This window comes from Molossus molossus, unplaced genomic scaffold (assembly GCF_014108415.1).
Source record: "Molossus molossus isolate mMolMol1 unplaced genomic scaffold, mMolMol1.p scaffold_m16_p_2, whole genome shotgun sequence".
In the NCBI taxonomy this organism is placed as follows: Eukaryota; Metazoa; Chordata; class Mammalia; order Chiroptera; family Molossidae; genus Molossus; species Molossus molossus.
Window position 1 is genome coordinate 12,251,630 of NW_023425355.1, and position 288,358 is coordinate 12,539,987.

At 36.2% G+C, this 288,358-nt stretch overlaps 1 protein-coding gene and 1 non-coding gene across 3 annotated transcripts; both read right to left on the reverse strand.

The window, feature by feature from the left end:
• Window positions 1–51,350: 51,350 nt before the first annotated feature.
• Window positions 51,351–210,292, reverse strand: HDX (highly divergent homeobox). 2 transcript variants are annotated; one of them, XM_036271429.1, is made up of 10 exons: window positions 210,182–210,292; window positions 183,009–183,155; window positions 176,058–177,167; window positions 153,508–153,561; window positions 97,873–98,019; window positions 72,842–73,049; window positions 64,658–64,737; window positions 61,087–61,170; window positions 55,994–56,116; window positions 51,351–51,520 (listed from the first exon to the last, which is right to left on the reverse strand). In XM_036271429.1, the coding sequence occupies exons 2-10, from the start codon at window positions 183,153–183,155 to the stop codon at window positions 51,395–51,397; spliced, it is 2,079 nt and encodes a 692-aa protein (XP_036127322.1). In that variant the 5' UTR covers window positions 210,182–210,292; the 3' UTR covers window positions 51,351–51,394. The 2 variants fall into 2 exon arrangements, with proteins under 2 accessions (XP_036127322.1, XP_036127321.1); XM_036271428.1 differs by lacking the exon at window positions 210,182–210,292 and adding an exon at window positions 178,763–178,850 and having other exon boundaries at window positions 51,395–51,520; window positions 176,058–177,169.
• LOC118636858 lies at window positions 63,745–63,874 on the reverse strand. Its single transcript, XR_004960823.1, has one exon. It is a non-coding gene; the product is annotated as a small nucleolar RNA SNORA11 (small nucleolar RNA).
• Window positions 210,293–288,358: the final 78,066 nt, after the last annotated feature.

Sequence of the window (288,358 nt, forward strand, 5' to 3'; positions counted from 1 at the left end):
CTTCATGTAGAACACATATCTGAAGTTCTAAAGTTCACACTCTTACCATGATGGCACACTGCCTCTATATATAATCTCTAATTCACATGACAAGAAACAATATAACATAGTGGTTAAGGGAATGTGTTCTGGAGCCAGACTGTCTTGGTTTAAATTATGACCCCTCCACTTCACATGGAGAGCCATATCTCAGTTTCCTCATTTAAAAAAAAAAATATATAGATTATAACAGTATTTACCTCATACATTTACACATAAAATATCTGGCATATAGTAACTTAGTATAGATGGTAACTCTTATTATTACTATCCTCACCTCTACCTGCTCACCACATCCTCCACTCCATTTACTTCTTATTTTATAATTGCTAAAGTAGACTACCAAGAGTGGGGTCTCAATAATATTTACTTTTCCTTCTGTCATGCAGTATGGCCTAGTGTCAATATTTGTACAGTCCCAGGTTTCAGCAAAGTCACTGACAACATACATTACTATACAAATATGTATCTGGGAGGGAAAACACTTAAGCCATTACCACTTCAGTTAGAATAATCGGAATAGCCCCCACTTCTTATTAATCTAAGACTTCATTGTCAGGATTTTGTGAGTTTGACTGGGGTTGAGGAATCCTACAAGCTTTGAAAACTAAGGGGAACCCAGGTAAAAATGCATAGGAAGATGTGTTGGGTACTTCCTTGGCAGGTAGCAGTTGGTAAAACAAAAGGAGGAAATTAGAAGAGTAGAAGGGTAAAGAGCAAATGTAGCCCTAGGCAAAACTTTAGTTTTATAGAGTGCCATTTGTACCACTTTCCCTAGCCAATTCATGCTGCTTTTAATACCACCTACCCTCTGGACATTAGCAAACCAATACCCCTTGTAAGGTCTTGGTGGCTTAATGTGGTATTCATCCAAGGAGTATAACCATACTTTTAAAAAGAAGCTATATTCTTTAAGGAATTTTTATTATAACAAAATGGACCTTGGTACTATCTCAAAATGAATAATTAAACTGGAATTCTCTGAAAAATCTAGGTAGGGGTAGCAGTAAAAGTAAGGGGGACTTCTAATCTCCAATTTGTCTAATAGTGAGGAAAAATGGAAGCTGAGTATAAGAAGTGCCACCATCAGGGAATAGAGTACAAGGAAAACCACATGTGGGAGAGAGAGAACATCCCTATGGGCCTCAAGCCACTTAGTTGGGCAGGAACTCTTACCTGAAATTAAATTCCCTCTGGGATTTCCATTTTCTGTAAGACACCCCTTTCTTCCTTTGCATTTAGTTTCTGATACCTAGGTGGGTTATTAGATTTTTTATTTTTTATTTTTAGAGGAATAAGTGATTTCCATTAAAAATAATAGAGCTTCCTAGAATCTTTCATATATCTGCTTTTTGATAGGCCTCACCAAGACAGTCAGTATGGGTTGCATACATACGTAGGAGAGCCCTGAATAGTAGGTTTCCTCACCTGATAGTTTTGTTAGAGATCAGCCAAATATTTAACTCAAAGTATTAAAACATTAGATTCTCCCTTCCAATTCCTCTAAAGAGAGCAATAGTCATTTTGAGAAGTTTTCATGCTTCAAGATCCAAGGTGGCTCACATTCAACCATTACATTTGTTTTCAAGTGGCTTGCCCTAAAATAGAGCTCTGAACAGAAGAATATGAATTGATGGTGTTTGCATCCCCCCCCCCCCCATTATGATGTGTAAGTCACTGGCTTCAAATTGCTATTTCCCCAGGCATCCCAAGTCTATCTGACCCTTTCTCATTGCTTTGGTCATTACAGCAAGGTGTGACTTCCCCAGAGAGTTAGAAATTACAGTTCTTCGTATAACCAACAGATTTCTCAGATAGACTTGTATCACCAAGTCTTCTCCTGTCCTGGTTCAGGCCAGAGCAACAATAAACTAGGCCAGTGGAATGAATACACCAGCAAATGGACTTTGAGACAATGAAAAAGTATCAATATCTGTTAACATGCCACCATTCTTCCAAAAGAAGTTTGATTTTACATCTGACCCAAGAACCAAAACCAGAAAAGTACCCTTTCCCTCCACAAAACTATCTGTGGTCTAGTCTATGATCTGAAAGGAAACTAACATTGGAAGTTCAAAATAAAATTAAAGAACTTAAATCCCTTTAGGTTTGTCCTAATTTCAGGAACTATACTCATACGAAGAGAGGGAGGATACTATATAGGGTGATTTCAGGGTACGGTGAGAAAGCACCATTTCTCTTAATACATCTTCCTCTATTAAACTGCTAATGCCTCAATATCTGCCATTTATTCATTAAAGACACACTTATAGTGTCTACCATGTACCAAGCACATTCTCAAGATGAGGAAAGACATACAATGTAAAAAGCACTTGTAAGCTGACCTGTGGGTAATGGTGGAGGGAAGTGAAAAGGGATAATCACCAAGAGAATAAAAAAGTTAAGAAAGGAAAGATAGATAAATTTTTCTGATTTCTTAATTGTCATTCCAATGACACTCCAATTAGTTCAATTGGTGATCATAGCTTTTAGACAATTATCTTGCATAAAGTTATAAATTTAGATGTTTGTTCTTTATTTTTAAGTTTTTGGAATAATTGTTGAAGGGTCAATTTATTAATTTAACTAATCTAAGATAAAATTTAATTCAGAAATTAAATATCCACCCATGTTTTTAGCATGTAACTGACTCAGGGTTCTTGTTTTGAGCAGGTAAGTATTTTAGCATAGTTTATATCAAGGTTTTTCTCCAAGTGTCATTTGTTTCTAAATCCTGAGAAAACATTACTCTAGTCTATATGTTTTTTGTGAACCAACTTTGAATATGTTCAGGGACCAGTGTTTACCTTACACATTGTTGGCATTGACGCTTTGCCACAAGCACCAACATTAGTTTACCAGCATTTTTTATGTGATTCTTGAGAGCAGTAGGCAATGATACCGATGATACTCCCGGGCCATATCAGTAAATAAGACCTACTCTGCAGTAAAAATCTCACAGCCTGAGATGGCTGATATTCAAAGATTAGAAATTTGCCTTCTCAATCTTTACTTTCTACTTAAATAGACAATCAATTGATTTCTTCTCCTTAAACATAAACAATTAATTCCTTAGTAGACCTGCTATCATAACAATAAAAAGTATATTAAAAACATAATCACAAAAAATGTTTTTCTAGATTGTGAATTATTACCTTGGTTTATGAGTAATGTACTATTGATGTTTAACATAACATCAAAATCTCAATGGTAATCAATTTTATATGATAAATTTTCAGTGATGTAAAAGTTGTCAATTTTTGTACACTATCCAAGAAAAATATTCTTGAGGCCAGATCAATTTATTAGATTAAGTTTTACCTGCTTGAGAGTTCTCAGTCAGCAGTTCTTCAAAATAATTTTCTGTTGAAATCATTTGTTTTGGAAAATGGTTATACTATGTAAGGGGAGAAATCTGTTTAATTACTGAATAATTATGAATGGAAAATACTTACATAAGAAACTAAGCATATAGTTTTGATTTCTACAGAATGAATGATATTGCTTAGTGAAACTGAAAAATTAAGTGACACAATACTATTAACTATTTTATAAACCTTATTTAAATTCCACCAGTTTTCAAAGGAATACATGTTTTTCCTCTCCAGGATCCCACATTCCATTTAGTTGCCATGTCTTCTGTGTCTACTCTGGTCTGTGATAGTTCCTAAATTTTTTCTTGTCTTTCCTGACCTGGTCATGATTAAATTAAGATTCTGTATTTTTTTATGAAAACCTCAGAAGTGATATATCTTTATCATTTCATCATGTATATGTCTTAGCACTGGTCATGTTAACTTTGTTTGATTAAAGTGGTGTCTGACAGATTTCTACACGGTACAGTAACAATTTCCCCCTTTGTAATTAATACATATCTTGTGGGAGAAATACTTTAAAATTATGCAAATATCTGATTTATCACCACATTTTGCCTATTGATTTTAATATCCATTTATGATTCTTGCTTGCAACAATTGTTACTGTGGTATTTGCCTAATGGCAACTTTATATTTTCTCCATTTCTTCTGCATGCATTTGCTAAGTTTTTTTGGAAGGAAGAGTTGCTTCTTCTTTCTCATTTATTTATTTATCCAATCATTTATTTAGAGAAGTATGGATAGATGAATATTTATGATATTCTATGGGTTATAATCCAATACTATCATTACTTATGGTGTTGCTAAAATTTTTCTGGTTTTGGCAATTCGAATCTCCTTCAAGCTGGCTTCTCTGTCCCTTTGAAATGTCTTCTTCCTTTTTTTGAGAACATCATTACTTTCTGATAGAGTAAGATGTTCCAGGCTCATATTTTATATTCTCTGCCCCAGGCCAGTAATTAGTTATTTCTGCATGGAGTCTTGGTTCCTTTTATGGGATAACAGTAATTCGTAACCATGATCTGAAAACTTGGTCTACTCATTATTACTGGGGTTTACTGCTTCTAGGCTCTCTTTGTGGACTGAGGTAGAAAGTATATGTATGTGTGCTATCTCACATACATGAACACACATCTATTATTATTTCTATGTCCATTCATCTGTATATGCAATAAACAAACAAATTCATACTGGTGTCTCTTACTTTCATCTCCAACACAACTGGGATTCATTCTAGCCCTCCCATTTTTACTATTTGTGACTTCTTTCTCTGACAGTGTGAAGCCTGGCTCTCATGATCCATAATCCCATATACACATAAAGTTGTTTCAGCTTATTTCTGGACTTTCTATTTTATTGTATCGATTATTTTAAAAAGTCTAATTAATCACATAAGAAAAAAAGAATGGTTTACTTTCGACTAGAATTAGTATAGGGAAATAAGATTGGGAGTAAAGACTCCATCTTGACTGCTTGAATCAGAAAGACAAACATCCCATGTGTACTCTGTTCTCTCCTTTACATGCAGTGGGACAATTAAGTCTCTTTCTGGGTTCTCAGGAAGACAGTATGTGGGGTTTCCTTGATCTCCCTCTCATCTACATGGTAATCAGCCTACCAGCAAGATTGAGGCTAAATAATTATAATAATAACAATAATAACTAACAAACTAACACATGATAGATTTCCTGAGCAAGGCACTATGCTGATTGCTCTATATGCATTAGCTCATTTAATCTTCACAGCAGTTCACAGTAATACAAAATTATGTTTTCTTTCCAATTTGCTTACAAAGAAAGTGAGACTCAGAGAGTTAACGTGCTCAGGGTCGCACAGCAGGCGTGAACACATAGGTTTTTTCGGTTCTAGTGTCAGCATTCAAACACTATTTTATATTGCTTCACTACAGTAAAGCATACTGGCCAGAAAAAGAAGTTCAGCAACAATGGAAACGATGTTCCCTATGGCAAACACACTTCCCATAGACCAATTCTAAGATTGCCAATAGCCTTAGCTAGTATTTTTTTATACTATTGTTTGAGGACCACTTGTATCAAAATAACCTAAGATATTTGTAAAAAATGAAAATTCCTGGGCCCCACTCCATAACTCCCACACCAGTATCTCAAGAGTGGTTGCTGTAAATCAGTAGTTTATACACGTTTTTCAAGTGATTTTTTTTTTTTAATTTTGAGAACCACTGGTATAAAGTAAGTGCTTGAATATATCTGGATATAATCTGGTTATACACACACACCAAGTTTCCTAGTGTGAAACACTGAACCCTTTAATTTCTTAAAAATATACAAATATCTGGTATCAGAGGTTGATCATCCCATATCTGCAAACCAGGCAGAATCAGATTATATAAAATATACCTGTTGCCTCTCAAAAAGTAATTGAAAGTGTAGTCACTTCTTTTTCCCAAAGTTCTTGCAATGCTGAAGTAAAGTAAATAAAATGCTCTTGCTTCCTGTTATTTTATAAGGGCTGTGAGTAGCTGCAAAATGCTAACAATCAGTTAAAACTAATAGAGAAGTTTATACCATAACTTTTAGCATTTTTTCCTAAAAGCTATAGAGGATTTGCACTGACAGGTGTTTCAAAGGAGCACAAAACCTCATGTATATAAAGACAGACAGAGATGATTTAGGCAGGGGTTAAAGTTCAAAATTTTTGAGATGCACAGTTATCTTAACTTTTTAGTTCCAGTTGTGAGTAGAATATTAGATTAGTTTTTAATATAGAGATGATTGATTTTTATGTATTTATTGTATAATACCCACCATTCTGAACTCTTACTAGCTGCATATTTTTTCAATTTAATCTCTTGGGTTTTCCAGATTGACAATAACATCATTTGCAATCATTGTGTTTATTTCTTTTTGAATAGCTTAGTAGTTTTTAAAACAGTTATTTAACTAGGAGTGTCTCAAACATTTTGCCATTAAGCATATTGTTAGTAGTTAGGTTGAGATGTATTTCCTGTTAAAAAACACTTGATGTTTTTTATTAAGAGTTTTTGTTTCTTTTTCAATCAGGAATGAATGCTGAACTTTGCCTTTTTGACTTTTAATCTATTGAGATATTAATATTTTTCATCTTTACCTCTTTGTAGAATTATTTTGATAATGCCTAATACCAATCCATCTTTTCAATACAGAAATATTTCCTACCTGTTCATGGCAAAAAAAAAAAAATGTGAGATGTAATCCTTTCTTATTAAATATTCATGTAGCTAATACTATAAACTCACAAATCACAGTTATATTTGTTAGTGCACTTTTAAATATAATAGATCCATATCATTGACATATCTACCTTTTTCTCCTCCACCCCTCTTTTACCATGGGAAATCCACCAAATCATATATTTGGGGCAGCAGTTACCAGTGTAGTCAACTTTTACAAAAACCATTGAGTGGTCCTATAATCCCAACAGTATAGCCTCTTCTCAGCATTTATCTGCTTACAACTATGGCAATCAAACCTATAGACTTGCATCAGGCTGGATTAGTTATTAGAGCCTCATATAATGTTTTTCTTGTAGTCCATGTTACGAATCTACAAGAGGCAGATAAATTTTCTGTGAAGTTAATAACATTGAAGCTTCAGGTCCTTCACTTGCATAGGTTTCTTCCAAGGCTCTGAGAGGCATACTAGATATGTGTTCACATGCTCACATGCTTGTTTGCAAAAGTAAACTGTCTATATTATTTTTCTTAAATAGGGTATGCCATATTATATACATTTTAGGCTCTACAAAACCTAGATCCAGTTCTGGATGTCCCATATCACAAGCATTTTCTAGTTCCTAATAGTTAGGACCCTGTGGACTAGGTTCCTAATAGATACATTTTTTATTATATCTTGCTTAGAGTGAATAACCTTACCTTAAATGTGACTGTCCAGCTTGTAGTTCTGAGATCAGCCAGAGTATGCAGGAAAGAAGCTATCTTCTTCCTTCTTTTAATGAATGATTTCTTCACTCTATTACTTCGAAGGCAGTTGTGGGTTGTTTTCTGCCCTTTGGAGTCACAGGAAGAGAACTGGCTCATGCAAATACCTCTCTATTTCACCATACTCCCTATTTCTACGTTCCCTCCCTACAAACAGTAAGGGTCGTGACCCTGGCCCATGCTCTGTTTTCTTTTCTGTCCTAGTTATCAGTATTTAATCAGGATCTACACTGTGATGAATGCACTTAGTAGCCTTCAAGGCTGAATTTCGCACAGTAACACACACTGGTGTTCCAATCTCATTCTGAAGCAATGCCAGCATTATTTACCTTCTAGTTCTGTGTGCAGTGCCTTTAGACAATTTTTACAAGCAAAGAACTTGATTCAGTTCTCAATGTCTATAATGACAAACAGAATAGACCCTGAACATAAGCCTCAAAGCAGAATTACTTGTAATAAACAGAAGTTTGGTCTTTCATTCTGTAAAGGCTTCAGAGCTACCTGCTTCAGTAAGAAGAAACACTTCTTTTTTGTTGTTGTTGTTAATCCTAACCTGAGGATATTTTCTATTGAGTTTTAGAGTGGAAGGGAGGGATGGCGAGAGAGATAGAGAGAAACATCGATGTGAGAGAGGCACATCGATTGGTTGCCTCCCACATGACCCCAACCAGGGCCAGGGATTGAAACTGCAACCCAGGTACATGCCCTTGACTAGAAATCGAACCCATGACCCTTCAGTCCACATGCTGATGCTTTAACCACTGAGCAAAACTGGCTAGGGCAAAAAAACACTTCTTGAATATTCAATGGACACATGCTATGATACTAAGTGATCCCATGATTTGATGCTGTTTAGGGAAAATGGGACTCCTGTTCTTTGGGTAGTTCTAATTCAGACTTGGAACTTCACCTGGCTATTCCTAGATCAGAAAACAGAACAACATAAAATCAGAATTAAAATTTCCTATTTAAAAGTTGACTCAAACAGCTTTGGCCGGTTTTGCTCAGTGGTTATAGTATCGACCTGCAGTCCAGAGAGACCCGGGTTCAGTTCCCGCTAAGGGCGCGTACATCGGTTGCAGTTAGTCCCCGGCCCTGGTTGGTCGTGCGGGTGGCAGCCACACAATGTGTCCCTTTCATGTCGATGTTTCTCTCTCTCCCTCCCACTCTATCTGAATAAAAAAATGGAAAAGTGTCCTTGGATGAAGATAAAAAAAAAAGTTGACTCAAACAAAATAAAGAATGAGGATGTTGAATCACAAACACTTGTGTATATATAAAATAACAATTTATCGGCACATACTGACATACACAAATTATTGGACAAGTGAAAAAATGGGAAAGAAGAGAAAGTCATAAATAATAGTAAAATTTCAGCTAGTAAATGTAGAAAAATATGATAGAACAGAAAACCACTATTTGGCAAACACCACAGTTTAGCAAACACACTCTCAAAGAATCCTCCCTCCCTACACACACACAAGATATTTATTTATTTTTCTTTATTGATTTTAGAGCAAGAGGAGGGGAGAGGAAGAGAGAGTAACATCGATGAGAGAACATTGATCGGCCACCTCCTGCATGCCCCCCACTGGGGATTTGGCCCACAACCTGGGCATGTGCAGTGAATGGGAATTGAACTGGTGACCTCTTGGTGCATGGGTCAATGCTCAACCACTTAGCCACACCAGCGCGCACAAGATAATTATTAATTAGTAGTGGGACAAATCTATATCATATTGTTACTGGATAGGAACCTGCCAGGAGTGGTTCTGCCTAGGGTCATCCGGTAGTGTGTGAGTTCTTGACTTCGTGTAGGAAAGATTTCACAATACAAGTCCAGGAGATTTTGAGATACATTTATTAATGCTGGGGATAGTGAAACAAGAAAAGTCTTAGGATAGAAGCTGCAACTGGAGAGAGCCAAGGCATGGCTGCTGTTGGCTCACTGGGAAGTAAATGTCACAGTGACAGAAATGAGCCACGGGGCTGCTTTTGCTCAGTGAAGAGTCACAGAAAAGGGCACCTTCGAGACAGGTTCAGACAGTTAGCCCAGAACAAGCTGTTGCTGCCCATTGCTTCCCTGGTTGTAATTCTCACAGGGATCTTTAGAGCTTAAGGGAAAGAAAAAGCACTCAAAAAGGAGATTTGATGGGAGTACCCCAAGGATGGTGAGCATTGTCTTCTTTTTCTTGAGAGTTTTAGAAGCTGGGAGTTTAGGAGTGGTCTTAGGGGAGAATCAATAGAATATTCATCAGCTTTATGCTGTTATGCCCAAATGAGATTTATTTCTTTAATTTTATTCATCCTTGGTGGTGGTTGGCACAAATGGCACTAATTGGACTTCTGTTATCTATCTCCATGAATAGGGTGGTTTAAGTTATTTACCCCTGATTGGGGAGTAAAGTGTAAATCATTTACTCTAAAGTGTTCTTGGTTAGGGAAGATAGGATTTTGTGATTTACTAGATTGCTGTAAACTGCTTGGCAATTTAACTGTCTCAGTTTCTCTATTTCAGTTGTTCTTGCTTACTAGCCTGTCTCAATATCATTCCTGATATGATGCACTGAGAGGCAACACACCTTCATTCTTTGGTATTTCTAACAAAATGTATAATCTGAGCACAAATCTAAATTAAGAGACATTCTAAAAAATAGCTGTCAATACTGTTTAAAAGTAAAGAAGAATTAGGAAATACGCTTCCAGGTTAAAGGAGACTAAGGGAACATGACAACTGTAAATGTAATGTGTGATTTTGAATTAGATGCTAGATCACAAGAAACATATTACTGGGGCCATGCTGAAATTTTAATAAGGTTAGATTAGATATTACTATTGGATCATTGTTAATTTCATGATTTTGATAGTTGTATTATGGTTATGTATGATTAATCGTATTTAGGACTTATTTGTATAAGCTTTGCAACTTTTTTCTAAGTTGAAAATGTGGTAAAATGCAACATTAAAAAGTTAAAAAAAACCTTGGCTGGGTGGTTCAGTTGGTTGGAGAGTCATCCCATACACGGAAACTTTGTGGGTATGATTCCCAGTCAGGGCACATACCGAGGTTGCAGGTTTGATCCCTGGTCAGAGCATGTATAGGAGGCAACCGATCAATGTTTCTCTCTCCATTGATGTTTCTCTCTCTCCCTCTCTCTTCTCTCTCTATCAATGAAAACATATCTTTGAGTGAAGATTAAAATAAATTAAATTAAAATTTTAAATTGGCTCATATTTTTAACACAACAGATACTTATATTTCTTTATTAACTTGCTATGACATTTTAGAGAGATGTGATACTTCTTTATATCGGCTTAAAGACATTCAATATATCGTATATTGAACACATCCCATATGTTAGATACAGGAAAGCATGGAAGACACTAAAATGAGCAAGTCTAGTGTTATAGGAAAAACAATAAGGACATACTCAACCAAGATGAAGAGCTATGGATTAGTGCTATAAGAGAGAGGCAGATAGCATGTTGTAGGCACTCACAGAAGGAAAGCATATTTTCTGTTTTAAAGTATCAGAAAAGCCCTGGTCAGTGTGACTCAATTGTTTGGGAATTTTTCCATGTGTCAAAATGTTGCCAGTTTGATTTCCAATCAGGGTACATGCCCAGGTTGCAGGCTCAGTTCCCAGTAAGGGGAATGCAGGAGGCAGCCGAACAATATTCCGCTCTCACATCAATGTTTCTCGTTTTTTCTCCTTCTTTGTTCCTCTCTCTCTAAAAATCAATTTAAAAATTTAAAATACTAAATATGAGAGAAAATGCAATTGTAAAATTAATCTTTGGGTTAGGCTTCAATTGACGGTAGATTTTTGACAAGTATAATTTGGGGATTTGGTGGTAAAAGATACACAAGGCTAAGAGAATAGCATGAATCAATTTCAGAGGAGGATATAAAATTCAAAGACTACTCTCACCCTAATCCTCAACACAACATGTTTGCACATTTTGCTTTGGGCCACATTATTAGAATATAATTTGATTATTATAATTTCTGGTTGCTCATGAAAATTGCAAGCTGATACCCATAAAACATTAGATTTGAGAGGTACCACAGTGATGTTCTTATCCAGCCACCTCATTTTGGAGCTGAGGAAAAAAGTCCTTCTTAGGTCTCAGTAAATGGCAACAGTAGGACTAGGACCAAGAGCTCCTATGTCCTAATTTCGTACTCTATCTACTCTAACAATGCAAAACTTTCAAATAAGAAATTTGATGTCAGCTAGACACATTGCAATGCAGATACAGGACTCTTCACGCTGGCTTCTCCAGATTCCTATTATCCTCAAAGTCAAGCCGTACTGCAATTCTGTCTTTTTTTTACTGTGTCCTTCCTATATCCTTATTATAGAAGGGGCACAGAATTTCCTTTTTGAGTGAATTATTATAAAGCTTTATATTGAAGATGGGCAGAGAGGCACAGTTTCAAGTCACTATCTTACAGCCAGCAAGTAGCCTATCAACTAACTTTGATAGGGCTAATGTTATATTCTTGTGTAAGTTCACTGATGTGTTCATTTTCTCTAGCTGCAGTTGATTTTTTTTTTAAATTAGATATTTATTTGAGAAAGAGAGATATTGATTTGTAGTTCCACTTATTTATGCATTTATTGGTTGCTTCTTTTATGTGCCCTGGCCAGGGATTGAACCCATAACCTTGCTGTATCAGGACAATACTCTAACCAACTGAGCTACCCTGCCTGGGCTACCTGTAATCGATGAATGATTCATTAGTCTGAAACAAAACAACCAACAGAAAGCGAAATTATACCATCATTTGTATCTCTTCAGGTAAAGCCTTCATAACCATCCCATACACCCTTCCCTCAGAATCATATGCTTTCCTTTTTGAAGAGATGACTTATGAATTCTAAAAATGCACTTTCTGAAATAATAATGTCCCTGTAAGGACTGAAGCCAGAACAAGGCTCCAGAGAGGGAAAGCAGGGGAATTAGGTCAGTCCCTTGGAATTAATACTTTCTACTTCTTACCCAAGCAACCGACTGTATCTGCTGTGAAGGCCCATTCTGACAATTTTCTCCTTGCTGTAAAAATCCCCTTATTATCCTCAAAATATCATTCTCTTATTTGCATGGATATAGGCAAGATTTATGCACATAGCATGGATATTTGTGAGAGGGAGGCAATGGAGACTTTGACATTTTCTCACCTCACTGCTTACTAGGTCTTCAAGGTCAACTGGAGGTTTAGAGACATTTTTGGAATTCTAAGCAGCTTTCAGGTAAATCTTAAGATTCAGATTTGAGTGGGAATAGCCCCTGACATGCTCAAAAGCAAGGTTAAATCTATTTAAATTTAAACCCAAGTAACCAGGCTGACCATGAATAACAATTAGAAAATCCTAAAGAAAAGATAAGGATGGAAGCAGACTTTGTTGCTGTTCCGAGGAAGAAACACTGAGGTTTCCAGCATTAATGGGTTAATAAAGGAAGAAAAAAGGCAGTTAGCCCTGTAACTCTCCTGTTTAGGAACAGCTGCTCTTATGATCAGGATCACAGCCAGAGAATGAAGTCCTGACTTTTAGGCAGATGTGTATGTATACCTAAAATTAGTATGTCCAAGTAGGTAAATTGGGGACTGATATGGTGAAGGAGGTGAAGATTAAAGTCTTATGTTACCTTTCTTGTTTTGGGCAGAACTCCAGATTTTCCATGCCCCTGACTTCAGTTCTTCCTCATTGGTATAAATACCTAAGAAAAATACTCATTTTTAAAAAATGTTTTCTATTAATTTTAGAGAAAGACAAAGGAAGAGGGAGAGGGAAAAGGAGAGAGAGAGAGAAACATTGATGTGAGAAAGATCCACCAACTGACTCCTGTATGCACTCCCTCCCCCCACTGGGGATAGAGCCCACAACCTGGGCATGTGCCGTGACTGGGAATTGAACTAGCAACCTTTCAGTGCATGGGATGATGCTCAACATTGAGTCACACTGGCCGGGACAAGAAAAATACTCTTGTTTTAAATTTTCTCTTCCTACTTACCACTACTGTCTGTTCTTTCTTTTTCTACCATCAAATTTGCCTTACCTCTGTTGTGTTTATAAACCCCTACATTTATTTCTGATTTAGTGGAAAGTCAGGAAAACCTTGTCATCTGTTTGATTTTCAAAACCCTGCTCAAGGAAGAACTAGTTGAGATCGTTGAAAATGATAATTGTGTATGTTCCTCATTTCAAACAACATGTATATGCCAACAAGGGTAACACTTTGGTGATGGGATGCCTTTTATTGCTCTTCACATTACTGCATGAAGCTAGCCATGTATTTCTTCCTATGGGTATGGCTGGCCTAGTATAGTAAAAAGCTATCTGGACAGTGCTAACAACAAAGCCACTACAATCACTTTCCTATTCTGTATTCTGTGGGTATATTCCTAATGAGTTAATAAGGTATAGTATAAACATATCAAACTCAGTTTGAAGAGGCTAATCTGAGTTTTTCTTGAATTCTTCCCAATGTTACCCATACATACATCTCCCCCAGGACAGCTCAAATAACTTCCAATATAGCATTTATTATTAGTTTGTTAAATTCTCCTCAGTATGGATGTTGGAAATTAACTGCTTTTATGGATGGGCACCATCTGAGAATTATATAATGAGAACATTCATGAAGTATATGACTTTTAATCTTTATCACATGAAGCTGTTTTGTAAATGGTTCTAGCTATTCTGAGGCAGAGAAAGTCTTCATAATTCAAATACTATTATAAGAATAGAATTTTCTGCTTTATATATTGGCCACAAAACAGTTTTCAAGATGGTAAATCAGAAATTGGAAGCCACTTCAAATAAATTAAACAGCACCACAGTCAATATGTTATTCATTGTGTTCCACTGTTCCTGTAATAGGTTCAAAAGCACCAAGTTGAATGTCTCAGCCCAGGGAAAGCAAATTATCTCCAGGGGCAGCATGACATTCTCTGAAAGGAAATTATGTTTAACTCTTTACTGAAAAAAAAAAACAAAAAACATATAACCCAGAGAAGCATTTTTAGGAAATAGGTGAGGTCTTGAGTGCAATAAAATAAAACAGATGACGAAGTTTTCCTGATTCCTGAAGATCAGAAATAAATACAGCAGTGTGTATATAAAGTGTGCAGCTGGTGAGAAAGCTGACATAGTACTTTCACCTAAGTCTCTCAATATACAAGTTTCAGGCAAATGTATGTCTTACACAGTCCCCTAAGATCATAGTCCCAGGTAAAAAGTCCTTTTTGAGTAGGAAATTCCAAAGGCAGATGAGCTATTTTGACTCAATAATTATTGGGCACTACTGCACGCACATAGAGAGCTGCCCCACCAAGAGAGAATGCAGACTAGTGAGGCATGCTGCAAAAACACTCTAGGATTGGCCTACCCTGAGAAGTGCAGAGTTAGTAAAGTGCTGCAATGTGTACACATGTCATGCCCTGTATGGAGAAAGTGTAGAATTATCAGGGTACTGTGGTACACCCACTGAAGGCAGGCCCATCTAATGTCTCAGGGAACATATAAATTAACAAGGTCTGCTACACACACATAAGATAGCGTCAACCAAATCAGAAGGGCAAAGAAACACACACGGCAGGATGACCCACCCCAACATTTTTTCTGACATTGGACAGCCAGAACAACAGGGATCTAGTGCATAAGCATGTACGCACACCTGCCTAAACTGTAACCCACTCCTTCTGGTTAGGTGCTATACCAGGCACCGCACAAGCTGGCCCTACAACCAGTCTGTCAAAACCATCTGGCAGACAATATACACAGGGTCTACTTTTTCAAAATTTGGAGTGAGAGTTATTTAATCTAACTTGTAGAACAAACAAAAAGGGGAGGCAGAAGTATGTTTCCCAAATGAAGACACAAAGAAAACTCCCAGAGAAAAATTCCAATGAAATAGAGATAAGTGGGCATATACAATAGTGTAGTGAGGGCGGCAGGGGTGTGAGCAAGGAGAAGGGTGTTAATGTGGGAAAAAGAGGGACATCTGTAATATTTTCAAAAATTAAGTAAATTTAAAATAAAAGTAAATCATTTTCCTGATAACACAGTTCAAAGAAATAGTCATAAGAATGTTCAACAAACTGGGCAATAAAATAGACAAACTCAGAAAGAATCTCAACAAAGTTAGAAGATAGAGTAACCAATCATAGAGAAAGAATACAATAACTGAAATAAAAATACATTAGAAATAATTCATATTAAATGAGTTAACACAGAATAGATTAGCAACCTGGAAGACAAAATTATCTAAATCACCCAATCAAAACAACAAAAAAGAAAATAATAATTTAACAATATTATGGTAAGTGAAATAAGCCAGTCAGTAAAAAACCAAACATCACATGATCTCAGTTACATATGGATTCTAATGAACCAAAATAAAGTAACAAACAAAATAGGTCCAGAGGCATGAAGACATGGAATAGATGGACAGATCTCAGAGGGGAGGGAGGGTGAGTGCGTGAGAGAGTGAGCTAGTGTATGAGAGAGTGTGAGTGGACATGAAGGTGGACGAACAAACTGTGCAGTGCAGAGACACGGAGCAGAAAGTTTCTGTACTGTGAACGGGGAACAGCCAGTTACCAGGGTAAGCGGCCCTTCAGGATACTTCTCCCTGCGCCATGGGGAGGTCCCACCATTTTGGAAGATCCCGGGTCTTCCGTGGGAGTGGCTAGGGCCCAGTAACATGAGCCCACCAGCGCACCTGGCACCATCGGACCAGTGGACCCCTGTGTTAACACAGACCAGTGCAAGTAGCAGAGCTGTCAAGGTGCCTGCTGTGGAAATTACAAATGGCTGGGAACGCAGCACCTTCCCCCATAGTAGCAGCCTGATCAGAGTCTGGATATACCCCCACCAACAGAAGCTGGGGAGCAAACAGCCATCCCCAGTCAACAGAAGCACAGATCAACAGCTGAGACCCATCCCCAAAAACTACAGCAAAGGCTGAGCAGGAGCTGATCCCCACTGGTCAGCAGTGCTCCTCATCCACCAGCTGCAAGACCAAGGGCTCCAACGGGGCCTGTACAAACCAGCTGCTCACAAGATCGGCAGGGAGCCAGGGCTCCAGTGGGGCCTGTGCAACACAGCTGCCCATGGGAACAGCAGGGAGCTGGGTCTCCAGAGGGTTCTGTGCAACCCAGCTGCCCACAGTGTGGGCAGAGAGTGTGGCTCCAGCAGGGCCTGAGCAGTATAGCTACAGGTGGCACCAGCAACCAGAAGGGAACACAGCTTCAGAGGGGCCCACATGATCCAGCAGCAGCACCTACCAAGAGACACAAAGACCAGTCTCCAGCAGTCAGTCCTCCAGGATCCACAGCAGGCAAGAGACAACACGCAACAGAACAGTCTGGGAGGCACAACAGCCTTATTTGATATACAGTGAGCTGCCTACACATCCAAGTGGGTCTAGAGCTACTAGACAGCTAAAATGAGGAGACAAAGAAACAACACCCATTGGAAAGAAAAAGAAGAATCACCAGAAAAGGAACTATAGAAATGGAAGAAAGCAACTTGTCAGATAAAGAATTCAAAGCAATGACTTTAGGGGTGCTCAAACAATTTGGTGAGAACTACAAGCAACTTAATGAGAATGATGAAGAGCTCACTGGGAACTATTTCAGCTTAAAAAAAGAAGTAGAAGCTACGCATAAAGAGGTAGAAGCTATGCATAAAAATCAAGAGGAAATAAAGAATGGCATAGCTGTTATGAAAAACTCCTTAGAAGGGTTCAATAGTAGATTAGAAAAAGCTGAAGACCGAATCAGAAGACAAGGTAGAGAAAAACACCCAAATAGAGCAGTGAATGAAATAAAAGTTTAAAAAGTTTAAAAAGGGAGCTGTGGGACAATACAAAACATAACAACATTCGCATTATAGAGGTACTGGGAGGAGAAGAATCAGAGATAGGAATAGAAAACCTGTTTGAAGAAATGATAACAGAAAACTTCCCTAAACTGGTGAATGAAAAAGTTACACAAGTCCAGGACACACAGAGAGTCCCAAGTAAGATGAGCCCCAGAAGACTCACAGCTAGACACATCACAATAAAAATGGCAAACATTAAATACAAAGAAATAATCTTAAAGGAAGCAAGAGAGATACAGAAAGTTACCTACAAGGGAGCTCCCATTAAACTGTCAGCTGATTTCTCAATAGAAACACTGCAGGCCAGAAGGGAGTCGCATTAAGTATACAAAGTAATGCAAGAATGCAAGGCAAAGGTCTGAATCCAAGACTACTCTATCAATAGCAAGGCTATTATTCAAAATTGAAGGAGAATTAAAGAGCTTCGTGGATTAAAAAAAAAAAAAAAAAACTGAAAGAATGTACCACCACCAAACAAGCATTGCAAAAATGCTGAAGGTACTGTTGTAAGAAGAAGAAACAGAGAGAGAGAGAGAGAGAGAGAGAGAGAGAGAGAGAGAGAGAGAGAGAGAGAGAGAGAGACGCAGGCATAAAATTAAAATGGCAAATAATAACTATCTCTCAATAATAACCTTAAATGTAAATGGCTTAAATGCTCCCATCAAAAGACAGGATAGCTGATTGGATAAGAAAACATGACCCATATATATGCTGTCTGCAAGAGACCCACCTCACAACAAGACTCACACAGGATGAAAGTGAAGGGATGGGAAAAACTTTTCCAAGCAAAAGGAAATGAAAAAAAAAAAACAAAACAAAAAAAAACTGGTGTAGCAATACTCATATCTGACAAGATAGACTTCAAAACAAGGGCCATAATAAAAGACAGAGAAGGTCACTACATAATATTAAAAGGACCAATCCAACAAGAAGATATAACCCTGGGAAACATATATGCACCAAATATGGGAACACCAAAATATATTTAAAAACTTCTCGAGGACTTCAAGGGAGAGATCAATAGCAACATGATCATAGTGGGTGACTTTAACATGCCACTGACACCACTGGATAGATCTTCTAGACAAAAAATTAACAAGGACATAGAGTCTTTACAAGAGGAACTAGATCAGTTAGACTTCATTGATATTTACAGAACATTTTACCCCAAAGTTCCAGAATATACATGTTTTTCCCAAGTGAAACTGTTATTATTTGCAGATGACATGGTATTGTATACAGAAAATACTAAAGACTCCATTAAAAATCTACAAGATTTAATAAATGAATTTGGCAAAGTAGCAGGATACAACATTGGCATGTGGGTATTTATGGCATTTTAATACACCAATAATGAACACTCAGAAAGAAAAACTGAAAAAACAATCTAATTTGCCAACCCTGGCTGGTTTGGCTCAGCGGTTAGAGCATCAGCCTATGGTACTGGGAGACCCAGGTTCGGTTCCCGCTAAGGGCATGTACCTCGGTTGTAGTTTGTCCCCAGCCCTGGTGGGGTTGTGCGGGTGGCAGCCACTCAATGTGTCCCTTTCACGTCGATGTTTCTCTCTCTCTCTCTTCCTCTCTCTCCCTCCCACTCTATCTGAACAAAAAAATGGAAAAATGTCCTCAGGTGAGGATAAAAAGAAATAATAATTTACCATTGCAACATAAAAATTAAGATATCAAATAATAAACTTAACCAAGGAGGTAAAGATCTGTTCTCAGAAACTACATTACATTGAAAAAAACAAATGGAGAAAGATATAAACAAGTGGACACATATACCATGTTCATGGATTGGAATAATTAACATCATTAAAATTACCATACTACCGAAAGCAATCTATAGATTCAATGCAATCCCTATTAAAATTCCAATGGCATATTTCACAGATCTGGAGCAAAAACTCCAAAGTTTATTTGAAACAAACAAACAAAAAATAAATATCCAGAGTAACCTTTAAAAAGAACAAATTTGGAGTGATCACTGTACCATATATCAGGTTATACTACAAAGCCATTGTAATCAAAACAGCCTGGTATTGGCACAAGAATAGGCACATAGATCAGTGGAAGAGAACAGAGACCCCAGAAACTGACCCAAGACATTATGATCAATTAATATTTGACAAAGGAGACAAGAGCATATAATGAGTAAACATAGTCTCTTCAATAAATTGTGTTGGGAAAACTGGACAGGTACATGCAAAAAAATGAAACTAGACCACCAAATTACACCATACACAAGAATAAACTCAAAATAGATAAACTACTTAAATGTATGTTGTGAAACCATAAAAATCCTAGAAGAAAATGTAGGCAGCAAAATCTCAGATATCATGTATAGCAAAAATTTCACCAATACATCACCTAGGGCAAGAGAAACAAAGGAACAAATTAATAGATGGGACTACATTAAACTTAAAAGCTTCTGCACAGCAAAAGAAACCACCATCAAAATGAAAAGGGAACCCACTGTATGGGAAAAGTTATTTGCCAATCATACATCATCTCATCAGAGAAATGAAATTAAAATGACTATGTGGTATTACTGAATACCTGCCAGAATGGCTATAGTCAACAAATCATCAAACAACAAGTGCTGGCGAGGGTGTGGAGGAAAGTGTACTCTAACACACTGCTGATGGGAATGCAGACTGGTGCAGCCACTATGAAAAACAATATAGTGGTTCCTCCTAAAATTAAAAATGGAACTGCCATTTGACCCAGTGATCCCACTTTTAGTAATATATTCTAAGAAGCTTGAAACATCAATCAGAAAGAATATACAAAACCCTATGTCATAGCAACACTATGTACAATTGGTAAGATCTGGAAAGAGCCCAAGTGTCCATCAGTAGATGAGCGGATTAAAAAGCTGTGGTACATGTACACAATGGAATACTGTTCAGCTCTAAGAAAGATAATATAATATATTGGAATTCATGGGTCTTCATAACATTTGTCAGTATTATTAATTTAAGTAACTTATGAAAAGATCAAGAAATTTGCAAACCGATTTTTGATACCAATTTCCAAATTCTAGCAGATCTTTTTGTTCACTCAGAGTTTATTCTGTAGTGCATCTCACTAATTCTTGCTAAAGGCTTTATATCACTAAAATTTTAGCATTTTCCTATTCAAAGTGATGAAGAGCAAGAACCTACAACCAAGATTACTCTATCCTGCAGAGCTATAATTTAGAATTGATGGACATATAAAGAATTTCCCAGACAAGAAAAAGCTAAAGGAGTCCATTGCCACCAAACCAGTATTAAATGAAGTGTTGAAGGGTCTTCTTGAAGAAAAAGAAGATAAAAAATATGAACAATAAAATGGCAATAAATACATATCTATCAACGATTGAATCTACAAACAGAATAAATAAGCAGAACAGAAACAAACTCATAGACACAGAGAATTTTCTGTTAGTTACCAGATGGGAGAGGGGTTGGGGGATTAGGGGAAAAGGTGAAGGGATTAAGAAGTACTAATTGATTGTTAGACTGACAAACCTCAAAGGGAAGGGGGTGGGGGAGGTAGGAATAGATAAACCAAAGAATTTATATGCATATATACAAAACCAACGGATACAGACAATAGTGTGAGTAAGACAGGAGGTGGGGCGAGAGTGGGGAAGAGGGGTTAATGGGGGAAAAAGAGGGACATCTGTAATACATTCAACAATAAATATAAGTTTAAAAAATTAAAAGTACATAAAATACATAAAAACATTGGCATTTCAGTCCTGGCCAGTTTGGCTCAGCTGTTGAGCATCAGCCTGTGGACCAGAGAGTCCCAGGTTCGGTTCCCAGTAGGGGCATGTACCACACACACACAAAAAAAAATGGCATTTCCACTCAGGCAAGGATGCTGACCAGTTAAAGTGAAGCTCCTTAAATGTGTAGATCTTGGGGCAGAGGTGAAGGTGGAGGGTAGCCTGTTGAAAGCTTGATTCACAAAGCTACTTAGATGAATGTCTGTCTATGTGTTATCACAATGGTATAAGTAGGAGGCTGAAAAAAATGCCCTGAATTTAAATATTACAATAGAGATCTGCTTTCTTTTCTGATTCCTGTAGTATCTTATTGCACAGCACATTTTTCATAGAAAGTTAGTACTAATGGTCTAGTTTTGCTTCCTGGTTCTTCCTTACCTGAAACTCCCATTTAGCCAAAATTGACTTCTTAATGTTGTACACACTTTCATTCTTGGCTTATGCCATACCTTCTGTTGGAAAGCACTATATCCCATCACTTTCCATCACTGTCAATTATAACTTGATTAGTTTTTTTTTGATGTCTATCTTAATCTCCATCTTTTCGTAAAGCCTCTCTTAATTCCTCTTAAATGAATATGATAGTTTCCTTTCTTTGGGTCTCCATAATATTCTTCCATGTTATTTCTCTTACTCTCCTTAGTATTATAATTCTTGGTGTCTTTGTCTTTATCCCTCTAACAAACCAAAAGCACCCTGAGGACAGAGATTATATCCTATTTATTTATTTATTCCCTGGAGCATCAGGCTTCCCATATACTGAAAAAAAAAAATGCTTTAGGAATTGCTTGTTGAACTGAATTCAAGAAAAAGACAGGCCAATTGTGGCAAACGTATATCTCATTTGAGCTAACCCTGTTTGGGGTCATGACTTAACTGAAATCACAAAGGCAACAATGGCTTTATACAAATCAGCATTTTTCCCTCCACCTCCCCAAAAAGTCTTACGTTGCTTTATATCATATGTAATGGAGAGAGAAACACATGCCTGAATAATTTTACCTAGATAGTCTGTCTGGCATGCTATCTAACTAAGGTTTCTTAATAAGTTCCTAGAAAATAAATATTATGGCAAAGATTCAGGTGTAGCCGATGTGTCATCCTACATAGTGGTGATTACACTTTTGCCTAATAAGGAATGATATTGACTTCAAGTGTTACGCTGGCTGACTGGGTTGAGCAGGTTATTGATAATAAACTCCCTGAGAGGATTACTTTCATCTCTGAGAATCCCTGAACAACAAGCAGTGCTTTGCAAGATTCTTCACATCATTGCACCCATAGAAATACTCTGTACAGCATACTGGAGTAAATAGATGAGGCTACGAGTGGTCAGAGGTAACCATGACTCAGGATATCCAGTTTTCATGGGCTCTGCCTGGCTACATCAAGGGATAGGATAAAAAATCGATATCTCGGCACACCTGAAACTTATTCCCAGTTATGTATTACTTGGTACACCAGTTGAGAAGCTCTCTCATGCAATGTAGAATGGTGGCATGTGACAATATTCAGCTTGAATTGGTAAACCAAGTAGTCTACCTGTTGCAGATGCTGGTTCTAGGAAATGGTGTATAATGAAGGAGGGAGGATGAAGGTGCAACTAGGGAAAGGATATGGTGATAAGTAAAATTTCTAGTGAGTTTCTAAATCCCAAGGAGTTCTACAAGCTTCCATGGATACCTCTTTCAAATGCATATAGGGCTGAAACCAGTTAAACTGAGACTCACATTTCCTGTCCAGACTATTGTAAACATTCCAGGTAGACAGTAAAATAAGTTGTGAAATAAGTAAGCTAAGAAAGCCAGAGGAGATGCAAAAGTAAGGGAAGAAGCAAAATGAATCCCAGAGTTATCAGGGGTTATCTGTACCCAATGAAAATCCAAACCAAGTTCTTTAGTTTACCACAATAACACTAACTTTATAAGCCATACAATCATCATGGGGGGGGGGCGCAGAAATAAAAATGGAGTACAGATTTCTTGTCATAAAGAGAATAGTCAGCATTGAGAAAGCTAAGGCTGTGACCATTGGTTGTGTTTTTCACCTTTTCTTAGCAGTAGATGATTCAAATATCAGTACTAGAAGGCTAGGCGTGAGAAATTGCCTCTGCCTTAGACCCCTGAGTCCTTCTACTCCACCCATACTCTAACCTTATTTTAAAAGAAAATGCAATTTTCTAAGAGTTTCTCAGAAAGTCAAATCATCTTTGCACTAAAGGTCAGACTGAAAGTCATCCTGGAAATGTGCTTGACCTTTGCCCCACCTAGCTCAAGAGCGAGTAGAAATTTTACATGTCCATGAAGTAAAATCCCAGAGAAAGTTTTAAGAAACATGACCTTGAATGTTTATGAGTTCTTGAGAAGCAATGTGAGTACATCTGTATTGCTGTGCTGCCCCCTTGTAGTGAATGCAGATAAGAAAACTGATTAAGGAGAACAGCAGTACCATCTCTTTTATTTCACAAATATCAAGCCTCATCCAATGCTTGAGATGAATAAGATACAAGACTCTAGACTTCCAAAAATAGAACAGTGATCAATCACTCACCATCATCTCACTGGCCTTTTTAAAGGTTGCAGGTACATAGGGCTATTGTTGGCTGCTTTGCCTGAGCTGATTGATCAATTGAGTCATACAGCCAACTAGTTTGACACATTCTTTTCATCTAGCTGACAGAATTGATTGGTTATTTTGATATCAAGTAGGCTCAGCCTCAGTATATTCAGATAATCTTTCTAGTGGGCACCATATGGAAAAATTACTTCATTTAGTCAGAGGAAAAAAAACTTTCAAAATTTTGTCATATTTGTTTTATTAATAAAATATTACAGATACAGCCCGGCCAGTGTGGCTCAGTGGTTGAGCATCGCCGACCCATGCATCAAGAGATCACTGGTTCAATTTCCTGTCAGGACACATGCCCAGGTTCTGGGCTTGATCCCCAGTGAGGGGCATGCAGGAGGCAGCTAATCGATGTTTTCTCTCATCAATGTTTCTATCTCTCTCTCACTCTCCCTTCTACTCTCTCTCTCTCAAATCAATAAAAATATATATTTTTGTAAATATTACAGAGAGAGTCGATGCTGTCTACATAGTTCTTTTTTAAAAATCCTCAACCAGGATATTTTCCCACTGAGTTTTAGATAAAGTGGAAGGAAGGGAGGAGGGAGGGAAAGAGTGAGAGAGAGAGAGAAACATCAGTGTGAGAGACACACATCGATTGGTTGCCTCCTGCACAACCACAACTGGGGCCAGGAATCAAACCTACAACCCAGGTACATGCTCTTAATGGGTAATTGAACCCACAACACCTTTGGTTTGAGGGCTGACACTCAACTGCTGAGCCAAACTGGCCACGGCATACATAGTCTTTTTGGGGGGTAGATAGGAGAAGGAAAAGGAGGGATAAATAGCGATGGAAGGAGGCTTGACATGGGGTGATAAACACACAATAAAATGTACAGATGATGCATTGTAGAATTGTATACCTGAAACCTGTATAATTTATTAACCAATGTCACCCCAATAAATTCAATAAAAAAGAGAAAAATATTTTAGAGAATTAATAAATGCTGTTTATATGAGGGAATTAGGAACTTCCAATTTTATTCCAAGTACAGCTTTCCATTTTTAACATGACCTTGGATAAGCCATATAACCTGTGACATGCCTTAGTATTTTTCATTTACAAAATATAAAATCATATCAGCACCTTAATATGATGTCAAATTGTATTTTATGGTTGCATTTTTCAATATCTGCTATGTTTCTATGTCAGTTCAAGCATCAAATCCTCAATATGGTCACTTGCAACTCAGCAAAAATCCCGAGACCATACTATTGAAGCAACTAGTAATTAGTATATTAAAGGGATTCTATCATAGCTGGCACAAACAGGCTGAGAGGTAGCCTATTTATAGGATCAAACTCCTGACTCAAATTCATGTACATCACCTCCTTATTTTCTTTATGAAACTACAGGGAAGAATCATTAATAATTTTCTATTGCTTAAAAACTGGAAAGAGAGAACTTTGGGGTAGTATTGTTTGGATCTCTGAAGAAATAAAAGGTAGATTTCTCACTGCTTAAAATCTAGTAAAAATACCTCTTATCTTTCACATTTTGCACGTGAAAAATGAGGTTAATAACATGTATAAGAGTATTTCATCTTACCAAGTATGTACATTATTTATCTATTATTAAGTACTGTGGAAATCTCTTTGACAATAATATTCCAGTCCATACTAACCAAAGCAATACACAGACTCAATGCAATACCTAGAAAAATCCCAAAGGCATTTTTTGCTGAAATAGGAAAAAAAATTCTAAAATACACATGCAATCTCAAGGAAACCAAATTGCCAAAACAATCTTAAAAAAAAAAAAAAGAACAACAACAAAATTGGAGGCTTCATGCTTACTGGTTTCAAAACATATTACAAAGTTACAGTAATCAAATTCTTGTGGTACTGGCATAAAGACAGTGGAACAGAAGAGAGAGTCCAGAAATAAACGCTTATTTATAATGTCAACAGACCTTTGAGAAGGGCACCAAGAACACACAATGGTAAAGTAAAATCTTGTGAACAAATAGTGATGGGTAAAATGGACATCCACAAGCAAAAGAATGAAGCTGGACTTTTATATTAAATCATATACAAAACTAACTTAAAATAGACTAGAGAACTAAATATAAAACGTAAAACTATAAAGTTTCTAGAAGAAAACAAGAAAAATTCTTCTGGATGTTAGCCTCAGCATTTACTTCTTGGATATTATACCAAAAGCATAGACAACAAATTTTAAAAAGACATCAAATTTATGGTGGTGAAAGGAGATTTAACTTTGTGGTAAACACACAAATGCACTATACAGATGCTGTATCATAGAATTGTACACTTGAAGCCTATATAATGTTATTAACCAGTGTCATCCCCAAAAGCATACTTTTTAAAAGGTAAAAAAAAAAAAAAAAAAAGACCAATGGGACTACATGAAACTTAAAAACTATACAGCAAAGGAAACAAGAAACAGACTGAAAAGGCAACCTATGGAATGGGTGAAAATAATTGAAAATCATTATATATGATAAAGGATTAATACCCAGAATATATAAAGAATTACAACTCGTCCAGCCAGGGTGGCTCAGTGGTTGAGCATCGACCCATGCACCAAGAGGTCGTTGGTTTGCTTCCTGGCCAGGATACATGCCCAGGTTGTGGGCTCGATCCCTAGTGGAAGGCATGCAGGAGGGGGCCAATCCATGTTCTCTCTCATTGATGTTTCTATCTCTCTCACCCTTTCACTTCTTCTCTCTCTAAAATCAATAAAGGAAAAAATATATATAAAATAAATAAATAACATCAATTTTTTTAAAAAAAGAATTACAACTCAACAACAAAAACCAAAATCATTCAATTAAAAAATGGTTAAAGGAACTGAAAAGACATTTCTTCAAATAACATATGCATGCAACAAACAAACATATGAAAAGAAGTTCAAAATGACCAATTATTAGAAAATGTAAATCAAACTCACAATGAGTTATCAGTTCATACCCATTAGTATAATCATTATTTTCAAAAAATAAGTTTTAATAAGGTTTTGAAGAAATGTGAAATGTGAATCCTTGTGTATTGCTGATACAAATATAAAGTGGTGCAGCTACTATGGAAAACAGCATGGAGTGTCCTCAAATAACTAAAAATAGAATTACCATATGATCCAGCAATCCCATTTCTGGGTACACATATAAAAAAATTGGAAACAGAATATCAAAAAAAATATTTGCAAACTTATGTTCATTGCAGCATTATTTACATCAGTCAATATGTGGAAGCAGCCCAAATGGCCATTGACAGATGAATGGATAAAAAATGTGGTATAGCCCTGGCCAGTTTGGCTCAGTGGTTGAGCGTCGGCCTGTGGACCAGAGAGTCCTGGGTTTGGTTCCCGCTAGGGGCACGTACCAGAAAAAAAAAAAAAAAAAGTGGTCTATACATAAAATAGAATATTATTTAGCCTTTAAAAAGAAAGAAATCTTGTCCCATGCAATAACATGGGGATATTATGCAGAGTGAAATAATCTAGTCACAAAAACATGAATACTGAATGATACTATTTAAATGAGATATCTAGATTAGCCCAAATCATCAAAACAGAAAGTAGAATGGTTTCTAGGGGTTGGGTAGAGGGAGGAATAGAGAGTTGTTCTTCTACGGGTATGGAGTTTGAAGTTTGCAATATGAAAATTTCTAGGCATCTGTTACACAACAATGTGAATATAGTTAGTGTTTTACTGAACTGTACACTTAAAAATGATTAAGATGATAAATTTTATATTATGTGTCTTTTTACCACAATGTGAATAATGTTCTAGAAAAATTATCAGCTTAAAATATTTTTATTAAGAGTTATTTGCAAAATCATTTTATACGTCATGCTATGTGCTCCCAAAGTCATTTTAATTAATACTTTTAAAGGTTTACATCCTTGAATACATTTCTAAGGTAGTGTATTTCAATCTTTAAAATATTGCTTAACTAAACATTTGGCTTAGTCACATAACTGTGTAAAACCACTTTATTTCTCTAAACTACTGCAGTCTAAGAAATGTAGCTCATTCAAAATTCTTCATTCTGTATTCTCATATTTATAGCTATGTAGTCTCACTCTAAATGTTTTTGTAGTCATCTCCTGTCTTTCAAAACACAGGGGCATTATATTACTCAGGAGGTTCTCAGGAGTGTCACAGGGTCTGTGTTATAGCAATTCATCCCTTAGGCCATTCTATCTTTTTCTTTAAGGTGATAGGATACAGAAGATTGCATTCCAATCCTAGGATGCTATCATTGCATGCTCTCTCAGTTCCTGGCATATGATTCAACCACATAGGGGACAACAGCCTTGTTAAGCAGAAGTAATGCTTACCTGAAAATAAGGTATTAACTTACTATAAAGTATTAGGATTGTACAGTCAAATAAGAGTTGCTTCCTTCAAAGTAATAACTTCTTTTTTTGTTGTTAATACTCACTGAGGATATTTTTTCATTTATTTTTTTTAGAGAGAGTGGAAGGAAGGGTATAAGGGAAAGAGAGAGAGAGAGAGATTGATGTGATAGAGACACATTGATTTCTTGCCTCCTACAAGACCCCAAACAGGGCCAGGGATTGAACCTGCAACCCAGGTACGTGCCCTTGACCTTGAACGACCCTTTGGTCCAAGGGCCGACACTCTAACCACTGAACAAAACTGGCCAGGGCAAAATAATAACATTTTTTAAATTTATTTTTTATTGTTTACAGTATTACAGATGTCCCCAATTTTCTACCTCTTTTAACCCCTTCCACCCAGCCCCTGCCCCGCCCCAGGCCTTCACCACATTATGGTCTGTGTCCATGGGCTATGCATATATGCATATACGTTCTTTGGTAAATCTCTTCCCACCCCCCCTTTCCTCTAAGATCTGTCAGTCTGTTCCATGCATCCATGTCTCTGGACCTATTTTGTTCATCAGTTGATTTTGATCATTAAATTTCACATATAAATGAGATCATATGGTATTTGTCCTTCTCTGACTGACTTATTTCACTTAGCATAATTCTCTCCAGGTCCATCCATGCTGTCACAAAAGGTCAGAGTTTCTTTTCACAGCCACGTAATATTCCATTGTATCCACTCATCTACTGATGGGCACTTGGGCTGTTTCCAGATCTTAGCTATTGTAAATAGTGCTGCTCTGGACATAGGGGTGCGTATACTCTTTCTGATTGGTGTTTTGTGATTCTTAGGATATATTCCCAGAAGTGAGATCGCTGGGTCAAAAGGCAGTTCTATTTTTAATTTTTTGAGAAAACTCCATACTGCTTTCCACAATGGCTGCACCAGTCTGAATTCCCACCAGCAATGTACTGGAGTCCCCTTTTCTTCACATCCTCTTGTTGAATTATTGATGATAGCCATTCCCATAGGTGTGAGGTGATACCTCATAGTCGTTTTAATTTGCATCTCTCTGATGATTAGTGACGTTGAGCATTTTTACATATGTCTCTTGGCCATTTGTATGTCCTCTTTGGAGAACTGTCCATTCTCAACTTTAATTGGATTCTCTGTTCTGTTCCATTAATCTATATGCCTGTTCTTGTGCCAGTACAAGGCTGTTTTGATTACAATAGCTTTGTAGTAGACTTTGATATCAGATATTGTGATACCTCTAACTTTTTCTTTTTTTTTCTTTGAGTGGAAAGGAGGGAGGGAGAGAGAGAGAAACACATTAATTGGTTGCTGCCCACAGGACCCTGAGTGGGGTCAAGGATTGAATCTGAAACCCGGGTATGTGCCCTTGACTGGGATTCAAACCTGGGACCCTACAGTCTGAGGGCTGACACTCTAACCACTGAGCAATACCAGCCAGGGCTCAAACTTTGTTCTTTTTTCTCAAGATTGCTGAGGCGATTTGGGGTATTTCTTGGTTCCATATACATTTTTGGAATATTGGTTCATGATCTGTGAAATATGCCAATGTTGTTTTAATAGGAATTGCATTGAATGTACAGCTTGCTTTGGGTAGTTTGGACAGTTTAATGATGTTTATTCTTCCAGTCCTTAAACATGGAATATGCTTCCACTTATTCATATTTTCCCTTATTTCTTTATTCAATATCCTATAGTTTTCCAAGTATAGGTCTTTTAGCATTTTGTTAAATTTTATTCCTAGGTATCTTATTTTTTGTTGTTGTTGCAATGGTAAATGGGATTGGTTTTTTAGTTTCTTTTTCTGAAAGTTAATTATTGGTGTATAAAAATGCCATCAATTTCTGGATGTTAACTTTGTATCCAGCTAATTTGCCAAATTCATTGATTAAATCTAGTAGTTTTTTTGGTAGTCTTTAGGGTTTGCTATGTACAATATCGTGTGATCTGAGAACAATAATAGTTTTACTTCTTCCTTTCCTATTTGGATGCACTTTATTTTTTTATTGTTGTTTGATTGCTGTGGCTAAGACTTCCAGTATTATGTTGAATAAGAGTGGTGAAAGCAGAGATCCCTGTCTTGTTCTTATTCTTAAGGGAAACACTTTTATTTTTTGCCCATTGAATATAATATTGGCTGTAGGTTTGTCATACAGGGTCTTTATTATGTTTAGTTATCATCCCTCTATTCCCACTTTGCCGAGAATTTTTATCAAAATGGGTGCTTGATTTTGTCAAATGCTATTTCTGTGTATATTGATATGATCATGTGATTTTTATCCTTCATTTTGTTTATGTGATGGGTCACATTTATTGATTGGCAAATATTGTACCTACCTTGCACCCCTGCAATAAATCCCACCTGTTCTTGGTGTATGATCTTTATAATGTCTTGCTGGATTCAATTTCCTTATATTTTATTGAGGATGTGAGCATCTATGTTTATCAGAGATATTGGCCTGTAATTTTCTTTTTTTGTACTGTCTTTATCTGGTTTTTGGAATTAGGATATGGCTGGCCTCTTAAAAAGAGCTTGAGAGTCTTCTCTAATCTTGAATTTTTTGATTAGTTTGAGTAGGATAGGTCGTAGTTCTTCATTGAAAGTTTGGTACAACTCGCCCTGGCCGGTTTGGCTCAGCGGTTAGAACGTCTGCCTGCGGTCCAGAGAGACCCGGGTTCGGTTCCCGCTAAGGGCACGTGCCTTGGTTGCAGTTTGTCCCCGGCCCTGGTTGGTCGTGCGGGTGGCAACCACTCGATGTGTCCCTTCACATCGATGTTTCTCTCTCTCTCTCTTCCTCTCTCTCCCTCCCGCTCTGTCTGAACAAAAAATGCAAAAATGTCCTCTGGTGAGGATAAAAAAAAAAAGTTTGGTACAACTCGCCTGTGAAACCATTCAGTCCAGCACTATTATTTGCTGGTATTTTTTATTATTATTACTGCTTCAAATTCATTAGCTGTTATCAACCTATTCATGTTTTCTGACTCTTCCTGGTTGAGTTTTGAAGATTGTATATTTCCAGGATTTTTTCCATTTCACTCAAGTTGCCCAGTTTGTTGGCATATAGTTGTTCATAATATTCTTTTTACAGTTCTTTGTATTTCTGTGTTCCCAGTTGTTACTTCACCTCTTTCATTTTTATTTATTTTGGCTCTCTGTCTTTTTTTCTTGATAAGTCTGGTTAAGATTCATCAATATTGTTTACCTATTCAATGAACCAGCTCTTGGTTTCATAATTTTTTCTATTGTGTTTTTTTATTCTCCATGTCATTTATTTCCACTCTGATCTTTATTATTTTCTTCCTTCTTCCTCTGAGATTTTCTTGTTCTCTTTCTAATTATTTTAGTTGTAGGGTTAGATCATTTGAGCTTTTTCTTCTTTCTTGAGGTAGGCCTGTAATGCTATAAACTCCTTCTCGAGACTGCTTTTGCTGTGTCCTATAGATTTTTTGTTGTATGTTTATTTTCAATTTTTTTCCAGAAAGTTTTTTATTTCTCCCTTGACCTTATCAGTAACCCATGCATTGTTTAATAACTTGTCATTTAGTCTCCATGTATTTGAATGTTTTTAAGTTTTTTATTGTGGTTGATTTCAAGTCTCATGCCATTATAATGGAAGAAGATGGTTGATATCATTTTAAACTTCTTGAATTTGTAAAGACTGATTTTTTGTCCTCACATGTGCTCTGTGTTTGTAAACTTGAGAAGAATGTATATTCTGCAGCTATGGGATGAAATGTTCTGTAAATATCAATTAAATCCTCTGGTCTAGTGTTCATTTAAGGTCACTGTTTCCTTTCTGATTTTTTGGGGGAGTGGGTTCTGGCAGATCTATCCATGATGTCAGTGGGGTGTTAAAATCTCTGGCTATGGCCCTGGCTGGTTTGGGTTAGCTGCTGGAGTGTCGGCCCATGGGCCAGAGAGTCCCGGGTTCAGTTCCCACTAAGGGCACATACCTCGGTTGCAGTTTATCCCTGGCTCTGGTTGGGGTTGGGCGAGTGGCAGCCAGTCGATGTGTCTCTCTTACATTGATGTTTCTCTCTCTCTCTTCCTCCCTCACTCCCTCCCACTAAAAAAGACTGTAGCTTTCCCAGCTGATATTTGTATGAACAAAAAACATCAAAATTGGGACAAAAAGGACCCGGTCTATGTTTCTCATATGCAAAAAAATGTCCTTGGGTGAGGATAAAAAAATAAATAAATCTCTGACTATGACTGTATTGCTGTCTATCTCTCTATTAAATTCTTCCAGGAAATTTTAAACATATTTCATTGCTCCTATATTGGGTCCATATATCTTTGCCAGGGATGTAGCCTCTTGTTGGACCAATCCCTTTAGAATTTTGTAGTGACCGTCACTGTATCTTGTTATAGCCTTTGTTTTGAAGTATATTTTGTCTGATGTAAGTGTTACTACCCTTCACTTTTTTGTTTCCGTTTGCATGAAACATTTTTTTTTTACATCTCCTCAATTTTATCCTGTGTGAGTCTTTTGTTCTGAGGTGGGTTTCTTGTAGACAGCATATATATGGATTATGCTTTCTTACCCATTCAGCTACCCTATGTCTTTTGATTGGGGCATTTAAGCCTTTTACATTTAAGGTTATTATTGATAGGTACATATTTATTGCCATTTTTATTCTTTATACTTATATTCTTCTCTTTAATATTTTCTCCTCCTCCTTCTTTGTTCCAATAGTCCCTTTAGCATTTCTTCCAGTGCTGGTTTTGTGGTAATAGACTCTTCTATCCATTTTCTTTTGGTCTGGGAAGCTCTTTATTTCACCTTTAATTTGGAATGATAGCCTTGCTGGATTGAATAGTTTTGGTTTCAGATCCTTGCTTTTCATCACTTTGAATACTTAATGCCATTCCCTTCTTGCCTGCAATGTTTCTGTTGAGCAATCAGATGACAGCCTTATGAGAACTCCTTTGTAGGTAACTCTCTCTCTCTCTCTCTCTCTCTCTCTCTCTCTCTCTCTCTCTCTCGTTGCCTTTAAGATTCTCTCTCTGTCTTTAACATTTGCTATTTTAATTATGATGTGTCTAGTTGTGGGTCTATTTGGGTTCATCTTGACTGGTACTTTCTGTGACTCCTGGGTTTGTGTTACATTTTCCTTCACAATGTTAGGAAGTTTTCTGTTGTTATTTATTCAAACAGGTTCTCTATACCTTGCTCACTTTCTTCTCTGTCCGGTACCCCTATTTTGTGGATGTTGTTACTTTTCATATTGTCCCAAAGTTCTCTTAAACCATCCTTATGATTTTCATGTGTTTTTTTTCTTTTGCTGTTATAATTGTGTGTTTTATTTAACTCGTCTTCCTAATTTCTGATTCTATCCTCTGCTTCATCCAACCTACTTTTAATTTCTTCCAGTGAATTCTTGATGTCAGATATAGTATTCTTCATTTCTGACTGATTCTTATCCGTGCATTTTATGCCTTTTTAATGCTGATATACTTACCACCAAGTTTCTTGTAGTTCCCATTAGCCCTCTGTAGTTCTCACTAAGTTTCTTGAACATCCTTATAATCATTTGTCTGAATTCTATGTCTGATAAATTTATTATATTTAGTTCTTTTTGGAGATCCTCCTTTTCTTTCATTTAGGGGTTGCTGCCTTGTCTCCTCATTTTACTTGTCTCTTTGTGTATTTTTCTATGTATTAGATAGAACTGCTATGATTCTCCATCTTTGTGGGTTGGCCTTTTGTAGCAAGTGTCCTGTGGGACCCAGTGGTGTGGTGTCCCTTTTGGGGGTTATACAGGCTGTTGTGGTAATTGGGCCTTCCTCATTGTTGTCCCATTTGTAGTGGGATCTCCTTTCAGGTTGACTGACTGTGAGGGTCAACCAGCATATCATATGAACTGTTATACAGGTGTTCATAAAGTGCAGCAGTGCTTAAATCCAGCAAGTTGAGGCATACAAGGTAGAAAGGGAAATGAAAAATGGTCCCAAAATATTTCTTTTTGCCCATCTGTATTTGTATTTTAAATATTCAGAAACCAGCAGAGACTCTATTGTCCATTTTGCCTTGAACTAACTCTCTCACTCACTCTCCATCTTACTCTTTCTCCAGCAGAGTGATAAGTTTGAGAAGCTACACATTTTGTTCTAATGGTTCTGCCTTGGTTGTAAACAATTCAAGAGATTTTCTTTTGGAGCTACCTCCAGAGTCAGTTTATGAGCCACATGAGGAAAACAGTCTCACTGATTAATAGTCATATACTTTATAATGTGTGAAATAAAATAGTGGGGCCATTTCTCTCAGTGGTAACTCATCTGAGATCATCTCCACACTGCAATTATAACTTAGAGAACATTCAGATCTGGCTTAAATGCCCAACTACTTCCTGAGAATTTGCCTGATTTTCCTCATGCAGAAGTAAACCTTCCCTCCTCTAAATTGCCAGAGCACCACCTTGATACCTTTCTTAGGGTCCTGAGGTTGAATAATATTTAATTCTACACTTTTCTCCATTTTAATTGTAATCTCCTTAGAAACGTGTCTTAGTTTTATATCTTTCTCACTGAGTAGGCTATCAATAAATATTTCTTCAATAAATGAATTACCAAGAGGGAATCACTTTTTTAACATGGAATAAAGAAGCTTCCTGAGCCTTATCTACCTCATTTATGAAATGAGAGCACTAACAATCATATCTAATCCACTAAGATGTTGTGAGGACCAAATCAGAAAAGCTGAATAGTGCTTTGAAATTACTAAATGAAATAAAAATGTAAAATATAACTATAAATTATTTAGTTAAAATGAAAACTATTCAAAGCCCTCCAACACATATTTATTGGCACCATAGTAAAATATAGATTAATCTATCACCTTTTCGCCCTCAGGTCTCCAACCTTCTTCATAGCATGTTATCATTCCCTAAATTACATATTGATTATTTTTGTCTCTTTCACTGGAATAAATCTTTAAAGGTAGAAATGTTGTCTGTCTTGTTCAGTGCTAAAACCCCAGTAAATATTTGTTGATTGAATTAAAGGTTATACCTAGTAGAAAATATAGTTTAGAAAATATTCAACATAAATTTACTGAACTGCTACTCTAAGAAAGACACCAGAGGATGCAACGGTGAATAGAAAACATAGACATCTGACACCGAAGGCAGAATATGAAAAGAAGTAGATAGAGGTAGAATGTAGGCAAGTGGAGATGAGGTGAAAAGATTATAAGCAAATCTAACAGCATAAACAAAAGCATAGAAAGTAGAACGGTGTAGGTACACTTGGGAAACCCAGATAGTCCAATATAACTGGAACAAAGCATCCAGAGGAAGTAAAAATTGTTGAGTTCATACTGTGGAGGGCTTTGAATACCAAGATAATTCAGGTAAACATTTCCATTTGAAGAAAGTAGTTTGGTACATATTGCTGGGAGGCAGGGGTCAGACTTGATGACTTAGAAGTTCACCCTGTACCCATTATTTCCTGACCTTTTAATGCTGCTGCCAGTATTGTTATTTTAGTTTAAAATCCAATGATAACAAAAAGTAGGGCCCTAGAGGTCAGTTTTATTCAAAGATATTTCTGACCCTGTAGAAAAGTTTCTGGATGTTTAGAAAATCTGTGTTTTTGCCAGCAATGGAAAATCTGAAGTATAACAAGGAACAGCAAAAATAAGACATGTCCTTTTATTATGTAGCTTTAATGCCTGGGACTAGAGATTGCTGTTAATTTATTTTGTTTTAATTTTCATAACTCAGTAAAAATCAAATAGTATTAAACTATGGCCAAGAAAATATAAATGAGATTTTGGTCAACTACTTTCCAAAAGACTAACCATCAGAAGAAAGATATAAGAAGGTCACTAAAGTCAGTCTTTTCCTGATTGCCCAATTTTAAGCTCAGTAGTGATATTTTCTTACATAAATAAATATAAACTGAATTTTTTTTTCTTTTTTCTCAGATTTATTTTTTTAATTAAATATGTTGGGGTGACATTGGGTGAAATAAAAAGAATGGCCCTTTTGTGTCAGACCTTAATAATGAGAATTTATTTCACTTCTTTCTAGTTCTACTCATATTCTCTGTCTCTCTCTGTCTCTCTCTGTCTGTCTCTCTGTCTCTGTCTCTGTCTCTGTCTCTCTCTCTTTCTCTCTCTCACATACACACACACACACACACACAGACACATCTATAAAAATTTGGAAATGTAGGCTGTTGTTTTATTTTATTCCCACTGAAAATTGAAAAAAAAAATTGCTAACCAAATCAGTTGCTTTAAATAGTCTCCTCCTTGTACATTCATTCCTATATATAACTAAGTGCTTAATGTTTGTCAATTTTATCCATCCATCAATTCTTCCATCTATCTGTTCATCTATTTATTCATTAAATAAGCATTTACAAAATATGTACTCATTTTCAGATACTATGTCAGGTACTACATGTACTGTGCTTTCTCTTAACAAGATGACATGTATATTTTCAGTATATACACATGCAAATTTTATTTTATTTTACTTTATTTTATATTTATCTTTATTGTTGAAAGTATTACAGATGTCCCTCCTTAAATTTTGAAATAAGTCTAGTAAACGTATTTATCTATGGAGCCATTTTAAAACTTTAAAACTTTTAATAATAAATTTATTTATTTATAATTTATTTTCAATTCCCAGTAACTGCCCCGGCCAGTTTGGCTCAGCAGTTAGAGTGTCGGCCTGCGGTCCGGAGAGACTTGGGTTCGGTTCCCGCTAAGGGCACGTACTTCGGTTGCAGTTTGTCCCTGGCCCTGGTTGGTCGTGCGGGTGGCAGCCACTCGATGTGTCCCTTCACGTCGATGTTTCTCTCTCTCTCTCCCTTCCTCTCTCTCCCTCCCACTCTATCTGTATCAAAAATGGAAAAATATCCTCGGGTGAGGATAAATTCCCAGTAACTGAATGGATTACCTTAAGACAAATGTTCTTTTTAAAGTTAGTTGGGCTGAGGAGCTGTAATTACTCATTGAGTTGAATCTTTCATTCTGACTTTTTTTTAAAGGAAGTCCAAGAATCTTGGAAGGCATCATGCCATCTGATCATTAAAAGGGTACTTTGCCTATCATTCTTCAATAAGAAAATCCATTATATTTGTTCTTAAATATGTAACAAAATATTTGGTTGGTTTTTAATTGACATAGTGATGATTAATAAAAAGAACGCTAAACTTGGAGTAAGAATTTTGGGTTTAATTTTACTTTTATCATTTATTAGTTCCAGAGACAAATCATTTCTTTCTTTATGAGATTTAATTTTCACATCTGAAAACAGGAAAATAAGGTTGCTTATCTACCTTGTGGGGTTGTTATTAGAATAAAAAGAAATAATGAATATGAACAACCTTGGTAAACTGCTAATTCTTTAGGTATAAAAGGGAATTTCTTTTTTTTATTTAGACTCCATAATCCAGAAGCATCAATCTGTATTGGTTAAAGTTAACCTGCTGAAAATGTTAAAAAAAACTTGTAGAATCCTAAGGAGAAGAGAATATTTCAAGTGAAAGCAAAAAAAGAAAGAAAGAAACAAAAAGCAACCTCCCAAAACCTCCTAGGGTCTTGGAAAGAGGAGGTAAAAAAGAGAGAGAGAGAGAAAACATACCATCAATGATGCAATTTTTAAAATGTTTTAAAAATTTATTTTTAGATAGAGAAGTAGGAGGAGGGAGAGAGAGATGGAAATATCAATGAGAGAAAAACATCCATCGGCTGCCTCTTGCACACCCTCTACTGGGGACAGAGCCTGCAACTGGGGTATGTGCTCTGACTGGGACTCAAACCTCCTGGTGCGTGGGACTAAGCTCAATCCACTGAGCCATGCCAGCCAGGCCATCAATGACATTTTCATATGTAGTTATCTCATCTACTAGTAACAGGTGTCCAACTCATTTATTGTCCTAGATCTGACCCATCAGTAGTGTATCAATCCAGTTTGGGGATTGTTGTTGTTGTGTGTGTGTCTATGTGCATTGCTGTAGATATAATTTTAATGTGACCTTTGAGGCCTGCATCTTCCATAGAGACTAACATCTACTGTCATCCAGACGTGGCTTCTGAAAACCCTAAGCAGGTTTTAATTCATGAGCAACCAATTCAGTCAGAGACCACTCCCATGGTAGTAGGGTAAGAGATAATCACTTCTTATTTTATGATGAAGAAACTAAAATGTGTAAGGGTATGAAAACCTTCAATGTAAGAAAAAAAAACAAACAGAAAACCTTAAAGTTAAGCCTTATATATCAGCAAAACAAAAACCAATAGAAATCAATGAAAAATGTAACAACAGAACTAGGTCTAGTCATTTTTTGAAACTTTAATATATTTCTCTGAGTGTGATCAAGGATCGCTTACATCACAGTCACTTGGATAAATCACAGGGTTCAAAAAGAAAGCGAAAGCAAAAGCAAAGGCAAAAACCCAAGTCTCAGGTTTTCAAAATCTCTGGCTAGGAGGTCCAAGAATTTATGTTTTAAATAACCTCATCACCAACGATTCTTATGCATTTTTAAGTTTGAAAACCATTGCTTCAAAGCTGTAGTTCTAGAATCAATAAAGGAAGGTACTATTCTATAGTCTAGTGTGATGGAAAACACACTGACCTGGGTAGAAGAATATCTGAGGTCTAGAACTAGCTTCACTCTTTGTCATTCGTGTGATCTTGGGTGTGATGCCATCCTTCTGAATACCATTTTCCTTCTCTATACAATGAGAGATTTGATCCAGAAAAACTCTAAGGTCTTCCTCAGGCCTAATATTTTATAAGTCTACATAAAAAAGATCGAATTAATTGAACTTGTTCTAAAAAGCCATAGGGCCTAGCATACAACACAAGACTTGGACTTCATATGAATTCAAGAAATATTAGTTATGTGAATGCAGACAGAACCTGTAAACATTTTTAATCAGGGATTAAATAGATTGTCAGGTGATAGATATGCAATGGAAAGCTAGGAAAATATTTGGGAGATATATATGATTTCATATATTTTTTCACTCATCATCTCTTGGTGACCTTCAAGGGTGAATACTTAGCTGGGTCCAACCAACTTAAACTTACCCTGTTTTTAAAGATATGCTTTTATTGGGGGAGAGATAAACCACAGAACTTATATGCATGTATGCATGAAGAGTGGACATGGACAACAAACTGGGGACAGGGCAGAGAGGGAGAGGGAGGGGGAATCATTGGGGGGAAAAGGAGAAACATTTGTAACAAAAATTAATTAATAAAGATATGCTTTTATTGACTTTTTAGAGAGAGAGGAAGGAAGAGAGAGAGAAACATTGATCAGTTGCCTTCTGCACGCCTCCCATCAGGGATCCAGCCAGCAACCCAGGCATGTGGCCTGACCAGGAATTCAAACTGGGACCTCTCAGTTCATGAGACAATGCTCAACACACTGAGGCACACTGGCCAGGGCTAAACTTATCCTTTCACACAAAGCTTCTTTGGACAACAACCTCTTATTTAGGGCCCCTCCAAGCAACTTTCCACCAAGCTCTTAGCAACAACACCATAACATTTAATCCTCAATTGTATGCTGTTTTGTATGTTACATTTAATCTACTTAAGCCTAATTTTTCAAAGTACACCAAGCTCCTGGAAGCCAGGGAAAATACTCCTTCCCATACATCTCCCAGAGTCTAAACAGCATTGCATGTATAGGCAATCAATGGCAGCCAAGGTAAACGCAGTATCACCTCCTCCCACAAGCACATCAAAATAACAACTAAATTACAGAACCACCATCATTCAGATCCACCTGAAATCAAGCTGAACGAAAATACTACAACTACAAGATTAAAGAAGCAGTCACAAGGAGACTGGTAGGAGGGGCAGAGGGGCAGAGGCGCAGACGGGCTGGTCCCACACCCACCTGTGGTTGATAAAATTCAGGAGATACTTCAGCTTCGAAGGTCCTTCCTGAGGAGTGAGGGGTCCCTGTCCCACACCAGGCCATAAGTTCAGGGATCCAGTGCTAGGAAGAGAATTCCCATCACTTCTTGTTGTAAAACCAGTGGGAACTGAAGCTGAGGGAGGCGGAGGCTGCTGGAGCTCCAGGCAATACCTTTTAAAGGGCCCCTGCAAGGACTTACTGGGACTTGCTCCCTCCAGGCTCCAGCATGGGAGAGGCAGCTTGAAAGGCACCAGAGAGGTATGGGAAAGAATTGAGTTGTTTCTCCTCAGGGCAAGAGCTGGAGAGGCAGCTTTATCCCAGACAGACAAGCTGGTGGAGGCCGTTGTTCCTTTGGTGAGCCCTTCCCCCACAGGGCAGGCAGACAGGCGCCATGTCTGGGACTCCAGCAACCTGGCTCACACTGTTTGCCCTGCACCGGTGATTCCCTGAGGCCCTGCCCCACCCAACTTTCAGGCTCACTTAAGCTGTTTCCAGTGGCTTTACCATAGGAATGGCATGCCCTGGCTCCTATTTCAGGTTTTCCTAAATTCTCTCAAACAAGCAGCAGCATCTGGCCTCAGCTAGCCCCATACCTCTCACTAAGTGGCCTAAGCTCAGCACTCAGCACTAGAAGCAGCCATCTGCAGATAGCTTTGTAGCTTATGCCTGGTAGCCCCAGGTAGAACACAGGCAGTGGCTGACCTTGCCCCAGAGCCAGCACACCCAGTGGCCAGCTTCAGACCATGTCGTAACACCATCACACAACCACCTCCACAAGTGACACACTCCAGGTGTGGACTCAGTGGGTACCAGAGCCCTGGTAAAGTGTCTTGCTCTGTGTGATGGGCTCCTGCACACCTGATCCTCCAAGGTAGTCAGAGGTCGGTGGTCAGTGGGCACAGCCAGTCCTTGCAGCTGATCAGCCTGAGTAAATCCCTCCCACTGACATGCCAACAGCAATCAAGACTTAATTACAACAGAAGGGTGTACAGTCCACACTAGGGGTGCACCTGGAAGGCCCAGCTGGGATGATCAGGGAGGCTGTGACACTGGACCCTACATGACACCTACTACAATAGGCCACCCTATGAAGCCTAGGAGATATAGTAACTCCACCTAATACACAGAAACAAACATGGGTGGTGAGGGGGAGCCAAAATGAGGAGAGAAAGAAACATGTCCCAAATGAAAGAACAGAACAAAACTCCAGGAAAAGAACTAAATGAAATGGAGATAAGCAATCTAACAAATGCAGAGTTCAAAACACTAGTTATAAGGATTCTCAGGGAACTTACTGAAAACCTCAAGAGCATAAAAAAGGGCCAGACAGAAATGAAGGATGCACTAACTGAAATAAAGAATAATTTACAGGAATCAATAGTAGAGTAGGTGAAACTGAAAAGCAAACCATCGATTTGGAATATAGTGAAGCAAAGAACACCCTATCAGAACAGCAAAAAAAGAAAAAAAAAAAAAAGAATCCAAATAAATGAGGATAGTGTAAGGAGCCTCTGGGACAACTTCAAGTGTACCAATATTCACATCACGGGGGTGCCAGAAGGAGAAGAGAGAGAGAGAGAAAGAAATTGAAAACTTATTTGAAAAAATAATGACAGAAAACTTCCCTAATTTGGTGAAGAAAACAGACATACAAGTCCAGGAGGCACAGAGTTCCAAACAATATGAAACCAAAGAGGCCCACACCAAGACACATCTTCATCAAAATGAAAACGTTTAAAGACAAAGAGAGAATCTTTTTTTTTTTTTTTTTTTTAATCCTCACCCGAGGACATTTTCCATTTTTTGTTCAGATAGAGTGGGAGGGAGAGAGAGGAACAGAGAGAGAGAGAAACATCGATGTGAAGGGACACATCACATCGAGTGGCTGCCACCCGCACGACCAACCAGGGCCGGGGACAAACTGCAACCGAAGTACGTGCCCTTAGCGGGAACTGAACCTGGGTCTCTCTGTACCGCAGGCCGACGCGCCAACCGCTGAGCCAAACCGGCCAGGGCCAAAGAGAGAATCTTAAAAGCAGCAAGAGAAAAGCAGTTAGCTACCTACAACAAAATTCTCCTAAAACTATCAGCTGTATTCTCAAAAGAAACTTTGCAGGCCAGAAGGGAGTGGAAAGGAATATTCAGAGATGAAAAGCAACGACCTACAACCAAGATTACTCTATCCTGCAAAGCTATCATTTAGAACCGGTGATCATATAAAGAGTTTCCCAGACAAGAAAAAGCTACAGAAGTTCATCACCGCCAAACCATTATTATATGAAATGTTGAAGGGTCTTCTTGAAGAAGAATAGCAAAAATGTGAACAATAAAATGGCGATAAATACATGGCTATCAACAATTGAATCTACACACCAAATGAGCAAAAAGAAAAGAAACAGACTCATAGACACAGAGAACTTTTTGTTGGTTGCCAGATGGGAGGGGTGTTGGGGGGATGGGTGAAAAAGGTGAAGGGATTAAGAAGTACAAATTGGTTGTTAGACTGAGGAACCTCAGAGGGAAGGTGGGTGTGCAGAAAGAGATAAACCAAAGAACTTATATGCATAATCAATGGACACAAACAATAGTGTGGGTAAGGCAGGAGAGAGGTGGGAGTGGGGAGGAGGGAGTCAATGAGGGAAAAGGGGGGACATTTGTAATATTTTCAATAATAAAGATAAATTTAAAAAAATAAGTACTTTATAAATGGATGGTAAAGTTTTCCATTTCTTTAAAGCATTATAAGTTGTAAAGTGCTTTTCAAACTAGTTGATTTGATTGTCACAAACACTGTGAGAGGCAATCAGAGCAGATATTGTTTATTTCCTAGACAGAGAAATTGAGCTTAAAGAATTCGCAGCTTGAGCAAAATCACATAGCCAGTTCTCTTTCTTCTCTACAACACTACATTGCATCTTATTCGAGAAAGGAGAGATTGAGGAATAGGTTTTAGGATCCAGGAACTTTTCATTTCAAGAATTTCAGCCCTTCAGGCCCTGGTCTTATAGCTTAGTTTGTTAGAGCTTCATCCTGATAAACTAAGGTTGTGGGTTTGCTACCCTATCAGGGCACATAAAAAAAGAAAAAAAGAAAAAAAAAAGAATTTCAGTCTTTCGCCTGGTGTGTGTTGCTCTGTGGTTGACAGTTAACCCATGCAACAAGAAGTCATGGTTCAATTTCTAGTCAGGGTACCTACCCAGGTTGTGGGCCAAATCCCCAGTGGGGAGCATGCAGGAGGCAGCCAATTGATGTTCTCTCTCATCGGTGTTCTCTCTCTAAAACAATAAAAATAAAAATAATTTTAACCCTTCAAATGAAATTTTTGTACTGGAAAAAGCCAATAGAAATATTGTGAGTTTCTAATTAGCATGAGGAGAAACATTAATTATTGAATAAGTAGCTTTATTACATTTTTTACCTTGATGGTGTTTTGGTTCTTAGGATTTCCAAATTCCTGTACCTAAGCTCCTTTTTTTTTTCTTCCTGGTTTTCAGCTAGCATTTATATCCAAATGGTTCGATGTTTTCTATCTGAGCAAACCAGAGGTCTTCTGATTTTAATGTCTTAAACTTTAGTTTTTCGTGTTGCTCTTATTCCAGTTAACATGTTTGCTAATGTTTTGAAAATGGAAAATGAATACAAAAATATATGAGGCCATATAGACAAATAAATCCATTTAAATCATTATCCAGCACCTATATTTGCAGATTAAGAAAAATAACCTTGCTCAGTTGGTGTGGCTCATTGGTTGAGCATCGACCCATGTACACCAAGAGATCACCAGTTCAATTCCCAGTCAGGGCACATGCCCAGGTTGTGGGCCCGATCCCCAGTGGGGGGCATGCAGGAGGCAGCCAGTTGATGTTCTCTCTCATTGATGTTTCTATTTCTCTCCCCCTCTCCTTTCCTCTCTCTCTAAAAAATCAATAAAGAAAAAAAAAAAAAAAATAACCGTGCATGTAGTAAGTAGCCTTAGCTAGGCTAAACCATCTTTTCCTCTGACCCAGTAGGCATGAAATAAGTACTTTGAAATGGTGTATGATTAGAAAGATTAACCCTTAGAAAGTAAGACATGTGCCCATGATACTGGAAGGAAAAACACATATAAATATAAAACATGCAGTTAGAAAATCCACGATGCAGTTTCAAATGATAAATAACATGTACTTGAACAAAATAGGTTAGTTTATGCATTCCAGAACCAATCATAACTGGCTACAATTTACTATTTTTTTCTTTTGCCCAAAAAAGTTTTCTTGTGCCAGCTTACAGTCTATCCCCTGCCACCATTTCAATCTCTGGTAACCACTGATCTGATTTCTATTCCTACAGTATTGCCTTTCCCAAAATGTCATATAAATAGAATGATACAGTATGTAGCCTTTTGGATCTGTTTCTTTCTTTTTTTTTTCACTTAGCATAATGTCTTTGAGGTTCATCCAAATTGTTGCATGTATCAGTAATTTGTTCCTTGATTCACTTGAATGAAAACTAAAGGCAAGCCAAAACAAAGCAAGTAATACAAAATTTCTGCAGATAATTTCAAAGGTCTGTGTTATAAATTCACCTTCATGCACACACGAATTAAACTGGAGACCAGCATTTGATATATATATAAAGTCAAATAAATGTTTAAAGAAATATCATTTTCCACAAAAAATTTGGTTCATAAAAATATTATAAAACAGTATACAAACAGATAACATCAATAAAAATGGATGGAATATGTTATACAACAATATTTTTTCAGTGCAAGATAATGAGTCTGATTCACCCAGGTCTCATGGCAGCTCTTTGACAAAGAAAAATGACTATTAACTCTCTAAGCCAGTAAGATCACCAAGGACATTACTGATCAAATTGTGCTGCCCTTTGAATGCGACAACCCTGCTAGTCAGATATAAAACGTAGGTAAAATTCTTTTGAGTTGTTTTTTGAAGATGTTTGCATTGAGACATTTCTGCACAGAATAAAATTGGTAGGTGGGAATTGTCTTTGAATCCCTTCAATCTCTTTTTCTGTAAGTAATAATAATAGCACTGGCTAATATTTACTGAGCATTTACTGTGTGCTAGGCACTGCGCTAAGAATTTTATGACAGATTAGTATATTCCTTACAACAACTCTATGAGATAAGTACTGTCATTATCACAGTTTTCAAAGAAATTTAAATACAGAATTCAAATAACTTCTCCAAAATCATACAGCCTGTGTTAAAACTGAGATTTGATACCAATACTTAACTCCTACAATATTCTACCCTAACCCTTGCATTATACTGCTATACATACATTTAACCTTCTAGATTTTAGAGTCTAGACCTCCCCTTCTCCTACCCACCAGTCCCTTTAGTGTCTGCCATTGTTATGCCTCCCTCAAGATTTTAGAAGTTCTATATGTACCCCTCTCCAGTTTTAATGGCCCACCTTTCTATCTTTCACTCAGTGCCCTGCTTTTCACCCAATGTTGCAAAGAATGCAGCTGATTAAGCAAAAGCCATTGTGGTATGAATACTTTATAGACCCCCTTATCTCTGTGAGGGATGATTGCATTTTATACTAAATCGTCCCCAATAAATTATTACTAATAGACTTCTAACAGATGCATGGTGAGCAGGTAGGAATGAACAGGAGATCATTCCTAGAATCCATTATTGTATTCCATTTAAGCAACCATAAGTTTGACTCTCTACCCACATCTTCCTCCCTGGTCCTCTGTGACTCATGACAGACTGCAAGACAAGAAATAACAGGTATTTAGTGGTTCTGTTCAGAATTTTCCCCCCTTGTTTAAACTAACTGATCTGAATGGAGATCCAACCTGTGACCTGAGTTTAGAATTGTGCTCTAATTTGAGCTCACAAGCATTGTTGGTACCAGTTCCAACTTTATTGAAACAGTGCATTGAATGGTCTCCTAACAGCTTGAGAAAAATATTTATGAGCCTCCCTGAAGATCTAATTTTTAACTATAGAGTGACCTAGAATTGGGAAAGATTTGAGTTTAATGGTGCTTAGATCACAAAGGAGTTACTTGATTAAAACAGTCTTGGTATATATTTTATTACATCATAAAATATTATTTCACAGAAAAATACAGAAGTGACAAAATTTCCAAAACTTCCAAACTGTCTGAAACAGAACATTATAATGAAAATAGGCTTATTCTTTAGAGAAAAATAGAAACTGTGTTCTGACATATATAAAAAAATACTACTGCAAGTGCATATTAGTGTACCTAATATGAGACCTTTCATACCTAAAAATGATTTTTATTTTTAAATTTTATAATTTACTGGTATAGGTAATAAAAACATTACTTGGGTAAAAGTTTAAGGAGAGCTATCTTGTAACTTGCAGCCAAAATATAGGAACTTTTTTTTTGTGAAAGTAAATACGTAGCATTATTTGTTTTAAATCTAGGGTAAGAAATATATTTTTTTATGTAAACCAGTTACTTGTTAATCCTCTAGAAAACATGTATTTTCATCATTAGAAAGATTTTTTTCTTGTAAATTTTTTTAAAAACATCCTCCTTTAGGTCCAAATATAATCGAGAATAAAATACCTTGGTGACAAATGCTCACATGAGAAAATGCACTGGACACATAACTGCGTATTCAGCATAATCCCCGTTTTGCTATATATATGTAATATGCACATAAAATGACTAGAATGCAATCTACTGAAATATTAATGATTATTATGGAGGGGTGGGATTATATTATCTACATTTTCTAAAATGTCTACAGTGAATATCTATTACTTTTATAATATGATATAAATAAGAAATGTAATACTTTCAACAATAAAGATAAAAAATAGTCTCAAAGGATATGAAAACTTCGTTGAACCTTATGGGCATACTCATCCACTGACTTGTTTTTTAAATAGATTTATAATGATCTCCACTCATATTTAAAAACAAAGGATTTCAGCATTTTGTCAATGTTTTTATAGATCTGAGAAATACTTGGGTCATTTGAAGTGTGAGTTTGTATGTGTCTCTTCTTGCAACATTCTTGAAAATTTATCAACTGGGAAGGAAAAGTGTCGATGTGCTATTTGAAACTTGCCCCTTACCTTCCCCCATTACTTAGGTAATATGAAGACTTTTAATTGGTATAAAACGTTGAGACAAAAAGGCATGGGTATATTTTACCCAAATTAAAAGCTTGTTCAGCTGGTGTCAAAGACAGCCAAAAGGTAGACGTCACACCACCGCTTTAAAGAATCTGTTGTAAAAATATCATTCTTTGTTTACACTCCGGCGATTTACTGGCTGATTTAACCATTTAAATATAGTATCATGAACAAATCTGGTATCTATTACAGAATATTTAATCTATTCCATTGGTGTTGAAGTAATTCTTTGTTAAGTAAAGTCAAGAAAGGATGATATTACACGTCACCTTGGAAATCAACCAAATTTCTACTTGAGTAGTCCATGTTCTCCCTTTTCGGACCCCTGATACTTTACTATTCTCAGTATTTTTTGTCTTTTTACAAGAACCTTATATTTGTGAAGGAAAATAATTAAAAGGGGTACAGTGCTTATAACACAAAATTTTGGAAAATAAACATTGAAATAAAGAAACAGATGTCTATTAGTTGGAAATCATTTATTGCCTCTATAAAAGTTAAAAAAAATCCTACAAAAGTTCACATTACAGCCTGATACGGTTTTAAGGTGATAGATAGTATGTTTCAGAGGTAGTACCAGTAAAATGGGATGCTTGATTTCTAAAATTAATTACTTAACAAGTTAATGCAAAATAAAATTTTAATGTGGAACAATAAATACTCCATATACACTTTAATGGAACAATCATAATTATAATTCCATGAAAATATCACTTTATTCTCTTTTACCCCTTAGCAAATCTGCTATTAATGAAGGTTTGTTTTGGGGCAATGGTATATTGACTGTGGGCTCACAAGTTAATAGACTCCTCCATTATATTATCACCAGCGCATAGCTTGGTGAAGAGCATGATACAGTGCTGTCTGCCAAGGATAACACCACCTTCAAAGATAAACCTATTTACTCATTGTTTAGACACTATGATTCTTATAACTCCTTTAAAAGGCTAATGTATCAGAAATTGGCATTTTAGGATCTGAATGAAAATCTAATATATATTTTTAAATACATGATATTCCTGGTATACCATGACTGTAACGTGGAATAAGAACAGCAATTCAAGTTTTTAGAATGTCTCTTAAAAATGATCATAAACTATCAAGCTAAGATGAGGAAATGATTCCTTGGAAATGGACTAAATGCTCCTTCCTGTCAAAAAAGGCAACAAAGTCAATCTCAGCGTCTAGAATTCTTTTAAATACAAATCTTATGCTTTATCCTACAAACTTACAGATTGTTGACTATGAGAGTACCTTAAAATAAATGTTGCTGTCTTTGGAAAAATGACTTCTTGGACATCTTTTGAAGTCTTGGTAGTGTACAGAACACAGGATGTGATTTGGCTGCAGATTATTCTTCCCCAACAATAACAAACATTTTTATCACATGTTTGCAATGGTAGGACAAAAGTCCTGCTGTTATAACTGATTTTACAACAAAACATTCCCAGGCTCCATAAAAAGATCAATTTTCTTTTAAGTTGTCCTTGTGTGTATTAATTTTTCCATTCACCAGGGTACTGCAGTTCTACTTTCTTTGTGAATAATTTTAGCTTGGCTTAAATGAGAAAGGTATCTTCATTTTTGTTTGTTTGTTTGTTTTGTATTTTAACACATGTTTTGGAGGGTAAATGCTCTTAGATTCCTATTTCCTGCTTACAAAGTGGTTGGCTCTCTTAAGCTGAAAGCAAACATCAACAGAAGAAAAAGGTTGTTCATGTTGACATCTGTTTTGGGGAGAGATGGTTCAGATAGTGTGGTCTGTTTCAATATTGTGTCAAAGTCCTAGAGAAAGAAACACTAGTGTTTTTTTTCTCCCCTCAGACATGAAGATGTTCACAAAAGAAGTCATGAACAGATGTTTTTCCTCCACTAAAATGTCTCAAAACCAGTTCCAATCTATATGCATGAAAACATATTTTCTTCATAATAGATTTTTAAATACTCGACACCTTGGCATATTTTTCATTCTGCCAATTATGATTTTCCTTTCTAGATTCAGCTGTTTCCTTTGGTTCTGTGCTCTAGAACAACCATATTTCATTTTAGAAATGTTTTAGTTCCAGTTTCTATTTTAGTGGAACTTTAAAAAGGGACAAGGAAATCACATATGCTTTCTCTCAAAATTGAGGACTAAGATCCTTCTAGGAATCACATCTAGCAGAATCATTAAATCTATTCAACTTTCAAATGTAATAAATTGTATTAATATCCCTGAAAAAGTGATAAGAAATCATTTGCTTTGAAGTTTATAGCCTGTTGAATTGAAATTCAATGTCCTTGAAGCAGGAGATCAATGAATATTATTTGAGTCAGTGACTAAATGCTGAAATGTGACAAATAAAATCCACAGAGTTGAAAGATGTAGGAAACAATCATCTTTCCTTACTTTGTAACAAGAACCAAATAAGAAAGGACTTAAATTGAAGCAGAAAAAATTAGAGTTTAAAGATAACTCAATTATTAGAAAGAAGATCTTAAGAGAGACTTAAAGGTCTGGAATTTGTTCATGCTACATTAAGAAATTATTTCCATATTTGCTGCATATAGTAGGGACTATTTATCTCATGGAGGAGTTGGTGAGACAGATAAATTTAATCCTAATATCTGAGGTTCAGTTGTTACTCAGCACTCTTTGTTGCTGAATGAAATTTGACTTGTCAGCAAGGAGTACTAAACATTGTTTGCTATAACCATATGGCTGTCAGCTAAAATGGAGCATACCTAACCACTAATATATTTCTAACAAAAGAACAGTAAGATGGCAGCTATATTAAATTAAACAAATACCCGACAAAATGATGGATTATCAATGAACCTTACTTATTTGTGTGTGTGTGTGTGTGTGTGTGTGTGTGTGTGTGTGTGGTGAGGAGACATTTCAAGGTCAAAGACATTCATGACTGCCTTTCTGTATTCGAAAATTGGTAACTGTGAATTCCAAGATCAAAATTTGTTTTTTTTAAAAATTACAAAAATATCTGACATAGAATTTTGATGGCCAAAAGAGCCATCTAAGCTACTTCATTAACTTTTTAATTTATAGATAGTAATTTGACCATGCAACATGATTCCACACTGACAACCCACAAATATATGATACTGTGTGCTCAGGGTGAAACTGGCATTTTATGGGTCCTGGTGATGCCATCTGGTACCCGGAATGAAGGGTCTGCAAAGAATTGTCTGCAGTGTGTTGCCATCTGGTACCTGCTAATAGAACAAATGGGTAGCATGCTCATAGAACAGTATCCAGGAAATCCAGAAGACTGGATTTACAACCAAAACAGTAGAATTCTTTTTGGATATTATCCTTGGCTGATGGCTCTGTACACAGCTTCATGTGGAAATGAGGTAAATTTTGTGACAAAGCTGAATGAGTAGATTAAAAAAAATCTTAATGGCTTACCTTGATTTTCAGTTTCATAAAATGTTTAAGAAATAAAAAAATACTATGAAGACAGTGATAAACTTGTAATATTTGTGCAACATTTCATCTAACTCAGTTACACAATTTTACTAGTAGAATGTGAATCTTATCAATATTTATCATTTGCAGCAATGAATAATTTCCATTAAGACTAATGAATAATTTTCATTAAGACTAATCTTTTACAACATTTTGTTTCTGTACACTTAATTTATTTGACTTCATGTTGGTGAATGACTTTTCCATAGTGCTTCCCCCCTCCCCCCAAATATTTGGGTTAGATAATGGAATACCAACAATTTACATTTATATACTAGTAATCACTTAAATTTTCAATCATTATCTTAAGTCAAATTCTCACAGGGCTTGAAAAATAAATCCCAAGACTCTTCCAGTTTAAATCATTTTCAAAGTTTCATTTCAATTTTTATTCCACTTTCCTGAGTAAAAGTGTATGTTAAGAAAAGGAGAGAGAAAGAAAAAAGATGCAATGGCTACAAAAACAATAATCAAGCTTTAGTGAATTGATAAGCAATGTTGAAAAAGTTTTTTGTGTGTCTCTGGCCAAAACTACTATTAAAACTAAGATGTTTCTATAAATCCAAACAAAAAAAGTAAAAAATTAAGCATTATGCATTTCAGAGCTAAACTGTTCAAAATTAAATACAATTATTTTCCCATATTTCTATCAGTTTTGGAAAAACTCTCAAAAAATGCTTTTAAATTTCACATACATTTTTTTGTACTGTAGCCATTATATCTTGTCCATCCTTCCCAGAATATATTGGTGTCAACAATATGTTTTTCCTACTGAAGAATTTCAGGGCAATAGAGTGCACTTATCTTGGAATGCACATCTGTTAGTCAGCATAAAGGCTGTATCATACACCACCCCCCTAAAATCACAAACTGTCTGAGGCATTTTTCTCTGATAAAGAAGACACACTGAATGAGGTATCATCAGGCTCCGGCGAGGCATGATTGAAATCCATCTCTTCTAATTCAGGAGGTAAATCTGACAGCAGTGCCTGAGTCAGAAAAATCAATTTTTTTGAATTAGTAGGTGGACAGATTATTTTCCAATTTTATGTTAATAGTTGCAGTCCTCTCATGTTGATTTATTCTCATGGATTTAAATAAAGGAGCATTTCTCTTTCAGGGCCTTATATGATATCTTACCTCAAAGAAAAATTTTTAATACACTAGATCTTGAGAGTGTGGATTATGTAGAGTGGAACCTCGGACAAAAGGGAAATCAGGAGAGAGATGAACAACTCTACAGTACCAAGTGCTTTGAAGTGTTTGAGATAAGTAATTTCCATGCTAGTTTTGAGTGTTCACTGATCACTGTTAAAGGGCTTTAAAATTATATTGCTTATTATAATATTCCTGCCTAGTTATGCTGTCTTTTAGAGAAAAACACATTTCACAAAAGACAATTTTGTACTTCAGTGGGAGAAAGTACTTAGCTGTTGAGAAAGAAGTTCAGCTGTTTTACTTTAGACTAAACTTTAACAATTTGAGAAGACTAAGTAATTTTTATTTCTTTTCTTAGGCTATGCCCATATATCTACAGATGGCCAAACACCCACCAGGGCACAGCTCAACCAGTAAATCTAGCTGTGCAATGATGTACTAGAGGGCTGGTCATTGCTCTACTGGAGTAATTAGAGTAAGTCAAGAGCCATGAACTAAGCTTTGGTGTGGTGTAATTATTTCATCGCAAGTCGCAGAATATGCATCCACACTAGATAAATTAATGATTTAATCAAGTTTTACGTGGCTGACAGTGCTGATGCCCACTTGACCACAACAAATTGTGAAGTAGATGACTGATTTGCTGCTCCCCATACTAAAAATAACGTAGCATATCTGGGAAATTTTTAGACAGCATTTCTTGTAATGTGGGCTTTGGATGTAGTGGTAAAGGAGAACCAAGGGAACAGAAACAAATGCAAGACTGCCACTACCTAATTAAGGAATAGAAAAACGGTCCCGTTGGAGAACATATGAAATCCACTGTTGAAATAAGACAGTATTCTCCTACTCTTTTTATTAAAAGAAGTGAGATCTACAAATCCTATCCTTTTTATCTTACAGCATAGAGACAAGATTAGAAACTTTCTCCTTTTAGTTAGGCTGCATAAGGAAAGACTAACTCCTGTCTGAAAAAAATGCTATTCATTTTATATTATTAAATAGTTCTTGGTCCTGACTGGGTAGCTCAGATGGTTAGAGTGACATCCTGATACAGCAAGTTTGGGGGTTTTATCCGCACTCAGAGCACAGACAAAAATCAAACAATGAATGCATAAATAAGTGAAACAACAAATTAATCAATCTCTCTCTCTCTCACTCTCTCTCTCTTCCACTCTAAAATCAATAAAAACAAGTTCTTGAATTTCCTGCTGAAATTGAGAGCATTTACAAAGCAGTCACCTAAAAACGCTACATGCTTTTTAAGGAGTTAGGTTGCAGTAATATGACACGATGACATTTTCTTCTATAACAGTTTTTTGTTGTTGTTGATTTCTTTTTTTTATCACTAACCCAATCCAGGTGAAACAAAACCTTTGCTGACATTGGCTGATAATAGTTTATGGGAAATATATCACTGAATTTAGTTCACTTTGTAACTATGAAGAAGCTACGTTAGAGAGGGCAAAGTGTTCCAATTCACATTCACTGAACATGTGCTTAGAGTATTGAAAAGTCAAGTGGATGAGCAGACTTAATGACATTCTAAACTCTAGTGGGGAAACCTTAAAATCAAAGAAGCACTATTATTTAGTTCTTTGTCATTGCATTTCACATAGTTGACTGACAAAATGAATGTAGTATGAAACACAAAAACTTTAATATCGAGGCAATATACAGCACTACTAATGCATAAAAACCACTTCCAAAAATTGTATCTTACCAGATTGCAACACTAAACAAATCGTTGGAGTATGCCAATTCCTAGAACTTCCTTTTCCTTTGATACTAACACAATTAACTTTTTTTACTACATGTTCTTCATCAATCTGTCTCCAGAGTTGGACCTGGGGCCATTCTTCCCAAAATATTAAAACAGTTCCCAAATATATCATCAGTCTCTATAATATTTAATCTAGATCCTAGGGTGTTAATGTCAAGTTCCATGAGGTTAAGCATTCTGATCTTCCTTGCAAAGTAGAGAAATTTAAGTTTAAGAAAAGCAACTGACCTGGCTAGGTTTACACAGTGAATTATCGGGGAAAGAAGGACCATAAATAATGACAGTAGAGGGCTGGCAACATTATTTTTATTGTAAAATGGCCACTTATTAAAAAAAACTTTTGAGTAATATTTCACTCAGATCATATCATATATATTTTAAAGCCTCGATTACTTCATTAGAACAAAATATTTCGTGTACCATTCATCTCACTCAACTTGCCCAAATCAAGATTAATGAAAAACACTTAGGATTTTTTTTTAAAAAAAAGAGAAACCAATGAAACAAATTCCTGCTAGAAATAAACCTCCAAGAATTTCATAGTGTTAAATCAGTAATTTAAGACATCATCTGAATAACTTTTATGGGGTACTATTATTGTCTTCTGTATTTTGAGACCATATTTTGAGATCCATTATATCTGATATCAACTATGAAAATTAGTAGTTTCTATTTGGGTGCTTATTATATAAGCTATGACTTTTAGTACAATTTCTGTATAACAGTCTCTGTTTCTCAGCCAATATTTTGTCCATATCTTAGTTCATTAGTCGTTATCAAAAGAAAAGTATAAGAGAAAGAGAAAAGTAAAATGTAAAGTAGTTACTTTCCTTATTTGTTAGTAGTTTTAGGGAAAGAAGCAAACTAGGGAAACTTTTAGAATGAGCAAAGAAGATGCAATCTCTATGATATTCTTAGATATCAAGAGATATAGACAACTGCTATTTGGCTGGCTATATAACTCGGAATTCAAAACCATATTATGACTTTTCGGACCAGGACCATACTCCAACTTATTCTTATGGTTGGACTAATTTTTTTACAGTTATTTAAAATTTGCAGTACCTATGGGACCATGTTCATGACTAGCACCTTATTCTGTAAAATCTTTAGTTTAGGTTCCTAAAAACCAAACACATTTTCAGCATGCTATAGAACATGCATAACCCACATAATAAAACCATAGATTTAAATATAACTGGCAAAGGTAACTGAAGTTTATTGTTTGGGGATGTCTGTGTGTGTGTGGCACGGGGGGAGCAAACTTCATGAAAATGGACACACAATGTACATGCTGGTTTGAACTTCATGAGTAAATTCTTTTAGTTTAAATATTGTAGTTCAGTACTTCAGTGAAATATACAAAGACATTTTTCTTTTTAAATTTTTTTTCCTTTATTGATTTTAGAGAGAGCGAGTAAGTGAGAGGAAGAGAGAGATAGAAACATTGATGAGAGAGAACATCTATTGGCTGCCTCCTGCATGCCCCCCACTGGGGATCAGGCCCACATCCTGGGCATGTGCCCTGACTGGGAATCAAACCAGTAATCTCCTGGTGCATGGGTCGACACTCAACCACTGAGCCACAATGGCTAGACAATTTTCCTTTTTTAAAAAAGGGAGAATTGTGAGATGCTAAGACTCTAGTCATTTCCCCTACAGATGTCTGGGATGGTACATGTCAGTATATAAGGGATACATTTTTGTACTCTTGAGATTCCTTGTTGAATAAAAACCTCTGAGACTGCTTCTTAATTAATGGTTAACTTTGTGAGATAGTACTCATACTGAACTTTTCTGACAAGGAATCAACATGGCAATATACAACTCAGAGACAAATTTGGTATCATTTGGTATTAAATAGAATATTACAATTCTATAATTTCTTTTAGCAAGCTTAATAAATATTTCACATAAAATGAGACTCAAAATGTCATTTAAGAGGAATTTGTAAACAAAAATCCACAACAAACAAGAGACATTGATCTCATCTTTGGGGTAGAGGACTCAAAAACTTTAGTTGAATTAGAATAAGTAAATGATGCACTGTGGTCACAAAGAATTTCACAAAGTAATTTCATATTTTTTGTGGTGAGCGACATATCATGAAATAGAAGGTATTCAAACATTTGTGAGCTCTAGTATAGGCTAGAAGGCAACTGAAATCCAGAAGAGTGGTAAATGTCTCATGTCTTTCATTCACAAAATGTCCCCAGATATGTACCTCTCCAGTTAAGGTAGCCTTCTTTACAAACATTTTGAGAATTTCTTTAAAATCATTATTATTCGTAAAATCCTTATTTAAGGCTAACTTGGAATTAAGGTATGTTGATCAGTTATTTTGATTTTCTACTAAAGCAGCACACAAAAAAATTGAATATGTAATCTCAAGAAATCTGTGCTGAAAAGGCCATAATAACAAATCCTTCCTTGATGGAAAGCAGGAATGTAGTATTAAAAAATATGAAAAACCCAAGTGTTACATGCCATTTACAGCTTACTGTTCTTTTTTGGCACCTACCTGCTGTTGTTCCTTATCCTCAGCTTTCATAGCTAGTATCAAGCTTCTAACAAACATCTGAAGTTTGAAGTATTTTTGCTTTTGAATCTCTAGCTCATTTTCAATGAATCTGACTTCTTCGTTCTGAAGGAGAAAACATCAAATGATATAATTACCCTATGCAGACATAGGACTATACATAGCTGATGCACAATAAAATTCTAAAAAAGCAATCAAATTAGAGAGACAATAAAAAAGACAAAATGTTAGCATAAAGGGATATAAAGCACAGAAGGAAATTGTCCTTTTTTTCAAGGGCCGCTTTTTAAGCAAATCACCAAAATCAAACAATCTGTTGCAAGGTTAAAAATTCAATGAAATTAATTCCAGTAAGAAAAAAAAAAAAAAATCAGGAAACAGTTACCTTCTTGGAAAGACTCCTCCTATATTAAACATAATTAGCATTTGGATTGGGATTAAGAAAAGACAGAGTCCAATTAACCCCAAGTAAAAAGCAATTATGGATGTAGTTATACTGAATGTACCATTCACAAAGCCAAATACTGAGAACTAAAAAGGTTAGTATTTTTTTTAACAAGGAGAGACTGAAATTATTACTATAATTGTCTTAAGTAGTTTGCTGAGCCCCCTGCTTTTATGTAGGCTGTTAGTCAGAAAATATCTCCAAATATATCACGGTATACTACTAATTTGAGACCCATTATCTCGTCACTATTTTTGCTAATTGTGTAGGAAAAAAGCAGTAGACTTGGATTTGGGAAGATTTTAGTGCCAAGACTACTGAGAATTGTGTAAACTTGGACAGGCTAATTAACTTCTCTGTGACTTTGTTTACTCATCAGTAAAATGGATATAATATTAATAATCTTTGGTTATTCTAGCTTTGAAGGTTATAAGTGTCAAACAAGAAAATGGCTATAGCCTTGGCCAGTTTTGCTCAGCGGTTAGAGCGTCAGCCTGTGGTCCGGAGAGACCCGGGTTCGGTTCCCGCTAAGGGCACATACCTCGGTTGCAGTTTGTCCCCCGCCCTGGTTGGGTTGTGCGGGTGGCAACCACTCGATGTGTCCCTTTCACGTCAATGTTTCTCTCTCTCTCTCCCTCCCACTCTATATGAAGATAAATGCAAAAAGTGTCCTCAGGTGAAGATAAAAAAAAAAAAATGGCCATAAAAGTACTTTGAATAGATTTACTATTAAAGCTATAGTAATCAAGAAATTAATAATGTGTTGTATTGACAAAATGATGAACGTTCAGGTCAGGGGAACAGAACAGAGTGTGCAGACATTCATATGCTGGAACTCTTACAACACAATTATAAGACCAGAAACAGAGAGCAGGCAAAGTATTTGAACACACATTTTATCAAAGAAGGTAAGCGAATGACCAATAAACAAATTAAAATGCTTATTATCATCTGTCATTAAAGAAATGCAAATTAAAACTACAATGAGATTGTACTACTAACATAGTACAGTGGCTAAAGTTAAAGAGACTGACAAAAGCATGTGCTGATAGGAATGTGGACCATTTAGAAGTCTCATACATTGCTGGTGCAAGTGTAAAAGGTACAACCACTTTGAAAAATGTTTTGGCAGTTTCTTATAAAATTTAATCTACTCTTTCCTACCATCTGACTCAATCCTACTCTTAAGTATTTACCCAAGAGAAATGAAATCTCATGTCCACAAAAGGACATACATAAATATTCATAGCAGTTTTATTCACAATAACCAAATACTAGAAACAACACAAGTGGTCATCAGTAGATGAATAAACAAACTGTAGTCATGGTTACACAACTGTGTCCATATGTCAAAACTCATCTAACTGTATAAGATTAATTTTACTGTACAAAAATTATATATTTAAAAATTTATTAAAAATAAAAAATAAATTATTAGCCAGCCCCTTTGCTAAAAACACTTGAAAATAATCTATGAGTATTCTTGGCAACTGGAGAATTGGTTTCAAAGTGCACAGCAAGACCTTTAACAGCATTTTTTCAAAAAGTTTTATAAAAGACATTAAAATAAATTAATTCTACGGGTATTTTTGTTGTTTGAGATGAAGGGATGCAGTTACATTAATCACATTCAATATATGAACATATTTATTACAGCAACAATTTTATCAGCTCAGTTTAGAACTTATTTTACCTAGTAAAGCTGCTTCCTTTCCAGACCACTTAATATCAAGTGAATCATTTGCAAATGATGATTCAAGTTCAATCCTTATCCAAAGGCACTCTACAGCAATCTAATTTACAAGCAAGCATTAAAATAAATTCCAACATGCTCCTGCCATAATACATTTGACTAATGCTAAATATCTGTTGTTGTTTTTTAGGACTCATTGTCAGAACTACAGTATTAGTAAAGTACTGACCAGGAAGTCTTTTTGAATACAGGAGGTATCTATCATCATTATGTTAGTGTCTCCCTTGAATACACAGTCCTTTTCAGCTGCACTCACAGTCCATTAAAAAAAATTAAAAACATTAATTCACATTTGCAAAAGTCATGAAGCATGTATTGATATGCAGATCTCTAATTCCTCATGTGAATATTCCTCCTCAGTATTTATGCAAAGTTTGAAAAAACATAAACGGCTTTAAGATAATTTAATATTGCGGACGTTTCCTACTCAGAGCTGCTTTTTGCAAGTCTATTATACACTTCCAAGATTAGAGGCAGTAGTTTATGTGTACTTTAGAGATTTTCCAAAGTAAATGGAATGTTTGTAAGAGGAACTGGTAAGGTAACATCAGCCAGTGACTTTCAGAAAACAAGATCTAGCTCATTTTTCTTGTTAAAATCTTCCCTACATTCCACTTTGTCAATTCTTCTCCAAGATAATTGTAGGGAACATTCCAGGTTTTGTTTTATGATACAGTACTCATGCCTCAGGGACTGAGATCACCAACTTGTCTCATAAGCATTGTAGGTAAGTTAGAACTCATAATAATATGGATTTTAGGACTATATCTCAATCAGAAACTCCAGTAAGCCGAAACTGAGCACTGGTAGTTGCACAGTAACAATATCAAATGCACATCAGAACTATTCTTTCATTTTGCTACAATGAATCCCAAGAATAATGGGAGACTGTTTAATTTAGTGTAGGAAAAAGTTATCATGATCCAGCTTCTTGTCTTAATGGATTTCATAAAAATGAGTATTTGCATAATAATAAAAAATATTTCCAAGTATACTTTAGTGTATTCACTCACTCAGGAATTAGTTACTAGACCCCTATGTGCTAAGCCCTAGACCAGATAACACATAGCTAAATAAGTCTCTGCCTTCAAGAAGCTTACGATAAATATACTTAAGAAACTTGCAAAGTGATTTTGATCCCAAAACGAGAAGTACTAACGTGTATGCAAATAAAGTACAAATGTTCTCTGAAGAAAGATTAAATTTCGAAACTGATAAGGATGTTTTAAATCAACATCCTGAAATCATCAATGAGAACTGTCATATGAGATTTCGCTTACCCTTACTTTAAGGTAACAAAATTCACAGATGAAGTGAATTCAAATATTTGAATATTGATTATAAAAATATATATTTCTATATAGGTGCTGATGTTTGCGAATTAAAGATAAACCAAAAAAAAAAGAAGTTTATATTGGCTGGTGATACATTATAAAAGACATCCTTAATAAGGTAGTGAAGGACCCCTTGTTCCCACAGCATTTACCACATGGATCGTTAAATGCCCTTTAGAGTTCAATGAAAATATTAATTAAGATTTCTGGACTGGACACTCTGCCCTCCCATGGCCTTTAGCTCCAAAACTTCTTAAGTGTGCTGGAATACCAGAGGGGAAAAGTCCTAGAAAGAATCCTCGGAGTTGTGGGCACAACCCTGTCTGAACTGCTTAAGAGTGCTAAGCGGAGCACACTTAACAGCTGTGCAATCCAGTCCTCTTGTCTGTAGTTTCCATAGACTGTGCCAAGCAGTGCCTTGCAGAGACATTTTAATCCTGAACTGGGCATTTAGCAATATGTGATCATGTAGGAGAGATTAGAATGCTTTCTAGTACTCCATAACCAACAACTTTTTAATTTTGTTAGTTGAAAATAGATTTTAAATACAGAATTGTATTGTGCTCTTTGACCACTTAGAAAATCTATTTCAAAAGATAATTTCCTTCTGTGTTTACACTGTTTAATATTTTTAAATCTGACATGTTATGAACATTCGGAAAGCAGAATCTGTTGAATGACATAACTTTGAATTATAGTAAAAGTGAAACATTTTTTGAGAAAAGGACAGCTGTTGTGTTTTTCTAATTAGAGGTTATGTTATTTTCTGTTAATATCTAAGTACTAGTCTCTGCTTTGAACTCTTATGATATTTCAAGAAAAGAATTTTGTGTATGGAAAGAATGATTGTGTGACCCAAACTGCAGAAGACCCCAAAGTTAACTTGTAAGATAAGATACTAATTAACAACGGGAAAGCAATTATACATATATACATAAAATACATTAACATATGGGCTGATAGCTTATGTCAAAATTTAATAAAAACAAAATTGTGTATGGCATGTTGTCAAAATAAGCCTTTCATTTTAGCAACAAGTGACATTAAGAAAAGGTCATTTCTATTCATATTAATTTGGTATATGCATTGGGGATCACTTTTAATCTTCTCCTAAAACAGATATACTATTATATTTTTTAAAAAATTGGTCTGCAGAAGTTATAATTGAAGATAAAGTTTGCAAAGGAAAAATCTGGAAAAACATCCCCTTTACCACCATTTAAAAATGAACATTGGGTTTAAAAAAGCATTGCCATAAATTTCACATTAACCACCAATATGCACTGCATCACCTTGTATACCATCAATACCTACTCCTACTGAGCAAACCCTGTGTTTATAACTATAACACCAAACCAGCCAATGTTAATTAAAATGACCAGCACCCTGACTAATATCTAAGTTGTCAGAGAGAGTCAATGCAAAGTCTCAGGATGTTTAACTTATCAAATGGGAGTGAAATAAACCAGTACACGAGTACTGTAAAAGTCTGCCTCATTTAATAACTTCTCTTAATGAAGTCACAATTTGAAATTACTTTTACCTTATAATCCAAGAAAGAATTTGCTTGTTCCACTTCAGAATTACTTATCATGTCACTTTCTTCATCGTCAATAATTTCTATTTTCTGTAATATAGGTAGAGAAGTTTCCATAAATATAGATTTTATCATCATCACTACATTCAACAACAATGTGTAGAGCATTTACATTAAATGTTCAGCTTTAGTTATGGGATTATCTAGCCTTGGATATCCTGAATAAACTCTGATAACTGACTGGTTCCTCAGTGTTACACCCAGTGTGTGTCTAAGCCACCTCCTTCTACCTTTAATTGATTACTATTTAGTAAACAGAAAATTACTGAAGGGGGGGAAATGGGGAACATCTACAATAGCGTCAACAATAAATAAATAAAATGAAAGTTTAAAAAAATTACTCCCCAGTCAGTGTGGCTCAGTTGGTTGAGCATCCTCCTGTGTACCAAGAGGTCCCAGTTCGGGCATTGTGCCGGGGTTATGGGTTTGATCCCCAGCAGGAGGTGTGAGGAGGCAGCCGATGGATGTTTTTATCATTGATGTTTTTATCTCTTGCTGTCTCTAAAATCAATAACATACATTTTTAAAAAATAAATAAAATTACTGTTATACTATTTAAAATGGGGGGGGGGCTTCACAATATTCCTGAAAAAATAGGCATTCAAATTCTGCTTAGTGTTCTCTAGGGACAGGGAATTTGTTTCCTATAAGGGTAGCGTGTATAATGGTAACCATACCTAATTGGTTTTAAGGTTTTCTTTTTTTTAAGTCCCACATATCTCTTTGCAATTTCTAATGTAAAATGTCAACATAAGACATGCATTCAACAGTCAAATATATTTAATTTTTTTTCTTTATTGATATATTAGAGAGACAGAGGAAGGGCGAGGGAGAGACAGATGGAAACATCAATGACAGAAACATCGATTGGCCACCTCCTGCATGACCCCCTTGGGGATTGGTCCCAAAACCTAGGCATGTGCCCTGACCAGGAATTGAACTGGTGACCTCTTGGTGCATGGGTCGACGCTCAACCACTGAGCCACACGAGCTGGGCCAAATATATATTTTTAATTCACTTATTTACTGCACTCCATCAGCTAGACAATTGAAAACAGACATGTATGACGTAATGATCAAAATAGCATGGCTATTTGTTTCCTTCGCTGGATAGTAAGAAGGAAGAGTGAGAGAGATGCTAAGCTGCCCTTAGCTTTAGAGTTAAGGTACAGCATAGTTTGTACAGTATCTTGTACACAGAAGGTCAACATATCTGTCAAAATAATTAAATATCTGTTAAAAGAATAAACAAAACAACTTAGCACTGATGAGAAGAATGACCAACATGCTCAAACCAAAGGGGCAAAGCAAGTTCTGTAATCATGGAAACTTTTTATCACAAAACCAAAAGATAAAATCAGCTCTATTTTTTACTTTTGTACACAAAAAGTACAACTAAGGAAAAACAATTTTAAACATTTAAAGCCAGATAACCCAAAAGAAATTTCAAAAAAGAGAAAGCTAATTTACTCACTAAGCAGTCCTGTAAGAATGAGCACATTAATAGCAAAATGTCATAGGCAGAATTTGAAATTAAGCTTCCTACCCAGCAATATATATGCTGATTAAAAGTCACAAACAATCTTGAAATGATCATATTTGATATATTCTCTATGAGAATACAATACCATAACAGGGTTTTTGACCTGCAGGCTTCTGAGTCAGGAGGACAGCTGCCTAGAGATGAATCTAATGTTTTGTTTTCAATTATAATCACTATAAAATTAGGGCTTAATCATGTCAACTCTCACCAGACCTCAGATTTGATACTTTTTTGATGTTATTTTTTAGATTCTCAATATATTTTGATTGTTTCTGGGATAAAATAGCTAAGTAATCTAGGAAGGAAGGCACCAAAGGCCACTGTATAGATTTGTGCATATAAATGGGTCTTACATGTCTTTGTGATGTGTTATCCGTGAATAATTGGGGGCATTCAAAAGTTATAGGCAGAGAAGCTCAACCTTTGAAAGTTTGGACTTTTGTCTCTGAAAATCAATTGTTCTTGAAAAATTAACTGCCTAAGTGACTGTGAGTCATCCTATGCCGTGACTTCTTTCATTATCTTCAAATGTCTGCTGCAGGGGAGATCCAGTGTAGAGAAATTCAGGCTAAAATGAGCATGTCTTTAGGGGAAAAGAGGTTCCAATTTGTAAGCAATATAATTAGTTTAATGTAACTCAAATCTAGAGCAGAGGATATTACTTGGTGTTATTTAAGAATACTAGCACAATTATAATAGTGGAAAACACTCATTACCAGCTATATAATGAAAACATGACTTTGCCTCAAAATAAAAGCTTGTTTTCCTATGTGCCCATTGAATGTAATGTTTGAAGGGTCAAACTTCAACTTAAATCAGGACTAAAATCAATAAAATGCAATCCTAAACAATATTGTGCATGTACAAAACACTTATATAGTGTTGATGTTTAATAAAAAAGAACAAAACTATTTTATGTGTTTAACTTTTATTAAGGAGATGGGGCAGGATTATAGTGTCTGATAAACAATATTTGTAATGAAAGCTAGGGCAAATCTTGAGTTACAGCTATTTTGTAACAGAAAAATCCATTGGAGGGGCCTTTTTTTTTTTCTTTCTTCACACGGAGGGTGTTTGTTCATAGGAAGGCCACAAGTTTTGTGTCCGTTGTCACAATGACCCCAAATTCCTGTCTGGTGTGTAGTGTACTGAAGAGCCATTTCTTAAGGCCCCTTGCTCTGAGAATGCCCCATAGGGCCCATTTTTTAAAAAGTTGCAATTAAGCACAAAACATTGATTCAAAAGCAAAAACAAAGCACAATGACATCTGCTTTTATATATGACTTGAATACTATTTCAATATATGTATTATTTGATAGTCAGAATATAAACAGATGCTGCCAAAACAGCTGCTTACAGGACATCTCCACATACCAATAATGTTTATATTTTTACAAAACTCAGTTTAATCCACACATAGCCTGTCTCCACCTGCTATTCTATTACTTAATACTGTCTTTATTCCAATGTTTCAATTTTTAAGATAAGTAACAGAGTTCAATTAAATGGAAAAAAAAAAGAAAGGGTTCCAAACACAGTATATAAGATAGGTATGGTCTGAACAGAGAGCTTGGAGTAAGGAATCCTTAGATACAAGTCCTAGAACAAAAGTTTCCTTCATAATTTCAGGCTAAGCTCTGTTCTAATTTTGCCATCTGTGAAATGAGAAGAAATCTGCTCTTTGTTAAATGTGTTGAAGAAAATAACTTGTTATGTATAAAATGTCCTATGTGTAGTAAGCATTAGATTTTTATATTTGCTAATCTCTTAAACCGAAAAACCTGAGATTAAATTGACAGTGCTTTAAATTTCATTTATTAAACTGTCAAAGATATATAATTCAATGGTGACAGTTCTGTTTTAGTTTTGAAGTGAATCAAGACTTTATTCTGACAACACTGATATTGTCACCAACTGGAAGCATATCCTTGAAATCCATCATGTAATGAGGAAAGAATGTCAAAATGTACATACCACATTATCTTCGGATACTGCATGGTGGTCCTCCTCCTTATCAGCAGTTGTCTCATTAGGAACAACTTCATTGGACTCTTCTATAGAAAAGATGGCCATGATTTAATTTTACATTCCTCAAAACTTTTTTGAGTATACTTTATTCAAAATAAATGAAATAATTTATTTTAAAAAGACACAAATGGCAAATTCACTTCACATATACATTGTTGAGCAAGTCTACTTCTAAAATGTGTTCTAAGGAACTAAATGCTGATAGATTAAAACACAAGGATGCTTACCACTGTGTTGTTTATAACTGAACGGAATGGAAGCAACCTATATGCTTAACAATGGAGGATAAGAGAAGTCATTTAGGACCTACCCTACAATAAATGCTATAAAGCTACTAAAAATGAAATAGAAGAATAGTTGATAATAAATAAAATATTCATTATATATTAAAAAATGAATAAATAAAAGTGACAAAACCTACTATGCAAGTACACTAAAAACTGTGTACATATTCAAGGAAAAAAAAAACCACTATTTATATCAAAACATTACCATTATTTATTTTTCTTCATTTTATCTAATTTTACTTATTTTGAGAATTCTTATTTTCTTCCAGTTGCTCATTCATAATCAAATGTTAATTTTTTTTAAAAATCTTCACCTGAGGATATTTTTCCATTTATTTTCAGATAGAGTGGGAGGGAGAGAGAGAGACACACACACATATTGATGTGAGAGAGACACATCAACTGGTTGCCTCCTACACGACCTTAACCAGGGCCAGGGACTGAACCACAATCGAAGTACATGCCCTTGACTGGTATCAAACCTGTGACTCTTTGGTCTACAGGCTGATGCTCTAACCACTGACCAAAACCGGCCAGGGTATAGTTAAATATTTTTAAAATGAACACGTATTACTCCTTGTAATAAGAGACAAGAGATAATTTTCAAGTACATGATATGATATAAAGCTATAAATACAGTATGTTTCCAATTTCATAAAAAGGCATATATTTGGAATGCATGCACACACACACACACACACGTGTATATATGCAAAGAGAAAACACTGGCAAAACCATTCCCCCACCACCATTTTAAGAATGGTTATCACTGAGGGGTAGGATTATCCCAAAATTCTCATTTTAGTTTCCAATGTTTTCTATAATGAACATATATTCATTTTCTGATCAAAATTCAGTATTCTTAAAATGAGAAATAAAAAAAATTAATTCAGATAAACCAGTATACTAAAAAGCTCTCTATTCTGAGGTAGGAGAAGTGAACTACTTCCTCTGCTTAGGAAAACAGGGCAGCAATGTTTCTCTCTGTTCTTTCTGCACAGTCATATCATGAAGATAATTTGCATAAATACTAGTAGAAGTTTTCAGCCCCTTGGTGACAGACATGCAAAGCAGAACTAAAATATTTATGAGCCCTCCAAAGATTTTTCCGAATCCATTCCCTTTCATAGAAAGACACACAGGTGTGCTCTGTATGAACATGGGGATAATTAGAAGGAAACCATGGTTGATCCAGGAACTCATATATGAATACATAGAGAATTAGAGTTTAAGTATCCAGGGAAATTTTACCACAGTTGTAATGCAAAGGTAAATTTATTTTTCTGTAAAAGAATGGTTCCTAGACAGAGGAAGCTATCATCTATTTTTTTTTTTTTATTTAGAGATTTCAAATAATAGGCATTTCAATTCATTATAATCAGCAACTAAATGAAATGAAGGGAGGAAAAACTGTCATTGAATTTCCTTTCACAGCTGGTATTAGTACTGGTACCCTCAGAATAAGTGTTATAATGTTCATCAACAAGATCATTACTGAAATCATTCTTTAATGACTTGCCTTATATTTCTATTCTCACTTGCTCATAACTTTGTACACAGTTCTGCTTTCCCACAAACACGTTCATTCATGGTTAATTATTTTATAAGATGTAAACAAAAACTGTTTTGAGGATTCCTAAAATAGAAAGGTGTGAAGTGATACAGCTGATTAAGGAATGTCTTCTTTTACTTACAGAGTTTCTATATTAGGGAAAGTTCGAAAGTTAAACACTGTCAATGTGTCTGATTATTTCCCAAGAAAATTAGCCTTGCTAATTGGAAACTAAACAAGTAAGTGAAATTTCTTTTTCTTGTATTGGTTTGAGAGAGAAAGGAAAGGAGAGGGAGAGAGAGATAGAAACATTGATGAGAGAGAACATCGACTGGCTGCCTCTTGCATACCCCCCACTGGGGATTTGGCCCACAACCTGGGCATGTGTCCTGACTGGGAATCAAACTGGTGACCACTTGGTGCATGGGTCGACGCTCAACCACTGAGATACACAGGCCGGACAAGTGGAATTATTAATCAGTGAAAATTCTAGAGGTCACTCTACATGGTGGCCATAGTAACTGTATGTAGACACTCATCTTTCAGGTGCACACCCACAAAATAGATACAGCTGGAAAAGGCTTTCTATGAAATTTTACAATCTAGATATTAATTGTTTCCATACTTTAAACAATTTGCTTCTCAGAGTAGTAGAAATCTTTAAAATTGCTCAACCAGCCCTGGCTGGTTTGGCTCAGTGGTTAGATCATCGGCCTGCGGTCCAGAGAGACCCGGGTTCAGTTCCCGCTAAGGGCACGTACCTCGGTTGCAGTTTGTCCCCGGCCCTGGTTGGGTCGTGCGGGTGGCAGCCACTCGATGTGTCCCTTCACATCGATGTTTCTCTCTCTCTCTCTCTCTCTCTCTCTCCCTCCCACTCAATCTGAACAAAAAATGGAAAAATGTCCTCGGATGAGGATTAAAAAACAACAACAACAACAACAAAAAATTGCTCAACCATAAATATATTTTGGTGGACACAGAACTTGAAATTAAGGGAGAGAGTCATCTGTTACTTCTGTAGAGTTTGCAGTTAGGCGAGGACTAAAGCCAGGTAGCTGTTTTGTTTTGTTTTTTTGTTGTTTTTTAATCAAGGTGGAAGTTACAGGTAAGTCAGAAGTGCTGTATTAGGGAAGTACCTATTCTCTCAGAAGCAAAATTTTGGAAATAAAAGAGCAAAAAAAATCTAAAAAAGAATGGAATTGAAACTGCTGAAAGATCAATAGTACTTTTTTGTGACTGGCTAAACCTGCCATTTATTGTGTTTTAAAATTGATCCTAGTTTTGCTTGTAGAATTTTTTTCCTAGAAAAAATGTTTTTAATCCTCCCCTGAGAATATGTTTACTGATTCTTTCTGGAGAGGGAGGAGGGAGAGATAGATAGATAGATAGATAGATAGATAGATAGATAGATAGATAGATGATAGATAGATAGATAGATAGATAGATAGATAGATAGATAGATAGATAGTGTGTGTCAATGATGTGAGAGAGAAACACCCACTGGGTATGTGCCCTGACTGGGAATCAAAACCACAACACTTTTAGTGTATGGGATGACACTCCAACCAACTGAACCACCCAGCCGGGGCTTATAATATAATTTTTAATTGATTTTAACATGTAAAATGTAAGACCTGATTTAAAGACTTTTTTCTTCTTCAACATTTAAAGTACTATCAAGAGCCATTCTATAAAGAACCCTGAATTTCAAGTTGTTAGTTTTTTTGAAATAGTATGGTCAGCTACTCATGATTCTGTCTCTCTATCTCTACAATGTCATGTACTTAATGAAAATCTCAAAGTAAACAAACATTTAACTACATTTTCATAACTGGAAGAGAATATGGTGAGAATATTTTAAAGGTGTGGTATTAGTCTAGGCCAGATGATACAATTCACTTAATCATCACAAAAGATTACATAGTTAAATCACTCAAATTACTATTCTCCAGGAGCAAAATGAGGAAGCAAATAGGACAGAATTAGTATAAAACAGTACAAAAAAGGCTATTTTCAGTACTTAAAAATTCTTTTATGATTTTCTGGTGCAATTTCTGATGAAAATGAAAAGATTATCATGCAGCTGTAAAAAAAAAAAAAAAAAAAAAAGCCACTGAAAGAAATTCTAGGCAATCTCATTTCCCATCAAGTGTTTTTTGATTCATGCATTAAATTCTCTCTTTTTTCACATTAGATCTTGATTACTATGCCAGCTGTCTAGAGAACACACTATTAAATGACAAAGGATGCCAGTGTAGAAGCAGTGGTCCATTAGCAACCTTATAATTTGCTCACTTTTTTCCCCACTATCTAATTATTTTTAAAATTCCTTCTTAGGTGGGGAAGTAAGAGTTGGGAAATAAAACTCCTTAAGAGTTTATGTCATTTCCTTTTATCAGATTTAGTTCCTCACAACTCTCCCATCCACCCACAGAAGCACACAGTCATTCTCTAAAGATCTGTTTATGAATCACTGAAAATACTCAAGTATTCCCACGCATATACAATTTAGTAAAGACTACTATTAGACAGAAAATGGTTTAATGGCCCCACTAGATTAAAAACAAGGGGCTCATGAATGATGCAATAGCTTCTTCTTTTTTTCTGCTTTACAGTTTTTCTGCATACTAAATGTTCTGTTATGATCTTCATCAATATCAATAACAAATGTTAGTAAGAAAGAAAATACATGGCCCTCTCAATACTAACAGCTTTTATATCCCTTTCATTACTCAACCTAATGCAACCTGGTTGCCTTCCTTGCCCATGAAATTGCTTTTTCAAAGAGCTCCTTAAATACTCAATTCAGTAGCTTCTCATCCTTTTTTAAAAATGTTATTTTTCCCACTTTACTGAGGTATAATTGGTATACAAAAACTTCACATAATTAATGTATACAATTTGGTGAGTTTAGACATGTATATACTCCTATTGTTATCACCACAATCCAGGTAATAAATATATCCATCAGCTACAAAAAAAAAAATTCCTATGTTCATTTTTTGGTGTTAAGAACACAACTCGATTTACCCTCTTAATGCATTTTTAAGTAGATGAGCCTTTATTGCTAGCTATAGGCACTATGTTGCTCAGCAGATCTTTGGAACTTACTCTTCTTGTATAACTGTAACTTTATACCCCTTTAACAACAACTTCCTATAGCCTTCTCCCCCGATTCCCTGGTAAGATTCCACTGTCCACATATACACCTTTGACCATTTTAGATACCTCATATGAGAGGAATTTCTATTAAATCTATCTGAAATCATTGAGAGGATGATCCCTCTTCCTTCTGAAATCTCTCTCTTTCCTTGGTTTTACAAATAATATAGTATTCTGATTCTCCTGTATATGTTCTTTCAATGGCACCCATTTCTCCTCCAGCCCCCAAATATGGATATTTCTCAACACACAGTCCTTGTCTATCTTCCTCTCTTGTTTTCCATTTACTCACCTGACTAAATTTTCTACATCTAAGGCTAGATATTATTTTGGCCTCGCTGTGGGTGACTTCCAAATATCTTCTCCTGTTTGAACTCCTCTTCTAAGTTCCATACCCACATTATTAGAGGGTATCTGGAAAACTCCACATGGATGCCCTGCCATCATTAAAACTCAACATGTGCAAAACTGAATTCTGAATTCATCTTCACACATTATGCTATCCATTTAATGCAGAGACAATAAAAGTTTTAAATGAATTATGGGGAGGAGGTTTGTGGAAAGCAGTTCTGAAGTTAATCTAAAAGAATCAGTGTGCTACAAGAGTTTAGAATATGTAAAATATTTACATATTTTATAAAGCCACAGTTATAAACAATCAGATCAATGTAACAGAAGAAATCTAGAATTTGACCCACATGGTATGTATGTATGCATATATGAATGTGTATGTGTATTTTTATATATTTGGTATAAATATATATATTTGTTACAGTATATACATTTTATATATAAATAAATATATTTGTTAAAGAGCTATATTTAAACTCAATGGGAAAATGCTGACTTATTTACTAATTAGTTTATAGGCATTTATTAACCAGTTGGAAAAATAAAATGAGGTATTTTCCTCACACATCTTGGAGCAAGATAAATTCTATTGTAATAAATATCAATTGCACAAATGAAACCATAAGGATACAAGAAGTAAATATGGCGGTATGTCTACATAATTGTAGTACAAGGAAATAATTTGCAATTATGACACCAAAGTCAGAAACCATAAAGAAAAGTATTGGTATATTTGACAATATAAAAATTAAAGCAAATTTAAAAGGCAAAAAAAAAAAAAAAGTAAATAAATAAACTGGAAGATAGAGTCTTAATATTTTGATCAATAAAATAAAACAAAATGGCCCAGTACAAGATTCTCTCTCTCTAGCACAGATACAAAAGACAAAATATTGTACAATTCCATTTTTATAAAATTCTCAGCAAAGACAAATTTATATAGTCAGAAAACAGATCAATGGTTGTCTGAATTTGGAGATAGAATTAGGGAATTGACTGCAAATGAGTTCAAGAAAATTTTTTCAATTCATGAAAATAATCTAAAATTGGATTTCAATGATGGGGATGGTTGCACAACTCTATAAAATTTACTAAAAATCACTGAATTCTACATTTACATAGGATGGATTTTATAATGTGTAAATTAAACTTCAATTTAAAAAAGGTGTCAGAAGAGAACTGTTTCTACACTGATAGTCAAATGAAAAATACTGCTCATGGGCAAATGGTATAGTTACGTTATTATTTGAATTATTTAGGGAAATACTGAAATATACTATACAGGTAATCCAGCCTAATTGTTATACTTTTCAGGTGAGGAAACTAAACCTAATAAATTAAATACTTTGCCTGAAGTCACATTATCAGCTAGTGGAAGATCTAGTACATGCATCCAGGTTGCATAAATACTAACCTGATGATTGTCACATTATACCATAATGTCTTTCATTACAATGAATTTCTAATGCTCTAACCCAAATTGACTAAAATTTCAATCAAACAAAAACAATCATGTAATTTTGATATATGGATTATTGTAATAACCATCATTAGTGAAAGATCATTATTTCAGTAAATGAATGTTTTTTGTTATGATGAATTGATGTGTGAGTCCCTTTAGTTGCAGTCATTAAAAATCAAGATCAAGAAAAAGACATCAAGTGCTGGTGCTGATCTGGAGAAAAGGAAACCCTTGTACATTGTTGGTGGGAATGTAAATTTGTGCAACCATTATGAAAAACAGGATGGAGGTTCCTCACAACATTAAAAATAGAACTAAGATATGATCCAGCAATCCCTCATCTGGGTATATAACCAAAGGATTTAAATCAGTACCTCAAAAAGGTATTTGCACTTCCATACTCATTGTAGCATTATCTACAATAGCCAAGATATAAAAATAACTTAAGTGTCTGTTGACAGATGAATGGATAAATAAATTTTGATGGAATATTATTCAGCCTTAAAAAACAGATCCTGCCATTTGTGACAACATGGATAAACTGGAGGACATTATGCTAATTGAAATAAATCAGACATAGAAAGAAAAGTACTATATGATCTCACTTATATGTGGAATTTTAAAAAGTCAAATACATAGAAGCAGAGAGCAGAATGGTAGTTCCCAGGGTGAGGAGGTAGGGGAAATAGGTAGATAGTTGTTAAAGGGTATAAAGTTACAATTACATAGGATGAATAAGTCTAGAGATTTAAAGTACAACATAATGATTATAGCTAAGCAACACTATACTGAATACTGGAAATCTGCTAATAGAGTAAATTTCAGGTGTCCTTACCACACAACAAAAAAGGTGAGGGGAGGATATGTTAATTAGCTTGATTGTAGTAATCATTTTACTATGTAAAACATCATGTTTTATTCTTTAAACATATAATTATCATTGAAAAATATAATACAAATAAAACCATTTCTTTAAAAATGTTTGACCAGTCTGGCCAGTGTGGCTCAGTGGTTGAGCGTTGACCCATGCAGCAAGAGGTCGCTGGTTCGATTCCCAGTCAGGACACATGCCCAGGTTGTGGGCCCGATCCCTAGTGGGGGGCATGCAGGAGGTGGCCAATCAATGTTCTCTCTTATTGATGTTTCTATCTCTCTCTCTCCATCTCCCTTCCTCTCTCTCTAAAATCAATAAAGGAAAAAGCAAATGTTTGACCAAATGATTTGAGGACTTTATATATGAAGTCCAGTAAGCTGAAGAGCAAGTAAAAATGCAAATTAACAAAAGCTATTATTAGGAGGTGCAGCATATAAAATACCTTGAGAGCTTCCTTCAGATAAACAGACGGATACTTCATCATTTCTGTCATTATCCTCTTCTACTTCAGGACCAACTTCCTCTCCTGTTGTGAGTGCAGACAAAGAACCAGACTCTGGCTGTTCAGAAAAATCAGCAGGGCCTCCCCTTGGAGGTGGAACTTCAATCCCCATTAAACGATATTTCCTTCTTCGATTCCCAATCCAAGTCTTTATAAGAGAAATACAAGAGGAAGCTTTATAAACACAGAAACTTTAGCAGTTCTGGCCATTAAAATAATGAATGGATGCTGCATAAAAGATGATTAAAAAGAATAAATAGTTACCTAGAATAATGAAATCTTATTATTACTCAATAAATTAAAAATAAAATAATTGTTTTCATTTGTATATATCTTATTAGCAGAAAGATGATATTTATTTAAATATTCAGACTTTTAAGAAACATGAAGTTCATCATAGAATGCTATTTCATTTTGTTTTTGTTTTGTTTTTTTCTGTAGAAAATAATTCACCAAATCTTTCAAAAAGAACATGAATTATTTATTTTGCTAAAGGCACCAGACATACAGCTATAATTATAATTTATCTCCCATTTTGAATCTTGCTCTTTGTAGGTAAAAATGTGCCTTCCATTAACTTTGTGGGTTCCATGATGGTTACCTGGGTAATTTCAAATATTCTAAATTTTTATTTGATTGGATTTAGAATCATTTTTAAAACTTTTTATATTAAAGTAAGTTTAAAGTCACAGGAAGTTGCAAAGATAGTTCTCCTTCATTTAGTTCCTCCAATTAACATTTTACATAATTTTATCACAATAAAAAAAAACAGGAAACATATTATAAAATATGTGTATACACTTCCATGTTCCTTTATCACACCGTCCTTCTTCCCCTCCTTCCCACCATTTCCAACACCTGCAAACATTAATCTGTGTAATTTTGATAATGTTATATAAAGAGTCATATAGCATATGACTTTTTGAAATTGTCTTTTTTCACTCATCATAATTTCCTGAAGATTTATTAAAGTTGCATGTACCAAAAGTTCATTCCTTTTTTATTGCTAAGTATTCCATAATACTTATGTATTATTTTAAATTTTTAATTGATTTTAGAGAGAGAGGAAAGAAGAGGGAGAGAGAGTTAGAAACATTGATGAGAGAGAACATCGACTGCCGCCTCCTGCACACCCTCCACTGGGGATTTGGCCCACAACCTGCATATGTGCCCTGATTGGGAATCGAATCGGCGACCTCTTGGTGCATGGGTCGATGTTCAACCACTGAGCCACACTGGCCAGGCTTATGTACCACTTTTTTCCTGTTTTTATTTTTCAATGATTGTTTAGCTACTCACTCTGTGAAGGATACAAGATGTTCACAATTTTTATTTATTACATATTAAGCTTCTATGAATAGTCATGTACAGGATTTTACGCAGATATAGGTTTTCATTTCTTTAGGATAAGTGTCCAAGAATGCAATTGCAGGGTCATATAGTAGTTATACGTTAGCTTTATAACTAAACTAAACTGCAAATTTGTTTCCAGAGCAGTTTTACCATTTCACATTCTTACCAACAACGTACGACAAATCCAGTTTATTGGCATTTTTGCTAGCATTTGGATAGTCAGTTCTTTTTAATTTTTTTTTATTATTTTAGCTTACTGATAATAGCAATTTGTTTTTTCTCTCATTTATTTTTATTTGCAAGTCTTGTTAGATGTTAAGTTCACTAGCATTTTCAATGAACCCACTTACTTTTTCATTGAATTATTATTTTCTCTCTTTTCTTATTACTTTTGACCCCATCCACCCACCCACCCCCCAATCCCTACCTTGAATCCATTAATTAAAAAAAAAATAGACTTTATTTTTTACCAGTTTTAGTTTTATAAAAAAAAGATGGGCGAAAAACAGAGTGGCCATATGCCTTCATCTGCAAGCCAATTTTCTGTTTTTAACATCTTTCTAAAATTTATGTGTTGTACTTGTTACAGTTGATGAGTTAATACTGATAGAGTACTAAATAAAGTCCAGAGTTTGTATTAGGGTTCACTCTTTATGTTGTCCATTGTATAGGTTTTGGCAAATATACAATGACGTGTATCTCCCATTACAGTATAAAACAGAACAGTAGTTTCACTGCCTGAAAAATCCCCTGTACTCCATTGTTCATCCTTCTCTCCCTCCCTCCCAAGTCCCAGGAAACCACCAATCATTTTGCTATCTCTCTAGATTTTTGCCTTTTCCAGAAAGTCATGTATTTGAAATTATACAGTATATAATTTTCAGGTAGACTTCTTTCACTTAGCAATATGCATTTAAGGTTCCTCCATATAGTTTCATGACTTGATAACTCATTTCTTTTTACTCCTGAATACTATTCCATTGTCTAGATGTACCACAGTTTGTTTATCTATTCATCAGTTGAAGGGTATCTTGGTTGCTTCTATTTTTTTCCAACTATGAAAAAACTTGCTATAATCATGTGTGTTCAGGATTTTGTGTGGAAAAAAGTTTTCAGCTAATTTCAGTAAATACCAAGCAGTGCAATGACTGGATCATATGTTACAAGTATTTTTTTTCGCCCTGGCTGGTTTGGCTCAGCAGTTAGACCATCCGCCTGCGGTCCAGAGAGGCCCAGGATCAGTTCCCACTAAAGGCACGTACCTTGGTTGCAGTTTGTCCCCGGCCCTGGTTGGTCGTGCGGGTGGCAGCCACTCAATGTGTCCCTTTCACGTCGATGTTTCTCTCTCTCTCTTCCTCTCTCTCCCTCCCACTCTACCTGAAAAAAAATGGAAAAATGTCCTCGGGTGAGGATAAAAAAAAGTATTTTTGATTTTCTAAGAAACTTCCAAAATGTCCTCCAAAGTGTCTGTACCATTTTGTATTTCCACCAGCACTGAATAGAGTTCCTGTTGCCCCATACCCTCACCAGCATCTGGTGTTGTCAGTGTTTTGGATTTTGATCATTATAATAGGTGTATAGTGTTATTTCAATGTTGTTTTAATTTACAGTTCCCTGATGACATATGAACTTGAGCATCTTTTCATATATTTGTCATCTGTATATACTCTCTGATGAGGTGTCTTTTAAGATCTTTGTTCATTTTGAATTAAATGGCTTTTTAAAATTGTTGGGTTTCAAAGAGTTCTTTGTACATTTTAGATAAATCCTTTATCTGATATGTGTGTTGCAAATATTTTTCTCACAGTTTGTGGTTTGTGTTTTCATTATCTTAAGAAGGTCTTCTGTAGATCAACATTTTAAAATTTCACCCTGGATGGTGTGGCTCAATTGATTGGAGCATTATCGAAGGATGCATCGAAGGATGATGGGTTTGATTCCCAGTCAGGGCACATATCCAGGTTTCAGGTTTGATCCTTGGTTGGGGCACGTACAGAAGGCAACCAATCAACAAAGTTTCTCTCTCACATCCATGTTTCTATCTCCCTCTCCCTTCTTCTCTCTCAAGAAATCATATTTTAAAATATATTTAAATAAAAACATATTTTTAAAAGATAATGATTTTGTCTTCTTTATATACTCATAGCCAGGATTTCTGGATAAATATATGGTAGTTCTATATTTAGTTTTTGAGGAACCTCCATATAGTTTTCTATAGTAGCTGTACCAATTTCTATTCCTATTAAGTTTAATTAAATATTCTTTTCAATGTTTGTTATCTATTATTTTATTGATAAAAGTCATCCTAACAGGTGTGATATAATATCTCAATATGGTGTTGATTTGCATTTTATTCATGATCAGTAATACTGAGAACCTTTTCATATACTTGTCAGACATTTACATGTCTTCATTGGAGAAAATTCTGATCAGTTCCTCTGTGCATTTTAAATCAGATTATGAATGAACGAATTAGTTTGTTTTTTTTTTAAGTAAAGGATTTTCTTATATTGTTTGAATATTAACCCTTTATTAGATGAATAGTTTGCAAATATTTTCTCCCATTCTGTAGGTTGCCTTTTAATTGTGTTGATTATTTTCTTTGCTGTGCAGAGGTTCTTAGTTATACTTAACCTCACTTGTTTATATTTGTTTTTGTTGCCTGTACTTTTGTTGTCATATCCAAGAAATCATTGCCAAGGCTAATGTCCAGAATCTTTGGCTCTATCTTTTCTTCTAGGGGTTATGTGGTTTCATGTCTTATGCTTAAGTATTTAATTAATTCTGAGTTGATTTTTACATATAGTATGAGATAAGGGTCCAATTTTGCCCTTTTCCATATGGATATTCTGTTATTCCAACAAATTTATTGAAGAGAGTATCCTTTTCCCATTGTATATTCTTGGCACCCTTGTCAAAGATCAGATGACAGTGTATGCATGGGATTATTTCTGGGCTTTCTATTCTGTTCCATGATCAAGCATATTTTTTAGTTCTATATCACTGATGATTTTCCATGTAATAACTCTATTACTTATTCAGAAAGGAGTGATTAAATCTTCAAATATAATTTGGGATTTTACTAACTTTTCAGTTTTATCAGTTGTTGCTTCACATATTTTGCAGCTCTGTTATTTGTATACACATTTAAGATTGCAATGTCTCCTTGGAGGATCGACCCTTTTATCATATATAATGACTTTTTATTTGTCTTTCTAATTTTCTTTGATTTGAAGTCTACTTTGTGGTAGAATATAATACTAATATGCAACCATATTTCAAACTTCTTTTTGTTTAAATAAATGTAAATTATTATATTTATATCTGTGTATGCTATACATAGAGAGTACACCTTTCTGTTAGACATTCATTCATCTAATACTAATATATCCACTGCTGCTTTCTTTTTGATTCATGTTTGAATGTATATTCTATCCTTTTAATTTTAATCTACATATATGATTATATTTTAATTTTTTATAGATAGTATAGACTGGGGCCATTTTTTAAACCCCAGTTTGTTAATCTGTTATTAAATTACTAACTTTAGACCATTTAAATTTAATATAATTAGAATGGCACCTCCCCCTCAGGGGAGATCCACAAGGCCCATCCACCTAATTCTGCCAGAGATTTTTCAATGGCTGAGCTTAACAGACAGGCAGCAGGAAGAGAGAGGTGGAGGCAGATTCCAGGGTGCCTTGGGATATTTGCTGAAACACCCCCAGGATTGGTTCTGGTAAAAGCCAGGACTGAAGCACAGTTTGGCCCTTCCTATGTGCAACCAAGCCCAAGAGAGTCAACCATAAACTGTGGATCACTTGTAGCTTCAAACAGGTTGCCAAGAGCCAGGCACAGACAGCGTCTGACATTGACCTGCACCAGAGTCCCTCCCAAGAGGCCCAGAACCAACACACTACGTAAACAGCTTCAGACAACATTAGAGCGGGATCCAAAAACTTTATAAACAGCATATCAAAGGGAGGTTGCAGCAGGCACTAAAATCTGCTAAGGTGAATTCCACTTTTTTCCTTATTATTTTTTGTATTTTATTTTCTATTTATTTTTTCTTTCTTTACCCTTTTGCTTATTTCCTTTATTCATTTTCTTTTCTCTTATTCTTTTTTCCTTTTTATCTTCTCTTATTCTTCTTTTATATTTATTTTATTCTTTTTCATCATTTTCCTACTATTATTGCTTTTCTAATTATCTTTTTACTTTTCCCTTTCTTTTTTCTTATCTTATACTTTTATCTTCTTTTATCAGCACCTGAACAGCAATTTGCATGTTGTGTTTGGGGATGACACTTACAAGCAGCCAGCCTAAGGGTCGATCCCACACATGAATAGATCAACAGCAATCAAGACCATATTACAACAGGGGGGTCCACATAACCCTCACAAGGGACATTCAGAGAGTATGCAGCTCAGGAGATCAAAAAGACTGCACTACTGGGTTCCACAGGACACCTACTACATAAGGCTACCCCACAAAGATTGAGAGTCATAGCAGATCTATCTAATATATAGAAAGAGACAGCCAAAATCAGAAGATAAAGATACAGGCCCCCAATGGAAAAAAAGAAACAAACAAAAACACAGAAGTAACATCCAGAAAAAGAGCTAAATGATATGGAGGTAAACGATACATCAGATATAGAGTTCAAAGTAATGTTTATAAGGATGCTCAAGGAATTACAAGAGACTTAGTAGGAACTCCAACAGCATGAAAAATGTAAAAGAAAACATGAATACAAACCAATCAGAAATGAAGAATAGCATATATGACATCAATAATACACTGAAAGGAATAAAAAGTAGGTTGGATGAAGAAGAGGATTGAATCAGCAATTTAGAAGACACGGTAAATAAAAAACACCCAATCAGAACAGGGGGGAAAAAAGGAAAAAAAAAGAATGAGGATAGTTTAAGGGAACATAAGTGTAAGAATATCCTCATTATAGGGATACCAAAGGAGAAAGATAGGAAGGGATTGAGAACCTATTTGAAGAAATAATGACCTAAAGCAGCACTATTTACAAAAGCTAAGATCTGGAAACAGCCCAAATGTCCATCAGTAGATAAATGGATAAAAAAGCTGTGGTACATATACATAACGGAGTATTATGCACCTGTAAGAAAGAAAGATCTCTTATCCATGGAGGGACCAGGAAAGTATCCTAAGCGAAACAAGCCAAACAAAGAAAGACAAGTATCCTATGATCTCACTTATTTGTGGAATATAATGAACATAACAGTCTGAGGGATGGGGTAGTCCCAGAGACGTGAAGTGGGGTACAGACTGACAATTCCTAGAAGAGGGGGTCAGGGGGAGAGATAAACCACAGAACTTATATGCATGCATGCATGAGCAATGGACATGGACAACAAAGCTAGGGATAGGGCGGAGAGGGGGGAATCAGTGGAGAAAAAAGGAGAAATATCTGTAACAAAAATAAATTAACTAAAAAATGAAATAATAATAATAAAATAAATAAATAATAAAATTTTTAAAAGCCCTGGCCAGTTTGGCTAAGCGGTTGGAGCATCGGCCTGCAGATCAGAGAGTTCTGGGTTCGTTTCCCACTAGGGGCATGTACCAAAACAAAAAACAAAAAAACTTCCCTAACTTGGTGAAGAAAAAAGACATACAAGTCCAGGAAGGGCAGAGTCCCCAAGAGGCTCACACCAAGACACATCATAATGAAATTTGCAAAGGTTAAATACAAAGACACAATCTTAAAGCAGCAAGACAAAAGCAGTTAATTACCTACAAGGCAGCTCCCATAAAGCTGTCAGCTGATTAGCAACAGAAGCATTTCTAGTCTTAGGATTGGCATGAAATATCCACAGTGATAGAAAAGCAAGGACCCACAGAATAGAGGGATCATATCTAGACATAATAAAGGCCATATATGAAAGACCTACAGCCAAGATCATACTCAATGGGCAAAAACTAAAAGCATTTCCCTTAAGAACAGGAACAAGGCAAGGATGCCCACTTTCGCCACTCTTATTTAACATAGTACTGGAAGTCTTAGCCACAGCAATCAGACAGAAAGGAAAAATAAAAGGAATCCAAATCGGAAAGGAGGAAGTGAAACTGTCTTTATTTGCAGATGACATGATACTATACATAGAAAACCCCAAAGACTCCATCAAAAATTTACTAGACTTAATAAATGAATTTGGCAAAGTAGCAGAATACAAAATTAACGTCAAGAAATCGATGGCATTCTTATATACCAATGATGAACTCACAGAAAGAGAAACTAAGAAAACAATCCCATTTACCATTGTGGCAAAAAAATTAAGATACCTAGGAATAAACTTAACCAAAGAAATAAAGGACCTATTTGCAGAAAACTACAGGTCATTGAAAAAAGAAATAGAGGAAGATATAAAAAAGTGGAAGCACATACCCTGTTCATGGATTGGGAGAATTAACATCATTAAAATGTCCATACTACCCAAAGCAATCTATAGATTCAATGCAATCCTCATCAAAATACCAATGGCATACTTCACAGATTTAGAACAAGTACTTCAAAAGCTCATATGGAACCAAAAAAGACTTAGAATAGCCACAGCAATCTTGAAAAGGAAGAACAAAGTCGGAGGGATCACATTACCAGATTTCAGGTTATACTATAAAGCCACTGTAAAAGGGCCTGGTACTGGCACAAGAACAGGCAGATAGATCAATGGAACAGAACAGAGAAACCAGAAATGGGCCCAAGGAAATATGCTCAATTAATATTTGACAAAGGTGGCAAGAACATACAGTAGAGTAAGGACAGCCTCCTTAATAAATGGTGCTGGGAAAATTGGACACCTACATGCAGAAAAATGAAACTAGACCATCAACTTACACCCTACACAAGAATAAACTCAAAATGGATAAAAGACTTAAATGTGACTCGTGCATCCATAAAAATCCTAGAAGAAACTGTAGGCAACAAAGTTTCAGACATCATACGCAGCAGAATTTTCACTGATACATCACCTAAGGTAATAGAAACAAAGGAGAAAATTAACACATGGGACTACATCAAACTCAAAAGCTTCTGCACAGCGAAGGATATAATCATCAAAACAGAAAGGCTACCCACTGTATGGGAGAGCATAATTGCCAATGGTATATCAGATAAGGGGTTAATTTCCAATATACATAGAGTGCTCATACAACTCCACAAAAGGAAGACAAAGAACCCAATTAAAAAATGGGCAGAGGAACTAAATAGACACCTCTCCAAACAGGACATACAAATGGCTAAAAGACATATGAAGAAATGCTCATCATCACTAATCATCAGAGAGATGCAAATTAAAACAACAATGAGGTATCACCTCACACCTGTCAGAATGGCCGCCATCAACAAATCATCAAACAACAAGTGTTGGCGAGGGTGTGGAGAAAAGGGGACTCTAGTACACTGCTGGTGGGTATGCAGACTGGTGGAGCGGCTATGGAAAACAATATGGTGTTACCTCAAAAAATTAAAAATTGAACTGCCACTTGACCCAGTGACCCCACTTCTAGGAATATACCCTAAGAAGCCTGAAACACCAATCAGAAAGAATATATGTACCCTCATGTTTGTAGCAGTACTATTTACAATAGCTAAGATCTGGAAACAGCCCAAGTGTCCATCAGTAGACGAATGGATAAAAAAGCAGTGGTACATATACACAATGGAGTACTACGCAGGTGTAAGAAAGAAAGAACTCTTATCCTTTGAGACTACATGGAGGGACCTGGAAAGTATCATCCTACGTGAAACAAGCCAAACAGAGAAAGACAAGTATCCTATGATCTCACTTATTTGTGGAATATAATGAACATAACAGTCTGAGGAATGGGGTAGTCCCAGAGACGTGGAAGTGGGGTACAGACTGACAATCCCCAGAAGAGGAGGTGGTGGGGGAGAGATAAACCACAGAACTTATATGCATGTGTGCATGAACAGTGGACATGGACAACAAACTGGGGAAAGGGCAGGGAGGGAGGGGGAGGGGGAATCAGTGGGGGAAAAAGAAGAAACATCTGTAACAAAAATTAATTAATAAAAAATAAATTAATTAATAAAAAAAGTAAGGACCCACAACCAAGACTACATTATCCAGTAACTCTAGCATTTAAAATTGAAGGGGACATAAAGAGATTCCCAGGGAAGAAAAAGTTAAATGAGTTTGTTATCACCAATCCAGTATTCCAAGAAATGTTAAGGGTCTGCTTTAAATCAAGACTCATAAATATGTTGTCTACAAAAGACCCACCTCAGAATGAAAGATACACAGAGATGAAAAATAAAGGGATGAAAAAATAGATTTGATGCAAATGGAAATGAAAAAAAGGTGGGGTAGCAATACTTATATCTGACAAAATAGACTTTAAAGCAAAGAGACAAGAAGAACACTATATAATGATAAAAGGAGCAATCCAACAAGAGGTTATAACCCTGGTAAACATTTATGCACACAACATAGGTGAACCAAAATAAATAAAGCAAATCATGATAAACATAAAGGGAGAGACTGACAATTAAATAGAGTCATAGTCAGGGATTTAACACCCCATTGGCAACAATGGATAGATCTTTGGGACATACAATCAACAAGGACTCAGTGGCCTTAAATGACAAAAAAGATCAGATGGTTTTAATTGATATCTTAATAGCATCTCACCCCAAAGCAGTAGTATATACATTCTTTTTAAGTGCACATGGAATATTTTCTAGGATAGACCACATGTTAAGACATAAAATGTCAATAAATTTAATAAAATTTAAGTCATATCAAACATCTTCTCGGTCCATAATTGTATGAAACTAGAAATCAACAACAAGAAAAAATTGAAAAACTGACAAAGTCATGGAGGCTAAATAACATGTTACTAAACAATGAATGAGTTAAAAATGAGATCAAAGAAGACATCAAGTTTCCTTGAAACAAATGAAAACAAGAACACAACTACGTCAAATCTATGTGACACAACAAAAGCAGACCTAAGTAGGAAATTCATGGAATTACAAGCCTATCACAGGAAACAAGAATAAACTAAGTAATCTAACTTTACACTTATGGAAACTGGAAAAAAAACAACAATCAAAACCCAAATTGTGCTGAAGGAAGAAAATTATAAAGATCAGAGCAGAAGAGGAGGCAGCTCGAGAGGCACCAGAGATATACAGGGAAGAACTGAGCTGTTTGGCACTGGAGCGAGGGCTGGAGAGGGGGCTTTCTCTGGGACAAACGTGCTGTCAGAGGCCTTTGTTCCTTTGGTGAGCCCTTCCCTGGGGCGGCAGACAGTCGCCATATCTGGGACTCCAGCAACCTGGCTCACACTGGTAGCCCCACCCTGCTGACTCCCTGAGGCCCCGCCCCACCCAACTTTCAAGCCCACCCAAGCTGTTGCCACTTGCTTAACCATAGGATTGGCCTGTCTTGGATCCTGCTTCAGGCTTATCCTAAATTCTTTCAAATGAGCAGCATCTGGTCTCAGCTAGCCCCATACCTCTCGATAAGTAATACACTGAAACAAACACAGGGAGGCAGCCAAAATGAGGAGACAAAGAAACAGGTCCCAAATGAAAGAACAGAACAAAACCCCAATAAAAGAACTAAGCGAAATGGAGATAAGCAACCTAACAGATGCTGAGTTCAAAATACTGCTTATAAGGATGCTCAATGAACTTAGTGAGAACCTCAGTGAACTTAGGGAGGGCCTCAAGAGCATAAAAAAGGACCAGTTAGAAATCATGGATGCACAGTTAGAATTGAAGGAGGCATTAACTGAAATAAAGAATAACTTACACAGCTTCAATAATAGAGTATGTAAATCCAAGGAGCAAACCATCGATTTGGAATATAAGGAAGCAAAAAATGCCCAATCAGAACAGCAAAAAGAAAAAAGAATCCAAAAAAATGAGGATAGTGTAAGGAGCCTGTGGGACAACTTCAAGCGTGCCATCATTTGCATCTTGGGGGTGCCAGAAGGAGAAGAGTGAGAACAAGAATTCGAAAACCTGATTGAAACAATAATGGCAGAAAAATTTCCTAACTTGGTGAAGGAAACAGACATACAAGTCCAGGAAGCACAGAGAGTCCCAAACAAGATGAACCCCAAGAGACCCACACCAAGACACATCATCATCAAAATGCAAAAGGTTCAAGACAAAGAGAGAATCTTAAAAGCAGCAAGAGAAAGGCAGCTAGTTACCTACCAGGGAGTTCCCATTAGGCTGTCAGCTGATTTCTCAAAAGAAACTTTGCAGGCCAGAAGGGAGTGGCAAGAAATATTCAGAGTGATGAAAACCAAGAACCTACAACCAAGATTACTCTATCCTGCAAAGCTGTCATTTAGAATCGATGGCCATATAAAGACTTTCCCAGAGAAGAAAAAGTTGAAGGAGTTCATCACCACCAAACCGTTATTATATGAAATGATGAAGGGTCTTTTTGAAGAAAAAGATAAAATGTATGAACAAACAAAATGGCAATGAATACATATCTATCAACAATGGAATCTACAAACAAAATGAACAGGTAGAACAGAAACATTCTCATAGATACAGAGAACATTTTGTTGGTTGCCAGATGGGAGGGGGGTTGGGGGAATGTGTGAAAAAGGTGAAGGGCTTAAGAAGCACAAATTCATTGCTAGACTGACAAACCTCAAAGGGAAAGGGGTTGGGGGGGTGGGAAGAAATAAACCAAAGAACTTGTATGCATAACCAATGGACACAGACAATAGTGTGGGAAAAGGCGGGAGGGGGGCGGGAGTGGGGAGGAGGGGGTCAATGGGGGAAAAATGTGCACATCTGTAATATATTTTACATCCAACAATAAAGATTTTAAAAAAATGCTTATTAAAAAAAGAAAGAAAATTATAGGCTGATATCCCTGATGAACATAGATGCTAAAATCTTTAATTATTTTAGCAAACCCAATCCAGCAATACATTGAATAGAACATACACCATGATCAAGTGTGATTTATTTCTGGGATGTAAAGCTGGTACAACATCTGCAAATCAATAAATATGATATACCACATAAACAAGATGAAAGATAAAAATCACATGATTTTTCTGCATATCAATACATGCAAAAAAGGGATTTGATAAAATCCAGCACTCATTTATGATACAATTTCTCAGTAAAGTAAGAAGAGAGGGAACACACCTCAATGTAATAAAGGCTTCATATTACAAACCTACAGCCAGAATCATACTCAATGGGCAAAAACTAAAAATGTTTCCCTTAATTTAGGAAGAAGACAGGGATGTTTGCTTTCACCACTCTTATTCAACATAGTGCTGAAATTCCTAGCCGCAGCAATCAGACAATAAATAAAAGACATCCAAATCAGAAAGAAGCGAGTAAAACTGTCATTTGTAGATGACATGATATTGTACATATAAAACCCTAAAGACTCCCCCAAATAACTTTTAGATCTAAGAAATTAATTTGGCAAAGTAGAAGGATACAAAATTAATATCAAGAAATTGGTAGCATTTCTATATACCAATGAGGAACTATCAGAAAGAGAAATGAACAATACAATCTCATTTACTATAGCAATAAAAAAAAATAAGGGACCTAGGAATAAGTTTAATAAAGGAGGTAAATTTAATAAATTTAACCAAGGAGGTACAAGTCTTATACTAAAAACACTATAGGACATTGAAGAAAGAAACAGATGAAGACACAAATAAGTGGAAGCATAGGCCATGTTCATGGACTGGAGGAATTAACTCCATTAAAATATCCATAGTACCCTCCTGGCTGATGTGGCTCAGTGGTTGAGTGTTGATATCAAACAATACTACAAGGTCACTATAAAGAAACAGCCTGGTACTGGCATAAGAACAGACATATAAATCAATGCAACAGAACAGAGAGCCTAGACATAAACCCATGCATATATGTTCAGTTAATATTTGACAAAAGAGGCAAGAACATATAATGGAATAAAGACAGTCTCCTCAAGAAGTTGTGCTGGGAAAATTGGGCAGGTACATGCAAAAAAATGAAACTAGATCACCAACTTACATGATACACAAAAATAAACTCAAATTAGGTAAATGACTTAAATGTAAGTCACAAAAACATAAAAATTCTAGAAGAAAATTTAGGCAGTAAAATCTCAGACATCTCTTATAGAAATATTTTTGCTGATATGCCCATTTCCTGGTTCTCTGGCAAGAGAGAATTGACTTTCCTTCTATCTTTTTCTTTGTTTGTTTGCACCTATTTATGTCCCTGGGTTGCTAGCTTCTCTAATATCCAATCTGGGGTATACAGGGCAAAAAGAAAACTGAAAAAATTACACTACTATATCATTTCTTAGGTCCTGTATTCCCTAATAGATGTGACTTATTTCCAACCTTGACATTCTTCTTAAGTTCATTTTATAGATAATGTAAAGGGATTTTAGTTTTACTTAGTGGAAAGTAACAGGAAAATTAGGTCTACTCCAGCTTTTTGGAAGCAGCAGTCCAGTTTTATTCTGAAGTTTCTCATGTAATTTTCAAAAAACTCATTTGATATAACTTCAATTTGTAAGTGTTATAACTTTGCCATGCCAATCTACAAAGTGCAAGAAGAGTTCTTTTTTTTTTTTTATCCTCACCCAAGGACATTTTTGCATCTATCTTCAGATAGAGCGGGTGGGAGAGAGGGGGGAAGAGAGAGAGAAACATCGATGCAAGAGAGATACATCAGGTGGTTGCCACCCACACGACCCCAAGCAGGACAGGGGACAAACTGCAACCGAGCTATGTGCCCTTAGTGGGAATCGAACCCAAGACTCTCTGGTCCGTGGGCCAACACTCTAACCACTGAGTCAAATTGTCCAGGGCTCTTTTTATTTTTTGCATGAACAATTATTAAAACCTGTGTATTCTCTTTAGTGTAGAACGCCATCCAATAATATTTCACAATTTCTGCTCTAAATTTGATTGTGGCATAACCTTTATTTATATATCAAGTAGAATGTCTTCTATACAACAAGATCCCATAAATATAAAGCAATCTTATGTATACTGTAATGTAAGTTTTAAAAAAAACATAAATGAAGTTTACTTTACACTTGGTAAGATTTTTCAAAAATATTGCAGAGCAAAACAGAAAAATTATTCAGTTAGTCCAGACTAATTCTTCTTTGTATCTATTGGGGGGCATTTTCCCTTCAAAAGAAGGACATGTAGTACCTTGGATGTATTTAGCTAAATGTGAAACCTGAAACACGTGGTTTGTTTTGAGAAAACTGCCAAGTGAAAATTACCCAGTAAAAGAAAAAAAAAATGTGTGTGTGTGTGTGTGTGTATATATATATATATTTGATTTCCAATCCTTACTAATTTCTCCCATAGGGCAAATACTAGTTTAAAAAGTATAGTTTCATTTTCAATTTCCCATTACATGGTCTTATTGAGAATGCTGGGAATCAGAAAAATTAAAAACTGCAATTTCTTATTACAGCTTCATTAAATTATAATGTACATTATTTCTTATCGTTGACTACTGATGCTTATCAAATTCCAAAGGCAGAAGCTTCTCTTTTATACTAATCCTAGTTACTGATCCTTGTGAAAATGAAGGTGCAGGCAGAGGAGAAAGATACTAGTTTCCTTAGGGTGTTTCTTATTTCCTTTTTGTCATAAAAGTCTGGGATGAGAAAAGAGAATAAAAAAGCAGAAACCAGGTTCTATTTACCTTCAACATTTTTATATCCTTCTTGAGAGAAATGTATGACTATAAAATGTAAAATGATTAAGGTAAAGTAATATGTAATGTGAACATTGTGATTATGTGAAATTTTATTGCCTAGCAGGACTAAAATACCTATACTCAGAAAATTATAGAAAAAAATATATTGAGGAAGATACAAATAAGTGGAAGCACATACCACATTTATAAATTGGAAGAATTAATAACATTAAACTCTCCATACTACCCACCATGGCCAGGAGGCTCAGTTGGTTGGAGCGTTGTCCCATACATCAAAAGGTTGTGGGTTCAATTCCCGATCAGTACACATATGGGAGGCAACTGACCAATGTTTCTCTCTTACATCTCTCTCTCTCTCTCTCTCTCTGTCTCCCTCTCTCCATTCTTCTCTCTCTAAAATCAATAAACATATCCTCGGGTGAGGATTAAAAAAGAAAAATCTCCATACTACCCTAAACTATCTATAGATTCAACACAATTCCTATCAAGATACCAATGCCATATTTCATAGAACTAGAAAAAATATTCCAAAAATGTATATGGAACCACAAAAGAACATGAAGATCCTCAGCAACCTTAAGAAAGAAGAACAAACTTAGAGGTATCACAATACCTGATATCAAATTATACTACAAGGTCATTGTAAATAAAACAGCATAGTACTTGCATAAGAACAGACATGTAGATCAATGGAGTAGAACAGAGATCCCAGAAAACAACCCATGCCTTTATGGTCAATTAATATTTGATGAAGGAGGCAAGACCATACAAAGGAGTAAAGACAGTTTATTCAATAAATGGTGTAGGGAAAATTGGACAAGTACATGCAAAAGAACAGTGAAACTAGACCACCAATACATACCGTACACAAGAATAAACTCAAAATGGATAAAAGACTTAAATATAAGTCACAGAACCATAAAAATTCTAGAAAAACACCTACTCAGTTAAATTGCAGACATCTCTCCTAGCAGTATTTTTTCTTTTTCTTTTTCCTTTGTTGATTTTAGGGAGAGGAATGGAGAGGAAGAGAGAGATAGAAACATCTATGAGAGAGAACATCGATGGGCCACCTCCTCCATGCCCCTCACTAGGGATTTGGCCCACAGCCGGACATGTGCCCTGACCAGGAATCGAATCTCTGACCTTTTGGTGCATGGGTCGAAGCTCAACCACTGAGTCACACCAGCCTGGATCTCCTAACAATATTCTTGTCCATGTGACTCCTTAAACAAGGGAAATGAATAAAATAAAAAATAAACAAACAGGACTACGTTAAACTAAAATGGCCTTGCACAGCAAAAGAAACCATCAACAAAATGAAAAAGGAATCCACTGAATGGGAGAAGATATTTGCCAATAATCCAATAATAGGGGGTTAATTTCCAAAATATAAAAAGAACTTTGAAAAACAATATGGCGTTACCTCAAAAAATTAAAAATTGAACTTCCATTTGACCCAGTGATCCCACTTCTAGGAATATACCCTAAGAAGCCTGAAACACCAATCAGGAAGAATATAGGTACCCCCATGTTCATAGCAGCACTATTTACAACAGCTAGGATCTGGAAACAGCCCAAGTGTCCTTCAGTAGATGAATGAATAAAAAAGCAGTGGTACATATACACAATGGAGTACTATGAAGCTGTAAGAAAGAAAGATCTCTTATCCTTTGAGACGACATGGAGGGACTTGGAAAGTATTATCCTAAGTGAAACAAGCCACGCAGAAAAAGACAAATACCACATGATCTCACTTATATACAGAATATAATGAACATAACAGTCAGAGGAATATGGTAGACCCGGAAACATGGAAGTAGGGTACAGACTGACAACCCTCAGAAGAGGGGGAGGAGGGGGTGGGAAGAGATAAACCACAGAACTTATATACATGTATGCATGACCAATGGACATGGACAACAAACCCAGCGATGGGGCGGGGGGGATGGGGAGGAGGGTGCCAATGGGGTAAAAAGGAGAAACATGTGTAACAAAAATAAAATTTAAAAAATAAATTAAAAAAAAAACTCTCAAGAACAGCTGAAATATACTACCTTCGTGAAACTTTAAAAAAAAAAAAAGAACTTAAACATCGTAAAACCAAAAAGAGAAACAACCCAAGTAAAAAATGGGCAAAGGACCTGAATAAACACTTCTCCAAAGAGGACACTCAGATGGCCAATAGCTATATGAAAAGATGGTCAATATCACTAATCATCAGAGAGATGAAAATTAAAAGCACAATGAGGTGCCACCTCATGCCTGTCAGAATGGCTACCATCAATAAATCAACAAACAATAAGTGCTGGTGAGGATGTGGAGAAAAGGGAACCCTCATGCACTGTTGATGGGAATGCAGACTGGTGCAGCCACTGTGGAAAGCAATATGGAGTTTCCTCAAAAAATTAAAAATGGAACTGCCTTATAACTCAGTGTTTGCACTTCTGGGAATATATCTGAAGAAACTTGAGAAACTAATTTGATTGAATATATGCACCCCTGTGTTCACTGCAGCATTATTTACAATAGCCAAGATGTGGAAACAGCCCAACTGCCCATCAGTAGATGAGTGGATAAAAAAAAAAGCTGTGGTACATTTACACAATGGAAATCTTACCTTTTGGGAAAGCCTGGATGGACCTGAAAATTGTTATACTAAGTGAAATAAACCCATCAGAGAAAGACAAATATCATGTTATCTTACTTACGTGTGAAATCTAATTAACAAAATAATTTAACAAATAAAATAGAAACAGAAGCATACATACATAGAACAGACTGACACCATTCAAAGTGGAGGCAGTTTGGGGACTGGGTGAACTTTGGTAAATGGATTAATATATATGTCACATAGACATAGACTAGAGCATGGTGATAGCCAGAGGGAAAGGGTGTGTGTGAAAGGAGATGGAAGTAGGCAAAAGGGGGATAAATAGGGATGGAAAGAAGCTTTACTTTGGGCAATGAGCACATGAGGCAATATGCAGATGATGTTTTATTTGTGCACTTGAAACCTGTATGGTTTGATTAACCAATATTACCTCAATAAATTCATTAAGAAATACAATAAATGTAATGAGAAAACAATAAAATAGTTTTTTTGTTTGTTTGTTTGTTTTTGATAATCCTCAGAACTGTGAGGCACTGGTAAATGATTCAATATATAAACACAATGGATGAAGTGGGGGTGGGAAGAGATAAACCAAAGAAGTTCTGTGCATATATGCATAACCAATGGACACAGACAGCAGTGCGATGAAGGCAGGGGATGGGGTGTCAATAGGGGAAAAGGGGAGGAACATCTGTAATACTTTCAACAATAAAGATAAATTTAAAAAAAACACAAAGCTAATTTTTAAAAATATTTTCAAAGAATCATAGAAGATGGAAGTAATGTTAACACCAACTAATCTAACCTTCCATTAAATATAAAAGTCTTATCAATATTTTAGATGGATGGCTATTATCTTTACATGAAAACTTCAGCAATATGGAACATACTACTTTGTGAAGTTCCCCAGTTGAGCTTTTGGATAAAAATTTCCCCCTAAAATGATCTTTCTTAAACTGAATCAATGTCTATTGTCTTATTAATTCTAGGCATTGGTTCTAGTTCTTCACTCTGGTTCCACCTCATCCCCAAAACCCTCTTTTAGATTCCACCTATTAATTATACACAGAGTCTTATTTTTCTCTGCTTCAAATTAAATATCCCCATTCTTCAAATTTGCTGTTATCAACCATTTTATATGAAAATTATTGTATCACTTAGTGCCTCAGATTCCTTATCTGAGAAAACTGCAAAATGAGGGAACTGGTTTCCAAATCACTAGTTTACTGAATAAATCCATCTCCCTCCAGAATAGTCATAAATCTATAGAATAATAATGTATCTTTTCTTTTTTTAAATATTTTTTTAGTTCTTTTTTATTATTAAGTTATTTTTATTACAGATGTTTCTCATTTTTCCCCCATTGACACCCTCCTCCCTGTCCTCCCCATCCCCATCCCCAGCTTTGTTGTCCATGTCCATTGATTATGCATACATGCATATAAGTTCTGTGGTTTATCTCTTCCCTCCATCCCACCCCCTCTTTTGAGGATTTTCAGTCTGTACCCTACTTCTATGACCCTGGGCTTATTTTGTTCATCAGTTTGTTTAGTGCATTATATTCCAGAAATAAGTGAGATCATGTGATATTTGTCTTTTTCTGCTTGGCTTGTTTAACTTAGGATAATACTCTCCAGGTCCCTCCATGTCGTCTCAAAGGATAAGAGATCTTTCTTTCTTACAGCTGCATAGTACTCCATTGTGTATAGGTACCACAGCTTTGTTATCCATTTATCTACTGATGGACATTTGGGCTGTTTCTAGATCTTAGCTATTATAAATAGTGCTGCTATGAACATAGGGGTACATATATTCTTTCTGATTGGTGTTTCAGGCTTCTTAGGGTATATTTCTAGAAGTGGGATCACTGGGTCAAATGGAAGTTCAATTTTTAATTTTTTGAGGTAACACCATAGTGTTTTCCATAGTGGCTGCACCAGTCTGCATTCCCACCAGCAATGTACTAGAGTCCCCTTTTCTCCACACCCTCGCCAACACTTGTTGTTTGATGATTTGTTGATGGCGGCCATTCTGACAGGTGTGAAGTGATACCTCATTGTTGTTTTTATTTGCATCTCTCTGATGATTAGTGACATTGAGCATTTTTTCATATGTCTCTTGGCCATTTGTATGTCCTGTTTGGAGAGGTGTCTCTTTAGTTCAACCAGAACATTTATGTATTGACAGCACAAGTATAATGGCTAGCAAAATCAGTACTTTCAGGCTCTGTAAGCTTCTAAGTATATTTCTATTAAGACAGTATAAAAAAATATTCCAAAGTATTGCTATTTTAAAGGAATATTATGATATATTTGTATTCTATATACGCTACACATAGAGGACACATCTTTCTGTTAAAAATTAATGAATTCCCCAAATATTACTGAATATCAACTATGTACCAAACACTGTTCTAGTGCTGGTAATACAGTAGTGAAAAAGCAGATATGATATATGTCCACATGGAACTTAAACTTACAGTCTAGTAGAGGTGTAGCCAATAAGCAAATAGACAAGAAATTGTTACAAAATTTAACCAAGTATTATGAAGGGAAAGAACCAGATAAAATATTTAGCAATAATAACATAGTATAATGAAGTATTTTCCAAATGTATCTGATCATAAGGATTATTAGAAATAAAGTATACAGAATCCCACATCCTTCCCTCCAAATTGTGACTTAGTAGGTGTGGGTTGGGGTTATCTGTATTTTAAGAATTGTACAAGTTAATTTTTTTGATAAGGCATACACTGCTGAAGCAGAAACGGAAATAATGTTAGACGTAATAAAGAGATCTGGCCTCTAGTCACTGACTGGCAAGCCATTCCCATATCCATCCTCATTTTCCTTACATAAAATAAAAGCATGCAATTCAATTTCAAGGTTTCCACCAGCTTTCTATCAATGTCTATGGTAGGTAATAGTTTACTATTATTTGTTCTGCACACACATTGGGGGTGGAAGGTTATATGTAATTCAAAAAGAAAAGTAAAAACAGTATAAGTGAAAACATTCTTCTATTTAAAGACATTTCAAATCTAACCATGCTCCTTGAAAATGTACATAGTCTAAAAGGTAAAAACATCCATCTGTTTTCTATGAAATTTATTTAAGTGTTTCAAAATGTATTTTAAACATTGAAACATATGTTGTTTATACAAAAATTTGACCATATAAGACTACATTTTCCCATATGTCCACTATAATCAAACACAGATGGAAAGTATAGGCATTAAACTAAATTGTAGAGAGATATAGGAAGGAACCGTTTTTGAGAACTTATGATGCTTTACACCACACATATTACCTCAAAACCCTCTGATATATTATATCCATTTACTGTTAACTGCAGCACATTAAAAAAAAATTACCATGCTAAATTGTAAGTTTTTAGGAGAGCTGCCTATTTTTCCATGGTGCCTAGAAGAGTTCTGGTGTACAATAGTTTACCTTTGATGAATGAATGTCAATAAACAATGGGTGCTAACCTGGGAATAGCATTCCAAGTTAAATAAGTATGTGCCCATAATAACACTCAATTAGGTTAAAAGAAAAATATGTCAAGTCTGCTTCTTACTCTTTTTAAAGTATAAAATAGAACAAGAAAACATGCACCTGAGATTTCCAAATTATACCACAAATAATGGTTAACTAGACATCCTGAGCAAAGTTCATTTTGGTGATCAATACCTAGGTCTATTAGACTTAAAAACATCTACATAATCTCTCCGGAAATCTCAAGAACATATTTATGTGGCAAACATATTCTTCTTTGGAAACAATCTGCCAAATATTACAAAAGAGGTCCTCTTACAACACATCACCATTTCAAATGTTCTCTCTGCTGTGGGCCAGCTGGCCTTTTGGGAACAAGAGGATAGTAAGCAGTTCCCTGTTCTTTCCTCTACTAAAAGTTTTAACTAGCCTGAAGCAAGATGACAATGGTAACACTTTTTTTTTTTTTCTGTATGTTAGTACTTTCTACAGGGAATCAGGGCTCTGGACATAGCAATGGGATTTGGCCATTTCTTACAGCAATTATGCTTAAAACCTGAGGGTATTGAAGAGAATGCTAGCTAGGAACCCTGTGCATATCTGATCTTTCATTTGGGAAGGGTCTGTTCCTAGGAATACTCTGTGTCTGTCTCTTCTCTCCTGTACTATGGGGTTTCACAAAGCCCCTGTGGCAGTCAATGGAGCCTGAACACTTCCATCATAGCACATGGTATTTATTAGGATCACTGGCAGATTGAATGCAAACAAAAGTGAAAAAAAAAATCAGTAGAAAAGTTGGAAGATAAAATTGGGGACATCTTACTGAAAGTAAAGCAATTAGACAAAAACGATTTAAAATAAAAATCTCAGGGTAACTTGTGCTCCAGGTGCAGAGTAACCAATCAAGACCGGAGCAGATCACAGGATTTCTGGAGAAGATTCTTCAAGATGATAAAATTGTCCCATTACCAAATGTGTATAAAGGTATTGAGAGGCGATATATCCAACTGCAGAAGGGTTAGAGGATAAATTAGTAGTAAGTATGTAGAAAATCAAGCAAGCAAACAAAAAACAAAAACTAAGTAAATAATGAACTCCAAGGAAATAATGTTATTCAGAAAAAGACAAATATATTACATAATTCAAATATGAAAAGCATTTACATAAAACGTTGAATATAAAAACTAACCAAAATTATAAAATAACTATACTGGGAGAATAGGAAGTGTACATGTAGGTGAAAGAATTAATGAAGAGATCTTGAAATAAATTTTTAAAAAGGCTCACATTTCATAGTAGAAAATCAATCAATAATGCCTAGCACTAAAACATCAAAAAGTGGTGATAAAAAAACAGATATGAGAGAGACTGCTAGTGTTTCTCCAATATCTACCTTCTCTCTCTTCCAGAATAATAGACATTATATTGGTTTACCACAATATAACTACATTTGCAGCTTCCCTTGCAGTTAGGTATGATCATGTCATTAGCCAATGCTATGTAAGTGACGGTGTCTTGTGACAGTCTCTGGGAATCACCTTTAAAAGATAGCTGGTATACACCCATCACTCCTTTCTCCCCATTTCTGTCATGCTGCCTGTACCATAAATGCAATAATTTTGGTCCTTGAGGACAAGAAACACATTATAGAGATGGCAAAATGGAAGGTGTAAGGTACAAAAGTGTTGAGGACTTCACAAGGCAGAACTGCTATACCAGCTCTAAATTGAATATCCCTGAATTTGTACATCAAATTGAAATATCTTGTGTAAGCCACTGTTAATTTTAGTCTTTTTGTTACTCACAACCAAACCTACTTCTCATTAATACAGCACAGATGGAGGTAAATACCAAAGAAATCATCTAAATGAGTGGGAAGTGATTGACTGACTATTGGAAAATGGTAGGCGGGAAAGAGTGAGAAATGCTTGTAGAACTTGATGCTCTTAGTTATGTGAGTGTATAACTTTGATTAAAAAAATAAAAAAAGACAATTACAACAAAATCACATACTCTGCATTTTCCTATTTTTGGCTTTTGTTTAGGCTGCTGATACCCTAATCCTACTCCAATTTCTCTTCAGTCATTTGTATTCTTGTGTCTTCCTTCTAGCTAGACTCCGAGTGCCTTAAAAACAGGATGTCTAGCCCTGGCCAGTTTGGCTCAGTGGTTGGAGCGTCAACCTGCGGTTCGGAGAGACCCGGGTTCGGCTCCCACTGAGGGCATGTGCCTCGGTTGCAGTTTGTCCCTGGCCCTGTGTCCCTTTCATGTCGATGTTTTTCTCTCACCCTCCCACCTTCCCTTCCCTCCCTCCCTCTCCCTCACACTCTATCTGAACAAAAAATGGGAAAATGACCTCGGCTAAGAATAAAAAACAAAAAACAAAAAAACAGGATGTCTAATGCTTTCCTAATTCTTTGTTAGCATATGTAACATGTAGCATGCTCAGTAAATACAAGATTTATATTTATTTCTCATCTGGATCCTAACAAAGTAAAAAGCAAGTTGCTGAACAGGAGAATATTTTAAGAATAGTATTTATTTTGATAAATCTGTGCTCTTTGGGCTCTCCCTATACTTCATCTTTCTTCGTGTATGTATGAAAAATACTTTATTTCTTCCTCTAAAAGAGTTCTGTCTTTTGTCACTTGTTCTTTAACATTACTTCCCTCTTTATGTTCTGCGATGATCCTTTATTAATGTGAGCTAAAGCCTACTCATATTTGCTCATGAGAGCCAACTGTTGGTATCTCTTCTGAATTCCGCATTGAATGAGCCATGGAATCAATCATGGTGGCAGTCTTCATAACATGGAAATCGACAAATGTTTCCTTAAAGGTCTGATTGTTAAATATTTACCAGTACACTATGGCTGCTATCTAAATCTTATATTGATATCTTTCAAATGGAATGAAAACTGCTGTTCCCAAGACTAATCAATATAATTGCAACCTATCATTCATTACATAATATGTGACATATATGTCAAATCGCCTGACATTTTAAAAATAATGTTACTAAGGTATATTTAAAATAGCATACAATTGACTCACTTAATGTGTACAATAAAACTGTTTTTAATAAAATCACAGAGTTGTGCAACAATCACCTCTATCTAATACCAAAACATTTGTATCATGAAAAAAGAAAAACCTATATCCTTTAGCAGTCATTACCCATTGCTCCAGACACCCAGCTGCTGGCAACCACTAATCTGTCTCTGTAGATGTGCCAGTTTTGGACATTTCATACAAATAGAATCATATAATATGTGGTCTTTTGTGGCTCGCTTCTTTCACTTAGCATAATGTTTTCAAGATTCACCTATTTTGTAGCATGTTTCAGTATTTAATTCTTTTACACTGCTCTATAATAGCCCATGGTATGCATATGTCATATTTTGCATACCCATTCACTTGATGGACATTTGAGTTTTTTCCCCTTTTTAGTATTATGTTTTTGTTGTTGTTGTCAATACTCACTTGAGGATATATATATATATCATAATATATATATATATATATATATATATATATATATATATTTTTTTTTTTTTCTATTGATCCTAAAGAGAGTGGAAGTGCAGAAGGAAGGGGGAGAGAGAGAAACATCAATGTGAGAGATGTTTATATATATGATTTGAAAACATTTCCTCCTATTGTGTGGGTTATCTTTTTCACTTTATTGATAGTATTATTTACATCACCTTATATACTTTTTTCATTTAAGACACTCATCAACCACACCATGAAAATTATTGAAAATGTCTTACCCGAACTATTTCACAGTCAACATTTAATTCAGTTGCAACTGCTTCAATTTTCTCTCTACAGATAGAGCCAAGACTGGTCATGCCATTGTCCCAGTACTTCTTAAGAGTGGCTAAGTCTCTGTCACTGAACTGAGTGCGATCTTGTAGCTGTAGAACAAATTTTAAAAATTAGAATAATATAAATAAAGAGTATTATAGAGAGGATTATCATCGTGAGATGTGCTAGATAACTTTTCAATACATAACAATTAGCTAAATTAATTTTACAATTCTTACTCTGTGTTCTTCCATTTTAAAATGGGAATTTTCATAATATTTATTTTTATAACGTGAAAATGTACTAGAATAAAATGAATAAAATTTTGACTGATAACAATTAAGCAATGTTTGTTTTAAATTATTATAATCACACAAATAATTCATGTCATGGTAAAAAATACAGAATAATTTTAAAAAGAAAAGAATTTCAGTTACTCACAATCCTGGAAATAACTTTTATTAACATTCTAATATATATTTTTTCTGATACACACATTTACATTCACATTACATATATTTAAAAAATAACAGGGTCAGGCACTGGCTGGGTGGTTCACTTGGTTGGAGGGCTGTCCTGTGCAACAAAGGGTTCAGGGTTCAATTGCTGGTCAAGATACATACCTAGGTTGTAGGTTTGATCCCCAGTTGGGGCACTTATGGGAGGCAACCGATAGATGTTTCTTTCTCACCTTGATGTTTTTCTCTGTCTCTCTCTCTCTCTAAAATCAATAAAACCATATCCTAATGTGAAAATTGAAAAAAACAAATAAAAAAAATAACAGGGTCAGGATTACATCACTGTGCTGCCTTTTGATAACTTAATCTAGATTTCCATATACATAGGTCTCCTACTAATTTTATAATTAATTGAAAAAGTAAAAAAAAGTAAGATAATATAGCCCTTAGAAAGCAATAATATTAATGGCTTCAAGAAGTTTCATAATAAGCCTATCCAATAAATTATGGGCTTTATGTATTGTTTTAATTCAATGAATCCTGGAGGCATACCTAGGAAGTAAATTAGAAGCAACAGAATAATGACCTTTATTTTGCTGATAAGGAGTCAGGAAAAGAAGGGTCAAAGGACACGTTCAACAGAACACAGAGAGTCCATGGCAGAGCTAGAAATAGGAATATGTCCGATTTGTTTCTAGTAGCTTTATCCTTATGATGTCTCCAATTATCTCAAAAAGTGGTGAAAAAATAAAAAAATGAACTTGAATTAAAAATATATCCTTCAGCCTGGCTGGCGTGGCTCAGTGGATTGCGCACTGTCCCATGGACTGAGAGGTCCCAGCTCGATTCCCAGTCAGGGTACATGCCCAGGTTTCTGGCTCGATCACCAGTAGGGGGTGTGCTGGAGGCAGCCAATGGATGTTTTTCTCTCACATTGATGTCTCTTATCTCTCTCTCCCTTCCTCTCTCTCTAGAAAGTCAATGAAAAAGAATATATATATTTTTAATTTTAATTAATTAATTTATTTTGTTACAGATGTTTCTCCTTTTTCCCCCACTGATTCCCCCTCCCCCTCTCTCACCGCCCTCTCCCCAGCTTTGTTGTCCATGTCCGTTGTTCCTGCATACATGCATATAAGTTCTGTGGTTTATCTTCCCCCCTCACCCCCTCTTCTGGGGATAGTCAGTCTGTACCCCACTTCCACATCTCTGGGGCTACCCTATTCCTCAGACTGTTATGTTCATTATATTCCACAAATAAGTGAGAGCATATGATACTTGTCTTTCTCTGTTTGTCTTGTTCCGCTTAGGATAATACTTTCCAGGTCCCTCCATGTCGTCTCAAAGGATAAGAGATCTTTCTTTCTTACCGCTGCATAGTACTCCATTGTGTATATGTACCACAGCTTTTTTATCCATATATATCCTTCAAAGCCCTATGTGTATATGTATGTGTTTGTCATGAGAGTGAGAGTGAGAACAAAAGAGCAAGAGAAAGCCTGTGAGAGTGAGTTGACAGCAAATGTTGCAAATCGTGGCACGAGATACACGATTCTATTGTTGCCTTTGCCTAAGAAGATATGGTCTGGTCCCACATGGAGGCTTAGACTTCAAATCCTTCATAGACATACACTGTTTTCAACGGTTCCTTTCTAACAGAAATTTAAAATGAAACACTCTTCTAAATTAGATTTGGATAACAAGGGAAAATAATGGATACAATATATAAAACAATTTAAATAAAAGTTATAAGTAAAACTGATATAATACTAAACAACAGGAGCAAATTTGTTTTATGGCTACATCATTTTGAAAATGAATTTTAGCTATCAAGGGGAAAAAAACAACATATGAATTCTTAGTTTTCTACCATGTGAGTGTAGTTAGTTTGTATAATTAATGTATCTCTTCATAAGAAATACAGTACATTTTTTGCGTGTGTTAATCAATTTTTATTGCTAAATGTGTTCTCCTACCTTTTAAAAACTCCAAGTAACATTTACTTCAAGTACTAGCACAAATTACATGTTTCCAATAAATAAATCAAAACAAGCCATCCAAGTTTTTTTTTGTGTTTTTTTTTTAATCAGGTAGAATAACCCTCAAGTTATTTACAACATAAAAATCTCATTAGGCGCCCATCCTATATTGATTGTTCAATACTTGTAGATCTAAAATTCTCAATATAAAACTAGAGCAAAATAAATGGTAGTAAGGTTCTAAGTAGATTCAAATAGTTCATCATAACAGCCAGCATAAATAATCCTATATTTTTCCTTGCCTTTGCACCAAATTCTTTAGTGCAAGTTAGCCTAAATTGCTGTCAGAAAGGAAGAAATAATGAACAGAAAACTGAAAGACACTCAGCCAATTAATTTGTAATTTATTTAGAGGACATCCAAAGCTGATTAATCTCTTAAACTGAAGTAAATAAAACCTGATTTGATTTGTTAGAAGTATGCAGGGATCTCAGAATTAGCAATGCTGAAGGCAACCTATTATGCCAATGCCTATGAAGTAGAAGCTTATGGGGGGAAGAGTGGTTATTTTTAAAGTTTTTAAAAGCATACTTTAATAAAGTAATGAAAATCAATTAACATTAAAAGCAAATACCCATTTTGATTAAGGGAAAAAAAAAATGGTGGACACTTAAAGGAAAAGTTGATTTCTTCCCTGAGGAAACCTGAGGATAAAATCAGTTTTGTCTTCCTGTTGGACTTCAAAGCCACTTTCACTTTATCAGACATGCTGCAGCCAAACCCCTACTTAGCTCAAGTGAGGAAGACATATTAGGCAAATATAATGTTGATTTTGTGAAGAGTAACATTCCAGTAACACTGGAAATCAAGGTGAAACCTGAGGCTTGGCCCAAGTGACCAGATAATTCTGTTGATTTCACTTGGATTATATTGCAATACAATAGAAACCTTTTGGCCTCTTCACCACCCTCAAGGATATTTCCAGGAATTGAGCTTTTTGCTTCTCTTTAAAAATAAAACAAGGTGAATCTGGCTGGTGTGGCTCAATGGATTGGGTATCATCCCACGGACTGAGAGGTCCTGGTTTGTTTCCAGGTCAGGGCACATGCCCGGGTTTTGGGCTCGATCCCCAGTAGGGGGCGTGCAGGAGGCAGCCGATCAATGTTTCTCTCTCACATGGATGTTTCTATCTCTCCCTTCCTCTCTATCTCTAAAAAAATCAATAAAAATATATTTTAAAAGAAATAATAAAATAAAATAAAACGAGGTGACAAAACTGATACTGGAGAACAGAGTTTCCTGTTTAATTATGTATCTTAGTTAAATGTAGAATAGAACTATAAATTTGTACTCAGAAACAATCCCTTCAAAATGAGAACTATTAAAATTTATTTTAAAAATCTATTTTTCAATTACATTTGACATACAATATTACATTAGTTTCAGGTGGACAACATAGTGATTAGCCATTTATATACTTTAATAAGTGATCACCCCCAATAAGTCTAGTACCCATTGACACCATACATAGTTATAACAATATTAATGGCATTCCCTATACTGTACTTTACATCCCTGGGACTATTTTGTAACTATCAATTTGTAATTTGTATTTCTTAAACACTTCACCTACTTTATCCAGGCCTCCAAACACCCTCCCTTCTGACAACATCAGTCTGTCCACTTTATCTATGAGCTTGTTTCTATTTTGTTTGTTCATTTTGTTCTTTCATTTTTTTTAATTTTATTTTTATTGTTGAAAGTTTTACAGATGTGCTCTGTTTTCCCTCATTGATCCCCTCCTCCCCACTTCCACCCTTCCATGCCTTCACCACACAGTTGTCTGTGTCCATTGGTTATGAATATATGCATATAAATTATTTGGTTATTTTTTTTTCTTTCAGATTCCACATGTAAGTGAAATCATACATTGTTTGTCTTTCTCTGACTAACTCCTTTCACTTAGCATAATACCTTCTAGGTCCATACATGCTGTTATAAATGGTAAGATTTAATTCTATTTAATGGCCAAGTAATATTCCATTGTATATTTCTGCCCACACTTTCTTATCCATTCGTCTACTGATGGGCAGTTGCTTCCTCCCATATCTTGGTTATTGTAAATAACACTGCAATAAATATAAGGGTGTATATATTTTTTTGAATTGGTGTTTTGGGTTTCTTTGGATAAATATGCAGAAGTGGAATCACTAAGTCAAAAGGTAGTACCATTTTTAATTTTTTCAGGTAACAGCATATTGTTTTCCATAGACTAAACCAATCTGTATTCCCACCAACAGTTCAAAAGGATTCCCTTTTCTTCACATCTAGACCAACACTTATTACTTGTTGACTGATTGAAGATAGCCATTCTGACTGGTATGAGGTGATCTTTCATTGTGGTTTTAATTTGTATTTCTCTGGTAATTAGTGACGTTGAGATCTTTTAATATGTCTATTGGCCTTCTGTATGTCCTCTTTGGAGAAGTGTCTCTGCAGGTCCTCTGTCCGTTTTTCAATTAGATGGTTTGGATATTTTTTTGGTGTTGAGTTCTCCAAAAAATTTGGATATTAACTCCTAGGAATGTATCATGGGCAAATATCTTCTTCCATCATTAGGTTGTCTTCATTTTCTTGATGGTTTCCTTGGTTTGCAAAAACTTTTCAGTTTGCTGTAGCCTCAATTTGTTTATTTTTTCTTTTATTTCCCTTGACCAAGGGGCTATATCAGAACAAATATTGCTAAGAGAAATACTAGAGAGTTTATTGCTATGTTTTCTTCTAGGAGTTTTATAGTTTTGAGTCTTACATTAACGTCTTTAATCCATTTTGAGTTTGTTCTTATATATGGTGTAATAAAGTGGTCGTTTCATTTTCGCATGTATGTGTTCAATTTGCCCAATATCATTTATTGAATAGACTGCCTATACACCATTTTATGTTCTTGCCTCCTTTCTCACATATTAATCAAGCATCTAAGTGTAGGTTTATTTCTGGGCTCTCTACTCTGTTCCATTGATCGTTTTTATGTTAGTCCCTTGTTGTTTTGATTATTATAGCCTTGTTAATATAGTTTGATATTAGGTAGCCTAATACCTCCAATTTTGTTTTTCTTTCTCAAGATTTCTGTGGCTCTACATGGTATTTTGTGTGTCCATAAAATATTTTTCAATTATTTGTTCTAGTTCTGTGAAAATCACCAAGGGTATTTTGATAAGAATTGAGTTAAATCTATAGATTGCTTTGGGTAGCATGGATGTTTCAAGGATTTTACTTTTTCCTATCAATGAGCAAGGCATATGCTTCCACTAATTTGTATCATCTTCACTTTCTTTCTTCAGAGTCCTATAATTTTCTGAGTACAGGTCTTTTACCTTTTTGGTGAAATTTATTCCTAGATTTTTTTTTTTTTGATGCAATTATAAATGGAATTTTTTTAGTTTCCCTTTTTGATAGTTCATTATTGGCATATAAAATACAATCAATTTTGAATATTTATTCTGTGTCCTACTAGTTCACTGAATTTATTTATCAATTATAGTATATTTTGGCGAAGTCTTTACAGTTCTGTATAGACAGTGTCATGTCATCTGCAAATAATGACAGTTTTACTTCTTCTTTTCCAACTTGGATGCCTTTTATTTTTCCAGTCTGATTGCTGTGGCTAGGATTTCCAATACTATGTTGACTAAGAATGGTAAGAGTAAACATCCCTATCTTTTTCCTGATCTTAAGGAAATACATTTAGCTTTTCCCCATCGAGTATGATGTTAGCTGTGAGTTTGTCATATATGGCCTTTACTATGTTGAAGTATGTTCTGCTGTTCCCGATTCACTGAGAGTTTTTATCATAAATGTGTGCAGGATTGTATCAATGTTTTTCTGCATCTACTTGATATGGTCATATGATTTTTACCATTCATCTTGTTATTATGGTATATCATATTAACTAATTTGAGGATATTGTACCAAACTTGCATCCCAGGAATAAATCTCACTTCATCGTAGTGTGTGATCCTTTTAATCTATTGCTGATTTTGGATTGCCAATATTTTGCTGAGGATTTGTTCCTCAGGGATAAGGCCTATGATTTTCTTTCTTTTTTTTTTTTTTTTTTTTATAATTTTTTTTTTTTTTTATCCTCACCTGAGGACATTTTTCCATTTTTTGTACAGATAGAGTGGGAGGGAGAGAGAGAGGAAGAGATAGAGAGAGAGAAACATCGATGTGAAAGGGACACATCGAGTGGCTGCCACCGCACGACCAACCAGGGCCGGGGACAAACTGCAACTGAAGTACGTGCCCTTAGCGGGAACCGAACCCGGGTCTCTCTGGACCGCAGGCCGACGCTCTAACCGCTGAGCCAAACCGGCCAGGGCTGATTTTCTTTCTTAGTAGTGATTATATCTGGTTTGGGAATTAAGATATTGCTGGCCTTGTAAAATGAGCTTGGGATTCTTCCCTCTTGAATATTTTTAAATTGAGAAGAGCAGGGGTTAGCACTTCTTTGAATGTTTTATAAAATTCACCTGTGAAGCCATCCTGTCCAGGACTTATTTTTGTTGGGAATAGTTTTTGCTACTGTTTTGATTTCATTATTCATAATTGGTCTGTTCAGATATTCCCTTTCTTCTTGAGTCAGTCTCAGAGGACTGCATGTTTCTAGGAATTTATCTGTTTCTTCCAGAGAGTCCAACTTGTTCACATGTAATTTTTGATATATTTTTTATAATCCTTTATATTTCTGTGGTGTCAATTATTAGTTCTCCTGCTCCATTTCTGATTTTATTTGAAAGGTTTGTCAATGTTGTTTATTTTTTTTCAAATAACCAGCTCTTGTTTTTTTTTTTCTTTTTTTTTTTTTATCTTTTGTTTTGTTTTTAGACACCATTTCATTTTTTTCCACTCTAATCTTTAATATTTTCTTCCTTCTACTCACTTTGGGCTTTGTTTGTTGTTCTTTTTCAAGTTCCTTTAAATTACTTATTTGAGATAGTCTATTTAAGATGTTTCTTTTCTTCTTTCTTTTTTTAACAGGCCTGTATTGCTATAAAGTTCCCTACTAGTATTGCCTTTGCTGTGTCCCATAGGTTTTGGGTTGTTTGTGTTTTATTTTGTTTCAAGATATCTTTTGATTTCTTCCTTGATCACATTGTTAATCCATTCATTATTTAGTAACATGTTATTTAATCTCCATGTGTTTGTGTGTTTTTCACTTTTTGTATTGTAATTGATTTCTGGTTTTGTTGTTATTGTTATTAATCCTCAACTGAGGATATTTTTCTATTGATTTTTTTTTTTTTTTTTTTTTTTTTTTAGATAGACTGAAAGGGAAGGAGGGAAGGAGGGAGAAAGAGAGAAACATCAATGTAAGAGAGGCCCATTGATTGGTTGCTTCCTGCAAGTGCCCCAACTGAGACCAGGAATCAAACTTGCAACCCAGGTATGTGCTTTTGACCAGGAATTGAACCCAAGACCTTTTGGTGTGCAGGCTGATGTTTTAACCACTGACCCACACCAGCCAAGGTGATTTCTAATTTCAGGCTATTGTGGTCAGAGAAGATATTTGATATAATTTCAATCTTCTTGTATTTAATGAGGTTAGTTTTGTGAACTAACTTACAATCTAGCCTGGAAAATGTTGCATGTGCACTTGAGTCAAATGTATATTCTGCTGATTTGAGGTGAAATCTTCTGAAAATATCAAATAAATCCATCTGGTCTAGTGTATCATTTAAGACCTCTGGTTTCTTGTTGACATTTTTTTGTCTGGAAGATCTATCCACTGATGTATTACTGTAGATTTTTCCTTTTATGTCCATCAATGTTTGCTTTTTATATTTAGGTACTTCTATGTTAGGTCCATAATGTTTACAAGGGTATACCCTATTGTTGGATTGATAATTTATCATTAGATAATAACTTTTTGTCTTTTATTATAGCCTTTGCTTTAAGTATATATTTTTTCTAATATGAGCATTGCTACTTTGTTTTATTTTCATTTCTATTTGCATAAAATATTATTTTCATCTCTTTACTTTTAATTTATGTGTTTTTTTAATCTGAAGTGTGTCTCTTTTAGGCAGAATAAAAATAGGTATTGTTTTCTCATCCATTCAGTTACCCTGTGTCTTTTGACTGGAGCATTTCATTCATGTTACATTTAAAGTAATTAGTAATAAGTATGTATTTACTGGCATTTTATTATACATATCTATGTTCCTGTTTAGTTTTATTTTTCTTCTTCTTAAAGAAGACCCTTTAACATTTCTTGTAATACTGGTTTGATGGTGGTGAACTTTAGATGATGCTGCTGCTGCTGCTGCTGCTGATGATGATGATGATGATTTAGTTTGGGGGAAGCTATTTGTTTCTGTTTCAATTTTAAGTGAAAGACTTTCTGGGTAGTCTTGGTTGTAGGTCCTTGCTTTTCATCACTTTGAATATTTTATTTCAGGCCAATACTTTCTGGCCTGAAATTTCCTGTTGAAAAATCAGCTGATAGTCTCATGGGAGCTCTCTTGTAGGTACTAACCATCTTTCTGTTACTTTTAAAATTCTGTCTTTGTCTTTAACATTGTCATTTTAATTATGTGTCTTGGTGTGGGCCTCTTTGGGTTCATCTTGTTTGCCACTCTCTTCATTTCCTAGACTTGTGGTTGTTTTTCTTCACTAGGTTACATAAGTTTTCAGTCATTTTTTTCTTCCAGTATGTCCTCAATCCCTTGCTCTCTCTGTCTCCCTATTGTAACATTATGATGTTTTCCCAAAGCCCTCCTTAAACTAGTCTCATTCTTTTTTAAATTATCTTTTCTTTTAAATGCTTTTCTTGGGTGTTTCCTGCTACTTTTTCTTCTAAATCATTGATTTGATCCACTGTTTCACATAATTTGCTATCGATTCCTATTAGTGTATTCTTCATTTCAGATATTGCATTGTTTTTTATAGTCTCTTTTTTAATGCTATTTTTTGTTTAAAGTCTCACTGAGTTGATCCATTTTTCTCCTAAGTTCCTTGAGCATTGTTATAAACATTGCTTTCAATTCTGTATTTGGTAGATTGCTTGCCTCCATTTCATTTAGATTTTTTTTTCTGGGGATTTCTCTTATCCATTCTTTTGGGGCAGGTTTGTCTCCCCATTTTGGTTGCCTGTCTATATTTGTTTCTGTGTATTAGGTAGTTCTGCTATGTCTCCTAGCTTGGTATGGTATGGTGGCCTTATGTAGTAGCTGTCCTTTGGGTCTCAGTAGTGTAGTCTCCCTGATTTCCAGAGCTAGGTGCTCCAGAAATGGCCTGTGTAGGTTCTGTAAGCCCTCCTGTTGTAGTTAAGTTTGGATTAACTGTTGGTCTATCTGTGGTCTGGGTTGACACTCTGGCTGGTTGACTGAGAATTAATGTCTGAGATGCTATGTAGGGGTTGACCACATGAAGTGGAATTTGCTCCAGCAGGTTCTGGTTCCTACTGAGATATCTGTTTGGGTATGCTGCTTCTAGAGCTATTTGAGTTGTGCTCTGATGTGATTTAAAGCCCCCCACCATGTGTGTTGGTTCTGGGTCCTTCTCAGAAGGACTACAGTGCAGATCAATGTCAGACCCTGCCTGTGACCAGCCCTGAGATACCTGTTTAAAGTTACAAAGTGATATATGGTTGGTGGCTGCCTCTGTTGGGCTTGAGCGCTTGTGGGAGGGGCGAAGCTGCATATCAATGTTGGCTTCCACAGGTACCAAGCTTGAGGCAAGTCAGCAAAATGCCTGAGGCATCCTGAGATCTGCCTCCTCTTGCTGCAGCTTGATAGACTGTCACTGAAAGAGCCTCTGGCTGTACACAATTTATGTGAGGCAGGTTCTCAGAGTCACCTGGTAAGGGCAAGTGATTTTTGCCAGCTTGGTACAGATTCAACCTAGGCACTAGTGCTAAGTCTGAGGGCACTCAGCAAAAGTTTCAGGGTATACCAAGGCCAGCCACCATCCACCTGAGACATGCAGACCTTTGCTATTGGGCAGTGTCTCGGGGAGTCATCAGAGTGAGGCCAGTACAGTTTATTAGGCTACAACAGATTAATATTTGGCCATGTGGAATAAGGCCTCTACACAGCAATGGTGACACCAATCTGGGCGTCCATGGAAAATTGTCCCATGCCCTAGAGTAACACAATTTAGTTTCTCCCTGTGCAACTTTGATATAACCCTGAGTCTGTTCAGACCTCCTAGAAACTTCAACAAAAGACTGCACCTTGGGCCAAGGCTGGCCACAGCTAGCTGATTCATCAGGGCTCCAGTGTTGCAGAGTGGGCCCACAAGGAGTCAGGAGGGCAGGACTAGTGTATCCCTACAGGCTCATGCCTTATGTAGGGGAGCCCTTGACCCAGAGAGATGGTGTCTGTTGGCAGTGTGGGGGAGGGACTCAGCATAGGGACATTGGCAGCTGTCCCTCCAGCTTTTTCCTAGAAGCCACACAACCTAGTCTCTGCATGTATGATTACAGTCTGCTCTGAACTGACAAGCCTCCACCAGAGCTCAGGGTAAGTGGCCACAAGCGAGATTTTCTATGCTGACCCTTTAAGCAGGTGTCTGGGTTTCTAGCACACTCCCTTCTCTTCTCGGTGAATTGAATCTCTGCTGATTTTCACAGCTAGATGTTATGTGGGCTTCTCTTCCAGGCACTGGTGCTCTGGGCTGGGGAGCCTGGAATGGAACTGAGACACTTTGCTCCTCAGATGGCACCTCTGAAGCTGATATATCCCTATGGATTCTCAAAAGCTGCATGTGGGTGCTGGGCTAGCCTTTTTTGCATCTCTGCCCCTCCTACAGGTCTTGAGGTGGCTTCTTCTGTATATTCTTGGTTATATCTTCTATTCAGATAGTCTTCAGTTGGTTATTTGAGTTGATTGTTCTATTAGTGTATTTCTGATTTGGTCCTGAGAGGAGTTGAGTGTAACTTCAACTGTCACCATCTTGGATCTCTTACTTCAGTATTTTTAACTGCAACATTATGCTCCATCATATAGATACTCTCTGATTTAGATGATCCATTATCTAATAATGGATATTTAGATGGTTTCAGGTTATTGCTATTAAAACAGTGCAGAAGTAGATATTTTTATACATCTATCTTGCTTTATATTTGCAATGACATATAATGAAAAATTCTTAATCATGCAACTTTATCATCTCCACTTCTTCCCATTGATGGAGAGATTCCTACCCTAGAGCTATGAGGACTGTGGAACAAATGTCTCCCAACACCAGACAGTTGCAATCAATTTAGTTTCTCAGTCTCTTATGCTTACAGCCAAAAAGAAGAAAACACTGGGTGGCACACAGGGCCACACAGGGATTCCACTTAAAAACAGAATGCCCTGGCCAGTTTTGCTCAGTGGTTAGAGCGTCAGTCTGCGGTCCGGAGAGACCCGGGTTCGGTGCCCGCTAAGGGCACATACCTCGGTTGCAGTTAGTCCCCGGCCCTGGTTGGTCGTGCGGGTGGCAGCCACTCGATGTGTCCCTTCACGTCGATGTTTCTCACTCTCTCTCCCTTCCTCTCTCTCCCTCCCACTCTATCTGTACAAAAAATGGAAAAATATCCTCGGGTGAAGATAAAAAAAAAAAAAAAAAAAAACACAGAATGAATAAGCAGAGGCTGTGGTGTAACTCTTCAGGTTGGTAAAACGCTTATTTCCTACAGGAGGATGTGATTGGCTTGTTTGAATCATTCTGCAGTCTAGCAGAAAACTGAAGGCAAAATAGGCACCGTGCCTGGTCCTTGTGATAAGGACAGTGTTTGAATATAGTACTTTATCTGCAGGATCATGATGGAAAGGAGAACTTGTGGTCAGGCCATCATTTGACACCCTCTCAGCTTCCCCCATATGTAAAGACATATTAAGAGGCCATAATTTTAGATCTTATATCACAAAATGGAGTTGGGGGGAGTAAAGAATATGTGCATTTAATTTTTCAAATACTATATCCAAATTGCCCTTGGGCAAAGGCTAAAATATATGCTAGTCCCTATCTTCCTATAACTTTATCAATGCTAGATAAACTTTATAGTTTTGGCTACTTTAGTAAAAATGCCCCTTATCTGTGGTATCACTTTCCACATATTCAGTTATCCATGGTCAACCATGGTCTGAAAATATTAAATGGAAAATTGCGGAAATAAGCAATTCATATGTTTTAAATTGTGCACTGTTTTGAGTAGTGTGATTTAATCTTACACTGTTCTGCTCCATCCTGGATGTGAATCACCCCTTTTTCTAGCTGTATATTTATTCATGCTGTATACGCTACCCAACCATTAGTCACTTACTAGCTGTCTTTGTTTTCAGATTGATTATTTCAGTGCTTTGTGTTAAACATTATTTTAGTTAATAATGACCCCAAAACACAAGAGAAGTGAGCTGGCAATTCAGATATGCCAAAGAGAATCCATAAAGTGCTTCTATTAAGTTAAAAGTTGAAAGTTTGGTACTGTCCCTGGTTTTAGGCATCCACTGGGGATCTTTGAACTTATCCACCATGGATAGGAAGGATACTGTATCTACCTTATGGTTTTGACTTGCATTTCTTTAAGTAAGACAAAGTATTTTTATATGCTTATTGGCCTTATATATAACATATCTCAGAGATATTGGGTTCATTGAGTTCAGTTCCAGACTACCACAATTAAGCAAGTATTGCTATAAAGAAAGTCACATAAAACTTTTGGTTTTCCAGTGCATGTAAAATTATGTTTATAGGTTATTATACAGTAACCTATAAAGAATGCAATAGCATTATGTCTAAAAATGTATATACCATAATAAAAATGTTTTACTGCAAAAATATGCTCACCATCATCTGAGCCTTCACTGAGTTGTAATCATTTTGCAAATGAAGGATCTTGCCTTGATATTGATGGCTTTTGACCGATCAGGGTAGTAGTTGATGAAGGTTGGGGTGGCTGTCACAATTTCTTAAAATAAGAAAACAATTAACTTTGCCACATTGATCGACTCTTCTTTCACAAATGATTTCTCTGTATAATGTGATGCTGTTTGTTAACATTTACCCATAATAGAACATCTTTCAAAAGTGGAGTCAATCTTCTCAAATCCTGCCATTGCTCTACCAATTAAATTTATGTAATATTCTAAATACTTTGTTGTCATTCACAATATTCAAAGCATCTTCACCAAGAATAGATTCCATGTCAAGGAACCACTTTCTTTGCTCATCCACAGGAAGCAACTTCTCATCCATTATAGTTTTATCATGAGATTGCAGCAATGCAGTCACATTTTCAGGCTCCACTTTTAATTATAGTTCTCTAGCTATTTTCACCATATCTGTGGTTACTTCCTCCACTGATATCTTAATTTCCTTAAAGTCATCAATGAGGGCTGGACTCAACTTTTTCCAAACTCTTGTCAATTTTGATATTGTGACCTCTTACCATGAATCACAAATTTTCTTATTAGCATCTAGAATGGTGAATCATTACCAGAAGGTTTTTAATTTACTCCACCCAGATCCATCATGGCAATCACTATCTATGGCTGCTATAGCCTTACGAAATATATATTCTTAAATGATAAGACTTGAAAGTCAAAATTACTCCTTGATCGATGGGCTCCGGAATGGATATTGTTTTAGCAGGCATGAAAACAATATTAATATCATTATACATTCAACCAGAGCTCTTGAGTGAGCAGTGGCAATGTCAATGAGAAGTGACATTTTGAAAGAAATTTCTTTTCTGAGCAGCAGTTCTCAAAATCAGGATTAAAATATTTATTAAATGATGTTATAAACAGATATTGTCATCCAGGTTTTTTTTGTTGTTGTTTTGTTTCATTTATAGAGCACAGACAGAATTGATTCAGCATAATTCTTAAAGGCCCTAAGATTTTCAGAAAGCATTCACTTGAAAGTCACCTGCTGCCATTAGCCTCTAACAAGAGAATCAGCCTGTCTATTGAAGCACTGAAGCTAGGCATGAACATCTCCTTCTAATCTATGACAGTATTAGATGACATCTGCTTGCAATATAATGCTGTTTCCTCTACAATGAAAATCTGTTGGTTAGTGTCCTTGCCTTCATTAATTGCCTTAGCTAGACCTTCTAAATAACTTGCTGCAGGTTCCAAATCAGCACTTGCTGTTTCACCTTGCACTTTTATGTTATACAGATAGGTCTTTTCCTTAATCTAATGAATCGACCTCTGCTACCTTCACATATTTCTTCTGCACCTTCCTCAACTCTCTCAGCATTCATAGAATTAAAGAGAGTTAGGACACTGTATAAGTTTCAGGCATATAGCATAATGATTTGACTTCTTGTAAAATGATAAAATGATTACCACAGTAAGTTTAGTTAATATATATAAACCTGATACAAAAGAAAGAAATAAGAAATATATTTTCTTGTGATGGGAACTCTTACTATCTATTCTCTTAGCAACTTTTAAATATAATATACAGCAGTGTTCATTATAGTCATTATATGTATATTACATCCCTAGTACTTACTTACCTTCTTTCTGGAAGTTTATACCTTTTGATCATCTCCTCCCACTCCCCCATTTCTATTGATATATATAGAAAAAGTACAAAAGACTTTCTATTTAACCCTTATTTTTATGTATCAGTGTCTCTCAATTTGTTAATTTAGATTAGAATTAGTTGATGCTTTAGTCAAAGTTATTTTTTTTCTGTATGCCAATAACAAACACTATATTCTAAGGTGATTAATAAAATGAGTTAGTTACTGTGATTTTTCTCTCCAATTCATATTGGAACAAATAATTCCAGGCTTTTTAATTTTTGGTGACATTGCTCAGCATGGTGGCATGAGAGGACCTCTAGATCTCTCTCCCTGAAGTTACGTGTTGGACATGTATAATTCAACAAAGCATTACCTACTCAACACACAAACATCTCTCAATGTCAGAGGGATCTGTACATTGAGATATCTGAAGGTGGACATATTGGAGTAATCAGGGGAGATGAAACACTGGGAAGAACAATGGTGGGCAACACAGATGCAATCTGGTGCATGCCACGGCCATAGCATCTATGACAGCATTGAAGGGTCAAGGTAGACAACACTCGATGGGTAGATATGACAATCAAGTTTGGGCGGCTGGTACACATTGAGGCTGAGCCCAGGGGGTGGGAAAGTGGTGCACAGGATGCCAACATTCCAAAAACCACCATTGCCAGACAAACAGAGCTTCAGATGTCGGAATCTCTATCCATCCTACTCTGGCCCACCCAGCAATAAAATCCTTACTAAGTAGATTTCAAAAGGACAGAAACACTTTCCATCCTAACTGGTCTATACTTACTGCAGATGAACCCACTGGAAAACACTGAGCTGCAGATGTTCAAATGCACCTCCTCCTACCTACCCATAATTGTGCAGCCTGATATAGATAGCTAGGACACTTCAGATAGAATGGCATAGCTGGCAGCTTCTGGCTGCACAAAGGCAACACCAGGTTCACACTGGCCAACAGATCCATAATTGCCACATCTCACCAGGAGGGTGATGCCCTGAGACAAAGACAACTGTGCCATAAAGAAGATGCCTACTTCCACCAGGAATGCAGGGAGTTTTCCACTGCTTAGGCACACCACCCCACAGCAATCACTGAAACCCCAGCAGTGAAGCTAAAAGAAAACAAAAACTTGCACATCAGCACCACCTACAGGAAACAAAAGAAAGACTTCTACTAAATCAACTTGCTGAACAGTAAAGACTTAAAAAAAAGTTTCATTCCCACAAATGCCCAGACTGAGAAATAATCCATCAAGCACAATGAATAACAGAGTTAGAAAGGGAGTTCAGGGGAAAAAATAAATAAATCTCCTGAAAGACTGAGATTTAGATGACAGAAAATTCAAGATTGTAGTTCTGAAAAAACTCAATGGGATACAAGAGGATTCAGAAAAGCCTTCCAACAAGTTCATAGATAAGTCAATTTAAAAAAAAAAAAGTGCTTGTCAAACAGATTAAAACTATTAAAAGAGAACCAAACAGAAATTCTGTATCTAAAGCACTCAATAAATGAGATAAAGAATGAATTAGTGAGATCAGAAAATACAGCAATCAGATGAAACAAAGAATTAGTGATATTAAAGTTAAAAATCTAGAAATGACCAGAGAGAATTAAGAGTAAAAAAAAATTAAAGAACTCTAGGAGATCTGACTCCACTAGATAAACAATTTAAGAATAGTGAATATAGCCCGGCTGATATGGCTCAGTGGATTGAGCATCGTCCCATGGGCTGAGAGGTCCCGGTTTGATTCCTGGTCAGAGCACATGCCTGGGTTGTGGACTCAATTCCCAGTGGGGAGCATGCAGGAGGCAGCTGATTGATACTTCTCACTCATGTCGATGTTTCTATCTCTCTCTCCCTTCCTCTCTCTCTAAAATCAATAAAATAGTGGATATAACAAAAGGAGAGCCCTGGCTGGTTTGGCTCAGCGGTTAGAGCGTCAGCCTATGGTCCAGAGAGACCTGGGTTTGATTCCCGCTAATGGCGTGTTCCTCAGTTGCAGTTTGTCCCCGGCCCTGATTGGGTCATGCGGGTGGCAACCACTTGATGTGTCCTTTTCACATCGCTGTTTCTCTCTCTCTCTCCCACTCTATCTGAACAAAAAATAAAAAAATGTCCTTGGGCGAGGATAAAAATTTTAAAAAAGGAGAACAAAAGAAAGAAAGAGCTTATTTAAACAAATAACTGATAAGAATTTTCCAAACCTATGAAATGAACTGGACTCTTGACTCCAAAAAACTAATAGAACACCTAATTGCCTCAATCGAAGAAGACTTCTCCAAGGCACATTGTATTAAACCTGTCAAAAATTAACAACAAACAAAGAATTTTTAAGGTAGCAGGGAAAATGAGACAGTAAGCTATAAAGGAAACCCCACTGGATTATTATTGGATTTTTTAGCACAAATTATACAAGCTAGGCAAGAGTGGAATCAAAGTTTTTGTATTTTTTGTTTTTAAAAGAAGAAAATAGCTACTGCAATTTGGAAACAGATTCAGAACATAAAAAGGGATAATTTGCAACAACAACAAATAAAGGGTAGAGGTGAAAGGACTGAACTTGCAGAAGCAAATGCAAAAAAGATAAAATCAGAGAAGAGAAAACTCTTTTATATATGAAACTGTTTTTTCTTTTTCATAAACCTAATGGTAACCACAAAACAGAAATTCAGAAATGAGACACATAATATAAAAAAGAGGAAACGGCCCAGCCTCTGTGGCTCAGTGGTTGAGCATCAACCCATGCATCAAGAGACCACGGGTTCAATTCCTGGTCAGTGCACATGCCTGGGTTTTGGGCTCAATCCCCAGTATGGGTCATGCAGGAGGCAGTCAATTGATATTTCTCTCTCATTGATGTTTCTATTTCTCTTGGAAAAGAAATGGTGGAGACAGAGACCTACCAGTAAACAAGATAAAATGGCTATAGGGAGTCTTCATGTATCAATAATCACTCTCAAAGTAATTGGACTGAACTAATGAATTAAAAAACAAAACTGAACTATATGTTACCTTCAGGAGAGAGATCTCAGTGACAAAGATAAACAAAGACTCAAAGTGAAGGGATGGAAGAAGATACTCCAAGTAAATGGCATTCAGAGAAAAATGGGTGTAGCCATACCTATATCAGACGAAATGCATTTCAAGGTAAAGAGGTAACAAGAAAAAATTATAGAGGGGACAATATATCAAATAGACATAACAATTAATAAATATCCACCAAACTTGAGAATAACAAAATATATAAAGTAATTACTAACAAAACTAAAAGGAGAAATTGAAAAATAAAATGATGGTAGGGGACTTTGATTTCCCATTGACAGTAATTGAGAGATCATCAAAGGAGAAAATAAATAAGAAAATATAAGCCTTTAGAACAACAAAATATGGCACTCGAAGGTAGCAGGCAGGACCGGAGGGAGGGGAAGTGTGTGAGAGAGTGTGAGTGGACGTGAAGGTAGACGACCAAACCCAAGCAGTGCAGAGCCACGGAGCAGAAGGTTCCTGTGCCCTGGACGGAAGCAGCTGGTTACCTTGGTAAGCAGCCAGTCAGGGGGCTTCTCCCTGCGCAGCAGGGAGGTCCCACCATTTTGGAAGATCCCCGGTCTTCCATGGGAGGGGGCAGTGGGAGTAGCTAGGGCCCAGCAACCTGAGCCCAGCAGCGCACCTGGCACTATCAGACCAGTGGACACTCTGTGTCAACACAGACCAGTGCACAGTAGTGGAGCACCTAAGGTGCTGGTCGCGGAAGCCTCAGACAGCCAGGAGCCCAGAACAATTCCCCATAGTAGCAGCCTGATCAGAGTCTAGATATACTCCCAGCAACAGAGGCTGGGGAGCAGACATCCATCCCCAGGCAACAGAACCACAGACCAGCAGCTGAGACCTATCCCCAAAAACTACAGCAAAAGCGGAGCAGGAGTTGAGCCCCATGGTGCAGCAGGACTCCCCAGCCACCAGTGATGGGACCTGGGGCTCCACAGAGGCCTGTGCAGTACAGTAGTTCACAAGAGAAGTGGGATGCCTGAACCCTAGAGAGACAGGGGCGAACCAGTTGCCCAACCTCAGAAACTACAGGGTGTGGGGGCACGAGAGAGGCTTGTGCTACCCAGCAGGGAATGTACAATCTGATTACCCTCGGGACTTGTAGGGTGCTGAAACACCAGAGAGAACTGTGCATCCCAGCAGCACATAACATAGGCATAGAGCCGGTTCCCAAAGGGACTGTGCTATCCGGTTAGCCGTGAGACCTGCAGGGTGCTGGGGCACTAGAAAGGCCTGTGCAACCCAGCTGCACACAAGATAGGCATAGAGAATGTGAAAATGGAGGCGGAGTGAATAGAAGCTACACAGACTATCTCCTAGGACCAAATGAAAATTACAATTATTATAAAGCAAATCCTTGGAAAAAAGCAACAGAACAGGAGCAGGACAGGACCATATAACCAGGGACACTGGTAGGATCTGCAGAGGCACTAGAGGGTGGCAGGCTAGGAGCCCACTGACAGCAGCAGTCTTAGCTGTGAGCAGCTCCCTTGGGGAATAAAGACCAAGCCTGCTCCACAGCACAGAGAGCTGGGTCACAGCACTAAAATAGCCACAGCCACTCACCTGGAAGCTATGGCAGAGGGAGGGCAGACTGGGCTGGAACTCTGTGGGGACACCCGGGATGTGGAGGGCACTCAGAGTTTTTGCTGAGTTGTGGCAACAAAGGACAGTGGCCAGTGTGCTCCTTACCAGAGCAGTGGGGAAAAGCAGCAGCCCCCACCCCCACGGAGATTCAGCTTTTCCCAGGTGAGGCAAAGAAATAAAAATTGAGGCTCATTAACAACCAGAATTTATCCCACCCTCTGGAAATCTTCTTATGCAGAACACCAGGGCTACATTCCAAGGCACTGAGTAACTGAGACAATTAGCCTCCAGAAAAAAGCTAGAGGATAACTGAACCTTTTCTGGGCTTGCAAATCTACCCAGGAAAGTAAGACGTGACAGTGGTGTTTAACGTGGGCCCACCCAGGCTAATCCAAACCCAGTAGAGGGAGTCACAAACAGCAGAACACCAACACCCACAGGGAAAATTTGGCAGGCTCCAAATCCCACTGAGATAGCCAAAATGGTAAAACAAAGAAACAAATCCCAAATGAAAGAACAAGAGAACTCTATCAAAGATGAGATCAATGAAATGCAGCTAAGCAAATTATCAGAGGTAGAGTTCAGAGCCATGATCTTGAGGAAGCTCAACAGCATGAGTAAGGACATCAGCACCATGAGTAAAGATATAGAAACACTGAAAACTGACCAAGTGGAAATGAAGAGTAACATAGCAGAAATTAAGAATACATTGGAAGGACTAACCAGCAGAGTAAAGGAAGCTGAGGACTGGATCAGTGAATGACAAGACAGGGTAGAAAAAAGTCAACCAATCAGAAAACCAAAAGGTAAAAACAATTAAAAAACAGGAAGACAGCTTAAGAGAACTGTAGGACTAGAAATGTAATAACATTCACATCATAGGAGTCCTTGAAAAGAAAGAAAATGGGCAAGGGTTAGAGAATATATTTGAAGAAATAGTGACAGAAAATTTTCCTAACTTGGTGAAGGAAGAAGGCATTCAAGTTCAAGAAGCACAGAGAGTCCCAAGTAAGAAGAACCTAAACAGGCCCACACCAAGACACATAGTAATTAAGATGCCAAAATTTAAAGACAAAGAAAGAATCCTAAAGGCAGCAAGAAATAAAAAACAGGTTACCTACTAGGGAAATCCCATAAGGCTCTCAGAAGAAACACTACAGGCCAGAGGGAGTGGCATGAAGTACTCAAGGTCATGAAAGACAAGGATCTGAATCCAACACTTCTCTATCCAGCAAGGCTATCATTAAAAATAGAAGGTCAAATAAAGAGCTTCCCAGACAAAAAACAAAAGTGCTAAGAGAATATATTACCACCTAACCAGCACTGCAAGATATGCTAAAGGGACTGCTGTAATTAGCAGAAGACATAGGAAGAAAAATAGAACCACACTAAACAAAAATGGCAATAAAGAAGTACATATCAATTATCACCTTATATGTGAATGATTTGAATGCTCCAATAAAAAGACACAGAGTAGCTGACTGGATGAGAAAGCATGACTCAAATATATGTTGTTTACAAGAGATCCACCTCACAACAAAAGACTCACATAGGTTGAAAGTGAAGGGATGGAAAAAAAGTCTTTCAAGCAAACAGAAAGCAAAAAAACGGTGGGGTAGTAATACTCATATCTGATAAAGTAGATTTCAAAATGAAGGCCATAACAGGAGTCAAAGAAGGCCACTATATAATATTGAAAGGACCCATCCAACAGGAAGATATAACCTTGGAAAACATATATGCACCCAATATAGGAGCAACAACATATATTAAAAATCTTCTGGAGGACTTCAAAGGAGAAATCAACAGCAATACAATCATAGCATGGGACTTCAATATCCCGCTGACATCACTGGATAGGCCTTCTAGACGAAAAATTAACATGGAAACACAGACTCTAAATGAAGCACTAGACCAAATGGATTTAATAAATATCTACCCAGAATTACACCCCAAAACTGCAGAATTCACATTCTTCTTAAGTGCACATGGGAAATTCTCAAAGATAGACCACATGTTAGAGCACAAACTAAGTGTATACAAGTTCAAGAAGATTGAAATCATATCAAGCATCTTCTCAGATCACAATGGCATGCAAGTAGAAATCAACTGCATCAAGAATATTTAAAAATGTTCTTGCAAAAGACATTTGAAAACATGGAGACAAAATAGCATGTTATTGAACAATGAATGGGTTACCATGGAGATCTAAGAAGAATTTAAAAACTTCCTGGAAACCAATGAAAATGAACACACAACAACACAAAATCTATGGGATGCAGCGAAAGCAGTTCTGAGAGGGAAGTTCATAGCACTACAGGCCTACCTCAAAAAACAAGAAAAATTTCTAATTGACTGTCTAACCTCACAACTTAAAGAATTAGAAAGCAAACAAAAAGAAAACCCCAGAGCAAGTAGAAGGAAGGAAATAGTAAAGATCAGAGCAGAAATAAATGACATAGAGACCAAAAAAACAATTCAAAGGATCAATGAAACAAAGAGCTGGTTTTTCGAAAAGATAAACAACATTGATGGACCCTTAGCTAGACTCACCAAGCAACAAAGTGAGAGACCCCAAATACACAAAATCAGAAATGAAAGAGGAGAAGTAACAACCAACACCACGGAAATACAAAAGATCGTTAACAACTACTATGAACAACTATATTGCAACAAATTCGACAATCTAAGCAAAATGGACAAATTTCTAGAAACACACAGTCTCCCAAAACTATTCCCGGAAGAGATAGAAAACTTGAACAGACCAATAACAACTAAGGAAATTGAAGAGGTAATCAAGACTCTCCCAGCAAACAAAAGCCCAGGTCCAGATGGCTTCATGGGGGAGTTTTACCAAACATTCAAAAAAGAACTAACACCCATTCTCCTCAAACTATTTCAAAAAATTCAAGAAGAAGGAAGACTTCCAAACATGTTCTATGAGGCCAGCATAATTCTAATTCCAAAACCAGAAAAAGATACTACGAAGAAAGAAAACTACAGGCCAATATCCCTGATGAACATAGACGCCAAAATCCTGAACAAAATATTAGCAAATCGGATCCAGAAATACATCAAAAAAATTATTCACCATGACCAAGTGGGATTCATTCCAGGGATGCAAGGCTGGTACAATATTCGCAAATCAATAAACGTGATACACCACATAAACAAAATGAAGAATAAAAACCACATGATCATATCAATAGATGCTGAAAAAGCATTCGACAAAATCCAGCATCCATTTCTGATAAAAACGCTCAGCAATGTAGGAATAGAGGGATCATATCTCGACATAATAAAGGCCATATATGAAAGACGTACAGCCAACATCATACTCAATGGACAGAAACTAAAAACATTGCCATTAAGAACAGGAACAAGACAGGGACGTCCACTTTCGCCACTCTTATTTAACATTGTACTGGAAGTCTTAGCCACAGCAATCAGACATGAAGAAAAAATAAAAGGGATCCAAATTGGAAAGGAGGAAGTGAAACTGTCATTATTTGCAGATGACATGATATTATACATAGAAAACCCTAAATCTCCATCAAAAATCTACTAGAATTAATAAATGAATTTGGCAAAGTAGCAGGATACAAAATTAACATCAAGAAATCGATGGCATTCTTGTATACCAATGATGAACTCACAGAAAGAGAAACTGAAAAAACAATCCCATTTACCATCGCGCCAAAAAAATTACAATACCTAGGAATAACCTTAACCAAACAAGTAAAGGACCTATTTGCAGAAAACTACAGGTCATTGAAAAAAGAAATAGAGGAAGATATAAAAAAGTGGAAGCACATACCCTGTTCATGTATTGGAAGAATTAACATCATTAAAATGTCCATACTACCCAAAGCAATCTATAGATTCAATGCAATCCTCATCAAAATACCAACGACATATTTCATAGAACTAGAACAAATTCTTCAAAAGTTCATATGGAACCAAAAAAGACCCCGAATAGCCACAGCAATCTTGAAAAAAAGAACAAAGTAGATGGGATCACAATACCAGATATCAGGTTATACTACAAAGCGACTGTAACCAAAACAGCCTGGTACTGGCACAAGAACAGGCATATGGACCAGTGGAACATAACTGAAAACCCAGAAATGGACCCAAGGCAATACGCTCAATTAATATTTGACAAAGGTGGCAAGAGCATACAGTGGAGTAAAGACAGCCTCTTTAATAAATGGTGCTGGAAAAATTGGACAGCTACATGCAAAAAAATGAAACTAGACCATCAACTTACACCATACACAAAAATAAACTCAAAATGGATAAAAGACTTAAATGTGACCCGTGAATCCATAAAAATCCTAGAAGAAAATGTAGGCAACAAAGTTTCGGACATCATACGGAGCAGAATTTTCACTGATACATCACCTAAGGCAACAGAAACAAAGGAAAAAATGAACACATGGGACTACATCAAACTAAAAAGCTTCTGCACAGCAAAAGAAACAATCATCAAAATGGAAAGGCAACACACTGTATGGGAGAACATCATTGCCAATGATGTATCAGATAAGGGGTTAATTTTCAATATATAGAGAGTGCTCATACAACTCAACAAAAGGAAGACAAATAACCCAATTAAAAAATGGGCAAAGGAGCTGAATAGACACCTCTCCAAATAGGACATACAAATGGCCAAGAGACATATGAAGAAATGCTCAACATCACTAATCATCAGAGAGATGCAAATAAAAACAACAATGAGGTATCACCTCACACCTGTCAGAATGGCCGCCATCAACAAATCATCAAACAACAAGTGTTGGCGAGGGTGTGGAGAAAAGGGGACTCTAGTACACTGCTGGTGGGTATGCAGACTGGTGCAGCCGCTATGGAAAACAATATGATGTTACCTCAAAAAATTAAAAATTGTACTTCCATTTGACCCAGTGATCCCACTGCTAGGAATATACCCTAAGAAGCCTGAAACACCAATCAGGAAGAATATATGTACCCCCATGTTCATAGCAGCACTATTTACAATAGCTAAGATCTGGAAACAGCCCAAGTGTCCATCAGTAGATGAATGGGTAAAAAAGCTGTGGTACATATACACAATGGAGTACTATACAGCGGTAAGAAAGAAAGATCTCTTATCCTTTGAGACGACATGGAGGGACCTGGAAAGTATTATCCTAAGTGAAAGAAGCCAAGCAGAAAAAGACAAATACCACATGATCTCACTTACATACAAAATATAATGAACATAACTGTCTGAGGAATACAGTAGACCCAGAAACGTGGAAGTAGGGCACAGACTGACATCCCTCAGAAGAGGGGGTGGGGGGGGTGGGAAGAGATAAACCACAGAACTTATATGCATGTATGCATAACCAATGTACATGGACAACTAAGCCGGGGACGGGGCGGAAGTGGGGTGGGGTTGGGGGTGCCAATGGGGTAAAAAAGGTAAAATATCTGTAACAAAAAAATAAAAAAGAAATTATACTGGAAAAAAAAAAGAGAGAAAAGACTCAAAAAGAAAGAAAATGAGAAATGAAAGAAGAGAAGTTACAATGGACATCACTGAAAAACCAAGGACTATACAAGAATATTATGAAAGACTATGCTCTACCTAATTTGATAACCTGGAAGAAATAGACAAATTCTTAGAAATATATAATCTTTTTAGATTGAATCATGAAGATTTAGAAAATCCGAAGAGATAAATCAACAGTAAGTAAAATTAAATAATCATCAAAAACCTCACAAATAGAGATCACCAAAACCGGGAGACTTCACAAGTGAGTTCTACCAAACATTCAAACAAGATTTAATATCTATTCTTCTCAAATTGTTCCAAAAGAAATCATGGAAGTGAAATACCTCAAAACTCATGTTAAAAATTGAACTTCCATTTGACCCAGTGATCCCACTGCTAGGAATATACCATAAGAAGCCTGAAACACCAATCATGTTTTGAGGTAACATTACCATGATACCAAAACCTGGCAAGGAAGATCCAAAGAAATAAAATTACAGACCAATATTTCTGATAAAAACAGATGCAAAAATCCTAAACAAAATACTAGCAAGTCCAATACAATAACACATTTAGAAGATAATACATGATGCCCTGGCTGGTTTGGATCAGCGGTTAGAGCATCAGCCTGTGGACCAAAGAGTCGTGGGTTCAATTCCAGTCAAGGGCACGTTCCTCATTTGCAGTTCGGTCCCTGGCCCTGGTTGGGGTTGTGCAGGAGGAAGCCAATCGATGTGTCTCTCTCACATCAATGTTTCTCTCTCTCTCTCCCTCCCATTCTATCTGAAGATAAATGGAAAAATATCCTTAGGTGAGGATTTAAAAAAAGATAACACGTCATGATCAAGTGGGGTTTGTTGCAGGGGCACAAGGGTGGTTCAACATATACAAATAAATCAATGTGATACATCACATTAACAAAATAAAGGACAGAAATCCAAAATGATGGCCAAATAAGTAGAAGGCACACTCATCATATCTCAGGACCAAACTGGGATTACCACTAAAATATAAAACAATCAACCTTAATAACCAATTGAAAATTAGCAAAACAAAAGTCTTATAAACCAAAGATTTACAGAAGAAGGCCCAGACTGGTGGAAAGGGCAGAGATGCAAAAGAGACTTGTCCATCTCTCATGGGTGGCAACTAATATCCCAGAGAGATAGCTTGGCTGCAAAGGATTCCCCTGAGGAGCATACAGTCTCAAACTCACATGGGGCTGCATAGTCTAGAGCACCAGACATGGTAACAGGCACCCACATAACATCTGGTCATGAAAATCTGCAGGAATTCTGTCTGCCAGAAAGAGAATGGAGTCTACTAGAGATACAGGTACTCTCTTAAAGGGCCAATACACAAAATCTCATTTGCAGCCACTCAACCTGGACTCTGGAGGAGTTGGGCAAAATGGACTATAGTTATGTGAGAGACTGGGATTTGTAGCTATGGGTAGAGAGATATGGGAACAGACACCAGGATCTCTGTGCTGAGTTCCTCTTCCACACCACAGACACTATCTTTCCTGGGTGAATAACTCCCCCTTGTTGTGGCGTCAGCCTGGAGGAATGCAATAGCCCCACAGTCTTGACTCCCTTTCAACCCACTTTTTGGAGTTTGTGCCCTGCTGAGGAGTCAGCTGCTTGGGTTTGGGTGTAGAGTTCTGGGCAGACTCAGGGGGTGCCAGTGACTGAGTTGTGTAGCTTTGGGCCAGGGTCCCACTTCCTGCCACTAACCCATGAAACTGAATGATGCATTCCCCTCACAGATCCACTAATCCCACCCTCTGGGTTCCCAGCGGTACTAACATTCTGACTCCTGGTGGCCCTACCATGACAAGCACAGGTTCCCCAGGAGGTCTGTGTAGAACCTGAGACAAACTGAGTTGTCTGGTTCTGGGATGGAGGTCACACACCTCACATTCCCTCAAGTCTGATTGGCACCTTCCCCTCATAAGAGATCCATCAGCCCCATCCTTCCAAATCCCAGTGGCCTTACTCTGTTGATCTCAGGCTCCCAGCAGAATCTGGGACAGACTGAATTGTGTGGCTCTAGGCTGGGGACCATTTTTCCCTCAAACGCCCAACTGGTCAGAGACCTAACTTCCACAGCCAAATTTTTGTCCATTTGGCCCTGATAAACCCTGCTGGTCTCACCTTGACAACTCTCTGAGACTTCCCACCACAGAGGTCAGCAGGCACCCACCAGGAAGCAGCTAGACTTGGAATATGATAAGAGTTTTGCTAAATGTCCTTAAATCCATCACTGGCACCAAGTTTGAACCTATATCAATCTCGTGAACACCACTTGCCCCTACCTAGTAAATCGCTGAGATCTTTCTTCATGCAACTCAAGTACCACCAGAGGCTCTTTCAGTGAGTGTGCCTGAAAAGTAGCTGACAGGTAGAGGAAGATCTTGGAGAGCCTTAAACCATTTTCTGATCTGCCACTGGGCTTGGTACTGGTGAAAGCAAGCTTTGGTGCACAGATCAAACCTTCTTAAGCACACTAAGACCCAGCAGAGACAGCCACAAACTGTAGATTGCTTTAGATAGCTCCAAACAGGTTATCCAGGGCCAATAACAGGCATGACATTGACTGGCATCAGAGTTGCTTCCAAGAGGCTACAGAACATACACACATGGTGGCCAGCATTAGAAAACATCAGAGCAGGGTCAAATTAGCTTCACAAGCAGCACAAAGGGAGATCTTGACAGGCACCAGACCATGCTGAGGTGAATTATGCTTTGTGTGGTCAACACCAGCATAGAAACTTATAAACTGTGGTTGGATTGTATCCTCACAGTCACCAGCCTGAGGGTCAATTCAATGCATAAACAGGCCAGTAGCAATCAATACTCAGTTACAAAAAGAGGGTTCATATAGCCCATACAAGGGACATTCTTAGAGAACCCACCTCAGGTGATCAAGAAGGTTACCCCACTGAGTCCCACAGGACACTTACTACATAAGGCTATCCTACCAAGTCTTGGATATATGGCAGATATACCTAATACATAGAAACAATCACAAAAAGACAGTCAAAATGGGGAGACAAAGAAATATGACCTAAATGAGAAAACAGGAGAAATCGCCTGAAAATAGGTAAATGAAATTGAGGTAAGCAATTTACCAGGTATAGAGTGCAAAAAAGCGGTTATAAGAATGCTCAAGGAATTTCGTAATAACTTTCAAGGACTTGGCTAAAACAGTAACAGCATGAAGAGGACATAAAAACCATGAAAAAGAACCCATCAGAAATGAAGACTACAATATATGAAATGAAGAATAATCTGGAAAAAATAAACAGTAGGTTGGATGAAGCAGAGGATCAAATCAGCGATTTGGAGGACAAGGTAGCAGAAAAAAAATCAGAGAGGCACAAAAAATAATTTAAAAAATTAGGATCATTTAAGGAACTTTTGGGACAATATGAAGCAAAACAACATCCGCATCATAGGGGGACTAGGAGGAGAAGAGAGTGAGCAAGGGATAGAGAACTTGTTTGAAGAAATAATGACTGAAAACTTCTCTATCTCGGTGAAGGAAAAGGTCACACAGGTTCAGGAAGTGCAGAGAATCCCAATCAAGATAAACCCAAAGAGGCCCAAAACAAGACACATCATAATTCAAATGTCAAAGATTAAAGACAAAGAGAGAATCTTAAAAGTAGGAGAAAAAAGCAGTTAATTGCCTACAAGGGAGCTCCCATAAGACTGTCAGCAGATTTATCAACAGAAACATTTCAGGCTAGAAGGAACTGGCATGAAATATCCAAAGTGATAAAAAGCAAGGGCCTACAACCAATACTACTTTGTGAAGCAAGGCTATTGTTTAAAAAGTAGAGAATTTCCCAGATAAGACAAAGAAAAAGGAGTTCTTTAACACCAAAACAGACTAGAGACATATAAAGAGAATCTGGGTTTTGTGGCTCTGGGGAGGGAGATAAAGGAACAGTTGCCAGGATCTCTGTTCTGAGTACCTCTCCCCCATCCCAGACACCATCTCACATGGCTTCATAACTCACCTCCTTGTAGAAGCAGGCTGTGGAAAAGCAATACCTCACCCTCTGGACTCCCCGTCACTCCACCCTGTGGAGCTCATGTCCTGCTGAGTAGTACAGCCAGAGGCTTTTTCAGTGACTGAGCATAACAGGCAGCCAGCATGCAGAGGCAGGTGGAGGTGGATTTCAGGGTGCCTTGGTACTTTTGTTGTACTGCCCTTAAGCCTAGTGCTGGTAAAAGTGGGTCTTGTACACATCTTGGTAATGGCGGCCAAAAACTGTGAATTGCTTGTAGCTCCAAACAGGTTGCCCAGGGCCAGTCACAAGTAGTATCTGGCACTGGCCTGCACTAGAGTTCTTCCCACAAGGCCCAGAACCAGCATACCCAGTGGCCAGCTTCAGACAACAACAAAGCAAGTTCCAATAAGCTACATAAGCAGTATATCCAAAGAGAGATCTTGGCAGGCATCAAAGCCTGCTAAGGCAAATACTGCTTCGTGGGTTCAGCACATGCACAGCAGCTCACATGCCATGGTCTGGATTGAGCCTCACTGTCAGCCAACCTGATGGTCAATTTAAAGAGGAATGGACGATAGCAATCAAGACTCTTACCACAGGAGAGCCCACATAACCCACACAAGGGACATTCCCGGAGGACTCAGCTCAGGTGATCAAGGAGACTGCACCATAGGACCTTACAGGACACCTACTACATATCAGAACCACATGAAGACTGGGAGTCAAAGCAGACTTATCTAATACATTGAAACAAACACAGAGAGGGAGCCAAAATGGGGTGGCAAAGTAACAGGCCTCAGATGAAAGAACAGGAGAAATCTCCAGAAAAAAGTGCTAAATGAAATAGATGCAAGCAATTTATTCAGATATAAAGTTCAAAGTAATAGCCATAAGTATGCTCAACAACAAGAAAAAGAATGTAGAAACCATGAAAATGAACCAGTAAAAAATGAAGAAAAATATCAGAAGTGAAGAATACACTGGAAGGAATTAACAGTACGTTGGATGAAGCAGAGGATCAAATCAGAGATTTAGAAGACAATGTACAAGAAAAACATCCAATCAGAATAGCGAAAAGAATTTTTAAAAATGAGGATAATTTAAAGGACCTTTGATTCACCCCAAGCAGCATACTATACATTCTTTTCAAGTGCACATGGAACATTTTCTAGGGTAGACCACATGTTACAACACAAAACAAGTCTCAATAAATTTAAGAAGACTGAAATCATATAAAGCATCTTCTCTGACCATAATGGTATAAAACTGGGAATCAATCACAAGGAAAAAAACTGAAAAACACACAAAGACATGAAGGCTATATAATGTGTTACTAAACAATGAATGGGTTTACAATGAGAACAAGGAAGAAATCTAAAGATGTCTTGAACACACAGGTACCCAAAATTCGTGGGACACAGTAGCTTTGTTTATAAACAGGTAAAAGCTTGAGATTCTATTTCAAGTTCTTTTCTCAACAAGGTGGTTTAAAGATTTAAAAATAATTGTGTGAATATCACTTTAATAAATTATTTTTTAAAAAACCCAGAAATCAAAAGATACATTGTAACAAATTAAAATGAGAAAGAGAACCCAAAACTTATGAGACAGAACAAAAGAAGTCCTAAGAAAGGAATTTGTGGCATTAGAGGCCTACCTTAAGAAACAAAATAAAGCTCAAGTAATCAATCTAACTTTACACTTAAAGGAACTAGATAAAGGACAACAAACAAAGCCCAAAGTTAGTAGAAGAAAGGAAATAATAAAGATCAAAGTTAAAATAAATCAGAGTCTAAAAAAAAACACAAAAGATCAATGAAACCAAGAACTGGTTCTCTGAAAAGATAAACAAGATCGGCAAACCTTTAACCATAGTCATCAGTCATCGAGACAGAGAGAGAGAGAGAGAGAGAGAGAGAGAGAGAAGAGAGAGAGAGAGAGAGAGAAGACCCAGATAAATAAAATCAGAAATGAAAGAGAATTAACAACTTACAACACAGAAATACAAAGGATTGTAAAAAACTATTACAAACAACTATATGCCAACAAATTGGACAATGGAAAAAAGTGGTTAAATTCCTAGAAACATACAGTCTTCCAATATTAAATCAAGAAGAATTAGAAAATCAGAATAGACAGATTACAATTAATTAAATTGAAGCAGTAATAAAAAAAAATAAAAATAAAAAACTCTCAATAAACTAAAGCTCTGGACCAGATGGCTTCACAGGTGAATTTTATCAAACATTCAAAGAAGAACTAACGCCTATCTTTCTCAAACTACTTTTAAAAATTCAAGAGAAGACACCCAAGCTCATTTTATGATTCCAGCATTATCCTAAATGTAAAACCAGATAAAGACACTACAAAGAAAGAACACTATAGGCCGCTATTTGTGATAAACCTACATGCTAAAACCCGCAAGAAAATATTAGTAAACTGGATCCAGCAAACATTAAAAGACCACACACAATGATCAAGTGGGATTTATTCTAGGGATGCAAGTTTCATACAATATGCGCAAATCAATAAACGTGATACACCACATAAACAAAATGAAGGATAAAGTTGTATGTTCACATCAATAGATGCAGAAAAAGCATTTGATGAAATCCATACCCCATTTATGATAATAACTCTCAGAAATGTAGCAATAGAGAGAACAAACCTCAACATAATAAAGGCCATATATGACAAACCCAGAGCCAACATCATTTTAAAAGGGCAAAAACTGTTTCGCTTATGATCAGGAAAAAGACAAGGGTGTCTGCTTTCACTATTCTTACTTAACATAATACTGGAAGTCTTAGCCACAGCAATCAGAGAAGAAGAAGAACTAAAAGGCATTCAAATTGGAAAGGAAGATGTAAAACTGCCATTATTTGCAGATGACATATTTTATTTAGAAAAACCAAAAGATTCCACCAATAAACTACTACAACTGATGAAAAAATTCAGTAAAGGAGCAGGATATAAAATAAATATCCAGAAGTCAGTTGCAATTTTCTATACCAATAATAAACTGTCAGAAAGGGAAACTAAGAAAGCAATCCCATTTATAATTGCATCAAAAAATAAAACACCCCACATTGCAATATATTTAACCAAGGGTGTAAAAAAACTATACTTAGATAATTTTAAGATACAGAAGAAAGAAACTGAAGAAGATACGAAAAAGGAGAAGCATATACCGTGTTTATATATAGGAAGAATTCGCATCATTAAAATGTCGATAATACCCAAAGCAACCTATAGAGTCAATGCAATTCCTGTCAAGACACCAATGGCATATTTCACAGAACTACAACAAATATTCCAAAAATTTATATAGAGCCACAAAAGACCCCGAACAGCCACAGAATCTTGCAAAAAAAAAAAAAGGAACATGGAGGAATCATGCTACTTGTATCCAACAAATTGTGTTGGGAAAAATAGGACAGATACTTGCAAAAAAATGAAACTATACCACCTTCTTACACCATACACAAGAATAAACTCAAAATAGATTAAAGAATTAAATGCAAGGTCTGAAACCATAAAACTCCTAGAAGAGAACATAGGCAGTAACCTCTCTGTTGTTCTTAGTTATATTTTATCCTGATATTTCTCCTCAGACAATGGAAAGAAACAAAAAAATAAACAAATAGGACTACATCAAACTAAAATGTTTTTGAATAGCAAAGGAATCCATCAGCAAAACAAAAAGACAACCTGCTGCATGAAAATATACACCAGTGATACATCTGATAAGGGGTTAATAGCCAAAATTTATATAAAACTCACATAATTCAATACTAACAAAACAAACAATTTAATTAGAAAACAGGCAGAAGTCCTGAATAGACATTTCCCCAAAGAAGACATAAGATGGTACACAGACATATGAAAAAGATGCTGAATATCACTAATCATCAGATAAATGCAATTTAAAACCTCACATCTCTCAAAATGGCTATCATCAATAAATCAACAAACAATGTGTTGAAGACAATGTGGGGAGAAAAGCACGCCCTTGCACTGTTGGTGATGATGGAAACTAAAACAGCCATTATGGGAAACAGTGTGGAGATTGCTTACAATTTTTTAAATAAAAATATCTTTTGACTCAGCAATTTTACTTCTGGGAATATATGTGAGGAAATAGAAAACCCTAATTCAAAAAGATACATGCACCACTGTGTACAATAGCCAAAACATTGCAGCATTGTCTACAATAGCCAAAATATGGAAGCAACCCAAGTGCCTATCAATAGACAGTTTGATAAAGATTTGGTACATACATATAATGAAATATTACTTGGCCAAGAAAAGAATGAAATCTTACAATTGACAACTGCATGGATGGACCCAGAGGGCAATATACTAAGTGAAATGTCTGATGGATAAAGGCAGGTACTGTATTATTTCATTTATATGTGGAATCTAAAGAACAAAATAAACCACAAACAAAACAAAAACAGGCTTATAGATACAGAGGACAAATTGAGGTGTGCTGAGTGAAAACTGTGAAAGGATTAAGAAATTACAAAATAGTCACAGGGATGTAAAGTACAGCATAGGGAATATAGTTAATAATATTGTTATAATTATGTATGGTACTGGGTGAGTACTAGAATTATCAGGGGGATCACTTCATAAATTATACAATTGTCTAAACACTATGCTGTACACCTGAAAAAAAAAATACTACCAAATATCATCTCTAATGGGACAATAACAAAAACACTTAAGAAAATATATGTAGCCCTGGCTGGTTTGGCTCAGCTGTTGGAGCGTCGGCCTGTGGACCAGAGTCTTGGGTTTGGTTCCTGCTAGGGGCACGTACCAAAAAAAAGAAAATATATATAAAAATAAAATGACATATTTTAAGGCAAGTAAAATAGGTCTAAGTTTAGGCAATGGAATGGTATTAACTATCTTAATGCTGTAATTTAAAGGTATGCATATTTTAAATATAGTTATCAAAGTCTTTATGACTTTTTTTTTTCTTTTACTTGGGGTTGATTTTAGGATAGGAATGGAGATAGCAAGATACTTTGTTACTATATAGATATTTTATAAAATTAAATTATCTCACATGCTGCAAGTCAAATGTCTATTTTTTTATGATTGCATTGGTTCTATACTCATTGCAAAAGCTTTCTCATTCTCAGGTAAAAACACTGACCTAAAAGTGATACCTTCTGATAAACCTATTGGAATTTAATTATATTTTAAAAGAACAATTCTAATTTTAAATCTATGTTATACCTTAGTTCAGTAAGATAAAATAACTTTTAAAAAGAGACTTTAAGAACAAAAAGAATGTGTAGAATGCAACGAGATTAAAGAAAAGAAGGATTTAAAAAGCAAAAATGTACTGGGGTTAAAACTTATAATATAGAATCCTTGGCAATGCATGAGTTTTAGTGGTAGCAAATGAAAATGTATAAGCCAAAGTGCTGTGTACTTAAGTACTGCGTGTCCAGTAAACACCCAGTAATGTTAATTGACTGGCTGACAAAAGATCCCATCTAGTAGAAGGTTTACTGTCGATTTCTCTCATTTAACGTTATGCAAAAAGTTTTCATTAGGTATACCTTAAAATTACATATTAAATATAGGTATGCATAACTTGATGTTTAAATATAATGCCAAATGTACCTAATATTGAAACATATAACAACACTATGCTGCTGGATTAAGATCATAAGAGATAGAACTTCCGGTCAAGATGGCGGGTAGGTAAACGAGGTATCCGTCCTCCCACAACCACATCAAAGTTAAACCTAAACTACAGAACAACGATCATTCAAAACAGCCTGAAATCAAGCTGAATTGCAGTCCTACAACCATGAAATTAAAGCAGCAGCCACATTGAGGCTGGTAGGAAGGGCGGAGGCTCAATGGGCTGGTCCCACACCCACGTGTGGCGGATAAAAATCAGGAGGACACCTCAGCTGGGAAGATCCTCCCTGAGGCCTGAGGGGTCCCCGGCCCACACCAGTCCCCCAGCTCAGGGTTCCAGTGCCAGGAAGAGAATCCCCATAACTTCTGGCTGGAAAAAACAGCAGGAACTGAGGCTCAGGGAGGCTGAGGCGGCTGGAATCCCAGGCAGCTCTTCTTAAAGGGCCCACACACGGACTTATCAGACTCTCTCCCTCTAAGCTTGGAGGGGAGGCAGCTCGAGGGGCACCAGAGACATACAGGGAAGAACTGAGCTGTTTGACATTGGAGCAAGGGCTGGAGAGGGGGCTTTCTCCGGGACAAACGTGCTGTCAGAGGCCTTTGTTCCTTTGGTGAGCCCTTCCCTGGGGCGGCAGACAGTCGCCATGTCAGGGACTCCAGCAACCTGACTCACACTGGTTGCCCCGCCCTGGTGACTCCCTGAGACCCCACCCCACCCAACTTTCAGGCCCACCCAAGCTGTTGCCACTTGCTTAACCATAGGATTGGCCTGTCTTGGATCCTGCTTCAGGTTTTCCTAAATTCTTTCAAACAAGCAGCATCTGGTCTCAGCTAGCCCCACACCTCTCATTAAGCAATACATAGAAACAAACACAGGGAGGCAGCCAAAATGAGGAGACAAAGAAACAGGTCCCAAATGAGAGAACAGAACAAAACTCCAGGAAAAGAACTAAGGGAAATGGAGATAAGCAACCTAACAGATGCTGAGTTCAAAACACTATTTATAAGGATGCACAATGGACTCAGTGAGAACCTCAGTGAACTTAGTGAGGGCCTCAAGAGCATAAAATAGGACCAGTCAGAAATGAAGGATGCACAGTCAGAAATGAAGGAGGCACTAACTGAAATAAAGAATAATTTACACAGATTCAATAGTAGAGTAGGTAAAGCCAAGAAGCAAACCATTGATTTGGAATATAAGGAAGCAAAAAACACCCAATCAGAACAGCAAAAAGAAAAAGAATTTAACAAAATGAGGATAGTGTAAGGAGCCTCTGGGACAACCTCAAGCGTGCCAACATTCGCATCTTGGGGGTGCCAGAAGGAGAAGAGCGAGAACAAGAAATCGAAAACCTGTTTGAAACAATAATGGCAGAAAACTTTCCTAACTTGGTGAAGGAAACAGACATACAAGTCCAGGCAGTACAGAGAGTCCCAAACAAGATGAACCCCAAGAGGCCCACACCAAGACACATCATCATCAAAATGCAAAAGATTCAAGACAAAGAGAGAATCTTAAAAGCAGCAAGAGAAAGGCAGCTAGTTACCTACAAGGGAGTTCCCATAAGGCTGTCAGCTGATTTCTCAAAAGAAACATTGCAGGCCAGAAGGGAGTGGCAAGAAATATTCAGAGTGATGAGAACCAAGAACCTACAACCAAGATTACCCTATTCTGCAAAGCTGTCATTTAGAATCATTGGCCATATAAAAAGTTTCCCATACAAGCAAAAGCTAAAGGAGTTCACCACCACCAAACCATTAGTATATGAAATGTTGAAGGGTCTTCTTGAAGAAAAAGATAAAAAATATGAACAAACAAAATGGCAATGAACACATATCTGTTGACAATTGAATCTACAAACAAAATGAACGAGCAGAACAGAAACATTCTCATAGATACAGAGAACATTTTGTTGGTTGACAGATGGGAGGAGGGTTGGGGGAATTCGTGTAAAAGGTGAAGGGATTATGAAGTACAAATTGTTTGTTAGATTGATAAATCTCAAAGGGAAGGGTGATGGGGGGTGGGAAGAGATAAACCAAAAAACTTACGTGTATGTATGCATAATCGATGGACACAGACAACAGTGTGGGGAAAGGCAGGAGGGGGACAGGAATGGAGAGGAGGGTTTCAATGGGGGAAAAATGAGGATCATCTGTAGTACATTCAACAAAGATAAGTTAAAAAGCAAACAAACAACCAAATTAGCCCCACATGTGGAATTACTAGTAATTTAAAAAAACTATTATTAATGCAATAATGGCTATAAAAATCTGTTAGATATACTTCTTGCACAGTTTCCCAACCAAAGTCTGGGTAAAAGCATAAGTACAATATATTTTTCAACTTGTTTTTATTCCTAGAAAGGCTGTGAGAGATGTACACATACTCTGCTCCCAGCCAGCACCAACAGAATAAACTGGACACCTTTCACCTGCTGCAGTTGTAGCTGAAAACACAGTTTTTTTTCTCATTTCCCATTAACAGAAGCTCTGAAAATTTGCCAGAGTATTAAACTCTGACTTTTAAATAATCTTTTACTCTGAGTGATGGGCATATAAGGGTTTTTATACTGGTCTCTCTACTCTATATTTATTGCTTTATATAATTTTTAAAACTCTATTTTTAGCATACAAGGTTATGGAAGGAGTAAGGGTTATTCCAACTTAGTGACATAAAATTCTGTCAGGTCAAAAATTTAAAAATTCTTTTTTTTTGCCCTGGCCGGTTTGGCTCAGCGGTTAGAGCGTCGGCCTGCGGTACAGAGAGACCCGGGTTCGGTTCCCGCTAAGGGCATGTACCTCGGTTGCAGTTTGTCCCCGGCCCTGGTTGGTCATGCGGGTGGCAACCACTCGATGTGTACCTTTCACATCGATGTTTCTCTCTCTCTCTCTCTTCCTCTCTCTCCCTATCACTCTATCTGAACAAAAAAATGGAAAATGTCCTCGGGTGAGGATAAAAAAAATTCTTTTTTTTCCCATTTATTTTCAGATAGAGTGGGAGGGAGAGAGAGAGAGAGAGAAGCATCGATGTGCGAGAGACACATTGACTGGTTGTCTCCCACACAACCCCAAACGGGGCCAGGGACCGAACTGCGGCCAAGGTACATGCCCTTGACCAGAATCCAGCCCACAACCCTTTGGTTTACAGGCCGATACTCTGGCTGCTGAGCCAAGCTGACCAGGGCCAAAAATTCTCTTTTATAAAAATAATGTACAGCCCTGGCCGGTTTGGCTCAGCGGTTAGAGCGTCGGCCTGCGGTCCGGAGAGACCCGGGTTCGGTTCCCGCTAAGGGCGCGTAACTCGGTTGCAGTTTGTCCCCGGCCCTGGTTGGTCGTGCGGGTGGCAGCCACTCGATGTGTCCCTTTCACATCGATGTTTCTCTCTCTCTCTGTTCCTCTCTCTCCCTCCCACTCTACCTGAACAAAAAATGGAAAAATGTCCTCGAGTGAGGATGATGAAAAAAAAAATTATGTACATAAGACATTATGTACACCTACCATATCTATGAAATGATAAGAGACTGATAGCAGTGGTTTTGTATTAGCTGACTGGATGACAGAGGTGGAGAGAGGTGGATTCACTTTCACTGTATATTCTGTTGTACTATTTGAATTTTGTATTGACTGTTAAGTATAAACTTTAATAACTTAAAAAAAGATTGTAAGAGATATGTAAGAAAAAATTGTGCAAGTTGTCCTCAGTGTTGAACAATCTGATTTTTTACTATGTGTATACATTTTGTCTCTAATTCTAGGACCCCTTCTCTTTTCTGTCATTGCGGCTGCTGTTTTATTAGATCTGAACATTCCAAGACATCTACAGTTTCATTCTATTATATCAATAAGAGGCTCCTTTCAAAGTACATTTTGGTGTGGGCTTTCTATTTTGATTTATTTTTAACTTCTTCCTAATTTTATGAATTATTAAAAAATGGAGACATACTGCCAGTGTATAGGAACTAGGAATTTAGCAGTAGAAGTGGAGGAAACGTGCATCTCACTGGGTGCCATATTGCAGGAACTTGCAGCAGTTTGCCCTTCAGCTCCCGAATTTTTCTGTAGGGTGTTGGGCTCAAATATTTCATTTAGTCAACACAGGTTTCTCAGAGAGTACACAGTGGCTGTCAGTACCAAATATGAAACTGGCCATGAGATAGGGATTGAGAAATCCCTAGAAGAGTTTCTAATGGAGCTGTGTATAATTACATGATGATAAAGGCAAGGCAGGAAATCAGACCTTTTTCACACACCAGCTATCATCCAAGTGACATCTGTATTCCATGGGTCTCATATCTTAAATAAAATAGTAAAAATAAAAGAAATCGACACCATGTCTCTTGAACATATGCAAATGTACAGTTTCTAAAAGAAGAAAAATGTAGGCAGAATGAGGTTTCCTTAACAAAGAAGCTGGGGCCAATTTCCAGAATAATCAGCTACTGCTGCTCTTTCTAAAATAACAGATTATTCCCTCAGTTAGATGTGATTCTTTTAAATAAGTCTCCTTCCCAATAGCATTTTGTACTTTCCGTTTGAGATAGAGGTGGGTGTGTGGAATGTAGGTGCCACAGAGACACTAATATTCATAGGGTCACTCTGTGTGCAGGATATATTTTATATTGTTTTTGTTCTTTTAATCCATTTAGCAATCCTATGAGATAGGTGGTATTTTTCCCATTTTCATATAAGTAAATTAAACTTCAGAGACTATGTCACTTGTCCACAACTAGGAAGAGATGGAGGGAAGATGAAAATTCAGGACTTCCTCAATTCCATTTTGCACTAAAGAAGAAAAGTGCAGCTTGCTACTTGTTACCAGTTTTGAGCCCTCAGTATGTGCCCATTATAGTCAGAATCTCTTCTGCCTCAAGTTTTTAATTTTTATTGCTAAAGAATAGAAATTTTGTATATGTGTTGAAGTGAACAATCTCATCGTGTGATATTTTGTTGTGCTGAGTCTTGTGTTTTTTTTGTTTTTTGTTTTTTTTGTTTTTTTATCAAGTTTCCTCTTGTACATAAAGACTTACCAGAAATTCCACTATTTCTTTATTGAGATCAGGCTGCTGCTTCCAAAGTTTAGAGGGAAAAAATTACTTGATTCTTTCCAAAGAGGATGAGTCAATTTCTCCAGGGACTTCCTTAACAAGTCTAGTCATCTGCATTCAGTGTTTTTCAGCATAGGCTATAACATGAGTTTTTGCTTCACTTTTGCTTGTCAGTAGAAAGAAGTTTTCTATTCCTGCCATACATATATAGTGCATTACATTCCTGTAGCAGAAGATTGTGATTGACACTGCATGTTTGACAAGTAAAATGTTAGCTGGGCTATGTCAGTTCAAACTCTAGAGTTGACAGATCTTTTTAAGAGTGAAACCAAAAATGACAGGAATTTTTCATATATAGTGACTATAAAAAAAACACTGGGTTAGGGATTTGGATGATAGTAATCCTGAGACTTAAGATTCAAGATACCTCATGCCGAGACACCTATAGTATTCAATTAAGAGGAGTTCTTCTCAAGAATAAAATATAAGTGGACATGGATTATAAACAGAATATGTTAGGTAGAGTTCTCCAGAGAAATAGAACCAATAGGATGTATAGATGTATGGATGTATAGGTGTGTGTGTGTGTGTGTGTGTGTGTGTGTGTGTGTGTGTATGGAGAAAGAGAGAGAATATGTATATATATAATATATAGAGAGAAAGAAACAGACAGATTTATTACAAAGCATTGTCTCACACAATGATGGAAGCTGAGAACTCTCTACATCTGCACTCAGCAAGCTGGAGATCCAACAGTGCCAAACTGTAGTTCCCATCCAAGCCTAAATGTCTGAGAACCAGGATAGGCAATAACACAAGATCCAGTTTGAAAACCATCAGGCTCCAGACTCAAGAAGAATAAATATTTCAGTTGCACTCCAAAGGCTCAGAAAAGAACAATGTTCTAATTCAATCAATCAGGCAGAAGAAGTATCCTCTTACTCAGCCCTTTTTTTCTATTCACATTTTCAGTTGATTAGATGAGGACCACTCACGTTAGGGAGGACAATCTACTTAACTGAGTCTAGTGATTCAAATATTAATTTTATCCAGAAACACCCTCATAAATACACCCCAAAAAACATTCGACCAAATGTCTGGGCAGTCAATTGCTCAGTCAAATTGACACATAAAATTAATCATCACAGGAATATATCAGAAATTCAAGACTAGAAATGATCACAATGCAAAGGATAAATCTCTTATCTGATACAGAATTAATATTAGGAATATATAAAGAACTATTGCAGATCAACAACAACAAAATAATATGATTAAAAATTGGACAATAGGCTAGAGTCAACATTTGCCAAAAATATATATTAGAATTGTATAAAAAGCACATGAAAAGATGACCAGCATCACTAATCATCAGAAAAATGCAAAGCAAAACCACAGTGAGGTATCTCCTCATACCTATTATGATGGCCATTATTACAAAAACAAAACAGAAAATAACAAGTGTTGGTGAGCATGTGGAAAAATTAGAACACTTGTTCACTGTTAGTAGGAATGTAAAATGCTGCAGCAACAACAGAAAACAGTATGACAGTTCCTTAAAAAATTCAAAATAAAATTACTGTATGAAATATGCTAAAACATGGATAAATCTTAGGGACACATAGTTAAGTGAAATAAATTAATTAGAAAAAGGAAATCCTGTATTAATTTACTTATATGAGTTATCTAGAGTAATCAAAGTCATAGAAACAAAAAAATAGAACGGTGGTTTCAGTCTCTGGAGAGAGGAGGAAATGGGGTGGTAAGAAAATGAGTAAGAGCCTCGGTCAGTGTGGCTAAGTGGGTTGAACAGTTGTGGGTTTGATTCCAGGCCAGGTCACATGCCCGGGTTGCAGGTTTGATCCCAGGTAGGGGGTGTGTGGAAGGCAGCCGATCAATGTTTCCTTGTATCGATGTTTTTCCTCTCTCTCTCCTTCTCCCTTCCTCTCTCTCTGAAAACTAATACAAATATTTTTTTATAAAAGAAAATGTGTAAGAAATTAATTCTGGAGATTGGTTGCACAACAATATGAATATATTTAATACTATTGAACTATACACTTTTATTTTTTTTAATTTTTTTATCCTCATCCGAGGACATTTTTACATTTTTTGTTCAGACAGAGAGGGAGGGAGGGAGGGAGAGGAAGAGAGAGAGAGAGACATCGACCTGAAAGGGACACATGGAGTGGCTGCCACCCCCACAACTCAACCAGGGCTGGGGACAATCTGCAACCAAGGTACATGCCCTTAGCGGGAACCGAACCTGGGTCTTGCTGGACCACAAGCCAATGCTCTAACCACTGAGTGAAACCAGCCAGGGTGAACTGTACACTTTCAAAGTAGTTAAAATTGTATATTTTATATTATGTGTATTTTAAAACAGTATAAAAAAATGTCAAATTAAATTTTCACTCAGAAGTCACAATGATTTTTTGAGGATCCCATCTTACTTCTTATAGATAAGAAGACACTGTCACTGAGGGTACAAAATGTATAATACACAAATTAAATGGAATGCTATATATCTAGAGCATAGGATTTTCTAAAAGTTCTGTACATAATTTAAAAGGCTAATGCATTGCTAATCATAGAAAGTATAGCTAATGTGATTAAAATTTGCTTGTGTACAAAAAAAAGATATCTCACTAACATATGTTCAGCACAGTTTTGGTCACTAGTAGTATACAAATTTTTAAAAAGTAAAGAATTAAGAAAAGCATGATCCTTTAAATAAACATTTCACAGGAAAAGAAATACAGGCCTGCCTCATTTCATTGTGCTTCACTTTACCGTGCTTCACAGATAGTATGTTTTACAAATAAAAGGCTTATAGTGACCCTCCATTGCAACAGCATTTTTTACTATTCTTCTCTGTGAGACATTTTGGTAAATTCTCACAATATTTCAAACTTTTGAATCACTGTTATATTTCCTATGGTGATCTGTGATCAATGCTCTTTGATGTTACTACTTAATTGTTTGGGGGCACCATGAATCATATAAGACAAAAAACTTAGTCGATAAATGTTGTGTGGGTTCTGACTACTCCACTGACCATGTGTTTCCCTGTCCCTTTACCTCTCCTCAGGCCTCCATATTCCCAGACACAATAACACTGAAATGTTGCCAATTAATAACGCTATAATGGCCTCTAAGTGTTCAAGTGAAAAGAAGAGTTGCACATCTCTCACTTCACATCAAAAGCTAGAAATGGTTAAATTTAGTGAAAAAGGCATGTCAAAAGCCAAGATAGGCTGAAAGCGAGGTTTTTGTGCCAAACAGTTCACCAAGTTGTAAATGCAAAGGAAGAGTTCTTGAAGAAAAGTAAAAGTGCTACTCCAGTGAGAACACAAAGGATAAGAAAGCAAAACAATGTTATTGCTGATATGGAGAAACTAAGTGGTCTCAATAGAAGAACAAATCTGCCACGACCTTCCCCTAAGCCAAGGCCTCGTTCAGAGCAAGGCCCTGACTCTCTTACATTCTATGAGGGCTGAGACAGGCAAGGAAGCAGAAACATTTTGAAGCTAACAGAGGTTGGCTCATAAGTTTTAAGTAAAAAAAGCTGTCTCCATAACAGAAAAGTACAAGGTGAAGTAGTAAGTGCTGATGTAGAAGCTGCAGCAAGTCATTTAAAAGATCTGGCTAAGATATTAGATGAAGGTGGCTACACTAAACAACAAAATTTCAATGTACAGTAGATGAATCAGCCATATATTGGAAGACGGTGCCATTCAGGACGATCATAGCCAGAGATGAGAAATCAATGCCTAACTTCAAAGTTTCAATAGGCTGACTCTCTTGTTAGAGGTTAATGTAGTTGGTGACTTCAAGTAAAAGCCAATGCTTATTTACCACTCTGAAAATCTTAGGGCCCTTAAGAATTATGCTACATTGACTCTTCCTATGCTCTATAAATAAAATAAAAAAACTTGGATGACAGTACATCTGTTTACAACGTGATTTACTGAATAGTTTAAGCCCATTGTTTAGAAGGACTGCTCAGAAAAGATTCCTTTCAAAATACCTGCCCATCCAAGAGCTCTGATGAAGATATACAATAATATTGGTGTTGTTTTCATGCCTGCTAACATAACATCCATTCTGGAGCCCATGGATCCAGGAGTAATTTCAACTTTCAAGGTTTATTATTTAAATAATATATTTCATAGTGTTGTAGCTGCCATAGATGGTTATTCCTCTGATGGATCCAGGTAAAGGAAGTTAAAAACTTTCTGGAAATAATTCACCATTATAGAAGCCATTAAGAGCATTCATGATAGCCCTGCCAGTGTGGCTCAATGGATTGAGCATTGGTCCATGGACTGAGAGGACCCGGTTCGATTCCGGATCAGGGCACATGCTCGAATTTCGAGCTTGATCCACAGTAGGGGGCATGCAGGAGGCAGCCAACCTATGTATCTCTTTCACATGGATGTTTCTAGCTCTCTCTCTCTCCCTTCCTCTCTCTCTAAAAAAAAATCAATAAAAAGCATATTGCAAAAAAAAAAAAGAACATTCATAATTCATGGGGAAGAGGTCACAGTATCGACATTAACAAGAGTTTGGAAAAAGTTGGTTTCAGACCTCATGGCACATAAGATGGAATTTAAACTTCAGTGAAGGAAGTAACTGCAGATATAGTGAAAACAGCAAGAGATCTAGAATTAGAAGTGGAGCCTGAAGATGTGACTGAATTGATGCAATCTTATTATGAAACTGTAACGGATGAGGAGTTCCTTCTCATGGATGAGCAAAGAAAGTGGTTTCTTGAGATGGAATCTACTCTTGGTGAACATACTATGAAGACTGATAAAATGATAAAGGATATTACATAAACTTAATTGAAAAAGCAGTTGCAGACTTTGTGAGGATTGACACTAATTTTGAAAGAAGTTTTACTCTTTGTAAAATGCTATCAAGCAGCATCACATGCTACAGATAAATCAGTTGTAGAAGGTAGAGTCAAATGATGTGTCAAACTTCACTGTTGTCTTATTTTCATAAATAGAAACAGCTACTTCAACCTTCAGCAATTACCACCCTCATCAGTCAACAGCCATCAACATGGAGGCAAACCCCTCCACCTTCTTAAAGGCTCAGATGATGATTTGCATTTTTAAAATTAAATTATGTACATTTTTAAAAACTATATTAACATCTCTGTTGACTCATACAAATTCCTTTCTTTTTAAATTTTCATTGATTTTTAGAAAGAGAGGGAGAGAGAGAGATAGAAACATCCATGAGAGAGAACATTGATTGGCTGCCTCCTGGATGTCCCTCACTGGGGATTTGGCCCACAACCCAGGCATGATCAACCACTGAACCACACAGACCAGGCTACATTATGTACATTTTTAGACATAATGTTATTGTACTCTTAATAGGCTACAGTACAGAATAGACATAATTTTATATGCACTAGAAAACAAAAAATTTTATGTGACTTGTTCTATTACAATAGTCACCTTATTGTGGTAGTCTAGAATAGTACCCACAATATCTACAAGGCATGCTTGTATAGAATATTACTAAGAAAATTTTAGAAGGCTTAAATTAATAGATATGTACCTTTTTCAGGGTCAAAATAGTCAATCAATGTTGGTCTCTCCCTCCCTCTCTTCCTTCCTCCCTGCCTCCCTCCCTGCCTCCCTCCCACTCTATTAAAAAAAAAAAAATCAGTGGAGCCTGGCCAGTATGGCTCACTGTCTGAACATCAAACCATGCACCAAGAGGTCGCTAATTTGATTCCCAGTCAGGGCACATGCCCAGGTTGTGGGCCCAATCCCCCCAGTGTGGTGTATGCAGAAGGCGGCCAGACGATGCTCTCTCTCATAGATGTTTCTATCTCTCTCTTCCTCTCCCTTCCTCTCTCTCTAAAATCAATAAAGAAAAAGTATTTTTTTTAAATCCAAGGAAAAATATCTTTGGGTGAGGATTAAAAATAAATTTAGCCCTGGTCGGTTTGGCTCAGCGGTTAAAGCATCGGCCTGTGGTCCTCCCGCTAAGGGCATGTACCTCGGTTGCAGTTTGTCCCCAGCTCTGGTCAGTCATGCGGGTGGCAGCCACTTGATGTGTTCCTTTCACATCGATGCTTCTCTCTCTCTCTTTGTTCCTCTCCCTCCCTCCCACTCTATCTGAACAAAAAATGGAAAAATGTCCTCAGGTGAGGATAAAAAATAAAATAAAATAAAAATAAATAAAAATAAATTTAAAATATAAAAGAAGATGAAAAAATAAGTAACAGTTAGGAAGGAAATATTTGCAAATCACTTATGCAATAAAGAACTTATATGAAGAATATGCAAAAAAAAATCTACAACTCAATAATAAGATAAAAAACCTGATCAAAAAATGGGCAACATATAAAAAGATGTTTCAATGAAACATATATGGATGTTTAATACGTACATGAAGAGATTCTCAAAATCATTATTCACACATGTTAAAACCAAAATGAAATATTATGTCACACTCCCTACAGTGACTATAATATATGAGATTGACATTATCAATTATTTGCAAAGATAAGAAAATAAAAGAACAAGTATACATTGATGGTGGAAATGTAAATTGGTGCAACCACTTTGGAAAAAAGTTTGGCAGTTTCAAAAATTATTAAAAATAGAAATGCCATATAACTAAGCAATTCCACACATAGGTACCTGCCAGAGAGAAACAAAAATATGTCCACACATAGTATTGCATGCATAGTAAAGTCACAGCAGCATTAATAATAGCCAAAAAATTGAAACAACCTAAATGCCCATCAACTTGAGAATGAATAGATGAAATGCAGTACATATATCCCTGGTTGGTGTGGCTCAGTTGTTTGAGTGTTGTCCCATGCACCAAAAAGTTGCTGGCTTGATTCCAAGTCAGAGCACATTCCATTGTTTTGGGCTCGATCCCTGGTAGGTAGGCAGGAGGCAGGCAATTGATTTTTTGCTCTTATATCCATCTCTCTTCTATCTATCTATATATCCATCCATCTCCCCCTTCCTCTCTCTATAAAAAATAAATAAATAAAATACAATACATATATACAATGATATACAATCTAGTAATAAAAAGGAATTAACTACTGACACATGTGGCAACTTAGATGAACCTCAACACAAGCAATGTGACAGAGGCCAGACAGAAATAGACCACATAATGTATTCTACATATACAAGTTGTCCAGAAAATGTGAATACAAATTTATAGAGATAAAAAGTAGATTAGTGGTTGTCTGGGATTTTGGATGGGATAACCAGAAGTAGACATGAGAAATATAATGAGATTAAAATGTTCTTAAACTGATATATGTTTGTATCACTAAGTGAAGTTACTAAAATTCATTGAATTCTATACTTAAAATCAGTACATTTTATTATATGCAAACATATACTGCAGTAATTTTTATTTAAAAAATACTATAAAGAGAACTGAAAGACATGTCATAGGGAGAAAATAATTTCAAATGGTACATCTGATAGAGGACCTGTGTCCAAAATACATAAAGAATTATCAAAACTCAAATAAATAGGCAAAATATTTGAAAAACACTTCACCAAAAAAGACATGGAAATAGTCAATAAGCATATGAAAATGTAGTCCAACACAGTTAGTTATAAGATAAATATAAATTTAAATTAAAATGGGATCCCCACATACCCATTACAATAGCTAAAATTTAAAAAATACTGATGATATCAAGTGTTAGTGAGGATAAGAAGGAACTGAAACTATTATATAATATCATCAAGAATGTTAAATGGTACAACTATTCAGGAAAAATGTTTGACAGTTTCATTAAAAATTAAGCATACATCCACTCTATGATCCATCTATTCTATTGGTAATTATTTACCTAAGATGCATATTAGCACATATCCTTACAAACACTTGTACATGAATGTTTTAGCAGCTTGATTTGTAATATCCAAAATCTGGAAACAAAATAAAGGTGCACTAACAGGTAAAAGGATCAACAAAATGTTTTTATTCATATAGGAACATACTATACAACAACAAAAAATGAACTATTGATGCACACATTAACATGGTTGAATCTCAAAATAATGAGGCTGAGTAAACAAAAGCAGATTAAAAAGAGAGTACATACTGTATGCTTCCAGCTATATAAAACCATTAAAAATGCAAACTTCTGACAGAAAGCAAATCAGTGGTTGCATAATGTAGCAGGAGAGCAAAAGGTAGAGAAATTGATTGAAAGGGGTATTCAGAAACTTTTGGGAAGATAGGCATATTCACCCAAAAATAGGCTCTTGAGGGTATACACATGTCAAAACATCAATTTGTACAAGACATCTGTAATACTGTCAACAATAAAAATAAAAAGGAAAAGGAAAAAGAACACATGCAATTTATTTTATGTTAATTATACCTCAATAAAGCTTTTAAAAAAATCTAACACTTAATTCATTTATTAGAAAACCCAGGTACTTCCCTAACCTGGTGAAGAAAACAGACAATGTCCAGGAAGCACAAAGTCCCAAAAAAGATAAACTTAAAGAGGTTTATCATAATAAAATGTTATAGAAAAAGCTAAAGAGAATCTTAAAAGCAGCAAGAGAAAAACAATATATATACAACAGAAATGCCCATAAAACTATCAGCTGATTTTTCAACAGAAATTTTGCAGACCAAAAGTGAATGACATGATCTATTCAACATGATGAATGGGGAAAACCCTACAACCAAGAATACTGTACTCAGCAAGGTTATCCTTCAGAACTGAAGGAGAAATCAAAATTTTTGAGACAATCAAAAGCTAAAGGAGTTCATCACCACTAAACTGACTTTTTAAGAAATGTTAAAGGGAATTTTTTAAATGAAAAAAAAAAAAATGCCGAAACTACCATAAGAAAATATCTGAAAGAAACAAAAATCTCACTAGTAAAGTTAATAGACCAACCACTTAAAAAGATAGTATGAAAACGATAAAAATGGTAATGAGTACATACTTATAAATAATTACTTTAAATGTAAATGAACTAAGTGCTCCATTTAAAAGACATATTGTGGCTGAATAGATTTAAAAAAAAAAAAAACAAGATCCTTACATATTCTGCCTACATGAGACTAACTTCATATTGAAAAACACACAAAGACTGAAAGTAAAGAAATGGGAAAAGATATGTCATGAAAATGGAAACAAAATAAAACAAAAAAGCTAAGATAGCAATACTTATACAAGACAAAATAGACTTTAAACAAAGGCTATAACAAGAGACAAAGAAGGACCCAGTAATTCTACTTCTGGGCAGTTATATGAAGAAAACAAAACACTAATTCAAAATTATATATAAGGCCTGGCCAGTGTGGCTCAGTGGTTGAGCGTCAACCCATGCACCATGAGGTCGTGCGTTCGATTCCTAGTCAGGGCACATGCCTGGGTTGTGGGCCCGATCCCCAGTGGGGGGAATGCAGGAGGTAGTCAATCAATGTTCTCTCTCATCGATGTTTCTATTTCTCTCTTCCTCACCCTTCCTCTCTGTAAAAATCAATAAAGAAAAAAATATATATAAATGCGGCCTTATATTCACTGTAGCTGTAGCATTATTTAAAATAGCTAGGATAGCCCTGGCCGGTTTGGCTCAGCGGTTATAGTGTCGGCCTGCAGTCCAGAGAGACCTGGGTTCGGTTCCCGCTAAGGGCATGTACCTCGGCTACAGTTTGTCCCCTGCCCTGGTTGGTCTTGCGGGTGGCAGCCACTCGATGTGTCCCTTTCACGTCGATGTTTCTCTCTCTCTCTCTCCCTCCCTTCCACTCTATCTGAACAAAAAATGGAAAAAAAATGTCCTCAGGTGAGGATAAGAATAAATAAAATAGCTAGGATATGGAAGCAACCTAGGTGTCCATAGATAAATGAATGGATAAAGAAGATGTGGATACACACACACACACACACACACACACACACACACACATATGTATGTATGTATATACTGGAATATTACTCAGCCAAGAAAAAGAATGATGTCTTGCCATTTGTAACAACATGGCTAGACCTGTAGGGTATTATGCTAAGTGACATAAGTCAGAGAAAGACACATACCATATTATTTCACTTATATGTAGAATCGAAAAAACTAAGCAAATGAACAAATAAAACAAACAGATAGTTAGATACAGAAAACAAATGATAGTTGCCAGAGGGCTGAGTGGTGGAAGGATGGGTAAAATTTTAAAGGGGATTAAGAGACACAAACTTATAGTTATAATATAAATAAGTCACAAGGATGTAAAATACACAAAAGGAAATACAGTCAATAATATCACAACTTTGTATAGTGACAGATGGTTATTAGACTTCTTGTGGTGATAACTTCATAAGGTATATAAATATCAAATCACTGTTGTACACCAGAAATCATTATAATATTGTATATCTTCTATACTTTAGTTGAAAAGAGCTTTACATTCCAGAATGAAGAAAAAGAAAACCTGGGATATTTCTATTTTCATTGATTTTTAGAGAGAAAAAGAAGGAAGAAGGAGAGAGAGACAGAAAGAAACATCAATGTTAGAGAAAAACATTGATCAGCTGCCTCATGCACACCCTCTATCAGAGATCCAGCCTGCAACCCAGGCATGTGCCCGGATAGAGAATTGAATGAGTGCCCTGATGGGGAATTGAACTGGCAACCTTTCGGTTAATAGGACGACACCCAACCAATTGAAGCACACTGGCCAGTTCAAAACTTGGGTATTTAAATCTACTTTTCAACTGTAAATCTTATGAAATTTAGATGTAGACCAAGTTTGTGTGAGGAAAACTTAGCATTTAAATTGACATGTGCTATAAACATTGATTTTAAAGATTGTAATGGTAAAAAGAAACATGTAAAATATCTCTATAATTTTTTACACAAATGATAGAATTTGGATATATCAAGTTAATGCATATTATTAAAATTAATGTTACCTGCAACTTTTCTTTTCTAGTGTTGCTACTAGAAAACACAAACCTACATGTGTGACTCATATCATATGTTTATTGCACTACCTTGGTCCACAATGTGCCAGGCATTGTGCTTGATCTAAGGGATGCAGTGGTGAGAAAAAAAGCAGACATTTTCCCTGCTTTCATGGAACTAATACTTTTGATTTAATAGATAGATATTAGTGAAATAATAATATCATCATATATAAAATGCTACTGTGATAAATGACCATATTGATCACTTACTAACTTCTTCAGGAAACACACTCTATTCACACAATGAAATATAACTGCAGTCTCTGGAAATTCTTCCACACACTTTCAAAGAGCATCTTCCAAGTTGTCAATGCCCCTCAGCCAAAACCCACTAAGAATATACCAGTATGTACTTTTTAGTGTACAGATAATACCTCAGTATTTCATATTTTTATGCTCTTTTAAAGGTATTTTTAAATTTTCAATTTCTGATTATTTGTTGATAGTATATAGACACACAATTGACTTTTGTATATTGATCTCATATCCTGTAATCTTGCTAAATTCACTTATTCTAATTACTTTTTTCATGAATTATATTGTATTTTCTACATAAATGATATCATCTGGAAATAAAGATATTTTCACTTTCAATTGGTTGACATAATTTTCTTTGCCTTCAGCATTGTCTAGAACCTCCAGTACAATGTTAGTGAGAGGGGACATCCATAACTTGTACCTGACCTTGGGGGCAAGCATTCAGTCTTTCACCATTAATGATGTTAAGTACAGGTTTTGTACATACACTTTAAAAAGTTGAGGAATTTCCCTTCTACTCCCAGTTTTCTAAGTGTTTATCAGGAATGGGTATTAAATGTAGTCAAGTGTTTCTTCTGCATGTATTGACAATCGCATAATTTTTCTTCTAGTTTGATAAGATCATGATTAAGTTGATTTTTTTTTTTTTTTGTGGTACGTGCCCCTAGCAGGAACCGAACCGGGGACTCTCTGGTCCACAGGCTGACGCTCAACCGCTGAGCCAAACTGGCCAGGGCAAGTTGATTTTTTTAAAAATGTTAAACCAGGCTTGTATTCCTAAAATAAACTCCACTGGATCTGATTTGCTCAACTTTTGTTGAGGATTTTGCATCAAGGTTCTATTGTTTTGAGATATGATGGTCTATTGTTTTCTTTTCTGGTAACATCTTTACTGGGTTTGGGTATCAGCATAATGCTGGCTTTATGGAATCAGTGGGAAGTATTTTTCTCCTTAATTTTCTGGAATAGTTTGTAAAAAAAATTGTGGCTTAGCCCTGGCCAGTTTGGCTCAGCAGTTAGACCATTGGCCTGCGGTCCGGAGAGACCCGGGTTCGGTTCCCGCTAAGGGCATGTACCTCAGTTGCAGTTTGTCCCCAGCCCTGGTTGGTCGTGTGGGTGGCAGCCACTCGATGTGTCCCTTTCACATCAATGTCTCTCTCTCTCTCTCTCTTCCTCTCTCTCCCTCCCACTCTATCTGTACAAAAATGGAAAAATGTCCTTGGGTGAGGATAAAAAACAAACAAACAAACAACAAATTGTGGCTTAAATGTTTGGTCAAATTCACCCATAGAGCTTTTCTTTGTGATACGTTTTTCTTTTTTTGGTACGTGCCCCTAGCGGGAACCAAACCCGGGACTCTCTTGTCCACAGGCCGACGCTCCAACCATTACTGAACTGAACCGGCCAGGGCTGTGATATGTTTTTAAACTACGATTGATTTAATACATATAAGACTATTGCAATAATCTATTTCTTGCTTTATAAGCATTTTTAAGTTTTGTGTCACTGACAGTTTTTGGTCTAGATTTTTAAATTTTATTCTAATAAACTTGTGTATAATGTTACCTTATTATGTTTTTAATGTCTGTACAAACTACAGTAATGCTACATTTCTCATTTTTCATATTGATAATTTGTAAATTTTTCACTCTTTGTTCTGATCAGTTTGGTTTATGAATGTGATTGATTTTCCTTAGAAATCATCTCACGAATTCAATTTTTCTCTAATGTATTTCTGTTTTCTATTTCATTGATAACCACTCTGTGTTATTTTGCTTTGATTACAATAGGTTGCAATGGAAGCTGAAGTCTCTGATTTAAACTTTTTTGTAGAATATGCTTTTCCTGATATGGTCATTTAGTGCTTTATATTTCTCCATAATTACTGCTTTCATAGCATCCCAAAACCTTTGATATGTTCTGTTTTCATTTTAATTTTGTTAAAAATACTTTCTAATTTCTTTTTTTTATCTATTCATTAATTACTTATAAATGTGCTATTTATTTTCCAACTAATTCGATGTTTTTTGAGATCTTTCTGTTAACTTACTTCCTCTGTGGTCAGATAACATATTTTGTATAACTTTAAATTTTGAAATTTATTAAAACTTTTTATGTGGCCCAGAATTAAGTCTACTTTGGAAAATGTAATGGGTACACTTCAAAACAATTTGTGATTGCTATTTTGGAGCAGAGTTATATAATTGTTACTTATGATATGTCTAGGTATAGATTTATTTGCATTTATCTTGCTTACAGTTCACTCATGTTTTTGAATCTGTGGGTTTATGCTATTTTTTACCAAACTTGAGAAGTGTCCTACCATTACTTCTTTGAACATTCTTTCAATCTCATTCTCTGTCTCTTCTTTTTGTGGAGCTCCAATGATGCAAATATTGAATGGTTTTTTGTTGTCCCACATAATTCTGAGGTTCTGTTTATTACTTTTCAGTATTTTCTCTATGTTGTCATAGTTGTGTTAATTCTATCAGTGTGTCCTCAAGTTCATTGATTCTATTTTTTTTTAATCACCACTCTAATATTGAGCCATACAGAAGTTATTTTTAAACGTTGTTAATTTATTTTCAGTTACGTAAATCTAATTTGGTTCTTTTATAATGCTGATTGCTCTTTTGAAATTTTCATTTGTTTAAAAATAATTTGCAATTGCTTGTTGAAGCATTTTTATGATGAATGCTCTAAAATCCTTGTCAGATAGTTCCATTACCCAATTCACCTCAGTGTTCATTACAGTTGGTTTTCTTTCATTATTCAAGCTGTGATTTTCCTGGTTCCTGCTGTTATAGATAACTTTCAATTATATCCTCAACATTTTGACCATTATGATAGGAGATTTTTGGTCTTATATAAATCATTTTTTTTGCTTTTTAATCAGGCATTCCCTAGTTAAGTTTGGTGCACAGGTCCTGGCCTACTTTTATGTGTTGTAATTTCAATGATATTTTATTTTCAGAACATTTGTGGTGTTATTTTAACTTGTTTGAAATATCTTGTGCCATTTGGGCTTCCACTGATCTCTACTGCTATAGTTTGAAGGGAAAAACGACTTCTCTGGCTTAAAGGATTATTATGGAGAGATACCGCCTATTGGTGCCACCCAACAGACCAGTGTCTCTAGGTGGAAAAACAGATTCTCCATTAGATTCTGTATCCTTCAGGAATGAATAGCATACTTCCTGGGCTGGGCACTTATGGTGACCTGATCACTCTTGCTGGTACTAAGCAAGACACCTGGTCCTCTAAGTGGGAGAAAGAATTCTCTGACCTATAGGGACAAAGAGGCTTCCCATACCAGGTTGGGCGTTTTGTTTTTGTGTGTCTGTGTGTTTTTGTTTGTTTTATTTTTGGTATTGCTGCCTAGTATCTCCATGTAAGGGAGAAGTTCAGACCCAGTATGGAAAAAAAGCACTTCCCCTGGTTACTTATTGTCACTGAGGTTTCCAGTTGATCTCCTTGGGCCAATGTAACCAAGCTCATTTCATGTATGTGGCACGTTCATCCCATCAATGGGAGGAATGAGTCTACCTATTTTCTTTTCTTTTTAGATTGGGGGTTACGAAATGCATAGTTTGTGTCACCTTCTGATGTTATGTGGGGACAAAATAACCTATAGTTCCTCCAAGTCTTGGAGTCCCTAACCAGTTGCTTTCTTTCCATCTTTCAGAGTTCTCTTGTATTACTTTCATGGTATATAGTTCTATTTTGTGGGGAAGAAAAATAAAAGGAGTCTCAATAATCCTGTCTAGTACTACAGTCCTAGCTTCCATTTTATTATCCCAAAACATATTGAACATAAAATAACTTGAGTTATCTTTATAAAAGTCTACTCATGTCCCCTTTATAATTAAAATCCTTTAATAATTTCCCATTTATAGACCAGTTATATCAAAATACCCAGAGGCACATGTTAAAATGCAGATTTGAGTCCTACACAGACCAACTGAACAGGATTTGTTGAGAAAACACACTCTTATTGAAGTTCTGTTATATTACTATTATAAGCATCACAACAGTTATAGCACAAAAATAAAATAAGATTATTAAAATATTAGTTACTCATTACTGGCAAATACAAACATGCACTAATACTAGTGTAAATTCTTTGATGTTGACTGAGATGTTTACATTAATCATGGTTCAATTATATGACCAAATTACCTGGGTTAATTAGATGTAGAAAAAGTATAATGTTTTATTAATTACCTCTGAATGCTTTTTAAAACTGCAAATATCTGCCCAAAGATTATCGAAGGCGCTGATTACTGTATTTTATTTAAGGTTACCTTTGTAACATATATAAGTAATATGATCACAAAATATATTCTTTGAGATAATGCAGTCTTTTTGAGGTTTGGTTTTTGCCAGCTTTACAAACATCATCACAGTTTTCTCAATGACATTCTTACTAACAACACAGGGGAAAACTCATTTGCTGCTTTAAATGGAAGATTACTTACTGCTCTTTTTCTAGAACACCCTGTAATCCAAGGCACAGTAAGGTTTCCTGAAATCTGTGGAAACAACAAAAGGAATCTCAGTAAGGTATGTATTAATACTATTTGGAAAACTCATCAGTACTACAAAATTCCTATGACTTCAAGCCAGGTTTTCACTCAGAGCATATTCTCCACCTCAACAGTCCTGTTTCCTTACTGAACACAACAGATTGAAAGGGCTTTCCTTGGTGGTGAAATTTTAGAAGTGGTGCAAAGTTCCCCTGGAAATTCAAGAAAAGTTCTAGGACATTGCTGGGGACTGAAAGTGTAGTTTGGAAATCTATAGACAGTATAATTATTATTACCTGTGGGATGGGTTACAATAATTAAATTATTAGCTATAATCACCATGTTATATATTTGTTCTCAAGATTTATTCATCTTACATAAGCGTAAGTTTATTTTTAAGCAGAAATTACTAAGGCAAATAGCCAGCAGCAACTTACTACATCAGCATCGCCACACAAGGAGATGAATGCTACTCCAGTTGGATTTGGGGAAGTGTTTATAAAGACCAAGGTGGTACCATGAGCTGTGGCTCAGGTTATCCTATATTTTGTCATACTTTTTTCTGGAACACACAAGGATTTGGAGTACTCCAAATTATCACTGGTTCTCTCCTTCCCTCCCAAACATGTACCTCCTGAGAGACTAATAAGGCACATCAGTCTTGTTATATAGTGGTGGTGGTGCGAACGTGGTATTCAATCAAGCATTTATTATATTTGATAAATTATATTCAGTCATGGCCCATGAATTACTATTATGCCAACTACTAAGAAGTGATGATCAATGTAAATAGTAAAGAAATATAATCAATTATTCAAACTTCAGGCAAATTATTGCCATTCCTGGCCACTAGACATGCCATTTTACTTTGAGTTCAGAATATACCAATATGCGAAGGATAGGCTAAACTGATATAAACTCCAAATAATACATTTTAGCAGCAATTTAAAAATATATTTACTCGAGTTAAAATCTCACTACAATAAAATGTTAATTAACTAGAATGCCTCAGGGTCATGAAGTTTGAATAATTTATTTTTTAAATGCTGAAACAAAATGTCTATGAAAAAATATTAAAAATATATAGTTTCTTTTCTTCCCACCAATAATTGGTATATGATATAATGGTTTTTTTTAAATTAAACTGATTACTACCCACAATGAAAGAGGTAAATCCGCTAAAATAATCACATAATATACTCTTGAAAAAGTAGAGATATCCAATTATTTTTCACTATCTCTTCACATATTCTCATCTATTCGGATAATCTTAAAACTGGTGATATAAAGTTGTTAGAGAAAATATGTTGAACTAAATGACCTGCAAAAAACCCAGTAACTACTAAAAACTCACATATAAAATAATAAGAATGATACACTAATAAACATGGTTAATTGACTTTCTTTAAACATGGACATTATACATTTTAAAAATACAAAATGTGGTTTCCTGCTTAAGCCAATTGTATGTAACAAATAAACTGGAAAACTTATATAAGAACATTAATATATTAACACTGTAAATTCCATGAGACTTGGGAAGAGATAAAGTTTCAATTTTTTGCTTTATAATTCTAAGGCACCAGTCATCCGATATTCAAATGCTATATTCAATTACCTCTATTGTTTACTGCAAATCTATTCTTCAGTTCTTTATAATACTGGCAAAACTCAGAACAGCCAAGCATAATGGTTGAATTTGTAATCTTTTTTGAATCATAGTACTGTATAAATATGTTTTGTTTGGTGCAATAGAGATAACAAAGTTTCTCCCTCACCAGAAACAATAAAATACAGTGTTTCAAATGAGCAAGGTAATATACTTCTTATTTAAATAATATTTAAATTCCAAACACATTTTTCAACACCCTGGTTTGGAAACCTGCAAAATTAATCTACAAGGAGCCAAGACTCATTTAACAAATACGTTATAGCTTACACATCCAAATGAGTACTGTATGTTTCAAAGTTGAAAACTTAGGAAGTTATAAAGTCATTACAATGATATTGTCCTTGTTAAAAGCATTTTGTGAACTTCTGGAGTTGTTTATTCATGACTCACCCAGAGATTCTGTCTCATTACTTCACATTTCTTTTTCAATAATTGAAAATATAACAGCTCAGATTGCACATCCATATTATTCACTAAAGGTGACTAAGAATAAATTCCATTTTGCAAAATTAAATTTTCCCTCAAATAATGAAGAATTTGTCACCACTGAAAGCTTTTAAAATAATCCTATAGGCCCTTAAAACAATTATAAAGGACTTCAAAAACTTTTTGACAAATTGAACATTATTGAAATAAGTATAGATAACTTTCCAAGGTAACTTATTTGAATTCTGTTCAAATATTTATCAGGCATCTCTACTATATTAGGTGCTGTTTTAGGTGCTACAGGAAATAAGAAAGACTGGTAAAACATAATTTCCTGGAGGGCAAGACCTATGATCTGAGAGGGAAAGATAACAGGTACATGAATGACTTTAATACAAAGAAAGCTATGATAAGTGTCTTAAGGAAGGTACAGTAAATGAAGTGCTATAGGAGATCAAGATATGGCAAAATTGCATCAACTTGAGGATTGATATCTCAGCCAAACCTTAAAAGATGAGCAACATTTTCATAGACAGAAATAAAAAAGAGCGCACTGGGGAAAAAGAGTGGCATAAGCACAGTGGAGTACAAGGATAGGGTATCTTTGGGAATTGTCAGTTCAACTAGAACTAGAAGGGGAGTTGGGGCCACTTTGTGGAGGCTGTGAATATCAAGGTACATTTATATCTAATTTTGTAGAAAATGGGGAGCCATTGAAGTTATTAAACAAATGGATTGTATGGTCAGAATTGTATTTTTATATATTTAGATGATTAATCTGACTAAATGTGTACAGTGAGTTAAATAAGTATAGAAACTTTATTTTATTTTATTTTTAAGTAATTTTTTTTATTGACTTTAGAGAGAGAGGAAGGGAGAGGGAGAGAGATAGAGACATCAGTGAGAGGGAACATCGATTGGGGATCAGGCCCAGAATCTGGGCATGTGCCCTGACCAGGAATTGAACTGGCAACCTCTTGCTGCATGGGTCAATGTTCAACCACTGAGTCACACCAGCCAGGCATAAGTATAGAAATATTAATAATAGTTTAGTCAAAAGGTAGGTGATACAGGCTTGGAATCAATTTAGGGGAGTGAGAAATTAAGAAAAGAAATACAAAATATATTTCTAAGTAAATATCTTGTATATGAGATAGAAGAGAACTAGATAGTCAGGAGATTACCGGAGTCTTTTTATGGCCATCATAAAACTGAATGTTAATGCAAAGAAGTGCCAAGTGTTGGAAATCTGCTACTCTTCGCTAAGAGTAGATACACTTATCTGTATGTAAACTGGAGTCACATTATGTAGATAGTTAAGGCTTGTGAATCCAACTATTACATGCTTATCTTTCTCATGAAAAATTGTAATAGATTATCACAGACACCATATATCAAAATATTAATTATACATTTTATATACACATTACTGTATATGGTTATATATCCATAGGAAGGCATCTATATAGTTACTTTGATGTATAATTAAGAAATTTTAAAGGCATTTTACTATCTTTTAGACCTTAAATATAATTCTGCTGTAATATTTCTAAGAGCTTATTAAGGGCAAGGTATCATGTTTAAAACAATTTAGTCACCTCACAACAAAAGACTCACTTACGTTGAAAGTAAAGGGATAGAAAAAAGTCTTTCAAGCAAACAGAAAGCAAAAAAAAGGTGGGGTAGCAATACTCATATCTGATAAAATAGATTTCAAAATGAAGGCCATAACAAGAGACAAAGAAGGCCACTACATAATATTGAAATGATCTATCCAACAGGAAGATATAACCTTGGTAAACATATATGCACCCAAAAGGAGCACCAACATATATTAAAAATCTTCTGGAGGACTTGAAATGAGAAATCAACAGCAATACAATCATAGCAGGGGACTTCAATAACCCACTGACATCACTGGATGGATCTTCTAGACAAAAAATTAACAAGGAAACACAGACTCTAAATAAAACGCTAGACCAAATGGATTTAATAGATATTTACCCAGAATTGCACCACAAAACTGCAGAATTCACATTCTTCTCAAGTGCACATGGGACATTCTCCAAGATAGACCACATGTTAGGGAACAAACTAAGTCTCTACAAGTTCAAGAAGACTGAAATCATATCAAGCATTTTCTCAGATCACAATGGCATGAAACTAGAAATCAATTGCAACAAGAACATGCAAAGGCATTTGAAAACATGGAGGCTAAATAGCATGTTATTGAATAATGAATGGGTTACCATGGAGATCTAAGAAGAATTTAAAAACTTCCTGGAAACCAATGAAAATGAAAACACAACAACACAAAATCTATGGGATGCAGTGAAAGCAGTTCTGAGAAGGAGGTTCATAGCACTACAAGCCTACCTCAAGAAGCCAGAAAAATTTCTAATAGACTCTCTAACCTCACAATTTAAAGAACTAGAAAGCAAACAGAAAGAAAACCACAGAGCAAGTACAAGGAAGGAAATAGTAAAGATCAGAGCAGAAATAAATGACATGGAGACCAAAAAAAAAAAAAACAAAAACAATTCAAAGGATCAATGAAACAAAGAGCTGGTTTTTCGAAAAGATAAACAAGATTGATGGACCCTTAGCTAGACTCACCAAGCAACAAAGAGAGAGAACCCAAATACACAAAATCAGAAATGAAAGAGGAGAAGTAATAATTGACACCACAGAAATGCAAAGTATTGTAAACAAATATTATGAACAATTGTACGGCAACAAATTGAACAATCTAAGTGAAATGGACAAATTTCTAGAAACACATAGTCTCCCAAAACTGAACTGGGAAGAGATAGAAAACTTGAACAGACCAATAATAACAGAGAAAATTGAAGATGTAATCAAGACTCTCCCAGAAAACAAAAGCCCAAGCCCTTGTGGCTTCATGGGGGAGTTTTACCAAGCATTCAAAGAAGAACTAACACCCATTCTCCTCAATCTATTCCTGAAAATTTAAGAAGAAGGAAGACTTCCAAACTCATTTTATGAGGCCCGCATAATTCTAATTTCAAAGCCAGAAAAAATGACACTACAAAGGATGGAAACTACAGGCCAATATCCCTGATGATCATAAATGCCAAAATCCTGAACAAAATACTACCAAATCAGATCCAGCAATACATCAAAAAGTTATTCACCATGAATGAGTGGATTTATCCCAGAGATGCAAAGCTGGTACAATATTTGCAAATCAATAAATGTGATACACCACATAAACAAAATGGAAGATAAAAACCATATGATCATATCAATAGATGTTGGAAAAGCATTCAACGAAATCCAGCACTTATTTCTGATAAAAACACTCAGCTATTTGGGAATAGAGGGATCATATTTCGACATAATAAAGACCATATATGAAAGACCTACAGCCAACATCATACTGAATGGACAAATACTAAAAGCATTTCCCTTTAAGAAAAGGAACAAGACAAGGATGCCCATTGTTGCCACTCTCATTTGATATAGTACTGGAAGTCTTAGCCACAGCAATCACACAGGAAGAAAAAATAAAAGGGATCCAAATTGGAAAGGAGGAAGTGAAACTGTCATTATTTGCAGATGACATGATACTATATGTAGAAAACCCCAAAGACTCCATCAAAAGTTTACTAGACATAATAAATGAATTTGGCAAAGTAGCAGGATACAAAATTAACGTCAAGAAATCGATGGCATTCTTATACACCAATGATGAACTCTCAGAAAGAGAAACTAAAAAAACAATCCCATTTAACATTGTGATAAAAAACAAACAAACAAACCAAAAAAAAAAAAACAAAACAAAAAAAAAACTAAGATACCTAGGAATAAATTTAACCAAAGAAGTAAAGGACTGATTTGCAGAAAACAACAGGACATTGAAAAAAGAAATAGAGGAAGATATAGAAAAGTGGAAGCACATACCTTGTTTGTGGATTAGAAGAATTAGCATCATTAAAATGTCCATACTACCCAAAGCAGTCTATAGATTCAATGCAATCCCCATCAAAATACCAATGACATACTTCACAGAACTAGAACAAATACTTCAAAAGTACACATGGAACCAAAAACACCCCAAATAGCCACAACAATCTTGAAAAAGAAGGACAAACTAGGCAGGATCACAATACTGGATATCGGGTTATACTACAAAGCTACTGTAATCAAAACAGCCTGGTATTGGCACAAGAACAGGCACACAGATCAATGGAAGAGAACAGAGAACCCAGAAATGGACCCAAAACATTATGGCAATTAATATTCGACAAAGGTGGCAAGAGTATACAATGGAGTAAAGACAGCCTCTTTAATTAATGGTGTTGGGAAAACTGGACAGCTACATGCAAAAAAATGAAACTAGACCATCAACTTACACCATACACAAGAATAAAGTCTAAATGGATAGAAGACTTAAATGTAACTCGTGAATCCATAAAAATCCTAGAAGAAAATGTAGGCAACAAAATCTCGGACATGATATGTAGCAGAATTTTCACTGATACAACATCTAAGGCAAAAGAAACAAAGGAAAAAATGAAACATGGGACTACATCAAACTCAAAAGCTTCTGCACAGCTAAAGAAATAACCATTAAAATGGAAAAGCAACCCACTATATGGGAGAGTATATTTGCCAACGATACATCAGATAAGGGGTCAATTTTCAAAATACATAGAGTGCTCATACAACTCAACAAAAGGAAGACAAAGAACCCAATTAAACACTGGGCCGAGGAGCTAAATAGATACCTCTCCAAACAGGACATACAAATGGCCAAGAGACATACGAAGAAATGCTCGACATCACTAATCATCAGAAAGGTGCAAATTAAAACAATGAGGTATCACCTCACACCTGTCAGAATGGCCGCCATCAACAAAGCATCAAAGGACAAGTGTTAGTGAGGGTGTGGAGAAAAGGGGACTCTAGAACACTGCTGGTGGGAATACATACTGGTGTAGCCACTATGGAAAACACTATGATGTTAACTCTGAAAATTAAAAATTGAATTGCCATTTGACCCAGTGATCCCACTTCTAGCAGTGTACCCTAAGCCTCAAACATGAATCAGAAAGAATATATGTACCCCCATGTTCATAGAATCACTATTTACAATAGCTAAGATCTGGAAACAGTCCAAGTATCCATCAGTAGACAAATGGATCAAAAGCTGTCGTCCATATACACAACAGAGTACTATGCAGCTGTAAGAAAGAAAGATCTCTTATCCTTTGAGATGACATGGAGAGATCTGGAAAGTATTATCCGAAGTGAAACAAGCCAAGCAGAGAAAGACAAATATCATATGATCTCAGTTATTTGTGGAATATAATGAACATAACAGTGTGAAGAACAGAGTAGTCCCAGAGACGTGGAAGTAGGGTATAGACTGACAGTCCCCAGAAGAGGAGGTGGGGGGGAATAAACCACAGAACTTACATGCATGTACGCATAACCAATGGACATGGACAACGAAGCTGGTGACGGGGCGGGGAGTGTCAATGGGGAAAAAGGAGAAACATATGTAACAAAAATTAATTAATTAATTAATTAATTCTCTTAGTAAAAAAAATAAATAAAACAATTTAGTCTATATTTATAGAGTAACAGGGACTGTACACAAAAATTCATTTATTTGATTTCAAAAATCTTCCTGTTATATATAAAGACAATTCTACACATATGTTGGAGATTCTATTTAAAATATTTAAGAGCAGTTTATGGGTTTAGTGAAGTTCTTATGTGAAATATATTTTATTAGAGTCAAGAATATAAAATATATTATTAATTAGCATGTCATTAAATCAAATTTGATTAACTGAAACAATCAGACAATAACTAAGACTTTCAGCAAAGTTCAGCAGTAAGAGATTCATAATCAATGTTTTAGCTTTCCATCAGTTGTTTTGGTATCAGTAGACCATTAAAACCTATCAATCATTCTGTTTTAATAAGCAGTGTTTCCTAGATGTTTTTCAATTATGAGGTATAGCTAGAGAGGACACTGCTGGGCATGTGGTAGGCAATCAATAAATATAGACTGATTGATTGACTTAATTCACTTGGGCCTTCATTATTCACTAGCTTCACTTGCTGAAATTTATCAAAAAGCCAAGAGTGGAAATATACAAGAGACCACTACCTGGAGTAGGCAGTAGGAGGAGGGCAATAAGGTGCTTCAGGATGAAAACAGTGTGTTCAGGAGCAAAGGAAAAAAGATGTAGTGGCTTATTTAGAAATATTCCTCCCCCTTTTCTCAACCAAGTTTGGAAAAGCTTTCAGAAGTTAAATAAGCCTTACAAATTGAAATTTCAATACTCCAACTTTTGGCCAAGTATCTAACAATTTTTCTAAGCACATGAATTTTTCTTCTGTTAAGTAATATGAAACTAGTGTTTGGAAACTTCAACTAGCCAGAAAAGTTCTTGTAGTTGGCAACCAAAATGCTAACTGAGATTTTTTTCCCTAGATGATTTTAGTAGTTAAAATTTTACAAACCACAAGAGATTAAGACCAGGAAACCTGTAATTCCAAGGTGTTTCAAGTAAATTATTAAAAGTACTAGTCATAACATAACAAACCTGATTTCACCATACTGCTTCTAAAAATGCTTGCTGTTAAAAAAGTGCAAAGACATAAGTAAAATAATATAAATTAATATGTGAAATGATTATGTTCTGATCCAACGGCCCTGGGGAGTAAGTATAACAATTATAAATCTTGATCTCCTGAAATTATATTTTCTAACATTGTAAAAATTATCTTAATTCTACTCATGTAAAGAGGAAAGATTTTTGCAGACTTATACAAATTATTTATTAAATTTGGAAAATAAATTGCCAAATGTTAGCTTTAAATTCTAAATATACTTATACAACTGAAATGAAATGTGTTATTACATGTGTATCTGTATTCAGAGATCAGCTCCCTAAACAGCAAAAGATTTATTGCTCTCATCAAGCTAAAATCCTTGCTGGGCTGGATTTGTGTTCTTAACATAAATCATGATTCCATGTCTTTGCTTTGCACATGGCTCCTTTTTGCACAAAAGATAGGCATTTAAAAGCAATCACATAGAAAATAAGGCAGTAATAGAGGAAATGAGGGACAAAAACATAAAGCATACCAAAAATAACAACCATAATGGCAATAGTAAGTCCTTCACTATCAGCAATTATTTTAAATGTAATTGGATTTAATCTCTAAATTAAAGACAGATTAAAATAATGAATCAAAACACATAATTCAACTACAGTGTATCTATAACAGACCCACTTTAGATCCAAAGACCTTTACCTTATCTCATATATAAAATTAGCTCAAATGGAACAAAAGCTTAAACATAAAGGTTAAAACGATAAAATTATTAGAAAAAGACATAAGAGCCCAGCTGGTGTGGCTCCATGATTGAGCATCAACCCATGCAACAAGAGGTCACTAGTTCAATTACTGGTCAGGGTACATGCCCAGGTGCGGGTCGAGTCCCTCGTGGGAGGTGTGTAGTAGGCGGCCAGTTGATGTTCTCTCTCATCTATGTCTCTATCTCTCTCCCTCTCCCTCTCCCTTCCGCTCTCTCTCAAATAAATAAAGAAAAGTTATTTTTAAAAGAAAAAGATATAGAAAAATAGCTTCATGACATTGGATTTGGCAATGATTTCTAAAATATGACACCATGGAATACTAGTTGGCTAGAGAAAAGAAAATCTTAGCCTTTCCAACAGTATGGATGGACCTAGAGAGCATTATGCTAAGTGAAATAAGATAGTCAGAGAAAGACAAGTACCATATGATTTCACTCATATGCGAATCTAATGAACAAAATGAACTAACAAGCAAAATAGAGAAAGACTCATAGATAGAGAGCGGGCTAACAGCTGTCTCGGGGTGGGGGGGGTTGGGTAGGAGTGGAGGGATTGAGCCTCAAAGAATAAAAAAAAAAAAATTCAAGGCATGAATTACAATGTGGTGATTGCAAGGGGTGGAGCATAGAAGGAGGTGGAGGAAGGTAAAGGGGGCTTAAATGCTGATGGATGGAGACTTGACTTGGGGTGTTGAACACACAATGCAGAGTACAGATGATGTGTTGTAGAATTGTGCACATAAAACCTGTAAATTTTGTTAACCAGTGGCATGCCAATAAATTTAGTGAAAAGGAAAATATGATAAAACACCAAAAGCATAGACAACAAAGGGAAAATAGATAAAATACATCAAAATTAAAAACTTTTGCTCTGGCCAGTTTGGCTCAGTGGTTAGAACGTCGGTCCATGGACCAAAGAGTCGCAGGTTCAATTCTGGTCAAGGACATGTACCTCGGTTGTGGTTCAGTCCCTGGCCCTGGTCAGGGTCATGCGGGAGGCAACCAATCGATGTGTCTCTCTCACATTGATGTTTCTCTCTTTCACTACCTCCCTTCCTCCTTCCCTCCCTCACTATATGAAGATAAATGGAAAAATATCCTGAAATGAAGATTTAAAAAAAACAACAAAACTTTTGTACATCAAAAGATAATACCAGCAGAATAAAAATGCAACCCATGGAATGGCAGAAAATATTTGTACATTGTATATCTGATAAGGGGCTAATATCCAGAATATATAAAGAATCCTTACAATGCAACAACACCAAACAGGTAATTAAATTTTAAAATGGCAAAGGAAGATCAAACTAATGGAATAAGTGGGCAGGAAGGGAATATAGAGAATGGAAGAAACTCAACAGAAAAATTAATAAAACATTTTTTTTAAAGAACAACAAAATTTAGAAAATTTTTGGTAGATATTTGACAGTATATTGAATGGTGGCTGCCAAAAACATGTCTATGTCTCAACCACTGAAACCTGTGCATGTGTCTTTATTTGAAAAGGAGGCCTTTGCAGATGTAATTAAAGATCTTGCGATGTGGTTATACCAGATTATTTACGTGGGACTTAAATACAATTAGTATCTTTATAAAAGAGACAAAAGGAGAGATAGGAGAAAGTCATGTGAAGATAGAGGCACAGATGGAGTTATGCAGCTGCAAGTTAAGTATTCTTCCTGACAGCCATCAGAAAGAGTCCAGCTCTGATGACACTTGATGTCAGACTTCTGGACTTGGGAACTGTGAGAGAATAAATTTCTACTGTTGTAAGCTACCTAGTTTGTGGGTATTCGTTATAGCAACCCTATGACACTAACACATTGACCAAAGAAAAAATAAACAGAAACACATATTACTCAAATTAAGAACAAAAGAAGGCACTCACTAGCAAACTTACAGATATTAAAAGCATGAGAGGGAGAGTGATATCACTCTCCAAGATGGCAACATAGGTTTTTTCCAGACCTTGCCCAACCCCTCCAAGAACAACTAACATCTATTCAAGAACAAGAAAATACTGGGTGAATCCTTGAACACAAAGGTGAGGCTAAAGTACCCCTTGTACCTCAGAGACCAAAACAGACTACTTAGAAGGGTAATAAATGTAGCTACACATTGAACACATTCCTCCTTCTCCAGGACAGAACAGTACCACAAAGAGAAATCTCAACTGAGCCTGTTTCCTCCAATAAAAAAAGAGAAATTGGAGGGGTTGAACTAGCCTCCCCCAGTACTATGGGATGCAGTGTGTGAGCCCCTACTCTGATATCTCATCATGGGGACTGCAGAGGAATCTGTGGGTCCAGCCACTGGGACTCTGATTGTGATGGAGAAAGGGGTAAAGGCTTGCAACAACCAGCACATGGATCTTGGCAGACCATGTTCATACATGCAATACCTCAATAATAATCTCAGCCAGCAGCTTTGCTTATCTATAGAACCAACTTGAGGGTGCACTCTGACCAGGGAATGCAACAAGACACATATCTGTTTGATTCAGATCCTCACAAGAATTTTCTGACCCTAGAGCTTGGTTTTCCCATGCCAGGCTAGGTGCTCAATCACAGCCACACAACATGGAAAGTGATTTCTAGTCACATCTGACCAGAAAGGCTGGTGACAACTCCTGGAAGCTGAGTGACTTAGTGGGGCTCAAGACTATCATTGGTGAGCAGAGCAGATCATCCCCAGAACAAAGCCAGTACTGGTATGGAGGCTTCCAGGGCCATGCAAAAGCAGGGGGATTAATTCATAGATAAGTCTGAGGATAGCTCCCAGCCCCTTCTGACCAAAGAACCTGTTTGAGAAATTGACAGTAGCCTAGAGCAGCCCCTCCACCTCCCACCCAAGCAAGGAAACTGAGACATAGTCCCACTCACTGTATAGTGTCTTTCAGCCCCATTGGACCAGAAGGGTTGGCAAAAAAACAACTGAAAGCTGTGTGGCTCAGCAGCACTTAAGCTGTGAGAAGATCAAACAAAGCCAACAGCTTGCAGAGCAAAGTCAGTACAGCCAGGGAACTGGGGTGTGGGTTGGCTTGAGTTAAGTCAACAAAGAGCTTTACTGGTTTTAAATCTGACTCTCCTGCTGTGCCCAGACATGGTATCTAATTAGTAGCCCTGCTCATCACTGAAGACAGCCTTCCATCTTTCTGACCAGGGAAGCTAACTAGAGTACCTAAGAAGCTGCACAACCCAATCTACAGCACTATAAACAGTGGCACTTGAACAAACAGCACAGTCTATGGCTTCCTATGGCTTCAGAGCAAACCTGGTTGCCTTAACTGACCAAGGAATTCAGTGCACATTCTTGCCTGATTGAGGTCCCCAAACAATAATGTATACAGGCCCTGTCAGGGAAGGGAAGCTATTTCCTACCTTCATCTGCCGCTGAATATAGAACCCAGCCCCAATCATCTAGTAAGTCTGATTAGAGAATCCAGGCAACCACAGAGTCCATATTAGGGCCTCACTTGGGTAGGAAACCAAGCCAGCAGTTCTATCCAAATGTTACTCCCATCCCCATACTCAGAGCTGGAAGAGTAGACTTGCCCCCAAATAAATCACAACAGCAGGTCGCACTTGCACAAAGACACCACCAGAAGACACAACCAAAACTCAAACTGAGCTAACTGGTGAAGAACTGCCTGCCAAAGTGAACCTGTAACATCTGGAAGAGGAGCCCATTTCTCATATGTACATGTATCAACATAAGGAATCAAGGATAATGAGCAACCAGCTAAATATGACATCATAGAAAAAAACAAATAAAGCTCCAATAATTTGTCCTAAAAAATGAATATCGATGAACTGTCACATACACAAAAAAATCAGAATAATTCTCTAAAGGAAGTTCTGTGAATTACAAGAAAACATAGAGAGACACTTAAACAAAATTAGGAAAACAATGTATGACCAAAGAGAAGTTTTATAAAGAAATAGCAACTATCAAAAAAAAACAACCAAAAAAAAAAAAAAAACCCAGAAATCATAGAGTTTAAATATATAATAAATTTAAGAATTCAATCAAGTTTCAAAAGTAGACTTGACCATGCAGAAAAGAGAATCAGTGACCCAGGGAATAGGGTATTTGAAATATCTTAAGTTAGAGGAGGAAAAAAAAAAAGGAATGGTTGGGCCGTTGTGACTCAGTGGATTGCGTGTCGTCCCATGGACTGAGAGGTCCCGGTTCGATTCCCAGTTAGCACATGTGCTTGAGTTGCAGGCTAGATCCCCAGTAGGGGACATGCAGGAGGCAGCAGATTGATGTTTTTCTCTCACATCAATGTTTCTATCTCTCTCTCCTTTCATCCTCTCTAAAAAATCAATTAAAACATTAAAAAATGGGAAAAAATGAAGAAAGCCTACAGGAATTATGAGATACAAGAAAAGAAACAATATTCACTTTATGGGAATTCCAGAAGAGAAAGAGAAAGAGAGAGATGTATATTTAAAGAAATGTGGCTGAAAACTTCCCTAACCTGGGAAGAGAAATGGGCATCCAGTTCCAAGACACGCAAAGGACCTAAAATAGGATGAACCTGAATAGGGCTACATTAGACACATTATAATTAACTTGACAAAATTCAAAGACAAAGAAAGACTTTTAAGAGCAACAAGGGAAAAGAGAGAACTTAAATACAAAGGCATCATCATAAGACTATTGGTGGATTTCTCCATATAAACTTTACAGGTAAGGAGAGAATGGGATGACATATTCAAAATATTGAAAGAAAATAACTGTCAACGAAGAGTTCTATACACGGAGGAACTGTCCTTCAGAAATAACGAGGAATAAAGACTTTTTGGATCAAACAGAACCTGAGGAAGTTCATTACCAGCAGACATGTCTTACAAAAAATGCTAAAAGATATTTTTTGAGTGGAAGTAAAAGAAAGCTAATTAATATCATAAAACACAGAAAGGTAGTGTAAATTTCACTATTAATGGTAAATATATAGTTAAATTTAGATTCTGCAATATGTTAATAGTGGTACATATCTCATAACTCTAGTTTAAAAGTTAAAAATGAACGTAGCAAAAATAATAATACAATAATTTGTTGTTACACAATATTAACAACATGTAAATTGTAAAAGCAATAACCTAAAATGATGGGGAGAAGAAACAAAAGTATAAACTGTAAGAATTATGTTGAAGTTATGTTATTACTTTAAAATATGTTTTAGATATTTTATGTAAGCTTCATGGTAACCACAAAGGAAAATCTTATAGTAATTACAAAAAAATGTTCATATATATATATATATATATATATATATATATGTGTGTGTGTGTGTGTGTATATAGTAAAAATGAAGGAAATCCTGCCATAATGACGACATGGATCAACCTTGGGTGCATTATGTTAATTCCAATGTCAGACAGAGAAAAACAAAACAAATACTGCATGATCTCACTTATACGTGAAATGTACACAAACACTCATAGAAAAAGAGACTTGTGGGTACCAGCATTTGGAAGGGATTGGATGAAGGTGTTTAAAAGGTATAAACTTTGAATTATAAGACAAATAAGTACTAGGGATGTAATGTACAATATGATAACTACAGTTAAAACTGCTATATGGTATATTTGAAAGTTGTTAAGGGAGTAGTCACCAAGAGTTCTCATCACAAGGAGAAAAATACTGTTTTGTTTTTTGGTATTTTGGGGTTTTTGTTTTGTTTTTCATGTATATGAGATTATAGATGTTAACAAAAGCTATTGTGGCAATTTCCCAATATAATTAACTGAAATCAATATGACTGTACAACTTAAGTTATACAGTGTTATATGTCAACTTAATAAAACTGACAAATATATAAAAATAATTACTGAAAAAAGAAAAAAGATATAATACTCCATATTGCTAAATTAAAATGTACATAAATTTCTCATTAGATACAGAAATAGCATTTGACAAAAATAAACACCCATTCATGATAAAGTTACTAAACAAACCACAAATAAAAGAGAATCTCCTCATCCTTACAAAGAGCATCTACATCCTGGCCAGTTTTGCTCCATGGTTAGAGCGTCAGCCTGCGGTCCAGAGAGACCCGGGTTCGGTTTCCACTAAGGGCGCGTACCTTGGTTGCAGTTTGTCCCCGGCCCTGGATGGGTCATGTGGGTGGCAACCACTCGATGTGTCCCTTTCACGTCGATGTTTCTCTCTCTCTCTCTCTTCCTCTCTCTCCCTCCCACTCTGTCTGAATAAAAAATGGAAAGATGTCCTTGGGTGAGGATAAAAAAAACAAAAGAACAAAGAGCATCTTCGAAATTCAATAGGTGACATCATATTTAATGGTGAGTGACTGAATATTTTCCACCTAAGATCAAAAGAAACATATCTGGTTGTATCACTTCTATTCAACACGGTACTGGAGTTACTAGCAATTAGTCAAGAAAAAATAAATAAAATGCAGTAAAATTTTACACAAGTAAAACCATCTGTGCTTGTAAATGGAATCCACTCTTGTCTACTATAAGTAATATAATAGTTTTCAGAATACAAGTTTGATATACAAAAATCAATGAACAATCCAATAATTAAATTAAGATAGAAATTTTACTTAAAGTAGCATCAGAAAGAGTTATAAACTTTGAAATAAATTTAACAAAATAAATGCAGGAATTATCAACTGAAAACTAGAACACATTATTAAAGAATTAAAGAGGATATAAAGCCCTGGCCGGTTTGATTCAGCAATTAGAGCATCAGCCCGAGGACCAATGAGTCCTGGGTTTGATTCTGGTCGAGGGCACATACCTCACTTGTGATTCACCCCCGGCCCTGATTGGGGTCCTGCGGGACGCAACCACTCTATGTGTCCCTATCATATCGGTGTTTCTTTTTCTCGCTCTCTCTTCCTCTCTCCCTCCCACTCTATCTGAACAAAAATAGAAAAATGTCCTCGGGTGAGGATTAAAAAAATAAAGAGGACGTAAAAAGTGGAAAGGCATACATGAATCAGAAGACACAATGTTATTAATATGGCGATATTCTCAAATTGATCTATAATGGAACACAATCTCTACCAATAGTCCAGATGGCTTTTTTGCAGAAATTGACATGGTGATCCTAAAATTTATATGCAAATGCAAGGTACCCAGAATAGACAATATGAATTTGAAAAAGAATTCAGATTCACTTCTCAATTTCAAAACTTTTAACAAAGTTACAGTACTCAGAACAGTGTTGTATTAGCATAAAAATAGACATATATATAAATGGACAGATATTATATATGTGTGTGTGTATATATACATTCCATATATATATATATATATATATATATATATATATATATATATATATGGAATAGAATTGAGAGTCCGGAAATAGACTCTTACATATGATCAACTGATTTTGAGAAGGATGGTAAGCCCACTCAATGGGGAATGTGTAGTATTTTATACAGAGTGCTGTAACAATTGGATATACATATGCAAAAGAATCAAGGTGAACTCCTACCTCACATCATATACAAAAACTATTTCAAAACAGATGAAAGGCCTACATGTAAAATATACAATTATAAAATTCTTAGAAGAAAACATAAAAGTCAATCTTCACTAGTTTGTCTTAGATATTATTTTCTTAGATACAACACCAAAAGCACAAGTAAGTGAAAAATAGAAAAAATAGGTAAATTGAACTTCATCAAGATTTTTTTTAAATTGTGTATAAACCTTACCCTCAAGAAAGTAAAAAGACAGCATATGGAGTAGGAGACAATATTTGCAGATCATATATATAATAAGTAATAGTATAGAGAATGTATAAAGAACTGAACACTTAAAACTCTAAAAGAAAAACAAAATTTAAATGTACAAATTATCTGAATGAACATTTCTCCAAATAAAATATTTGCATGGCTAATTAGTACATGAATAGAGGGTTAACATTGTTAGCTATCAGGGAAATGAAAATTAAAACCTCTGTGAGATATTTCACACCCATGAGAGCAGCTATAATCAAAATGACTGACATAAGTGTTATGATGTGGAGAAACTGGATCCCTTAGAGACTGAGGTGGAAGTGTAAAGTGGTACAGGCACTTTAGAAAAAGTTTTGACAGTTTCTCAAAATGTTGTGCACAGATTTACAATATGAACTAGAAATCTATTCCTAGATATATACTCCAAAGGTTCAAAAACATATGTCCATACAAAAATTTGTATGTGAATGTTCATAGCATTATTCACAATACATAAATGTAGGAAAAAAACTCCAATGTCCAGCAACTAATGAATGACTATATACATAAAAAGGAATGTCGTATAACAATAAATGAAGTGCTGATACTTCCTACAACCTGGACAAATCTTAGAAACATTATGCTAACTAAAATAAGCCTGTTACAAAAGGCCATATATTACACAATTCCATTTATAATAATATCTAGAATAGGTAAATCCACAGAAATAGAAAAAGGATTAGAAGTTGTCTAGTGCTGGGATGGGGGATTTGGTGTGCTAATATGTTCATAGTTCATTTATGAAGTGATTCAGTGTTCTAAAATTAGATTGGGGTGCTGCTTGAACATCTCTGTTAATATATTTAAAAATAATTATACACTTTTTTGTTTATTGATTTGAGAGAGAAAGAGAAAGAGAGAAGGAGAGGTGAGGGAGGGAGAAAGAGAGAGAGAGAGAATCGATGATTTGTTGTTCCACTTATTCATTGGTTGATTCTTGTATGTGCCCTGACGGGATGGAACCTACAACTTTGGTATATCGGGACACTCTGACAAACTGAGCTACCCGGTCAGGGCCAATTATGCACTTCTAATATGTGAATTCTATACTATTTTAATTATATCTCAATAAAGATATATAAAAAGTATCCCTGCTAACTAAAGCCATTAAATGCAGATTACTTTTACTTTTATGAAGTTGGATATTTGCCTGAGCATTGTTTTAACAGTCATTGAATGTTACTGATCTTCACTTTCCTGAGGGCAAAATATCATTTGTATTGATTTAAATGCCATGATATTCAAAGTTCCTACAACTATTAAACTTACATGTTTATTTTTTTTAAATGCACCAAAGCCCACAAATACTGACAAATGTTGGAGGGCACCACCAAAACACTTTCACTAAAGGGAAACACACATTGAACTTATAAAATATCTTTTAAAGGAAGCTCAAAATGCTCTATTTTTATTAACTTCTAAATCCTTATGAAGTTGATGAAAGTTGGGAATGCAGTTAATATTAAGCCACAATGATAATTGCAACAAAAAATCTTCTACCACTCATCTTCCAAAATGTCCCTATATCTTCACATAGATGCCTATCAATTATTAATCGTTAGTCAAGAAAACCCTCATGATAGTGGACTGACAGTGATGATATGAAAAGTGAATGGCAATTTGTAGACCAATATGGTTACAATATGCCCTCTAAGGAGTGAGGTTAGCCTTGAGAGTTTGTGAGATATCACTAGGCTATGGTATCCTGGTACAACCACCTCTTAACAGTTTCCTTATTACCACTTAACCCTTATTATGATATTCCCAAGTGGCTGCAAAACAGAGCTGATTTAAACTTTTTAGCATCCTTTAGGATTTCCTCACTTTGTACTCATTCACCTAGCTAGTTTGGAGCTAGACTATCCTCCAGGAATAGCTTGAAGATACCAGGCATAACAGAAAGAGGTAGATATCTGTTACATAGTTCCAGGGTCAGAAACTAAACAGAATTGTTTGTTTGCTTATAGTCTCATAGCTAGAAAGCTGCCAAGATAGGCATAGGTTCCATTTTTCTAAGTCCTGATGTTACAGTAATACAACTCAGTAATGAGCTTCATTAAAATCTTAGAGGATAGCCCTGGCTGGTTTGGCTCAGCAGTTGGAGTGTGTTGGCCGGTGGACTAATGAGTCACGGGTTCGATTCCAGTCAAGTGCACATGCTTTGATTGCAGTTCATCCCCAGCCCTGGTCCGGTTATGCGGGAGCCAATCAGTCCTTGTGGCTCTATCACACTGATGTTTCTCTCTGTCTCTCTCTCTCCCCCACCCTCCCACTCTATGTGATGATAAATGGAAAAATATTCTCAAGTGAGGAATATTTATATAGAGATAGAGATAGAGATAGAGATAGAGAGAGAGAGAGAGAGAGAGAGATGGAGATAGAGAGAGAGATCTTAGAGGATAACTAACATGGATTGAATGCTTGTGTCCCAGCCAAACTTACATGTTGAAACCTAATTCCCAATGTGATGGAATTTTGAAGTTGGGCTTTTAGGAGGTGCTTAGGTCAAAAGAATGGAGCCCTCACAAATGGGATTAGTGCTGTTACAAAAGAGACTCCCTTACTCCTGCCATATAAGAACACAGTGAGAAGATGGCCTTCTATGCATTAGGAAGCAGGATCTCATCTGGCAGCACCTTGATGTTGAGCTTCCTAGCTTCCAAAAGTGTGAGAAATAATTGTTTGTTGTTTAAGCTACCCGGTCTATGGTATTTTTACTACAGCAACCCAAATAGACTAAGATGCTTATCCTTTACTACACTTCCCCAAGCTGCTTGGTTTCCCCAAATATCAACTAATTAAAATAAAGGAGGGGCAAATGATGCCCCCAGAGGTTCTCTGCAAACAGTCTCTATCATACTGTTTCAAGTCAAGTAGGAGCAAGTATAGTATAATATAAAGAGAAATACATGGACTTCTGTGGATTATGGTGAAGTTGATAGCTGATCTCATCTTCTCTCAGCCAGCACTACAGCTAGCTATCTTTACCTCAACTTCATTTGGATACTGTGGGCTCTGCAATATTTTACTTGAAATGGAATGTAAAGAAGACCTAAACTAGAAGAGTTTCATTAACTTTCTGTGAGGTTGTAAGTATAAGAAAATTTACATACCAAGGAGCATACAAGGAGCATTACACAGATTGTGCCATTTCATGGCATGATATTCCTGAAAAGGTGTCATTAACCATATTATACAAAAGAGGAAACTGTTACACAGATTGGTCACTTGCTTGAGATCACACAAGTAGAAAGTGGCAGAGCCTAGATTTGAACCCAGGATATCAGGCTCCAAGCTCATGCTCTAAATTGTTATGTCAGATTGTCTTTCTTTAAAAGGATTAGTATTCAAAAAAATAAGCTGCTAAGTTTTATTCCATTTGAAAAGTTATTTTATATAAAACAAATTAAATCTCTTAAAAAGTCTGTCAGGAAAAATTAGGGAGTATATAAAAAGGTATAACTATAGGTTAAATTGTCCTTAGGGGAGCAGTCAGGTATGAAAAATTAAAATTTGTACTCTCAGACCACCACATACTCTAATAAATTTACCTTGTTAGGTTATAGGGTAGAGCAGAAAAAACAAAAACAAAAAACATGATATATTTCTAAGTTCTGGTTCTATCATATACTGGCTGTTGTGATCCTGGACAAGTTATTGAAATATGGATTAAATGTCTGTATGTCTAGACTGCCATGGAGATTATGTGAGATCAGGTATATAAAGTAACTGATGGTGCCTGGTATGTGTAACGCTTTCAACAAATGCTAAATGTATTGTTATTACTGTTATTGAAAACAACACTGAAGAGGTTAAAAAGTAAAAAGAAGTAGAAAATGAAAGGGGGTGTTAAGGAGGATCTTTAAAATGGTATGATTCAATGTTAGTTTAAGCATGCTTTAAGAAAGAACAAATACAGAAAAATCAGTAGACTCTCAATAAGAAATGACTACTGCTGAACAAAATTAACCCAGAGACATAGAGGTGGGGTACAGACTGACAAGCCTCAGAGGAGGGGGTGGTTGTGGGGGAAGAGATAAACCACAAAACTTACATACATGTATGCATGACCAATGAACATAGACAACAAAGCTGGGGATGGGATGGGGGGGGAGGGAAGGAGGATGTCAATGGGGGATAAATGAGAAACATCTGTAACAAAAACAAATTAATAAATAAAAAATTAAAATAAAAAATATACAGATAAAATATATTTCATCTTCTACAGTCTCATGGCAAAAAAAAAAGAAATGACTACTAATGATGATGTCTTCTTCTGTTAGGACTAGATACCAGAGGGATACCTCTCATACTCTGTTATTGCTTTTCATTTTGAAGTAGGGAGTTATAATATGAAGAGAGTTAAGGTAAATTTATTCCTTATATTAATTGAGAATAGCCTGGCAGCATCTTAATCCAGATAAAATTTAAATACTGCGTTTGAACAAATTAGAATCTAGCTAGCTGCAGCAAGAAAAAATGGCAAACTTCCACGCTCTGCTTTTCAAATTCTCTGAAGCAGACTTTTTAGAGAAGATCTATGACCTTAAAAGATGTTGTAATGTAGGCTTATACCTCACTCTTGAGGATATTTGAAGCATATGTAGATAATTAAATATGTGAAAAGTAAAGAAATGACATTTATTTTTTTCACAGGTACAAAATTGCTTTAATTTTTACTCTGAATATGTCTCTTATATACATTTTTTAAAAGACTATTTGATTAATGTTCCAGTTAATGTTGGAATAAAGCATTTCCTTTTAGAAAAAGGAGTTGGCTGAGTTACAGAAGGCTCGGACTTCTCAGCCATCATCACCTAGAGAAATGACTGACTTCCCTGGCAATGTACCAAGGGAAAGCACCACTCATCTAGTGTCATCTCCACACAGTGCAAGTAAAACTCATTACAGGAATAATCTATGTTCAAGGGGATGGATCTAGCCAATTTAGTCCTATTTTATTGATGGCAAATGCATTGCTTCCCATAAGGCTACTATTTCCTGATCAAATCATTTTAAATGTCAGGAGATAGCTTCCATGTTATAAAAATGATTATATTCCATGAAGAAAAACTCACCATCATTAAACATGACCAAAAAAGCACAAGATTCTTCAAAGAGTTGACCCCAAGCCACCATTATGAAGCACAAAAATCTCAAATGACTTCAAAATTTGAGTTAAGGGACCTAGGTCTCAGGTCTAACTGGATACCAACACAGCTTTTTATATCAAAGAACAGTTTTTAAAACCTTTATAAAACAATCTTCCACATTACCTGGTAATTGTTTTGGTTTTGTAATAACCTCAATTGGTTTGATGATGTAAAATGTGAAGAAAAATTACTCCGTGATGGATTTGTATTACTGTAAATTGTAGTAGATGCTGTATGTAATGAGGTCCGTGGTGTCAAATGGTAGTCTCTGTTTTGATACAGTACATTGTCTGACAAGTCTCTGATATTGACCATTTGTGAATTTGGCATATTTCTTCCTGGTCCTGGCAAAGCTGTACTTTGGTTCTCAGCTCGAAGGGAACTGCAACTTTCATAAAATCTTGAGTAGCTTGGTATCTGTGCTCCCATCAATGCCAACTCTTCCTCTCTGGCATACTCATCATCGGCATCTCCAGTCTCCATTGCAATGGACAAACAAGTTCCTTCTGCTGAACTAGGCTTCTGTGGGGTATTTCCTCCCAGAATTCCCTGGGGGTAATCACTAACTGCCAATGAAAATACTTCACGGATTTCCAAGTTTTGTGTTCTACAGTAAGGATCTCTAATAGGTGGTTTTTGCCCACATAAGTTATGTGATGCTAGACCAGTGTGTTCAGGCTTATATGGTCTTTGAATTCCAACTGGTTCAATTTTGCAAGGTCGGTGGCACACAGATGGCTTTTGAGGTACCGTAATCTCAGAGGCTTGCATTGAAGAGTTTCCGTAGTTTTTCTTTGTGTATACGGAGTTTCCAGAATTTAGCACACTTGTCTGTCTTGACAAAATAATAGTTTTTTCACCTAAGAGCAGGGAGGCATTTTTACAGTGTGCTACTTGTCTTTGAACAGGAATGTGCAGCTGAAACTCAGTATCATTTTTACTGGCCGTTTTCTGAATGGGGATTTTATGTGCTTCTGTAATTTGTGTATTTGTATGTTTGGTTGTCCCTTGCCTACTTAATGAACTGGCTGGACTGTATATTCCAGTTACAATGACATCATTATTGGGAGATGACCAAGAAGACTGTTGGCTTGGGGGTCGAGCAATATTAACCACATTTCTTACTGTAATGTCTGGAGCTGCCAACGAGGTACCAGAAGTAGTTCCTGTTGTTGCTGCTCCTGATTCAGAATTTTTACTGCTCATTTTTCTTCTCTTATTGCCGACCCACGTCTGAAAGAATTTTAAAAAATGATATTATGGAAAACTTCTTAACAAAAATACAAGATAAAACAATTTCTATGTGATAAATTGTATGCTCATTTGTCAGAGAACCAAGGCCTATACAAATGAAAGGAAAAATGATATAATAAATGTAAAATAACTAAAATATAGGGTCAGAGTGATCAGAGACTGGCACTTAATAAATACCAAGGAACTTTGATAACAGGATTGTATTGTTGCACCTGTCCTCAAAACCCATCCAATTAATGTATCTGTAGCAAGAAATTTAAAAATGTTTATATCATTTGACCTAGTAAATTCACTTCTGTGAATTTATCCTAAAAATAACCATAGATGTATACAAAGTTTACATGCAATAATGTTCATCATATATTTCTTTAGAATAGTGAAAAACTGGAAGCATACTAAAGGTAATTAATACCATTGGAAAATGCTTAGAGTAGTGTTAAGCAAATTTATACTTGGCAATATTCAGGTTTAACAAGTTCTGATCAATTAGTATTTCATAACTTGGTTAATTAAATATTACTGGGTATTTAGATTATTTTTAGAAAGATTCACTATTATAAACCATTGCAACACACATTATTGTACATGCATCTTGGTGCTATTGGTCTATTAGAATGTTATTCTGAAAAGAAATTTGCTGTGCTTTTTGATATTTTCAATGTATCTGCCAAGTATGTGTTCTGTTTCTCCACAACCTTACCAATACTTTGCATTATCTTTCTATAGTCTTTTGTAGCCCAGAAGTTAATAAAAGGTATATAATTGCTGTTTCTATGGTTACTGTATTGCTTTGATAGAATTGCTTATCCATTTCTTTTACTTATTTTTATATTAGGTATTTGGGTTTTTTTAATTGCTTTATAGGAGCAATTTTCTATTAACGCTAGCAACACTTTGTCATAAGTTACAAATATTTTTCTCAGTTTGTCATTAATTTATGGTAGTTATTTTCTTCTTTACACTTTTCTCTCCTTACCAAATTTTATGCTGTGAATATGTATTGCTTTTATAAACAGAAAATACATTATTAATAAAAATAACACCAGTGGTTGCCATTTAGGAATTGATTATAAAATATTTTTATATAAATAATAATAATTTTATCATTATGCTGAATCATGATACTTAAAATGTGCTATAAGAAATATTTCATTCCATAATATAATTAGTAAATGCTATAATTATTCCAAAATATATACCATATTATAAAATACCAAAACACATTAATCTATTAAAAATTCTTTAAAAAGTACATAAGTGAGAACATTAAATGCACTAGCTTTGCACAGAGCTGGTGCAGGATGTATTTGACTAACTTTTGTGCGACATTTTTTAAGATCACAAAAATTATCCAATTTGCAATGTTCATTTATATTATAAAGTATATTAATGTCGCTGTAATACTATAATTAAAAGCTATCATGTATTGAATACCCATTATGCATTTTTATATATATTAGCACCTTTGTTAGGTGTTATTTTTCAAATTGTATTGGTGAAGAAACTCAGATTTTGAAGTGCTAAGAGGCTTGTAGATACCTGCCACAAGAATTCAAAATCAATTTTCTTGATCTCAAAGCATATTCTTCTTCCACTGTGGTGAGAAACTCCTAAAATGGTAATCTCTGTTGCCCATTTTATACTTTTATAATTAATATTTTTCTAATAAAGAAAATGTTTCAGCCCTGGACAGTTTGGCTCAGCGGTTAGAGCATCAGCCTGTGGACCAAAGGGTCACAGGTTTGATTCCTGGTCAAGGACATGTACCTGTGTTGCAGGTTTGATCCCTGGCCTGGGTGAAGGTCGTGTGTGAGGCAACCAATCGATGTTTCTCTCTCACAGCGATGTTTCTCTCTCTCTCTCTCTCTCTCTCTGTCTCTCTCTCTCTCTCTCTCCCACTCTCCCTTCCACTTTATCTAAAAAACAATGGAAAAATATCCTCATGTGAGGAAGGAAGGAAAGGGAAGGGGAGGGGAGGGGAGGGGAGGGGAGGGGAGGGGAGGGGAGGGGAGGGGAGGGGAGGGGAGGGAAAAGAAAAGTCCCAGAAATTGAGATAATGGCTCCAATTTGCTTCATATGAGGCTGTAAAAATTTTAAATTAACTCTAAGTCAGTGTTACTACACATCAAATGAGAGAATTATAAGCAGAGGGACAAATGAATATAAATGTCACAGAAGGACATGGGGGAGAAAATCTAAAAGGCTTTAAAGTATACACTCAAGAGAAATGTCTAAAAAGAAATGTTTTGGGATAAATATAATTTCAATATATTGTTCAAAAAGGTGAATTTTACAAATATTCCAAATAAGTTACTGTGATATGGCATTTCAAGTACCAAAAATCTTCAAAGAAATTATAATGCATAATTTTTATAAAAATATATAAGTATTACATTAAAATAATTTTTAATCCTCACCAGAGGATATTTTTACATTTATCTTTAGACAGAGTAGGATGGAGAGAGATAGAGAGAGAGAGAAACTTTGATGTGAGACAGACACATCAATTAGTTGCCACCTGCATGACCCCAACTGGGACTGGGGACAAACCACAACTGAGGTATGTGCCCTTGACCGAAATCAAACCTGGAACTCTTTGGTCCACAGGCCAATGTTCTAACCCTTGAGCCAAACTGGCCAGGGCTAAGTATTACATTTTAAAATGATAAGTGGGAAAGCATAGTGAATTGGTAAAATTTGAACTCAAAAGCTACTACAGCTGAAGGGCAGTTCTACAATATTTCTGAGAAAACAAATAAATAGCCTACCATGTTCTCATCACAATACCAGTACCCACCTTAACACAAAAAGTTTAGGATTGATCTTAGTGCATTGCTAATTTATGGCTTAGTTCTATAGTACAAATAGTTATTTACATAATTCACTGTGTATTTATATTACACACTCATTACAAAGTAAAATTCAGTAGAATATCATGTGCATATGAAATTCAGCTGTCTAACCTCAGACAGCAGCCAACACAGATGTAACAAGATCCATGTACTTTATTAAAAGGACAACTCCTGACCTTAAAACCCACTTTATTTTATATATAATTTACCAAAGTTGGTATTCTAATCTATAACAAATTAGAAATAACAAATATGAGGGGCCCTGGTAATTGAGATTGCTTTTGGAGGAACTTTGTTAGCACCAAAACAAAGAATGTTTACTAAATGCATATGGCTCACTAAAAAGGAGAAGAGAAAAGAAACACACACAAAAATCAATGTGAGAAATCATTAGTCTGGTGTTCTTTATTAAAGGAGAAAGTCACCCCTATACCTTACCATTTGTGAGCATTATTATACAAACCCAATTCAATCATTGATTTCCATAATAAAACTCTTGAGTAAAAAAATAAGTGTATAATTATTTTCAAAACTATTGAAGTACAATAATAAAGTATCCACTAAAATATGTTCCACTTAAAATGTTGAAAATAAAGAAAATTCATTGTCTGAGGGTTTCAAATAGCTGAATAAAATTTTCCTTAAAGTCCTTCAGTTATAGAATTCAAAATTTATCCAATGCTTATAGGATACAAATGATGTCTCTTTGCAAATGCTACATTGGCGAGAGATAAACAATAGGTCAAACAAAACTGATATGATAGCCTAGCCGGTGTGGCTCAGTGGTAGGACATCAACCCTTGCACCAAGAGGTCTCCAGTTCCATTTCTGGTTAGGGCACATGCCCAGGTTCTGGGCCAAATCCCCAGCCGGGTGCATGCAGGAGGCGGCCAGTCGATGCTCTCTCTCATCAATGTTTCTATCTCTCTCTCCCTCTCCCTTCTTTTCTCTCTAAAAATCAATAAAGAAAAAAAAAAACTAAAAAAAAAAACTGATATGAAAATTTGCAGTTTGGACTAACAAAGTGATACTGGCGAAAACAAAAGGAAAGATATTTGAGTCATCAATCCTCAGTATCCATAAAATTCTTTTCAGTTCTCATAAATTCATTTTCTCCAAACTTCTTTTCCTTTTTTTATACCTTCCTCTTTGTTTTCCTGTTCCATTACCTTACTATATTTACTTTTAATTGATATTTTAAGCTTTTAAGTTATATTTACATTAGGATCACATTTAGTAAAATGGGATTTAAGATTTTATGAGGAAAAATACAACAAACATTATAATAAAACCAAGAAAAGTTCTCTTTCAAAAGAACATACAGACCAAGCAAAATATTGGGGGCAGGGGTGGTTGTAGAATGAGGAGTCCATATAGAACTCCCTTCTTGTCTGATTAGAAAAGCCAGCAAAACTGTATTGGAATTTAGATTTAGAAGACCAAATTTCCATGCAATTTACACTCTCCTAAAGCAGAAAGAGTGAATCTGTTTGACATATTCCTTATTATTTATATAACATTGTACTTATGAGCTCACATTCTAGGAATTGACTTCTTTATTCTCATTGTTTGCTTTAGATTTCACACCATTTGGACCATAAATATAAACCTGTGTATTTCAACACCCTCAATATTCAGATACAATTAGCTAAGTTATTAGGAAAGATTCAATAACACATTGGAAATATGAAAGGTCACAGTCCACAGAGCAGCTACCTGAGAAGGCATTTCACTTTAAGGCAATGGTAAAACAAAATGGAAAAAAAAAGGAAGAAAGAGAGAAGTTACCAGGGGGGGTGGGTGGGGTATGAGTTTGTACATATAAAATGAAATCTCATCAATTGGAAATATTACACATTTTATATTACTTTTTCTAAGGCAATTAAACATTTTTCTCTCAGGTTTCCTCAAAGCATTTCAAATAGGAATTCAAAGCTATCAATAGGAAATATTTCTAATTCTTATACAAATCTGAATACGATTGTTGATCTCAGCCAAAAGTAACAGATATCATGGATATGGATATTTTCACACCCCTAGAATTAGTGGCATAATTCCCCATTTGAAGATGAATATATCATTTAGTTTCTAAGAAATAGATTTCCCAGAGAATTCTGCTTATCAAGAGATTTTTATCTTTAGGATCTTTGAAAGTTCCTCTGAGAGAAAAATAACCTAAAAAAGAGACATCGTTTCTCTTTCACAAATTAGCCTAATGATGATAAGGACGCACTCGCTGCTAATGTTTAAATCCCTAAGGTTTCACACTAGGAGGATGTGTAGCATGTCCAGGCAAATATGAAAGGACCTCCGCACTCAGTGAAATCTGTGACTAGCTCTGTTAAATTTATCTCTTGCCTCCTCTCTATCTCATTTCCTTCAAAAACGTTTGGCAGCTCTGATTTTTACAGATGAATAACTATGATTGTGATCAAGGAAAATTTCCCCCCTTGTGATTTCTTGTCCCTGACTCGCTAACCCATTAAAATGCATGCATGTTACTTAAAAGACGGAGGAAGTATTTATAAGAAAGTCTAGATTTTCCTAAAAAGACAAAAATACTAAAGTCATAAATGCCTGAAAATATGCTAGATACACAACAGTCCCTTGGTAAATGCCTGTTTCACTAATATTGTTTTGTAGGGTTATATCTATATTAATTCTTTGTTTAAAGAAATCATAATATCAACAACTAATTTTAAAGGTACTCACTCGTTCAAAGGACTGGGATATTTAAAAATATGTTTAAATGCTATTTTTTTGTTTTGTTTTTTTCAAGGTATTCATAGAAACAAATAGCTACTAAATAATTAGCTTTATTTGTTTAAAAAGTAGTATTTTTATACCAGGGAAATGAAGCTGTTTATAAAGTTAGTGACTTCATACCCTGATAGTTTTTCTCATATTCACCAATTATCACTTGGAATAAAAAGCTATAAATTCGAGAGTGTAAGACCTCAATACTTACCCTGACTACACTGAAGTCCAGCTTAGTCTCCTGTGCACACTGTAATATGAGCTGAAAGCAATTTTTACTTTGATTTGTCATTCCATTTTCATAATAACGCTGTAAAATCCTTTGTTGTTCTACAGTAAATACAGAACGTAGATTCATCTAAAAATAAAAGAAGATACTCTGAAAATTGGAATAAAAATTTGGTATGTGTAGAATCTGCAAGTTTGTTTTTTTTAAACAATGTCAGTGCTTCAAAGCTGCAAGATATTTTAAAGTCACTCAATCCCCAGTAATGGGTAATAATTTGTGTGCTAAAGGGGGACAGTTTCTCACGGAAAATTATCTATAATACAAACACATTGAATTTGCTCGGAAAAATACCAACTTTAAAGACAATAAAAGGGAAGCCCTTGTCTGGGCAGTGTCAGTGCATGGGGGGCAAAAAGGCCCTTTCACTGAAATAAATATTTATGGCTAGTAAAGCCAGAGATGGTGGTAGCCATACGTGGTCAATTATCAACAGGGACACTCACTGTTCTTTGTCAAGCAAGGCATCTGGCATATGTCTTATAGCCAGAAGCTGTGCTCTGGAACAAAAGGGTGCTTTGCTTTTTCTTTCTTTCTGGGATAAGGGGTTCTTTTTATATATTAAAACAAAACCTCTTTTTAAAGCTTGAAAATAAACAAGAAGTTTTAGTGACTGTGAAAATTGCTTTAGGCAATACTAACCAAAATAATTATTTTTAATAACTATATAGTTTACAAATCAAAATCCAAAATCATGAACATTTTATTGAAAAGAAGCCATGTAAAAACCATAAACCTTTTAATTAAATTAACGCCATCATAACTAGATAAGAGAAGTTTACAGAACACTTTATCCTTCCGGTCAATACATGTTTAATACTAAGGGAAAACACCTCTGTTAATTTACAAATAAAAGGCAGGTTAAACTTTCTTTAAAAAAATGTAAATTCTAGTAGTGCATTTTATATAAAAATACATGTAATTAGATTAAGGCAATTTCAGGTTCTTGTTAAAAGCTGTCATACTGAAATTGTTATTACTGAAAGTTGACAGACAGAAAAAAAAAAAAAAAAAAACCTTCCCAAGAAAGTGCCTTTCAAAATTAGGAAAACAGCAACAACAAAAAACACTCTAAGTCAAACCAAACAGAAATCATTCTAGTATATTGGGGATGAAGAAAAACAAGTACACTGACATGAAAATAAAAATCAATTTCCCTTTCTTTGAATGTATTAATAAAGCCATCTCATAAAGAAATGAAAGTCATATAGCTATCCTTTCCATTTGTACACCCGACTTTCTTTCTTGCCCACACAAACATCTTCCTACCTAATGTTAAGAGAGATGATTAAAGAAAATGAGATGTTGGAGTGGGTACCAGAAAGATGAGAGTAGAGTTTCTTCTGGGAACATTCAGAAACAAATAACTCCACTAATTTTCTGAACGTGCTTTCATTCATGTACACCAAGGTTGAAATATAAACCTTTTATCTGAAATCTGACCAATTTTCAAAGATGTTGGGTCCAGAGGAGAGCATCCATCAAAGCAATATTTACTGTTATGGCTGCCAGCTTTCAGAACAATTTGAGGTTGCTTTTGCCAAGCCAAAAGATGGAGGTCAAATACCTGAAAAACTTCATCTTGTGTGGATTTAGAAGCAAGGAACTTTGGAATGAGTTCTGAGGAGATGAGTAAACTTCAATTCACTGATGCATAATCAGGGTAAAGGTTCTGATCCTTTTCTGCAGGGCTGTAATACCATAAAAAGCCTAGCGTGCAAGATATGTGTGATCCCCAAGTGTGATGATACCTGCCCTAATAATATAGGCATGTTTTCTTATTGGCTGGATACAACCGCTACACTTACCCAAATATGATATGCATCTTTAAAAGCACATCAGGTGTTTTTTTTTTCATTGATACCAACAATGGCCAAATATAAGTAACAAGTACTAAACAAATTTCTGGAGTCAACAACTCTAACAATGGTGTGAACTTTTATTTCTCCCCTTAAATTCTGTAACAACAACAGGAAGACCACTTTGCTCAAGAAATCTATTTTACTTTCAAATAGTAGCAAGCTCATTCTTTACCACAACAACTAGATAAACCCTTATAATCAAGATAATTGGTCATTACCTCCACCTACCCTAGTTATCTTGGTCTATTAAGTGGAACAATATTAAATGACTGCACTTACCAAAGCTGTTAGTCATTTTCACAAAAATCAGAAAGAGTTTTAAAAATAAAAACTTCATTTTAAAAGTTGGGTTCTTTGCCCTGGCTGGTTTGGCTCAGCGGTTGGAGCATCGGCCTACAGTCCTGAGAGACCCGGGTTCGGTTCCTGCTAAGGGCATGTACCTCGGTTGCAGTTTGTCCCTGGCCCTGGTCAGTCGTGCCGGTGGCAGCCACTCGATGTGTTTCTTTCACATCGATGTTTCTCTCTCTCTCTCTGTTCCTCTCTCTCCCTCTCACTCTACCTGAACAAAAAATGGAAAAATGTCCTCGGATGAGGATAAAAAAATAAATAAATAAATAAATAAATAAATAAATAAATAAATAAAAGTTGGGTTCTTTTATATGCGATAGTTAAAATGATAATCCATGGTTTCATAAAAATTGAGGGCTGTTGGCTTGGCGTAGGGAAGGTAACTGAATTAGGGGATTAAATTCTGAAATAACAAGTCATTTAGCTTTACCCCAAGGCTTACTAGATTAATACTCTGCATTGCACCACTCACTCAGCATATGTCAGCCATAGGAATAAGACAACCTGTGACCTACTCTCAGCTCCCCTGTAATATATTGGGTAAATCACTTAAAATCTATGAGTATACAATTGTCCCTCATTTATTGCAGTTAATCCGTTCCAGACTCTAGCGGTTGCACCTGGCATTGAAGGCTTCCCAGGGTGCTCGAATATGTAGGCCTACAGTCCATATGTACAGTAATTTTAATTTTAATTGCAATACAGGGGCGTATAATTGACTCAGACAACTGGGCGCGCACTGTACCATTTTCACTGTCTCGAACAACTTTTTAATGAATATATTTGAAAAAAACGCTATAGAGTGAAGCCACGAAAGTCTAAGTGCGAAGTGGTGAGGGATGACTGGACTAGCCTGGCAAGTGTGGCTCAGTGGATGGAGCATCGTCCCATGGACCAAGAGATCCTGGTTCGATTCCTGGTCAGGGCACATGCCTGAGTTGCAGGCTCAGTCCCCAGTAGGGGGTGTGCAGGAGAGAGCCGATTGATGTTTCTCTCATACATCAATGTTTCTCTCTCTCTCTCTCCCTTCCTCTCTCTCTAAAAAATCAATAAAAACATATTTTAAGCCCTGGTCGGTTTGGCTCAGCAGTTAAGGCATCGGTATGAGGACCAGGGAGTCCCAGGTTCGGTTTCCGCTAAGGGCACATACCTCAGTGGCAGTTTGTCCCCGGCCCCAGTTGGGGTCGTGTGGGTGGCAACCAGTCCATGTGTCTCTCTCACATTAATGTTTCTCTTTCTCTTTCTCCCTTTCTCCCTCCTGCTCTATCTGAAGATAAATGCAAAAAAACTATTTAAAAAATATTTTAAAACATTGTACTCTATGACTTGTTTTACTTTCCAGTCTGGGTTGGTCCAATAATTTAGAATATGTCAACTGATTTTTCTAAAATTGTAAATAATGTTACAGTTATAACATATTTATAATTAAGTCTGTGAATTTAAAGGTGTAAAGTTTTTTTATACTATTTACTTATTATTCTTTTGCAGGGTCTGTGGAGATGCACCTTTTTCTTATTGAGATTGGCAATTTATTTCCTCCCTTTTATTTGCCTTGGTCAGTTTGGCCAGGGGCTTATCACTTCTATTGAACTTCTGAAATAAGTAGCTTTTGGTTTTATTGATTTGGGCTTGTTGTTTTTCTGTCTATATTTTCATTGATTTCTGTTCTTATATTTACTATTTCTCTTCATACAGCTTATTTGGATTAACTTTTCTATTCTTTCTCTAGTTTCTTAAGATAGAAACTTAGACTGTTGCTCTTTAAGCTTTCTTCTTTTCTAAATATAAGCAGTTAATGTTAAATATTTATTTCTAAGTATGGTTTTGGCTGCATTCTACAAATTTTGACAGGCTGCATTTTATAACATCTTTATTGGGGTATAAGTGATATACAAAGAGCTGTACATATTTCATGTCTACATTTTGATTAATTTGGTCTTATGTAAAAACCCATGATACAATCACTATAATCAAAGTAATCAACAAATCCCACAACACCCAGAGTTTCTTTGTAGCCCATGGATTATCTGTTTGTTTTGTGGTAAGAACAATTAACATGAGATCTACCCTGTTAACACATTTTGAAGTGCACAAAATAGTACATTAACTGTAGGTGCTATATTGTACACCAGATCTATAGAACTTACTCATTTAGCATAACTGAAACTGTATATCCATTAAATAACAACTCCCCATTTCCCTCACCCTCTATCCGTTGAATCAAGCACTATATGCTTAGTTCACTTAGAATAATATCCTCCAGATTGATTCACCTTGTTGCAAATAGAATAATTTCCCTTTATTAAGGCTGAATAATATTTCATTATGTGTGTGTGTGTGTGTGTATATATATACATATATATATAATATTTACTTTATTTATCTGTCAGTGGATATTTAGTATGTTTCCATATTGTGGCTATTGTGAACACTGCTGAAATAAACATGGCACTACAGATATATATTTTTAAGATCTTGATTTCAGTACTTTTAATACAATATCCAGAAGTGGTATTGCTGGATCATATAGTAGTTCTATTTTTAATTTTTTTAAGTATCTCTACACTGTTTTCCATAGCTCCTGAACATTTTTACATTCCCAACAACAATGTACAGGGGTTCCAATTTCTCCACAACCTTGACAATACATATTATATTTTGGCCTTTTAATAATAGTTATCCCAACAGGTATTAACACCATACACACATATACACATACAAACACACACAACAACAACAACTCAAAGTAGATTAAAGACTTAAATATAAGACCTGAAGCTGCAAAACCTCTAGAAGGAAACAAGGAAAAAAAAAAAAAAAAAAAACTTCTGGACATTGGTCTTGGCAATGATTCTTGAACATGTCACCTATGCACCCAATATTGAAGCATCTAAAAATATTTTTTAAATCTTTGAAATGACTTTAAAGGATAGAATAAGTGCAATATATTCATAGTAAGGAAATTTAACACCCCACTGACATCACAGAATAGATCTTCCAGACAAAAATTTAAAAAATCAAGAAGGAAACAGTAACCCTAAATGACATACTACATCACATGCATTTAATTGAAATTTACATAACATTTCATCCCAAAGCTACATTCTTCTCAAGTGCACATGGGAAATCCTGAAAGATAGACCACATGTTATTTGAAGACACAAAATAAGTCTCCACAAGTTCAACAAGATTGAAATTATATCAAGCACCTTCTCTGATCACAATAGCATGAAACTAGAAATCAACTACAACCAACTACAATAAAAACACTCAAAAACATTCAAACACATGGAGGCTAAATAGCATGTTATTAAACAATGAATGGGTTAGCAATGAGATCAAGGAAGAAATAAAAAGCTTTCTGCAAACAAATGAAAATGAACACACAACACCCCAAAATTTGTAGGACACGGTTAAAGCAGTCTTGAGGAGAAACTTCATAGCACTACAGGCCTATCTCAAGAAATAAGAAAAATATCTAATAAACTATCTAAACCTACAACTAAAAGAATTAGAAAGAGGACAAGAAGAAAAGCCCAGACTAAGTAGAAGAAAGGAAATAATAAAGATCAGAGCAGAAATAAATGACACAGGGACAAAACAGTATATATTTATGAAAGGGCAATAAAACCAAGAGCTGGTTCTTTGAAATGATAAACAAAATCGATAAAACTCTAGCCAGACTCATCAATAAAAAAGGAGAGAAATCAGAAATGAAAACAGTAAAGTAACAACCATTGCAACAAAAAAAATTAAGATACCTAAGAATAAACTTAACCAAGAATGTAAAAGACCTGTTCTCAGAAAACTGCATGACCTTGAAAAAAAAAATAGAGGAAGATATAAAAAAGTGGAAGCATATACCATGTTAATGGATTGGAAGAATCAATATCACTAAAATGTCCATATTATCCCAAGCAATCTATAGATTCAATGTAATCCTTATTAAAATACGAAGAACATATTTCACAGATCTAGAACAAAAACTTTAAAAGTTTATATAGAACCAAAAAAGATACTGAATAGCCACAACAATCTTGAAAAAGAAGAACAAAGTAGGAAGGATCACAATACCAGATATCAAGTTATACTACAAAGCCATCATAATCAAAACAGCCTGGTACTGGCACAAGAACAGGCATATAGAACAATGGAACAGAACAGAGAACCCAGAAATCAACCCAAGCCATTATTCCCTATTAATATTTGACAAAGGAGGCAAGAGCATACAATGGAGTAAAAACAGTCTCTTTAATATATTGTGTTGGGACAACTGGACAGGTTCATGCAAAAAAAGAAAACTAGACCACCAACTTACACCATACACAAGAATAAATTCAGAATGCATAAACTACTTAAATATAAGTCATGAAACCATAAAAATCCTAGAAAAAACCATAGGCAGCAAAATATCAGATCTCTCACATAGCAGAATTTTCTTTGATACATCACCTAGGGCAAGAGAAAAAAATAAATAAATAAATGGGACTATATCATAATAAAAAGCTTCTGAACAGCAAAAGAAAACATTAACAAAATGAAAAGCAATCCCACTGTATGGGAGAACATATTTGCCAATGATATCTCTGATAAGGGGCTAACTTCCAAAATATGTAAAGAATTCATATAACTCAACAAAAGGAAGACAAACAATCCAATTAAAAAATAACGGAGCACCCAAATAGACACAGGAAATACAAATAGCCAGGAGATATATGAAAAAAAATGCTCAACTTCACTAATCATCAGAGAGATGCAAATTAAAACTATGAAATATCACCTCACACCTGCTAGAATAGCTGCCATCAACATATCTTCAAATAACATGTGCTGGATAGGGTGTGGAGTAAAGTCTAGTACACTGCTGATGGGAATGCAGACTGGTGCAGCCCCTATGGAAAAAATATGGTGCTTCCTCATAAAAAATATAATTGCCATTTGACCCAGTGATTTTACTTCTAGGAATATATGCTAGGAAGCTCGAAACACCAATCAAAAAGAATATATGCAGTCCAATGTTTATAGCAGTGCTATGTATAATAGCTAAGATCTGGAAAAAAGCCAAGTGTCCATCAGTAGATGAATGGATCAAAAAAGCTGTGGTACATGTACACAATGGAATAGTGCATCTATAAGAAAGAACGATCTCTTACCCTTTGAGATGATGATGAGGAACCTGGAGAGTATTATGCTGAACAAAATAAGCCAGTCAGAGAAAGACAAGTACCACATGATCTCATTTATATAATATCATGAACAAAATAAGCTGTAGATCAAAATACATCCAGAGTCATGGAAGTAGGGAACAGAATGACAAACCTCAGAAGGATGGTGGGTGGGAAGAGATAAACCAAATAATTTATATGCATATATGCATAACCAATGGACACAGACATTAGTTTGGGGAAAGCAGGAGGGGGCTGGGAGCAAGGAGGAGGTGGTCAATGGGGGAGAGGGAAAGGGGAAACATCTGTAATACTTTAAACAATTAAAAAAAGTAACATAAAATAAAATAAATTTTAAAAGATCATTCACATTTATCTACATATTTATTATCTCCAATGCTCTTAATTCTATAGTGTAGATCCGAATTCAATTTGGTATCATTTTTCTTCTGCATGAAAGACTTTCTTGAACATTTTTGGTAGTATATATCTGCGGACAATATTTCTTTTCTTTTTGTATGAGTAGAAAGCCTTTGTTTTGTTTTGATATTTTGTTATAGATTCTAGTTTAATAGTGTTTTTTTTTCTTTCAGTACTTTAAAGATATTGCTCCATTGTCTTCTAGGTTGCATTGTTTTCAATGCAATGCCTCTTGTAGTTCTAATTTTTTTTTTTCCCCAGTACATACATGATATTCCCCCTTTAGCCACTTTAAAGATTTTTGTTTATCCCTGGATTTCAGCAATTAGATTATGAGATGCCATGGAAACATTTATTCTGTTTTCTTTTTCTTGCAATTTGTTGAGCTTCTTGATTATGAGAGTACATAGTTTGCATCAAATTTGGAAAAATTTTAACTACACATATTATTATCCTTCTAACCTTCTAGGACTCAAAAATATGTAGGTTATGTTGAAGACTGTTCCACAGTTCACTCTTGCTCCATGTATTTTTTCCCATCTTTTTTGTATTTTTCATTTTAGACAATTTCTACTTGCATGCATTCAAGTTCACAGACTTTTTCTTTTGCTGTGGTTAATCTGCTGTCAAAACCACCCACTGTATTTGTCATTTTAAATACTGGATTTTGTCTCTAGAATTTCAATTTGCATCTTGTAATAGATGTCCCATTTCATACTTTATCCTGCTGGTGCTTTCCACTATTTTTTTTAACATAAAGAATATAGTTATAATAGTTCTTTTAACATTATTCTCTACTAATTTTATAGTCAGTCTATTACTATTCATTCTCTTTTTATAATTGCTTTTTCACCATACCATGAACTGTATTTTCCTATTTCTTTGTATGCTTGATAATTTTTCATTTAATTGCAAATAATGTAAATTTTGTTGTTGGATACTGGATATTTTTGTATTCTTTAAGTAATTGTGGGCTTTGTTCTGAGATATATTTAAGTTAGTTGGAAATAGTTAAGTTCCTTTGAGGTTTGCTTTTGTTGAGCAAATCCAGAATTGCCTTTAGTTTAGGGTTAACTTGTACCATCACTGAGGCAACACCCTTCTGAGGACCTGCCTAGATGTTCATGAATTATGAGGTTTTCCATTTTGGTTATTAGAAATATGAACTATTCCTGGTCCTGTGTGAACTCTGAGGATTGATTGCTTCCAGTGTTTCCTTCCCTGTCCTCAATAGTTTTCTCACACACCAGTGCTAATCAGTATTCAGCTAAAGACTTGAGGGATCCCTCTACAAATCTCCAGAGCCCTCCAATATGTAGTTTTCTTCTCTCTATGAGTGTTCTTCTCTTCAGTACAGTGTCCCTCTTATTCTAGCCACCCTGTCCTGCCTAAACTCTAAATTCTGGCTCCTCAACTCAGACACTTTCAGGCTGAGTTCCCTTTTCCCTTGGTTGTGGTCTGGAAACTTTCTCCAGGCTGTCAGTGGGACAATCGCAGGGCTCATCTAGTTTGTTTCCCTTCTCTCAGGATTTATGGTCCTGTTCTGCCTTTTGAAAAATGCCTGCAATCCATTGTTTCATATATATTTTTATTGTTTTTTCCTTTGTTTTAAGTATTTAAGATGACGGTATATCCTGTTACAGTTACTTTATTATGGCTCTAAGCAGAAGTTCAGGTTGCCTTTTGGAGTGGGAGCATCACATTAAAAGTCAGAACACCTCCATTCCTACTCAGTGTCACTACTTGGTAGTCTTACGACCTTCAGAGAAATAAATGACTTCTTGGTACTGGGTTTTTTCATCTAGAAAATGGATTATAAATCCTCTCTGCTCTTCTTCACATGATGAATTATATTCATTAAAATACTTGTAAACTATAACGTGCTATGTGAAAGCTAGTTTTGTTAACAATTAAAATTTTATAACCAACTGGTAAATCTTACCAGGAATAATATATATATATATATATATATATATATATATATATATATATATATATATATACCAAGCCACCCCCACATCATTTATAATAAACCTCAAATGAAGAAAATATACATTATTAAAAAGAGTAATCTTATGAGCCTTTCTATGTAATAAGAGTTTGATCTTTTAAAATTTTGGAGAATGCAAAAATCAAGCACACCACCAATGAGTATAGTGTCCACCTATGGAGAAGTCTGCTCATAATTTTTAATGTAAGTTTAATATTAAAAGTAAAAGTATAGCACATTAAACTGGGTGAATTCTTCTCTTAAAAACTAAGTTATTTAACAGTATTTTATTTAGCCAAAGCTTGATACAGTATAGAATAATGAACTGAAACTATTAGGGGAAGACATCAGAAGACATGGCCACCAGCTGACCCAGGGGCTGGACCCTGATAACCAGTGGTTCCTCAACCCCTCCTCTGTCCTTGGAATGTATATTTGTTTACGTTTCCTGCTCTCAGAAGCTGCTCCAAGGTTATAGCTTTGAGATAGGAATATTGCACTGCGACTATTTGGAGTAAGTACATGACTGAATCCAGTTAAGGCCACCCAAGATAAGCCTCATAAGTAAATCCCCTTGTTTATGCAGCCTACCACCTCCAAATCTGGAGTGATCTGCCTCTTTCCTCTGTCTCTCCCCACCATCCGCATACAGAAACCAGTTTCTGATTACACATGAAGAGCTCCTGACAAAGTCCATGAAGCAACAACTGGTGAGCCAGCCAGGATAAAGAAGAAATGGGCTTTTTGAAAGAGGCGTCTACGGGGGAAATCCCACACTGGCCATTGATTTCTATGTGGGGAGGGATGACTTGTGTAAAAGATGCTTGTGGACTGCCAAGCCAATATGGGGACACCCCCAAAACACCAGCTGCTTTAATCCACTTGTTTGAGGAACGAACACTGTAGCAAAGAAGGAAAATAAATGTGTGCCACAGTAGGCTAGCCTCTATTGTGGACAGTTCATCTTGCCACTGATGCCCTACTAGAGGCTAATACACAAATTAGAAAGTGGAAAGGAGAGCTGAGATTAGAGGACATGTGGTTATCCACTGCTTTGCTAGCTTCAGGACTGGCAGACAAGATGGGAGAGCAAGATAAGAAGTTTGAAACCTTAGAGTGGTTTTGCAAAACTAGGAGGACACAAAATGCTGTAGATTAAGATCCATAAAGTTGTTGAGAAAGCCTGATTAGAACTAAGACGTGGAATTGAAGATGTGGAAACTCTGGGAAAATGATTAAAATGAAGGGAATGTTATGATAATTGATGAGTAAAGAAATAAACTGCCCCACGCCATCAGATTCCTAATACAAAGGAAAATTTTAAATAACAATTACCACCCAAAATGCCTAGGACAAAACTTACATTATTTTTCTGTCCCTTGAAGTTGAAAGTCTTATCATGTTTTTAAAATGTAAACATCCACAGACAACCAAAACATTGCTCACAAAGACTGAAGGGGAAAAAAGAGACTTAAACTTTTTTTTTTGGTACATGCCCCTAGCAGAAACCGAACCCAGGACTCTCTGGTCTGCAGACCTATGCTCCAACTGCTGAGCCAAACCGGCCAGGGCTTAAAAAATGCAAACTGCTATAGCCAACACTGATATATAAAAGACCTAAAGTTTTCTTTCTTTCTTTATTTTTTTTTATAAAACTACTAGAAATAATAAGGATATAACAAAATGACTGTATATAAAAAGTAGGATGTGTGTTTTTGGTAAGAGAAGGTATGATGAATAGAGATGCATTTCTATTGAAGGGAAAGAAAGAAAGTAATTTTGTTCTAAAATAAAATGATTGTTCCAGAATAAGAAAGAAAAAAGATAGGACAAATCCTAATTAGATATAACAAGTTGCAGAAGAACTGTAGAAAAGGACTCTTAAAAAGTAATTTTATGTGTGGTCAAACTGACTAAGATTCAAATGGATTTAAGTTTAAAAAAAAGGAGAATTTTGATATCAAAAGGACACTGGTACAAAATGAGAATGTGGTTTTCTCTCTTTTAAACAGACAAGGATTTCTTAGATTATAGAGCTCCTCTTTAGTAAGAGATTATAAACAAGGTATATTTTTACCTAAATGAAAACTGCCTAAAAACAGAGTCTCTGTTTTGTTTTCATTAGGTCTCTAATTACTTAAGAAAACATTTTTCTCTACGAAAAGAGCTAAGTTTTTTACAACTATGTAACTCTTTGAATATGTTACACTTCACAGGAAGCAATGTCAAATAAAAGTAATGTTAAATTTTATTTTGGGTATATTTATATGAAATTCCTTAAAAACAGATATGACCTGGTATAAAGTTATGTCATCATTTATAAATATATTTAAAAAACAGATTTATTTGTCAATTGCATCATTTTCTTTTTTGTATGTGAACTCTCATCAGATATTTAACCAATACCACTTTTAAGTATTTTCTCATTTGCAAACACTTACTGTTTTATGCTGATGTTTTTGCAAAAATGGTCCTACAAAGGTGCTTCAACTTCCAGGAGACTAATGGAAAGACTCTTGACAAGTACAGGCATTTTTTTTTTTTTTTGGTCTAGTTTATTTTATTTATTTTTTATTGTTGAAAGTATTACTAAGATCAATTTGCCTTCGTATGGAAGGGATAGTAATGAATACTTAAAGTGTTCCCCAAAGCTAACTGCATAGCCCCAAAATAGGTCATGGGATGCAGGTCTTTTATTTATTTTATTTTTTTATCCTCACCCGAGGACATTTTTCCATTTTCTGTTCAGGTAGAGTGGGAGGGAGAGAGAGGAACAGAGAGAGAGAGAAACATCGACGTGAAAGGAACACATCGAGTGGCTGCCACCCGCACGACCAACCAGGGCCGGGGACAAACTGCAACCGAGGTACATGCCCTTAGCGGAAACCGAACCCGGATCTCTCTGGACCACAGGCCGACGCTCTAACCGCTGAGCCAAACCGGCCAGGGCTGCAGGTCTTTTATATGTTAGTGTTGGCTATAGCAGTTTGCATTTTTAGAGTCTTTTTATTCCTTCTGTCCCTGAAGAGTCCCTGAGATGTGTCCCTGTTCTCTGGCTAGTAAAATTGGACCATTACATTGATGATATAATGGCAACATGGGAAGCCTTGCCTCTGCTGCCGGACACCGAAGGCTTTGCTGAAACATCTGTGAGGTAAAAGATGGGTGGTGAACCTACTTCTAGAAAATCCAAGGCCAAGCACCACGTTAAGGTTTTGGGAGTCCTTTGATCAGGTAAGACATGCGTTGTCTCAGAAGTTGCGTTTGATAAAGTGCAAGCTTACCCAACCCCTAAGGCTGTGAAGGAGATGTGAGCCTTTACAGTGATTTTGCAGTTGTGGAAGACATATTCCCAACCTGGCACAGTGTCTCTGTCCTTTATAACACTTGGTTAAAAAGCGGGGAAGCAAATATGGACTGGGGATCAGAGCAACAAGCCACCTTTGAGATGGCAAAAAATACTAGTGAAGCAGATTAAAGCTCTAAGCATCTCACAAACAGTACTATCATTTAGAGTTACATGTGTCTGTGATTCCAAAATGTGGCAGGACAAAGAAGGGAAGAACACCCCTAGGATTTCGTTTCCAGTTCTGGAAAGGGACAAAACCCTAATATACCCCCATAAAGCAATAAGAACTAATAGTGTACACAATGCTCCTCCAGGTGGAGTCTCAGAACAGAATGAACCACAGCAGCCAAAGTGCTGAAACAAGAGCTGTTTGGTAAGTGATCACTCATAAGCCCTGATCTTTAAACTTCCGCACTGTGTAAACTGTTCTAAAGAGATTAACCTAATGGCCTGGACTAGGGCAAGTCCAGGGATGGATGATCATGAATAAGCCCTGTGGGGTCAGGATATGTGGAAATACATTTGGGTCCTCCTGCAAGAGTCTGAGGTAGCCCTTACTGTTTTCTATGTCCTTGCTTATAAGGCACTGACACCCCCTGGCAATAAGGAACCTAATGCCCTAGCTTGGATATGAGCCCTATCAACTGACCCTTCAATAGATACAGAAGATTGGGTGCAGAGAAGGATTGTCCACCCTAGTACCTGGATGGGATTGCATATTGCCAAGAATGTTTGGTTGCCCTTAAAATACAACTGGGTTAATGCAGTAACAGCATGTTCTATATGTTCTAAACAATATCCAAAGCACTGCCAAGGATTCTGGGACCATTCACCAGAGTTCCCAACTGGTGAGGATTGACAAATTAATTATATTGCCCTTGCTCCCTATATACCCTGGTTTGTATGAATACTGTTTCTGATCTAACGCAAGCTTCCCCTTATTGATATGCAAAACCAGCTATTACCATCAGAGAATTGGAGAAGTTGAACATTATGTATGGATACTTTCCTCAAATAGATAATGATCAAGGACTGCATTTCAAAAGTCATGATATATGTAAGATCAGGCAGAAATAGATACATGACATTGAATGAAAGTTCCATCTCCCATATAACCTATAAGCAGCAGGTTTGGTAAAAAGGAAAAACAGAATATTAAAGCAGCAGATTAATTCACTAACAAGTACTTGTTAGTGGCTAGGTGGGCTAAAGTACTGTCCTAGAGTTTATTTATTTATTTTTATCCTCACTCGAGGGCATTTTTTTCATTTTTTGTTCAGATAGAGTGGGAGGGGGAGAGAGAGAGAGAGAAACATCGATGTGAAAGGGACACATCGAGTGGCTGCCACCTGCACGACCCAACCAGGGCTGGGGACAAACTGCGACCGAGGTATGTGCCCTTAGCAAGAACCAAACCCAGGACTCTCTGGTCCGCAGGTCGACGCTCTAACCACTGAGCCAAACCAGCCAGGTCACTGTCCTAGATTTTAATACATTTGAATGCTCAACCAGTCCTGAGTGTCTGAGACAGTGCCATAAAGGTACAGAAATCACTGGAAACAGCCATTGCCCCAACTCTCACCATGGATCAATATGCCATGCTGCTGAGAATGTAAAGCCCCATCACTCCTGGGAATTTATGATGGGACATCCCACAGGAATGGGTGAATTACTTCATACCCCTGGGGAAGGGGTAACTATTCAATCACTACTGGGATCCCATTGTCTTGCTGCAAGCTGGTCCTATTGGAATGCACTATGCCTGGAATGGAACATGCACCATTGAAAGAGGGCAGAAGGTGAGGGTTCTGTTCTGGCATAACCCACCCCCAGTCCACCTCCTTATGCTTGACAGATCTACCTCCCCCTGCCAAAATGTATGGTATGTACAACAGATCAAGTTCCTAAAGCTGCCAAACTCCTTCTCCCCTCAAAGCCAGGTGGTTTGATTGTTTCCCACTGGTATGATCATTTGGCTATTGTCTTTGTTCTCTTCATTGGCCTGTAGGACGTTATAGTACATCCTTACTAAATTTACCCACCAAACCTTGAATGATAGCCAACAAAGCCTATCCTTACTGATCACTGAAATGTTTCTAATTTTTAAAAATCTTTCCTACAAAATAAAACGGTCTTGGACATTACTGAATGTTTTGTGTTCATACCTGATGAATTTGTTAATGTGTCATCTTTATTAAATCACATAAAAACACAAGGGAACACCCTGGGTGATCTGACCCCCTCCCTAAGGAAGTTAGCAAATCAATGGTTCAAATAATGGGCTCTTAATGGAAAAAGGTTATCACTGATTTTGGAAATTATTATCTTAAATTGTGTTTTCTCTTACACGTGTCTGTATTATTAGTATATCACCTGCCTCTAATGCAGCCAGATATCTACTAAATGAGCCTCCTCCATGCTAATAAAACCTCTTACTGATCATCAGGACACATTGCAGAAAGGATCAAACATTAGTGCAGGTCATCATAAGATGTGACTGGCACTTGACTCTGGAACTGGACCCTGGCAATTAGAGAATCCACACCCCTTCCTCTATCCTTAGAATGTATACTTTGCTTGCCTTCGAGCTCCCTGAATCTGCTTCTAGGATACATCCTTGAGACAGAAATGTGGTATTGAGACTACCCAGGCTGGGTACATGCGTGAACCCTGTTAATGCCTCTATACGAACTTTTAAGATTCTAGTACGCAGGTGCAGAAATCTTAATCATCAAATCTAGTCATCTAACAGCCACCCAAGACAACTCTACTAAGTTCCTTATTTATTAAACCTACCACCTTCCAATCTGAAATAGTCTGCCTCTTTTTTTGGTCTCTCCCTACCTTCCACGTAGTGAGGGAAATGGGGGTGTGGTTTCAGCTTACACCTGAGAAGCTCCCAGCCAAATTTGTGAAGCAGCAGACACTTTTGTTGTTACGTTTTTATTTTTTGGATTCTAAAAAATAAGTAGTTCTCAACCTTCTTAATGCCGTGACCCTTTAATACAGCTCCTCATGTTGCATGTGGGCGGACCTGCATGTGGGTGGACCACCTGGACACGGATAGAGGAGCGGTGTCTCGGTTCCTAAGGCCATTGGAAATATGTGTTTTCTGATGGTCTTAGGCAACCCCTGTGAAAGGGTCGTTTGACCCCCAAAGGGGTCACGACCCACAGGTTGAGAACCACTGTTTTAGAGTTATCACCTTTATTTGTGACTTAGGTGAAACATGAAACACAGGAGATCAGATGGTTCTCAAGGCTTTTTTTGAAAAACAAGTGAACAAATACACAAAATCAAATAACTGTAAATCATATGCTAAAACCAAGTAAAACGCCAGGATAATTATACCTCAAAAATAAACAAATTGCTTGAAGCTTGCCCTTTCAAAAATAACCTAAAGGAGGAAAAGTTAGGGTGGATTTGAGACTTGAACTTAATAAAATTTTAACATGTGTAAAAGAATTGCCATTTGACCCAGCGATCCCACTTCTGGGAATATTTCCTAAGAATCTCAAAACAGCAATCAGAAAGAATATATGCACCCCTATATTCACAGCAGTGTTATTTAAAATAGCCAAGATCTGGAAACAGCCCAAGTGCCCATCAGCAAACAAGTGGATAAAAAAGCTGTGATACATTAACCCACCAAAGCACTAGGTGGCTGTAAAAAGGAAGGAACTCTTACTCGCAACAGCATGGATGGACCTGGAGAGTATTATGTTAAGCTAAACAAGACAGTCAGAGAAAGACAAGTATCGCATGATCTCACTTATATGTGGAATTTAATGAACAGAATAAACTGACAATTGGGTCCAGAGAAATGGATGCATGGAACAGACTGACAGACCTCAGAGGATAGGGGGCAGGGGGGACGGGAAGAAACTAACCAAAAAGCATATATGCATATATGCGTAACGTAGCCCATGGACTCAGACAATAATGTGATGAAGGCCTGGGGTGGGTGTAGAAGAACAAAGGGCAGGAGGAATTGAGGGTCATCTTTAAAATAATGTCAACAATAAAAAAAAAAAAAAGAATTGCTATAGTAAATCTGTACTCAGAAGCTGTCACTTTAATCTCTCATTTACATTTCATTATTCTTATCTTCACAAAAAGCAGTTCTATTTACCTTCTTTTATAATTAACTTGCCAGACTTTGCTGATATTGAGAAAACTATGTCTCAGCATCTTCTAAACATGAAGTTCAAGTAACAGACAGGGTGTCTATTCTAATACTATGAAAAGATATTCACTGTTCATTTATTGGGCTATAATTACTGGAATGCATTGTCCACATCTCTTATCTTCCATTTTAGAGATATAATATGATTCTGTCACTTAGGTGGAAATGTGAAACAGGACATTTTAACAGACTATCACTTGAGTTTCTCAGAAAACAAAGAAATTATACATTGACCTCATTAAAAAAACACTTAAAATTCCATGTAATTAGTATTAATATTTTTCAGCAACATTTTATATATATATATATATATATATATATATATATATATACACATACATACATATACATAGTGAGATGGGCACACATAGCAAAACAATTTTATGTATACGTTCTCCATATTAATATATGAAAAGATACACATCTACAGGTACAATATCTCTACTCTACCACATGTTTAATGTCTAAATTCAAAGAGGAATGATGTTTGCTCAAAAAAAGCATTATCAGGTAAATATGCTAGACTTCAGATTGTTTCAGCAGTTATAATTTATTAACTTTTAATGACACTTGCTTTTATCACAGAGTGGTAATATGTTAAAATAATAAAATACCTTTAAACTACAAATACCTTATCATATACTCAGATATCAAAACTCACGTTATAACAAAAGTTAAAAAAATCAATTTCAAACAGATAGTTTAACAACATAAGCATAAACAGAGTCTCAAATGGATAATTGATTTCCTGTTGCCTTAGCTCTCTTTCATGCAATCCCACATGCATACACACATATAGAATATGTGACAACTAATGACCAGTGACATAGCATCTTCTGATGAGCTGAACAGTCCCTTGATCCATGCATATCCGCTGACTAAATTGTGAATCTTTTTATGTTTCTGGCCCCAAGCAAATTGTGCAAGTAAATCATTTCTATCTTTCACAAGTTAATGAAGATGTTCCTATTTCCATAAGCATTTATGATAAACATCTCTAAATGCACATTCTAGGTTAATACCTTTAAAATGTGGGTTGCAGCCTGTCACGATTGCAGCAAAGGTAAACACAGTATCATCTCCTCCCACAACCACATCAAAATTACAACTGAACTGCAGAGCAACAATCATTCAGAACCACCTGAAGTCAAGCTGAACTGAAGTCCTAAAACTACGAGATTAAAGAAGCGGCCACAAGGAGACTGGTAGGAGGGGCAGAGGAGGACAGGCTGGTCCCACACCCACGTGTGGTGGATAAAAATTAGGAGATACCTCAGCTGGGAAGGTGCTCCCTGAGGACTGAGGGGTCCCTGTCCCACACCAGGCGCCCAGCTCAGGGTTCCAGTGCCAGGAAGACAATCCCCATGACTTCTGGCTGTAAAACAGGCGGAAACTGAGGCCGAGGGAGGCTGAGGCTGCTGCAGCTACAGGCAGCTCCTCTTAAAGGGCCCACTCACGGACTTACTTGGACCCACTCCCTCCAGGCTCCAGCATGGAGGAGGCAGCTTGAAAGGCACAAGAGACATATGGGAAAGAACTGAGTTGACTGGCATCAGGACAAGAGCTGGAGAGGCAGCTTTCTCCCAGACAGACGTGCTGGCTGAGGCCTCTGTTCCTTTGGTGGGCCCTTCCCTGGGGCGGCAGACAGGCACCATATCTGGGACTCTAGCAACCTGGCTCACACTGTTTGCCCCGCCCTGGTGAGTCCCTGAGGCCCTACCCCACCCAACTTCCGGGACCATGCAAGCTGTTTCCAGTGGCTTTACCGAAGGATTGGTCTGTCTTGGTTCACACTTCAGATTTTTCTAAATTCACTCAAACAAGCAGCATCTGGTCTCAGCGAGCCCCATACCTCTTGTTAAGTGGTCCCAGGCCTGGCACTAGAAGCAGCCAGCCTTGGTTCACAGCTTGGCTTTGCCTGGGCACCTCCAAGTTCAGCACAAGAAAAAGCCATCTGCAGATCACTTTGTAGCTTAGGCCTGGTAGAACACAGGCAGTGGCTGACCTTGCCCCAGAGCCGGCACACCCAGTAGACAGCCTTGGACCATGTGGAAGCACCACCACCCAACCACCTCCACAAGTGACACACTCAAGGAGCAGACTCAGTGGGTACCAGAGCCCTGCTGCAGTAAGTCTTTCTCTGTGTGGTGGACCCTGTATAGCTGATCCTCCAAGGTAGTCAGAGGTTGGTGGTCAGTGGGCACAGCCAGTCCTTGCAGTTGATCAGCCTGAGTAAATCCCTCCCACTGACGTGCCAACAGCAATCAAGACTCAATTACAACAGAAGGTTATACAGTCCACACAAGAGGTGCACCTTGAGGGCACAGCTGGGGTGATCAGGGAGGCTGTGCCACTGGACCCTACAGGACACCTACTACAATAGGCCACCCTATGAAACCTAGGTGACATAGCAACTCTACTTAATACATAGAAACAAACACAGGGAGGCAGCCAAAATGAGGAGACAAAGAAACATGCCCCAAATGAAAGAACAGAATAAAACTCCAGGAAAAGAACTAAACTTAACAGAGATAAAGCTATCTTACAGATTCAGACTTCAAGACACTGATTATAAGGAATCTCAAGGAACTTAGTGAGGACCTCAAGAGCATAAAAAAGGACCAGTCAGAAATTAAGAATGCACTTCCCACCCTGTAATATCTATATTCTAATTCCTAGAACCTATGAATATTTTAGTTTCCGTGGCAAAAGTGAATTAAGGTTGCAGAGGAATTAAGGTTGCTAATCAGCTGACCTTGAAATAAGGAGATTATCCTAGATTATTTGAGTGGGCCCAGTATTATCACAAGGATCCTTAAATGTGGACTGACATTAGAGGCAGAACATTGTCAGAATTATATGATGTGAAAAATTATACTAACCAATGTCAACCAATACATTCAATAAGAAAAAAAAGATTTGATTAGCCATTGCTAGCTTTGAAGATGGAGGGCAGCCACAAGCCAAGGAATGTGGGCAGCCTCTAGAAGCTTGAAAAAGTAAGAAAACAGATTCTTCCCCAGAGCCTCCACAAAGGAAAGCCCTGCTGACACGTTGATTTTAACCTAGTGAGACCTACTTCAGATCTCTAACTACCAGAACTGTGAGACAGTACATGAGTTGAATAAACCTACTATGTTTGCGGTAATTTGTTACAGCAACAAACAGAAAACAAATACAGCTCCTCTTGAAGATATTAATGACAGCGACCTCAATATATATACTCTTCATAACACTCTGTTGACAAATCAAATATTTAGCATAAATATAATTTCAATGGTAAAGCCGTCACTATCACCCAAATAAGTGGATTCACTCAGACTCTTAACAATTTTACCCATCATATAGGTGTAGCAATCAATGAGATAATGTTGACTCCGGAATAGAGCAAAGCTAATGTATATTAGCCATGTAATACTTTGATTACATATTTCTTTATACATGTGAAAATGAATAAAGGGAAAATCAAAGTTTTTTCTTTCAAAGACTATCAGCTCTTGGAAGTTGTACAAGTCTTATTTCACTTTACATCAGTTCCTCTCAGATTTTAATGTGCATATGAATTGCTTGGGGATCTTATTAAAATGCAGATTCTGCTTGGCCGGTATGGCTCACTGGTTAAGCCTCAACCCTTGCACTAAGAGGTCTCTGGTTCGATTCCCAGTCAGGGCACATGCCCAGGTTGTGGGCCAAATCCCCAGTGGGGGGCATGCAGGAGGTGGCCAATCAATGTTCTCACCCATCAATGTTTCTATCTCTCTCCCTCTCGCTTCCTCTCACTCTAAAATCAATAAAGAAAATAAATTTTTTAACTGTAAATAAAGAGGAGCCTTATTGTAGCTCTCCAACCTTTAACCTAGTAGTTAAGAATGCAACCTCTGCTTTAATTCCTGTCTCTGCCACTTACTACTTGTATGAACTTGGACAAGCGTCATGCACATATGCTTGTCTACATGAGAAAAGTGCCAACCTGAGGCATATAAGTAATATGCTTGCATGCATGTTGTAAGAACCTTCAAAAATTGTCCCCAACTCCAAAGGAAGTGAGGATAAGAAAACATTTCCCAGAAATGTTGTCACTCTGACAAATAACACATTTAAAGATTCTAAGGATCAACCCAACTGACATAAGACTAGTTCTAAAACAGGAGACCAAGAAAGTAGAACAGCTGCTCTTGTAGATTTCTTTACAGATGTAAAGTGTGCACCTGGATCTCTGGTTATTCCAGACAATTTTTTTACTAGTTGGCATAGGAGTGACTCCATCTCCTTGCAAGGACAGGTTTCAGTTTATTGCCTTAAGATTTTATGCAGACTAGAAAGATCTCAGGGTATCAGTGACAGGTTATGAATTGACTTAACCTCACCAGCTTCCTTCTTCTGTAGAATATCTGTCTAAAATGTTTACTGTTTACTTCCAAACTAGTATGCCCAGATATAATATACTCAATGGAAGTATATTAAGACACACTCAATTCCATATTTAGGTAAATGTCTCCACTGAAAAATGAAAATCAACAATTCAACTGAGAAAGTAGAAGGGAGGGAAGGAGGGAGGGAGAGGAGAGAGAGAGAGAGAGAGAGAGAGAGAGAGAGAGAGAGAGAGAGAGAGAGAAACATCGATGTGAGAGAGACACATTGATTGGCTGCCATCGGCATGGGATGAGACCAGGGCTAAAGATCAAACCTGCAACCGGAGTACATGCCCTTGACTGGGAATCAAACCCACGGCCCTTTGGTCCACAGACTGACACTCTAACCACAGAGCCACAGCAGCCAGGGCTAAAACACATTTTATATACAACTTCATGCCATCATTTTCAACCAAGACTCACAGGGCATATTTTAATAAAATGCGACAATGAGGTACCACCTCACACTAACCAGAATGGCTATCATCAATAAATCAATAAAAATCAAGTGCTGACAAGAATGTGGAGAAAAGGGAAGCCTTATGCACTGCTGGTGGGAATGCAGACTGGTGCAGCCACTATGGAGAGCAGTATTGAATTTCTTCAAAAAATTAAAAATTGATCTGCTCTTTGACCCAGTGATACCATTCTTAGGAATATATCCTAAGAAACATGAAACACCAATGAGAAATATGATATGCACCCTTATGTTCATAGCAGCACTATTCACAATAGCTAAGATCTGGAAACAGCTCAAGTACCCATCAGTAGATGAGTAGATAAAAAAGCTGTGGTAAATTTACACAATGGAATATTATGCAGCTGTAAAAAAGAAGGATCTAGCACCCTTTGAGACAGCATGGAGGGACCTGGAGAGTATAATGCTAAGCAAAATAAGCCAGCTAGAGAAAGACAAGTATCACAATATCACTTATATGTGGAATCTAATGAACAAAATAAACTGATGAATAAAATAGAAACAGAGGCATGGACACATGGAACACACTGACAAATCTCAGAGGAAAGAGAGGAGGGAGGCAGGAAGATATTAATGCATATATGCATTACCCATGGACACAGACAATAGGGTGGTGAAGGCCTGGGGTGGGACAGGAACCGGGAGGAGGGAGGTAATGGGGGAAAGAATAGCAGGGAGACATCTGCAATAGTGTCAACAATAAACATTTAATAAAAAAAGAAATGTGAGCCTGGCCAGTGTGGCTCAGTGGTTGAGCATCGACCCATGCACCAAGAGATCACCAGTTCGATTCCTGGTCAGGGCACATGCCCAGGTTGTGGGCCTGATCCCCAGTGGGGGGCATGTAGGAGGCAGCCAATCGATGTTCACTCTCAGCGATGTTTCTATCTCTTTCTCCCTCTCCATTTCTCTCTATCTAAAATCAATAAAGAAAAAAAGTTTTTAAAGAAATGTGAGTATGCATCATTTGTTCAAGGTAAGAAATGAATGATATTTTAGAAATAGTATCGTGTTCATGAAAAAACATTATGGTATAAAACACACACACACACACACACACACACACACATACATTGAGCTGGGTCTCCAGAGACTTAGATCCTCACCAAAACTCTGCCAAAAAAGATCATTACATATTTCCTTGGTCAAGTATAGCTTGGTGATTAAAAGTCGAATAGACCTACCTATGTTTGTATCCTGCAACATTTTGTAACTGTGTGGTTCCAGGAAAGCCATCACTTTGAGCCTCTTTTTTCTTATTTGTAAATTGGAAAATAATACTAGAAACTATCTCAAAGGGATATTGAGGTTTAAATGTGATAACATATATAAAGTTGTCAGTATAATTCCTGTCACTATTTTTTTCTAATTATTTTTTCTTTATAGATGAAAGAGAGAAACAATGATGAGAGAGAACATGGATTGGCCGCCTCCTCCCTGCCCTCCACTGGGGATCAGGCCCACAACCTGGCATGTGTTCTTACAGGGAATAGTACCATCAGCCTCTTGGTGCATGGGTCGACACTTAACCACTGGGCCATACTGGCCGGGCTGGCACTAAATTCTTAATACACATTATCACATACTAATACTGGTAAGGTACTTCACTTCTGTGGGCTTCAGTTTCCCATGTAAAATGGGTAATTGGCTTATCATTAGAAAATTCCTTTCAGCTCAAAGTTAAAACTTAAATGAGAAATTCCAATGCCATCCTCTCATTCAGCTAGGAATTGTAAAATAAACCCTTAAAATACAAACACTACACTTTTTTTTTCATATTTTACTTTAAACTCTGTAAAGTGCGGGGCACATTCCTAAGCATTATATTCTATCTAGAGTGCCCTGCCTTTGAACAGTTTTGTCTATTGATCTATATGGAAATGTCTATGTAATTCTTATTAATTACTATGCAAGGTGGCTACAAGCTAAAACACTTTGGAGTGATTCACATAATATAGGTAATAAAAGGAAAAAATCAAAGAAATAGGATTTTTCACTTACAGTAAATAACATTCATATTTCACTTACAGTAATCTATAACAATGATTCTCAAATTTACACGTTCTGATACCCTTCTGGACTACTTTTCATCCATTTCCTAGACTGCAAACCTTGACGTAATATTGGGATGATGCCTCCAAGTGAAGCAGCATTCAAAGTGAAGTCTGTAAAGAGTCTCTATATAAAACTATGGTCACACATTCTTTCAAATGAAACAGTCTGTGGAATAAACAATGCTATTTGAAGCCCAAAGGGTAGAAAAGTGATAACTGATATGTTATATACTAGCAATTATGGCAGTCATTGCAATGAATAACTCTGAATCAAGAGACATACAAATGAAAACTATCAGTAATAGTGTAAACCAGCAGTTGTAAGATATATTGCAATAAAAAGAGTAAATAATTAGTAGATGTTAAGATAATATACACGATGCAATGTCACCAAAAAGAAATATAGAAAAATTTAAAGAAGTCTTAGTGTTTTTGTTGTTGTTGTTGTTGTTGTTGTTCAGATAGAGTGGAAGGGAGAGAGAGGAAGAGAGAGAGAGAGAGAAACATCAACGTGAAAGGGACACATCAAGTGGCTGCCATGTTCACAACCCAACCAGGGCCAGGGACAAACTGCAACTGAGGTACGTGCCCTTAGTGGGAACCAAACCCAGGTCTCTCTGGACCATGGGCCAATGCTCTAACCGCTGAGCAAAACCAGCCAGGGCAGAAGTCGTAGTGTTTTTGAAACTGAATAAAGTGTAGACAGAACCATGTTGGGGATAATGTTCCTTTGATTTTATTTATGTGGAGAGAACATATTTGGAAGTCACCCGCTGTATTGCCCTTTCTCTGACTCATATTCAGGTTTATTCAGTCACTGGATGGTCTCATGCCTGACCAATGATCTAAAACAATATTACATTGTTTCTCAAATCCCACAGAATTGTGGAACAAAGACCATATATGGCTGAAGATATTACAAATAGTTATTCAAGTGCTGTGAGCGGAAGATAAAGAAGTAGGTAGCATGGTATCAACCCTTAGGAAGGGGTTTAAAATCCAATTGAGGAGTCTAGTCTAACACACACACAAGTGCATAAGAACAATATAAAGAAAACTATAAGGAAGTGACAAATATAAGAACTGATGTAAGAGTTATGGAAAAGTTAAGCTTAGATTAAGAGTTAGATTAGATTTGGAAGGCACTTTTGAAGAGGTATAACTTGAGATAAGCTTCCAAAGTAGGTAAATATGAATAAGTAGAAGAGAGGACATCCTAGGTGAAGGGAGTGGTAGTGGTATAAGGAGCAGAATTCTGGGGGTTGATTGTTCAAAGGACATTAAGGACAGTCATGCAGTGAAGAAAAAAGTAAAATAGGGTACCTGTGGTACAATGAAACCAGATTGTGAAGCCATTTTCAATCCAAGTGGAATTGGGCTTGGAAAAATAGATGATGGAGAGTCAAGAATATTTTTATGAAAACTGATGAAAGAAGTGTTCACTGACCATTAGCCTTGTAGGATGAGTTTGGGATTTAGGGCACAAAGGGATGCTGGCCAGGAAGCTCCTGAAGTGACTGGATGGATGGTGATGAGATTTTAGTTGCAAGATAAGAGAAAAATGGTAGCAGAAGTTTTTCAAAGGAAAATTCACCAGGATTTGATAACACCTTAACTATAAAAAATGGAGAAACATCCAGATTTTGCTGTGAAGACTTCATGATTAGAGAATGGAGCAGAATTAATAACAGTACTGTGCAATTTCTCCACCAAGGACAGGCAAGCGGGTTGTTTCTGACAGTTGCTGAGTGATGAAGACCCTCCCAATGAAGGGGAGTTGGACATGGTCTCTCAAAATAAGATGTGCCTTTGGTGGTCTTAGCATAGACAAAGAGGAAGAAGAAAGAAGGACTTAGCACCAACCCTGAAACAGAGACCAAGTCTTTTTAAGAGCTCGTTCCAAAAAGAAAAAAAAAAAAAGGACAAGAAAAATGTCTTACTCTGAATCTCCACAATGGACCTCGCTCTAAGTCTCTCCAAAGAGTTTTAAGTTTCACAATCACTGAGTGACACTCCAAATCAGAATTTCTTGAAGATTAAAAGTTTGATGCACTTGAATAGTGTTTTGTTTTTTTTATCCAAATGGTTTCTCATCTCAGTAATTTCTGTTCCACAAATGCCTCTCTGAGTTCTTTATTATTTTTCCTAACCTGTTATCTGTAGACTAAGAATCTGCCTTCTTAAATTCAGCAGGCCCATTTTGAGTCTGGGTATACTCAGTAGGGCAGATTCAAATGTAACTGGCAGATTCCTCTTCATCACCTGGCACTTGTAACATCACAGGGCCAGCCCCCAACCCTTCCCACATTCTGCCCAGAGCTCAACCCCACCCCCTCCAGCGACAGAGAAAAAGCGCCTGCGCATACTCCACGCCTATTCTCTCCTGGAACTGCCCCCTCCAAGTTGTTAACGCGCAAGCGCAACACCCTCAGAGCGTTTGAGTAGGGCTGTGAGAGATCTACTGTCCAGTGAAATCTAGAAGTGTTAGAATCATCTCCCCCCACCACCACCACCACTCCTTTCTTCCGAAGCAGAGGCGCCACTTCCTCCTATTCCGGTGCCAGAAGCGCGTCCCCAAAGTCGCCTTATCTCGGAGCAAGTTCCTTCGCTTTCTGGCAATGCCCACTATCACTACACTCAGCTCATTTCTAACCTCGAGCTGCCGCCAGCCTTCACTCGGTGGGTAGAGGCAATTGGCTCCCTAAAACCTGTACCAGTTTGTTGGCAGCCTCTTTAGGCCTCTGAACCCACGGGCCCCCCACTGGGCAGAGCATTAGCTAGGTGCCTTGCTCGCCCTCCTTCGCCCTTCACACCCACCCAGTCTGGGTGCTTACCTCGGGCTTGGTGCGGTCACGGGAGGGATCAAGGATCCCAGATCAGGCCACTGTTGGGGCCGGCGGAATCAGCGAGATTTTTCCTGGGGCTCCACTGCCTCCTCAGACAATGAAATCAGCGTGTCCGATCATCAATTCTCATCATGATCGTGACGTCACAAAAGACAGCGGCCAATGGGAGCCCGAGATCAGCTCCGGACAGTCCCTGGCCTCAGCCCAGAACCCTAGAGTAGGGAGGGGGAAGGGAGTTAGCTGCCTGCAGTGGGGCTGCCTCTTCCCCGCACATCGGAGCTTCATGCAAGGCCAGGCCTCTCTGCACCTCTCCCTTCCTGAATAGCAATGAACGCCCAGCATCACTGTAGTAGTTATATGCCAGCCATTTGAGCAGGTGCTGCCTGGTCTTCCAACTTGAGATTCACTTTCAGCAGAATTGTTGAAAGCTGCCAAAACCAAATGAACACATAGTGAAATATAGTCTATTGTGGTCAGGGTTCAATTGACAGTTATGTATGCAGTGTTCACTAAAGTCGAGAAGGTCTTTGTCGAGCCTTTAAATTTGTCAGTGAGAGAGTGTACTGTTTTTGTGACATTTTGACTCTGACTACTGAGGCAAGAAATTAAAATTATGGGTTCTATTCACCTAAACTCAATCTCTGTTCTTCCAGAAGCTACTTGAGTACTTGAGTGATCGCCATTGTACCATTACAGAAAAAAAAAAAAAAAAAAAAAAAAAACTTCAAACCATATGTTACATCATTTAATACTCACATGATACACTCCCAAAATTTGTTGGATGCCATGAGAGATGTAAAATTTATTGGTCCTCTGCTATCATAGAACTTACAACATCATTCGGAAGATAAGATTAGCACACATTAAACATTCACAACAATAAAATAAAGTACATGATAATGTGCTCAGCCATGAGTTACAGACGAGCTGCATCATTTAATGACTGGAGACATCAGTGAGGTGATGATAGTTGGGGCAGCATTCTATGCTGCAGTTAAAACTTGAAATGGTATTGAATGGTGGATAAGAGAAGATGAAAAGCACTGTCATAAAGGGGGAAGAAGAGTCAAAAGTAAAAAAGTATAGATATGTATGATGTGAGGAGGTCCAAGATGAAATCAGCTTGACAAAGAGAGGGTATATGTTGAGGACTAGTGGGGAATAGGATAGACTGGTAATAAAAGCCTTTAAAGTGGGCAAGAACTTAGATTGTTTTTCTTTATTGATTTTAGAGAGAAAGGAAGTGAGAGAGAGATAGAAACATTGATGAGAGAGAACATCCATTGGCCGCCTCCTGCATGCCCCCCACTGGGGATCGAGCCCACAGCCTGGGCATGTACCCTGACCGGGAATCAAACCAGTGACCTCTTGGTGCATGGGTCGATGCTCAACCACTGAGCCACACTGGCTGGACAGAATTTAGATTGTATTGAAAGCCACCAAAGGCCTGGCCAGTGTGGCTCAGTGGTTGAGCATCGACCCATGCACCAAGAGCTCACCAGTTCGATTCCAGTCAGAGCACATGCCCAGGTTGTGGGCCCGATTCCCGTGCAGGAGGCGGCCAATCATATCCTTTCTCATCGATGTTTCTATCTCTCTCTCCCTCTCCCTTCCTCTCTCTAAAATTAATAAAGGAAAACATTTTTAGAAAAAAGCCACCAAAGGTCCTAAAAGCAGGGTTCCTAAACACTCTACTGTCCAATGATCAGAGCAATTCTCGTGATTATTTTTTTAAAGGAAAAGTCAGATCATGCCTAGCTCCAGAATATCCATTGCCTTCTTTTCACATATACTATAAAATGCAAGCTTCTTACATGATTTGCCATGTTTCTGGTCTTACCTCCTACCATTTACTCACTTTCCAATCACACTGGCTTTCTCTCTATTTCTCAAACAAATTAAGCTCATGCCCACATAAAGGCTCTTGCACTGTTGTTTCCTCTGTTTTTGACTCATGAACTCTCTTACTTAATTCAAATGTCTGCTCACATATTACTTCTTTAAAAATTAATATTTAATTTTTTAATGTAACAATTTTAAAGAGGTCATGTAGCTTCATTAAAAGTAACCACTTTAAATTTTTAAAGAAATTACACTGTAACCCTATTTCAAATTATGATTTTTCAGCACTCCTTATACCTCTCCATACCCCCTTCCATTTTATTTTTCTTCAAAGCACTTATTATTGTCTAAAATACTCTATATTTTTAGTTATTGAAAATGTAAGCTCCACAAGGGCAGGCTTTTGGGGGTCTGTTCATCATTATTATTATTATCATCATTATGATTATTATTATATCCCTGGCATCTAGAAGGCTTCTGGACATAAAGTAGACAAATCTGTAATAGCTTGTTGATGGAATGTTTGAATGCAAAGTTTTCAAGTGATTTGCAATTGAATCAGATTGGGGATAGACCAGTGTGAGAGAGACCAGTCATTTGTGATAATTCAGCTTCTAGAAAAGCTGGGCTTAGATCAGGACATTAAGAGCAAGAATTAAGAAAAATGATTGACCTTGAGACATTTCAAAGAAGGAATGATAAAAGCAAAGGTGTAGAATTCAGAGATGACCTACCTATGATGGATTAACACATTCATTACGTACCTACTGCATATCTTGAACTCAGTTGATCTGAGAAAAAAAGAAGGGCAGAGTTCTTACCCATGAAAAATCTGTAGTCCAACTGGCAAGAAAAGACATGTGAAACCACAGTACAAAAAGATAATTAAATTCACCTAGTTGCTCATTCTTCTTTTCCCCTCACACTCAATATCCAAGCCATCAGTATGTCTTGGAGACCGCACCTTCAGAATATATCCCAAAGCTGAAGAATTCTTACTTCCTCCATCACGACTACACTAATCAGTCACTATCAACTCTAGTTTGAACAGTTGCAAAAGTATCTTACATGGTTTCCTACTGTCTACTATTGTCCTTTTAAAATACTTTCTCTTAACAGCATACAAAATATTCTTTATAACATTGAATGCTGCCCGGCCGGTGTGGCTCAGTGGTTGAGCGTTGACCTATGCACCAAGAGGTTGCTGGTTTGATTACCAGTCAGGGAACATGCCCAGGTTGTGGACCCGATCCCCAGTGGGGGTCATGCAGGAGGTGGCCATCTGATGTTCTCTCTCATCGATGTTTCTATCTCTCTCTCCTTCCTTCCCCCTTCCTCTCTCTCTAAAATCAATAAAGAAAAATATTTTTAAAAAAGAAAAAATAAAGTTGAATGCTATCACTCCTCCAGCTTAAAACCTTCCAAGTGTTTCCCATTACATTAATAATGAAGCCCTAAATCTTTGTTATGGCTTACTTCCCACCACTTGTTTCTGCTCTGTTTCACTATGCTACACTGGTCCTCACCTTGCCCCTACCCTTTCCTGTCAAACTTATTCCCCCTTCAAAGACTAGCTATGCCTTCTTGGGAAACTCTTCCCCTTATCTTTATCTAGCATATTTCTTCAACTTTGGTTGTCTGTTACATTTAGCTCTTCAGATGTGTCTTCATGGATCAATTTATTTTAAATAGCATCTCCAAATCACTCCATCTCCTCTACCCTCTTGTGCTTTAGTATTGTCACATCACTATGGGAAATCACACAATTTGCTTACTTGTTTATTTTGCTTTTCCCCATAGGAGTAGGACTTTATGTCTCTTGTTCACTGTTATAACCGCAGTACCGTACTTGTCATGTAGTAGGCACTCAGTGAAACTTTGTCAATGAACGAATGTAGAAAAGCATAACTTGTGTGTTGTAGGCTACAGTAACAGGTATTCAGAAATTAAGATGTTTTTAGCACCATGTGTTAGGTATCCTTACCATCCTGTTCAGCATACATCCATGTTTATTGAATTTACAGGTAAAAACAATCTGGGAGGAATAATTGAAGCATGGATATTTATCAAGATTTCAAAGGTCTCAAAAGACTCAACATACAAATGCAACAAGCTCAAGTTTGACAGAGCTAAACAGTAAGTCTTACTTTTAGGTTTACAAAAATCAGTTGCAAAATTAGACAATAGGCAATAAATATTTAAATTGGAAAATTTTTATTTTAAAAAATTATATATGTGATATGAGCTGCTATACCATAGTTATTAAACAAGATAATTGAGACTTAAACTACATTAAGGAAAAGTTAACATCTTAAAAAAGAAAGTTAAGAGCCCTATTGTCCTCTACACTGATTAGACCATATCTACTATGCTCAGTTCATAGTCCTGTATTTTAAAAAGAAACATTCAGTCCGGCTGGTGTGGCTCAGTGGTTGAGTGTCGACCCACACAACAAGTGGTCTCTGGTTCGATTCCTAGTCAGGACACATGCCCAGGTTGTGGGCCTGTTCCCCGGTGTGGGACATGCTGGAGGCAGCCAATCAAATGTTCTGTCTCATCAATGTTCCTATCTCTCTCTCCCTCTCACTTCCTCTCTCTGTAAAATCAATAAATAAAAACAAAATGTTAAAGAAACATTCACATGGCTTTATCTAGAGAAGAGAAAACAGGAATGAAGAGGCATCTAAAAATTTATTATATGAGGCAAGGTTCCAGAAACTGAGGATGTTTAGTTTAAAGAGGGGAAAACCAGGAGAAAATATAACTATTTTCAAATATTTGAAAGAGTACTTGTGCAGATAGATATGATTTATTGTGTAGTTATCCAGAAGCCAAAACCAAGGCCAAAAAAGAGAACTGACAGGGAAGCAAGTTTCTTCTTAACATTCAAGTGTTTAAAAATGATAAGGATTGCTTTGTAAAGTCAAAAGGCCTCAAGCTGGGAATGTTCAAGCATAATGATCATCAATTAGCAATGAAGGCTTAGCCATACTGAGTCACTGCTATTCATTCCACCGTGGACTTTACTAATTTTTGTATCATGTCACATAGGAATTAGTCAGAAAAATGTCTTAAATGTAGCAGTGGCTTTGGTCTTTTAGGATTTGATTTGCTGGAGCTGAGTGGGAGGAAAGCTCTATGTTGGAAATCCACTAATAAAAGGCAAAGAATTTGCTGTTCTCCTATTCTTCAAAAGGTAGAATCTAAATAAAATATTTTCTCAGTGCATTTTGGGTCAGTATTGGGCTGCATATATCAAAGAGAATGCTTTTTAATTTCTTTTGTTGTTGTTTAATTTTTTTTATTAATAAGCAACTCTTTTACAGTTCATTTTAACCAAGGTAACCTTTTATTGATATATGAGAAACCTCCCTATTTAAGCCCAGAATACAGCTCTGAGCAATTTGGCTTTAAAAACTAACTTCCATTTTACTTAAAATTACAATGATTTATCTAATAGAACTGATTTTCATTATTCAGAGACTCAATGCTTTGTTTGTAGATTACTGAGGCTGTTCTCTTACTTTTTGCTGTCCAACTTTTAGGCATTTTTCAGCTTACTGCTATCTCCAAACATAGTTGTGCATGAAAAATTGTTGAGGAAATTAAACTTAAATGTTTTTCATTTAACTGCTCCTGATTCAAAGCATAGAGGCAATAATTTTTAAATGAATAAATGTTAAATTTATAAGTTTTTCATAGATTTTAATTATCCTAACAGTCTTGTTCTTAGTATTTTGGTTAAAGAGATGCCATTTGGATAAACTTTGCTCTCATTACTGTGGGCCAGGTCAGAGTAAAATCAAGAGGAAAAATATACTCTGGCACAAGCTTTTGGTAGAAAATCTCTTAGAATCATTAACATATCCTCTTCTGCTTTAATGATTCTGTAAATAACCTCAGACGAATACTAAATTACTACTTTGTACTTTATTTTTAAGATACTACAAGGCCATTGTAATCAAAACAGCCTGGTACTGGCATAAGAACAGGCATATAGATCAATGGAAAAGAACAAAAGAACAAGAAGCAAACCTATGGCTTTATGGTCAATTAATGTTTGACAAAGGAGGCAAGAGTATACAATGGAATGAAGACAGTCGCTTCAATAAATGTTGTTGGGAAAATCGAACAGGTACATGCAAAAAATGAAACTAGACCACCAACTTATACCATACACAAGAATAAACTCAAAATGGATAAAAGACTTAAAAGTAAGTTGCAAAACCATAAAAGTGCTAGAAGAAAACATAGACAGTAAAATCTCAGACATCTTGTGTAGCCATATTTTAGCCAATATAGCTTCTAAGGAAAATGAAACAATATAAAAAATGAACAAAAAGGACTACATCAAACTAGAAAGCTTCTGCACAGCAAAAGAAACCATCAACAAAATGAAAAGGGAACTTACTGTATGGGAGAACATATTTTCCAATGAGACATCTGATAAGGGATTAATTTCCAAAGTATAGAAAGAACTCATACCTCTCTACACCAGGAAACCAAACAATACAATTAAAAAATGGGCAAAGGACCTGAATAGACACTTCTCCAAAGAGGACGTACAGATGGCCAATAGACATAGGAAAAAATGTTCAGTGTCACTAATCATCAGAGAAATGCAAATTAAAACTACAATGAGGTATCACCTTACACCTCTCAGAATGGCTACTATCAATAAATCAACAAACAACAAGTACTGGCAAGGATGTGGAGAAAAGGGAACCCTAGTGCAGCATCAGTGGGAATGCAAACTAGTACAGCTACTGTGGAATATAGCTTCTAAGGAAAATGAAACAATATAAACATATAAAGAGTGTGGAGTTTCCTCAAAAAATTAAAAATAAAACTGCCTTTTGACCCATGATCACACTTCTGGGAATATATGCTAAAAATCCCAAAACTCCAATCAGAAAGAATATATGCACCCCTATGTTTATAGCAGCATTATTTACAATAACCAAGATCCAGAAACAGTTCATCAGTAGATGAGTGGATAAAAAAGTTGTGGTACATTTACATGGTAGAATACTACATGGCTATAAAAAAGAAGGAACCCTTACCTTTTGCAACAGCACAGAAGGACCTGGAGATTATTTTGGTAAGTGAAATAAGCAAGTCAGTGAAAGACAAATACCATACAATCTCACTTATATGTGGAATCCAATGAATAAAATAAACTGACAAATGAACAAAATAAAACAGAGGAATGATAGGTGGCATAGACTGACAGCTGTCAAAGGGGAGGTGTGAAGCAGGGACTGAATAAAAGGTAAAAAGATTGGCTAAAGAATATATATGCATAACCCATAGATACAGACAACAGTGTGGTGATAGCCAGAGGGTAGGGGGTCGGTGGCTGGGTGAAAGTTGGTAAATTGGGGGAAAGGAGGGCATCTATAATAGCGTCAACAATAAAAATAAAGTTAAAAAATAAATTTATATGGGCATTTTGGAGAAACAAAAACAAACAACAAAACCATTTTGTATACACCTAGAAAGAAGTTCACTTATACAAAATGTCTTTCTTAAAGGCATAGTAAAATGTATTCTTGTTTCTCTAATTCCATATTGAAATTAATTTATAGCATTTTACTAGATAGGGAACATGCATATTTCCATTAATTGACTTCTGGGAGCAACATGGACCCTGTTTACATGAGGATGAAAATACACTGCATTGTTAAGGTTAAACTGCCATTTAAAAAAATTTCAAGTGGTTCTCAAACACTTGGGGAATCGGGGATATTTTTGCTAATATGAAAGCCATGAATCCTTTCTACAGAAACACACACATAGCCCTGGCCAGTTTGGCTCAGCAATTAGAGCATCAGCCTGCAGACCAATGAGTCTCGAGTTTGATTCTGGTCAAGGGCATGTACCTTAATTGCGGTTCATCCCTGGCCCTGGTCAGGGTCGTACAGGAGACAAGCAGTTGATGTATACTTTTCACATCGATGTTTCTCTCTCTCTCTCTCCCTCCCTCTCTCCCATTCTATCTAAAGATAAATAGAAAAATATCCTCCGGTGAGGATTAAAAATCAAGTGAAACATACACATACACAAATTTGCATGGTAATAATTGTGGAAGGACTCCATAGATTTCCTACAGATCATTTGTAAATTTTTTGGAATGAGTAGATTCTAGGAGTTAACTGTTCTATTATATGCTTTGAGTATCAACCAAGCACCCATAATTTGATGAAAAATTTTATTTATTCTTTTTTTTAAATTTTTTAATTTATTGATTTTAAATAGAGAGGAAGGGAAAGGGGGAGAGATAGAAACATTGATGAGAGAGAATACTGAGTGGCTGCCTCCTGCATGGCCCCCACTGGGGATTAGGCCCACAACCTGGGCATGTGCCCTGACTAGGAATCGAACCAGAGACCTCTTGTTGTGTGGGTCGACACTCAACCACTGAGCCACACTGGCTGAGCGATCTTATTTATTCTTAGAGGAACTAAAAAATTTGAGGAGTTGAAGGGAACAGTAGTCCTCAGATCAAATAAAGGGAGCTACTTTGAGAATATCTTTACCTAAATAAGAAAAATCTATCAGCAGAAGCATCCAGTTACATGTTTTGTATCTATGATGTAAAAAAGATAGCAATGTCCTGGCCAATGTGGTTTACTGGTTAGAGCATCGGCATGCACACCAAGGGGTCACGGGATCAATTCCTGGTCAAGGGCACGTAGCTGGGTTACAGGTTCAATCCCTGGCCCCAGTCAGGGCATGTGCGGGAGGTAACTAGCCCATGTGTCTCTCTCACATTGATGTTTCTCTCTCTCTCTCTCCACCCCTCAACTCCCTTCCACTCTCTTTTTAATTTTTTTTCCTTATTGATATTAGAGAGAGAAAGAGAGAAAGGGAAAAGGAGAGAGAGAAAAAAAAACATCGATGAGAGAGAATATTGACTGTCTGCCTCCTGCATGCTCCCCACTGAGGATCGGGCCCACAACCTGGGCATGTGCCCTAACCGGGAATGGAACCAGAGACCTCTTGGTGCATGGGTCAATGCTCAACCACAGAGCCACACCGGCCAGGCTCCTTCCACTCTCTCTAAAAATCAATGGAAAAAATATCCTCAGATGAGGATTAACAACAACAAATAAGCTAGCAAAAATATATATTTATTCTAAACCAGTGTTTAGGTTACAGAGAGGATTGGGGGTGGGAAAAGCCAAGTTCTTAAAAATCTATGATCATCTGACAAACCAGTTTCCGCTGCAAATATATAAAAATTGAAATGGCTATTTTAGAGGCAAATTGAGTAACAAAAAAACTATCTCATTTTTACACTATTTTGCCATCACTTTTATTTGTAATGAAATAAAATAAAAGGAAGAAAAGTGAATTACCTAAGGACACTGGATCAATGAAAGTTGAAAAGATTAGCTAAAGAATATATATGCATAACCCATAGATACAGACAACAGTGTGGTGTTGGGAAAATACTTCTGATAGATTGATGATCATTGAAAGTGACTATTAACAATCATGTCATTTTCTGTCCTAGGTAGTGGATGAAAGTTGAAGAAGTAATGTTTGGCAAAACAAATTAATAGATCCATCCAAGAACTGGGCCTAAGTCAAGGTAGATCTAATGATCTGAAATCATGAGAATGGAACAAAATAGGTATATTTGGAACGTCCAATAGTCAGAAACAAATAGCAAGGGCCAAATTATAGGTAGTCAGGGAAATTGTAAAAGGTCAGAAATGTAACAAAAGTCACAGCAGGCAACATTCTAGATTCAGAGGTGTCAGACTGGGTTACAGAAACCAAGAACTCAGTTAAAGAGAACAAGCATCAGAAATTAGGCAATATTGGGAAAAGAGCATTAGGCTCTAATTTGACAGGCAAAAAGTTGAGCAGCTTCAAATACAAAGGTCAGGTTAAAAAGAAAGAAGCCACAAACCAAACAATATAAACTCAGGCCAGTTTGATTTATTTAACAATCAAGAGAGTGAGTGATCAGGAGTCAAGGCAAATCAGGATACAGCAGCCGTGAAAGCTTAAAGCACAGAGCATGTCCAGGTAAAAAGACAGATATAAACGCCAAGGTGGATCCTGATAAATGAGAGAGTTCTTCAGCCTTAGACTTGAATCATTAGAATCCTACTGTGTCAAGCCTGGGTCCTGGAAGTTGGAGCAAATAATTGGGAACACTTGGCTGCAATGAAGTATGTGGGGGTGGTAAAGTAGTATCTTCTGACAATAAAACCCTGTTGACGTAAGAAATGTCCAAACCTGTAGAGAATTTTTATGAGTTTGAGCCAAACTGACAACACGTGTCGGGAAGCAAAATCTCAAGGGACTGAGAAAATGCTCAGAAGAATGGCAGTTTTGCGATTTATTTTAGACATTACAATCAAAGGAGGTATAAGACATTACATGAAATTAATTGATGATATATTAGGGAGGCAGGAAAAAGCAAAGTGGGGAAATCTCTAAGATTGAATACAGAGTAAAATGAAAAGACAAACACTTCTTTTGCATTGGTGGATATAGGACAGTTAACAACATTCATAGGACACAGAGATGGTATACAGCGAACAAGTTAACAGTGACAGGTTCCGTGGTCTCGTGCTCTGGTGGGAGATTGTGCCCTGAGGGACCTGAGTGGAAGGACCTGGAGAGTATTATGCTGAGTGAATCTCTCTCATGAGAACCACATGATCTCATTTATTTATGTATTATTGTGAACAAAATAAGCTATCAATCAAAATAGATCCAGAGTCATGAAAGTAGGGAACAGACTGACAAACTTCAAAGAGATGGGGGTGGGAGGGAGAAGAGATAATCCAGAGAGTTTATATGCCTTTATGCACAACCAGTGGACACAAACATTAGTTTGGGGAAAGCAGGAGGGGGGTGGGAGGAAGGAGGAGAGGGTCAATGGGGGAAAACAAGGGGGACGTCTGTAATACTTTTAACAATAAAAAAAATAAAGTAAAATAAAATATAAAACAATAATAAAAAACAAAAAGGGGGCATTAATCTGATAATCCAAAGTCATATTATCATAGATGTAAAAAGACAATAGACAGGCTCAGTTAAGGTAAAGATCGACCGCTGTCAAGGAAAACACCAGCCTAGGACATGATTACTGTCCATGATTTGCTTTTAGATAGAAAGTTTTTTATTTTTATTTTTTATCCTCACCCGAGGACATTTTTCCATTTTTTGTACAGATAGAGTGGGAGGGAGAGAGAGGAAGAGAGAGAGAGAGAAACATCGACGTGAAAGGGACACATCGAGTGGCTGCCACCCGCACGACCAACCAGGGCCGGGGACAAACTGCAACCGAAGTACGTGCCCTTAGCGGGAACTGAACCCGGGTCTCTCCGGACCGCAGGCCGATGCTCTAACCGCTGAGCCAAACCGGCCAGGGCTAGATAGAAAGTTTTAATTTCAGACCATCCTATGTGAATACTTTAGGTCTCTGAGTTTGTAAGGCCCACCATGCAGGCCTCCCCTGAGCTTGCCAGGTTTAGTATGTGGCCTGATTTTTTTGTTCACAACCCAAAGGAAAATATAAGGCGCCTTGGATGTCTTACAAGAATTTATAAGGTAATACCTCTCTTTCAAGTTTAAATGAGTATTATTGTTTCCATTAGAGTACATTCTCTAAATGACACAAAAATTATTTGGTAATAAAAATTTTCATGATTCCTTTTTAGAACTGCCTACTGTTTTATACAGCTGGCTTGCATTACAAACACTGTATGAAAATGCTGTCTCATCATGTTATAAACTTGCCTTACAAAAGCTTTTTTAAATTCTTTTTTTTTTTAATATGAATAATATTTTATTTATTTATTTATTTTGTTACAGATATTTTACCTTTTTACCCCATTGGCACCCCCCACCCTAACCCCCCTCCACCCTGTCCCCGGCTTAGTTGTCCATGTCCATTGGTCATGCATACATGCATACAAGTTCTGTGGTTTATCTCTTCCCACCCCCCCACCCCCCATCCCCTCTTCTGAGGGATGTCAGTCTGTGCCCTACTTCCATGTGTCTGGGTCTACTGTATTCCTCAGACTGTTATGTTCATTATATTCCGTATATAAGTGAGATCATGTGGTATTTGTCTTTTTCTGCTTGGCTTCTTTCACTTAGGATAATACTTTCCAGGTCCCTCCATGTCGTCTCAAAGGATAAGAGATCTTTCTTTCTTACCGCTGCATAGTACTCCATTGTGTATATGTACCACTGCTTTTTTATCCATTCATCTACTGGTGGACACTTGGGCTGTTTCCAGATCTTAGCTATTGTAAATAGTGCTGCTATGAACATGGGGGAAAATATATTCTTCCTGATTTGTGTTTCAGGCTTCTTAGGGTATATTCCCAGCAGTGGGATCACTGGGTCAAATGGAAGTTCAATTTTTAATTTTTTGAGGTAACATCATATTGTTTTCCATAGCGGCTGCACCAGTCTGCATTCCCACCAGCAGTGTATTAGAGTCCCCTTTTCTCCACACCCTCGCCAACACTTGTTGTTTGATGATTTGTTGATGGCGGCCATTCTGACAGGTGTGAGGTGATACCTCATTATTGTTTTAATTTGCATCTCTCTGATGATTAGTGATGTTGAGCATTTCTTCATATGTCTCTTGGCCATTTGTATGTCCTGTTTGGAGAGGTGTCTATTCAGCTCCTCTGCCCATTTTTTAATTGGGTTCTTTGTCTTCCTTTTGTGGAGTTGTATGAGCACTCTATATATATTGGAAATTAACCCCTTATCTGATACATCATTGGCAATGATGTTCTCCCATACAGTGGGTTCCCTTTCCATTTTGATGATTGTTTCCTTTGCTGTGCAGAAGCTTTTTAGTTTAGTGGAAGCACATACCCTGCTCATGGATTGGAAGAATTAACATAATTAAAATGTCCATACTACCCAAAGCAATCTATAGATTCAATGCAATCCCCATCAAAATACCAACGACATATTTCATAGAACTAGAACAAATACTTCAAAAGTTCATATGGAACCAAAAAAGACCCCGAATAGCCACAGCAATCTTGAAAAAGAAGAACAAAGTAGGTGGATCACAATACCAGATATCAGGTTATACTACAAAGCGACTGTAACCAAAACAGCCTGGTACTGGCACAAGAACAGGCATATAGACCAGTGGAACAGAACTGAAAACCCAGAAATGGACCCAAGGCAATACGCTCAATTAATATTTGACAAAGGTGGCAAGAGCATACAGTGGAGTAAAGACAGCCTCTTTAATAAATGGTGTTGGGAAAATTGGACAGCTACATGCAAAAAAATGAAACTAGACCATCAACTTACACCATACACAAAAATAAACTCAAAATGGATAAAAGACTTAAATGTGACCCGTGAATCCATAAAAATTCTCAAAGAAAATGTAGGCAACAAAATTTCGGACATCATACGGAGCAGAATTTTCACTGATACATCACCTAAGGCAATAGAAATAAAGGAGAAAATGAACACATGGGACTACATCAAATTTAAATTCTTAATATTTCTCCACAATCGGCTTCACAGTATTGATCCACTTTGTGTTTTTTAGATTCATGTTTGTTAGATCTTTGTTGATCACTGTAATTGAGTTTCATTTTATCATTTGAAATTTATTTGGTGACACAATGTATAGGGAAGAAACTAAATGAGCTTGTTTGAGTTATGCTGCAATCTAACCCATTTTTCTCAGTTGGTATAATACACGAGAGCTTTGTATAGGTTCTAAAAATCTAATTCAACAGTGTTAGCAGCACAGATTTCTAATAATGACTCAGCATGTTAGGATGACAGGACCCATTCTTAACATTTAACATATCCAGTTGGCATTGTAGCCTAAGGTTAAACAATTGGTGCTTATGTTAATCCCCACTATTTTTGTTCTTCATAGCCAAGACTTTAGTGTTAAAATCTTGTGTAATAATAGTAAGGACTGATACAGACAATGTAATTCCTAATAGCCATTTGCAAACTTTCTGCCACAGGAGAAATGGCCAGACAAGAAATGCCTCAGAGCACCAGGAACCAAGGAAACACCCAATCACACATCCGCATTCCTGTAGACCCAACCCCCTGCCCAAACTCAGCAACCAAGACCCTAAAACCCACTGACTGACAAGCTTCCCGCCAGTGGATGCATATAAGGAGGAAACTCCAGTTCCCAGGCTGCCATCATTGGCCCAGTACCCCATGCTTTGGTAATATGTATCCCTTCCCTGTGGATATCCCCATCTCTCATCCCCTTTTCTTTAAATAAACCCATTGTTTCTTTTTCTTTTTTTTTTTTTTTTTTTTTTAATTCTCACCTGAGGACATTTTTTCCATTTTTTTTTGTTCAGATAGAGTGGGAGGGAGAGAGAGGAAGAGAGAGATAGAAACATCGACGTGAAAGGGACACATCGAGTGGCTGCCTCCCGCACGACCCAACCAGAGCCGGGGACAAACTGCAACCGAGGTACGTGCCCTTAGCGGGAACCGAACCCGGGTCTCTCTGGACTGCGGGCCAATGTTCTAACCGCTGAGCCAAACCGGCCAGGGCCCCATTGTTCTTTATACACCATCTGAGATTGCTATTTAGCTGCCCACACACCTCGAATCACAGACTTTTCACCTTTCATTTTGATGGCCATATGGGAATATCCAAAAGGGAAGCTTTCCCTTCTCTTCTCCCCACCCCTCCTTCTCTCTACCTTCCTCCCACCCCTAGAGACTATTGGTCTTGGGATCCAACACGACCAAGTTTGGAGTGGAGGCAGGAATGCCAGCTCATCAAACCCTCTGATTTCTACTAACAGGTGAGTCACTATCCTTGGGAGGAGGGCACTAGGGACTGAGGCTCTCAGTTCTCCATGGGGATACCACTTGTCGGCATTTCAGCCACTTAAAAGCCAATAGGGCGGCTGCCACTGGAAGACTCCTGTGACAGGATAAACTGGGCTTGGAATGTGCAGACTACATTAGGCAGCCGGCCAGTTTCAAGCAAACATCCACGCAACTGAGGTACATTATGAAAAAGCACACACTTGCCCAAACCCTGGCCCAAAACACCTGGTAGTGTTTTATTTCAGGAACTGTGAGCCTCGGCATGGACAGTTCCGACATTTCAGGGGGAGATAGCTCACTGGTGACTGACAGAGGGACATTAGGGTTTCACTGGCAAGTCCCAGCGCTGGGTCCGACCAGTCTCATGCATACTTGGATTAAATACAGAAGACACTCCTATTTTTCCCTAGCCACTGGGGAACGATTTGGTCCAACCTGAACCTTTTTTAGTGATAGGCTGTCTTCTAGAATCGGTTTCAGCCCATGCGAAGATGAAGAACAAAGGTCAGGTGCTGGCTCCTGGTTTCTCCCTCTCACAAGGCAATCACCGTTTTCACAGCACTGCCATGGGCAACTCATTGTCTACCCCTCCCAAGAACTCACCTCTGGCCTACTTTTTAAAGCAATACAGGATGGCCACAATATAAACTAGACAATCAGGAGATCTGGCCCCAAAATGGCACTCTCAGATAGAACACCATTCTCCACTTGGATTTGTATACTGCCACCGCCTAGCCAAATGGTTCAACATTCCCTATGTTCAGGCCTTCTCTGAACTCCGCAGTCACCCTGAACTTTGCTTCTCCTACCGAATCCTCTCTGCCTCCATCCCTGTGCCTCCAAAACCAAGAGAAACCCATCCTCCACTACAGAGATGGGAAGATTTAGCTAGAAGTGTTACCAACTTAACGATGGCTAAAATGTAAATTTTTGATGCTTAAATATAAGTTTTTGCATACAAATTAGAAAAAGTGGCTTTGGAATTAAAATTGAATGAGCAGGAACCTTATCTTGATTGCAAATTAGAAGCTCCTGGGAGGAGCAGGGTCAATCTCTCACACACACACAACTAGAAAGGCTGGTTTCAGGCCAACAGTGGAACAGTGATCCTATCTCTGGGACCCTGATAGATTTGCAAATAAATTCTATTTACTGTTAAAGAATATAGTGCTGGTTATTCTGACCTATTCCAGTTAATATACCTACTGGTTTCTGGTAGCAAGGCAACAGGATTGCTGGATGAGTTCTGCTGGGAAACTGTAAAGGAGTGTGTTCCTTTTGCAGAAAGCCAGGTCACCTTAGAAAGGATTCTAGAAAACCAAATCGGATTTAGACAAGAAACCAAAAGCAAGCATAGAGTTGCTACAAGAGCATATCCCCTCCTTCTCAGTGATTCTTTGGGAAAAGTTGGAATTAATCATGAAAAGGGAAGCCACTAAGGCCCCTATAGATACCTGGGCTACTTTGTTCTTAATCACATTCAACTAAGTTGCCTCCTCCCTGTGAGTAAAGCTTCTGTACAAATGTCAGGAATACCTCATCAATGTCTGTTTTTATTTATTTTTTAATATTATATATTTTTAATCCTTACCAGAGGATATTTTTCTATTTATCTTCAGATAAAGTGGGAGGGAGGGAGAGAGAAACATCGACGTGAAAGGGACACATCGAGTGGCTGCCTCCCACACGACCCAAACGGGGCTGGGGACAAACTGCAACCGAGGTACGTGCCCTCAGCAGGAACCGAACCCGGGACTCTCTGGTCCTCAGTCCGACGCTCTAACCACTGAGCCAAACCGGCCAGGGTGGAAAGTGACAATTTTAAAGAAAACTCCCAAGAGGAAACTAATCTTGAGACTGACTGCATGTATGCTAACCATCTTTTCTTAATTACTAACTTCCACATGTGGATGAAAAGGGACCACATGCTAACCTGACAAGCTCAGGGAATGCCTGTATGGTGGCCTTGCAAACTCAAAGACCTAAAGTAACCACAAAGGATGGTCTGAAATGTAAACATTTAAAAATATTTTTCTTTATTAATTTTAAAGAAAGAGGAAAGGAGGGAGAGAGAGAGAGAGAGAGAGAGAGAGACATCGAAGAGAGAGAACATCGATTGACCGCCTCCTGCATGCCCCACACTGGGGATCAGGCCCACAACCTGGGCATTTACCCTGATCAGGAATGGAACTGGTGACCTTCTGGTGCATGGGTCGATGCTCAACCAGTGAGCCACACCAGCTGGGCTGAAATTTAAACTTTTTAACTGAAAGCAGTTAGGGTAGGTAGTTATGTCCCAGGTAGACATCTTCCCTGAGAAATGTTGTTTCACCTTAATTGAGCCTATTACCTTTTCTTTTTTTGCATCTAAGATAACATACCTTTGGAATGTAGGGTAACTTCCTTTTTTTCCAGACCCCTCCGGGCACAATTTAGTCACCAATTTATCCCCTCATGTTAATTGTTAATTGTCCTTTACCCTCCTATGTAAAAAATGTATGTGTCTATCATTTTACTTTTCATCCAATCCCAAAGGTTTCCCTGCTTTGCTTTCTCTCACCTCCCTACTCTATCACCAGTGGATTTCATGTAACCCACTTACTTCTTCTCTTTTGATTGTAAAGTAGAAATTAAGGTGCAAAACTATCCTTCTCCGGAGAATTATCTCAATCCCTTGAGGTCTTTCTTCAGCTCATTCATCTCAGCCCATTGAGTTTTTGCTTCCTGGCATTTGTTGACAGTTTGGCTCAAATAAACTCACAAAATTCTTCACAGGTTTGAATGTTTCTTACTTTGACAATGAGAGTCTCAGGGAAAGCTTAACAGGGTACCCTCCCTACTCAGAATGGCCCAAAACAGCCCAGAGACTTGCAGAGGTGTCTCTAATCTCGGCTTGCTAATTATCAGTCTCTCCATAGATGGGGAAGCAATCCAAAGTGCTTTAAGAGACCCCTTTTTGGGATACATGCTCACCATATGAGAGAAATGTGACCCTGAGTTCCTCAAGAAAAAGGCAAATCTTTTGTAACACAACCTGACTCCAATATAAAGTGAGCAATAGAGAGGTTTGGCCAGTTATTGGCACCATTAATTTTAATACTATTTTGCAGCTAGGACCTGTTTTGCCATTCTCAAGGGGAATGGACAGAAGCTCCATATATCCAAGCCTTTGACACTCAGGTGACCCTAAACTATATGCTGCCTATAAACTAGAAAAATGTACCCAAATGGAAACATTTTAAAAATGGAAAAATAATATTTGTCAGTTTTTAACAAATGAAATTTTCACAAGCCTGAAGTGAGGCTCCAGAAACAATTCAAAGCCGTCCCCCAAAAACATTGTACCTTCCCAAACCTCTCCTATTCATCTCAAAATGCTCATAGACAATTGGCTTTATAAAACCAAAGTCCCAGGATTTTTGAAATGCAAATGTCTGGACATCACCTAGAGTTGTTGTCCAGACCATTTTTCTTAAATGCAAAATTTGAGGAAGTGATTCAAGGAAAACTCTAGCCATCTGAGCTGATCAATTTATTTCAGCCATTCTTTTCTAAATTACTAAATTTTGATAAAAGTTATTAAATATCTAGATGTTTTGAAATAACATGAAATACTGAAACTTCATTGCTAGACAAATCTTAAGTTTGCCTGCTTCTAGCTGTTTATTACAGAAAGTCTGTAAAGTAAATTTGGAGTTACTGATGTGGTGTCTTGTGCTCTGTTAAAGTTGTGTTTCTTAAAGGTAAAAATCTGTTTGTTTATTTTCTTTATTGATTCTAGAGAGAAGAAGGGAGAGGGAGAAAGATCGAAACATCTATGAAAGAGAACATCAACTGGCTGCCTCCTGCATGCCCTTCACTGGGGATCAGGCCCACAACCTGGGCATGTGCCCTAACCGGGAATCAAACCGGTGACCTCTTAGTGCATGGGTTGACACTCAACCACAGAGCCACACCAGCTGGGCAAAGTTAAAAATATGTTTTAAAATGTTAATAAACGGCAATCTAAGGAATGCTGATTGTTATTATTTTGGTTATCATTGCAAGTTGAGGTTTCTAAAAGTTAAAAGTGAAATTAGGTTGGAAGGAAATTATATAATTTTGATAATAAAAGTTATAAGGTATAAAAATACATTTTAACAGGACGAGGATTAAAATTGAGTTATTCTAATGATGGTTATTCCTGAATGGGTAAAACCCTTGCAAATTATAGAAGGTTGTGAAGGTAAGTCTGTAGGAATAAAAAAAAAAAAACAGTCAGTCTCCTATCCACCTTCCCCGACCTGATTTTTCTCTGGTGACATTATGTGACTCTGGGATCTGGAGTTGTTTTCATTACTCTCTCCTCATTGTCCATGTGAGGGAAACCTACCTGTCAGCTGTGGTAGGAAATCCATCATCAAAACTAGTCTCATCAATGCTGAGATGGAAGGTAAACCTGCCCTCTGGACATGGAGCCACCTGCCTATAGGACCATCCCCAGGCAACACCTGGGTGATAGGGTTCAGTGAGTCAGGACCTGCTTACCCCAGATGTCTGAAGGGACCTCTTCTCTCCTGCTTGTTTAGCCAATGTAGAGTTGAGTCTCCTGCCTGAGCAAGGTAAATCCATCCCTAGGGATATCTAGCCAAAGTCCTGGTTGTTGGTAAGGCCACCTTCAGGATAGGAGGTAAACACTCCCACAGGCTATACATATCTGGAGCATTTATTATATCAAGTTTGACAACCCCACTCTTGTCATGTCATATCTTATGTCACCGAGGTTTCTGAGATTTCATTGAGCCAAAGCAGCCCTGCCCAGGCTCACCTCTTTTCTATATCATTTCTAAGGAGCTGAAGCAGCCCCACCCAGGCTCTCTCCTGTTAATTCCTTAATTTGCACTGCTCATTCATAGCCATTGACGCTTCCATTGAGAGTCTTAACAGGTCTTCCTGCTTGGTAATTATTCTGTCCCCTTTCCAGCCTTCTTAAAAGTCATCAAAAGCAAGTGAGAGAAATCTTACATCTTTGTAAAAATCAGTTATTTCAGATGAAGTATATGGTCTTTATGTGATACATGTTTCTCTGTGTATTGTATGTGGTGTGTTTTCTGCCTCCAGATGGCATTACTAAGGGATGATATTTTATTGGCTTAAAAAGAGATTAAATACTTATGTAGGTTAAACAAGATCCTGTGTTCTGGACAAAATATTTGATACTAATACCAGTTTAAGTTTGATTAACATCTTTTAGAGTTAGTAATAACTCTAAAATATGTGTTTGTTTTATCCAGATTCACAAAGATTTTATGCCATGATCTTTTGGTTAAGTATATTTGACAACCTTCCCAAAGTTTAAATATTAACAGACTTTTCATTGTATCTTGCATATCTTAGATTTCTGTACTTTAAAAAAAATTCTTATTTTGTGAAATGCTTATGTATTATCTTAGCTCATCTTTTCCAAAATCAAATGTAGGTCTTTATATAACTTGCTTGTAAAAGCTTTTTCTTATGAGTATTGACTGTTTACTTATATGTGGCAAATATTTTTCCATTCTATTATTTGCTTTTGTTTATGCTGTTATCAAATCCATCAATCATTTCCTACTGTTTTTGTTTGTTTTCAGTTTGTTTGTTTAAATTTATTGGGGTGACAATAGTTAATATATAGGTTTCAATTGTACAATTTTATGATACATCATCTGTATATTGCATTGTGTGCCCACCACCCAAAATCAAATCTTCTTTCCTCATGATATATGAAAAAATACTCAAATTCACTAGCTATTAGGGAAATGCAAATCAAAATTACAATGATATACCACCTCATACATCTTAGAATGGCTATTATCAATAACATAAGTAATAAGTGTTTGAGAGGTTATGGAGAAAAAATGAACCCTCATTCACTGCTGGTGGGAATATAAACTGGTACAGCCACTATGGAAAACAGTATGGAAGTTCCTTGACAATTTAAGAATAAAGTTACCATATGACTCAGCAATCCCTCTTCTGGGTATCTACCTGAAAAATTTGAAAGCATTCCTTCGCAAAGATGTTATGTACCCCTATGTTCATTGCAACATTATTCACTGTGGCCAAGACATGAAAACAACCAAAAGAAGGCAGACAGAAAAAGTTAGGAACTACATAATTTCACTCATGCTTGGGATATAAAATTGAAAGCCACAAATGAACAAACAAGACAAATTAAGCAAACTGAAACTCATAGACACAGACATTGACATAGTATATTGGTTACCAGAGAGAAAGGTGAGTGGGGGTAGTATAGGGCAAATGGAGAGAAATATATGGTGACAGAGGATAATATACCAGAGAGAGTCAGTCAGAGTGTGGGCAGCTGGTAGCAAGTTGAGCATCATGTGGTGGACACTTCTGTGGAGTGAGCTGCGTGGGGATATACAGAAGATGTGGGCACACTGGGATCCAGGTGTGCCCCACAAACTCCAACCAGCTCCATGGCTGTGCAGGTGCCATGTCCAGCATGAGGAGGCAAGCTATGGACTGCAGCATCTCCATGGTTCCTGATTGGCAGGTCCTGCAGCTACCTCCCCCACTGACCCTGTACTGTAGACAGTTGGAGTGCTGGGGAGTCTCCCCCATTGGCCAAGATGGTGCAGGGGGAGGTTCTTACACTGAGCACACCAAAACCTGTAAAGATGAGTGGAGGCGGCCCAAGCACATACCAAGATCTACCAAGATTATTGGATAGAAAAAAAAGCCTCTCCTCCCTATCTCTATAGGAATCGAGGCTTTAGTAGAAAGTAGGTATGGTCCTTAAGATATGAGTCCACCATGCTCCCAGGTTGTGGCACCTGAATATACACATTTCCTTTTGCACCAGCACCTGCCTCAGGAGTTTAATTTCCTTGTGGCAGTTGAACCAGTGTTTTCAGTTACAATTTGACTTTGGGTGGTGGACACACAATACAATATATAGATCATGTATCATACGAACGTACACTTGAAATCCATATAATCCTATTAACCAATACCACCCCAATAAATTTAATTAAAAATTCATTTAAAAACAAACTAAATTACCTTCTAAAAATTGCATTTAATTTTTGATTTTTAATTGACTCAATAGATACTAACAAAATACATATCACATGATAAATCTTTAAAAATACTTTTTTCTTTATTGATTTTAGAGAGAGAGGAAGAGAGAGATAGAAACATTGATGAGAGAGAACACCGACTGGCCACCTCCTGTATGCCCCCCACTGGGGATTGGACCCACAATCTAGGCATGTGCCCTCATAAAGAATCGAACTGGGGACCTCTTGGTGCATGGGTTGATGCTTAAACACTGAGCCACACTGGCCAGGCCACGTGATCAATCTTAATAGAGCTCTAGATTTTAAAGGTATCTTTTTAACTTCAAAATGTTTTGCCAATTTCACCATTGTAAAAAAGTGATAAGTACTTTTACTGCATATGTAATGATATACCATCTATCGGCAAGCTTTCCAATATATGTACATATTTGAATAGCGTCTGTTTTTGAAATTATGCCAGAAAAAGGTATTGTTTGATTATATGTTATGTAGCCCCAATGCCATCTAAAATTGTTTTTAGTCATTTTGTAGTTTTGGATTTTGTACATAATGCACAGTTCATAAAAATTGGGTCTTCAATGAAATATTTCAATCTGGAGAATGACACATTTTTTTTTAAGATGCCTAGAGCTGGGGTCTAAGAATCGTGTAGCCCCTTTGTAATGCTTTTTCTGGCCTGGCTCACAATAAGATTGCTATAATCATAGAACTTGTTGTATTGTCATTGCAGAGCAAAGGTCTGCAGGAGAAAAGTTCAATTTGCAATTTCTCCCTGCCCTCATAGCAGCACGACATTTTTTTCTTATGTTCTCACTTGCACATGGAGGCAACATATCTAGACTTAACCTCCAGTACAAAAGGCATTGAGGGTTTCTCAGATACTAACGCCTTTCTTTACTAATTCTCCTCCTACTCCTTCAAAAGTGAAAGAAGCATTTCATTACACCCACAATCACCGGCATAAATTCTGTCAGCAATTTAAACTTAATCTCTCTCCAGGGGTTATATTTTACCAATGGACACTTCTGCAAATTCAGCTTAGAAAATTGACTCAGAAGTTAGAGAAAATGTTACTTTTAAGTAAAAAGAGAAATTTACATGTAATAGCAATTTGTAGTTAAGCATTCAATTTTATGGTTCGGGTGAGATCAACTAAAAGGTAGTTCAATGAACTCTCCTAAAAAGATCTTCCATGAAAGATTTACATATCCACTTTTTATTACATATGTTATGCTTTCAACCTTTTAATATAATATTTAATCAGTATTAAGAAATATTGACTTACTTTAAAGGCTTCAGATTTCTTTTTCCCCCAGAAAGAAATTGTCAGTCAATCCCTTCTCCAAATATTATTGATAGATACCTGTTAGAGAGGGTGGTTATTGTTTCTTACGATCCACATTCCAAAAAGATATTAATTCTTATATAAATATGTATTCTTATGTTTATTTTTCTCAAATATGGACACCATAGCTTAAATCTAGAATTATATCATTGTCTATAACTACTAATATTTTTTCTTTGTACATGACTGACGTTTGATGAAAAGTATAAAAGCCTGAAGATATCTTAGAAATAGAGTTGTTTACTTCAGCAACATAGAGGCAATCACATTACTAAATAAAATTAACCCTGCCTTCCTCTAGTTTCCTAAAATTATCCAATGAGTGAAGTGAAGTATCATGTTTTTAATGAAAATCTCTAATTACAATTATTGTTGGTAATAATTAATCATAAGTGTTTCTTCTCTCACCCTTTGACTTTTTATTTTGATCTACAGATCCATATTTTCAAATGCCTTTTGGATGTCTACTGGTGTTTTAAACTTAACAAATAAAAAATGGAATTCATCCTTTTCTTCACATTTTCTCTCTTCCTGTATCCCAAAACTCTATTAAGGGTAATACTATCTTCATAAGAATCTAGTCACCATATACTCTTTACTTACTTCCTCAGATCTAAATAGTTGCCAAGTACACTTGATTTTTGCCTTTGAAATCTTTCTTTTATATCTGTCCCTTTCCTTAAATGTGTGTTGACTTTATCATAGTCTAGTTCCTGACAGTTTCTCACCTGGACTTTTATAATGGCCATAACTACTTTTCATACCATTAATTCCTTTCCACTTAATATAGTGTTCACATTGCCTGCATTAAAAAAAAAAAAAGTCTACCTAGCCCAGCCGGTGTGGTTCAGTGGATTGAGTGGCCTCTCATAGACTGAAAAGTCCCGGTTCAATTCCTGGTCAGGGCACATGCCTGGGTTACAGGCTTGATCCCCAGTAGGGGTTGTGCAGAAGGCAACCCATCGAAGTTTCTCTCTCACATCAATGTTTCTGTCTCTCCCTTCCTCCCTCAAAAATCAAAAACATATTTTTAAAAAATCTATCTAAAAACGTTGCTCTATTTTTTATTACACTGATATTCAAAGTTCTTTATTACCTGGAAGATAAAGCCCCAAACTCCTTACAACAGTATTAAAAGTTTCCCATAACCTGTTCCTAATCTACCTTCTAGTTTCCCTGGTCTATATTCTCCTCTCTAAACTGCCACATCTTTCCTGGTCGGTGTGGCTCAGTGATAGAGCATCGACCCATGCCCCAAGAGGTTGCCGGTTCGATTCCCAGTCAGGTCACATGTCCAGCTTGTGGGCCAAATCCCCAGTGGGGGACATGCAGGAGGCGGCCAGTCGGTATTCACTCTCATCAATGTTTCTGTCTCTTTCTCTTCCTTCCTCTCTCTAAAAATCAATAAAAAATAAAATAAACTGCTACATCTTATACTCAAACTATATCACATCCTGCAGCAAACCAAATAGCACAGCCTTTGTGAAGCCTTATGCAAACTCTTCATCACAGAAGCTCTGCCTTACATTTTGATTCTTTCCTATTTATGTTCTCATAGCACTTTGTACTTCTGAATAATGTACTTGGTAGTTTAAGAACTTCTTTTTGACCATCACCACAGTGAACTCAACCACAGTCTAGTTTCTGTTAAATCCTGCTTCAGACTTTTGGTATTTGAGGTAGTCTAAAAGACACATTCAGTCCTTTAGGATTTATAAGCTGTATTCTTACACTAAGGTAGCCCCAAATTGCTAATTATCCAGACCAAAGTAGTTAAAGTCCTTAAAAACATCTTTACAGATCTACTTTAGAATATTTTATTGTGAGTCCTATTTAAAAAATTAATATGAAAAGGTTTTACATTCTTACATATAGCACTTGTCACCATTTGCTTGGTAGTATAATAGTTTGTGTATATGTATTTATTTTTCACTAGCTTATAAACTGGTAGGAAAGGACTATATGTTATCACATACAACATTGCTCTTTATATAGAAAGGTGTTATATAATTGTGTCCCCTTGAATTATGAAAGAATTCTTTTAGTTTATAAAATAATTTAGCCCTGGCCAGTTTGGCTTAGTGGTTAGAGTGTTGGCCTGCGGATGAGAGAGTCGTGGGTTTGATTCCCGCTAAGGGCACGTACCTCGGTTACAGTTTGTTCCTGGCCCAGTTGGGGTTGTGCAGGTAGCAACCATTCGATTTGTCTCTCTCACATGGATGTTTCTCTCTCTCTCTCTTCCTCTCTCCCTCCTGCTCTATCTCCAGATAAATGCAATAAAAAATGTCTTCGGTGAGGATTTAAAAAAATAAAATAATTTAGTTAATAGTGATTAATGTCAGGTATTCTCAAATATGCACATATTCATACCCAATGTTCTAGGAATCCATTTATCAGTAAAGAAGTGAACACAAATACAGTGTTAATCCAATGTGGAAAGATGGTTAGATCACTAGGTGTTTTGGATTGCCCAGTCATGTATTCCCTTTCATTAACCAAGTAATAGCTCTCATCTATGGTTGCATCCTGTTCTTGCCCTGTAAAGTAACTCTATCCATCCACAATTTAAAATTTTAGGAGGAATTCATACTCCATTCCTCAAAAATAATTAGTACATATTTCCTAAATTGAATCATATATTTCTTTATTCCATGACTGTTTTCTAAAATGTGTCAGAATTTTTCTTTTTTCTTTTTTTTTTCTTTATTGATTTTAGAGAGAGAGGAAGTGAGAGGGAGAGAGAGATAGAAACATCGATGGGAGAGAACATCAATTGGCTGCCTCCTGCATGCCCCCACTGGGGATCAAGCCCACACACTGGACATCTGCCCTGACTGGGAATCGAACTGATGACCTCTTGGTGCATGAGTCGATGCTCAACCACTGAGCCACACCGGCTGGACTGTCAGTATTTTTCTTACCTGTTCTTGAATAATGCATGTTGGGGGTATTGTTTTGCTCTTTTTATATTACAGAGAAACTCATAGCAAAGATTATTGCCATACAATATGAGAAAGATGATGTATATTCATAATCTTTCATGATAGAATTATCAGAAGTATTATACTAGTTTCTTCCAAATATTCAAACAGCCATACTCTAAGCTTATCTCATTTTTTTCCCATGAATACATACACAGCCATACAACGTGAGCACCAGTATTCTAAAACTTAATGATCCTTAGGCCAGCTTATGCTTACTGTTTCCATTAAAATAAACTGGTAAAAACTTAAAGTAGAAAATTCATAAGAAAAAATATGACAGGATGCTTAGACATTAAAAATAAGGGTTTGATTTACAATAAAAGTCAATTTTTATCTTTAAAATTAAACCTGAATTTGTGGTACAACTCAATATTTTTAATGTGCACCTATTTTAAGGTAAATACTTATTGGAATTTAGCTCATAATCAAAATTACATAGTTGAAAGTACATTTTAAAATTTGTAACTAATTTCAAATTTCATAATATAATGCAATAGTGAAACACATATAGGGAATATTATTATTATATGTTACACATAATACTGTTTTCTCTACAGATTATGATTTAGAAATTCTTTATAGTAGACCGCATGTGAAGAAGCATTTTGTGTCAACTCTGAAAGAAAATATTTTTGTTAAAATGTGCGAAGTACTAGTCAATTTCTTTTTTGAAATATGGAATTGTAAAGGAAAACACAGTGGTACAATGAAGATCTTAAAAATAATCTCTTTCTGCATTTGTATTCCTAGGACTGAAAAAAATCACCCTTTCATTTCAAGCCTTCATAATAGCCTTTTCTGCCATTCTGCAGTTCACGCTGATTTCTCTCTTTTCTGGACTCCTACTGCACTGAGAACCAGCACCACACAATTTATCACTTAATTGTTATAATAGTTTCATGCGTCAGTCTTCTCAACTAGATTGTAAGCTCCTTAAACTGAAGAAATGTCTTACAATTATCTTCCCTGGCACAAAATTGGATAATTGTTGATTAATAACGGTAGCAAACAATTTTCTTCCTTTTGAATGGCTTCACTCCTCTCATTTGGGGCTGCTCAAGAAAGGTCAGCCTCTTAAAACACATTTACTATGCGTTCAACAATATCTTCTCGTGTTAAAACAGAGTTAGAAGCTCTAAAACATCAAGGTACATTTCATATACAGTCTGAATTTTACAATGTGCTTTAGTATATGGTCTTTAGAAATTGTTTGTCTTAAAGGGGGGATGTTCTGTTCTGTACTAAAAACTTATTAAGCAACGTGTATTGGACAGCTATAATGAATTAGGCATTGTTTAAAGGAAAAATCAGATGCAAAAATTTCCTGACCATTAAGGAATATAATTTACTCCCAGATCTCTGCTAGCTCCCTTATATAATATGACTTAATTCGCCCACCCGGTGTGGCTCACTGGTTGAGCATTGACGCATGCACCAAGAGGTCGCCAGTTCGATTCCCAGTCAGGGCACATGCCCAGGTTGTGGGCCAAGTCCTCAGTGGGGGTCATGCAGGAGGTGGCCAATCAACGTCCTCTCATTGATGTTTCTATCTCTCCCTCTCTTTTCCTCTCTCTCTGAAATCAATAAAGAAAAAAATAATATGACTTAATTCTCATACTTCAAGGAAGGTACCATCATCCGCATTTCACAGATGAGTGAACTGCAGTTCAGAAAGTTTAAGTAATTTTCCCAAGATCATAGCTTCCAAGGGGCAGGAACAGATTTTGAACCCATCACTGTCTATCTTCAAAACCCAAGCTTACAAGTTTATAAGAGATATAACTATGTGAAGAAATGCTTATAATGTAATGTGATGAGTTATAATAGAAATATATGCCAAGCACTATGGAAGCACAGGAAAATGAGAGAGGCACAGCGAAGGTAGTGATTAACACTGCCTGGAAGAAATAAGGCAAAATTCTCAAGAGTCAAATAACTAATTTCTATGCTCTCAGAGTAACATGTTGCTTTCTTTAAATTTTTTTTTTTCCTTTATTGATTTTAGAGAGACAGGAAGGGAGATGGAGAGAGAGATAGAAACACGGATGACAGAGAACATCAGTTGCCCACCTCCTGCATGATCCCCACTGGGGACTGGACCCACAGCCTGGGCATGTGTCCTGACCAGGAATCGAACTGGCGACCTCTTAATGCATGGGTCGATGCTCAACTACTGAGCAACACCAGCCAGACACATGGTACTTTCTTAAATAGCACTAATCACAGTTACTTCATACTTTATGTGTAGTCATTTCATTGTCTGCTCTGATCAATTTTAAATTCCATGATTTCAGAGACTATCATTTTCCTCACCATGCACTAAGTAGAAAAGAAAAAAATAGAAGAAAGAAAAAATCTCACTGATAAAGGCAAATATCTAATAAATACACTGCATCAACCAATTAAACAGCAAATATGAAGGTAAGCAGGGTGGGAAAAGATAAACCAAAGAACCCATATGCATATATGCATAACCAATAGGCACAGACAATAGTGTGGGGAAGGTAAGGAGGGGCAGGAGCGGGGAGGAGGGGGTCAATGGGGAGAAAAAAGGGAGACATCTGTAATACTTTCAACAATAAAGATACATTCAAAAAAGAAAGATTTATTGAATTACTACATGAATGAATATTGTGATATTTGAGTTGAGCCCTGAATGGTAAATAAGAGTGCAAGGTGGAGAAAAGTAGAAATGACCTTTCTAGAAAATACAAACTGGGCAATAAAGTTGTTGATTGATTGAAGGAGTTTTTTTTTAAATTAATTAATTTATTTTTGTTACAGATGTTTCTCATTTTCCCCCCACTGATTCCACCCCCTGCCCTCCCCTCCCCGCCCCCAGCCCGTTGTCCATGTCCATTGTCCATTGTTCATGCATACATGTATATATTCTGTGGTTTATCTCTCCCCCACCACCCCCTCTTCTGGGGATTTTCAGTCTGTACCCCACTTCCACGTCTCTAGGATTACCCCATTCTTCAGACTGTTATGTTCATTATATTCCACAAATAAGTGAAATCATATGATACTTGTCTTTCTCTGTTTGGCTTATTTCGCTTAGGATAATACTTTCCAGGTCCCTCCATGTCATCTCAAAAGATAAGAGATCTTTCTTTCTTATAGCTACATAGTACTCCATTGTGTATATGGACCACAGTTTTTTTATCCACTCGTCTACTGATGGACACTTGGGCTGTTTCCAGATCTTAGCTATTGTAAATAGTGCTGCTATGAACATGGGGGTACATATATTCTTTCTGATTGGTGTTTCAGGCTTCTTAGGGTATATTCCTAGAAGTGGGATCACTGGGTCAAATGGCAGTTCAATTTTTAATTTTTTGAGGTAACACCATATTGTTTTCCGTAGTGGTTGAAGGAGTTTAAGTAATTATTTAGAAATTTTGTACAATCTGTGTCCCAAGCAACTAATGACTATTCTCAGTCATCAAAAAGTTACTCCATATGTGATAGAAGGTACAATTATATTCAGTATTTTACTTTGCTCTGAGGAGGACACTGGAGCAAAAGTGGTTCTATTAGAAGCTCTTTCAGAAATTTAGAAGACTTCTCCAAATATATATTCCAGTACCTGAGTATTGTATTTAAATCTGACATAATCGAGTTACTGTTAACTATTGTATGACACTAAATAATACATTTTAAAATATAACTCATTAAGAGAAAAAATCTGATAAAAAATGGACATAGGACATGAAGAGACATTTCTCCAAAGAAAACATTCATATGGCCAACAAACACATGAAAAGACACTCAACATCACTAATCACCAAAGAAATATAAATCAAAACCACAATGAGATACCATCTCACACCAGTCAGAATGGCTATTATAAAAAAATCAACAGTTAGCATGTGTTAGCAAGGATGTGGAGAAAAGAATACCCATGTGCACTGCTGGTGGGAATACAGACTGATGAAGCTACTGTGGAAAATAGTATGGAGATTCCTCAAAAAACTAAAAATAGGTCTACTATACAACCCAGCAATCCCACTTCTGGGTATTTATCCAAAGAAAACTAAAACATTAATATGAAAAGATAATTGCACCCCTGTGTTCATAGCAACATTTGCAATAACCAAGATAGGGAAGTAACCTAGGTGTCCATTGACTATAAGTTGAATATTTCTCAGCAATAAAAAAGAATGAATTTTTTCCATTTCCATTTGCAGCAACATGAGTGGACCTAGCAGGTATTAAACTAAGTGAAATAAGTCAGACAGAAAAAGAAATACCATATGGTTTCACTTATATGTGGAATCTAAAACAAAACAAAAGAAACAAGCAAAATAAAAAGAACAGAATTATAGAAACATCAAACAGATGATTGCCAGAATCAAGGAGGCTTGGAAATGACTGAAAAATGTGAAGGGAAATATACTCAATAATATTGTATGAACTTTTCATGGTGACAGATTACTAGACAGTGTGGTGACCACATTGTAAGGTATACAAATGTTGAATAACTATATTTTATACCTAAAGCTAATATACTACTATATACCAACTATACTTAAATAAGAAACAACTATATTATGAAACTGACCTCAAAGAATGAAAATGACATCAGATCCATTTTACATTAGTTTACTCCAAAAAATTGCAGCATCAAGTTATTGAAATAATGAAATGATAAACATACTTATACAGTATTTACAATATTTTTAAAAACTTATTTCAATCAATTTTGGGAAGAATGTCATTGGTCAAGGATCACCTTCTGTATGTGTGTGTTTTCTCTTTTGCATCCTGGAGATACAGAGATAAACACGTTTATTTTCACCACTTGGAAAGAAATGTCGTCTAATGACTGGGCTCATCCCAAAATTACCTTTGAATTTGAATGAGAATTTTTTATCCTAAAACTCATGTATTATTTTAATTTTTTAAGTATGTTTTTTCTGATTTTATTTTTTAGAGAGAGAGAGAAACATCGACGTGAGAAACATCGATCGTCTGCCTCCTGCACGCCCCCCACTGGGGATCGAGTCTGCAACTGAGGCATGTGCCCTGACAGGGAATTGAACCAGGACCTCTCAGTCCTTGGGATGACAGTCAATCCACTGAACCACACAGGCCAAGACATTATTTTTGTTTTTTTTTAAATTTTAAGTTAAAATACAATATTATATTCAATTCAAGTGTACACCATAGTCTTTCTTCTATGTAATTCTGGCCCCTCAGTTATTGTTGGAATTGTGGATAATAAAGTCAATGTGAATTTATAGTATCAATATTAAAATTGAGAAGTTAGTGTCCAAAATGAATTTGAGCAGGTTTGAATCATCAGAGTTGTAAAACATGCAAAATGTGCATAGTGTGGAAGAGATCATACAAACATGAATTAAACATGGTCCTAGTTCTCAAGATTACCATATATTGAGGCAAGATATGCATACAATTAAGTTAGATTCACATGTAATGAAAAAAATTGCACTCTAAATATTTTGTGTAATTTACCAGCTATAGTTAGAATGTGACTTTTCATATGATTCTTAAGTATTATCTAAAGCTTACCTGGGTTTTGAGGGGAAGACAAAAATATCAAGGATACCATTTTACAGTCTTTACCACTAAAACACAGTCTTGGCTCATTGTCACAATGGGTCTGGGTAACAAACCACATACATGAAACTTGACAACACCTACGAAGGAATATGTAAAAATGTGTAAAATAATGTAATACCAAATTTATAAATCTTCAAGATTTATATTGAGTAAAGGTACACAAGTAGTTTGGAAAAAAATCATAAGATTTATTTTTATAGAAGCTGAGCTAAATAGCATAATTATGAAATCTGAGTTTATATTAACAAAATTGTTTAATGCTGATTTTTTTTAAGTTGTATTTGCCACCTATACAACCTATACAGCCAAGTCTTACCTGCTCCAAAAAGCCTTCTCTGACTTCAAGCTACGTTGGTCACTCCAAACAGCTGCTGCAGCCCTAATTGTGTGTACTGCTCATTTGCCGCTTAATTATATCTTCTGTAGAGTTGTATTACATTTTAACTTTCCACTAGTGTCTGTCTCTGTACAAAAACACTGTAATATCTTTGATTGGAAATAATACAATAATTAATAAATAATAATACAAGAATAAACTCTGTTTTATTTACTCATAATTGTTCACCTAATTTTGCCACACCCTATATATATATTTATTTTTAAATGTTTTAATTGATTATTTATTTATTTTTAAAATATATTTTATTGATTTTTCAGAGAGAAATAGAAAGATCCATGTGAGAGAGAAACATAGATCGGCTGCCTCCTGCACATTCCCTACTGGGAATCAAACCCACAATCCAGGCATGTGCCCTGACCGGGAATCGAACCAGGACCTCTCAGTCCATGGGACAATGTTCAATCCACTGAGCCACATGGGGCAGGCTATATTTCTTTCTTTTAAAGTGTAGCTCCCAGTGCAGTGTCAATCACATGCTGATGTGTGATAAATATTCCAAGACTGAACATTATGTAAACCATCTATTAAGGATTCATATCAATGGATTATTAATGTGTCTGTAATGTTTGGCAGAAGTATGACAGCCTCAGATCCTCTGACTACGGACAAGATGGACAATGGCTAGTTTATGCTCCTTAAGTATAAAAACAATGTAAATAACATATCTGCAAACTTGTGGGGACTTGCAATGATTCTATAATAATCTGACTTAGCAGTGATATTCAGAGAACACAAGGAGAGGTTGGAGGGAAAACAATGTCTATGAAACATTGATCACACTAGAGGGATTTAGCATAATTAGCCCTAAACTCTGGCTTAATTGGTGAAGATATGAATTACCCAGCAGATATAGTGTGATAGATGTGTCTGGATTTTTATTAATAACTATGAATATGGGTATACCATTCTTATAAAGTAGGCTATGTGGATACTGTAAAGAAATATGTGGGGTACTGTGTCTTGAAATTCAGAAATATCTATTTTTATCATTTGCTTTTTTTATAGCATGCCATTGTAAATGCATTTATTTTAAAACTTAGATACTAAGATTTTTATTGAATTCATTGGGGTGACATTGGTGAACAAAATCATACAGGTTTCAAGTGTACAACTAAATAAAACATCATCTGCACACTGTATCCTACACTCATCGCCCCAAGCAAAGTCTCTTTCCATTTGCATTTAACCACCCTTTGCCCACATCCATCTCAATCCGGCCCTCCTTTCCCTGCAGCTGTCACAATACTGTTGTCTCTGTCTGTTTGTATATGTCCATGTTTTTGCTTAATTCCTTCACCTTCTTTCATCCAGTCCCCCTACTCCACCTCCCATGTGACAGCTGTCACTTTGTTCCATCTATCCATGCCTCTGTTTCTATTTTGTTCATCAGTTTATTTTGTTCATTAGATTCCACATATAAGTGAGATCATATGGTATTTGTCTTTCTCTGACTGACTTATTTTACTTAGCATAATAATCTCAAGATTCACCCATGCAGTTGCAAAAGGTAAGATTTCTTTTTTATGGCCATGTAGTATTCCATTGTGTAAATGTACCACCGCTTTTATACCCACTCATCTACTGATGGGCGCTTGGACTCTTTTCAAATCTTGGTTATTGTAAATAATGCTGCCATGAATGTATTAGTGCATATATTCTTTCATATTAGTGTTTTGAGTTTCTTTGAATGTATTCCCAGAAGTGAGAACTTTGGGTTAAAAGGCAGTACCATTCTACATTTTTTTAGGTAACTTCAAACTGTTTTCCACAGTGGCTGCACCAATCAGCATTCGCACCAACAATGTGCAATAGTTCCCGTTTCTCCACATCCTCGCCAGCACTTGTTGTTTGTTGATTTATTGATAATAGTCATTCTGACAGGCATAAGGTGATATCTCATTGTGGTTTTAATTTGCATCTCTTTGATGAGTAGAGATGTTGAGCATCTTTTCATATGTCTCCTGGCCATTTTATGTCCTGTTTGGAGAAGTGTCTATTTAGGTCCTCTGCCCATTTTTTAATTGGACTCTGTCTTCCTTTTCTTGAGTTGTATGAATACTCTATATACTCATTTGATTTTAATAAGGTCTATACAACAATGTGGTTTTAGGGGACATAATTTTTGGTATTTTGCATATTTTGATGGAGATTTTTTTTAAAAAGGTCTACAGCATAAACACCTTTAACTGCCTCCGTAAGATTTTGCCCATTCTAAATTCAGCTATTTTTTAATAAGTGGCTTGTGTAAAGTGTACTGATTCAGAATTCCTCAAAAGTAGAGCCATCAAAATTATTTATCTGCTACATTATTTTCCTTTTCAAAGTTTTAACTCTTCTCTACAGATTAATGTGCACTAATGGATTGTATCATGATGGACTTCATTGATAAATTAGTTAAACATTATAGCCATTTTTATTGATGGACATTTGGGCTATTTCCAGATCTTAGCTATTGTAAATAGTGCTGCTACAAACATGGGGGTACATATATTCTTTCTGATTGGTGTTTCAGGCTTCTTAGGGTATATTCCTAGAAGTGGGATCACTGGGTCAAATGGAAGTTCAATTTTTAATTTTTTGAGGTAATACCATATTGTTTTCCATCGTGGCTGCACCAGTCTGCATTCCCACCAGCAGTGTACCAGACTCCCCTTTTCTCCACACCCTCGTCAACACTTGTTGTTTGATGATTTGTTGATGGCGACCATTCTGACAGGTGTGAGGTGATATCTCATTGTTGTTTTAATTTGCATCTCTCTGATGATTAGTGCTGATGAGCATTTCTTTATATGTCTCTTAGCCATTTGTATGTCCTGCTATTTCGTTCCTCTGCCCATTTTTTAATTGGATTTTTTGTCTTCCTTTTGTTGAGTTGTATGAACACTGTCTATATATTGGAAATTAACCCCTTATCTGATATATCATTGGCAATGATGCTCTCCCATACAGTGGGTAGCCTTTCCATTTTGATGATTGTACCTTTTGATGTGCAGAAGCTTTTGAGTTTGATGTAGTTCCATGTGTTCATTTTCTCCTTTGTTTCTGTTGCCTTAGGTAATGTATCTATAAAAATTCTGCTGCGTATATTGTCTGAAATTTTGTTGCCTATATTTTCTTCTAGGATTTTTATGGATTCATGAGTCACATTTAAGTCTTTTATCCATTTTGAGTTTATTTTTGTGTATGGTGTAAGTTGATGGTCTAGTTTCATTTTTTTTGCATGTAGCTACCCAAATGTCCATCAGTAGATGAATGGATCAAAAAGCTGTGGTACATATACATAATGGAGTACTATGCAGCTGTAAGAAAGAAAGATCTCTTATCCTTTGGGACGACATGGAGGGACCTGGAGAGTATTATCCTAAGCGAAACAAGCCAAGCAGAGAAAGACAAATATCACATGATCTCACTTATTTGTGGAATATAATGAACATAACAGTATGAGGAACGGGGTAGTCCCAGAGACGTGGAAGTGGGGTACAGACTGACAATCCCCTGAAGGGGGTGGGGAGATAAACCACAGAACTTATATGCATGGACAACAAAAGTGGGGACAGGGTGGGGAGTGATGGGGAGGGGGTAATCAGTGGGGTAAAAAGGAGAAACATCTGTAACAAAAATAAATTAATTAAAAAAAAACATAGCCATTTTTAACAAGAAAAACGCTGACATTTCTAATTTCCCTTCAGTACCTTGAAAGAAATGGTTCTTTCAAGGAAAAATGAGAAAAAAGAAATTTTGAAAATTTTTCTGACGTAATCAAATGAATTAGAGGTAATATTGTTATCATCCTGTATCCTGAAATTAAAATTCTAATCCATTGCTGAGAAAAAATTGACCACTATGAGAGGATATTTTAGCATAATCAATAAAATTACCTTTAGTCTTTAGGCAAAACTTTCGTGTTAACTAATTTCTCTAAATTTCAAGAATATCCAAGTGATATCTTCTGATTGCCCACTCTTCTTTTACAATCTGAGAGAAATCAAGAAGTCATAAATCCTGTTGACTTTCGAAGAGGTTGAAACTATTAGACTGGGGTGCCAACTTTAAAACCACTTAATAATTACGAAAAAGTATTTGCTACCAAGGAAGAAAATAATTAATGAGTCCAAACCTTTCAAGAATTTGAAATATACATAAATCCTACTACAGTCAATTGTTTTTTCAACATCTTAAAAAACTCCTAACTCATTTCATTTTTACTTTGTAATGACATATATATAGCAGTAACACTAACCATAATTCGAAAGAGTAAAATAGACATTAAAATATTTCTGTTAAGAACAAGAAATAAGAAAAAAAAGTGGCTACTGGGTCATAGGGGCTATGTTAGCATGCATCCACATAGGCACAAGATTTATATCCCCACTTTTTGTTTTACCAAAAAAAGCAAGATAACCTTAAAATTACTTAAAAGCCCTCAATATGAATTGCTGACCTAATACCACAGTAGCACAGTCCATTATCTTGTACATTATAAAAGATGTTTGAATGTCATGGGAGTTTAACTAACAAGAGTGGTGATTCACTGTGATCTGAGTCAAGTCCCTCACCATAGCTTTTACAACAGCAAGTTCTTTTTCTAATTCACTCCTAAAGGTCTTAGGAAAGCCAATTAATTAATTGTCATTTTCTACATCTATCCCAACTGAATTTATCCAGCTAAACTATGTAGCAAGCTGCTATCAAATCTGGAGAAAATCTGGATTTCTGGAACACTGCTCCCAGATTTCAATGCTTTCCACTACCCAAATGTATCAGAGAAAGGTACAACGTTTAGCCTAAATATAGAATGAAATCCTATTTTTATTTTTTTTTTCTTTATTGATTTTAGAGAGAAAGGAGGGAGAGGGAGAAAGAGATAGAAACATCGATGAAAGAGAACATTAGGCACCTCCTGCATGCCCCCCACTGGAGATCGGGCCCACAACCTGGGCAGTCTCTTCTCTGTATCTATGAATCTCTATTTTGTTTATTTTTTTCATTAGATTCCACATATAAGTGAATTCATATGGTATTTGTCTTTCTCTGACTAGCTTATTTCACTTACCATAATACTCTCTAGGTCCCTTCATGCTGTCTCAAATGGTAACAGATACTTCTCTTTTACGGCTGAGTAGTGTTCCATTGTGTAATTGCACCACAGCTTTTAAATCCACTCACCTACTAATAGGCATTTGGGCTCTTCCACATCTTGACTATTGTAAATAATGCTGCAATAAATATAGGGGTGCATACATTTTTTCAAATTAGTGTTTCAGGTCTCTTTGGATCTATTCCCAGAAGTGAAATCCCTGGGTCATAAGGTAGTTCCACACTTTCAGATGGCCAATAAGCATATGAAAAGACACTCAACATCACTATTCATCAGAGAAATGCAAATTTAAACCACAATGAGCCCTGGCTGGTTTGGCTCAGCAGCTAGAGAGTCAGCCTGCGGTCAGGAGAGACCCGGGTTTGGTTCCCGCTAAGGGCACGTACCTCTTGGTTGCAGTTTGTCCCCGGCCCTGGTTGGTCGTGCGGGTGGCAGCCACTCGATGTGTCCCTTTCACGTCGCTGTTTCTCTCTCTCTCTCTTCCTGTCTCTCTCTCCCACTCTATCTGAACAAAAATATGGAAAAATGTCCTCGGGTGAGAATAAAAACAACAACAACAACAAAAAACCACAATGAGATATCACCTCAAACCTGTCAGAACGGCTACCATCAATAAATTACCAAACAATTGCTGGCCAGACGTGGAGAAAAGAGAACCCTCTTGCACTGTTGGTGGGAATGTAGACTGCTGCAGCCACTGTAAAAAACAGTATGGAATTTCATCAAAATAAAAATGGAACTAGAATGACATTCTTTATATTATTACAAAACCTCACACAACTCCTCCTGCTCTGGGATTGAGGAGGGTCCTAAAGCTAACATAGCTACTTGATGGGTTTTAAAGATTTTTTTTTAGATTTGACACAGTGGTCCTGACAATCCCTCTAAACTTCTGAATAAAAAACTGTGGTATCTTCATTTTATCATTATGGAAAAAATACCCTCTAATCTGGTATCTGTTGAGAACTTTGGAAGGAATGGAAGGAATAGGGGTTGCTAAGGCTAAGATAGAAAATTTCCTGACTCAGACAGAACAACCTAACAAAACGCTAAGTGGTAGGTTAACAAAGACGCTTTATAGAAACAAGGATTTCCTTGCTTCCAGCCACCTCCTTTGCATTTAGAAGCAGCTGCACAAGATCCTCGATAAGATTTCCAATTTACACAGTGGAAAAATAAAAGGTTATTACATCAAGTTAAAAACACATGTAATAACTTCAGGGCGTTATAGGAAAGGACATATAACCTCCTTCACTTCTTGAAATAATATAGGAAATGTTTGGCTTTGCCTCCTTAGTCACCAGGGAAATGGTGATCTTTTTGTCAGACTCATTTGAAATGCAGCTCTTTTGTAGTCTAGGGTTCTGGCCTCCTGCAAAATCTGCCTGCTGGTTTGGTGCCATAGTAATTTGCCTGGTGTCCTTAATCTCTGCACTTTCCTTATTGCATCATCAATATCATTTTAAAAAATTATTGACAGTATTACAGATGTCCCCAAATTTCTCCCTCTTTGCCCTCTCCTCCAAGCCCCCACTCCATCCCAGGCCTTCCGCACACAATTGTCTGTGTCCATGGATTATGCATATATGCATAGAAGTTCTTTGGTTAATCTCTTCCTGCCTAACCTCTCCTGTCTTCCCTCTTAGATTCATCAGTCTTTTCCATAGTTCCAGTTCTCTGAATCTATTTTTTTATCAGTTTATTTTATTCATAAGACTTTACATATAAATGAGATCATGTGATAAATATCTTTCTATGACTGGCTTATTTTCACTTAGCATAACTCTTTCCAGGTCCCTCCACACTGTTTCAAAGGGTAAGAGATACTTCTTTTTTACAGTGGCATAGTATTCCATTGTATAAATGTACCACAGCTTTTTTATCCACTCATGTACTGATGGGCACTTGGGCTGTTTCCAGATCTTAGCTATTGTAAATAGTGCTGCTATGAACATAGGAGTGCATAATTTGCATCTCTCTGATGATTAGATATGTTGAGCATTTTTTCATATATCTATTGGCCATTTGTATATCCTCTTTGGAGAAGTGTCTATTCAGATTCTTTTACCATTTTTAAATTAGACTTTTTTGTCTTACTGATGTTGAGTTGTATGAGTTCTTTATATATTTTAGAAATTAACCCATATCAGATATATCATTAGAGAATATGTTCTCCCATACAGTGGGTTCTGTTTTCATTTTCATGATGGTATCTTTTGCTGTGAAGAAGCTTTCTAGTTTTTTTTTTTAATTTTTAATTTTTTTTCCCTTGCCCTAGGAGACATATCTGCTAAAAATATTGCTACACAGATGTCTGACATTTTATGCCCATGTTTTCTTCTAGGATTTTTACAGTTTTGTGACTTACATTTAAGTATTTTATCCATTTTGAGTTTATTCTTGTGGTTGGTGCAAGTTGGTGGTCTAGTTTCTTTCTTCTTCTTCTTCTTCTTCTTTTTTTTGCATGTGCCTGTCCAATTTTCCCAAAACCATTTATTGAGGAGACTATCTTTACACCCTTGTATGTTCTCGCCTTCTTTGTCAAATATTGATTGATCATAATGACATGGGTTGATTTCTGGGGTCTCTGTTCTATTACATTGGTCTATATGCCTGTTCTTTTGTCAGTACCAGGCTGTTTTGATTACAATGGCTTTATAGTATAGTTTTATATTTGGTATTGTCATCTCTCCTACTGTGTTCTTTTTCAAGATTGCTGAGGCTATTCAGGGTATTTTTTAGTTCTATATTAATTTTTGAAATATTTGTTCTAGATATGAAAAATGTCATTGATATTTTCTTAGGGATTACATTGAATCTGTAGATTGTTTTGGGTAGTATGGATATTTTAATTATGATAATTCTTCCAGCCCATGAACACAGTATATGCTTCCACTTGTTTGTATCTTCTTCTAGTTCCTTTTTCAATGTACTATAGTTTTCCAAGTACAGGTCTTGTGCCTCCTTGGTTAGCATCCATTTTTATCATAATTGCCCTGGTGGAATGGTCATAGTGAACATAAAAGTCAATAGAAATTTTTAAATTAATCTGTGTCTATTGGTAGGGATGAGTTGGCACTATAATTATTATTAGGTTGGACTCTGCTTTGAGCTTGTTTATAAAAGTAACTTACTAGGATTAAGAATGATGGGGTTGGTTAGGAAGGAGGTGCTTTAAGTGATGAGAACAGCTATTTTAATCTAATAATCTAATATAAAAAAATTAAAAACCAAAATGTTCAGAAATGTATGGCCAAACAGGAAGGATTTCAAAGCACCAGGACTTAAAATTCTCTGTATGGAAAAATAAATGCCATAACTAATGATTTATCATTTTGCTTGATAGTATTTCTTAATTTTCCAAAAATAATAGAGAAATAATATTATCATATATATTTTTTTCAGATAACAAAGTTTTTTCCAATCTTTAATATGATTGTCAGAATGAAGCAATATTTTATAGATAATAAAACTGAGGGTAACTTTGTTTCCATGGGAAAATTACTTGACTCTATTAGTTTCCATGTCATCTGACACCAAGTCCAGCACATATTTTCTACATCATGCCCATGTCTTCACAAATTCCCATTTTTGATTCATATTGTCTCTTTTGAAAAGCACCAGTATTAATAATTGTTGGGTAACTGGCTTTGACTTAGACAGAGTTACAATAAAAAATAAGTAAAGCAATGAAGCACAGGGAAAGCGGAACAGTTTCCAGAGTGATGGGCTATAGCTACATACTACTAACATCAGTTTATAACTACTTATAACACTGAACTACAGAAATAAAAGTTTGAAAGTCCAGTGAAAGAATACAATTTCTGTTATTGGCCCTGTTTTCTCTTCTATAATGTGTTGGCTTTGCTCTAGGAAAGAGAGGTAAAAGGCAGTGATGATTGTGAGTTGCCTCATATAAATATATAAATGTGAAAGGTGATGTCTAATAGATATGTGAAACATATGTGTTCCAAACAAATGCAGATTTCCCTAATGCTTTTCTAACATACTTCACTCACAGGCTTCCTTATTTCAGTTATGAGCAAGTCCATCTTTACAGTTGCTAGGCCAGAAACCTGACAGTCACCCTTGACTCCCCCATTTCTCTCTCACCCCACATCCAATCAGTCACAAAACACTACTGGCTGTATCTTCAACATTTATCCAGAATCTAGAGCCTTCTCCTAACTTTCATTACCCTGTTGTGTTTGATCTATGTTCTTATTACTTCTTTGACCTCATCTCCTATAACTCCTGGGAAGAAATAAGCTCAATATCTCTGAGGACAAGAGAAGGCTTAGCAGATCAAGGAAGACCAAAGAGGCCACAGTTCTTAACACAGCAGCCAGCATAACACTGTCTCAGAATTTATAAACTTGCTATTTTTTCCACCAGAAATGTTACTTCCTCAAATTTCTATAAGTCTTTGCTCAAATTCACCTTTTTAGTGTGATAGTTCTTGACTACTCTTCTTAAAATTATAACCTCCCAGCTCCAACACTCTTTGTCCTCCATTCCTGTGTAATTTATTTTTAACTTTTTAATTATATTTACTGGGGTTACAATGCTTAATAAGAGAATAGGTTTCCAGTTCACAATTCTATGATACATTATCTTTATATTGCATTGTGTACCTATTTTTTTCCAAAGCAGTAATACATTATAGGACCTATTTGTATATTTTGCTTATTTTGTTTATTATTGTCTGTCTCCTCCTCTTAATAATGTATACAGCATGAGGGCAGATATTCTTTTTGTCTTTTTAGTTCACTACCATATTCCCAGTGGACATTCAATTAATATTTATTGAACATAACCATAAATAAGTGAAACACAAGGCTATGGCAACAAACATTGATACTTCCCATTAAATCTCTTGATTGCTGGACTTTTCTCAAAACAGTAGCATTATTTTAATTATCAGGGATTGGTAATTGCTGGGGACTCTAGAACATGCTTCATCTTTTATGAATACATTACGGTTGTGTTCATATAATATACATTAAATGTTAAGATGTACAATAAACTCCTACTGTGCGCTGTGGAAGCAGGCTGCCATCCACACTACCATTCACTAATTTTCTATATTACTGAGGATATACGATATCCACAAAAGTACAAAATTGCCACATAACAATGGTTTTTTTCTCTTTTCTTTCCCAAAGACAGATTTTATAGGGCAAATTAGAGGTGGCCATTTCAAGTCCGTTAGCTGAGGCATATACTATTTTTTTAAAAAAGGATTCCAACAACAAAACATGTTTTGTCAATAGTTTGTCAGGTTGTTAAATGACAGTTTATTTTCCTGTGGGAGTAAGAGATAGGTATGTGAAAACCACTGGGTCCTATCCTACCCTAATTCTGCCTTATTAAATAGAATCATTAAATTAGCTGACCCATTTGGTGAAATTAAATGAGGAGTATTATATGTGCATCTATGAAGAAAAACTTGGAAGCAGCCATAGTAGAAAGTATTGATATCTGTACTAATGGGCGTGCCACAGAAAGGTCTTTTCTTCTCAAGTGAACAAATATACCACAGTGAACTGAAAGCTTTCTTCATAAATAATTTTCACTAAATTGTAAAGTAATAAAGTTGGAAGAGACCATGAAACATGTCTTCTGGGTAAAAGAGAGTCTTCTCCAAGGTCATCTTTTTAAAAGCAGATTAGAGTATAGATTTCATATCTCTGAACTCAGTACCAGTGCTATTTCTACTATACTATGTAGCCTCTCCTCTAAGAAATAAAGTAAGACATTACTTTTCATGATGAGCTCACGGGACTCTATTCTTATAAACACTACAAAATTTAATCTCTTATTTGTAGACAACAAATACATGGTGCTCAATTGTTATTAACAACAATTGTTCAACAGAGGGCATTTTGCCTCACAGTGTATATGATATACCCTACTTACCAAAATACATGAAAAAGGTAGAGAGGGTTGTAATCTAAATTGTCAATTATGTGTGAAGACACGGTGTAGGTACTGTGAATATAATGTTCTCCTTTGTGCTCTTGAACTATTGCACAAAGTAGAGAAAGGGGGATTAAGGGTCAGGAATAAATGAGTATAAACTGCACAATAATACTTAAATAGCTATACAATCCTGAGGCAAGAGACGTGTACTCGAAAGTCACTGATTAAAATCTACATTGACTGACTTCCCATTGCCACCAGAATTTTAAAGCACTCCACAGTGTGTCCCCTTCTAAGATGCTTCTGCTCTACTTATGTTGGTTTTCTTCTTATTCACACAATGTCAACTCCCGCAAATATTTTGTCACCAGTTGTAATACGTTCTCTCACTATTGCGACTATACAAATTCTACTTGTTCTTCAACACTGTCAACCAAAGTTTCAACTCTTCCTTGAAGCATTTTCAATTACTAATGTTCATAAGGGTCTCTGATGGCTCTGAATTCCTAAAACTAGAGTCACATAATACTTCATATCAGTATTTCATATTTGTAAACTCTTTTATATTTATAAACTTTGTCAGCCCAATACAATTGATGTCTTTAGGGCAGGGACCACAAACAGATTTTTTTTTTTTTTATCTTCCATTGATCTCAGTTTACTAGCACATCAGTAAAATGAAGTGAATTGTATTTATATCACAGAGCTGTTGTTAGGAAAATCCCTAGCAAGGTGTCTAGGACATAACCGATGTTCATAAATGCTAGTTCACGTGTGTGTGTGTGTGTGTGTGTGTGTGTGTGTGTTTGTGTTGCCTATAAAGCACAGCATAGGGACTTGCACATAGTATGTACTCAGTAAGTTCTGGCTGAAATAAACACAAACCATTTTCTTATTGTTTTTAGATGTAAGGAAGAAAAAAGAAACTGAATATATACCTCTGAAATGTTACAATACCCAGTTGTCCTCAGTTCACTCAAGGTGGTGTTGGGTCGGACTATGAAGAAAACAGGACGAGGTACATTGTCACATAAATCCAGGAAGACAAAAAATCCAATATAAAATGGGCAAAGTACTTGAATGGACACTTCTGAAAAGAGGACATTCAGATGGCCAATAGACATATAAAAATGCTCAGTGTCACTGATCATCAGAGAGATGCAAATTAAAAGTACAATAAGGTATCATCTCACACCTGCCAGAATGAATACCGTCAACAAATCATCAAACAAGTGCTGGCGAGGATGTAGAGAAAAGGGAACCTTCGTGCACTGTTGGTGGGAATGCAGACTGCTGCAGTCACTGTGCAAAATAGTACGTAGTTTCATAAAAAAATTGAAAATGGAGTTGCCCTTTGACTCAGCAATTCCACTCCTGAGAGTATATCCTAAGAATACCGAAACACCAATCAGAAAGAATATATGCTCCCCTATGTTCATAGCAGCTTTATGTACAATAGCCAAGATCTGGAAACAGCCCAAGTGTCCTTTCCTATTTACAAAGCACTTTCACATATATTCAGATCCAACTGAGCACTTAATTCAGTTATGAACTCCTATTACATCATATGTACTTTTACATACATTTTCTGTGCTCCTTACAATGTTTTGTATATTAACAGAATGTTCCCCCTGATATTTCCAGTACGCAACTGGCACCATACATAGGTATTACAATATAAATGACTATATTGCCTATGCTATATTTTATATCCCCATGACTATTTTGTAACTACTGATCTATACTTCTCACTTCACTTTGTAAAGTATATGATTGTCTAACCACTATGCTCTATACCTGAAACTAATACAAAGTAATATTAAATGTAAACAGAAATCTAAAACATTTAAAAAAGAAAAATGATGGAAGAACAGAGAAAACACTAGAATGTACTTATTGATATCTTGCAGATGAGGAAACTGGAGGTTCAGGGAAACTATGGCTTTCCAAGACTGCAAAGATGGTTAGTGGTGGAGCTAGAACAAAAATGTTTTATTTATAACCCCAGACCAGACCCAATTCTCCACTTTATGATAGTAACTTCAGTTAAATGTTTAAGGAATCCCTTTTTATGAATTCCTGACACTTGAGGCTTAACCTGTTAAAAAACAAATTCAGTTTGTCCGGCCGATGTGGTTCAGTGGTTGAGTGTTGAGCCATGCACCAGGAGGTTGCCTGTTCGATTCCCGGTCAGGGCACATGCCCAGGTTGTGGGCCCGATCCCCAGTGGGGGGCATGCAGGAAACGGCCAATCGATGTTCTCTCTCATCGATGTTTCTATCTCTCTCCCTCTTTATTCTTCTCTCTCTAAAATCAATAAAGGGGAAAAAAAAAGAAAGAAATTCAGTTCAACTCCCAGTCACCACTCTGACTTTTACCACCATTGACACCATCATTCACCTGTTATTCTGGAATGACAGCCTTAAAATTATTTTTGTATTACTCTCTTTCACTGTTCCTGTCTTATTCTGGAATGACAGCTTTAAAATTATTTTTGTATTACTCATTTTCACTGTTCCTGTCTTCCATATCTAATCTACATCCTGATGAGATTTCTTCAACATATACATCAAAGTTATGTTTTACTCTCTGGAAAAAAATTTCATCTATAAATATTTTCATCTATAAAATGAGAGGTATCAAATTTAGGTTCTTTGAATTTACTACTAGCTCTAATACACTAGGATTCCAATAAACATATGAGAATATTATTAGTTCCCATTTCTGGTGGCATAATTATTTTCATTATTTCATAATTCAACAAATTCATATAGTAAGAATAATATGGGCCCTGGCCGGTTTGGCTCAGCCGTTAGAATGCCCGTGGACCAAAGAGTCGCGGGTTCAATTCCAGTCAAGGGCATGTACCTCGGTTGTGGTATGGTCCCTGTGCCCTGGTCAGGCTCGTGCGGGAGGCAACCAATCGATGTGTCTCTCTCACATTGATGTTTCACTCTCTCTCTCTCCCTCCCATTTCTACTCTATCTGAAGATAAAATGGAAAAATATCCTCGGGTGAGAATTTAAAAAAAGGCAAAAAGAATAATATGGGCTAGGATACAAACCAGACTTTCACCAATTACTTTAGAGGCATGGGTAGGAAGTGTAGAATGTGAGTACAGAATAGGCTTTGATTTTATATGTCTTTGAAATGTATTTTTTCATTAATCTTCACAAACACAAATTACTATTGTAACTTGGAGGAAAAAACATAAAATAAAGAAAATAATATAAAAATATCCATCCATTCCTTCAGAAAATATTTATCAAGCACTCAGTATCTTCAAACCTTGTAGGATGCAATGTTGAACAAGACAGATATGGCTCTTGCACTCATTAACTTTAAAATAGTGATAGGTTTGCCCAGGAGGGTGGCTTAGTTGGTTGTGTTGTCCCATGTACCAAGAGGTCTCTGGTTCAATTCCTGTTTGGGGCTCCAACCCCAGTGGGGGGCATGCAGAGGTGACCAATCGATGTTTCTCTCTCATTAATGTTTCTATCTCTCCCTCTCTCTTCCTCTCTCTCTAAAAATATCAATAAAAACATTTAAAAAATAGTAATAGGTCCTCTGAATAACTATAATAGAGACATCTGACCTACTCTAGAAGTGTTTCTTGAACTAGTATGGGGATCACTTGCATCAGAAGCACATAGGCCCTTGAAAAATTCAGATTCTCAGGACCCATAATAAACTTATTGAATAAAAAATCTGGGGGTGGGGTGTGGGGCTCTCAAGATTTTTAAATTAATTTTTCAATTGCAATTTCCTTTCAGTATTATTTTGCATTGGTTTCAGGGGTACAGCATAGTGGTTAGACAAATATATACTTTACAAAGTGTTCTCTTCGCTATTTCCAGTACCCTGGCACCATACATAGTTATCACAATATTGTTGACTATATTCCCCTTGTTACATTCTCAAGTTTTAGTAAACACTACAGGATATTTTTCTGTGCATTATAGTTTAAGAACCTCTGTTTTAGGGCATGACAAGTCTTACATTTTGTTCTGTTTATGTATCTGCATTTTCTATAGGTTCTTCCATGAATGTGCAGAGTTAAGGAAACTATTTAAATTATTTAAGAAAATTTGACCAAATGTATGAGTTAGAATACTAATTAACAGAAATCACTGAAATGATCAGAGTGTGGTGGATTTTAAAGTCAAGAATCAAAAGGTAGGTTTTGAACGATGTGAGGTCAATTGATTAGCTGAATATTTTTCCAAAAATAGATCACAGACTTTGTTAAGAAAAACATAAAGATAGGAATAAAGAAAATATAATTGGGGAATTGACGAAGCAAATCTGGCCAAAGCAGAGAGTTATCTTAGGGAGAAATATGATGAGGTTAATGGGCATAGGGTAACATATCAGTGAAATGTCTTGTTTATCAAACTGAGGTGTTTTGATTTGATTTAGTTTAATCAATGGATTTCTTTAAACAGGGGTGGGTGGGATTATGCAAATCATGCTTTGGAAAGATGTATTTTGTAGTGTTATGCAGGCTGGAGAGAAATGGAGGAAAAATAGTGTAAGGGAGATTAGCTAGAAAGGCTGGTGGACTAATACAGATACAATTTGATGAGGTTTTGAACTACAGTGATTGTTTTAAAACTTGCATTGAATGAGAGATTAGGAATAGTGAATGAATTTTTTTTTTAATTGGGGCTTTTAAAAATTATATTCTCTATCTTTTAAAATTCTTTCTTAATAGGCATGGTGCTTTGCTCTTTGATTAGAGGACAGTGCTTTCTGTGTTAGGGTATTTGGCTCTTTCACCCATAAAATGAACTAATTTGTTATGCGTAAGGATTGGCCCTTCTTGAACATTTGAGCTATATATTGTAACTTGTTTAGTAGCAAATGACTAAACGACTTGTTCCCTTTATTCTCTTTAAATGCCAAACAGCAAAAAAAAAAAAAAAAAAAAAAAAAAAGCTTATTCACTTTAGTAGTGTTTGAGTTATTAGATCCTAAAAAATAGAGCTCTTAGGGGGCATTATCCCACAGGTTCAGGGAGCAGTAACCTGATAAAAGAAATTCTTCACTGGATTTAAATCAGTGTTTAACATTAGAATTGAGGGAAACCATGGGATTATCTAGTCCCACTATCTGGACTTTACCAGTAAGGAATTTGAAGCACAGAGAAATTAAGCAACCAAATTTGTATTAGCCAAAAAGCTATGGTCATAGTAGAGCCCAAAGCTCTGTTTCCTAGTCTTAGTCCCTTTGTGCTACACCATGTAGTGTCCTGACATTGTTACATAATTCTGCCTCTAGCCAACCATTTTGATTATTACTATCTCTTCCCTTGAAAAAGAAATCTTCATCTGTTAACATGGCCGATGCCCTCTCATAAGCACAGTCACGGAGTACCATATTTGCCAATATTAATCAAAATGTATGAATCTTCCTGTGAGAAAACTAGACATAAAATGTAAAGTCCTCTGGATTCACATTGCCAGTTTTAACTTAAAATACTTCTCCCTCAATTAAATAGCACTCTCTAAGCCATATTAGAACTTCAGGACCTTAGATTTAAAAATAAATGATAGAAGATTCTGGACTTCATAGTTTCATGCATGTAACATCACACTAGAGCCACATGAGTATCAAAAATGTCCCCATATTTAGATGACCAAGGATAAATGTATGAGGACAAAGAACAAAGGCAGAATTAGTTGTGAACTTAACTAAATTTACCCAGAGAACAAAAACTGAAACAATTGTTGCAGTACAGCTCATATGTTGCCAGAAACAGTGCCTCCCTTTTGCCAAAAGAAGCAGCAATGCAGAAGGAGTCTGTGTGTGTGTGTGTGGGGGGGGGATGTTTCCTTACTCCCATGGGCCATATGTGTCAAATTATAATTATAATGTCTGGCCAAGAGAGGATTTATTTAACTCATTGGAAAAAAAAAAGACACTGAGGATTAACAGACTGACAAAGGCACTTTTTGGAGTTATCACTTGCCAAATCTAAGTCCAAGCTATTGAAAAGAGTGTTCACCTTTTAGCACCAGGCATCTCACTAAAAGATCCAGGCCAAGGTCCTGATTCCCTTTTCTACATACACCCTCACAATGACTGATTACCTCATGGACAGGCAAGGGTAGATTTATCTACTAATGCAACAACTGAATTTCTTTTAGGGGAAAACAAGTAGTTCTACCTCTCTATGGCTCTCTCTCTCTCTCTCTCTCTCTCTCTCTCTCTCACACACACACACACACACACACACACACACACACACGACAAAACTGTCAAACAAAACCCTACTCTTTTGTTTGGCAACTTGAAGCGATTACTACATACCCTTTACTTTGCCCAAACATAACACTTTCTTTACTAGTTTCAGAAAGTCATTCAGAGATAAAGATACACCTAGAAATGGAAAAGAAACTATCTTGGGTACTGGAAAACTCCATCTAAAATCATACATGTGAAACCAGTTCTTCAAAAGAAATTCCCCCAAACATAGCTCTTTCTTAATTCCACATTTACCCTCCCTCATTTCCACTTTCACTTTTTAATAAGTTTCCCTACTACTAGACTGACCTTAAATCACGAAGTCTCAGCCGTCCCACTCTCCTCAAGTTCAGAGCAGCTCTTGTAAGCTGTACTGATCTGATTGCTTAAATAGCAGTTTTAGCCCAACCCATTAAAATATTTTGGACAAACTGATTCTGCCTTTGTTGACCCACCCATCTAGCAACTGTTATTCTCAGAACAGAGAATTCTGTATTCGCTATCTTGTGGAAATAAACTCAACTATTTTGTATCAAATAATTTCAATGTACTAAGCAATGTACTGACATTGTGTGCTTTTATGTTTGGAAGGAGGGAACATGGGAGGGGGGTTGTTCAAGGACAAAATAAACAAGTTCCCTCTAACCTCATAATACTTCTAATCTGTTGAGAGGAAAACATATTAAAGCTCCCTAGAATTTAAAACAATTTTTTGTAAAGAACAGGAAAGGAATTAGTAGGAAAATGTCACTTGAACTGTACTTTAGACCAGCAGATAATGATAACAGTTACAATTATTAAGCTACAGTATTTCAGGTCAAAGTAGCCAAGATGCACAGCATAATAGTTTTTTTCTCAACTTCATCAACCAGTGTCTTCAAACATTCTCTGGAAATTCTGATCCCTCTTTTCTGACACTAAAGGCTCATCTCAATATTGCAATCTATTAGATAAATATAAAATATAAAACCATCCAGATGGCAGTAATTTAAAGAATTTTTCTGTGAAAATTCTTGGCATTTTTGATAAGTATCCACAGAAGACACAGAAACCATAACTTTAAAATTTGGGTTATAAATGTGTTACTTAGTAACTTAAGACAAATATTTGTGAGGAAACGTGTGCTGGGCAAGATTGAATTTTTACCATTCTCCTTGACCTCTTAAAATAGTTGATCACAACATTGCTTCTATACTGATCTCTCTCTCTCTCTCTCTCTCTTTCTCTCTCTCTCTCTCGCTCTCACTCTCTCTCTCTCTGACATGAAACATTCTTCCATGAAATGTGAATAATAACCATACATTTACAGACACTCTCTGTGCAGCAAGATTCCGATGACCAAAGTTATAAGCAAGTATATGCAGCAAACTGAATAGGGTTATGGTTGCAAGTCAGAAGAATTCACATCCCAACTTGCCATTAACTAGTTGTGTGACCTTTGATAAATCATGTAATTTCTCTGTCTCAGTCACCTATCAGTTAAATAAGGGTGTTGGACTATATAATCTCTTGTGTCCCTGACAATTTTCACAATCTATTGATTTAACTTAAAAGTTAGGCAACAGATACCAAAACTTTCCTATTACCTCTAAAATTTCAGTGTAACGTTTTACACATGCAGATACCTTATCTTATTTGATGCTCATAAAAACCCAGAGAGAGGCAGATATCATCATTCCCACATTTAATACAAACAAGTTTAACCTCGGAATGTTTAAGAGCCTTTTAACTAAGATCACTCGGTAAATAGTAGTGATTCAAAGACAAATCAGTTTGACCTTGATCCTTCCCACACCACCATACCAATAAGGTAAGTACTTCTTCCAAGAGGCAAAGAAATCAAGCTTACTTTCTTTTTCTTTTTCAAATATCTTTTCATTGATTTTTAGAGAAAGAAGAAGGGAGAAAGAGATAGAAATATCAATGTGAGAGAGACACATCAATCGGCTGCCTCCTGCACGCCCCCTCCTGGGGATCGAGCCTGCAATCCTGGCGTGTCCCCTGGCTGGGAATATAAACGGGACCTCCCAACCCATGGGAAGATACCCAATCCACTGAGCCACACTGGCTGGGCTTACTTTCTTTTATAAATTAACTATACTAACCATGCTTTATAATATATCCCCATGACTTATTTTATAACTGGAATTTTTTACCTTTTGACTCCTTCATACATTTCATTCACTACCCCCTGTTTCGGGCAACAACCAATCTGTTCTCTGTATCTATGAGCTATTTTTAAAATATATTTCACATATCAGTGAGGTCATATACTATTTGACTGTATCTAACTTATTTCACTTAGCATAATGTTCTGAAGGTCTAAGCATAGTGTTGCAAATGATAAGCCTTCATTCTTTTTTATGGATTAACATTCCATTAATGTGTGTGTGTATGTCTGTGTCCACAAAAGGTCCTGCTACCAATTTAATGTGAGCAGGGGTCCCCAGTTTGAAGGGAGAAACTTGATTCTAGTAAAACAGTTTGAGCAAAACAACTCAAGTGAAGCAGCACAGCTGCTCAAATGAAACAGTTCTGTTATTATAGCTAGGTGTTATAGCTCCGGTGGGACAGCTCCAGCTGGGGAAAAGCAGTCTCCTGTGGAAATCAAAAGTGAGCTCCACCAAGACAGAGGGGAGGCTGATTTATTTATTTACTTTTTAAAAGATGTTTTTATTGATTTTTTTTAAGAGAAAAAGAAGAAGGGACAGAGAGAGAAACATTGATATGAGAGAGAAACATCAATTGGCTGCCATTTCGAAGTATGTTGTCTCCTTTGTGGCTAATGGCTGTGCATTATAAAATTCAGAATTATCTGAGGGTGAAATTAGGGCCACATTACTTACATGCTTAATGATTGACTTTGTGATATATACTAAAAAATAGATTTTTACTATTTACTATAGTAAATGAAGAGCAGATGTTGACCCATGACGATGGGGAGATCAATATTGAGAATAATCCCAGGAAGATATTTGTAACAGCTATCCCTTTGACTACTGTATAATGTTTTAACTTCTGCTGGTTTTATTCTATTGAATATACTATGAGAATTATTATGAAATCAGGCCAGGAGTCACTGTAAAATGTGCTAACAAAGACTTTTAATAGCTTTGAAGCTCTTAACCCTCTGGTCCCTGAACAAATTGCTAAGTGGCCTGTGCCTTTTTTCCATGACTTCTCTTTGCAATGAAGCATATTCTTTCTTCAGTAAGGACTCAGTGCCCTCATACTCTCCCTAGCATTCTTCCAGATCTGTTCTGCTTAAACAATGCAGTGAGATTCTTCCTTCATGCTCCCTATTATGAAATTATCTGTGTATCTTTCATATTGCAAGTGACTGGATAGAGTAGAGATAACTGATGATATCTTATTCCACCTAAATTATTGATATACCAGTTAATGCTGTCTGCTGCAAATAACAGAAAGTCTTACTATAAGTGCTTAAAAAATTAAGTTTGGGAGTAAGCAGTCAAAGACATAAACTCTTCCTAATTTTCTCCTTTATCGTACTTAGCAATATACATTTTTGCTCTCATGAGCATTGCCTCATGATTATGAGATAATTAGTGTAACACTGGGCTGTACAACTGAGATCCTGGCAGGAAAAAGGGGGAGTGTGAAAGGACAAAATGGTGCAGAACTTTCTCTTAGCAAGATTTCCTTTCATATTGGAAAGGGATACCTTCTCCAGAGCTTCCTGATATAGCTCATTGATTAGAGTTATGTGTCATGGCTGCTCCTCATTATTTAATACAACTAAATACAACTAAAGAGAAATTGCAAAATAGAGTGCTTTTTAGCTGGCATATCACCACCAGGAACAAAATGAGGCTTTTTATAGTAAGGAAAAATGAAGACATGTGATAGACCTGCAATAGGTAAGCAACAATTGTCTACCACAATAGTTATTTGGACAGTATATGAGAACGAAGGAAGGGAAGAAGACATAAAGAGAAATGACAAAGGAACATTTAAAAAATATAATGGCGGCATTCCAGGCATCGGTAAAAAAAAACCATTGGGGAGATATTTTGGAGAATAAGGGACCTATTTTTGAGACTACTCAAATTATCCATATAGACCAAAGCCTACTTCATCAGTATAATAAGCTACTGAATGCCTACTTCATACCATGCATTCTATGCATTTTATTTTATTTTATTTTTATGGCAACCCTATGTTGTAGGAACACACAGTGTAATTACAATACTATATAATAAATGCTAATAAGACACATGTGCCATGGAAATACAGAGGAACAATACATATAATTCAGATATAAGCTTTGTATAAGTTGAGATGTTATATAACTGTTTTCAAGAGTCTTTTACTGGTAGTATAAGATAATATGGTATAGCAGAAAGGGCAGATGACAAATCCAGATTTTGTACTGTAGCCTGATAAGAAAAGTATACTTGAATTTTTACTAGGCCTATATACTATTGTTGATTTTGAAATATTTGCCCAGCACAGGCAAATTTGGTCCTTTTTTTCTACCAGTGTCTTGAAAGTATCCTAACAGATCACTTGTATTGACAGAATTGTTCACTCTGGAACACCTGTCAATGATAATACCAAAAGAACTAAATTTCTTTCTCAAAATTTTAGATTATTTTTAAATTTTACTATAGCTTTTTGTTTAATTGGCCATTAGTTGGTTCTTTGCATTTTACTCAATTTCAATAAAGTGATTATCGCTTTATCTGAATAGCAACAACTGCTGTTGATTATCTCTCACAAGAAAAGGATGTTTTTGCAAATATCACAAAAGGATGATTGTGTGCCTTTCTCTAAAATCCTGTAACATATTGAGATGTTCACTAATGCATTTACATATGTTTGCTTTTTATTTACTTTTTATTGATTTTAGAGAGGTGGGAAGAGAGAGAGAGAGAGAGAGAGAGACATAGATTGGTTGCCTCCTGTACGCTCCCCAACCTGGACCAATCCCACAACCTAGGTATGTGCCCTGGCTGGGAATTGAACCTGCAACCTTCTGGTGCATGGGAGGACACTCCAACCAATTGGGACACACCAGCTGGGGCAAAAAATTGTTTGCTTATTAAAGAGCACGAGATGCTCAGTGCTACACACGAAAACTGCAATTGTTAAAAATACAAAGAAATAAACTGGATGCATGGGCATTCTCTTAATACGGACTGAACAAGATAGCAATTTTGCAAGGTCTCAGACATACTTGTTAAGTGTTGGCTGATTGGTCTTAATAAAACAAAACAAACAACACCAAAAAAAAAAAAGAAAAAGAAAAGCACACCACACACTGCCTTTTATTTATACCTAACCAACAGCCAACAAAATGCAAACTACCTACCTTAAAGACTGAAAAAAATACACACACACACATACAATCCTGGCATCATTGATAGACAAAACATCTATCAATGAGTTGATTCATAATCATATAGCCATTAAAAGTGTGCTTTCCTCTCCACACCATATATTGAAACATCTCATTGTTTAGGTTTATTATTATTGTTGTATTTGGCTATTAAAAAAATTACTATGGAATTCAAGTAACCAGAGATTTTCTCAAACAGTGGAAGCTGCCATAGATGTCAATGTTCTTTTAAAGTACAACGAGTGTATGTGAAATAGCTGAATCAGTTATTGGACTAGTTATAAATGTTTGTACATCTTTCCTTAATGAGACTTGAGGTATACTCAATTTCTCATTTTTTAAAAAAAAATTTTTTTATTTATTTTTTATCCTCACCCGAGGACATTTTTCCATTTTTTGTTCAGGTAGAGTGGGAGGGAGAGAGAGGAACAGAGAGAGAGAGAGAGAAACATCGATGTGAAAGGAACACATCGAGTGGCTGCCACCCGCACAACCGACCAGGGCCGGGGACAAACTGCAACCGAGGTACGCGCCCTTAGCGGGAACCAAACCCGGGTCTCTCAGGACCGCAGGTCGATGCTCTAACCGCTGAGCCAAACCGGCCAGGGCCTGTTTCTCATTTTTAAGGTTTTGTCAACTTTTCCAAGTGGATGGGAGTTGTGGTGGAAGTTGCATAGGGAAAGAGGAAATGAATAAGAAAAACTAAAATTATCTGGTGAGTAAAAGTGGTCAGTTTAGTTAATAATCAAGGATGAAAAGTGATAAGAATGAGAATGAGATGTTTTAGATAACACTGAGTTGAAAATTCTAAGTCAGTACAAAGCCCCAGGCAACCTTTTGAGGCTTGGCTATTACATATACATACTGGTGTCTTCTCTCCAGGTGTTTTGACTTTTTAACAATGAAATTTTTATGAGTACTTTTGGGCCAGAAAAAATTATCTATACATTTATAGTAGATAAACACATATCTGGTTCATATTTGTTTTCTGGACCAATCTGTTACATATAGTTGAGGAAATTGATGTAAGCCAACATTTCCATTAAATTTAATTACGATTATAAATTCCTGAGAGCACAACCCTCATCATCCATATATTCTAAACTATACATACCATGACACCAAGAGATTTATCCTCCCAAGTGTCTAAGTAACATGTGCATTTGGTCTGATTTAACTGGGGTAAACAGGTTTCTTCACAATGTTGTCTCCAATCCTGGCTCTGGCTCTAATTTTAATCAGCTTCTAAACTGACTGATTCTTTCTGCAGCCATGGCTACACATAGTCACTGGCACTGGCACCTATTAGGAAGTCTCTAAGAGGTCCAAACTAAGGCATACAGCTGATTATGAAGTCTGATCTGATTTCCAGAGAATTTCTAAGTACACAACCTGCATTCATTACAGAAACTCTCTGTAGGTTTACAACAGCTTACAATCTATGGATTTAAAGAATCGGACTGAATAGAATTAATCAGGATGAAGTGTCATTGATGCTGCTTCTAGATTGTTTATTCCTCCTCCAAGAGTTACTTTCAATTCCAGTTTAAACAATAGAATGTGGTTCCCTTCATTCTCAAAAACATTACAGGCTGATTCCATATAACTTTAAACAAATGGAAGTTATATTGCACCAGACAATTTAAAAAGGGCTGCCTTATTTTTCAATAGACAATGTATAAACTATATGAATTGCTCACAGCAAACTCCTTTATACTATTAATATAACTGATCTTTTTTTTACAACTTTTAATAAAAACAGTAAATATATGCTAAATGCATAAAATTGTTAAAACACAAAAGAAAACAAGGACCAAAACATTATTTTCAATGTCATCACCCAGAGGTATTCATTGTTAACATTTTTGCATATATCTGTATATTTTAGTTACTTTTATAGCTATATTTCTATATATACCCCAAAGTGGTACTATATTGTACAAACTTTTTTGAAGCTTATATTTTAACTTAACACTGGGTTGTATTTTTACATGTCAGTAAATATTCTTCAACAACATGAGTTTTTAAAAAATTTTTATTAATTTCTTTTTGTTATAGATGTTTCTCCTTTCCCCCCCTAGACCCTCTCCTCCCCATCCCATTCCCCTAGCATTGAACAACATGGTTTTTAATGGCAGTATAACATATCTCCATGTGGACTTACTATAATTTACTTAAAATAATTTTCCATTGCTGAACATTTTGATTGTTTCTAATTTTCCAATATTATAAATATTATCATGGTGAAAATCCTTATATATTACATTTTGCATACATCTTTGATTATTTCCTTAGTATAAATAATTAGTAGAGGAATTGTTAGATAAAATGTCATGCATATTTTAAGACTTCTTTTGTTAGTTGCCAAACTATTATTGGCTTATCATAAAATGTTTACATCACATATTTATACCATGTTGCTGTAAACAGAGAAACCATCATTTTTCTACATGAAGAAACAGTTAAACATATATTCATATATTTATACTTATTATTATATTTTACACATGATGAAACTTCTGCACTTAAATATATTTATTTCTGTCTGGCTAATAATTGTGTACCGAACCAGTGTTGCACACACTTATTTTTCATTAAATTCAGGATACTGAACAGACACCTTGACTTTAACACAGATATCACAAATGAGAATGAAAAAAGTAAAGCACCAAGTGATTTTCCTTAAGCAAAGCTGAGCATTTCCAGAGTGTGTGTACTCTGGACACACAACATAAATGAGAGTGTAGTGGGGTCAAAATGGCAAGGGTCTTTCAACAGGCCTATATCAAGTATCTACTTTGTACAAGGTATCACATTCAGTGCCCTGAATTTACATGTACATGGGGTAAAGGAGTGTGGTGCAAAGCTATATATAGAAACACAGAGGCTCTGCTTTCTATAACTGCCAGGAAATAGTTGCTGGAGAATGGGATATTCAATAAAAAGGGATATATATATATTGCCCTGGCCGGTTTGGCTCAGCGGTTAGAGCATCGGCCTGTGGTCCAGAGAGACCCGGGTTTGGTTACCGCTAACGGCATGTACCTTGGTTGCAGTTTGTCCCTGGCCCTGGCTGGTTGTGCGGGTGGCAGCCACTTGATGTGTCCCTTTCATGTCAATGTTTCTCTCTCTCTCTCTCTCTCTCTCTCTCTCTCTCTCTTCCTCTCTCTCCCTCCCACTCTACCTGAACAAAAAAATGGGAAAATGTCCTCAGGTGAGGATATTAAAAAAAAAAAAAAATCTAGATGTGTGGACTAAAACTATAAAAATTATTTTGTAATGATCACAATCAAAGTCTGTTCTAATCACTCTATATTTTAAGTTTACTACTATTCTCCTAATATTAAAAAGGATTTTCCAAAATTATGCTATAATGCAAAAAGACATAATCACTCACAGAATGTAGACAAACAGCACATTTTCAAATCAGTCCTGACAGTAATGCTTCATTTAAGAAAAAATTGTTGTAGATAGAAGAATAAATTATCATAAAAGGCAGCCAACGCTATAGTTGAGGTGGGGGTAAAGAGAGATCAATTAAATTTCTGGAACGTATTTGTGCTATTATTTATTAAATTGATTCTTTACATTTTTTCTTTGATCACCTACTATATTATTAGCATTGTGCTATGGATGCTCTGTGGGGACAAACAAATAAGGCAAAGTGTCTGACCTTATCTAGTGGAAAATAACAATGGGAAATAATAATTTATAATTTATATTGAAGGCTTAATATGTGTATCAGGTTTCTTGGTTGCAAAAAACCAATAGGCTCTGGATAAATTAACCCAAAAGGGTATTTCATACACTTTCTGTCTAATGGGACGAGAGAACCAAATTTGAAGTTTTCACAGGTTGCTCTAATGAGATCATAGACACAGGAAATTACCGCTAGATCTGATACCACACCTACCTGCAGTAACTGGTCATAGTTGCCACTACTTGCCACCACTCATTACCAGAATTATTTCTGAATGATCCCATTATCCTCACATTTCTAGCTTTCAAAGTTGGGTGAGTGATTCTGATGGGCAGAGGGTTAATATTCTCATGCCTTTCTTGCAAGGGAGATTGCAAAAGGAAATTTTCAGGTTCTATAGTTGGAGTGGGGATATGCCTCATAAAGTAAAGCATTGCCAAAACATAAGCAGATTTTCAAGATGCTATGCAACTGTAAGGAATTATAAATATTCATTATGGTTAGATACTGTCCTAATTGATTTGTATAGTTTTAATTTTTTTTTATCCTCGCCTGAGGACGTTTTTGCATTTTATCTTCAGATAGCGCAGGAAGGAGAGAAGGAGGAAGAGAGAGAGAAACATCGATGTGAGAGAGACACATCAGCTGGCTGTCACCCACAGGACCCCAACCAGGGCCAGGGACAAACTGCAACCAAGGTACATGCCCTTAGCGGGAACCAAACCCAGGACTCTCTGGTCCATGAGCCGACGCTCTAACCACTGAGAAAACCGGCCAGGGTTACATATAATTTTTTAATCTGCAGGGAATCACCATGGTGGATATATCAGTCAGATTAGAGTAGGTAACAAAGGAAAAAACAAAACAAAACAAGCGGCCAAATCTCAATGGTTTGTAACAAGGAAGGTTTATAGCCCACTTGTGCTACATGCCCATTGTGGGTAGAGAGGTGGTCTTGCTGTCATTGTCCTCACCTAGGAACCCATACAAAGTCTTCAGTATCTGGTTCTACCACCATCACACTATGAGATTTTAGGGTTTCTTATGTTAGAGGAAGAGAGAGAGCAAGAGTTAAATCATGGTAGTTAAATGCTTTGGAAGTGAAACAAGTCAGTTCTGCTCCCATTTCATGGGTTAGAACTACTCATGTAGTGTTTAAGTTAAACATGTTTAAGTTAAAGGGGGTGTGGAAGCATAATCCTCCATATATCCACAAATAGAAAAAGAAGTAGGTTTAGGGGGAATATCAATAATGTCTACCATGGTAGACACCATTTTTCCTAGCACCTTCAGTTTTGAGAAAAGGTAAAAAAAAGAGTTTAAATAAGGTTGTAGTGAAGAACAGATCTGGAATATGAAATATTGGAGTTACATTAAGTTTTACAATAACAATGATACCTGACATGCTTTGAGAAACACTAAGCATCATTTTAATTTTTACAACAACTCTGTCAGATAAGTTGTCATTGTTTTAATTTTTTTTTCTTTACTGATTTTAGAGAGAGAGAAAGGGAGAGGGAGAGATGAAAACATTTATGAGAGAGAATATCAATTGGCTTGCATCCTGCATTCCCCCTATGGGAATTGGGTCCACAACCTGAGCATGTGCCCTGACCGGGATTCGAAACAATGACCTGTTGGTGCATGGGTTGATGCTCAACCAGTGAGTCACACTGACCGGGCTGTTTTAATTTTTTTAAATATGTTTTTATTGATTTTTTTCTAAAGAGAGAGGAGGGGAGAGAGAGATAGTCATTGTCTTAATTAAATAGATGAGGAAACAAGAGCATTGAGACTTCACTAATTTTCTCAAGTTTACATAGCTAAGAAATAATGGATCAAGTTTAAATGCTGTAGTGTATTGCAAAGCTCGTGTTTATTGTTTTTGTTAATTCTTGCCAGAGGATACTTTTCCATTGGTTTTTAGACAGGATAGAAGGAGAGAGGGAGAGAGAGAGAAACATTGATGTGAGAGAGACACATTGATAAGTTGCTTCCTGCATGGCCCCATCTGGGGTCCAGGATCAAACTGCAACCCAGATACATGCCCTTGACTTGGAATTGAACCCACAACCCTTCTTCAGTCCGTGGGCTGATGCTCTAACTGCTGAGCCAAACCAACCAGGGCTCAAAGCTCATGTTTTAACTACTCTACCCTGAAACCACCATATACTATGCTTTCTAACACGATATAAATAATGTATAGTTACCAACTAATATGAAATAATATAATTTTTTATATAACATAAATCTTTAGAGCTGCAAGTGACTTTAGCGACTATCTAGTTCAACCATTTATTTTTCACATTAAGAGATTGAAGCCAAACGAGAGAAAGAGGTTTATGTAGATTAATTGTTATTCAGTTGGCAGAGCTAGGACTCAAATGCAGACCCAAAGCAATAGTTGATCATACACTGAAGTCTGCAGAATTTCTCTTTATCTGAAGATGTTAGGATTGCCTCAGAAGCACATCCTAGACCATATCTTATCCAGGTTCATGGATATGTCATATTTCCTTTATGCATAAAGACATTCTCATGTGTTTTGCAGGGAGGCTATGGAGTAGGGAGAGACAGTGGGAGAAAGGTAAACTTATTTGGGTAAACCAACTAACAAAATTTAAGAGGGGATGATCCATTAATTATCTTATGGTGCATGTTTCTACTTTAATTGTTAATTGACTGAAGGAAAAAGAAAAGAAGACTGGATTATTATAGTCAATTAATAAAAGAGTGTCCATCACAGCTGTCCCAAATGGACCCAAATATGAAATTTATGTTAGAAGTTGAGGTGAGTAAAGATGAGCAGGCTTCATCTTCTGCTGTTCAAAACTCTTTGTAGCATTTTATTCCTATTCCAAATATGTTTGTTGTAATAGTTAAAATAGCTTCTATTTAGTAAACTACAATGTTATATTAAGGACTCTTTACTGTTATTTATATTTTAGTTCAAAATAATTTCATGCGGTTCTTAATTACACAGAGTTCTCATCATGCAGTCTTGGAATTAGTGGCTAGAAAGCACTGTTTTAAAACAAATCAGCATTTATAGCCCTTGCTTAGTAGTAGAAGGCACCATACAGGGTGTTTCATCCCACAACTTATTATAATAGCTTGAAATTTGTGAGCAAGGGGACAAGATGGGAGGAGGGAGAATTTAACTATTGGTGGTATAAGATCACCAGTGGTTAAGATGAAGGCTATAAATGTGTCCTTTTGGTTTATGAATAATAGCATTTATGAGAAAGTAGATGTTGGATAGAGTCAATTTTTATTAATAGCTATACAATTCAAGTTGATGAGTTGTTTCCATGTTCTTTGATGGTTTTATATGAATGATTATAATAACTGAATTCTGTACCTGATGGAAATGCACAAAACCAAATTAAGAGCTATAAGAAATTCTTCTAAATGAATTGTCACATACCACAAATAGAAATCTATCTATCTATCTATCTATCATCTATCTATCTATCTATCTATCATCTATCTATCATCTATCTATCATCTATCTATCTATCTACAATATATATGTTTAAATCAGGTTTGGGAAGTACCAAAGGTAAGTTATCAGCTTTGAAAAAGTCCTTTTGGTGACATCAACTGGAGAAGAATATATCCAAAACCAAAATTATCCTTCTTTCAAACTAACAAGTCTGGACTTTATTTCCATTTTATTTCTCCTTTTTTCTACCCTCCACATCCAAGAAGTGACTAAGTTCAGTAAATTCTAGAGCCACGGGGTGTCTCAACTCCATTCTTTTTTTGGGGGACTTCTTAACCCAGACCTTTAATACCCTTTACTCAAATCTTTACAGTGTCTCCAATTTATTTTCCCACCACTGACCATTCCTCTCTCTTATCTAGTGGTTTACAAACTTGCCTGCCCATGTGGCTCCGTGGTTTGAGTGTCGTCCCATGTACGGACAGGTCCTGGTTCGATTCCAGGTCAGGGCACATGCCCGGGTTGCAGGCTTGGTCCCCAGTAGGGGGCGTGCAAGAGGCAGCTGGTTGATATTTCTCTCTCACTTCGATGTTTCTATCTCCCCTTTACTCTGTCTCTCTCTAAAATTAAATCAATAAAAAATATTTTAAAAAAAACTTTAGTGTGCATCAGAGTCACAGACTGTAGGTTCCTGTTCAGATTTTATGATGCAGTAGTTCTGGAGGGGCTCACGAATTTGTATTTGTAACTAGCATATCAATGATGTTGATGCTGCCAGTTCTGGGATCATACTTTGAGTAGCCATTCTTTTTCCTGTACACTGCTGCCAGGTACATCTTTTTAAAACATAGTTCTGATTGTGTTTTTATTGTTTACAGAATTTCAGTGGCTCTACATTCCCTCACAAATAACGTTTTCTTTATTCTGACAGAAAAACGTCCCTCTACCTTCCAGCCTCGCATATCTTTCCTGCCTTATCTTCTACCTTAACTCTAAAAGATGTTAGGTTACATACAAGAGCCTGGGAGTTATATATACTTGGGTTTGAATTCTATATCCATTTAAAGAGTAGGGGGTTGAAGAAGTGTCTGTCTCAGTTTCCTAATTTGTAAAATGAGCATAATAGTACCTATCTCTTAAGGTCTTGTTAGGGTTAAGTTAATGAATCACAAGAATATTTCAAACAATGCCTGAAACTAAATAAATAGTAGTTACTATAAATGCACTACACTTAATCTAACTATACATCTCATCATTAAAAAACAAAAACAAAAAACAAACTCCCTGCTTTTTCTTCTTCAAAATTATACTTAACTCATAACACTCCCTCCCCTTGGTGAATTTTTTCCTCAATCTCTACCTCTGCTAAATCCTTCTCATTTCTTGAGGTTTGCCTCAAATGCCAAATTTTCCAGGAAATATTTTTCTTACCTTTATCCCCCAGCCAGGAGGAATAATATATATTTCTCTTGAATCTGCATGCCACACTTACATGTAATGTTTCACTGTGTATTTTTCTTTGAATTATAGCCATATAATTTTCATGTCTCCCCTACTTGCTTGTAAATTATTACAGAATATGGCTTAAAATAGCCTACCCTCAGTACTGAGTAGGTACTTTACAAGGTCTAAAGGCTCTGCATGATCTAGTACCTACCTATATGTTCACCTCCTCTTGCATCATTCTACCTCTTATTTTGTGTATTTTGGTCATGGTGAAGTTTTCTATTCCTGGAAAGCACCATGTTCTTTTTGTTTCAGTGCCTTCACACATGCTATTCCCTCAACCTGCAGCATTTTTGTCAGGAGAACTTCCCTGTTATACAATCTGGAAGCACCATGTACTTCTTTGTCACAAGTGACACTACTTTTCTCTGTAGTTGTTTTATGTCTATTTTCCTCACTTCTCCATAAAGAAAAAGAACATCTTTTGTGTTCACACTTTATATCCCAATGCCTACTATATTGTTTTTAATCTGCTTTGTTCATATAACTCTGTATCATCGATATCTTTCTAGATTAATAAATGTAGGTCTACTTTCTTATTTTAATGACTGTACAATAGTCCATTTTATGGATGACCCATTATTTATTTAACTAACTTACTATTGATAGACCCAGATGTTTCCAATTTTTCAATAATTTAAACTAAGCTTCAATGAGCATCTTTGTACACTTGCCTCCTTTTTTCAAATCTTAAGAAGAGACCGTCCATAGTCAAAGAATGTGAGCTTTAAATTATTCAGACTTCTAATTTTATGACATATAAAAGCTCAGGAGTCATCACTCCTGTGCTTTCAACAACAGGAAAAAATGGAAATCAACTACTTTTCTTATCCCATGAGAGAACTGATGTCACAGGACAAACTGCCACCCGAAAATCTGCAAGGACAGGCAAACTCAGACAGTAGCATATAAGATCATCTTATCTAGACAGAAATGCTAAAGACATATGTTTAAAAGAACATTTAAATAATAATTTTGAAAAATTGCTGGAGGCTGAGCAAAATGAATAATAATATATCACAAATAAGTGGGGTTCATTCCAGGGATTCAGGGTTGCTTCAATACTTATAATTCAACCAATGTAATTCAACATGTTAACAGCTACATAAGAAGGGAAAAAACATATGATTATGTTAATTGATGCAAAATAAATAATTTGACAAAAGAGAATACCCATTCATTAAAAACTCTCAAAAACTAGAAATAGTAAAAACTTTCCTTAATAAAGTTTATAAACAATAAAGTTACAAGTAACATCATATACAATGGTGAGAGATTGAAGTCTTTCTCTCCCAGACGAGGAAGAAGGCAAAGATATCCTCTCTCTTTACTGTTACTTAACATAGTATAGAACAACTTAACCTGTGTGATTAAGCATGAAAAGGAAATAAAAGGTATACAGATTGGAAAGGAAGAAATTAAACTCTTCCTATATGCAGATTATGTGATTGTCTATGCAGAAAATTCCAAACAATGTACAAAAAGAAAAACTCTTAGTACTATAAATGGAGCTTAGCAAAGTTACAGGATACACAGTCAATATACAAAAGTCAATTACTTTCCTGTATACCAGCAATGAGCAAATAGAGTTTGAAATAAAAACTACAATAGCATAAAAACAAAATACTTAGGTGTAAATCTAACAAAATCTAACAGTATCTGTATGCATGCATAAAACTATAAAACATTGGTGAATGAAATTAAAGGGAATATAAATGAGAAACTATTCTGTTTTGATGGATTGGAAGACTCAATATTGTAAAGATGTAATTTTCTACAGTGTGATCTTCCAATTGAACATATCCCAATCAAAATCCAAGCCAGGATTCAAGATTTTTTTTTTTAGATATAATCAAATTACTCTAAAATTGATATGGACAGGCAAGGGACAGGATAACCAATACAACACTTAAAAACATAAACTAAGTTGGAAGATTCACATTATCTCATTTCAAGACTTACCTCCACAAAAGTTACCATAGTCAAGATAACATTACACTGGTATAAGAATAGACAGATTGGTCAGTGAAAAAGAATAAACAGCCAGAAATATACTCAAACAAATATAACTAACTGAATTTCAACAAAAAGTAAAAATAGTCTTCAATAAAAAAAAAAATTTAATTCCATTTACTATTGCAATGAATAAAAAATTAAGATACCTTGGAATGAACTTAACCAAGGAGAGAAAATACCTGTTCTCAGAAAACTACATAACACTGAAAAAATAAATAGAGGAAGACATAAAGAATTGGAAGCATATAGCATGTAAATGGATTGCAAGAATCAACGTAATTGAAATGTCTGTACTACCCAAAGCAATCTACAGATTCAGTGCAATCCCCATCAAAATATCAATGGCATGATTCACAGATCTAGGACAAATACTCCAAAAGTTTATATGGAATGAAAAAGACTGCAAATAGGCACAGCAATCTTGAAAAAAAAAAAAAAAAAGAGTAGGAAGGATAACAATACCAGATAACAGGTTATACTACAAAGCCATCATAATCAAAACAGCCTGGTACTGGCACAAGAACAGGCATATAGATCAATGGAACAGAGCAGAGACTCCAGAAATCAAGCTACGACATTATGCTCAATTAATATTTGACAAAGAAGGCAAGAACATACAATGGAGAAAAGACAGTCACTTCGATAAACAGGGATGGGAAAATTGGAAAGGTACATGCAAAAAAAAAAAAATGAAACTAGATCACTAACTTACAGCATGCACAATAACAAACTAAAAATGGATAAAATGCTTAAATGTAAATTATTAAATCATAAAAATCCTAGCAGAAAATGTAGACAGCAAAATCTCAGACATCAGATGAAGCAGAATTTTTAATGATACATTGCCTATGGCAAGAGAAAAAAGGAAAACTTAATACATGGGACTTTATCGAAGTAAAAAGCTTCTGCACAGCAAAGAAAAAAGCATCTAAATGGAAAAGGAACCCCTCTATGGGATAACATATTTGCCAATGATACATCAGATAACAGGTTAATATCCAAAATATATAAAGTACTCATACAACTCAACAAAAAGAAAAACTATCCATAAAAAAGTAGGCAAAGGACCTGAATAGACACTTCTCCAAACAGGACATACAAATGGCCAAGAGACATGAAAAAATACTCAACATCACTAGTCATCAGAGAGATGCAAACTAAAACGACTATGAGATATTACCTCACACCTGCCAGAATGGCTGCTATCAACAAATCATCAAACAACAAGTCGAGGGTGTGGAGAAAAGGGGACTCTAGTACAGTGCTGGAGGGAATGCTGACATGTGCAGTCACTATGGAAAATAATATGGTGTTACCTCAAAAAGTAAAAAATGGAACTCCCATTTAACCCAGTGATCCCACTTCTAGGTATATATCCTAAGAATCCTGAAACACCAATCAGAAAGAATATGTGCACTCCTATGTTTATAGCAGCACTATTTGCAATAACTAAAAATCTGGAAACAGCCCAAGTGTCCATCAGTAAATGAGTGGATAAAAAAGCTGTGGTAACATTTACACAATGGAATACTTTACAGCTATTAAAAAAGAAGGATCTCTTATCCTTTGAGACAACATGGAGGTACCTGGAGAGTATTATCATAAACAAAGTAAGCCACACAGTGGAAGACAAGTATCATATGATCTCACTTATTTTTGGAATATAATGGACAAAATAAGCTGTCGAACAAAACAGATCCAGAAACATGAAAGTGAGAAACACTGACAAACTGCAGAGGAAAGGGGGCTGGGGGTGGCAAGAAGATATAAAGCAAAGTATTTATATGCATATATTCATAACCAATGAACACAGACAACAGTGTGGTGAAAGGGGGTAGGAGTAGGGTTGGGAGTGTCAATGGGGGAAAAAGGAGAGACATCTGTATTGCTTTCAACAATAAAGATAAAAAAAGCAATGATAATCTTTTCAACACATGGTACTTGGAAAAAAAATGGAAATCTCTATGCAAAAATTTGAACATAGAAATAGTTCTTATATCTAATGGAAAATTTAGTGGAAATGAATCATGGACCTAAATAAAAATATAAAACTATAAGTCTTATAGAAAAAAACATAAGAAAAACATCTGGAAGGCTTTAGGTTTGATAATGAGTTTTTAGTTACAACACCAAAAGCACAATACATGAAATTTAAAAAATGATAAATTAGACTTTATTCAAATTAAATGGTTTTGCTCTGTGAAAGACACTGTTCGAGAAAGAAATGATAAACCAGAGATTTGGACTGAATATTTTCAAATTCAAAACATTTAAAGAACTCTTAAAACTCAACAATAATAAAACAAAGAACCTGATTAAACATAGGGGAAAGCGATAAACAAATACCTTAACAAAAGATATATATATTTATATTTATCAAGCATTTAAAATATACTCAGTAACTGTTCTCATTAGGGAAATGCAAATTAGAGCAACAAGGAGATACCACTTGTAGTCTTAGTTATAATGCTAATAATATCTAAACACAGCTGGCAAATAACAAACAATAAAAATTATTAGAGAGAATGTGGAGCATAGGGAATACTCATTCATTGCTGGTGAGAATACAAAATGGTCCAGTCATTTTGGAAGCAATTTTTGCAGTTTCCTACAATGCTAAACATAGCCTTAACCAGAAAATTGAGCAATCCTGTCCCTAGGTATTTTTCCAAATGATTTGAAAACTTATGTTCACAGAAAACCTAAACACAAATGTTTGTAACAGCCTTATTCATAATTGCCCAAAATTGGAAGCAATAAATGTCCTTCAATCATTGAATGAATTAACAAATTGTGGTACATTCACACAATGAAATCACCATTTAGTGATAAAAATGAATGAATGATCAATCCACCCAATAACATGTATTCTTTGATGCATACTTCTAAGTGACAGAAATTATTCTCAAAACTTACATACTGTATAATTCCATTTATATGACATCCTGGAAAAAGCAAAACTATAGAAACAGTAAACAGGTAAATTCCAGGCCTTTGGGGAGGGTTGACTGAATGAAAGATAATTATTGTTTTAGGTTGGTGAAACTACATTATATGATATTGTAGTGATGGATACATTATACAATGCATTTGTGGAAACCCATAGAAATTTACAGCACAAAGAGCATAATTTACAGCATAATATATTTATTTTAATATATTAAAATAAAATCCAATCAGTTAGGAGGTAGAGGATCTCAGGATAGAATGCTGTTTGTGAAAAAATATTCCAATTGTGTATAAACATAAAAGAACCTCACTGAAAGGGATGAGGATGTTAAGACACTGACCTAAATAACTCTGGAAGTGAGTCAAGATGGTTAAGACTAAAGACAATAAAGACTGTACATAAACACTGTACCTTTGTTTATAGTTGTTTCCCATGGGGTATGAGTTAACAATTCTAAAATCACTATACATGTATACTTGAATTAAACAATTAAATAAATGATTGCAGATAGTGGGAGCCTAGCTACTCATTGTTGGAGTGGGAAGTTAAAGTCAAGGGAAGGGAAAAAGCTCGAATGACCCATGTGAAATTGGGTCAGTGTTGGAAACATTAGCATAAACTCATGTTTAGCTTCATTACTCACAAACAAATACATATAGAAATATTATAGATATGTATATATGCATGGGTTAGTATATAAACTAACTTTATATCACCTGAAGGGGTCTAGAAATAATAACACTGTAGTAGCAATGAGCACATCTAAGACCTCAAGGCTCCTTGGAGAGATGACAGATTAGAGAACTGGAGCAGGGAATGTACCAGATGAACCCGGAACATCTTTCAGTGCCTTAAAATAAAGGACTACTCAAACACATAGACAGAAAAATTGATTGAGAGATATTGAGACAGAGAGAAATAGAGAAGATATCAAATTATAATAGCAGCCAAATGAAAGAGTTCCCAATTCACAAAGCTAGAACAATGTAAGCAACAAAATGGAATTAGATTATAACCCAGAATATAAAATAAATACCCATGAACAAATAATAATTTAAGTAAATGGTTGGATAAGTAAATAAATGAAAAGGTAGACAAAAACTCCATTTAGAAGAATTCCAAATAATTTACATGGATATTCCATCCTTAAGGAAGTGGAGCATAGTATCCAATACTCAAGTGTGGACTACACATGGTGACTTCATTCCATAAAATGCAGTGTGAAAAAGGAAAACCTGACAAACACTACTTCAGTGATAACACTACTTTAGTATATACACTTGACTTCATGTGATACAAATTGCATTTTACTACTGTGGTCTTCCTCTCCCAAATCCATAATCCCAGTCTAAGCATGAGAAAACCTTCAGACTAACTCAAATTGCATAACCCTTCGACACAGACAACAATGTAGTGATGGGCAGAAGAAAGGGAGGTGCCGGGGCTGAGTGGAGATGGGCAAAGGGGGGAGGAAATGAGGACATCAGTAATAGTGTCAACAATAAAAGTAAAGTTAAAAAAATTGAAATACATTCTGTAAAATAACACACCAGTACCCCTTAAAACTCTCAAAGTCATTAAAAAAAGATTTTGAGGGGACTGCTCTGTAAAGAGCATGCATTTCTAACCACTTTGCTGTATATCTGAAACTAGTAGAATGATATTGAATTTGAACTATAATTGAAAAATAAAAAGAAAGAAATAGAATAACCCTAGGACCTCTCCTTATGCTTCATCACTATCCTCTGCCTCTCTTCCAATTGTAACATTCTCTCACCTCTTTGTTTTTCTTTAAATAAGTTAAGTATGCATTCCTAAACAAAAGTATTTAGTTTTGCTTGTTTTTACACTTTACATAAATAAAATTGTTATACATAGTATTTTTGGATAACTTCTTTTGTTCAACAGTAAATTTGTGAAGTTCATATTGTTGTATGTTTCTGTAGTTTGTCCATTTTTACTGCTCTATACATTTGCATTCTATGTATAAACCACCACTTATTTGAAAAACAAAAACAAGGTAAGTCTGAGAAAAAACCATCACAAACCAAAGGAGCCTCAGAAAAAAAGAGTATTAGGTACAAACTAAGGAAATTTGAAGAATGCATGGACTTAAAATAATAATAATAATAATAATAATAAGTCAGTATTGGTTCATTAGTTGTGACAAGTATGCTATAATAATGTTAACAATAAGGGGAAATGAGTGGGGGGTATACATAACTGCCTGTAATATTCTTTAAACTCTTCCTTAAATCTAAATTTTAAAATGTTTATTAATTAATTTTAAAAGAAAGTGGACTAGAGTGTAACATTTATTCTAGTAAATATACTTTAATAATGAAAAGTTTAGTGGTAGGTCAGGAAGAAACAAACTGATCAATGACAGTGGGAATTCTGGAATTACACTAATGGAAACATAGTATAAGCTTAATTAAGGTGGCATTTTGCTAACTCTGAAAAGATGTGGAATATTTCAAAATAATGTTGAAACATTTTTAAAAATTCAAGATATGTTCAGAAAATGATAAAACATTTGATGTGACTGAGGGATAAGACATGTTGTGGTGAGGAATAGAGAGAAAAGACAGGACAGAGATTTGGGGGGAAATATCACAGTTAGAATAATAGTGGTTGGAGACTTTATTCTTTGAGCCAGGCTGACTTAGTTTTGATTGCTGACTCCACCAATCAGCAAATATGTGACTTTTGGCAGAGAGCCAAACTTTTTAAATATCGGGTTTTTTAAATCTGTAAAATGAATATCAGAGCTTTCTTTCTAATAAGGAGCATTAATTGAGACAGTTCATGAAAAAAGTCTTACAGACTACTTGGCATAAGGTGAATGATAAATAAGTGTGATTATTAAAAATGCAGTTCAGTTGTTAATTTCTTTTACAATAATTAGAGTGCTTATTTCCCATTGATTTTCCAACCATGGAATTATCAACCTTTTTCCAATTTTATAGGTGAAAATGACACCTTGTTGCTATGATTTATATTCCTTTAATTATTAGTTTGGCAAAACCTTTTATTATAGTTATTGGCCATCTACATTTCCTCGTTTGAATTGCTCATCATAATCCCGAGGGGCATTTTTTTCTGATTGATTTGTATTATTTCATTGTATATTAAAGATAGTCAACCTTTCATATTATATATGTTGCAAATATTTTCTCCCAAGCTTACCTTTTGCCTTTTAGCTTTATTTGAGGTCAGATTATTTTAGAGATATATTAGTAGTTATACTTTACAACAGAAGTTTCTTCAAAGCAAAAGAATCTTCAAATCTTAGAGCTTGACTATACTTCAGTTCTTATAGCCCAACAATCCATTTATCTCTTTACTGAACCCAAACATAACACCAGAATCTCTTTCTATAACTTTTTTGAGAGATGATCATCCATGCTCCGCTTGAATATTTTCAATTATGATAGTTCTTTACATCAAGGCATCGAGTGTGTATCACTTTGGACAGTTTTAGTTATAAAATTATTTCTGATATTGAACTAAAATCTCTCAATTTACAATCTCCATCTGTTGCTTTGGTTTTCTTTTTAAGTTAAAAGCAAAACAATTACTATTTCTTTTTCACATGATAGCCCTTCAAAATACATTAAGGAAGATCTCATTCTTCTCTTCAGCTTTCTTTCTTCCAACCTAAAGAGCTGTTAGTATAGAATAAACTTTTTGACAGTTACTGTGAAGGGTGGGATTGTGAGGAGGTAGGTAATTTATTTTTCAGTGGAATAAAAATCAAGTTGGTGCTTCCTGAACCTGTGAATCTTTCATTTATTCACAAGGATTCTCCAGATAGAAAGGCAGTGGGGGAAATTTAAATTTGTTTAAAATTTACCTCACTTTTTCCTTTTATTGAATAGTTATTTTGTTATATATGTGACATGGAATGTGTCACCTTTTAGGGCAGTTGTAATAAGAAATACATCACACTGAAAAGGTGCATAAAATAAAATATTTAATAATTTACAGGAAATTTCCATATACCCAAGTTTAGCAGCTTGTCATCCCAGTGTGCTGGTTCTTGACGTGCCTTTTATTTATGGATATACAATATGATATCGAAGTGAAAGTTATTTGATATAATTTAATCTAACAAATGTTTATGTATGTGCACAGAACTCTTGCAGATAACCTAATAAGCCAGAGAATAATAAGAAATAAGAAATAAAAAATAACTTTTAATATTGCTCAAAAATAGATTACAGCCTAAAATCTTAATATTATTATTTTTATAAAATGATGACTATATTTTGAAGCAATGAAAATTTTCTGTATATATATATTCAAATAATGCATTAAGAAACAAGGAATATATTTTTAAAATTAAATTATACCACTCAGAAATAATCATTGTTAACATTAGATAGATGTCACTCCAGACAGCTTACTGGGTGCATATACTGATAAAAAAAAATGGATGAATGGATGGCTAGATGAACACTTTATCAGCCAATTAGTTATATATAACAACCACAAAATTTCAGTGGTAGTAAAAAATTAACATTTATTTCTCATTCAAGCTTCTGTGGGTTGGTTGGGGGAAGTTTTTCAGTTAACTTTGCTCCTTATTCTCTTTATGTTACAAGGGTATGTTTCTTTCATAATAATGGCAGAAGTACAAAAGAATCAAGCCAAACTGGGCAGACACATTTCAAGCCTATCCTTTTAGCTTGTCAACTAAAACCCATTGGCCAAAGCAAGTCATACAGCTAAATACAAAGTCAAGGATCAGAGTACACTTAATTGAAGATAAAGCAAAGGTCTGGCTATATAACTCTATTTATAGCAGAGTGAATAACGGGGGCCATCAATTCCATCTGTCACATATGGATGGATGGAGGGATGGAGAGACAGTTGGATCATCTGGTAGAATTATATATAAACAGAATCCAACTATTCAATTCTATTTTTTTCTTTTCTTTTTTCTTTTTACTTTATTTTTGCTTTTTTTAAATTAAATTTACTGGGGTAACATTGGGTAATAAAATTATATAAGTTTCAAGTACACCATTCTATGATACATCATCTGTATATTGCACTGTGTGTCCACCACCCCAAGTCAAATCTCCTGTCACCACATATCTGATACTCTTTACCTTTAATACTTCCCACCCGCTTCTCTCTGATAGCCACCATATTGTTGTCAGTGTCTATGATTTTGTGTGTGTTTGTCTTATTTGTTCGTTTGTTACTTTTAGGTTTATATCTCACATATGAGTGAAAACATATGGCTCTTGACTTTTTCTGTCTGGTTTATTTCAATTAACATGATATTCTCAAGATTCACCCATGATGTTTCAAATGGCAGTATTTCATCTTTCCTTATGGCAGAGAAGTATGAAGTTGAGCCGAAAGCCAAAGGAAGTAAAATAAAAAATAAATGAATAGGACTATATCAAACTAAAATGCTTCTGCATAGTAAAAGAAACTGCCAACCCTGGCCAGGTGGCTCATTTGGTTAAAGCATCGTTTGAAATATAATGAACAAAATAATTTAACAAACAAAATAGAAACAGACTCATACATAGAACAGACTGACAGCTGTCAGACATTGGGTTGGATTGGAGTTCTGGGTGAAAAACGGTGAAGGCCTTCACAGTTTAGGTGCAGATATAATCCAAGATCAATCTAGCTTTCAAATATAATTTGTATGAAGTCAGAAAGCATACTTACTCTTGTGCTTCAAAGGGAGACATGAAAAGAAATTGAATTTATTTTCAAATTTGTTATACATTGAGTCTTTTAAAAAATGTATTTATTGAATTTATTGGGTTGACATTGGTTAATAAATTTATATAGGTTTCAGGTGTACAATCCTATAATACATCATCTTTATATTGTATTGTGTGTTCACCACCCCAAGTTAAGTCTCCTTCAATCACCATTTATCCCTTCCTTTACTTTCTACCTTCCCTCACCCCCATTTCCCTCTAGTCGTCCCCACGCTGTTGTCTGTATCTATGAGATTTTTTTTTTTGCTTAATTCCTTCACCTTTTTTCATCTGGCTCCTCAACCCCCCGCCCATCTGACAACTGTTAACCTCTTCTCTGTATCTATGAGTCTGTTTCTATTTTGTTTGCTGGTTTATTTTGTTCATTAGATTCTACATATAAGTGAAATCGTATGGTGTTTTTCTTCTCTGACTGCCTTCTTTCACTTAGCATAATGTTGTCCAAGTCCATCCATGCTGTCAAGAAATATAAAATTTTCTTTTTGTTGTTGTTGTTGTTGTTGTTTGTTTGTTTGTTTTTTACAGCTGGGTAGTATTCCATTGTACAAATATTAACCACAGCTTTTTTATCCACTTGCCTACTGATGGCACTTTGGCTGCTTCCAAATCTTGGCTATTGTAAGTAATGCTGCAATGAACATAGGTGTGCATACATTCTTTCAAATTGTTGTTTTGAGATTCTTCAGATATGTTCCCAGAAGTGAAATTGCTTGTTCATAAGGCATGATACTGGCATAAAAACAGACATATAGATCAATTAATAAAATAGAAAGCCCAGAAATAAACCCACACCTTTATGGTTAATTAATATTCAACAAAGGAGGCAAGAAAATACAATGAGGTAACGATAGTCTATTCAGTAAGTGGAGTTGGGAAAATTGGACAGACATATGCAAAAAACAAAATTAGACCACCTTCTTATACCATATACAAGAATAAACTCCAAATGGATAAGAGACTTAAATATACATTGCTAACCCATAAAAATCCTAGAAATCATAGGCAGTAAAATCTCAGATATCTCTTGTAGAAATATTTTTTTTCTGATATATCTCCTCAGGCAAGGGAAATAAAAGAAAAAAATAAACAAATGGGGCTACATCAAACTAAAAAGTCTTTGCACAGCAAAGAAAACCATCAACAAAATAAAAATAAACAACCCACTGAACGGGATAATATATTGTCTTCATTGGAATTCATAGAGGATAATATCAATAAGGTGAGTTAGAGTTATTTCTGAACCCTATCATATCAATGTTTCTGGGCATTATCTAGAGAGCAATTGTTACAGTTTAGATTACAGAAGTGGGTGATCTGATATATATTTCTTTCTTGAATGAACCTCCAATGATCTTTTAATAAATACTTTGAAACAGCTGCACAGTCCTAGAAATTTTAGATGGAAGAAACCTGTTAGGAACTACCCTTCAGAGTTGGCATTGTAACACACAATTAGAGTCAGAGATCTAAAGGAACATAACCAAGTAGAAATATGAGAGTTTGACACTCTAGAGAGTCATAATAGAAACTGTTAAGGATACATCACTCTCATTGCTAGAATTGATGTTGCAATTTCACAATCATCAAACAGATTTTCCAAGAACCTCTGGGTAGAAAGCTGGGTCTCAGGAAAGAAAAACAGTAGGCATTCCTTTTTTATCAATTGAATGGGTCCTTGAATAAAGCTAGGAATAGTAGAATGCAGTGACAATATCCAAGATTCACAGCATGTGAATCAAATGGAATCTGGAATATGCATTTTGAACAGAACCTGTATCTCTGGCAAAACTCTGTTGCCAAAGAAGTCAGTTTTTGACCCAAAACGAGAGTGTTACTCAACAAACTTTGATGTTAGGCTGAAATAAGAACTTCTCAAAATACCACTTTAACCTGGCTGAATATTTCTTCAATTAAGAAGCCTTATACAGAGGAGATCAGGCACGTTCAGTGTGGCATGGCCAATATACAGACGATGGATCCTGGTATTGTGCACTTGACACCTATATAATTTTATTGACCGATGTCATCCCAACAAATTTAATTTAAAAAAAGAAGCCTTATAAAAATGTGTCAGCCTTAAATTGTCATTCACTGTAGAAACTACCAATGAGAAAATTCCAAGATATATTCTTTCTCAAAACACTATGTCCTAAAGGAAATTCAACACCTGAGTAGGTTGCCTGTAAGAACTCTGTGCCCTGCACACAATGATAAAATTAAATCCAATAATCCAAGGAGAGTCAAACTTTAGAAAATTTTTCATTATTTCTAAGGAAAACCAATATAAAATAAGAAATAGAACTGGAGAAGCAATTGACAGTATTGTAAAGTGAAAAGAAACAAATGTCTCAGTAAAATGTCAAGGTACATACACATTGTACAGTTTGTAATGCCCACCAGATAAAGGACAAAACTTTCTCAAATTTATTGAGGTACAAAGAAACATAGCCATTGCCATGTTTACTGGTGCTCTTGTCAATAAGTAACTAAGTTTGGCTGAAGATTCAACTTAGTGAGGTTATTGATAATGGACTAAACATTTGAAAACAACCAATGCTTTTAATACACAAATCCTCGATTTTTTCTACCTAGGAGTCAGGTTGTTTGTATTATCAATGTAATCAAAGAATTGTGGGTCTAAGTAGTATTTTCTTTTCTGTAAGAAGTATAGAAATTCATTTCACACATATGTCACATGTGATGTATACTTAATATTAATTATGTACTTACTTTCTGTAATGCACTATTCTAGATGTTTGGGTGAGAATAAAACTATGGATGAAATAAAGCCTATACTTTTGTCTAATAGGAGAGATAGGACATGTGCCCAAAGACCCTACTCAATTAGGATTAACTATCAATAGGAGGCAGGACATGTGGTGAGTTTTGAAGGAAAGTATAATCTTATTTCTACCTCTATCTGGTTGCATGGACTTTTGTTCAAAGAGACCATGGTAGACTTCATGTTAAATTGGCATTTATGTTTGGCCTTAAAAATTATTCAGTAAGTTGAAAAACCATAAAGTCCTAGAATAAAACATAGGCTGTAAAATATCTATCTTCTAGGGCAAGGGAAACAACAACAAAAAATTAACAAATGGGACTACATCATACTAAAAAACTTCTGTACAACAAAAGAAACCATCAAAAAAGTTAAGAGGAACATCAGTGTATGAAAAAAAATTGCCAATGATATATCTGATATGTGGTTAATTTCCAAAATATAAAGAACATATACAACTCAACACCAGGAAGACAGAAAATTCAATTAAAAATGGGCAAAAGATCTAAATAGACACTTCTCTAAGAGTTCACATATAGATGGCCAATAAACATATGAAAAAAAATGTTCAGCATTACTAATCTTCAGAGAGAGAAAAATTAAAACTACAATTAGATATTATCTCATGCCTTCCAGAATGGCTACCAGCAATAAATCAACCAACAACAAGTGCTGATGAGAATGTAGAGAAAAGGGAACCCTTGTGCACTGTTGGTGGAAATGTAGACTGGTACAGCCACTGTGGAAAACTATGGCGTTTCCTCAGAAAGTTGGCAAATGTGTTCTCCCAAAGAGTGGGTTTCCTTTTCATTTTGATGCTAGTTTCTTTTGCCATGCAGAAGCTTTTGAGTTTGATGTAGTCCCATTTATTAATTATTTTCATTTGTTTCGCTTGCTCTAGGCAATGTATCAGTGAAAATTCTGCTATGTGTGACGTCTGAGATTTTTCTGCCTACATTTTCTTCTTAAATTTTTATGGTGATCTAGTTTCATTTTTTTGCATGTACCTGTCTGATTCTCCCAACACCATTTATTGAAGAGATTGTCTTTACTCCATTGTATGCTCTTGCCACCTTTTTAAAATATTGTATATACTGTCTTGAGTCAATTTCTGGAGTCTCTTTTCTGTTCCATTGATCTATATGCCTGTTCTTGTGCCAGTACCAGGCTGTTTTGATTATTATGGCTTTATAGTACAACTTGATATCTGGTATTATGATTCCTCCAACTTTGTTCTTCTTTTTTTCAAGATTTCTTGGCTATTCTGGGTCTTTTTTGGTTCCATACAAACTTTTGGAGTATTTGTTAAAAGAAGGAACTCTTATCTTTT

What these genes read in the sequence shown, in the direction of transcription:
- HDX (XM_036271428.1), bottom strand. Translation starts at nt 183,155, where the DNA reads ATGAATCTACGTTCTGTATTTACTGTAGAACAACAAAGGATTTTACAG. An exon ending in TGGACTTCAGTGTAGTCAGG is followed by an intron (nt 178,851 to 183,008) that starts GTAAGTATTGAG and finishes TTTCTTTATTAG; the next exon opens with AAAAATATTAATTATAAAAG. An exon ending in ATTCTTTCTTGGATTATAAG is followed by an intron (nt 56,117 to 61,086) that starts GTAAAAGTAATT and finishes TTTCTCCTTCAG; the next exon opens with AACGAAGAAGTCAGATTCAT.